Source organism: Stenella coeruleoalba (assembly GCF_951394435.1).
Source record: "Stenella coeruleoalba genome assembly, chromosome: 8".
NCBI classification, from domain to species: domain Eukaryota; kingdom Metazoa; phylum Chordata; class Mammalia; order Artiodactyla; family Delphinidae; genus Stenella; species Stenella coeruleoalba.
In genome coordinates this window covers 44,554,126-44,813,521 of record NC_137154.1, presented here as the reverse complement: position 1 = coordinate 44,813,521, position 259,396 = coordinate 44,554,126, and the positions used below count along the sequence as shown (strand labels likewise).

General features: G+C 44.2%; 5 protein-coding genes and 1 pseudogene across 11 annotated transcripts in view; 3 read left to right on the top strand and 3 right to left on the bottom strand.

Annotated features, from left to right (window-relative positions):
• Nucleotides 1-15,325: 15,325 nt before the first annotated feature.
• On the bottom strand, nucleotides 15,326-29,461 carry LYVE1 (lymphatic vessel endothelial hyaluronan receptor 1). Its single transcript, XM_079929533.1, has 6 exons — nucleotides 28,152-29,461; nucleotides 24,553-24,724; nucleotides 24,304-24,443; nucleotides 18,078-18,383; nucleotides 17,311-17,389; nucleotides 15,326-16,770 (listed from the first exon to the last, which is right to left on the bottom strand). The coding sequence occupies exons 1-6, from the start codon at nucleotides 28,234-28,236 to the stop codon at nucleotides 16,584-16,586; spliced, it is 969 nt and encodes a 322-aa protein (XP_079785659.1). The 5' UTR covers nucleotides 28,237-29,461; the 3' UTR covers nucleotides 15,326-16,583.
• Nucleotides 29,462-31,120: 1,659 nt separating this feature from the next.
• Nucleotides 31,121-208,971, bottom strand: IRAG1 (inositol 1,4,5-triphosphate receptor associated 1). 5 transcript variants are annotated; one of them, XM_079929977.1, is made up of 23 exons: nucleotides 208,887-208,971; nucleotides 181,251-181,465; nucleotides 180,831-180,888; nucleotides 109,515-109,672; nucleotides 94,025-94,125; nucleotides 92,483-92,553; nucleotides 90,612-90,785; nucleotides 89,468-89,545; nucleotides 88,674-88,726; nucleotides 88,422-88,469; nucleotides 86,534-87,151; nucleotides 84,273-84,351; nucleotides 69,339-69,462; nucleotides 65,670-65,700; nucleotides 63,141-63,281; nucleotides 62,523-62,654; nucleotides 60,368-60,509; nucleotides 52,813-52,862; nucleotides 52,172-52,279; nucleotides 50,437-50,501; nucleotides 41,025-41,144; nucleotides 39,575-39,706; nucleotides 31,121-34,799 (listed from the first exon to the last, which is right to left on the bottom strand). In XM_079929977.1, exons 4-23 carry the CDS (start codon nucleotides 109,581-109,583, stop codon nucleotides 34,556-34,558), a joined length of 2,580 nt encoding a protein of 859 aa, XP_079786103.1. In that variant the 5' UTR covers nucleotides 109,584-109,672; nucleotides 180,831-180,888; nucleotides 181,251-181,465; nucleotides 208,887-208,971; the 3' UTR covers nucleotides 31,121-34,555. The 5 variants fall into 5 exon arrangements, with proteins under 5 accessions (XP_079786103.1, XP_079786104.1, XP_079786100.1 ...); XM_079929978.1 differs by lacking the exon at nucleotides 109,515-109,672; XM_079929974.1 differs by lacking the exons at nucleotides 180,831-180,888; nucleotides 181,251-181,465; nucleotides 208,887-208,971 and adding an exon at nucleotides 151,178-151,544.
• Nucleotides 80,351-82,414, top strand: LOC307190585 (ras-related protein Rap-1b-like; annotated as a pseudogene). Its single transcript has one exon. The product of its transcript is annotated as a ras-related protein Rap-1b-like (transcript).
• Nucleotides 201,455-205,858, top strand: LOC307190385 (large ribosomal subunit protein eL42-like; the record flags this gene model as incomplete). Its single annotated transcript, XM_079929552.1, has 2 exons — nucleotides 201,455-201,477; nucleotides 205,543-205,858. The coding sequence occupies 2 exons, from the start codon at nucleotides 201,455-201,457 to the stop codon at nucleotides 205,856-205,858; spliced, it is 339 nt and encodes a 112-aa protein (XP_079785678.1).
• Nucleotides 208,972-209,026: 55 nt separating the features above from the next.
• Nucleotides 209,027-233,770, top strand: CTR9 (CTR9 homolog, Paf1/RNA polymerase II complex component). 2 transcript variants are annotated; one of them, XM_079929973.1, is made up of 25 exons: nucleotides 209,029-209,250; nucleotides 210,786-210,884; nucleotides 212,609-212,848; nucleotides 213,362-213,479; nucleotides 213,954-214,043; nucleotides 215,107-215,255; nucleotides 216,357-216,464; nucleotides 219,346-219,453; nucleotides 219,561-219,797; nucleotides 220,025-220,114; nucleotides 220,229-220,357; nucleotides 220,468-220,651; nucleotides 221,960-222,048; nucleotides 222,560-222,745; nucleotides 222,832-222,919; nucleotides 223,062-223,210; nucleotides 225,248-225,364; nucleotides 225,507-225,652; nucleotides 226,565-226,636; nucleotides 227,533-227,668; nucleotides 227,820-227,966; nucleotides 228,593-228,750; nucleotides 229,810-229,906; nucleotides 230,133-230,245; nucleotides 232,420-233,770. In XM_079929973.1, exons 1-25 carry the CDS (start codon nucleotides 209,206-209,208, stop codon nucleotides 232,853-232,855), a joined length of 3,531 nt encoding a protein of 1,176 aa, XP_079786099.1. In that variant the 5' UTR covers nucleotides 209,029-209,205; the 3' UTR covers nucleotides 232,856-233,770. The 2 variants fall into 2 exon arrangements, with proteins under 2 accessions (XP_079786098.1, XP_079786099.1); XM_079929972.1 differs by having other exon boundaries at nucleotides 209,027-209,250; nucleotides 220,025-220,357.
• Nucleotides 233,771-257,033: 23,263 nt separating this feature from the next.
• EIF4G2 (eukaryotic translation initiation factor 4 gamma 2) overlaps nucleotides 257,034-259,396 on the bottom strand; it is a gene marked incomplete at its 5' end in the record, with an annotated part of 12,774 nt that continues 10,411 nt past the window's right edge. Inside the window, one exon of the mRNA XM_079929550.1 lies at nucleotides 257,034-257,853. Within this exon, the coding sequence (XP_079785676.1) occupies nucleotides 257,788-257,853 (66 nt within the window). The 3' untranslated portion in view covers nucleotides 257,034-257,787. The remainder of the gene's footprint in view (nucleotides 257,854-259,396) is intronic.

Below are 259,396 nucleotides of genomic sequence, written 5' to 3'. Positions count from 1 at the left end.
GGCGGAACAGGCCTCGCCTGGCAGGCTCCTCGAGGCTAAGGCTCCGTGGGGCCTCAGTGGGTGCGGCCTGGCGGGTGCTGGCTCTCCTGGCCCCATTTCCTGAGCGAGAGCCCGGCGGGTGGCAAAGGCACTGCGAGCCCCGGTTTGGTCAAGGGTTGGATTCCAAGCCACTACTTATTAGGCCTCCAACCTCCCACTGGTTATAGCTACACAAAGAGCATCACGTTTCTTTATCATGAAAGGGGCCCATTATGCTCACCTAGCTAGATTAAGAAGCATAAAAGAGAATATATAGGAAGTAACCAGCACAGAGTCCAAAATGATAAGCCCTAGTAAATGGCAACTATTATTATTAGGAACACATGTTGGCGAGATCATGGCTTTTCAGAACGTCCGTAGTGGATAATTGCTGTATATTAAGCATCTGTTGTGTGCCAAATACTATACTAGGCACTTTATAGGCATTGCTCTTGTTTAAATAGTTCGCTTGAAGTTGCACAGCCAATAAACAGCAGAGCAAGGGTTTAGACCCAGGTATGCCTCTCACTATCGCCTTTATGCTTAGCAGCTAAATTAAACTACTTCTTATGCTTGTACATGTTGCCACACTCATCCTTCCCCAGTCACTTGTAGATTTACCTTGCAAGAACTAATCTTGCCCTCTAATAACAGATAATACTTGTTGACAATTTACTATGTGCCAAGGCCTGTTCTGAGTACTTTAAAGGTATTAATTCATTTAATCCGCACAGCAGTCCTATGAGGAAGGTATTATTAATACTCTCATTTTACAGTTGAAGAAACAAGCTTAAGAAAGTTTTCCAAGGTCAACCAATCAGTAAGGAGCAGAGGCAGATTCAAACCCAAGCTGACTGAACCCTGAGCCTGTGCTTTTTAAAAAATACATATTTTAAATTTGTTTATTTTTGGCTGCATTGGGTCTTCGTTGCTGCGCATGGGCTTTCTCTATTTGCAGTCAGCGGGGGCTACTCTTCGTTGCGGTCTGTGGGCTTCTCACTGCCGTGGTTTCTCTTGTTGTGGCTTGCGGGCTCTAGAGCGCAGGCTCAGTAGTTGTGGCACACAGGTTTAGTTGCTGCGCGTCATGTGGGATCTTCCCAGACCAGGGCTCAAACCCGTGTCCACTGAATTGGCAGGGGGATTCTTAACCACTGTGCCACCAGGGAAACCCTGAGCCTGTGTTTTTTAACTCTTGTTCTAAACTGCCTCAGTGAGGTGGTGAGACTTCATTAGGGCCAGATCCATGTGTCTGTGTATCCCTTTAAAATTTTTTTTTATTGAAGTATAGTTGATTTACAGTGTTGTGTTATGTATACTCCTTTTATATACCTTATGGAGAGTGTACTGAGGATTGTCTCCCTGACAACCAGCACAAAGCCTGGCATGCAGTAATTGTTCAACATTTGAACATTTGATGAATATTTGAATGTGGTAAAAACTAACAGCCTAATGATGAACCATACATAATGATTTTTAAAAATCTAATTAAATTCAAAAAGGTCCTATAGTTGAAACTAATCTGCGCCAGGAGTCAGGACTATTTCTCTGAAAAAAATTGCTTTCAGTTAAATGTAGTGTTGGAGGTTCTAGTCAGTGTGATAAAACCAGACAAAGAAAATTTTTAAAAGGCATTACATTGGAAAGAACACTGTATTTGCAGACAAAAATACTTTAGAATACTACAAAAAAAAATCTACTAGAACTAGAAGTGAGTTTTGAAGGATACGAAGTCAGTATATAAAAATCAGTTTAGGGGCTTCCCTGGTGGCGCAGCGGTTGAGAGTCCGCCTGCCGATGCAGGGGACACGGGTTCATGTCCTGGTCAGGGAACTAGATCCCACACTCATGCCACAACTAAGTAGCCCCCAAGCTGCAACTAAGGAGCCCATCAGCCTCAACTAAGGAGCACATGTGCCACAACGAAGGAGCCCACAAGCCACAACAAAGGAGCCTGTGAGCCGCAACTAAGGAGGCTGCCTGCTGCAACTAAGACCTGGTGCAACTGAAAAGAAAAAAGGTTTTTAATTTAATTTTATTAAAAAAATTTTTTGTTTCTTTTTGGCTGCGTTGGGTCTTCATTGCTGCGCGTGCGCTTTCTCTAGTTGCGGCAAGTGGGGGCTACGCTTCATTGTGGTGCACAGGCTTCTCATTGCAGTGGCTTTTCTTGTTGTGGAGCACGGGCTCTAGGAGCATGGGCTTCAGTAGTTGCAGCACATGGGCTCAGTAGTTGCGGCACGTGGACCCTAGAGTGCATGGGCTTCAGTAGTTGTGGTGCATGGGCTCAGTAGTGGAGGCACATGGGCTCTAGGACGCACGGGCTTCAGTAGTTGTGGTGCATGGGCTCAGTAGTTGGGCACAAGGGGTTAGTTGCTCTGCAGCATGTGGGATCTTCCCAGACCAGGGATCAAACCCGGATCAGGGATCATCCCTGCACTGACAGGTGGATTCTTAACCACTGCGCCACCAGGGAAGTCCAAAAAAAAAATTTTTTTTTGTAAAACAGGGCCAATACTCCTCTATACCTCATGGAGAGTATAGTGAGGATTAGACTATAGGCAAGACTACAAGACTGAAATATTTAAAAATTAGTATTAAATTAGTGTTATTATTGACATCTCTAGATAGTTCTTTCTCATCACTACAGTTTTTTCTTAACTTTGCACAAGCATAATGAATTAGCTAGAATGTAAAACAATAGGACAGTAATAAGGATTATCTTAAAAACCATACTAGAAGAGGTTAGGATTCTCTCTGGAATAGGACTTAATGAAGTTGTTTTGTAGCAAGATAAGGAAGCCTTTATTTTTTTTCATATATAGAAAAAATGTAGGAAAAATGTTTGTAGGAAACCATAAATATTAACAGTTATGGGGGGAGGGAGAAATTAGGAGTTTGGGATTAACAGATACACACTACTAAATATAAAATAGATAAACAACAAGGTCCAACTGTATTCAATATCTTGTAATAACCTATAGTGGAAAAGAATCTGAATATATATATCACTGCATCACTATGCTGTACACCTGAAACTAACACAACCTTGTAAATCAACTATAATTTTTTTTTTTTTTTTTGCGGTACGCGGGCCTCTCACTGTGGTGGCCTCTCCCGTTGCGGAGCACAGGCTCTGGACGCACACGCTCAGCGGCCATGGCTCATGGGCCTAGCCGCATGTGGGATCTTCCTGGACCAGTGCACGATCCCGTGTCCCCTGCATCGGCAGGCAGACTCTCAACCCAGCGCCACCAGGGAAGCCCCAACTATAATTTTAAGAAAAACTTTAAAGAAGAGTTATGGGAGAAGAAACCTCTAAGGTAATCATTTTATAAGAAGGATCCTTTTATAATGAATCTTGCAATTTGTAATGTGTATTCAGATTGTCATAGTTTATATAGGTATTTTCCAGTTAAAGCACAGAGGCTTCAATAAAATTCTAGTAAACGCAGTCTTGTAGTGAAGAGCAGGAAAATTTGAGAGACTTTTGAAATACTTTTCTAGGAAAGTATGTCCAATGTCTCCTGCTTTTTGTAAGGTCACTAAACATCTGTGACAGGACTGTGGGAATATATGAGGAAGGCTTTCAGTGGCTATGGATTGTAAACATTTTTAACTTCCTGTATGTAATTCATAAAGTCAAAAGAACTGTCTAATAAATCATCTGGACTAACATTTTTTTTTATAGATGAGGAAACTGAGATCCAAAGGTGGGAAATGATTCAACAAAGGACTACAGAGCAAGTTAACTAAGCTGGGTTAGAATCCAGATTTTCTGGCCACTAGTCTAGTGCTTTTCCCTCACAATGTACTGCTTTCACTCTAATTACTGCTTTTAATTAGATCAGTGTAGAATACGGAGGAAACGAGTCACCTACAGTTGAGATGAAAGCATCATCTTCCAGGATGCTGCACTTTGAGGTTTTTACATCTGATTGATCCCTCCTCTCAGGCTGCTGCTTCTCAAGTTCTGGCCTCAGCCCTCTGCTTTTATGTGTTAAACATTTGGAGAGCTCATGCCCTCCTAGCTTCAATTATCACCTGTATACAGATGATTCTCAAGTCAACATTGCCAATTGTTAACTTTCATTGGTGTACCAATCCTGTACTTCCCTAATTACGTAGGGTATCTCCCATAGGAATGAATACCACAGTAATGGCACCTGAACTCAACAATTTCTATATCAAAGTGGCCTCAATATTCCTTCTGGTCTCCCAGGCTCAATCATATGAAGAGATTTTTTTCTGTCTCCTAAAGCATTCTGTCATGGTATCCTGTACATTCTTTAAAATTTCTTCTCATTTTTTTAATCCTTTTTTTTCGAGTTCTTAGTGTTCTCTATATATTATCTCCTGTAAGCCTCACAATGGTCCTAAAAGACAGATTTTAAAGCTACTAAGATCATCTCAATTTTACAGAAGAGAAAAGAGTCCTAGAGAGGTGAAATAACTTGCCCAAGTTCATATAGTGCATACATGGCAGAGCAGGGATTCAAACCCACTGTCTGATTTCAGAACCTCCTGTTTTAGCTACTGTATTTTACTATTGGTTTTAACCCATTCTTGTTTATTCCTATCATCTCAGTCTAAGTTCCATGTTAGATCCACATCCACAGATAGATTAGTATACCTTAGCTGATCAACCTATCCTGAAACATATTTATTCAGTCTATCTTGTATCTTGCTGCCAGACCAAGCAACTTAAAATATTATCTTTTAAGTCTACACCATTAAGGTGTTGGTACTCAATATTAAGCCAGAGCTGGTCAACAAAATGGGCCTTAGTGTTTGGGAACTGTTTTAAATGGATGAATTTACCACCCCATTGCCCCAAAGATCTATCTGGACCTTGGGGAGAGTCAGCTCTGTATACTATCTACCCCCAGCGTTATCCGGTCGATCCAAGCCACCTCCGAGCACCCTCCCCAACAATCCTTCATCACGATGTTCTGTGATCACTGATCTTAACACAACTCTTCATGGCCCACCTACCTTTGTCATAACTCATCCCTCACCTTAAGCGAGCTTCTTCTCTGCCTCAGCCATCTCAGTTTGACCCTAGGAATTCCCGTTTTCCTGCCAACAACTCCTCTGCCATTTTCTGCTTTTTCTTTGAACACTTTCTAACGTACTGAAACCAGAGGAATCCACTTCCCTGACAACCTTTTTTGGCTAAGAGACAAGTTAACATTCTCTTCCCTAGCTGTCAGATCCTTTCACAACAATGTTTTACTTCCAGTAATTAGTCGTCTCTGTTCCTTTAAGCTCTTCCCTCTGGAAGTCTGTTTTTTCCTAAACCAGCTGGGCCTAATAATACTACAGATGAAAGAAGTCATGTTTCTCCTTGTGCAAATGTGAGCCTCAAACCTTACCATTATCACGTATAGTCCAAGGAAGGATCAATCCAATGCATACAGACCGGGCTGGGGGAAATGAAGGGAGAAAGTTCAAGAACAACATAGAGATTACTTGCTCCAATCCTGGAAGCTCTTCACCTTGGTTTTTTTGGGTCCTTGTTGTCAAGAGAGACAGACTAACGGGAAATGACAAAGTCTATCCCAGGAGAGCAAAACCCAGGTCAGTTTATCACTCTGCTACATGGAAAACAAGGATTAGAAGCAGCTGGTCCATAATTACATTTCCCAGATTATGTAGAAAAAGTCTTTTTACAGATAGTAAACTTGTACTAATTTGTTTTGGATTAGGATCCAAACAATCCTTCCTCACTATGTCCTGGGATCACTGATCTCACCGTAGCCCTTTATGGCCTCTCATTGCATTTGATCATTAAATTTTAAGGTTTTTAAAATTTAGAACAGTCTGTCTCTCCCGCTTTTTTCATACTATCAACTTGTTACAAAAACTGGGTGTGTTAGGGTTCAACCGGAGAAACAGAGCAAGTAGGAAGTATAAACTAAGAAGTTTATTGCAAAGAATTGATTTAGTGGTCGGGGCTCTTGGGCTTAGCTGGAAATCCATAGAGCAAGCTGTCAGGAAGGGCAGGCTGGAGCTCTTGGGTGTGAGTGGAAACCACCACACTCAGAATTTCTTCTGGGAAGCCTCAGTTTTGCTCTTAAATTCTTTCAGCTGATTGAATCAGACCTACCCAGATTATCTAGGATAATCTCCCTTACCTGAAGTCAACTGATTACAGACTTGAATTACATTTACAAAATACCTTGGCAGCAACACTTAGGTGAGTGTTTGATTGAATAACAAGGGACCAAGGTTTAGCTACCTAAACGCATAAGGACTGTCACTCTGGGTCAGTGGTTGTATAGACTCTCCCTACATTCTGGATTTATCTGCTTTCTTCCATTTACCTTGTTCCCTTTTCTTGCCATATTTCCCATATAGGCAGTTTGGCTTTAGAGGCTTGCTTTGTTTCAAGTTCAACTGTTTTGGCAGGAATACTTCATCGCTTGTGCTGCATCACATCAGGAGGCCCCTGATATCTGCTTTATTAAGACTGATCACTGGGGTTCCCATCAATATTTCACCTAATGCCTTTATCCATTATGGTGGTAGTCTGAATCCACTTTATTAGGGATTACAAAACGAGGGTGATTTTCTAATTATCAGAACTTAGTAACATCACTTCTGTAAAAAACTTTTCCTTATGAACCAAGGCTATTTGGTTACACTGAAATACTTCCATACGGGAAAGACAGGAGAAATACCAAATTCTTTCCTCTTAAGGAGTTGGTACCTAGTTACTTGCAATTGTGTCCAATGTGTGGAATTTTAACGTTTTTAGTATAATTATGAATGCATGGGTTTTATATATTTGATCAATTGCATTTATTATTACTTTTGATATTTATATGGTCCCATATTTAGCCAATGGTAGTCACAGTATATGGTCTTTTTGACAAGACTTTTATAGCTTGCTTACATTCTGGTCCCTGGCTTATCTTCTATATTTTATATATTTCCTGCTCCAGATCTGGAACTACCATTCCTCCAAGGAATTCTGGATCCTTTTACTGGGGAATGGTATGTAGAGGTCCAATCTGGTTGCTAGATAGATCCATAGCTATTGGATTGTCATTACTTCTAGTCCTTTTCAGTAGACAGAACTAGGGAAATTGAAAAGAAAATAACAATCTAGAGTTCATACTGATATTTTAAATTTAATATTACAAGATTTTAAATCTTGATCAATCTCTTCATGTACTAGTACTGCATTGTTTTAATTATAGGGGCTTTATAATATGTTTTAATATCTGGTTGGGATAACCTCCTCCTCTGTTGCTCTGTTTTTCCTCTATGGCGAGAACTCATCTGAAGGGAAAAGGAAGCCAGGCCATTATGAATGATTGCCTAATAAAGCCTTTGTCATGGGATGGAGAGTAGGCTGGAATGAGGTGATTTTAAGTAGATTTTATCCATGAACCAATTCCCATGGAATCAAGTCCATGTCATAGATTTAGAGGGATGTTAATAAAAGCTGCAACAGCTGTCTGCACTAAAAAGTCAGTATATTAGGTTATGGTAAGTACTGGTTTGGTCCATTTCAAATGGATTTAATCACAAATGGAGAGAGAAGCACTAATCATCCACTTGTTTCACACTAGGGTTACTAGATAAAATACAGGATGCCCAGTTAAATTTGAATTTCAGGTATACAACGGATTTTTTTGTGTGTGTAACTATGTCCCAAATGTTACTTCACACAGATAACTGGGACTAAAATATTATTTATTGTTTACCAGAAATTCAAATTTAACTGGGCATCCTAGTGTTTGCTTTGCTAAATCCACCAAGCCTACCCAGCACATTCCTTAGCTTTGGTACATCAGGGATTCCAGTGCATCAGCACTGGTGTCAGGCAACTGCAATAATAGCTGGTAGAGATGGCAGTGCCTGCAGAATTTTGTGGTGACTAGAGGAAAAAGCAGCTGTCTCTAGTAGACAAGGTGTCATCAAGAGAAGTAGCATTGCTGGTAGATGCCACGGAGGATATTACCAGGGAAGCAGCAGCAGAGTCAGGCAAAGTCAGAGATGTCTTGTTGGTGTGGCAGTTCCCTGAGGAAATAGAAGGAGTACTCAATAGAGACTGTGGTGCCTGGTAGATTTATTGATAACTAGAGGAAACAGTCATGGTGCTTGGTGGGAAAAGGAAGAAACAAGCAGAAGTGGCCAGAGTGCCTAATGGAAGATATGATAGCACTTACTGGAGTGGAATTAGACCAAGAGCAGTGGGAAAAGACTTAGTGCCAGGTGGAAGGTGACCATACTTGCTCGTGAACACATCTGAGTTGCCTGCTTCTGGATAAACATGGAGGGTTACTTTTTTTTTTTTTTTTTTTCAAGGAGTAGGATTCTGCTTCAACAGAGCCAGATAAATGCAGATTGCATTGGTGCTTCCCAAGCCCTCACTCTAGAAAAGGAGAATAAAGGAAGTATAGATAGTGTAACAAGGATAATGATCTCTGCCTCTACCCACACTTTATTTATATCAGCCAATAAACCCCAATGCAGGGCTCTCTGTGGAAGGGCATAGGGCTTAAGGCTGGAGGCCTAAATACTATCCAAGAAAGGATGCAACAGGAGCCACAAGTCCACTTATCTAACCACATATATAGTGTGGAAGTGATGGATGAGGATGGCTACAGTGCCTTTAGGGACCAGGCCATGCCAGGGTCTGAGGCAGAAAGCTGACAGTTGAGTGTCATGAATAAGTCCTGAGCTTACATGCAGAATAACTCCACGCACCAGTAAAATAACGCCTACTAGAGGTCCTGGCCTTTATCAATCAGGTTAGCAATGACTCTTCCCATGAGGGGGTATTAAAAAGGGGACATACAGAGGTGGAAGCAAGGATGGGAATATTCTCTTGCTTCCGGTAAAGTTTGAAGTGTTCCCCAGCTCTGGCTGGCACCACATGACATTTCTCCCCATGCAGATGCAGCCTACTCAGCTTACTCACTGAAGTATCATTGTGTCACTTTCACTGAGCATCTTAGTGCTTTGATCTACCTGCACTTGCATTTCAGACATAGGTCAAGATCTCCCACAGACAAAGCCATATTTCTGTCCACACTGGCATCAGGTTTGCCTCTTGCCTCTGCCTAGACACTAGTCAATACCCATGGTGAGTTCGCATCATCTCTGATGTCTAACAGTGGCACATGCCTCATCCCACCCCCCTTTCCAGATTTGTAACCCAAGCATAGTTTCCATGCTGGTTCTTCAGACTTAGACATCTCCTCCCCATACCTCTACTACATAGAAGTTCCACTTGATAGTACATCTTTAATAGAATCTTTTAAGAAATCTACTAGTGGAGAAAACATGATGTGATTTTAAGATATTTTGCTATGATACTACAGCTTTATGCAGTTTTGTAACATCCAAGTCTTTGTTATTACTATTATTTACAATTTTAGCTTTTGATGAAATGATAATCTTCATAGGTAAAAGCATATGCACAACATAGTATTCTATTAGGTCTTTTGATATAGAGATTTTACTTTTAACTGATTTTGTCTTTTTTTTTTTTTTGATCACAGAAGAATGTCTTCAACTTACCTGGAGACAAAAACCCAAACAAAATAACAACAATGATTGGAGTAGTTAAAAAAAAAGTCTGGAAATGGCCCCAAATGGTCCTCATTTCTAGAAAATCTTAGAATTTAGTATGCAGAATTTCAGGCCGCCAAGAAAGCACCCTAGACTTCAAAGACTAAAGTAAAGGTCTAGAGACCGAGGAGCCAAATTTTGCCTATATTTATTGGTTTTGTGGTTGCCGAGGGAGCTCAGTTTTCTTTAACTTGACCACAGTCCAAAACACTGCAGTTTCCTTGTTACAATAAATATTAATATGAGATTACGCATAGAGGTGAGTCAATGGCCAACTCATAGAGTAAAGTTCAAGTACAATAGCCTTTATGTATTCTTCTGGCTTGTTCACAAATGCATTCTAAACCAAGAAAAAAGTCATCAGGAAGAACAATATTCGGGTGGTCAGGAACCATTGGCCCCGTATTGAATGATCTTAACACTCAATACAGAGAGCTGGATAAAGGTATTACTTGGAGCTCATGAAATCCGAACAGGTGTATGCATTCATTCATTCAGCATTTACTGAGAGCCAGCTATGTGTGTGTTAATACATACATATAGTACCCTCAGGTCCAGGCACAGAATGCCTAAAACCCTTGTAATTTCCTAAGTGACAAAAGCACTAGGAACATCTTTTGTTCTAATATTTTGTTTTTATCCGTGGTTCCTGACACAGAGTTCCTAAATCCCTTGGAATTTTCTCTTAGGTGATAGCCGTGCCTTTTGTTCTAATGAGGTGACTCTTGGTAGGCTTCTAGATGGTGGCTGGTCATCAGAAAGACTAAGTCACGATCGGAAGCTTGGAACTTTCAGCCACACCCCCATTCTCCAGAGAGGGACTGGAAATGGACTTAATGAGTGATCATGCCTATGTGATGAAGCCTCTATAAAAATCCCCAAAAGGGCTTCCCTGGTGGCTCAGTGGTTGAGAGTCCGCCTGCCGATGCAGGGGACATGGGTTCATGCCCCGGAACGGGAGGATCCCGCATACCGCGGAGCGGCTGGGCCCGTGGGCCATGGCCACTGAGCCTGCGCGTCTGGAGCCTGTGCTCCGCAACGGAAGAGGCCACAACAGTGAGAGGCCCGCGTACCGCAAAAATAAAAAAAAAAAAAAAAAAAAAAATCCCCAAAGTGCAGAGTTCAGAGAGCTTCTAGGTTGGTGACACCTGTAGGTGCTGGTAGCATGGTGCACCTGGGGATGGCATAGAAGCTGTGTGCCCCTTCCCACATACCTTGTCCTGTGCATCCCTTCCATCTGGATGTGCATCTGTGTCCTTTATCACATCCCTTTAGATAAACTGGTAAACAGCAAACTGTTTTCCTGAGTTCCGTGAGCCATCCTAGTAAATTGATCACCTGAGCAAGGGGTCATGGGAACCTCTGCTTTATAGCCAGTGGTTTAGACGCATGGGTAACAACCTGGAATTTGATTGGTGTCTGAAGTAGGAGGGAGGGGCAGGCTCATAGAACTCAACCCTTAACCTGTGGCCTCTGACACTATCTCCAGGTGGACTGCATCAGAATTGTGTTAACTTGTAGGATACCCAGCTGGTGTCCCAGAGAAATGCTTGTTGTGGAGAAAACCCCACACATATCTGATGTCAGAAGTGCTGTGAGTGTGGCAATAGCGTGAGAGTAAAGGAAAGACACACAGGAAGAAGACTGAGTTTTTCTAACATAAGTAACAATAATACCGCGTGGCATATGCTAACATAGATATACAAGTTGCAAAGAGAAGGAATGAGAAGAATCATTAACGTCGTGGGGGGCAGCCTTCTAAAATGACTCCCAGTGATCCCCCACCTCCTGGTATTTATTCATGCCCTCGTATAATCCCCTCCTCTTAAGTGTGAGGTGGGCATAGTAGTTTGCTTATATTGAATAGAATATGGCAAAAGTAATAGGATATCACTTCCAAGATTAGGTGTAAAAGATGATTTCCATCTTACTAGCACACTCTCTGACTCTTCAGCCTTGCTGGCTCTGACGAAGCAAGTTGTCATTCTGTGAGCTGCCCCAATAGCGAGTTCCACATGGGAAAGTGCCGAGGGCAGCCTTTGGCCGATAGCAAACAAGGAACTAAATCCTGCCAACAACCATGTGAATGAACTCGAAAGTGATTCCTCCCGTAGAAGAGCCTTGAGAAGAATACAGCCCTGGCTGACGCTTTGACTGCAGCTCTGTGAGAGCCCTGAAGCAGAGGGCCTGGTTGGCCATACCCAGATCCCTGACCCACAACAACTCCAGATAATAAGTGTTATTATAAGCCCTTAAGGTTAGGGGTAATTTGTTATGCAGCAACAGATAACGAATTCAATAAGGAAGAAAAGCAAAGGTCATTGAAACAGAAGGAACAGGACTTGCAAAGATGAGAGAGCACAACACCGATTATATTCTGGAATGGCAAATATTCTTGTGTAGTTGCATCATGAAGTATGTTTGCAGGAATGACTGGAGATAAGATTTGAGATAAGGATTCGAGGCCAAATTGTAAAATGTGTGCAAGAATCATTTGTTTTTGTCAGTGTTCCCTCGCAGCAAAAAGAAACCTCTCCAACTATTTTAAACAGAAAAACCTTAACAAGGTGAATTAGGTACTTACAACATTGTTGGAAGGGCTTAGAAACTAAGTCTGAGAGCTACTACGACTGTAGTTGCCTCTCACCACCCATGAAGCTAGGCCACCTTCTGGAACTTTGCCACAGGAAAGTCCAGTATCTCCACGATCATGCTTGCCTGTGGCAATAGCTGACGTAGTGTAAAGCTGGTCTCTCCTTCCTTCTGCCGTCTAACTCCTGGATCATTGTATAGTACCAGAAAGTAAGGAAGTGCCCAATAAAAACACAATGATAGGGGTAGGTCAAAGGGACACAGGAGCAAATGGAAAGAGTTCCCAATGGTCAAAGCTGGAGCAATTGGAACAAAAAAAAAAAAAAGAAAAAATTACATAAAGTTAGATTATACTAAAGTAGAAAATAAATATTCATGAGTCCATACTGATAGAAATAAGTGATTGAATATATTAATGGAGATTAATAAATCAATATCATGTGCAAGAGAATGCCAAATAACTTACGTAGACATTCCACTTTCAAGGAGGCAGAACACAACTCCCCTACTTAAGTATGGGCTATACGTTGTGACTTCTTTCCAAAGAGTACAGTGTGGAAAGAGGGAAAAAAGAGCGCTCCCAGCTGACCTCAGTATTACTAAAATGCTCTGAGCTCAAACCTGACCTTGCATGTAGACTATTATAGGGTAAACAACTAAATTTTATTTACATTTAACTAGGAGATTGAACTGACAAATAATTGCTTTTCTTTCTGTTTGGAGACTTAAACGTTTTCTTTTTTAGTGTGTGAGTGACCCTCCTGTTCCTTAGGAAGAATTTATTTACTTGCATATTATTATTATTGTCTTTAGAAACCTGTTCTTCCCCAGAGCAACTGATTTTGCTTTGGGCACTAGGTAAAGGTCTAGAGAAGGGCAATAAAATGTAAAATTCTTTGGCTTGAAAGTCAATATGATTCAATTCTGTTCAAGCCAATGGACATTTAGAAACACCCACTATATGCAAGCATGTGCTGGGTCTCAAGCCATCTGCTTTAATCCTGCTTTCTGCCCTTGGAAATCAGCTTGTCTTTACTGGACCCGCATTGGCATGCTAATATCTGACAGTTGGCCTGGACTTTATAAAAAGCATGCAATTTTACAAGGGACTCCTTCCCAACACAGAGTGCCTTTGTCCAAAGGAGTGGATCTGTAATGTTTGAGCCAGAGACACAGGCATAGAGAAGAGTCATTTCTGGGCAGGGAAATCCTTTGCACCACCTGCAAATATAATCACATGGCTGTCTACCTGCCTCGATTGAAGACTGGCTTTGGTAGGCTGCATTGTAGGTCTGACCTGGGATGGCCCCTCATATTCTTCCAATTTCTCTTTGTTCGATGGAGAGTAAAGAGAATCTGACTAGGAAGAAGGAAACTTCTAGAACAGGCTCTACTTCTAGCTGTCTGTGACACTGGGCTCCATTTTTTTATAGCTAAGAAAAGAGAGTTTAGAGGAGCTTATCTTGGGTCCTTCTGAGCCTTACATTTTCTGATCATATGAGCTGGATCAGGTAAGTCTTTGCTGAGGTTGGTGTCTGCCTCAGGGAGGGAGCAGTTCTCAAAGTTTTTTAGTGGTTCTCTTTTTCCCTTGTTATTGCAATGGCTTTGAAGAAAAATTCCCTGAAGTTGGGACAAGAGTCCTGAGTTGTCTTTCTTATTTTGCCTCTGTGGTTTTTGGCAAGTGACTGATTTCAACCTTGCATATTGGAATGGTTTACATCCCTACATTGTCATCTGCAAGGAAAGCCTGGTATTGTAGGGAAAGGAGTGTGGGCTCTGTGGTCATTCTGACCTGGGATTGAATCCTACCTTTATCACTTAACTAGACATGTGACCTCAGAAAAGTGACTTAACTCCTCTAAAAAGCCAACTTTCTAATTAATAAAAAATGACAGTAATAATCCTTCTCAAGGAAGATGTGGCAGTTAAACAGAACAACATGTGAAAATGACTGTCACTTAGTAGGTGCTCAATAAGTGATAGTTTCCTCCCTCCCTCCCCCCCTTCCTTCCTTCCTTCCTTTTTTCCATAATGATGGAAGTTTTACATTTTCGTCAGTATTTTTGCAATTGACATTTGGTCTATCTAGCGATTACATGTGGCTAGGTAGGGTTCTTCTCTTTCCTCCTTTCTCCTCCTGAGTAGGGCATATTCTTGTCTAAATTAACAGAAGATGATAGTATCCTAGTATATGGTAGATGCTCACGGGTGGGAGACCTAGTGTGGAAGTTCTGATTGTTTTCCAGTTAGCAAACACAGAAGACCACTATTTAAGCTCTTACCCTTTCTTCTTCACTCCCTGAGAACTGGTTGAGGCTGATAAAGCTTAAGGACTGACAAATCAGAGTTTTAAACTCATAGACCTCAGGGCCAGGTAGGTTGTAAATGAGTGGAATGGGCTGGATGTGGAAAAAAAGGCAATAGTACTATAAAATCCATAGGAAATGGCACCTTTACTTTGGTGTGAGGTTGCTATAGAGAGTGGTGAGGACTGTGGTGAGGTGGAGAAAGCATCTCCCATTTAAAGGGGGCAGTCACTGCTCAGTATTAGTAATTATGGCTATGAGGGAATATGGGTTCTTTAGCTCCAGATCTTGCCAGTTTTCAAGGGAACGGAAATACAAATATATGAATTCTCTTGATGTTTAATTCTTGGCAATTAAGCCAAATTTTAATATTTGTGGGACAACCATAAAAGACTATGCCAACAGGTTATGGCCTCTGAGTTGAAAGGATCATGGAATTGTGGGGTTAACTGTGAGGGGAAGAAGATATTAGCAATCTCAGAGAGAAAGACTAGAGAGCGGGGGAGAGAAAGTTAGAGAAACAGGACAAAGGAGCTATCTGAATCTCCAGCTTCCTGTGAACTCTGGAACAGATTGGAATGTAGAACCTGAATCCAAAGTAAAGGACTAATTTATGTGTGTATACTTGACCTACTTAAAATAAGACCATCTGAAGCAAGAAGAGCCTCACATAGTGATATATATACTCTTGGCTTACAAATGTATTTCAGCTACCAATATTGTCTCTCTTACTTTTGCGAACAACAGATCACTTCAATTTTGCATGAAAGGTATAATGCATCTATGTAAATAAGAGAGCAAAGGAATTTTCTAAATGCTTTTATTTTTTCAGCACAAATATTTCTGCACCTCTCAGACTCCTTTTGCTGGAAAAAGGAGAGCTAGTGATACATTTGGTAATGACATCTAAAAAATGTACTTTGGTGTATAGAGGTAATGATGTACTTTTTAGGTATGTTAATAATAAATTAAGGCTATAATTGTTGCCATAGTCACGAGAAAATAATGAGTAGATTAGTCTCAGCCAAAAAAAAAAATTGGTTTTGGAAGTGGAAAGCTGGGGATATCAACACTGAAAAAAATTAGCTTCATACATTCTACTATATGCAATTTTTTATTAATAATCTTCAATTATAGAATGTAATAACTTGCACAGTACCTGACATATAGTAGGCATTCAGCAAATGTTTATTAAATTTTACTGCTTTTTAACACAGTAATTTTATTCAGTAATAATTTCTATAACTTGATAAAAATAGAAATTTTTCAGAGATTTTTTTTTGGGGGGTGAGAAAAGAATATACTTTCTTTTCCCTAGAAAGTATGTTCTTCTAGAGAAAATAGCAGCAGCAGGAGAGAGAGAGAAAAGTAAGTGTGTATAAGTTCTAAAAAGTGATTCCAACTAGAATTATTCAGAGATGAACACTTTGACCCTGTCTGTATTTACAGTCCCTACTGACAAATGCTGCTAATATCCTCAGTCTTATCCTTTTTCTCTATTTATTTTGGTTTTACAGAGATTAGGTCTCAAGTCACGGGAATCTCCATGTCCTTCAGCTGCTAAACTTTTCCTTCCTTCTTTCTCTCTTGCCTGGCTCAGAAGGACATGCCAGATGGTATAAGTGTTTCCTTTCCAGAGCTGAAGAAAGGATCTGGGCTGTAGAGTCAATCAATAGACAAAGCCTTGATCTCAATGGTTTCTTGGCTCTCAGCTCACCTATTCTCAGGTAGCCTAAAGGCCTCTTGACAAACAGGTTCTGATTAGCTGTTTGAGGTCCAGGTGCTTTGCACAAGCTCCTTTCTCCCACTGGGATATTATTAGCACATAACCAGGCTAGAAAGGTTGTGGGAAGCTTTGGAGGTAGGAGGGTAGGATCCAGAAAGGATTGCAATAAGGAAAAGGGAATTCCCTTTGGTGAACTCCAGAGTCCAAAGGTAGCCCTGAGCTGACTCTAGTTAGGGACCAAGGGTAGACTTGCTTGTTTGGTTCTTTGGACCTTTTATAGGCTCCCCATCTGGGACCAGGATGTGTATCAGGAAGGAAAACAACCTCAGGTGTGTCCTCTTATTTCTTTCAGCTTCCATCTAAACTTCAGCTTCCAGGCATCGCACTGTGGTTTTGGGTTGACTCTTGGGCTCCTCGGGTTTTTTATCCATTTTCTTTGATTCCTCATTAGGGTTGCTATCATCGGCCTTCTCCTCCTTCACTACTTTAGTTTCTATCATTTCCTTCTGCTGGTTCTTGTTTGTAAAAGGGAAGGCCTTCACATACCTGTAGGCATAAACACAAAATTAAAGTGAGAGACTTCTACGTAACACATAGAACAACAGATAATGTTTTGTGATGGCCCATATTGGCATAGTACCTTGGGTACTTTTATTTCAGAGAGATGCTAACACATGCACCCTCAAATACTTTAACCATCCCCACCTGGATGGATTCATTTAGATAGGACGGTAAGTTTGCAGGCAAAACTTTAGGCTGGCCTTAACACCCTCTCGTCAAAAACAAAGAATTGAAAACCAAATAAAGCATATCCGTTTTTCCCTAGATGTCAATCTTTTCTTTTTATTTCTTGATATTCGAAGGGACAGCCATTGACCTGTATCTAAAGGCTGGATAACATACAAGTGCAGAAATAAAGGCAAGGTTGGGCAGTAGGGAGGACAGGTGAGGTGAGGGAAAACATTTACAGTATAAGAGGATTACCATCTCCATCTGGATGAAGGAAATGTCGATAAAAACCCTGGATAAACACAAGATATGGATGTGACAAAGATGACGAGACTAACCATGTGCCAACAATCCCACCTTTTGATGTAGCAAACCGCGAGGCCAGCTGCAGCAGCAAAGAAGAGGAGTGCAAGCACCAGCAGGGTCGTGGGAACACCTGGGGGAGACAGAGACCGCGCCTTGTTCCTCCATGTAGACATTACTGTGCACCGCTCTTCTAATGACTCATCCTTACACGTGATGGAGACCACAGAGCAGAAGAGCCTTCTCTGTGACCACACAGGGGCCACTTACGGCGTTGGGCCCACATGAGCTTCTTTGCTTCCTGCCTATAGAATCCTTGGCCTTGCCTCATGCTCTCCCTACTCTATAAGTTGCAATATGACAGAGTCCATTTCCTCTCTGTGGCCTTGAGGTGACAAGTTTGGAGCAAATCAAGTGTAAGACCCTTTAAATAGGAAAACTAACTTGCTAATCATAGGCATTTAAGGTGTGTATATGTACTTTAAAAACTTCTGCATATGAATAGATAGTAATTTATTCTGAAAAGTCTTTGCGTTTTAAAAGTGAAGCTATTTTAGACTCATGATTTTTAGTTTAATCATTAAGGTTCTTTAGAGACCTCAAGTTCTAGGACTTTATGAAATTTGAATTTGCATTAAGCTTTTATTTGTATTTGTCAGGTCCTGAGTGCCCAATCTGGATACAGGCTAGTTTCTATGTATTGTCTGCTACACACACACACACACACACACACACACACACACACACACACACACACACACACACACACACACACACACACATTCAAACACATACACATAATGCAGACAGAAAGTTTTTACCTCCAAACCCAACAGGTTCATTCTTGAATGCCGCTTTATTTTCAATATACGATTCAGTTTCTGTAGATATGGTGCTCGTTTCCATAAAAGCTTCCGTTATACAAATTAATTTTCTTTTCCGTGGAATAGAAGTGGAAGCCAGAGCAGGAGCCACAGTGGGTGTAATAGACTCAGGTCCATCAGTAGACAACGCTGAGTGTGTACTCTCACTGACAATCATTTCTGTTGTGTATGTTGCAGTTTCCGTGTTGAATATGGGATCATCGGTGGTGATAATTTCTGGAAAGCATGAGTTAACCCAGGTATCTGTCCGGGGAGGGAAAAGTGAAATAAGAAAGAAGTATTGCAATAGCCTCCTAATGGGTCTGCCTGTCTCTAGTCTTACTCTCCTCTGATCTCTTTATACTGCAGCTGGAATGGTCTTACAAAAATGTAAAGATAATCATATCACTTCCTCCTTTAGAATCCTTCCCTGACTGCCTGTACTGCACAGCCTATAAGGCCTTCCATGATCTGGCCCCTGCTGACACGGCCAGCCTCACCTGATCGGTCTTTCTCTCGTTCCCCCGCCATGCTAGAATTCCTTCAGTTCTTTGATATGCTTTCTCTAACATCCAAAACTTTGACCTGAATGCTTTCTTCACTTGTAAGACTCTTTGCCCCTCTTTATTAACTCCTCCTTGTCCCTCAGGTCTCAGACTGAATATCTCTTTCTTAGGCAGACTTGAAGACCAGATTGGATCCCTAGACATACATTCTTGTACCTCCTTGTACTTCCCTTATCATGATTCTCACTACACTGCTCCCCACTGGACTGTGAGCTCCCTGGAAGCAGGATTCCTGTCTGTCTTGGTCATCATGGTATGTGCAATGTGGCGGGCACATAGTACATGCTCAATACTTGATGTCAAAAGGAAGGAAGGAAAAGTGAAATGAAGAAAGGAGTCGATGGGGAGACCAAATATACACACATGACACCACTTGAGGACAGAGATCTACTAAAACCAGATTCCTCTGTGCTCATTAAAAAAAAAATTTTTTTAAGGAGGTGGGAGATGGGAGGGATGTAGGTTTGCTCTCCGATCTGTTGAATGTGGTAGAGAGGAAACTAATATTTGTTGAACATCTTGCTCTGAGTCAACCATGGCACTTCCTTAAACAATTTTATAAAACCCTCATTTATACAGGAAGAAACTGAAATTCAGAGAAATTGAATAACTTGCCTAAAATCACATAGCCAGTAAATGGCAGAGCCATGCAATATATTACAATATGCATTTGCATCTCTTTTAAATCTCTAGTTATTTGTGATAGTGGGTAGCATCAGCTGGAATGTTAGCCATGAAGAAGAAGTTATTCTATTATTTTTGAAAATTAAGTAAAAGTTACCAACCAAGGCCATGGTAAACATGATAAAACATTTTGACCCCACATGCATTCAGTCAATATTTTATACTATTCATTTCATTTTGAAAAGACCTCTATTCAAATAGGCATCATCCTTGACCTCTGCCCTAGACTTTGGAAGGCAGCTATGCTCACCACTATACCACCAATGCCGCACTGGATTTTTAGCTACGTTTCCCGTTCTTAAGCAGGTGCTATATACTTCCTTCAAAAAAATGAACATTTTTTTTTAATATCAGGGGAAAAGTATACTGAACACGATATACTGTGCTGGGAACTGAGAATACAGAGAAAAATAAGGGATGATTCCTGTTTCCAAGAGGACAGAAGTATTTTGATGAGGCTAGGGGGCAATAACTGGGAATTCACAAAGGAGATGGCATAAGCAGGATGTGGAGGGTTAATGCGCTCATTCAACAAATATTTATTGAGCTCCAACTCTGTGCCAGGTGCTGTGCTAGATGCTAGGGATGTGGTGCAAATAAGACCAAGTCCTTGCTCGTAAGGGCTTATGTGTTATTGGAAAGAAGGATAGAGATAATAATAAAAAAAAAAGGCCAGAAATTTCAGAGGATGATAAATGTTGAGAAGATAATTAAACAGGATAAGGATCAAACTGGAAGGGGCAGGAATGGGGACAGATACTTTGGATAAGGTGATAAGAGTAAGTCTCTTTGGGGAGGTGATACTTAAGCTGAAACCTGAATGATGAAAAGTAGCAAGTCATTGAAGATCTAGGGCAAAAGCATTCCAAGTAAAGAGAACAGGAAGTTCAAGAGCCTGAATTTGAATAATCTCAGCATGTTTGATGACTAGAAGGCTGGTATGGCTGGAATAGAGCTCCAGGTCGTCTAGTATGGAAGAGGGAATAGGATATCCCAGTCAATAAGAACAGCGTGACCCAAGAATCCAGAAGTTTGAAAGTGTAGGTATGTCAGAAAATGACAAGGAGCACAATGTGGCTGGTGTGTAGGGTGTATGCATGATGGGGAGCAGGAAAAACTGCAAGTAGGAGATGAGACTGGGAAGATAGGTCGGAGCCAGTATATCAAGAGTCATAACTGCCACGGTAAAGAATTTGGAATTTATTCTGTAGGAGAAGGAATTTTCAACTGGGGGCAGCAGACCTTCCAACTGATATACAGAAGTTCTCATATGTGCCCAGTTTTATGTGCACAAGTCTTCATAGTTCACATCAGATTCTCTGATAGGAAGCCACCCAAGGCTGTGCAGAAGAGGAGGGACGTAATCATCAGAGGAGGTGTGTGGAGGATGAAATAGAGATGGGAGAAAGGGCAACCAGGAGCCAAGAAGGAGACTATTGCAATTGCACAGAAATGGGAGAACGCGGAACTGTCTGGAATTCTAAAACTTATATCTTAGAGATCTTCTAGAGAAAAGTGGTTCTCAACTCTGGCTGCAGGTTAGAATCATCTGGGGAACTTTAAAAAAATACTCATGTGAAGGACCCACCCTGGGCCTGGTATATTACTGACGTGTGGTCATCACCAGGTGACGTGGAAGTGGCAGGGCCCAAGGTGTAAATCCTGGCTCTGTCCCTTACTGACTGTTGCCACAGCAAATCACCCTCTAAGCATCAGCTACTTCTCTTGGAAAGTGGAAGTGGTACACTTGTATCATTTCACTGAGGATTAATGAGACAGTACATGTGTAGGGCCTAGCAGAATCTATGGCATAATCTGTAATATCTGTAAGAATTAGTTTCCTTTGCCTCTCTGTTCATTAAGTGTAGCCAGGAAGGCCGCCGTGTGAGGGAGCAACGGCAATCTGATCCCGTGGTCCCTTACAGGTTGGGGGCACAATGTGTCTCACCTGGAAGCGTTAGGACCTGGCTCTCCTTCCCTCCAAACTACAAATATAATTTCTCTAGAATGTGCCGAATGCTTTGATAGATATTAAACACAGTGTGGTTGGTGTCCAAGAGGAAAGATAGGAGTCAGTGGTATAGAAAGGCTGCCTGAAGAAGACGGTACTTGAGACTTGAATAAAGAATACAAGTTAGCCAGGTGATGAAGAGGACGGGCATTGTGGCAGAGGGAACAACATGAAACAGGTGGTGCACGCCGAGCATTAGAAACACTTTGGTCTGATTCCCAAAGCTCACAAAGATAGCAGTAAGAAAGACAATTAGGATAAGGTTTGGGGTCAGGTTTAGGGTTACTGGGATCCTCAGAGCTCACAAGATAGCAATAAAAAAGAAAGTTACAAAAACAAAGAAGCATAGGGTAAGTCTAGGTTAGCGTGACGATGAGGGCTAGGGTAACTCTGTTCCTCACAAAGATGGCAAACAGAAGCAGGTGAACCTGATTTATTTCAAAATGATAACATAACCACACAGGGTAGCAAATTTTCTCAAGTCACTTTTGTACACAATTCTCTGACAGTACATCCTTAGAGGGATGTCTTCTGAGGACTAAAAGAAATGCAAAGGAATTGCAAATTCCATTCAGTAGGTTTATTATTCCTAATAATGCTGTTTTTATAATTTTGAAATTATTGTAGGATAAGAAAATACATGATTTATTGGGAACAAGAATTTTCCATATAAGAGAAAAAACATGCAAGTATAGAACAAAGTAAACAAAGAAAAAACTTGAACTGTTGAGTTGGAAATATCAATGCAAATGCAATATATATATGTATATTTTTTCCTAGCTGCCCACTAAAAAGGACTGAGAAGCATTGAAAATGAGAGTAGTAATGAGAACAACTTGCATGCAGATCTTGGTTTCGAATCAACATTCTCTACTAAAAAGAACCAAGGCCCCTTGGAGAAATAAATGGCTGATTCCATGTGTGGGATAAAGAAAGTACAAAGTGAGCCTGGGACATGTTATCATGCCAGAAAGCAATGACTTGCTCAAATACTAATGGGATGAAAACAAAAGTCAACTAGAAGGGGCTCCCACTCGCCAAATTTCGGACAATTTGAGCATCAAAAAGAATAATAATTGTAAAATTGATTATAACATATTGAACACAGAGTAAGTAAAATGCTACATGTCCATGGTAGTATAAAGGGGAGGGAGGACATGTGTGTGTGTGTGTGTGTGTGTGTGTGTGTGTGTGTATGTGTGTGTGAGAGAGAGAGAGAGAGACAGAGAGACAGAGAGAGAGAGAGATTCTTCTTTATCAAAGAATGCCAGCTAACAAATGTAGAAGGAAAAATAGATGTAGAAAATTACCATTTTGCAGTCCTGCATATAATAATTGATTCCAGCTAGGATCATCAATGTCTGCTTGAACTATCAGGTAAAAGACGATTGGGGGGTCAGACTATTTACATGGTGCCAAAATGTCACACTATAGGTTACCTCCTCATTGCAAAGGGGGAAACACATCTGAGTTCATTAGAGAGGTCTGGCAGTCACGGTCTTATTCAAATGATCAAAGTTAGCATGTAATAGGGGGACATACTTACATTAAGGGCCCTTTGTTGGGATATGATCTAAAGTACACAATATCATCTATCCAGTATTTTTGCCAAACCTAGCGAACATGAATCTACACCTAACTTTAAGTATATAGGAAGCGCAGGGAATGGAAATACAAGTGAAATGAAACCACGAGGAAGCATGAAATCCAAGTCATCTCCCCTGACTCCTTTTCATTTAGTCCATAGGGCTGGGTGTCCTATCATTGCACTGACAGCTGGCAGGAAGGCCAGGAAGTTAAAAGGCCAGGCCATTTGACCGGCATGGACTAGCCGTCAGATGAGCAAGCATGCCAACCACCAATTCCGCAGTCAAAAGTGATAGGCGGCAGAGGCAAGGGGAGGAGGATGGTGAAAAAAATATGGGAAGAAGCTTATGTTCCAGTCTTCACTCGGCCTCTAGCTGACTGTAAGACTTTGAATAAGGCAAACCTCCATTCTGAGCTACAGTCGTTTCATCCATGAAGTGAGCGAAGTGGACGAAGTCTCTTTCACGGCCCTTCCTGGGCCAAGGCTCCCTGGTTCACAGAACCTCTTGGACCTCATGCTGCCTTTGGGCAACAGAACACTGCGGGTGCACTTTTATCTCTCGGATCTTAGAGAATGACCACTGACCCATCTGACCTTTAGAAGGTCAGATTTATAAGTGTGTGTGAAGAGTAATAAATCAGACAGAGGTTCTTATGATAAAGTGAAAACAAGTGTTTAGTCAAAGAAAAACTTTCTGAGAAGTTACTTAGGTAAAGCACTTGGGCTAAAGCCTCCAAGGTCTCCCAAGAAGGTTAAAGGGATGACTGTGAGCAAATCAGTTCTATTTTCTATCTTTAATTCCTTCCTTCATAAAATGAAAATTGGGTCTTGTTCTTAAAAACATCTAATATAGCATCTGAATTTCCACTCCTGTAAAGGAATGTGGGATAAAGGAAAGAGTTAGATCTATGTGTGAATCTTCATAGTAAGGAGACCTTAGACGAACGTACTTATGTCCTCTGCAAAGTAGGGATGATAAAGCACACCTCCTATGGAGATTGTCAAGGTTCAGCGAGATAACTTAGTACCTTGCTTTGTCCATAGTGGATGTTTCCCTCCCTTCGTCCTGTTTAACTTGTAGGATGAAGGCGGGGTGGGTAATGGAGCCTACAGGGATGCCCTCTCCCTATGTTGCCAATCTGTCATATTTTCTCTAACTTTTTGCTCTGAGAGGGACACCTCTACCCTGGTCAAAGAGGCAGTCTTGGGAGGATTCAGTGGCCATCACCATGATTGCTTCTGCTACTGCTCAGGGTTACTCTTCTCAGAATGGTTATAGAGCTATTGAAATCCAGACAAAACATGCCACGTGGAGAGGCTGCAGATCTGACTCACCAGATGAGTTGTGACAATAGGCCCTGTGCCGCTGGTTGAGTGAACTTCTCCAAATCAGGACGCCCACTCCGTTCTTCCCACACTTGGGGTTCTGGATAATCCGAGGGATGACCACGAACTGATTTTTAACCCATCCATAGCTGTAACAGAATACACATGACCTGAGTGGATGCATTGATCTCTGTTGCTGAACAAGAGCACAGAGCCAAAAGAGCTCCCACAGTGTTTGTGAATCCAGCCGTTTCTCACCTGCAGGTCTCAAAGCCAGATTTCCATGCTGCTTCAACCTGCTCTTTGCTGGCCAGAGTTAGTCCTACGAGCCTACAGGCCTCCTGGGCTTCTGTGAAATTCAGCTGCGGGTGTGTCCTTTTGTTCACAAGAGTGACCCCCATGATTCTGCATGGTCCTGAGATGGAAAGCTCTGCAAAGGAATCACATAGGCCCTCAATGTACTGCTGTCCTTGCCCCTAGCCCTCAGGCTCTCCTTCCTAGTAGAGCATCATTGCCTCAACGCAGCAGCTGGGATTGAGGTTTAGAAATAATAGGACACAGACCAGACATTTTCCACAAGGACATCCTGCTGGGTTAGGAAGGTGCTTGCCCGGATCCATGCTGTACCTCTCACCAGGTCCGAGTCCATCGTCCCTCACTGCACTCAGGTTCCTCGTTCATTACGTGGAGGCTTTGGCTACCAGTTCCTGGGCTGCAGTCTAGGGGATGCAGCTTCTGCAAACCTTTATGGAGTCTATAAAATGAAGGGTCTGAGACTTTGAGAAAGATAGAATCCAGGGCTCTGGTTAACAGAATAGTGAACAATACTCCAATGTCTGTTGGGGACAGCACTATTTCTGAGATGGGCTGAAAAATGTTGCACTTGGTATAATAGAAAGTGAACCTTCTCTGACCATTGGGGGGCAGGCTTACTCAGAAGTTCCTAGAGGAGTCAGATAGTAAAACTTGCATGGCAGGGAAACTAAATAAAGGAAGTAGACTTTTAAAGTCAGACCTGGATTTGAGTCTAGCCTGTGTCGCTTGCTGGCTTTGTGAATTTAGGCTGGTTACTTCATCTCTTGGAGCCTCAGTTTCCATATTTAGAAAGTTGAAAGAATAACAGTATCTATTGCATAGGGTGGTGAAAGTTAAATGAGTTAATTCAAATAAAAATGCTTAGCATAGTGCCTGCCACTTGTAGGCACTCAATAAATCATAACATAGTATCATTATGTTACCTTCAAAGCACTTTGGTTTTAGTCTGCTAATGACTGATCTCCCTAGGGAAGCTGAGGCAGTTGAAGAGTTAAGATGTAAATAATATCTTACTCAAAATCTAACAAATCTGAGAATTCTTTTGATCCCTTCTCTCTGGGTTCTGGGATTTATAGACCTGTATGAAATTGCAAAGTTGCGTTGCATTTTGGTACTTTGTTCCAATTGGGCTTCATCCACAAAAGTCCATAAAAGGGCATTTCAATCTCCCACGTAATTGCTTGAACACAGATCTGTGCACTGTCAAATGCTTTGACCACTGCCTAAGGTGGTATCTAAAATTAAAGGAAGTTTCTTCTTGCAAACATGGAAGGAGCATTTCTAAGTCCCCCATGTGACCTTGCTGTGGAGCAGGGGGCTGGGGGGAGGGAAATGTATGGTATTTGTGGATAGCTTTGTTTGCTTCCAGACCCTGCTCTCACCAAAAGAGAGACCAGAGAGCCAACACCCAATATGAGCGTTTGTGACAGAACAGCCTCTTATGACTGTGTGCACTAACACTAATACCTACACCAACACTGATATTAATACTAATGTCAATGTTAATTCTAACTTGTATCACCTGTAAATGCCACTCTGTGCCAAACCCTGTCTCTTTTGACAGAAAATTGAGGTTCAGGGAGATTAAGTAACTTTCCTGAGCCCAAGGATATACAGCAACTAGGTGGCAGTTTGGGGGCACAAACCCGATTATGATTGATACTAAAACCTCAGTTCTTAACTAGGACGCTGTTCTGCTTCCCACTGTGCAATGTGGGGGGGAAGATGAACACACACACAAACACACATATACACACACACACCACTAGAGCTGAACTCTCGGAATACACCATTTGTCCTGGAATTTGGCCCATTTCACTCATAAGCTTGTTTACGGCTGCTTCTTTGGGAATACCTGTAGAGAAGGTATATTAATTACACTGTAATGTGGTCTTGATACTCTCATCATACATCATTTTTACTCTAAATATTATTGTTATGAGTAATGATAGACCTATTCTTGGCAATAGACCTAGCTTTGAATATGTCTTCTATTGTTAATTGGCTGTGGGACCTTGGGCAAGTTAGCATTCTCAGCTGTAAAAGGGGGATAGTTATATATTCTTTACAGAATATTTGTCAGAATTTTAAAATTATATAACTTGTACCTAGTGGAGGCTGGGTCCACAGTAGACAGTCAACAAATATTCATAGATTTTATGCTTTCCTATTTAAGGGCAAAAACAGGGAGCTGGAATCCAAGTGATATTTGAGTAACCCCTTCCTCAAGCATTCTTAGGAAACAACAAGCATAGTAGAAACAGTATATACCTAGGAATCAGAGCTGAATTCAAACCCAAGCTATATTATTTACTGCCCTCATGACATTAGGCAAGTTGCTTGGCCTCACTGAGCCTGTTCCTTCATCTATAAAGTGTCTTCTTAAGAAATATATGTATATATTTCTTATATATATTTTATATACTATATATAGTACATAAAAATAGGCCCTCAAAAATACTAGCGCCCATCCTCATCCATCCACCTTCATCAACCACCTTTTCCCTAATCATGGCTCTGTATAACTTTCAGTTGTTTCCAAAATTTCAATTCCCTTAGGAAAATTTTGCCATTATTGAGGATGGTCCAAAGACTGTGCTGAGTCAATGTCAAAGAACAATTTCCATAATAGTTTGAGGATTAATGGCAGTATTTTTGGGGAAAAGTGAATAGTCTCCCCAGGGAGATGTCAAAGAGGGCCAAACTTATTTGAAAGTAACAGTTCTGGTATTTGAAAAAAAAATCAACCATATTAACTCTAACCTCACTCATAAAATGGAGTATGACAATATCGGAATCAACTCTGGATGCCTGTTCCGGACATATTTTATACCTCAGGGCATCTTCCAACAGAGGAACACATAATTTTCCTTTTAAAGTGCTCATATTTTCATTTGCCCAGAGCTGCAATGAGTGATTTGTGGTTACAATTTTGTTTTGCCTACAGTGCAGAATGAGGTTACCATTTAGGCAGCTCCAAAGCCCAGGAATCATTTCAAGTCATTCCTTTGGTAGGGAGCTGATGACTAATTTTCAAACCTACATTTTCACAGATTTTTTTCAGTTAATTTGCTATTTACTGCATATTAAAAACATAAGCATTCCATGATAGTATAGTAAAATTAAAAATAATGATACTGACACTTCCAAAAATATAAAACAGGCCAATATTCTGTGAAAGTTAACCATTTTCCCCAGGCTAGGTGATTGCTTAAAATTTTTCACAATCACGCTTTGCTTCTTCCATGAAACACTTTTTAAAACAAGTGATTTCTCCTCAATGTTTTGTTTCAAAATATTCTCATTAAAAATATCCCATAACCAAAAATAAAAGTCAAGATAACATAAAGGTAAATGAGAATCACTTTGGTGAAGTTGACAACACGGTGAAAACATTTCTGGCAGAGCAATACTACCAATGAGATCTTCTGTCGACACTGAGCGCCATCCCACCCCAGAAATTCAGTCAAGAACTTAGTAGTCTTAGGACAATCTGCAAGATCTTGCCTTGCCTCAGGTTGGCAGTCTGGTAAGAAACCTACCTTCTGTGCGGAGAGAGCCTTGGACCAGGAGCCTCGTGGTCCAGATGGAGGCAAGAAGCAACACCAGGCTGAAGTACTTGGCCATTGCGCCAGCCCCTTCAGAGCCAGAGGAGCACCTCAGATGGGCACCAGCAGTATCAGAGGCAGACGATCACCAGTCTGGATGGAGACTTCTGGAAGTAAGTGGGGGCCCACACGGCTCCACTTCATAACTGAGACATCCGGATTTCCCTGCTTTCAAGCTTCTGACTTGTCAAGGTCACTAGGGGAAATGAGTGACGTCCCTTGAATGCCCAGGCTGTACTTTGTGGATGGCTTTCTGGAAAATTTAGCTAATGCTGACTCAGAAAACACACAAACGAGGAAGGCAGATAGCACAGGGTGAACTGCTGAAGGTTTCCCCAATTCCCATATTCCCTGCCACCACCTCCCTCCCCCACCAGCTCGGTTCTTACAGGTTCGTTGTTGACCGTGGAGCCCGCTCATTTATATACTCTTAGGAATGCCTCTGTCTCTAAAGGAAACTGAGCATGGATTGTGCTGCCTTTCCTCCCACTATCAGTGGTTTTTTTTTTTTTATTTCCGACTGCATATCCTTGTGATCTGTGGGGGAATGAGGCTGAGGCTCATGAAAATGAATGATTATTTAAATACCAAGGACAGAGTCCTCATGCTTCCCTTCAGGATTTCTTTATATGTTTGAAATTTCTAGCCCGCTACAGGTGATTCCTGCTTCAAAGAAACCAGACACTTTAAAATTCATGCAAAACATGACTAGGGGGCCAATTTACAAAATCAGTCATTTAATACTTTACAATAGTGGTCACCACAGGGGTCCTTTATATAATAACTCTCTCTTTGATAACTTCTCATATTCTGGTAGGTGAAAATTCAGTTTAGACTTCCTCTTTTTTGTTTGATGAATGTGAGATTTATCTGCACTGTGCACAAGCCGTCTGCACTCTCTGTTTCCCCTGCTAGAGTTTCAGTGGTTTATCTTCCATGGCAATTATGGAATTCTGGCTTGAGAGTAATGCCTTGGGCAAAGGGTTATTAGTTTTCTCCAAAAGGAATGTCATTTATAGGAATAGTGTATGGATAACTAGTTCTTTCCCATACAAAAGTTATTGGTCATAAAGTTAGATATTGGTGTGGAAGACAGCAATAATGAGAGGAGAATCTGCTCTGCACAAACATAGAGAGCTTCTAAGGGACCAGGGGAATATCCCTTAAATAGCTGTAGCTTAGACCTCACTACTTGGGTGAGCACAAGACCTAGGCTACGGGGACCTCAGAAATATACATGACTCCTCTATCACCATGGAGCCAGAGAGACAGGAAGGCAGCAATTGTGCTCTCTTCGTCATTATCCTTAAAGCTAGCGTCACACCTGAAAGACAGTTAGCCTTCAAGCATTTGATAAAGTATTACAACAAGGAAGAAGGAAGGAAGACAGGAAGGGACAAAAAGAACCAGAAAGGGTCTCCCTACTGAAAGTCAACCACACCATGTAACATGACAGGAGTGATGTCTCACGTTTAAAAGTTCCAGGGATTGGGGTAGGGGGTACATCTTGAGGGGAGGCATTTTAGAAATGTTGCCAACCACAGTTACCTACCTTTGATTAGATCATGATTCTGCTTTCTAGGAGAAACTCTCACGTCCCATGTCCACCTTCATTGGATAGAATCTTCCTTGGCCACATTTGTGGTGGGAATTAGGGAGTACGGGCTCCTTGGGGGTAGCACAGCTTGTACAATCTGCTTTTTGCTGATATAAGCTTAGGATCCCAAAAGTTGTTTTCTAACTTAACAATCAAAGGAGTTTTTAGTCCTGGCTTGTATCTCTGTACAATAAATACAATTCCCTCACAAACTTAGGTTTCTGATCTATTTGCTTCCATCTGATTCCATGTACAATAATCACACCCCAAATCCTTTCCCAGTCACAATTCTCAAGATGTATTTCTTTTCCTCAGCCCTATGCTGCCCCCTCTCTAATTTAGTGGTGGCTACCCTGCGTTCATTAGAAACCACAGATGAAAGGGCCATATTCTTAATCTGGCCTTTACCATAGGGCTGCTCTGATCTTAATTCAGCTGAAAAGTCTTATTGCTTCTTTTTCACTCAAGCTCTTTTCAGTCTGGTTGGGGTTTAGAAGGAGTCAAGTTTTCTAAGCCTCAATCTAAGAACTCTATATCCTCTTTCCTTTCTGTTTCCCAATAGCCATTTCTTTCCCAAGTACTTCTTTGTCTTGCAATACCTCTCAAAAGGCAGCCAATAAAGGTTCACACACTCCAACGCTCTGATTCTTTCCAGTCACTTCTCCTAGAGCTATAGGCTGCCCATGGACTGTCTTTCAAGTTACCCTGGGTACGATTTTACCAAATATTTTTGTTTTCTTCACAACATAGGTCACCATATTTCTAGTCCCTGATATCCGTGTTCTGGTTTCCTGCCACTTGACTGATAAGCCAGGGTCTCATATTTTGAAAATTTGTTGTTTAAGTACCCTGTTTCTGGTTCTGTATGCATTAGTTGGGGTAGGCTAATGGCTATAACAAACATTCCTGAATTTCAGTGGCTTAATATACTAAAATTTTATTTCTTGCTCATGTCACAGTTGAATTCTGTGAGCGCCCATTCAAAGACTTGGCTTCCACCTGGTGGTCCCACCAACTTCTCGGGCCTCAGGTCCTCAACTGCATGCTCTGAATTTGGCAGGCAGAAGGGGGAATATAGAGGATATAAAGTACTGGGCAGGAGAGTCTATGTAGGAAATTGGATCTGGAAGGTCTGCATTCCCTTGCCCCTAGCTGCAAGAAAAGACTAAAAAATATAACTAGGGACTTCCCTGGTGGCCCAGCGGTTAAGACTTCACCTTCCAATGCAGGGGGTGCAGGTTCGATCCCTGGTCGGGGAGCTAGGATCCCACGTGCCTTGTAGCCAAAAAACCAAATCATGAAACAGAAACAATATTGTAACAAATTCAACAAAAGACTTTAAAAATGGTCCACATTGAAAAAATCTTAAAAAAAAATAAAATCTAGATGTGGAAATCAGACTGGTGAAAACTTAACAGTCTCTATCACAGCAAAATGTATGAATTAAAACAAAAAAACAAGAAACAAACAAACAAAGAAACGTAGGCCAGGAAGATACAGGAAACTAGGATCAGGAATGAGGATGAGAAGGAGAGGAACTGATCCAGCCCCTGGGAGGGAGCCCATAGTGACCCGAGGGCTGGGGACTTCTGGGAGGCACTGTTATCCAAAAGTAGATTCTAATTCAGGGTTGGGCAAGGTTGTGGCCCAGCTCCACAAAATGAGGAGGCATTCAGCTGCTGCCAAAGGTTTGGAAATGTGCTTTTATTTTCAAACTCAGGTATGTGACACTCTATATTTCAAGGCTAGCACACCTGTGTGAGGTTTAACAACGTTAGGAGCTGACAACCAGTGATACACAAAACCAGCATCTCCCTCTCCACTTATGCGGCCAGGCTGTACACAGGGAGCAATACAGAGAGTCCTAGGGCCAAGCAGAAATGTCAGACCTCAGAGGCATTTTGAAGGGAACTTTTATTTCAGATCAATATCACTGTTGGAAATACAGGGCCTGTTTCTGTCCATTTCACTGCTGCTTTGGCAACAGTTCCAATTGCCTCAGGTCATCTTTGCTTTTCTTGAAGAATTACCCGGAGTCCTGTTTCAGGAATGCCCTTGGAAACGTGGGTACTCTTTTGTTCCTTCTCGTCCTCAACCTCCCTTTACTCACAGAGTCGTTTGGCTGAGGGCCTGGCCTGGAAGCATTCTTGCAGGCCTTTCTGTGGAGCAGCTGGAGGGTCAAGAGCTCACTGCAGCTTCTCTCCTGGCCTTTGTCTCAACAGGAAGCAAAGGTGGGAACCCTGTGACCAAGTGGGTGATGGGCCAGCTCCGCCTCGTCCTTCTTCACGGGAGGCTGAGACTGGATGTTGCCAGCCTAGAGTCCTGCCCCACAGCCAGCCTCTCTGGAGCGCCATTTGTATCCTGTCTTTGGCTTTGAGGGCCTCAACGTCCTCCAGTGTATCCAGTCGCCCTGGAAGAGGCAGGGCAAACCATCCATCCATGCGGCCAAAGTCCGTCTGCCATGATCTGCACCTCTTTACCTTAATGGCACATCCTTGGTCAACCCTGGCTTGGGCTTCTCTCACAGTGGTTTTCTAGCCACTGGAAAGGATGCCTCCCTTAGAACAACAGGCTGCTTTCACAGTGGGGCCTAACCTAGGTGGGTCTTTCTGAAAGGAGTGGTTGCATCAAGCCTAGCCCTTGAGCTTGGAAATGTTGCTAATCAGGTCACAGAGGAGACTGAAAAATACTGGAATAAGTCGAGGCTAATAAAGGTGTTATTTTTTTCGTTGAGTTGTTGGTGGTGATGATGCTGGTGTTGGGAAGTATGCAAAACGTCGGCTGTTCCCAGACTGCTCTCCACCCCCTTGAATGCTCACTTGTTCTTTTGACCAACATTTAATGATACCCTCCCAAGCATCGGCCACCATGCTAGGCACTTACCCAGAGAATGGGTAAGACATGGTTCTTGTCTTTGAGGAAAAATGCTAGGAAAGGCAGACACATAAATAAGTTATTCTGATACACTGTAGTAATGGTCATTAGTAGTAGTAATGAAAATGTTTAAAAAGTGCCAGAAAGCACAGAGAAGGGTGTGACCTATTATGTGGGGCATGGTGGGGAGTTGGAGGGAGGCCATTAAAGGTGTAATGGAGGGGATGATTTTTGCACTTGGTCCTGAGGAGTGACCAGAAGAAAAGAGGAGAGCGGCAGAAGAAAAACTAGTGAGAGAAAACAATTTAGTCTGGGAACCAGAAATGGCTTGGAGTGGCTGAAGGGCCACTCAGGGGAGTGGGACTGGAATGTAGGATGTCCAGTTAGGAGGCCTTTGGAAGAATCAATTTAGTGCAGGGGTTGAGAGCACAGCCCCTGGGGCCAGCCTGGCTGGGTGTGACTTCCAGCCCCATGATTTACTAACTGGGTATCCTTGGCAAGTTACTTTGCTTGTTTTGTGCTTCAGTTTCCTTATCTGAAAATGGGAAGAGTCACAGTTTTTTTCTTTTTCTTGAGGACTCATTGAATGAATCCCTATATAATACCTAATACAGTGTTTGGCTCACAGTAAGTTCTATACGAGTGTCAGAAACAAAAACAAATGTCAACAGCAAAACAAAAACAACAGCAAAGCCACCACCATAAAACCCACACAGAAACCAGCGCCCCCCAGAACTGATGAGGCAAGAAGGCAGGTGGCAGCTGTCAAGGTGGAGTGAGAAGTCCAGCTGGAGGTGGGACGCACTCTCAGTTTTCTGCTAAACAATGGGAATGCTCTGAGACCTACACTTTGGTTGGAAACGCCATTGAAACTGGAACACTGCAGTGGAGATGCACACTCGCATGTGGGCACAGCGAAGCTGAAAGTGCATTGTCTCCTCTTTCCCCCTGAGAGGCGGGTTAACTGCTCTCAACCAGAGAGAACAAAGAGGGGATAGACTGTGCTCTACAGCAGCTCAGAATTAGCCCTGGAAATGGAGACCAGCAAGTTCGCCATGGAAGCCATGAGTTTTCAGTGTTTCTCAAACATCTTAAGCCCACGTAGAAAGCTCACTGAACAGGTGCCTGGTGGCTGCCCCACACCTAGTGAAAATCTGTGGGTTGGCTTTAACCCTAACACATACCCAGAGCACACGTTTGGAGGGTAGGTGGCTTCATGCATGCGTGTGCTGTGTGTGTGTGCGCTCTGTGTATGTGTACAGAGGAATATATGTTCATTTACATCTTCCCACTTCATTTCAAGCACTGAGCTAAAAAGCAGCCTAAACGTTTTTCTGATAAACCTTTCTGACTTCTGTAAAGAGAAACTCTGATTGCAAAGGGGAGAAGGGAAGGCTGAAGGAGAGTCAGTAAGAATGAGATGGGAAATGGGAAGATATTCATGTGAGGCTCCAAATTCCAGGTCTGATCCTTGGGGGCAGAGTTAGCCTTTAGACACAGTCCTTCCAGATTTCCGATCAATGGCAGAGAGGAAAATGGGGAGGGGGAGGGGGCTTCGCACTGTAGCCTATAAAGAAGGTGTTTTGTTTCTCCCCAGCCATCTGAGCTGGCGCAGGCAACTGTCCCTTCCGTCGGAGTTCCCTGGTGAAGGCCACTTCTTTTTCCACTGATGCTTTTTGTTGATCCTCCAAGAACATCAGTTACTGTGTGTGAATAGCTCCCATAGGGGTGCCGAGTGTGAAAGAACCCCTGCTTGTTCCCCTGACGGCAGCAGTGGTGTGCCCGTGCCCAGGCCTGACACATCATGCTTGGGGAAAGGGCAGCAGGCTGTGTGCTGGAGCAGGGCACTGGCCGGGTGTCGGGTTTCCTACTGCTCTGTAGGCTGCTCATGCTGGAGTCCTGAGCTCCACCATGAGTCCCTTTGGGCTGCCGAGCAAGTGGATTTCCCAAGGGGCCCGTCGGCCTGCTCCACACAAGAGTTATAGGAACCGTAGAGCCCCAGCACAACAGTCAAGACCAGCATTGCTGCGGCCATCATCCAGACGACTTGCCAGTGCCGACAGAGTTTGGGATACATGACTTGTAGGAAATGAACCAATTCTTCAAGTTTGCTGTCAAATGAAAAACATAGGTGGAGGGTTTAGTATATTGGGCATATATACGATGCCCAGAAGTTCCATCTGGAATACTCTCCATGTTGTCTTGCGCCGTGGTTCTCAAACTCAGCTGTGCATAGTGTTGTTTGGCAGCAATTAATCAAAATACCCCAGGTCTACTGAATAAGAATCTCCAAAGGTATGGTCTAAGAATCTATAGTTAAAAATTTTTCCCCAGGTGATTTTGATGCCACCAGTCTATAGCCTTTATATTGGGAGAGTCTAGGCTAGAACACGCTACTTATTTGTGTGACCATTCATCCATTCGCACATGCCCTCATCTACTCATGAGATGGTCACTGATATCTGAACTCCCCCAAGCCCCAAGATACCAGGTTGGCTGACCCATTCTCCCATGCAACCAGACAGGACCAACAGCTTTTCTGCACTTAGTGGTACCAGTGATCAGTTCCGAGTTCTAACCTGTCCCCCGCCTCCATGTTCAGATGCCTAATTTGTTGTCCTCAGTTCCACATCTGACTGTATCTAGAGTGGAAGCACTGTGATAAACTCCTAGAAGACTCTCAACGTCGAGTAATTAATAACTGGACAAGTAATTCAAGGAACCAGATCAACCTCAAGAGCTCACTTCAAACTGTCCCGGGGCCTCCAGCAACCTCTGGTGACTTTCTCAGCCCTATTAAACTTCATTCCCAAATAACCCCTCCTCCACTTTCTCTGCTCTCTCCACACTTTTCTCTTCCCTCTCATCTCTCTCTTTTCTCTCTTCCCTCCTTCCCTTTCAACGCTCCCCCTCTGTTTTTTGCCTGCTTCACTCCACTTTTCCCTCTTCCTCTTTTCCCCACTGCCTTTCAATTTTTCCACTCTTTTTTGTGGCCCCTTGAAAAGACATTTGGTCAGATGGTCTGCTTTGAAGAGTCCATTCTTAGAGCTCTCTGGAGAAGCCTTGGACACATTCATTAAGCTAGAATTTCTTCCTGTTTCTAATCCCGGATCTATTTTAAAAAATAACAGTGAGAATACTGAGGATCACCAAATGAAAGAGGTGAGAAAAGGGACATGAGGTCTTTCTGAAGATCCTGAGGCTCACACAGACACTGAAATATGCAGACCATTTGCTGAGAAGCAGAGAGCTCTAATTCAGAGAGCTAATAGCAGATTAGCTATTCTCTCTCTCTGCTATTCTAATAGCAGAGAGCTAGGTGCCTGACAGTGGTACAGAGACTCAACACATACCCTTCCGTAGAAAGGGATCAGATGCTCAGAGTGCCTGCCTTGGATGCTAAAGCACTGGTTGGTTTCTCTTCCATGTGGGACCCACTGATGATTGTTTCAGGAACAATTAAGCAAAGCAAAACAGTGAGTACATGAGCTGAGGTGAAAATCATTGGCCACTTTCACGACTGTTGGGGAGAGAGAATTTGGAAGTGGAAGCTTAGTTTCTTTCAGCCCCATTTAGTTTCTTTAATTTCTATTCAGATACAACTGGATGCTAAGACACAGTCTCTCTTTTGGGCTGTATTTCTGTGTTCCAAAACAAGCTGCTGGAGCAGGGAGAATCCCACTCTCACCCCATCCTTAAGTGGGCTGGCAAAGGAGGAGGGCAAGATCTGGCTTCGTGACCCTTAGCTGGTTACCCTTTTCCAGCCTACAAAAGTTGTTAGAAATGGAATTAGATTAGAAATAGAATTCCTTTGGAAATCCATTTGTGGTTGTTCTGAGGTCTACCTACTCCTCCATTGGGAAGGGTGAGGTTGCTGCCCCCTCACCTGGGCCTGGAGAGAGGGGCTTCGGAGATGCTGCTTGGCGAGCTCGATATGTTGTAATTTGGGGGCACAGTGAGTAGACTGTGCGTGACTCCCACCTGAGAGATGTGAAGAGTGAGAATCTTGCTGAACTGCTTGGTGGCATCAGAGCAGGGGGCCACGATACGGAAAACCATCCTCCCACCACTAGTGGGTCAAAGGGGCATATTTCACAGTAACTGGATGTAGTCAGGAGAAGGAGGGCTGGCATGGGATGTCATAGACCCTGCCCGGAAATGCTACCTAGAAGCTGAGCGTGGAGGGTATACTTCCAGCTGCCCAAGGACTGAGAGAGGGATTTTAAGTAGCTGGCCAGAAGAGCTGCATTCGACCTCATAAGGGGACCTGCAGTTGAGAGATCCTCAGAAATGGTGTGAACATGTGTGAGCTGGGGGGTAGGAGGGGTGCTTTTCTCTGAAGGTCCCATAAAACACCACACTGAACAAAATCAGAAGGTCAACCTTAAATGCCTGCTAAGGCCTGGAACCCGCTCACAAGAAGACCAGTCAGGTAATACCTTTCCTACCCTTGATCTCCACCCCCTTTCCCAACGTTAGCTCTGGAGAGGTCAGGCGCTGCATTAGCACAGCTGGGGTGGAGGGTGGGAGTGGCAGAGAGCAAGAAGTCAGCTCTGTCTCCACTATAAGCTTCCTTCCTGAAGCAGAGTGGAGCTGGAGGCCAGGGGGTATGGGGAGAAGTTCAGGCTTTTGACTATTTCAGGGAACTGGCCATTTTCATTACTGAAATGAGGTTATTCTTGGGACTTAAACTTGACCAGAGGACTTCTATTTTCTGAGAGTTATTGGAAGAGTAAAGGAGTCTGCCTAATATCATCTTAACCCCAAAAGGCCAGTGTGAACAGACAGTGGGAGAAAAGACAACAGTTCCCTGTTGCATCTTATGAGTCCCGCTTGTTCCATGCATTACCTAAATGTCAGAAGACTGTGTTCTGTGTTTTAATATGGGTAAGATATTGGATGGATTCACCCAAAGTTCACTTAAGCTGATCCTCCAGAAAGTAATATTGAAAACAGATTATATTATTACATATTATTATAATAGAGGAGAGATTCAGATAAAAAGACTCTAGTGTTTGATGCTGAATCTCTTAAATAAGGGGCCAGCTGCTGGGGTTAGCTCAGTGTTTTTAAAATGCACTAAGTAGGACATGGAACTTTTAATAACCTTAGACCTTGCTTGTTAATGAGATGCCAAAATTTCGTGGGGGGAATCATGCTTGAGTACAGGTGCCTATAGGCAACTGTGTATGTAAGGGATTTGCGAATGAATGGATTGCCTGGCGCTGAACACAACAGCTCTCGGGGCTAGTCTGGCTTCGGTGACAGGTGAGGAAGGGACCCTATAACTGTGGGTGGACAGTTTCTATGATAGCAGTGTCTGTCGTTATAGAGAAGATGATGCCACACTGCTGGGCCTGAACAGGTGAAGCTACACAATGTGCTGAAGGCTGAGGACCCATCTCAGGGCTGTGCTGATGCCTGGTATCCACCACCTGAGGTACAGGCATGTTCATAAGACCAAGAAGTGAATCTGAGAGGGAGCAGAAGTTGGGAAAGAGAACGAGGCCTTTCAGTATCCTCAGCAGGACCAAGAGGATACTCTTGGATGTTGGATGCAAAGGGCGGCCATTGCCATGTGCTGCTGACCAGGAGCTGGACAGAGGGGAAGCCGGGCACAGGCTCACTTCCTCTGGGATTTCATGAAATGGGAGGGACAATCTCCCAAGATCAAATTAGCTAGATAAGGATTCCAGCCCTGTGCTTTGTAAACCAGACTGTTTATATTCCATGTACTCTCTCTGTTTAGTTCTCTTTTGTTCTTTCCCAGTGTTTGGAAGGGTTAGAAGTCCCAGCCTGTGTTTCTGTTTTGAAGGGAGCCAAAGAAAGGGCTGAAGCCCAGGCCTGGGCTTGACTGCATTAAAGGAGAGAAGACAGTCTGGTGGCCTGGAAAACAAGAGCAGAGGACACCCAGGAGGGACAGAAGACCAAGAAGGATAGGAACAAGCCACTTGGAGTAGGGACTGTGCTTTCATTGTGAAAACTGGGCTTCTCTCCTTAGGGGAGGTGGTGTGCCCTTGCACAGGTTTGTTTCCAATAGAGAAGCCCTTTCTCCAGCTCTCCCCTTGAATACTGGGGTTGACTCATGCAGGCTGACACCTCTCACTCTGGTTGAATCTTCCACCAACTAGGCTCTACTGGTCATTCCTATGTGTTTTGAAGCATGTCCATCTCACTTCTAATCCGCATTTTATTACCTTATTCATTGGGTGCATGTGATTTCCAGAGTCTGCCAGCAATGAGGCACAGACACATACCCTGTCCCAAAGGTAGCAGCTGATTAGATTAATTGATTAAGATGCAGGATCTACATTACCTCTATCTACTGTTACATATATCTTTCATGATTTAGTGGAAAATGCACTTGAAATATAAAGTATATTAAAAGGAAAAATCCAAGTATTTCCAAACCAAAGTGAAAACAATGTCCAGACGACCAAACTTGTTTGATCACCATGGAAAGAACCTGTTGGACACTTCCTTTGCCACAAAGTCGAGTTCATCCCCTACCTCCCTGTGTTCTCTCTGTCCCAGCTCCCCTCTAGGGCTTCAGGCCAACTTCCTTGAACTTGGCTCTTTCATGGGAATGGTTGGGCAATGAGCTAACCGTGGTCCCTCGCATTTTCTCAGCTCCTGAGAACTGCTGGCTGCTGCCGGTCCAGCCCCTGACAACCCCTGACCCCTCAGATCTTGCAAACATCCTCTTATTAACTATTTGAGCTCTTTGGGATTTCCTTTGCCTCCTCCTCCAACATGAGTGCCCTCTTGGTTTCTGTTGGCTGCTCACTCGGGCCCTAGACCCACAACTGCCCTGGACTGGCACCTCCAGGGATGTTGTGCAATGAAATGAATTGGGACCCATTTCAGCAATGGCGAGGGCTCCAACCTGCTTCTCTGCTCCTTTTCCTCTTCCTCAGTTTCTTCTGCCTCTTCAGCTTCCTCAGGGCTCTCGGTCTTCTGTTCTTCTTCCTCCTTCAGGTCTTGAAGCTCCTTGGTCTTCTTTAGACCTTCCTGGTATCTGGGAGGCAACAACAAACAATTGAGTCTGGAAAGGCCAGGGGCGGAGCATCCTTTCCTGAGTTGCTAGAGGAGGCACTGAGCATCTCTGATGATTACACACTCACTTCCTGTGGTTCCAAACAAGAGGAAAAAGCTGGGAAGCTCCACCGCATCCTATGGTGGCTCCTGTCAGGATGATTTCCCCTCACCCCTCGGCCATTCTTCCTGTTTATGTGAAAGTGTGACAAAAGAGACAGGGAAAAAATATGGGTGCAGAGTCTCCTGGCTGGATTCTTCTACAAACCATTTGGGAGGGCTAAGGACTGTGCGGCCTTGGAGCCTCAGCTCCTCCCCTGTAAAAAGGAGAGGCTGGCACTCATTGCACGGATGTTGGAACATTTTGAGGAAGTGCCAGGTGTATGGTTTGACCTGGGGAAGGTGACACCTGTCACACAGGCTTGTTGGGAAGCTTTGTGAAAGTGAAAGGCACACAGGTTCACAGTAAATGTTCACAAAGCTGATGGAAGCATTCACTCCCCTGCATTCTAAGTACAGAGGACAGGTGTGGGTGAAAAGACAGGCTTTCCAAGAGAAACCCTCTGACTTCCTTCTCCCAGGTTTAATATTACCTTGAACATAATTTTTGCTTGTCCTACAGCTGAGTGTTTAAGGCTAGCACAGTTGGGTTGGGGCAATCCCACCACGGTGCAGGTGGCCACCACACCGAAGCCCACAGGTCCCACGTCAGAGGGAAGCTGTATCTCCCTCAGGAGCTACTGGGAAAGAAGCTCAGGATGTGGTACCTGGACAGAGGTACTTCTCTACCTGGCTTAGCTGGGGCCTTGCTCAGTATTCTGCCTCATCAGTGACTAACAACGAGCCAAAAGTGCTATTGAAGCTCAATTAGAGAAGGGGGCAGCTGAAAGGGGACTCCTTTGACAGGAAGAAGGGATGGCTGGGGCAGTTCCAGGAAGTGGGGCTGCAGCTGCTCCTGGGCACTGCTGGCAGTGGCGTGACTGCTCTGGGCATGTGTCAGGAAGCCTCAGGCACCACCAAGAGGAACCCACCCAGGGCCCCTGATTTCCAGATCATTCTGGTGGCTTTCTGCCTAAAAAAGAGGGCAGCCTAGTTATTATCTACCACACACTCTTGCCTCGTTTCCTCCTGTCTTTCCTGTGGAACAGTACTGCTCTTTCCTATGTAGTTCCTTACTCAGGCAAGGAGGTCCCAGGGCCATGGGTTGCTTCCCTAAATCCTCTAAGAGACAGGAAAGGCCCGTGGGAAGGTATCTTTTGAGCAATGCCAGGTGACCTCAGGGCTGCTGAAGGCTGACTCACCCCTTCTTGTATGCTTCTTCCTCCATCCTGGCCTTGGTCTCCTGGCTAAACCCCTCCAGGCAGCTTGGAGTCGGGACGGAAGCAGAGGCCTCACAATCCAGGTCCCCGTTCGTCTTCCCACTAGCAAGAAGAAGGAAGTACAGGGCGTCCTTTCAGGGACAGATGGGACTTCTGAAAACCAAACCATGTCTTTGTTCTGTTCCTGGCCGGAAGTGAGGAAACTCATTCTGGATTGAATTTATTTCAATCTTTCTACCTTAAGATTTTATAAAGGCCTTAGTCCATGAATCCTCCTTGGGCCCCCAGACATCAAGTACTGCACCAGCTTGCCTTTTTCCTCCTGCTCTCTAATCCACTTTTATTCTTATTCCAGGAGAGGCTCTGAGTGGACAGACAGATATTGGGAGCTCCAGGGCACTAAGAGGAGGAAGATGGAGGTGGACCAAACGTTCAGAGTCATCCCATCCCTGTAGTCCATCTTCTGCTTCATTCATGTAAATATCTACCCAGTGCTAAGTCACAGGCACCTTGTAATGTGCTGGGGATACATTAGAAAACAAAAGAAAAGGCCTTTGCCAACACGGAGCACAGCAGGAGAGAATGCCCAAAAAAGGAAAGAAAAAATATGAAATTAATTACAAATTGTGATAACTTTTATGAGAGAAACAAACTCTGTGCAATGACAGAAAATAATGAGGAGAGAATCTGCTTAGATTGAGTGGCCAGAAAAGGCCTCTCAGAGATGGAGTAACTGAAGCACAGACCTGAAAGATGAGAAGTCAGCCACATCTATAGCAGAGGGAAGATCCTCCCAGGTAGAGGATCCAGGATGTGTGAACACCTCGGGATACAAAAGATGTGGAGATGTTTGAGGAACTGAAGAGGAGCAATGAGGTAAGAATTAACTTCTGGACAAGATTTTTGATGCCTGTGAGGTATCCAGGTGGAGATGTCAAGTTGGTAGTTGGATATACCAAAGTGAGTGAGAGAAGAGCTCTAGGCTGGAGATATTCAGAATATAGATGGTATTTAAAGCCAGGGGAAAGGATAAGACTGTCTGGGGACATAGTATGAGGAAAATTGAGAAGAGGACCCAGGACCAAGCCACAGGCATCTCTGTCCTTAGTTCAGGTGGAGGAGGAGCCTGTGGAGGAGCTGAGAAGTAGCAGCCACAGAGGTAAGAGGAGAACCCGGAGAGCATGGAGTCCTGGGAGTTGAGAGAGTGTAAGCAGCTCTTTCCAGGAAACTGCCCTCAGCAGGAAGCCCATTTTCTTGTCACTTTAGCAAAGCTATATTGTAATTAACTTTTTTTTTCCTGTGACGATTTTTTTTTTTTTGGAATAACATTTTTTACAATGTTGTGTTCGTTTCCGCTGTAGAGCAAAGTGAATCAGTTATACGTATACAAATATCCCCTCCTTTTTGGATTTCCTTCCCATTTAGGTCACCGCAGAGCACTGAGTAGAGTTCCTTGTGCTATACAGTAGGTTCTCATTAGTTATCTATTTTATACATAGTAGTGTATATATGTCAATCTCAATCTCCCAGTTCATCCCACCACCACCCCTTCCCCCCTTGGTGTCCATATGTTTGTTCTCTCAAATAGGTTCATCTGTACCATTTTTCTAGATTCCACATATGTGCATTAATATATGATATTTGTTTTTCTCTTTCGGACTTACTTCACTCTGTATGACAGTCTCTAGGTCCATCCATGTCTCTGAAAATGACACAGTTTTATTCCTTCTTATGGCTGAGGAATGTTCCATTGTATATATGTACCACATCTTCTTTATCCATTCCTCTGTTGATGGACATTTAGGTTGCTTCCATGTCCTGTGTATTGCAAATAGTGCTGCAATGAACACTGGGGTGCATGTATCTTTTGGAATTATGGTTTTCTCTGAGTATATGCCCAGGAGTGGGATTGCTGGGTCATATGGTAGTTCTAGTTTTAGTTTTTTAAGGAACCTCCAGACTGTTCTCCATAGTGGCTGTATCAATTTACATTCTCACCTAGAATGTAGGAGGGTTCCCTTTTCTTCACATCCTCTCCAGCATTTATTGTTTGTAGACTTTTTGATGATGGCCATCCTGTCTGGTCTGAGGTGATACCTCATTGTAGTTCTGATTTGCATTTCCCTAATAATTAGTGATGTTGAGCATCTTTTCATGTGCCTCTTGGCCATCTGTGTGTCTTCTTTGTAGAAATGTCTATTTAGGTCTTCTGCCCATTTTTTGGTTGGGTTGTTTGTTTTTTGATATTGAGCTGCATGAGCTGCTGGTATATTTTGGAGATTAACCCCTTGCCAGTTGCTTCCTTTGCAAATATTTTCTCCCATTCTGAGGATTGTCTTTTCGTCTTGTTTGTAGTTTCCTTTGCTGTGCAAAAGCTTTTAAGTTTCATTAGGTCCCATTTGTTTATTTTTGATTATTTCCCTTACTCTAGGAGGTGGGTCAAAAAAGATCTTGCTGCGATTTATGTCAAAGAGTGTTTTGCCTATGTTTTCCTCTAAGAGTTTTATAGTGTCCAGCCTTACATTTAGGTCTTTAATCCATTTTGAGTTTATTTTTGTGTATGCTGTTAGGGAGTGTTCTAATTTCATTCTTTTACATGTAGCTGTCCAGTTTTCCCAGTGCCACTTATTGAAGGGACTGTCTTTTCTCCATTGTTTATTCTTGCCTCCTTTGTCATTGATTAGGTGACCATAGGTGCATGGGTTTATCTCTGGACTTTCTATCCTGTTCCATTGATCTATATTTGTTTTTGTGCCAGTAGCATACTGTCTTGATTACTGTAGCTTTGTAGTATAGTCTGAAGTCCAGGAGCCTGATTCCTCCAGCTTCGTTTTTCTTTCTCAAGATTGTTTTCACTATTCGGGGTCTTTTGTGTTTCCATACAAAAGGTAAAATTTTTTGTTTTAATTCTGTGAAAAATATCCTTGGTAATTTGATAGGGATTGCATTGAATCTGTAGATTGCTTTGGGTAGTATAGTCATTTTCACAATATTGATTCTTCCGATCCAAGAACATGGTATATCTCTCCATCTGTTTGTGTCGTCTTTGATTTCTTTCATCAGTAACTTATAGTTTTCTGAGTACAGGTCTCTTACCCCTTTTAAGTCAGGCACCCCCATGCTCTACTCATCTCCAGCTCACGCACACCTTTCAAATCTTTTAATTACATGATACCTTGCCTAACTTGTTGGTTCTTTCCGTAGATCAAAGAGGTAGAAATGAAGAATAAGTAATTAACAGATGACCAGATCTCTTCCCTAGCTTCCCCTTCAGTAATCTCCCAAACAAACCATGTGACCAAACTGTGTGAACAAGATAACATCTAGAGTGAACGAGCCTACATGCAGTGGGGGGATGGTGACCACTCTGACCCCCATTCCAATGACTAACTGAGATTACTTCCCTCCTTCCCTTTAAAAGTTTCATGGCTGAGCAGAATCTTTGGAGGTGGTTTTTGGGGACACTGAGTCCACCATCTCCCCAGATTGCCAGCATTCTGATTAAAGGCACCGTTCCTTTCTACTATTTGTGAGTAGTGATTTTGTAAGCAGCGCGCAGTGGGACCCCCATTTGATAACAAAAGGAGAGTGTGTCAAGGAGGGAGCATTAAGTGTGTCACGCACACACTTTTGAGAGCCCGAGTCAGATAAGTACAGAAAAGGCAACTATTGGATTGGATAACATGGAGGGCAAGAGGAGCTTTGGTTACACAGTAGGAGCAAAGACAGTTTGGAACGGACTGAGGGAAGAATGGGAGGTGAGAAAGGGGGAGACGTAGACAGGAATTTGACAAGGACAGGGAATAGAAGACTGTCAGGGGAACAAGTAGCTGAAAAAGTGGGTCAAGGGATGAAAGCACATTTGAATGTGGATAGAAATGATCCAGTAGAGGAGATGAGAGAAAGGGGAGGACCAAAGGAATAAATTCTTTGAAAAAAGAAAGTAGGGACAGACCTTAGAAAGGTGGAGAAACTTCTCCTTGGTCATAACAAAGGGAGGAAGGAAATGAAGATGGTGAGCTGGGAGTTTGGCAAAGGAAGATGAGAGGGATCCTCCTATCTGATAGCTTAAATTTTCTCTATAAAATGGAAGACAAGGTCATCTGCTACAAGTGAGAGGTAGGGAGGTCTAGGAAGGCTTGAAGAGGGAAGAGAAGGTGTAAGAATCATGGGGTGGAGGTGGGGGGACACACGTGCTAGAAGATCACAGTAGGATGGCTGACGGTGCTGGGAGCCCATTTGAGGTATGAAATCATGAGTTTAAAGGAAGTATACTGGTGGCCATGCCTTCTCTATAAATCCTGCAGCTTACCTAGGTGTCTGGAATCCCAATGGGAGTCTTGTCATGGAGGAGCCCTCGAACGAGGCAGAACAGCGAGCAGAGCTTTTCAGCCAGGACTCTGACAGATCACAGCTGCCACCCTCCCCGACCTCTTAGACAGGCTTTATGAGTCTCCTCATTCTCGGCATCAGTCTCCCATGTCTTGGTTTCCCTCAGACCTTGTAAAATTTACATTTCATCAGGCTGGAAACCAAAACCCATTGTGAACAAGAAAGATAATGCTCTAAAAATATCAGCTATTCATAACATTTCTCCTTTTTAAAATTACATTATCCACTCCCTTCCATGCGATCTTTGCCTAATGTGCCGTTTCCTATTTGTCCTAATGACTGGAACAAGAGCAGAAAAACACAGCTACAGCCAAGGGTAGGGAAAGCAATTATTTTATGAAATATGGTAGGGTGTAAAATGTTTACTGTTATTTCCTGACCCTTAGACTGAGCTTATAGTTCCTTAACTATCTTCTCCAACTATCTGGAATTTTCTCCCTATGCATTTTAAAGACTGTTCAAATACCTTTTCCTTTGTGGAACTGTTGCTAATGTTTTCCTCTGTCTCACACCCTCTGGTTAAAGTTGATCTCTCCCTCCCTTTATACCCTCATTGCACCTCTTTTATAGCATAACTTGGAGCTAGGGCACTTTTATGTTTTATACACATGTCCATCCCTCCATATGACTGTGATTGCAGGGAGACAGTCAGTTTGAATGGTGCTTGGTACATAGTAAGTGCCTTTAATTGTTTGCTGAGTTGTATTGACTTCACCGTGGCTCATCTCATCCCTGCCCGTTAATCTTACAAAATGGGCAGGTCCTCTATGTAAATGACTATTTCCTGAGAACTCAGTGCTTGGGTTGAGCTGAAGGAATCCCTATGCATGCCTATAAACGTGGAGCTGAGCACAGCTTGTGCCCACCTAAGGACTTCTGGGCCAGACACTCATGGATCTTGGCATCTATTCCTAGGCCATAATCTTGCATGCTTTCTTTTGGGGATGATTAATTAGAATAAGGCTCATTGTTCTCTCATGTCCACTGGGTCAAAAACATTTGTCATTGTGCTCAGCTCTCAGTAACATGAGGGGCTGTTTTACCGAAATGTGTTGTGTGACCTGCAGATATAGTAGAGTCTATTTTTTCCACATGGTTAACAATATTTGAAAGTGACTCCAATCCTTTCCAATGGACAGATCTTACCTTCTCGGGCTCATCTAGGTCTCTAAGCCACCCCCACTGCCGAGGCTCCCTCAGACAAGCCCAGCCCGGGGGACCTGGGCTACAGTAGCTTCCTTAATCTCTGTTACTCAATCCCAGGTTTCTGGGGTCCACTACTAGTTGATTGAGGGCTAATCCATTCCAGAATACTATCAGCAAAGGGGAGTTCTTTACTGTATATATTTAATGTCATATAAAACCTTTAAGCAATTTATCCTGAGGGCTCCCAAAGTGTAGCAAATGGTTATTTTACAAATTATAGTGAAAATTTGCTCTGTGATACAGCAGTTTAATGGCCCCCCTTATGAAAGCAGCCCTGTGCACCATCCGCATGTACGATGGCGCTGATCCCTCAGTGAATGGCTCTGTGTACACCCTCTGCTCCCACCCACTCTGCCCTCCACTCCACACCCAGGTAGTCACCAGCTTCTTTCACAATAGCTCACAGGAGCTTTTTCAAAAATTGCTCTTAAATCCACTCTCTTCTCACCAGTCACACTGAACTTCTTTCTGTTCTTCCAGTTGAGGGTCTATTAAGTGGTTAAGCACATGAATTCTGCTATCTACTAGCTGTGTAACTTCAGGCAAGTGATGATTTCACTGAGTTTCAGTTTCCTCATCTATAAAATAAAGAAATTAATAGTATACCTGCCTCATGGTATTATTGTAAGGATTAAATGAGATCATTAATGTAAAGCAATTAGAACAGCATTTGGCAAAAAGCATGTAATAAATAATAAGTATTGTAAGCATGTGATAAATCATCAGTAGTGTTCCTTGACTACTCCATACTTTCTTGCCTTAGAGCATGGAATGTTGTTAACCTCCTATTCACCTGGTTAACTATATGACCTTCATGTTTAACTTTTAAAGTAAATTCCTAGAGGAAACATTTTCTAAGCCTCCGTCCCCCGACCCCCCATACCAAAACTGGGTTGCGTGATCATTTTCTTGTGTCTTACTCCCTTGGTAACCTGTACTTCCTTCTGATATCACCCATCACATTGTATTACAATAGGCTGTTTCCCATCTGTCTTTCCCATTATACTGCGAGCTCCTTGGGTGCATTCTAGGTGCCTGGCTCTTGGTTATTAATTGTTGAAGGAATGAAAAATGAAAGACTATGAATAAATAGCTTTTTCTACTTATGAAACTGTTCTTGAGACTTGTTCTATTTTAACCTTTAATACTAATTTTAAATATTACTCTCTCTATTTTTCTCTAAATCTACAGGTTCCTAGACCCTTGCTGAGGTGAAGAACAGGTTACTATGAAGTGACCTGCAAGAACAAGGTTCAGAATTCTCTCAAGTCATATTGGGAGTGCAGTCTGCAGTTAGGTATTTGCTTGTGAAGTATCCACAGGCATTATGATCTTCTCATCATCTTTCATGAGCTTAGCCAATTCCCTACCTGCTTAGTCACTGTATGCTTAGGGAAATGTGAGATCATTTAAATACAGCAATCTAGAAAGCAATGCATGTTAATGCATTATTTAATAATGCATTAATTTAATAATGCATTATTTAATGCATGTTAATGCATTAAATTATTTAATGCATGTTAATGCATTATTTAATAATGCATTATTTAATAATGCATAATGCATTATTTAATAATGCATAATGCATTATTTCTCTTTAACAGTATGGAAAAGGTGGCTAGAATCAACTGTATTTCTGTTAGAATGGAAGATACGAATTCATTTTCACTCACAGATTGTCTCATTGTCAGCCTCTTGGCAATCGATATTTTCAGTTCCGTAAATTTAGATGAAAATTACTTAGCATCTTTTAGAAATCCAGAGGGGGAAGCTGTTGTTAGTCTGAATCCCTCCTCCTTTGAACATCCCCTCCCCTTTTTGCAGCCATCTTCATAGGCTGGGTATATTCCCAACAGGCAAGTCAACTACAGCATGGGTAATGTATCATGGTGGTCTCTCTAAATAGCCCATAAGAATGAGCAGCAGACAGCTTCTTGCTTGACTTGCCTGAATCCTCACTCTGTCCCTATCTCTCCTGGTTCTAACCCCCTGGAATGGTGCTGCCACCTTTGATCCTCATTCGTTGCCACTCCTGATTCAGGGCTGCTGCCTGCTGTCCCCCATTTTGCACCTCGCCTGCTCCTACCAAGGAGAGTTCAGGTTCTTGATGACCTCCACTGCCTCAGATGGAAGGTCTCAGCAGGCCTGAGCATTCATTCTACAGAGTCCAGGTCCTGCCCCATCATGAGAGTCTGCTGGGGAGAGAGGGGACATGGATTTTCTGCCTTAACCTGCTCTGCAGGTCGACAGTTAGGAATGGAGCCTTGCTGGGAAAAAGGGGTTGGTGTGTCCAAAGGCAGGACTGGAAGGGAGAATTTCAGTGCGCTTCTCACTCAGGGTATCAGATGACCATTTCTGGAGAAATTCAGAGACCATGGACTAGACACTATGACTTTAGGGACTTGGTAAAATTCTGTAGCCTCGGTTACTTCCACGTGGTTGTTAGTTTGTCACCCCTTTACAATGTCCCTGTAGTGATCAAGAAAACAAAGAAACAAAGAAACAGACAAAAGCACCCTACACAACATGAAGAACTTGTTAGCTTTCCCCGGGGTGAGGTGGCAAAGTGAGGAATTGTCTCGCAAACGTCAAGATTAATGGGGGGAGAGTCACTGAACGACAGGTTGGTGCTTGCATATTCTGAGAGGTGAGGAAAACAGGCTGAGTCTGGGGGTGGGGAGCTGGGAGTTTGTCTGTACTAAAAAAGGGGCCCAACACAGACATTCCTTGCCAGGCCAAGCCAAACTATTCTAACATCAATGAAAAATGAAGGACTAAAGCTGTCTCAAGGCAAGGAAGAAGGAAGAATAGAGGTGTATGTTTTACCAAATGAGGAGAGACACGTGGGGAAAGTTCTGAGAGGTGGCAGCTGTGATCCAGATGTTTTCCAGCAAGCAAATGAAAGAACTGGAAAAGCAAGTTATAAACTCCTCTGAGTATGTAGAAATAGCCTGCCTTGCTTTGGTTGAGGATAAAAAGACTTGCAAATTGCATAGGTGCCTAGAAAAGGTAGGCGTAGCAGACACTGTTTGTTGCAAATTCAATACTCACTCTCCCTCCTACTTCCTAAAAGCAACGTGATTTTGCTCATGAGTTTACTCTTCTTCATGGAGCCATTTTGGTCAATGGGAAGCTGACACGCTCTTCCCATCTCTAGGGCATAGTTTAAGCCCATGATGACAATCTCATTCCTAAAGCCTGTGATTGGTTTAGAAAGGGAGCGTGTTCCAAATTTGCTAACAAGATAAGAAGGAAGACTGAAAAAAGATTTCTGAGTTCATTCCTAAGAAAGAAACATGGAAAGAGATGGTCCCTTTCTTCCTGTAGATGTTGTCATGTCTGGACGAAATACCTGGAAGTAGTAGCCATTTGCCACAAACCTGCTGATGAAGTCAACATACAAAGTGGGCAGAGAAAAGGAAATTGTAGAGGTTGAGCTGGGGCCTTGCTGTACCACATCTGGAAAAGCCTCATCTGTGGACCTACTATTTAAACCCCTTTGAGTTGGGGCTTTCTTGTATCTGTAGCCCAAAGGATCCCATTGACTAAAGAAGGCTTCTGTCCCCTCTGGGCTCTTCTGGGACGGAGGCACACTTGGACTCAGCTGCAGCATCTTCCTGGTCCAGGAATTTTGCAAACTGGGTCTGAAATCTTCGTGGGTCTCAGAGTCCCATTCATTTCCCCTAGAACTTAATTTGCTTTCCATCGCATTTGGGGAGTGAGGTTGGGAGGAAAGGTGAGTTGGGGAAATTTCCTCAGAGATCCCCAAAGTTAAGAGGAAAAGGGACATACTTACTTTTCCAAAAGTGCAGGCAGTGCTGAGGGGACAGGTGGGTTGCCTTTCCCATTGGGTGATTCTGACTGAATGGAAAACAGGAGACAGAGAATTGAGGATCAGCTAGGAAGGAAGAAGCCCGGGCCGACAGGTTTCCAATGATGCTGGGAAGGGTTGCTGCTGCTCTTCTTTCCTCTTCCCGCTCCCCAAGCTTTCTAATCTGCATCTGAGCTCAGGCACTGGCCCTTCCTCAGGCCTTCTCTGCCCTCCTTTCCTGGGTGTTCTTTCCCTCTGGGGCACAGGCAATGTGCACATTTTCCTTCTCCTCTTCCAAGTTTTCTTGAATAAGGGAAAGAGTTTACATATTGAGGCTCCATTCTGGAGGGGAGCCATCAGTTTCTCTCTATTCCCTGTTTACTGACTTGGACTAAATACCAGGGAGGCTCCTACCAAATGCAGGTCCCAAGGCCCCTGGGATGGATTCACACAAGCCCATCACTGCCCTCGAGATACAGTTCCAAGCACAACTCTCAGGAGATCCCTGCCGTTACTAAAAGCTCAAGGCATCAGAAATTTCTTTATAATAAATTCCCCAGGAATACCACATTGTTTTGCTGCAATGGATTCGGTTTAAACAATGGCTTTCAACTCTGCCTGCATGTTAGAATCGCCTGGGGGATATTTTCTTAAAGTACTGATCCAATCCACAATCTTGGGTTGGGGCCTAGGCATTGAATGTTTTAGAAGTACCCTATGTGATTTTAATGGATAGCCCTGATTGCTAACCCCTAGTCTAAAGGAATATATATATTTGGAAGCCACATTATACATTTAGTATAGAATGGGAAATAGTCCCTGTTAAAACCACTAACTAGCTCTCCTAAGAGTTTTAGGTAGGTTTAACCAGATTCACAAAGTTCTGGAATCTAGAAAATATTTTGTTTATAGGAATAGTCTTTGTTTTAAAAAAAAATTGAAGCAGATTTTTTTTTCTGATTATAAGTAATACATTCTTACTCTAGAAATATAGCGGCATCAAGAAAATTAAAATCACCTGTGATTTTACCATTGCCCAGAGATAACCATTATTAGTAGTTTTACTTACATTCTTTCAGAATTTTCTGTTTACACACAGAAAAACACTCTTTCTTAAACTGCAAAACACAGTTACGCAGTATATACTGGGGTTTTGCTTTTTGTTACTAATAAATTATGGACTTTTTTCATGTCGATAAATAAAGTTTTATATTTGAATCATATATTTAGCAGCTGCATAGAAACCCCTTATTGAGCTTTTCCTAATTTATTAAACCAATCTCTTATTAATGGGAATTCTGCTTATTTCCAATTTTTCAATGTTGTAAACAATGCTGCAATGAATCAAAGCAGGGTAACATTGGGTTTAAGAACTCAGGCTCTGGAATCAGAGGGCCTGGGGTTCAAAGCTCAGCTTACCAAGTACTCCATAATGCAATCTTCAGCTGCTTAAACCCACTGCAGAGTGGAGGGTTCTGGTTTAAGCATGAAAAGACATACACTTTGCAAGGAACACTCTCTGAGCTGCCAGCACCTTGCTCAAGGACACTGAGTCTTCTCAGGGCAGTATAAGACCTGGGGCCTGGTCTGTACTGAGGCTTCTGAACCCATAGCCCAGAATCTGTGCTTGGAATTTCCTCTCCTTGTTGACCCTACCCCATCCAGGTCACCCCCACAGTTGTGAGCCTGAGGCCCAGGAGGCAAGCATTATCATACTCACCAGGGCTGGTAAGGAGGGGATGGGAGATGAGCTGGGTGACGGGCCAGGCAGGTTCAGGATATTAAACTTGGGCACCACGGCAACGCTGACCCTCCGGCGGGGCATGTTCTGTGGGAAGAGAAGGGATCAGGCCCACTGTCATGGAGGGGGCAGCACCCAAAGTTCAGAAAGGCCTGGGAAATGCCTACTAATTCCAAATGCTGTGTTCAATGGATATCCTGGTTTTAGGGTAGTGATGGTGCTGGGGGTTGGTGTAGAGAGAGTGGCCAAAATTAACAAATTTTTTTTATTAGTGATGAGTGATTTCTCAACATGTTCTGATTTTAATTTCTCAGATCCTGAAGAGATGGAACAGAAATGATGCCCAGTCATTGGACAGTGTATGAAACCCTGGGTAGTGTATGAAAATGATCTATGGCAATACCAAAGTTTGTGCATCATTTCATGTTCATTAGAGATGGTGCAGTACTGGAAGCCACGAGCAAGGGAAGGTTGGAGGATGAGCTAGCAAGGTTCGGAAGCTGAATGAGAGACTCTGTCCAGAGGTTCTTTTGCACCTGTGGATCCAAGAATGACTGATTTCCTGGCTGACTGTGGAAACTTCTGTCTTTCTTTCCCCAGTATTCCTTGAACATGCATACCTTTCCCAGCGAGAGGGACATGGACCGTGCTGTGCGAGGGACCCCATCTTCTGCAGCAGGAGGGAACAGAGAAGAACCCAGGTTAGTTCTCAGAGTAGGCTCCAGCAGAAAGCAGATAGCAGAAACTAAGCCAAGGTATCTATGGGCCAGAACTGACCCTCAAGGGATGTCCCAAGGGCCTAGGTGCAGAGGTCACTGAATTTGACACTTGACCTTTTGAAACAATCATCTGCAGAGTGGGTTTTTTTTGGGACACAGCCTTCATCCTAACTCCTCTGGGCACTATGAGAATCCCTAGTCTTGCACCTCTGGTCTCCACCTCACACCACCACACGGTCTCTGGGTTATGCCGTGGAGAGTATGTGAAGATTCCTCGTAGCAATACCAGGGCTTATTGGGTCATTTCTTGCTCATTCAAGGAATGTACAGTCATGGAAATTATGAGCAAGGAAGGTGTGGTGTCAATAAAAAATGGAAACGTGTTGACAACAGTAATTTCAATATGTCATCTACAAAATAATTCAGAACAAAAGAAACTAGCACCCCTGGGTTTTCTTCTCCTTAGTACATATATTAAATAATATGTAAAATATGTAAAATTCATGTAAAATATTTAGCACCACACCTGGATAATACTACCACTAGAAAACACCAGTATGTGTAGAGAAAGGTTTTTGACAGCTCAATTCAGTTTGATTCAGTTTGACCAGTACCATCTAGTCTGTATAGCTGTCTATTCCTCATATTCATGTACTTTAGGTGTTTCTCTTGAAAAGCACATAACTCTTTTTCTTAATCTAATCTGAGGTTTTCTATTAACCAACAAGTCTAAGTTGTTTATATTTCTTGTGATTGATATATTTCTACCATCTCATTTTGTAGTTTATGTTTCCTTCATTAATTGCATTTTTTCTAACCTTCCCTCCCCCCCAAATTGGTTTGGAATTTATATATTTTAGTTGTACTCTTTAGTGTGCCCCCTTAAACTTTTAACATGTTACATGACATTAGATTTTAAATGAATCAAGATCTCTATCCTTTTCCTGAATCAACCTTAAAAAAAGATCACTCCTTTGAACTTAAATTATATTGTTTTTCAGTATTTTTTAAATTAATTAATTAATTAAATTTTGTTTTTGGCTGCCTTGGGTCTTCGTTGCTGCGCGTGGGCTTTCTCTAGTAGCGGCGAGTGGGGGGCCATTCTTCATTGCGGTGAGTGGGCTTCTCATTGCGGTGGCTTCTCTTGTCGCGGAGCATGGGCTCTAGGTGCATGGGCTTCAGTAGCTGTGGCATACGGACTCAGTAGTTGTGGCACATGGGCTCAGTAGTTGTGGCTCACGGGCTCTAGAGCACAGGCTCAGTAGTTGTGGCGCACAGGCTTAGTTACTCTGCAGCATGTGGGATCTTCCCCGACCAGGGCTCATACCCATGTCCCCTGCATTGGCAGGCGGATTCTTAACCACTGTGCCACAAGGGAAGTCCCTGTTTTTCAGTATTTTTATTTTACTTTGTTTTTGAAATCCCAAATTATGATGATTGTTGTTTTACACAGTGAATGCTTATTTAGATTCACCCACATGTTTACAAATGTCTTTGATCACCATCCCTTCTTGCTTCTGACTTTCTTTTGATCTCAATTTTATTTTTCCCTAAGCACATCCTTTAGTTGTTCTTTTAGCAAGGATCTGTGAGAGGTAAACTTTCTCAGTTGTTGCCATAAAATGTTTTTACAAAGCCCTCAAGCTTGTATGATAATTTAGTTGGTAGTATTATCTCCAGGTTGACAGTTATTTTCTCTCAGCTCTTTGGACAATACTTCATTGTCTCCTGGTCCTATTATTGGTCTTGGAAATTGCCATTCCTTTGTGAATAATCCGTCTTCTCTCTGGTTATTTTTAAGAACTGCACTTTGTCCTTGAGGTTCTAAAGTTTCTCTCTGATGTGTTTTTATTTCTTTTGCTTGGGAGTCTCTGTACTTCCTAAATGCAAGGATTCATGTCTTTCTTTAGTTCTGGAAAATTCTCAGATCCTGGGAAATTCCTTTGAATATTTTCTCTCCCTTATTCTCTCATTATGGATCTCCTAATAAAAGTATTTCGAAGTTTCTCATTCTATATCCCGTATCACATTTCTTTCATATTTAAATTAATTTATCCCTCTGAACTGAATTTTGGGTGACTTCTTCAAATCTGTCTTCTAGTTGACAAATTTTTTCCTCAACTGTTCCTAATCTGATGTAAATGTTGTACCAATCAGGATAAGCTAGGCTATGCTACAATAATAAACAACCCCAAAGCCTTAGTGGGTTATAACAACTAAGATTTATTTCTTGCTTTTGCTACATGTCCATTTGCTTATGAGTTGGCAGCAGGCTCTGCTCTGCATCCCCTCACTCAAGACTCAGGCTGATGGAGCTTCTACTATTTTGGAGCAGTGATGGCTGTCATGTCTGGAGAAAGAAACATAAGGCAAATGGCACACTAGTTCTTACGGACCTCAGCTCAAATGCGACACATGTCTCTCCACTGACATTTAATGCCAAATCACATGGCCTCACCTAACTTCAAGGGGATGGAGAAGAAGTGTGCCCATCTGAATGGGCACATTCAGGAGGAGGAGATCTGAATATTGAGGAATAGCTTCAATTCTAATAACTACCACTCCTAAACAACTGAGTTTTTCATTTCCACGCCTCTATTCTTCATTTCTAGGATTCTATTTTATTCTTTTTTTGACGGTTGTACTCTTCTATTCTCATATTTCTGATTTGTTCTTTTATGCCTTTAATAATTTTACCCATATCTTTAAAAAATGTATCAGGTTGTTTTATTATCTGCTATCTTTAGCATATAATCCTGTGGTTTGGGTGTCTGATGATTCTTGCTTGTGGTAGATTGTTTTCCTATTTTATAATTCTATATTGTAAACTCATCTTCTGTGAAGCTTTACTTAGAGGATCCTGTGTCTCCTGGGCGCAGGGTGTGTCTCTCCAGAGCGACTTATGTTTGTTTCCGCGGTGTTCCTAGCAGCACCATTGTGATGTTCTTTTCAGAGTCTCTGCATATTGCATCATCACTTTTGTTATGGCATGTACTTTGTGGGCATGCACTTTTCCTATGAGGAAGGAGAAAGTGTTTTTTTCTTACTAGAGCCCAGGGTGAAACAGACAAGCTTCCTTGATTTGTTCCATTGTGAGTTGGTGAGTATTCCACAGACGCAGTCCTTGGAAAGTCTTAACTTTCTATGGGAGGCTCAGAGTCAACTCTCTGCCTTGGGTGTCCGAGGCCTCATCTCAGATTGCATGTGAGTGCAAAAGCCCAGAGCCCAGATAGCTGAGGCTGACTCTTATCCTCAAGGAAAGCTGCAGGGTCAGCTTGGTTTCAGTTCTCTTTTCTTTTCTTGTATCTGAGTATTTCAATTTCTTTTCTTGTGGAGTCAGCTATTCTTTTAGACTAATGTTTGCTTCACTTTATCCAGCAGAAATTTCTAAGTATTTGTAGTCAAAGGATTTTCAAGTTTTCCTGTCAGCCAAAACAGCAGAACCAGAAAATATTCTTTGTGTATGAAGAGTTCATACAGTTAATAAAATACCAATGTCACAAGTGGGCAAAGAATTAGAGAATTTACGCAAGTAGAAATACAAATGCCCAAGAAACATTTGAAAAGGTCAAGAAATACAAATTAAAACTATGGGAAGAGATACGACATTGGCCCATCAAAGTCAAAAATATTTTCAAAAAGAAAAGCCAAGAATGTCCACGGCACAATGAATTGAGCATCACCGTTACCCATTAAATGGAAATATCAATGGGTTATTTGGAAATAATTTGCTTTAAGAGCCTTATATGACATATATACACTAATATGTATAAAATAGATAACTAATAAGAACCTGCTGTATAAAGAAAAAAAAAGATTAGTGACATAAACTCTGAATCTGTCTGTCATCAGAATTCCCCGTTAAAATGCAAATCCACCTGATAGAGGGAATGATTGTTCTTTATTAATTACAGAAAACTGAGCATATATTAGTTTGTCACCATTAAATATAGAGAGCAAATATACAAGGAATTGAACACAAAACTGGGGCATTTTTTACAGTAGAACGGACAAAGGTAAGATTTCAGGGATATATTTCAGTCAAGGGACAGCATGAGGGTCTCTAAGTGGGAAAAGATGCCTTGAGAACAAACCTCACTTGTTTCCCATTTTTTAAAGGTAAACCTGGAGTACTATGACTAGAGAGAATCTATGAGATATTTATATTGACTCTTGATTAATTTCTTCTAAAAGCTAGGCATTGCAATGACACTACTTTATTGATGATTCTGGTCACAACTCCTGTCAACTGAAGTTTGTGTTTTTTTCCCTCTCTGGATATTTGGTAAAACTGACTTTTCCCCTAAAGCTCCCCAGTGACTATTCAATTCTCTGTTTCAGTTTGTTTAATAAAGATCTTATTTATACAGAAAAAAAAAGAGCCTTCTACATATTCCTTTCCCCTGAGCTAGTATTTACACTTCTGGAAATCTACCTTAAGGAAATAATCCAAAATGCAGGCAATCAGCATGTTTCATATTCAGAAAAAAAAAATAGATTATTTTTTCTTCTGAATGTGTATCATCTTTCTTGAAATCAGAGATTTTTTTTTTTCACTGTAGTCTTCAGGCACAGACAAAGACTGCATATATGACAAAGAAGTCATATAAAAGCTTAAAGAACAACCACCATCAGGGAATGGTCACAGAGTATCTGATGGGCACATCTGGCCCCTCTGCACCAGCCCAAGCTGAGGTGTAGCTTGGAAAAACAGTGGAGTGGGAACAGATGTGTGAAAACTACCCATTCACCGTTCAACACTCCACTACCGGCTCCCATCTGATTGTAAGCACTTTCTCAGGCCCCCAGACTGAACGTGGGACTCTGCCATGTACGCCCATAAAATCTGCTTACATCTATCACAGCACTGCTTACACTGCCTTGCCCTCACCACAGGCTGGGAACTCCTCTGGGTCGGGGGCTGGGTACACTTCACCTCTGTATTCCAGTATCACGTGGGCACACCGGAGATGCTCAATAAACACCTGTAGAATGAATGGATGAGACTCACGGGCAACTGTGCTCTTTCCATAAATCATGGGTAAGGTGGTTCACAGGAGACCCTGCACCTTGCAGGACAATACTGTAAGAGTGCACGTGTTAGGATTTCTTTGGTGGTAGCTTCTCCAACTTCCAACACTGACAGAGAGAGATTTCTTAGAGGCCCAGATGCATGTGGGTCAGGAGCCTTGCTGCCAAGACCAAAGCAGACGGTCTGGAGCATGTGTACGCTGCCTTTGGACCCTGGGAAGCGTCACTGATATTCCCCAGGAAACTTGTGAAACCTCCTGTTTATAAAGGTTTCTCCATCTGTTATACTTTGTGTACTTTCCCTCCTTCTGCTCTTGGTAACACGGATGTTTGCATTCCAACAGGGATTCCTGTTGCTAAAAGGTCTGTCTTCTCCTGCTAACACCACACCTCATCAGCCAGAGCCCAAACCCTGGCAAGCTCCCAAGGAGAGATACTGGTCCACAGCACCGTCCTCCTCCTCCTGGACTGCAGCAGAGCCTCCTAACGCGTCTCTCCATCCCTCAATGTCCACACTCTCCTAATGCATCGTCCACTCTGAAGTCAGCAATCTTCTAAAAATAAAATCTGACTATGTCAGCTGGTGTAAACCCACCGGGGTCTCCTCACTGCCTGGAGGACAAAGACCCAGATTGTTCACAGGGCTTGGCATGTGGCCCTGGTCTAACAAGTCTTACCTTCAACATGTCATTGTCACGCTCCAACACCCCAAACCACAGCAGACTGTTTGTTTCATAGTCTTCTCAGCCCAACCTCCACGCCTTTGTACATGCTATTTCCTCCACTTGGGGTGTATTTCCCCCTTTAGCCTGGAGAACTCCTACTTTTACTTTAAAACACTGCAACTCTCCTACTGTATAGCACAGGGAACTATATTCAATAGTCTGTGATACAATGTTCACTGCAGCACTATTTACAATAGCCAGGACATGGAAGCAACCTAAATGTCCATCGACAGATGAATAGATGAAGAAGATGTGGCACATATATACAATGGAATATTACTCGGCCATAAAAAGGAACGAAATTGAGTTATTTGTAGTGAGGTGGATGGACCTAGAGTCTGTCATACCGAGTGAGCTAAGTCAGAAAGAGAAAAACAAATACCGTATGCTAACACATATATATGGAATCTAAAAAAAAAACAACAAAAACAGGTCAGGAAGAACCTAGGGGCAGGACAGGAATAAAGACGCAGACGTAGAGAATGGACTTGAGGACACGGGTAGGGGGAAGCGTAAGCTGGGAAGAAGTGAGAGAGTGGCATGGACATATATACACTACCAAATGTAAAACCGGTAGCTAGTGGGAAGCAGCTGCATAGCACAGGGAGATCAGCTTGGTGCTTTGTGACCACCTAGAGGGGTGGGATAGGGAAGGTGGGAAGGAGACGCAAGAGGGAAGAGATATGGGGATATATGTATATGTATAGCTGATTCACTTTGTTATAAAGCAGAAACTAACACACCATTGTAAAGCAATTATACTCCAATAAAGATGTTAAAAAAATTATAAATAAATAAATAACAATGATATTCTCCTGAAAAAAAAAAGTCTGTGATAGACCATAACAGAAAAGAATATGAAAAGGAATGTATATATATGTATAACTGAGTCACTTTGCTGTACAGCAGTAATTAACACAACATTGTAAATCAACTATACTTCAATAAAAAACAAAACAAAACAAAACAAAACCACAGCAACTCAATATCAAGTGGAACCAGATGGCCCTTCCTCTGTGCTTCTATAGCAATCTGTATAGAACTTCTTTTAAAAAGAGTATTTCTTTAAAGCATTTGTCTTGCCCACGAGTCTAAAAGTTATCTCAGCAGTATTTCCTTTACCCAGGTTCTCACTCCACCCCTCTGCCCAGACTCCGTCTCTCACCTGCATTACTATAATAGTCGCTTTGTGGGTTTCCCTGTCTCTGGCTTTACCCCAGTAATGTAATTGCCACATCACTGCCAGAGGGAATCTTCTAAACTATATGATCATGTCATTTCCCTGATTAAAATCTTTGGTTGGATCCCTAATGCTTTCCAGGATAAAGTGCAATTTCCTTAGCATGTGCTGCCCAAAGTGGGGACCCCAAAGCACAAAGGTTGTAAGGTTTGGGGTGTGCCACTCTCACAAAGGAGGTTGAATTCTTGCAGCCTATGGGCTTTGCATTAGTGATCAGTTTCTCTGGTTACTTTTATTAGGAGTTGCTTGGGGGCCATTCATGCTTTCTGGTTCCAGGCCCCCAAGCTCACAGGAACAGTGACTGTGAGGCCCTGTGGGCAGCATTGGGCCAGGCAGCAAGCTTTGCTCACCCTAACACAGGTCCTGGGGCTGTCCCATAGGTATGATGTTAGCCTGGATCCATCAGGGACCCAATATTACAGGGCCAAGGTCAGGGGTGGGCAGGAACCCAGTTTCTTACCAGAGGGACCACAGCTGCGGCTTGAATTCTGATTTGCAAGTTTTTTAAACTCCATGAGCTCTGCATGGTCCTTCTCATATGTCCTCTTCAGGTTCTCCACATACTGCATCATCACTTCTGTTGCTTTCGACATGCGCTTTTCCTGCAGGGAAGAAGAGTGTGAACACACTGGGCATTTGGATGAAAAGCTCATCAGCACTGTTTGCTCTGAGCCAAGCTCTGGGCTGGGGGACTTGAAAGGATACAAGGACCAATCAGACGTGACTCTGCCCTCTAAGAGTTTGCTGTCGGGGATGTGAGTTGAGACAGGGGCTCAGGCACCTGCACTCAGGGATAACAAGGACGAGCCCAGCCACAAAGCCTCAGGAGATGAGAGGGAGCAGAGTCATCTCTGCTTGCAGAGAATGGGTCAGGGGAGGCTTCTTGAGACGGAGTGAAGTGCTGTAGCGTCTGGGCACATAGCTATGGGCAGGAGAGACAAAGAGCATTAGCCAGGGAACTCCAAGAGCCAAGGTCCAGAGGCAGGACATCACAAGGCTTCTATCGAGGTGAGGATTTCCCCTCAGACAGGATCCTTTGCAGAGTGAAAGGGGATGCCATCACGAATTATGCTGGGACAATAAACATATACCAGAATTGTCTGGAAAGCCAGGAAAGCACAGGTCATCCTACTCATGTAGGAATCAGCAAATGGCTGGGTTTGTTCGCAAGAAGAAAAGGTGAGTTAGGGCTGGGTTGTGAAGGACCTTGAATGCTAGACTAAGGAATTTGGACTTATTCTGAAGGAAGAGGGGAGCCATCGAATGTCTTAAAGTAAGGGAGTGTCATAATCAGGTCGCCGGTGGAGACTGGACTGAAGGGTGTGAGACTGGTGGCAGCAAGAGCAACAAGAGAAGAGAGGATGAGTGCCTGAACCAGTCCAGTGGAACCAGAGAAGACAGTGAGGACAGAGACACGGAAGCCACTTGGAGAAGGGTGAAGGCTGGAGTGAGCCGTGCGTGGGCTGAGAAACACTTTCACGAGGGCTGTGCAAAATGGGGAAGAGTCTTCTCTACTGACACCCCGTGGATCCCTCAGAGATCCTTGCCCGCGGCCTGCCTGTCCACAGAGGGACACGCTCAGTGACTGTCCCCTGGACAAAGTCCCCACAGCCCTGAGCTGAGACCAGCCACTTCCCTAAAGCCCTCCCTTTGTTGCTGCTCCCAGCTGGAGTGGCTTCCTGGGTGCTGCTGCTGAGTTGGGTGCCCTTTCGCCGGAAGCACACGGGTGGGACAGCCCCGTGGCTTGTCCTTCCTTCATTCTATGAGAACTGCCCAGGGCTGGGCCCCAGGAACACCCCTGTCATGCAAACCACGCAGCAGGACATGGGTCCACAGTGACAGCAACAGTGATAACGACATCCAGGTGCTTTACATGTGGCACAGTGCCCTGTATGGCAGGTACTGTCAGCATCCGCATTTTACGGTTGGAGAAGCTGGAGCACAGAGGCCCAAGGCCACACAGTGAATCCTTGTGGAGCCAGGATGAGAACTCAGGCGGTCTGACCCCACAACACCATGCTGGATCAGGGTGGCACCCTGAGTGCCTCATGACTTCAAAGTGGCTGCGAGGGGGCCAGACTTGGGCCTGCACCCCAGCTTTGCCCCACGCTAGTGCTATTACCTTTCTGAGACTTCACGTCTTCATCAGGGGATAAGATTACTTACTTTACAGAGTTGCTGGGAGGATTAATGAAACAAAGCAGTTTTTCCTAAAGCACATTTTGCCAAATACTAGTTCCCTGGGAGTTGAATAGGTATTTTGTGGGAACAAGAAGGGGGAAGCGATTCTTTACTCAAATACATTTGAGAAATACGTCGGTAATGTTAAACAGACTTTTTCATTACAGGACTTCTCAAAGCCTTGCTTATGCCAACATACATTAGAAGTCTCCAAGAAAGGAAGGTAGTATGCAGCAGTTCTCAAAGGTAGGTATCCACAGAAAGCTTTTACTGGGGAGCACCTCAAGAATATAGTGGTCCATCAAAAATACACTGAGACGACTACGATTATGGACGTAGGATGTCTGGCACAGAGGAAGCCATCCATAAGCAGTATCTGTAGTTGCCACTGCTTACATCCCTGCTCCAGTTACTGCAGACAGAGCAGAGCTCACCTGGCGGACGGCCCCCACCATCTCGGCTCGGCTGGAGAGGCGGGCAGCCAGGCGGTGCAGGACAGCGATGTCCTCCAGCAGCTTCTGGTAGGTCTCCCGGTGCTCACAGTGGTGCCAGAGTGAAGCTGAGGACTGAGGAGGGAGAAGGAACATCACATGGGGTCCTCACAGACCAAGACTTGACCAGGGCTGTCACAAGACGAGCCCTGGCCCCATCCTGGCCGAGAGGAGGGGCCTCGGCAGGGCCCAGGCGATGGCTACTTCTGGGATTGGAGAAGCCCAATGTGGACACTCTGTAGCTGGCTGGCCTGAAGGAAGGGAATCACTTCCAGGTCTCTGGTCCCCAGGGTGCTCCCTTTGCCATCCCAGGTCATCCAGCCCCCTCCTGAGAGGCTGCCAAGGGCTCAGAGGCCTTAACCACAGCCCTGAGGTAACCAAGCCTTTGGGATCTCGGCCTCAGCTCCGCCCAGCTCTGAGGAAGACGGCCTGGCTCAGGGCCTTGGCCCCATTTCTCACTTCAGGAGACTCTACTTGGTGACTGAGAAAAGCAGGAGACCCGGCACAGCCCTTGGGGAAAGTGTCTCCTGCAAGGATTCCCCAATCAGGCTCCACAATTACCGTAATGGAAGCTTTGAAGTGTTCCAGTTCCTTCTCTGTGTTCTCCTCTGTCAGGTTGCGTTCCCTTTCCGCCTGGTTAATTCTAGATTCTAGGGTGTAGCTGTCATTTCTAAAGGCCAAGGACAGTTGTACAAACACGTTCTGTTGGGAACAAGAGTGTTGGAGAGGTGCTAGGAGGAGTTAGTGCTGGGAGCAAGGCTGCTGGTGGAGTTTTTGCTCAAGGATTTTAAATCAGCTCCTGGAACCAGCCCCCAAAGCAGCCAAGAACAAGTGAAACTCTCCCTTAATGAAGTAAACTGCACAAAAGATGGCGAAATAGTAACCTGAGGTCCAGGCTAGGGCCTTCCCAGGACCAGAAGACCAAACACATTTTACTGAAAGAGAATAAGAGAATAACACTTTGCTTTTTCTGAATGTCAAGAAAATAACATCCTGTATATGGGTTTAGATAAACTCAGGCCAACACAGCTGGTTGCGAAAGCAGTTTGGACTCGTGCCAGGATTTATGGCATGCAGGTTCTGGAGATTTCACATGAAACCACTGTATTTAAAGAAACCCCACTTGAGATGTAGGCCTGTTGACTCAGAGCAAACCTCAACCAGCATCTTATCTGAATATTCCAAATCCTACGCTGAAAGCAGCTTTTACAAGCTGCCAGGAGATTAAACAAAGCCAAGTATGATCCTGTTAGGAGAAGCTTTCTGGAACAAATATTCCATGCCAAAAATGCAGCCTGCATGAATGAACTTTGAAAGGTGGTGTTGATCAGACATGGAATTCCTGGTCTAATAGGAAACTACTGGGGAGGAGAAATAGACAGATGGACTCTACACAGGAAGGAAGCAGTGGCCTTCATTTTTACAGCCCTCATTTACCTTGCCTGTGTCAAGTGGTAGAAGATTTACACCCTTAGGGTGAGTTGACTCTGCCTGAGCATCTGAAGTTCATGTAACATGGCCCACGGCGGGCAGACATCTCCAGACGGAGAACTGAAGACCCTGAACTGCTCGATGATGATGATGATGAGGGCCACATTGAAAGCTACTCCCTGTTGAGTATCTGCTATACGCCAGCACTGGCAGGAGTTTTACGCACCTTAGCTTGTTTAATCCCTCAACAATCCTCTGCCATAGGAACTGTTATGTCCACTTTATGGGTAAAGAGACCGAGAGCAGAGAGGTCATTAACTTGTTCAAGGTGTCACAAGGGAGTAGCAGAGCCAGAATTCAGCCTCAGACGATTTTATTCCAAAGCCTGTGCTCCTCTCACCATGCTGAGCACAGACTGTGTCAGCACACACCTGAGGACAGGAGCGCACCCTTAACCAAAGTGCCCGCGGCCATCACCACCAGCGTCAGTGGGTGGGGATTCTCTGTCTTGCCCAAGCCTCAGTCAAGTTTATCAATAATGCTCAATATTTAGTTCTCTATAACTGGGTTATCCCCTTAATGGCAGTGATATAAAGAGCCCTGAAGTCAGTCAGAACACTTGACTCCAAATGCTGATTCTGCTAAGCACTGGGTCTGGGATCTCAGATAACTTATTTAATCCCTCAGTTTCCTCCTTTGTTCTGCTACCTGCTCTACCTGTTTCTCAGAGCTGATGGGGGGGTCAGCTGAAAGGATGGATATGTGTGTGCCAAAGACTGTGAGTTCTATGTCTGTGTGCCAGGTAATTGTTACTATCTGTGCCAGATATTTTACACAGTCCATCTCCCTGTGCTTATGTGGTCCACCGGGTCTCAGTAAGTGTATGTTCGTTTTCTTGTTATCAAGGGTAAACTGTAAAGTCTTCCATCCTCCCAACCCGGAGTGAAGTATTCTGGAATCATCCATGTTCTTGCTCCCTTCCTTCTATCAATTCCAATGTAATTGTCATGGAAACAAACTACTGCTGGTGCCGGAGGTCCTCACTGTCTCACCTCCGATGCATTCTCTTTGACCATGTACCCCTTCGACAGAACGAAATGCAAATTCCTCTCAGCTCACTCACCAGCCCCATTGGGACAGCTTCTCTACAGAGACAAGGAGGCCCCGAGGAGAATCATGGGAGAATCAGGGAAGGTGGGAGAGCTGACAGCATAGCCACCACCTTGGCTGAGCTGGCTTCCTTACGTCTGAAACCCTCAGAAGGAAAGCACCTTCTTCCTCCAGATCAAAGTCTGAAACATGAAATCTGACCATCTTTTAATAATTTTGAAATAAATTTGATTCAGTTCTGCAGCCTCCCAGCTGCTCTGTGTATCTAAGTCATACTTTTAAAGAAAACAAACAACCGTTGAAGAAATGTGGAACTTCCAGCTACTGTCTCACCCCTGACGAAATTCGTCAAAATCTTCCATTAACTGGAGTGGTGGTCGGGGGCTTGGTAGCTCAACAGTGCTGATCACGATGCCCATATTCCCCCCATGGCCACTCATTCTCATGTTTGTATAAAAATGTCAGGAGCAGAGGCTGGAGAAGGAAATGTTCTGAATGAACCCACTCAAGCCCAAGTATTCAATTTCATAAAACGCTGGAGTTACTTACCTCAACTTCCTTTTCAGTGAGTGGAGGGGCACTGTGAAAAAGAAAAGACATGCAAATGAACTTTATCCAACCTTTGAAATAAACCAAAAGGTGCCTTTGAACAGCACGCAGACCAGGTGTTTCCAGGAATTAGAGTAAGCAGGGCTGGCGAGATGGAAAAGATGCAGGGTACCCTTTGTGTGAGTTCTGTAACCCGTGAGATATTCGCCAAGATAGTGACTCCTGCAGAGGAAGTATGGCGGAAACTATTAGATCCTGGGGTCAGTGCTCCACCAGTGCCTCTACTAAGTGTGACTTTGGATGAGTTATTTAATCTAAGTTATTTAATCGCATCTGTCAATTGGGAATAATATCTACCTTGCAGGAGTCTTATAAGGAATATATATACGTATGTATAAATGTGTATATGTATGTGTCTATGTTCACCTATATATGACATCCACACGTGTATGTATGTGTATATATCTGTACATATGTGTATATTCATATGACATCCACACTCAGCAGGCACTCAGGAGATGTTTATTATTATGACTAACTCACAGGCATGCTGTGAGGACTTAATGAAAGACTATACAAGCTATATATTTCATAAGTTGTATACATCTGAACAGCCATTATAATTTTTCTGGGGCTGCCCAAGTCTGCAAAGCCTGACCCTCCTCCTGCCTCTGAGGGGTGTGACAAGGGTGCATGTGAGCCAGAGGATAGACGGTAGGGAAGAGTGGCCAGAGCTCTTCTCCACAGCAAGAGCCTCTTCTGATGGCTGGAATCAGAGTTCGGCCAAGAGAGCCCCAGCTGGTGCAGAGGGTGCGGTTCCCACAGCGAGCATCCTCCGCTCTGCACCCTTGCTCGGCTGCTGCTCTGGCTGGTGACTAAAGCAAGCCCTGCTCTGAAACCCGGACGACGTAAATAACGCACCGGGCCCTTTCCTGTGCTGGGGTGGGAGAACGGGGAGGAGTCCTACTGGCGTCACAGGACTTGGCAACCAGCATGCCATCGATAAGGTTCTCAGGAAACACAGCTTCCTCCCTTTGACGGGTGTGGAGGGACCCCGAGAGCAAAGGTAGGGGTCAGCAATCTCTGCAAGGGGTTGGTTCTCACCCCTGAAAAGGGACTATGAGAACCTTCCTGTCAGGATAAGGCAACAAGACCCCATGGCCATCAAGTCAGCAGAGTACAGAGCACGAGATAAACAAGTGCAAAGCTGTTTGAGGCTTGCAGTTCTGGCCACAGGCCCACCCGTCAGGCCCTTTCCTCTGGGGGCCAGCCAACACAATCTCAGCTGTCATATAGGACATGCACATCTTGCTTAAGTGGGTTATCAAACTCACTAAGCTTGCGTTTGATTCCTGGCTTTGTTTGGATATTACGTGAAAATTACGTTTTCATCGATTATTAACCAAACTTACTTTTCTACCTTGATTACTCACGTTCTGCTTTTTTGCTATAGAACGCATTTTTGAAAAATGTAGAAGGCCCTGAGGACCCAGGGAGGTGTGGTTTAGGTAAAGAAGCCACATGACAAGGTCAGCTCCTGAAGCAGAGAGCTATGCCTCATGAACTGGCACAGGCAGGGAGGGGCAGAGCCATTACCCTCCAAAAAGGTGGAGGCCTAGCAGGTGACGTACAAGGAGACCACTCTGGATGTGCCTCAGAATTCAAACTGCCTTAATAGGGCTTAGAATAAAATCAAAGGCCTCTGCGAACTGGCCCCTACCGGATTCTTCCCACTCTTCAGCCACATTCGCCATTCTGCTCTTCAAACACACTTACGTTGTTGTGGCCCCAGGGCCTTTGCATTTACTGTTCTTTCCTTTTTCTCATGCTCTTACATTTGCAATTCAGTAGTTTTTAGTATATTCATAAAATTGTACAACCATCATTACAGTCAATCTTAGAACTTTTTAATCCTCCCAAAAAGGAACCCTATACCAATTAGTGGTCACTCCCCCAATCCCCAGCCCTATACAATGACTAATCTACTTTGTCTCTGTGGATTTCCCTATTGTGGGTATTTCATATAAATGGAATCATACAACACATGACTGATTTCTTTCACTTAGCAAAATGTTTTTGAGGTTCATCCATCTGGTATCATATAAAAGTATTTCATTTTTATGGCTGAATAATATTCCATTTTACGGATATATCCGATTTTATTTATTTATTAGCTGATGGACATTTGGTTTGTCTCCATTTTTAACTATTATGAAAATGCTTGTTATTGAACATTCACATACAAGTTTTTGTGTGGACATATATTTTCATTTCTCTTTGTTATATACCTAGGAGTGGAATTGCTGGGCCATACAATAACTGTATGTTTAACTTTTTTTTTTTTTTTTTTTTGCGGTACGTGGACCTCTCACTGCCGTGGCCTTTCCCACCACGCTCCGGATGCGCAGGCCCAGCAGCCACGGCTCACAGGCCTAGCCGCTCCGCGGCATGTGGGATCTTCCTGGACCGGGGCACGAACCCGCGCCCCCTGCATCGGCAGGCGGACTCCCAACCACTGCGCCACCAGGGAAGCCCTGTTTAACTTTTTGATGAACTGTTATTCCAAAGTGGCTGCACCATTTTACTGAGAATTTCAATTCCTCCATATCCTCACCAACATTTGTTATTTCCCATCTTTTTTATTAAAACCATTCTAGGGATATAAAATTATATCTCATTTTAATCATTTATGAAAAATGATAAATCATCCATTTAATGAATTTATCATTTATTATTCATGATAAACCACTTGAATTTGCATTTCCCTAATTACTACTGATGCTGAGCATCCTTTCATGTGCTCATTGACCCCCATATATATTCTTTGAAGAAATGTCTATTTAAATCTTCTGCCCACTTAAAAAAATTAGTTGTCAACACTACTCAGCCATAAAAAAGAATTGAAATTTTGCCATTTGCAGCAACATGGATGGACGTGGAGGGTATTATGCTAAGTGAAATAAGTCAGACAGAGAAAGAAAAATACTGTATGATACCACTTATGTGGAATCTAAAAAAATACAACAAACTAGTGAATATAACAAAAGAAGAAGCCGACTCACAGATATAGAGAAGAAACTAGTGGTTACCAGTTGGGGGGCAGGTGGGGAGGGGCAAGATAGGAGTAGGGGATTAAGAGGTACAAACTATTATGTATAAAATAATCTATAAGGATATATTGTACAACACAGGGAATATAGCCAATATTTTATGATAACTATAAATGGAATATAATCTTTAAAAATTGTGAACACTCTGTTGTATATCTGTAACATATAATACTGTACATCAACCTCACTTCAATTAAAAAATTTTAAAATTAGTTGTTTTTTTATCGAGTTATAAGAGTTCTTCAAAGATATATTATAGAAACAAGTCCCTTATCATATATGTGCTTTGCAAATATTTCCTCCCATTCTGGGGGCTGTCTTTTCACTTTCTTGATGGCATTGTTCACCTATGAACCCCACCTGCTCCTCTTTGAGTTCGAACCACCTCACCTGGCCCTTTATTATTCTTTTTGTTTTGGGTGCATTAGCCCTGTCTGAACTATTGGACTTTGACCCTTCTGGGGTCAAAAGTCAAGTCTGGTGCTCCTGTGTCCTATCTACAATTGAATACAGGGGCCACCCAATGTGGGGTCTTGTGCAACCCATGCCCCGATTTTACCTTCCAGGGAGAGACTTGTGGACCCGCAGTTTGCGAAGCAGCACATCAGAAATATTGGGCATGACATCCAGACCACTCTTTGACTCTTCTTCCTCAATAGCTGGGGAGAGTTCAGAAGGGGGCCCTGAAAAAAAAAGTGTTTAATTTATAAAATGTAATACTCTTGGCAATTTGCTTCAGGGGGTAAGGAATAGCTTTAACATTTATTGGAACCTGGTTATATGCCAGGGGCTTTATAATTGTTATTTTATCCTCACAATGACCCAATGAGCTAGACCTTAATCATCCCATTTTTCAGGTGGGTAAACTAAGACTCAGCAAGATTAATAACTTGCTTAAGGTTACAGAACTGGTAAATGGCATAGGCTTCAAATAATTCTATCTGCTCTAAGTTCTATGTTGTTCCCATTGCTCTCCATAGTACCAAGCAGGCTCTTGTGTCTGGGGTCTGAGGTTGGTTTCTGGCAACTGGAAAATTGTTGGCTCTTTGGCTATAAAGTTTGGAAAAGTCCCCTCTCTTTGGCAGGCTTCTCAAGAGGCCTGCTGCCCAACTATTCTCTCTCAGATGAATTCAGAAGTTCTATCATCTGTGTCCTACTTAGAAATCAGCATCTGCTTCCATATCCCCATACATAGGAGTAGAAACAGGGTTTTTCCAGAGTAAAGCTAAGGTCATTAGATCTTTTACAGATCTCAGATGCCTCCTCATCAACAGAACCAATAAATAGCCTTTTTTTTTTTTTAATCTCCTAAACCTGTCGTGGGTTTGTGCTCTGAAGGCAGAAAGAACAAACCAAGTACTCTCTTTCCCACTAATTTTTCTCCTGCTTGAAGACAGCTCTTGTACCTCTCCAAAGCTTCCCTTCTCCGGGTTGTAGCCCGATTTTCCCAACTGTTCACTGCGGCCTCTAGATGCCACCCCCTGACTGCACACATTCTGGTTGTTGCTGTCCCAGAAGCCCAGATGTGCTCTAACAAGCTCTTAGCTCAGGAGCACCGTGGCAAGCGGTCTTGGCATTGACATTAGTTATTCATTTAGCACTGACTCGCTGTGCCCTACACTATGGGCTCACAGCACATTTAGGATTAAAAGCCTTGAATCTCTTTTACTTGAACCAAATCAGGTATCTTCGTCCCATACAATGGTTATTTTCCATTTGCACGCAGGACTTTTAGTTATCCATGTTTTGCCGTCTTTCATGGGTTTGACCCAACAGATTTCCAGAACTGTAGTCCAGGCCAGAGATCAGGACTATGGGCAAGGTTGTGGTAGCCATCTAAATGGAGCTAAGATTGGGAGTCATGTGAATTAGAAGGCTCCCCAAGGGAGACCATGCAGAGAGAAGAGGAGGTATAGTTTGGCTCCAGGTAAACAATGTTTAAATACTTTGAGCTTCCCGATAACTGAACAGTGTTCATGAGTTTCCTGGTACTCAAGGAATCCAGCAAAGTCCGGAGGACCATCTGTCAGAGTCAGGGCAGTCAGCGATCCTTCTTTGGATACGAGATTCGACTCATATCAGGTAGCTAGTTCTCTTAGTTACCTGTCACCTCTTGGGTTCTGTCCTGACACTTACTGCTGTCTGACGTTTCCATGTGACAGATGGCAAACCTTGTGGTGCCTCTGGTCACACTCTACCTTTATGTATTCCCCACTGCACCCAGCAGAGAGATAATGAAGCAGTGGGCTCCTGAAAAATCTATGATTGACATAACTGTATGAGGTCTAATAATCACAGGGAAGACATACGAGGGGATTTTGCCTAGAAAAGTCCGCTAGGTAGAACCCCACTCCCCAAAAAGGGATGGGTTTCTAGCCCTGCTAAAATGGTTGTCTTAAGAGTGATCCCAGGATTTCCCTGGTGGTGCAGTGGTTAAGAATCCGCCTGCCAATGCAGGGGACATTGGTTCGATCCCTGGTCCAGGAAGATTCCACATGCCGTGGAGCAACTAAGCCCATGTGCCACAACTACTGAGCCTGCGCTCTGGAGCCAGTGAACCACAACTACTGAGCCCTCATGCCACAACTACTGAAGCCCACAGCCCATGCTCTGCAACAAGAGAAGCCACTGCAATGAGAAGCCCGCACACCACAACGAAGAGTAGCCCCTGCTCGCCACAACTAGAGAGAGCTCGCTCGCAGCAACGAAGACCCAACGCAGCCAAAAATAAATAAGTAAATAAAAATTATAAATAAATAAGTAAATAAATAGAGTGATCCCAGAACCTGCCACCCTCCTGATCTCAACCAAATTAACAACAATAACAACAACAAAAAATTTAAAGTCAACTAAAAATAGACCAGCAACTCTCAAGTACAGGAAAAGGCAATAATCTTTAAAAATAATGGCCAGAGAAAAACAGAACTTACTAGAAATAAATGTAGAGCTCCCACCCTTGATAACCCTTTCTTCCTCCCTCAAAGAATCAGTACTGAGAGGAAGATGTGAGAGGAAACGTTGTGACAAACTTTTGTAGTCACTTTTGTGACTACAGAGCCGGAAGAGAAGTGGACCGAGGGGTGGGCAGGCAGCTGCAGAGGCGATTCAGAAAGTTTCTCTAGAGTAGAAGGATATCCATCCCACCATAAGAACACTCCAACAAGACAAAAAACTGCCTGTGCTGCTATTTGCTTTTCGTACTGAGGAGGAGGGGAGAGGAGAAGCAGAATGACAGCATAGTATTCTACCAGAGCTGATGATCTCAAACAACACAGAGGGACTTACCAGAAAGGAAAGTAAGAGAAAACAAATAAAACAATCCCTTCTGATAGAGTGAGTGACAGGAGACACATAGAAAGCCCCAACTGAAGCTGTCACAACCCCTACCCCCATCCTGCACTTCTGAGAAATAGCAGAGTGGCCAGACTCTTTGGATTTTGTCTATCTTTTCCTTCCTTTATCTGGCAGGGGAGTGAGAGTGGCTGCTGGGAATAGTTGGGTTAAGTGTGGAAAATAAACACCTGGGCAGATTGTCCCTATAATTCTACCCTGAACTGGTGAAATAATCCATGCCCCGCTACTGCCCACCCAAGGGAATAAGATATGCCCCCACTTCAGTGGAATAAATTCAAGTGTTAGACTATTAACAAAGTTATAGAAAAAGAGCAGAAACCAACCCACAACACCACTATCCACAGCACCAGCTGAACTTCCTCTTTTCCCCACCACCCAAGCAGTGACAACGCAGACACAAAATACCCAGTCCTCAACTAAGAGCTGCCAGGAGGACAGAGATCTCAGAAAAGGTAGGAAAAAGTCGGTGAAAATTGACCTACACAATATATCTAGGTCAAGAGAAAATCCAGGTAGAAATGTCCATATCAAAAAAAAAAAATTAAATGAAAACAAATGGCATGGCAACTACACAAAAATAGTATAGTCAAAAGAGGAAGGAAAGAGGAGAGGAAGGTATAAAGGAAAGAAGAAAAGAAACATGCTGGAGACAGATGTCAGAATAGAAACATGCTGGAGACAGATGTCAGAATAGAAACATAGATGCAAGAAACACATGAAATGCATTTTTTGTGCAAAATGTACACCACAAATGTCTTGACTCAAGGAGAAATTAGAACCTGAAAAAATGAAAATAGGAATCAGAGGTGAGATGAGAGGATCGCACAAAATGGAAGAAGATTACAATTTAAGGAAATAAACTGAAGACCAAAATAACAAAATGAAGCAAAAAATTCTAAAATTGTAGAACTAACCAATATGTTGGAAGTATGCAGGAGTAAAACAGATAGAGCCTCAAGCTGAATTAGTGGGGGAGATTGAGATGAGCACAAGGAAGTAAAGAAGGAAAGAAAGATTAAAGTATTGAGAGGTAGAGTAATGGACCTACAGTGGAGACACTGAGGAGAAATTTACAGATTACGGTGGCTCTGAGTAGTGAAAAAACAAAAGGAACAAAGAACACATTCAAAGACATAAGAGAAGAAAAAATTTCCTCCACTGAGAGAAAAGCTGAACTTGCAGACTGAAAAAGCACACCAAGAAAAAAAAAATATATATATATATATACATATATATATAACCTTACTCTTTTCTATGCATGTGTATATATCTTATATAGATCCATAGCTATATATGAACATAAAAATGCTTCTCCAACTACCCTCATAGAAAGAGTAAGTAACCTACAGGGAAAGGTAAGGGTTGAGAGGTGCTGGAAATAAGCTGGTCTCAGACTTCTCTACAACACTGAATACAGCGTAACATCTACAAAGCTCTGGGGAAAAGAGCGATCCAGAATTTATAACCATCTAAGCTGTCCTTCAAGAATAAGAACATTTTCAAACATGCTAGAATTCAAGGAAAATGCACCTCTAAGCCCTTCTAGGAAAACTATTGGATGATGAAATCCAGCTAAACAAGACATAAATCAAAATCATAAGCTTGGGAATTGTGAGCCACAGTAAAGGGACTGGTGGTGAACATTAAATTCGCTTACATATAAGCTTAAAGCTAAACAACTATGGAAATTATGGTTATAGAATGGAATGTAAATGTTACAACCTTGAGGGTATAAAAAGAATAACTTATCATTTGTATAGGTGGAGATGGAAAGGTTAGGAAGAAATATGAAAGTGGGAAGAAATACTGCCGTTCTCATCTTTCCCTGCAATAATCCAAACTTGAAATATGTAATATAAAAACGAACCTCAATGACTCCAAACCCTTAATGCATTTCATAATATCTATTTTAAAACTTTTTAAAACTAGGAGGAAGCAATTACCAAAACTTTTTAAAACTTTGGAGGAAGCAATTACCAAAATTCAGCAAGCCCTACAGTTTCACTTCACTTTAATTCAAGTTCAATTAAATTTTCATACTTTTTATTAAAAAAAAGTATATGGAGCAATCTATAATCTCCCTCACTCCTTCTGTATTTGTGGGAAAGGGGATGTTTGATGTAAGCGATTTTTACTTTCTTCTTTGTATTTTTCACTGTTAGTTGAATTTTTTGATAATCGACGAGCTATTTTTAATAAAAACAGTAAAATTATTTAAAAAATATCTGCCTATACCACCTCATTCCAATGAAAGCTTTTGTTTCTGGCAATCTCCAGGACTTGGAAAAGTAACTTTGGGGGCTTCTGGTTAAAGATGTGCTGAGGTCCAGGACGATCCCCCAAAAGGTCAAAGATATTTGACCTGGGGATCAACTCTCTTCTGATCTATTTTCTCAGGGAGGCCTTCTCCTTGCCTGAGACCTGAGGGCCCTGAGCCCCAGACTGGGGTGTCTGGAAGGACTGCCTCAGCCCACACCTCTCCCAACGTCCAGGTCCAGATATCCAGCCACGTCCTAGACATTACCCTCTGGATCAGGATAACAAAAACCACTTCAACAGCCACCATTGATCAAACATAAGCTTGCATTAGATGCACTTTCTCATTTACTCCTTAGAATAGCCTTGCAGAGCAAATATTGCTAAGCTCAGTTTCTGGGGATGCTGCGAACTAGGAAACCGAAGCTCAGCAAAGTTAAGTAGATTCCCCAGGATCCCAGCTAGATACTGGTAGTGCCAGGATGCAAAGCCAGTTCTGTCAGACTGTGACATCCAGGCTTCTTCCCACAGGCATTCAGATGTCCAAACCCAAACGCATTGTCTTTCTCCTTAAGGGAGCTCCTTCTTCTGTGCTCCCCACCCTGATTAATAGCACCATCACCCCCTTGGCCGTGCAGATGCACACCTGTTGGTCTTTCTGGCCTCCCTCTCCACCCCATCCCCTCATCAAGTCCTGCCAAGCTGACCTCCAGATGGCTCTCAAACCTATCCTCCCCACGTTCCCTCCTGTCCATCTCAGTCTAGAGTCCCATCACCTCTCACCAGGCTGCTTCCATACCCTCTTACCTAGTCTCCCCACCTCTAGCCTCAGCTTTCATAAACTGTCCAGAAGAATTATTCTCAGACTCAGCTTTGATCCTCATGCTTCCTTACCTACAGGCTTCTCTGGCTTTGCAAGGGGTGCTAAAGGAAGTTCAAACTCATTAATTAGACCTCAAAGACTTTACCTTCTCTGATTCCCACCTCCACTCCACCCTTGCTGCCCATCTCTTTGGGACACATGGCTCACACTTGGTTCACCTGGGATTCCTTATGTTCCTGGAACATGCCAAGTGCTAGAAGATGCCTGAGTGCCTTTGCTCCTGCTATTCCCTCTGCCTGGGATGCCCTTCTCTTCCTCAGCTCAAAGCTGCTTCTCCAAGGATCCTGCCCTGACTCATTCACCCCTACTGAGCTGGCTGCGTATTCCTCTGTGTTCCTAGGTACTTTATGGTCTACAAGTCTTGACACAATGTATTGTAATGACATTGTCTACCCTTGTATTTCCTCTCCTACAAGGTGAGGGTGAGCTCATTAATTTATTCAATATTTATTTAGTGCTTACTACGCTCCAGGCAATGAGCATGGAGCTAGGCATATAATGCTGAGCAAAACAGATGTGTCACTGTCCTCTGGGAGCTTGTTACCTGGCAGGACAGATTAATTAGAGAAATACCCAAATGTTACTTTTCATGCTGTGATAGATTTTATAAGGGAGAAGCATCTGGAGCGTGCTGGAAAAGTCTTCCCTAGGAAGGTGGCATTTGAGAAGATATCTAGAGACTGAATGGGAGTTCATTAGGCAAAGAGGAAGAGAGGAAGAACATTGCAGGTAGAGGGAACAGCATGAGCCAAGCCTAAGAAGGAGGAGGAACGAGTTGCTGAAGGAAGACCAAGACGTTGAGAGGGAGGAGGAGAGTGGTCCTAGAAGATGCTGGGGAGGTGAGCAGGGTTAATCGCACAGGGCCTCTTAAGCTCTACTAAGGATTCTAGTGCTCATTTTGAGAGGAGAATGAAGCCTCTGAAGAGGCTGAACCAGATTTGCATTTCAGAGATTCCTCTCGCTGCCTGCGGATGGTGGATTGAACTGGGTGAGGAGGTCAGGAGTGCAAGCAGAGGGATGGGATAGGAGGTTGTTGAGGGAGCCAAGGGACTGGTAATGACGGCAGGGCCTGAGTCTCCTTCACCTCTGCACCCCCAACATGCAGCCCAGGAACTGGTCCACAGTCAGCCTCATGTCTTTGGCTTGAAATGACCTGCAGATGATCAAGACCCAAACATCCTTCAAAGGGTCCCTGTGAAGAGAACTGGTTGGCTTGTTGGAAAGACCAGATGCAACAGGGAAGAGAGTCTCCAAGTCCTCAGAAACCGAAGGAGAGCCAAAGTTCTTAAGACTCCAGAATGTTCTAGATTTTCCCCATCTCCCAAAGGAACAGCCAACAATCATCAGGAGATTTGAGTTTTTCCCAATGAGCTCATATGCACTGTTGTATTTAGAACCTGTTAAGGGGGCCAGACTCTCTAGCTCCCGGGGGGGTTTACAATACCTTTGGTCCCAGGTACAGGCGGGGACGAGGCTCTTTGATGGAGCTTTCAGAATGTAGGAAAAGGAAGTCACAACCCTGCTGATCAAGCACATGTGGTTGCCCGCCACATCTCCAGACTGCCCTATATACTGTGGAGCACAGAGTACAATGTCCCACTTAGCTGGCAAGAAAGAATTCTACAACCTTGATGACAGGAATTAAAATGTATGACAGGTTCCTGCTGGAATAAAGACCAGTATCGCATAAAAACATTACATCAGCTCAGTGAGGTAGGTACTATTCTTACCCCCATTTTATAGATGAGCAAACAAGGCATCTAGAGCATAAGAAACTTGCCTGAGGCTATGCAGCTGGTAAGTGGGGAAGCTTGAGTTTTTACCACTCAGATTCTAGAAATGAGAGAAAAGTGGGAGGGAGGCTACCTTTACTGAACACCTTCCATGGTTAATTTTTTACAGTTTAGTGTTTATAGGAATCAAACTCATTTACCTGGTAATTTTATTTCTAAGATCCATCTTGTTCCCTGTTGGTATTAGATAGTGAGGTGTTGCTGTAGTAGTGGATGTCTACATTGTTATAATTTTTTGTAAGTTAACTTGGCAGTATGCATATATATTTAAATATAAATACCTTTTGATCAAGCAATTCTACTTCTAAGATACTATCCCATGGAAAAACTCATGCATTTCTATAAAGATATATCATGGAGAATGTTCATTATAACATCGTTTATAGTAGAGAAAGAATACAAACAACCTAAATAGTAATCAATAAGAGAAAGGTCAAACAATTTATATAGTTCCTCATACCACAGAATGCTACAAAGCAGTATTAAATTTTATTAAAAAACTCAAAGCTCCATATGCACTAAATGAGAAACTTTCTAATATTGTTATGTAGGAAAGACAATGTGACAGAGACAACTGGTCATCCACCAAAATCTGCCCTCCTCAGCTTCCATGTGAAAGGAGTTTAATATGGACATATGGCCAGCAGCCCAGCTAGTGACAACATTCCCCAGTATCCCTTGCTGCTAGGTATTGCCATGCCACATCATCACCAATGAACTGGGAGCTAAAAAGAGATATGCAACTCCCAGTTTACTTAAAAAAAAAAAAAAGCCTGCTCTGAACTTCCATTGTTTCACCTTCCTACAAACTGGAACACAGATTTACCCACGATCCAGCTTCAACCATGTAGACAAGTGTAATACCTCAGGGGATAGCAAAATGACAACAGAGAAGAAACCAGGGTCTCCGAATGATCACATGGAGCAGAGCCACCTGTAACCCGACAGCTCACCTTAGAATTGTTACTTAAGCATGAAACAATCTTCTCTCTCCTATAGGTTAGCAAACTTTGGGGCCTCATGTCAAAGCAACTTAGATTTTATCTTAATTAAAGCAGGAAGGTTGCAGAATACTTTAAAAGAGTTACTTACATAGAAAATTTGGTAGTAAATATAAAAGAAAGTACATCATGACCACATGCATTTTATTGTAGGACCATAAGGGTTTATTACTATATATGGAAAATTATTAATTAATATATTAAATGATATAATTTATATGATTCTTTAAATAGATATGCAAATTGACAAAATTCAACATGAATCTTAAAACTCGGAAGAGAAGAATATATTTCCTTAAAATAATGAAAAATAAAAATAAAAAATAATACATGAAATAATATATTTTTATATTTTATATATTTTCTCTTTCTACATATTATATGTTCTTCTATTTAGTGATAATATAAATATGAAATAATAATAAAAAGTTAAAATAGTGCATCTATTTAATAATTAGGTACAACATGGTCCTTGAAAGAAAAACACACAAAAAATTCAATTAAAAACAGAAAAAAGGCAAGAGTTCTCCTTATCACCATTGTCATATTAGAGAATGTTGCCAAAATAATAAACCATATACAGATATACAAGAGAAAGACACATACACATGCACAAGCACACAACTAAGACAAATAGTGAATTTGATAAAATAAAATAACAGATAGTGAATGTGAAAAAATGAGGTATTTTGCAAAGTGGTCAAGAGCCTTTGGATTTAGACACATCTGGGTTCCAATCCTGGCTTTAGCAGTTAATTACCACCTCCCTGAATCAATTTCCTCATCTGCAAAATGGGTATAATAAGACCCACCCCTCAGGGTTGTTGTAAGCATTAAGCGAAATATTGTCAAATGCTTAGCATGGGTCCTGGTACATAGTAATCACCCTAGTTATAATAATCATGCTACTTAACCACTATTGTAATCACTACCATTTGTTAACAGTAATATTTATTATACAAGAAACATGTATAATACCAAGCAGCATTCATCTATGACACTAATTATCAGTTAGGAAAATCTAATGAAAAAAGTCTTCTTCATAAATAAGCAAAAATATAAATCATGTAGAATTTGTCTCAATAAGAGATATGGAAGACCTTTACAAAGATCCTTAAATCTAGTACAGGAAAAAGAAAGGAATACTTAAATTAATAGAGGGACAAACCACGGGCCTGAATGAGAACTAAATGTTTGCAAACTAAATAACTGAAAAATCTATGAACTGTAAAACAAACAAAACTAGGACAGCTCTGAATCCAGTGTGTAGCCTTAGAGCAATCACAATTAAAATGTTGTATAAGATGACATAAATTTCACCTAAAGAATAGGTAGGTGAGAGGCAAAACTGGAAAAGACCTGGAATCCATAAATCTTAGGTTACAGTTAAGAGCTTTCTGAAGTGTCCTAGTCCAATAGGGAACAGAGGCCCACAGAGGCTGAGGAACATATTTAAAGACACCGGACACCGTTAAGTGGTGTCTGGCCATGAACTCCAGTCTCCTGAATTCTTGTCCAGTTGCTCTATTAATTTGCACGGAATCTTTGTATCTAGAATATAATGAATACTCTGAAAAAGAAGAGCAATGGGGGAGAAGTAACCCACTATACACTAGAACATATTATAAGGCAGCAGTAATTAAAATGGTACAATACTGATCAGAATAAAACAGAATCAAGGGCCCAGAACCAGTCTTTGCTATACATTAAAAAAAGATGCAGTGTATGATTATCTAAGCCACAATGTAATAAGAAATATAAACACTATTAAAATATTATTGAGGTAACAGAATCTTAAGTCTTCAAATACCTATATCTTAAAACAAATTTCAGAGGTATTAGCAAAATAAATATAAATAAATCAAACTGTAGATAAACTACCAGAAAATAGATTTGCTATCCCAATTAAGGAGAAGTAATATTTTTATAATGATTTAAATAATAGAAGATTTTCAAAGGAAAAGATAGGCTAAAATTACTGTATAAAAACTTTATGATCTCTCTAAAATAATACAAAATTTGTTCAAAGGCAAATAAAAAAGAAAAATGAAAAAGTATTGACAAAAAATACAGCCAAAGAACGGTTACTATCTATAAGGTCTACATGTATGATCAACAAAAAATCCAAGACCCAATGAACACATGAGTAAAGAAATAAATAGTTAATTCACCCATTAAGAAAAAAATGTTTTAAAATTTTAAGTTTAAGCAAATTAATTGAAGTAATAATGGAACGGTATTTCGCACTACTACTACTAATAGTAGTAATTGTTATTTTGGATCATCTTGTTCTCATTACATTCTGGCCAATAAGGAGCAAAAGTAAAGCAAAGCAAAGTCTAGTGCAGGTAGTGTTTAGTGAGAAGACCCCTCACTCAGTCTACAGGGAGCATCACCCATTGGAGGCAATATGGTAAATGCAAATATTCCTACAAATATTCCTACACTTTGACCCCGTGACTCTCAAGCCTGAGAATTTATCCCAAGAGAGTAACTTAGAGGAAGAAAGAAAAAAACCTACAAGTACAAAGTTGTTTATAGTAGTGTTGTTAATCATAGTTAAAAGAACTGTAAACATCTGAAATATCCAACAATAGATACATCAATACAAAAGGAAACTATGCACCCATTAAATGATAAATATGAGGACAAGTCAAACTATAATGGAATTAGTCGTGAAATAAGTATTTTAAAAGTAGAAACAGGAGACTTCCCTGGTGGCACAGTGGATAAGAATTCGCCTGCCAATGGAAGGGACACAGGTTCGATTCTTGGACTGGGAAGACCCCACACATCGCAGAGCAACTAAGCCTGTGCGCCGCAACTACTGAGCCTGAGAGCCACAACTACTGAAGCCCACGTGCCCAGAGCCTGTGCTCCGCAGCCACCGCAGTGAGAAACCCATGCACCGCAACAAAGAGTAGCCCCCGCTCACCACAACTAGAAAAAGCCCACGCACAGCAAACGAAAACCCAACGTAGCCAAAAATAAATAAAATTAAATCTTAAAAAAAAAAAAGGTAGAAACAAGGAGTTACATCTACACCACCAAATCAATTGTGAAAAAATTATAAATAAGGGTAAATACTGGAAAGAGTAAAAACTTGCTTTTTCAGAATTTATGGGGTTGCGGGTGAAATTTTAAGATAAATTTTTTCCTAGGGTTTTAAATCTGCTTTAATAAACAAGTTCGAAATTAAAAGTAGAGAAGTATATCATATTTTCCCAAAGATTTCATCTAAAGATGAATAATTTTTTTTAATTAGTACTTTAAAAAATTGTTGGAGAGTCAGGCGTGTAAGCCAGCCGGAGCGGCAGCGCTGGTAGCAGCGACCGGGAAGGGAGCGCGAGGCGACGCCGGCTGCGGGGACCCGGTGACAGTGCGAGAAGTACTGGATTTTACAAGCTTGCACCATGCGTGAGTATAAGCTAGTCGTTCTTGGCTCAGGAGGAGCTGGAAAATCTGCTCTGACTGTACAATTTGTTCAAGGAATTTTTGTTGAAAAATATGATCCTACGATAGAAGATTCTTATAGAAAGCAAGTTGAAGTAATGCACAACAGTGTATGTTTGAAATCTTGGATACTGCAGGAACGGAACAATTTACAGCAATGAGGGATTTGTTCGTGAAAAACGGACAAGGCTTTGCGTTAGTTTATTCCATCAGAGCACAGTCCATATTTAATGATTTACAAGATCTGAGAGAACAGATTCTTCAAGTTAAAGACGCTGATGATGCTCCAATGATTCTGGTTGGTAATAAGTGTGACTTGGAAGATGAAAGAGTTGTAGGAAAGGAACAAGGTCAAAATTTAGCAAGACAATGGAACAACAGTGCGTTCTTAGAATCCTCTGTAAAATCAAAAATAAATGTTAATGAGATCTTTTATGACCTAGTGTGGCAAATTAACAGAAAAACTCCAGTGCCTGGGAAGGCCCACAAAAAGTCGTCATGTCAGCTGCTTTATTATACTAAATGCATTGTAGCTCTGAGCCAGGTCTGAAGAACTATTGCCCAATTCAACAGTGCCAGCATTCCAACTTTGTTAAACCTACCAACATCTTAAACAGACTTTCTGTGGTGGTACCCTTTAAGGGGCGGATGAAAGCTACTACATCAGTTTGCACATTCTAATCACTTTCCAGGATCACAAGAGAGATTTTTACTTATATAATAGTCCTAGAGTATGCAGCTGGTAAAACCAGAGGCTACAATCCAGTATTACTGTTAAGAGACATTTTTCATCCACCAATGTTGTACATGTATGAAAATGGTGTACTGTATACTTAAACACGCCCCATACTTTATATTGGAGAGTACAATAATGTAAATCCTAAAAGCACCACTATTATTTTAGCATAATAGAAGAGAGTCCAAAGAGCTCCTATATAGAGTACTCCAGATAACTTCACTTCTTTGATACTTGTAGCTTATTGAATTTTTAAAACATAAATTCAAGGTCATTACCATTATATTGTACAAATAAGCGCTTTAACACAGCGATATAGTTTTTTAATTTTTAAAAATCTGTGGAGACAGTGATCTTGTCTTTAAGATATGATAGTCCTGGGCTTCCCTGGTGGCGCAGTGGTTGAGAGTCCGCCTGCTGATGCAGGGGACATGGGTTCGTGCCCCGGTCCGGGAAGATCCCACATGCTGCGGAGCGGCTGGGCCCGTGAGCCATGGCTGCTGAGCCTGCACGTCCAGAGCCTGTGCTCCACAACTGGAGAGGCCACAACAGTGAGAGGCCCACGTACCGCAAAAAAAAAAAAAAAAAAAAAAAAGATATGATAGTCCTTTCAGTATAATGTCTTAAAGACGTTGCCTTTAATATCTGTTGGGAAGGAAATGTCCAGACTTTTCAAATCTTTTATTATGTTTCCTTTTTTGTTTACATAGGGAACAATGTTTATAGTTGTGTGTACAGTGGGGGGTCTACAACAAGAAGTGTATATTTTCAAACAATCTTTTAATGATTTAACAATTTTTGTAAATCATTTTCAGGCTTCTGCAGCTGTAGATTCTCACTGTGAATCCCCTGCTTGCTCATGCATAAGTGTATTTGCAATACCAAATATACAGGTTTAGTATTTTTGCCTGTTAGTGATTGTTTCACATGTGTAACGTTTTGGTTGAGATGTTAAATGGTGGATGAGTACTGTGGATGTGAATGTGGGAAGAAATTTTAATCATGTGTAATTGGTCACAAGGCCTAAGTTGCAGTAACTATTGCTGTTTTATTTAACGATGCCTTGTTGCTTTGTATGCACTAACATTTGGGTGTAAACACTGTGTGTCTATCCAACAGGGAGCCACAGTATTTAAATTGACCAACCTAATGTTACAACTCCTTTTGAGGTGGCCAAACGTAAACTAAAAGCCTTAATTAAAGTGGTGCAATTTTGCATAACTTAGCATCAGTAGTTCAATAAATTTGGATTGCCAAAAAAAAAATAATTGTTGGATGTTTTACTTCTGGGAATCTTCTTGTCAATGTTGAATAGGTAGGTGTTAGTTACTATATTTCAGACTAGGGGCTTCCAACATGGTTGGTGGCACCCTGGACACAGCCACAGAACAATCCTTAAGCAGAAGGTTTCTATGCTGAGAATGACCACGAGTAGCATGAGCCATCAGGAGAAGTGAGTCAGGAGATGGGAGCTGGGGTGGAGGTGAGGCAGGAGACCCCAAGTTTTACTTTCTGAAGGCGAGTCTGGCAAGTGGGTGGGTGGGGCCTTGCAGCCACCAGGAGGGAAGGGCTGGGGTCTGGACTTTGTAGTGACAGCAGATTAGAAAGCAAGAGATGACTCTGATGTCTCAAAAAGAGGAACTGTTCTATCTGGGTGGCTTCCTGGGTGTGAGAGGAAAAGGAAAAGGAAGCATCAGAAGTTCAGGCCTGGGTCACCCTTCCAGACCCAATAGGTGCTAACAAGGCTCAGGGAGGGCTGGAGGGGTCCAGAAGGGGGGCTGGTTGGAAGAAGACAAGTTTAGAGGTTTTCTGAGTGGGCAGGAAACGCCATCTGATTCACTTATTCAACCATTTGCAAATATTTACTGAGGGCCTGCTCTGCGTCTGGCCCACACTCGCCACTGGGATGGACAAAGGCCCTGACAGGATGTGCAGTGTTTACACGTTCACCTTCTTTGATCTGGAGAAAATGAATCTATCCCCAGCCTGAGGAGAGCATCTCCCCGATCCCACCTACCTTTTTCCTGCTCAGCCGCTTCACTAAGGTCTGGAAGCTTGAGCCCCACTAAGTTCTGATTTCTTAGCAGGATGTGCTCCTTTTTAGGAAAAGAAAGACAACGTTTCAGATGGTGACCTCAGGCTGGACTCTTCCCTCAGTTCTATGGCTCTGTGACCCCTCAGTCTCACGGGGCAGCACTCGGGGCGGGGACAGTCACGACATCTGAGGGGCACCAGGAAGACCGCTCCTCTCCTAGCCTGTAAAGGTGCTAGAAACCCCACCATCAGTGCCCCATTCCTTGGGTCAGGAATGGTCCTTCGCATGGCTGGCTTTTTAAATAAGCCTGTGAGCCTCAGGGCGAGGGAGCTGCCAGCCACATGGTGGCTGAAGGCTGGAGGACAAACAGAAGCAGAGCCCAGGGCTCTGGGGATAGGAGGGTCCCCTGGGTGCGTATGGAGCGCCAAAGATGGAAACAATGTTTGTGATCTCATGGCTGTGCTCTGAGCTGCCTGGAGCTTCCGGCCTTGTTATTCTGGGCAGTGAGTGCCCACTCTCAGGACTTGTGGCCTCCCCTGCCCCCAGTTCCTCAGTGGCCTGTGATAGCACCTCTTGAGTTGTTAAACTCTCCAGACGAATGAGGCCTGCAGATTGCCGTCCCAAGGCTGCAGGCCAATAGCCACTGCTGCCTGGGGCTTCGGCCAGCAGAGCCGAGGAGAGATGGGGATGCTGACGGCAGGTATGTGGCATAGGTAGGCTTACACCTGTTCCAAGTCCAAGACCGGCGCTCCCAAGTGGAAATGCCACACAGAGCTCCTTGGGCCTGTGACCTGTGCTTCTAAGGGGATTTTCAGTGTCCCGGTAGCAAAGGCCACTTGGATGGTTTTCCTCCCGGGTGAAGGAGAGGAAAGGGCCAGCAGAGGGAGCTCTGGCCCAGATGGAAGTCATGCGCCAGGGCCCTTGACCTGTTTCCTTAACCAGAGGCCCACAACCAAGCGGCTCTCAGCACCCTGGCTTGGGCTGGAGGTGTGGTCAGACGCAGGGCAGTGGTTAGTGGAATGGGGCCTCCAGGTTCTCTGTGGTTTTCTTTGCTGCAGAGGGGAACTGGCAGGGGTCTGGGGGTGGCCTGTCGCCTGGGCCTGGCCTCTGCTGCCCAGAGGCACGTGAAGGCAAATGCCTGTCTGGCCTCCTTGGCGTCACCTTCCCCAGGGGTCTGGGGCTGCGGCCCACCAGGGGCGGCCCTTGCAGGCCTGTGCTGACCCGCTAGTTAGTGAGGTCTTCCTGGCTGGGTGGGCTTTTCCGTGTATAATGTTTTTAACCTCAGCAGCCAGGCCCCAGCTCCCCTGGAGCCTCCAATGCAGAAGGCTTCTGTGCAGGACAGTGGCCACGGTTGGAACACGTTCCTGCTAGTGCAGACCCCCAGCACCGCACTTGCTCTTGACTGCTGTCAAGTGCCTCATTTCCTTCCCTGTCCCACGGCCCCTCTGTAGGGGAGCCAGGAGGGCCTCGTCCAACTCCAGCTGTGCGGGCGCCAGGCCCCACCCCGTGGAGTCCCGGCTGCCTTGGCCTGTGGCCTGGGTTGGCCCTCTGGGGAAGTGGAGCTTGGGTAAGGATTTCTTCGTCCTGTTAAACTCTTCTCTTCCTCACACCCTGGGCTCTCTCCCCCTGCATCTCTGGATGACCCCCAGTCATTCCATGAATAGGGCAGTAGCCCCATGAGAGACAGCTGTGCCTGGTTTGATGGCCAATGACAGTTAGGGACATCAGGGGTGTTAGAAGAAATTCACCACAGGGGGAGCAGCCCCTCACGGCCATGTTTGGATGGGTTTGAGGCCCTTTGTTAACAGGTATCAGGAAGGAAAGCTTGGGGGGCAAGACAGAGGGAAAAGCCATTCCATTCTTGCCCCATCCTAGGCATGACAAGGTGCTCCATCAAAGGCTTCTTGTTCGTGAGCTACCAGCTCCAGTTAGAGAGGAAAACACAGCCCAGGACTCAGGGCCCATGTGTCCTTCCATATACCCACCTTCCCCTTGGAATGTGGCAGCTCTACACCAGCTGACCTCACCCGAGTGAGCAGGGTAGAGGCACGAAAGGTGATATTTATGAAGGACATGCTGCCCAGTGGGCTGGTTTTTGGGGTGGGGAGGTTCAGGGTTCCACAAGGCCCACGTCTGGGCCACAGCTGCCCCACCCCAGGCCCAGGTCAGCCCGGCCCAGAGGCCCTCAGCCCAGGTTGGGGACCTGGACGCACACCCTGCCCAGCAGGACCCCAGGAACCCACCTCACGGAGTTTGGTCAGTTTCTGCATCCGCACTGGCTGCACTTGTATCTGAAAGTCTTTAAGTCCAGGAGCCTTGGCCAGCTTGCTGCCAGCTTTGCCTGAAAGACGCTTCTCTTCCTCTGCCAGCGGCACCTTGGCAAGCACTTTCTGAAGCCGGGGGCCGGGTTCTTCGGGACTGCTGTCCCAGGAGACATCCCGCAGCAGGGGCGGCCGGGACACAGGGGGCCACAGCTCAGCTTTGGAGCCAACCTTGGACCCTGTGGGCTCTCCGACTGTACTTTTCCCCTGGGGGGACTGGGGAGCCGCCCCTCCAGAGCCCTGGGTTGGGCTTCTGGGCAGAGGGTTGCCCTCCTTGGCTGTCTTCAGAAGCGGCTTCCCTAGCTCGCTCTCAACAGGGCCAGGCTGGGGGCTGTTCAGGGCCATTTTCCCACCACTGCCTGTGCCAGAAGCTGGGCCCTTGGGTATGGCCTCTGGGCGATGGAGGGGATCAAAGTTTTCCTTTTGTTCTATTGCAATTTCTTTGGACTTCTCAACTGTGGGAGAGCGAGGAGTCAGCCTGCCCTGAGACACTTTCCTCTGGTCATTCTGCTTGCGGTCAGCTAGCCCTTTGAGGACATTCTGAAAGAGACAAGGTAGAGCTGGGACCCCGGGGGCAGGTTGGAGGGGAGAAGGGTGGATTCACCTCTGCTGTGGGGTCTCTAACCCCATGGACCCTGCTAAGGGACCCGCACGTGTGTGTGCGCGCGCACGTGCGCACACGTGTATGTGTGTACGTGTGTGTGTGTGTGTGTGTGTGTAGGGGTGGGGAGGTGTTGGAGAGGTATGGGCTAGGTAGAAAGGGAGGACTTCTCAGTCACATCTGAGCCGGCAAAGGGGACCTACAAACAAGCCTGAGGTTTGTAAAACAGACAGGATAAGGGGACCTGCCATTCAAAACCTGCCAAGAACTTCCCAAGGGCTAGGCGCTGCAGAGGACAGTGGAATGGAGTGCAGCCACAAGTTTTGGCTTTGACTCTGTTGCCCCAGATTCTAGTCCTAGCTCTGCCTGGCAAGGCCCTTAACTCTTAGGGATTCAGATTTCCCATCAGGTTTGTGAACTCCCTGAAATTATCTACAAATGTATATGTGTGTTTGTGTGTTGTATGTATTTTTCTGGGAAGAGAGTCCATAGCTTTCAACAATGTCTCAGAGCGTTCTATGATCCAAGAGAGGTTACAGATCACTGAATAAGGGGGTTCTTGCAAAGCTGGCAGCTTGCTGTTCAGAAGTTCCAAGATTCTGTGCTCGTCTTTCATTTCCCAAGGGAAAGCTGCCTTGTGAGGTGCAGGTTCGTGTGTCTGTCTGGGTATTTGTGTGGCTGTCTTGTGTGTGTGCTGAAACTCTACCAGAGGACTCTATCCCAGACCCAGTTCCAGATGAGATTATATTCTATGCTGCCCTGACACCACCTTGAGCAGGTGGTTCTAAGCAGGTGTGGGGCTCTTCGTTTGCTCGTCAGCAGAGATGAGGTTTTCCAGGCTGCCCCCAGGTAGAGTCCCAGCTAGGGGCTGGAGCTTTCCTGCAATTTTCACTAGAGCTGACGGGGGCAGCAGTCTTCCCTGGCTGTTGCTGGGCCCAGTGGTCCCCCCGGCCTCTGGCAGCAGCCTGACTGGGAATGTAGGACTATGGGCAGGACCACCATGGAGGTCATCCCCACTGAATCCCGCAGCCTCACCCCCTCCACCTCAGGCTTCCAGTCACCGTAGGGCAGAGGAACCTTCTAGCTTCCTCAGCCTTGACCTTCCACTCACGCACACCCACTGGCAGGCTGCCCAGGGCCAGCCTAGGCTTCTGGGACACCGTGTCTCCCACACTCAAATCATCCAAACTGGGCAGACCTCAAACTCACAGGCTCGCCAAGGGGAGGTGAAGAGACTTCGGCCTCATCCCCCTTCTGCTGGAGAAAGTAAACACGAGTCAGTCAGCAACGTGAAGAGGCCGAGTCTCCTCTTGAAACACCCTCAAGGAGACCCCTACAGTGGTGCCGATGTCTCCCCCACCCAGCACCCTCGCCTCCAGCGGGTCATGGAGGGCCTCTCAGGTGTTACGGGGTTAGAGGAGAGACTAGTTGACATAGAAACCCCAAACGGTGCCCCGTTACCTGTGGTGGTGCTCCGGGCAGAGGGGACCCTGGGCCACTGCACGCATCCAAACCTAAAATGGTCCAGACACTGGCAAGTGATGTCCAGCACCCCAGACCCTCAGCTGTCCCTTTAGCAAAAACGCATCTACCTCCCCAGAGTGTCCTCCCTTGGGTCCCTCGGGCCCAGGAGCCAGTAATGCCCATGCCTGTTGAGTATCTCTCACAATGCCAGGCTCTGTGGGGAGTCCCCATCTAATCATCACAGAAACCACATGAGGCCAGGGCAGGGGGAAATCAAGGCCACACAGCCGGAGTGTCAGCGCTGGGATCTGAACCCGGGCTGCCTGGCCCGAGCCTGAGCTTGCCCCGCAGCTCTGACAAGGGTAGGCTGCTCTCCCTGGCACCCCAGCCCTACCCTGGCTGAGCTGAGGGTGTGGCCCTGAACGCAGCCTAATGAAAGGGAAGCAGTCAAAACACAGAGTGGCCCAAATAGAGGCCTTTGCAAATAAGCTCTGAGGTGACCTCTCTCCAGGTCCTCTCTGGGCAGAGGGCCCCGGCCATAGCCCCCTTCCCTCCATCCTCATCCTGGGCTAGGCCTACCTCCCCACGCTAGCTTGAAACCCCAAAGAAAGCACATCTTCCTCCTCTGAGGCAGCCCAGCCAGGTCCCTGGGGAGGGGACCAAACGGGCATCCTGACTGGGAAGGCTGCAGGACAGGAGTCCTGGGGCCCAGGGGAGGGACTGAGCCACCACCCAAGGTGGGGAGCCAGAGTGGGCAATGCCGTGGGGTTTGGGGGGGAGGTGGACCTCACCAGGCCGCTTGGGGACGGTGAGGGAGTTGCTCTGAGAGGACCCAGGAGAAGTTCCGGGGCTGAGGTTTGGGGAAACAGCTGTGGAGACAGACACAAATTGGCCAGCATTCGTGAAGGTTCAGGACTTCAGCCTAACAAAGACATCCTTTCAGGTATTTCTCGCCTCTGGGGACTGGGTCTGCCTCGTCAGGTTCAGGGGCTGATTCTGGACTCCATATGAGGCTCCTACCACAGCCCAATGCCTCCCTGCTGCCAGCCCAACAGAGGGGGCGCTGGGGTCATTTGGGGGAGAGGGAGGGTGATTGGGGTCACACTCCTCAAGTCTGCCTGGCCTCACCCCAAAGCACCTTCTAGAAACAGAGGACCTGGCATTGCTTGGCAGGTACAGCTCCAAAGGCTATACCTCCTAGACTTGCCAGGATGGCTCTGATTTCAAATGTGCCCCTTCCCTCCTAAGTACATTCAGACTTGTTTAGCTGCCCCCAATTTTTTCCTCAAGAAAAAGAGTGACTTTAGCCAAAGGGATAGCAGGAGAATTTCAGAAAACCTTTCTTCTAATCTAGAAATTCCAGAGAGACACCAAAGACCACACTTCCCTTCCCTAGGATCCTTCCCGGGGCACAGCTGGAGGTCAGGGAGAGGAAGCCCAGGGCCAGCCTCTCCTGACCTTTGCAGAGGAGGTGCCCACAAAGCAGGGCCTCCTGGGGATGGTGGGAGACCACACAGACCCCAGCCCTGCAGGGTGGCCCGGGAGTCTGCGCACTCGGGCATCACACAGTGGGTTTCTCTCCAGGCAGGGTTCAGGGACTGGGGAGCCCAGGTCAAGTTCATGGGTGTCATATGGGCTAGCAATTCTTGGCAAAGCAGGAAGACAAAATGGTCACACATAGACCCCAAAAAATGGAAAGCAGAGTTTTCTGGGCTAGAGTTGGGTCAGTATTTCAGAGCTTCTGATACGGGGTGCGATGCCCTCTCCCCACAGGATCCTCTCCACGAGCCTCAGTCCTCCCGGGCCCAAGAGGCCTGGGGGCAGGCGCGTCGAGAGCCACCCCTGGGAAGCAGGGCTCCTGCTGCATCTGGGGCTGGGCCCTCCCCAACGCCCGCCCCCGTCGGAGGGGCTCAGGGCGGCCTCCTGTCGTCCTACCTGACGGGCAGTCGCCGGGGCTGCTCCTGGACTTCCTCCCGCGGCGGGTCAGGAACCGCTCACTCACCGACTTGGCTTCCTCCAGCAGCGCCAGGTTTTTCTTCTTGTCCTCCTCTGAGATGCTGATGTCCGGCAGCTGGCCGTTTACCAGGTCAATGATGTGCCCCGTAGGGTCTGCAGAGGAGGGGTGAGCACGGCGTGAGAGCCACGGAATCCTTGGTCCCCAACCTCAGCCCTGCCCCCAGTCCCTACCCCTCAGCCCAGGGACACTGCCCAGAGGGGACTTGGCCAGCCAAATCTCAGCCCATTGCCGGGTCCTGGAGAGGGCTGCGTGGGGACAGCCAGGGCTCCCCCAGCAGGCCTGACCCCTCCAGCTTGTAGCCGGTGGATGTGGCAGGTCCTCTGTCACAAATGGCCGTGAAGCCACCTAGGTTCCCAGTACTGTCCTCCACTCTGCCATGAGGGAAGGCCACCAGGAGACCCACCTGTTCTACCTGCTCCCCTAGTGTTCTTCCTTCGGTCTCTCTTTCTTTAACAAGATAGTGAGCTTAACATATGTGGATAAAGGAAGCACTCCAAAGATCATGGGCCAAAGACACAACCCCATGGCCACCTTCCCTCCTTTTTCCCTCTACTCACATTGTTTACCCCCATCCTTCTCCATAACTGCCCCTTCTCCAGGACGCATTCCCTGGGTGAGTGACACCACCTCTCACCCAGCTGCTCGGAAACGTAGGAGTCCCTCCACACTCTTCCCTCCTCCTCAGCTGCCCCCAGGTCCAACCAACTCAGCATCAAGTAAGTATCTCTGGAACCTGTGCCTCATCGCCACTGTTGCTCATCAGCTGTAACTTACCTGCACAATTACATCAGCCACCTCATAGGCCCACCACCTCCAGGCTATCTGCTCCGTCCCATCCTCCACTGCCTATCACAGTGACCTTCCTAAGGGCCATATCTGACCATGCGATTCTCCTGCCTCAGCTCATCAGGATTCCTCCTGGTCCCCCGTGTGACGTCCAGATGCCAAACTGCGCCCAGCCACTTTCCCTGATCCCACATACTCCTCTCCTCCAGCCCCTTGGTAGTGAATGGCTCCCGTTGTGCCTCTCCAGCCTCCGTTCCTCCTCCTTCTGGTCATAGCTCCCCGGTTTGCACTGGGTGAAACTCGTCTGAGTCTCAGTCACGTTAGGAAGGAGCTAAACAATACTGCCCATCTCAGCCCAAGTGCCAGTAAGGGGACCACGTACCATCCTCAGCCAGCCAATGAGCTCAATCCCCCTGGGTGACTGGTTCAGGGATGGCCATGGAGGCCAGTGAGAGGCAACTCTGAGAATGGTGGTGGGTATATGGGGAAGAGGAGCTCTCTTTTCACTGAAGGGATGTAAGTTGCTGGTAGCCATTTGCCCAGAAGGAAGCCAACACACAAGAGAGGAAACTTGGGAGATGGGATGGGATGATTGCTAATGACCCAACATGAGCATCTGGGCTCAGCGCTCCCTGAACACACAGACCCTGGCTTTTATTTATTTTTATGTGTTTTGGCATAAGCTAGTTTAATTGAGTTTCTGTCATTTGAAAGAGTCCTGACACACAGCCAAGCAGGCAATTGCTCTGTTATGGCTCCTGCCCAGCAACACAATTGCTTCCTCCACCCAAATGACGTTTCCTCCCTCTTGTCTATCTGTCCGACTCTCTAAGGCACAACTCAGATACTATCCCCTCTGGACTACTAATCTGAGAAGAAGAAGAGGGGAAGGGGCCAAGCCCGGCCAAGCTGCCAGACCTCAGTCTTCTTCCTACTCAAACACACCTTCAGTTGGACCCCTATCTCCGGTGGCAGAAATAAGACAAATCGGCCTAGCCCTTACCCACAGAAGTCAGGGGAGCAGTGGAAACCTTCAGGTGTCGGTGAGAAAGCCTCCTGTGGGGACTGTGAGCTCTGAAAGACCAAACAGAGTCATCTTGTTAGGAAAATTTGTCCACAGCTGGTAAATAGGAGACCAGATGCTTGCATAATCTTTCAGAGTCATCCTAGAGCATCATCTTACAAGCTTGTTATTTTTTCAAGGGCGAAAAAATATGGGAATTTGTTAGAAATGCAAGTTCTCAGGCTTCACCCACCGACAGGATCAGAAACTCTGGGGATGGGGCCCAACCATCTGTGACCGAACAAGCCCCGGCCCCAAACCCAGGTGATCCTGATGCTCTCCAAAGTTTTCGAACCACTGCCCTTTGTAACTTTGACGATTTAGTATTTATTAGGGCTCAGACTCTGAGTGAATATCTAACTTGCAGAAAACTCATAAACTGTGAATAATTGCCTGGTAGAGATGCAGATGATTTCTGTTGGGGAGAAAAGATAAAAATAAGGTTTCATTGCCCTGTGAAACATTAACCTATCTTGTATCTAACTTAGCAATCTTTTTTTTCTCTTTTTAAAGATGTATTTATTTATTTATTTTGGGGGGCTGCGTTGGGTCTTCATCGCTGCGCACAGGCTTTCTCTAGTTACAGCAAGCGGGGGCTACTCTCCATTGCCTTGCGCGGGCTTCTCATTGCGGTGGCTTCTCTTGTTGCAGAGCACGGGCTTTAGGTGCACAGGCTTCAGTAGTTGTAGCACGAGGGCTCAGTAGTTGTGGCTCACGGGCTTACTTGCGCCACAGCATGTGGGATCTTCCCGGACCAGGGATTGAACCCGTGTCCCCTGCATTGGCAGGCAGATTCTTAACCACTGCACCACCAGGGAAGTCTCTAACTTAGCAATCTTATTCCAGCTTTCTTTTCCTCCTCACTGATTATACTACGTACATCCATTTCTCGTATCCTCCTTTGAGCTGGCTTTGTTATCCTGATGGTCCCCTCGTTAATGAGTTAAGTAAATCTTTGACACATGCTCACTATATATCTGTATTAGAATTATCTTTGTAACTTTTTGGAAATTAAACTTAGAAAATCTCATTCCAGCTAGACCAATGCATGGGCTAGTGCTGTGTAAAACCTAGGCAGGGACATCCCTGTGCATGTGAGCCAGTGTCCCTTCCAAGAGATCATCTTCCACACAGGACCCACTTTGGCCAGAAGCAGGATTCTAGTAAAATATTCACATCTTTTAGGTCTGTTTGAAAATATCTGAGCAGTTACTGTAGAAAACTCCCCTGCTATGAGCTGTGCTTTTCTTAAAGGTTAACAAGGTGCAAAGAGCCAAATCTAGGAGAGAAGAAATAATTTGTGGGGAAAGATAATGGAAAAATCCCAAGCTCTCTCTCCCATTTTGAAAAACTGCTTGATTGTATTTCATCAATAAAATGATCAAGAACGAAGAAAAGATTTGTAAAAAATAGAGCTGTCTAATCCGCACATGCTAGGAAATACTGCTCTTTACAGCACAGATTAGGCAAATAGGAGGTTACCTGTTGACCAGGTTTTTGTCAGTTTCTTCTTCCGGTGAACTGGCATCCCCAGTCAGGATGATGGTGGGTGGACTGCAAGATATTCCTGCGGTGGGAGGGCCCTGGTTGTTTAGAACAAAAAACACAGATGGAGTTAAGCTCCCAGGAGCTGGAGCCATTATTCGAGTATCATGACACTCAGAGACTTCTTGACGAGGGTCAAATGCTGTTTATTTGGATTATTCAGGGGGGGAAAAAAGGCAGTTTCTCCTTCATTTACCGAGCTTAACTTGGTCTATTTTCATGCACTAAGATTAGGGAACTTCTAAGCCATCCCTGGTTAATTCTCACTAACAATGTAGAAAAAGAATGGTGCAGGGTCCTCAGGCTGCAACCAGCCTGGTTGGGGAAGGATGGAGGCCAGCAGAAAAGGCAGTGACACCACACATTCCCAATACTCAGTGACGCCCTACATTTGGCTAATTGTGACCTTTCAATAAAGGTGATTTGTTCCATGGATAATGGAACACGCTTTGACTTTTGTAACTTTGTAAAAATGTTTATCTACATAAATACACATTTCTGAAATAAGAACAAAAGTTAGGAGCCAATCCTTAGATTTTTGAGATAGTTTGCAACCACTAAACAAAATAGAACAAAACTACTAACCATCAAAATGAAAGAGTTATTACATCCCAGGTTGGAGAAGTTGTAGTGAAATTGGTATACCGTTATGCTGCTAATGGCTGTGTGAGTTGTAAAACCCTATCTGGAGTAGAAAAAATACTTGCTGAGTGAGTAAATGAGTGAATGAAATAAAAGCAATACTGTATAGGATATACTATAAGATCCATGAAGATGCATATCAACCTGTGTTTTCCTACACCTAAGTGTACTGGGGGTAAAAATAGGACCAGTTAACAGTAACACACAGTATCTCTCTGGTTCTTCTGCCACGTGCTATTGCGGTATTTCCATCTCAGAATTGTTCCCAGCTATGTCTGGGAGACTCTCCAGAGGTCCTGACTCCTCCAGAGGACCCTTCATCATTTGCCTTCTCCTCTGCCCTGCCCCCTTACTGATGCATACAGCCCGGGCCCTCTGTGAATGCCCTACTCTCCCTGCCAAAGTCCTGTCTCCCTGGGCTCCCGAGCGTGTCACACCACCTGCACTATTGGTGTGGCCTCCTGAATCTTCAGAGCAGCAGGTGCCCATGGCCACTGTCTCTGGAGGTCGTGTCCTTCTGGAGTCCCTGGGCATTAAGTGCTCTTACCTCTACTGGACCCACTGAAGCCATGGCCTGGGGGCTGCCCTCGCAGAGCCAGGCTGAGCTGTGTTCTTGAGCCCTTGGTATGCAGGTGTTGGTTCCTTGCGAGGTGAGGAGGAGGTTCTCTCTCCTTTTCACATCATTCTTTGTTGTCAAGTGGGTGCTGTACAGTACCATGTGGACTTCTCAAATCCCACAACTTTTAGTGAAACCAGCTCTTCCCATTGTCACTTGCATCTCTTCCCTCCCTTGGCCTCAAACATGAGGCCGGGTGAGCTGGAGAAGAGTCTCTGAGTCTAGCCAGGGAACGCTGGACCCCTATGTTCCAGGACCTTTCAGCAGGAGGGAGCTGCAGTGATGGGAGGAGGGGGAAGCCCTCAGAATCCTCGAGCACATGGAAGGGCAGGGACTTTGGCTGGGTAGGAGGAACAGGAAGCAGCACTGCCTTTTGGAAGAATCACACTGCACTCAAATTTCTGCTCATTATCTGCTAGCTGTGTGTCCTTGGGCAAGTTATCTAACCACTCTATGCCCCATGATCATAAAATCTAACTCACAAGGTTGATGTGAGGATTAAAAATAATGTTGACACAGCACCTGGCACATGACTGATGTTTTCAATAAATGGTAATATTACTGTCAGATTACCTTTCTCTCTCTCATTCGACAAACACAGTTTAGTTATCCATCATGTGCCAGGGGCAGTTTGAGATACAAAGACCCTCAAGAGCTCACAGCCAAGCAAGGGATACAGAGAAGTAATTAATACTTATAATAAGTATAAGGTGATAAGGAATGAAGCACATTCTGTGAAAGCTCAAAGAAAAGGAAAGAAAACTCTCTCAGGAGGGGAGCTGGAGAAGACTCTCAAGAGGAGGGGACATTTGAGCTAGGTCTTGAGGGATGAATAGGAGCTTGCAAGACAAAGATATTAGGGGAGAGGTTTTTGGGCAAAGGGAACAGCATAAGTAAAAGGCATAACTGGGCATTAGGGATTCACAATGTAGCTAGAGCATAGACTATAGAGTATGTGAAATAGGAGGGCCCAGGGATGGGGGCGGCCATATTGTGATTTATAAGAAATGTATATATTTGGTCATTCAGATGACAAAAATATATTCCTCATATATATTTGGTCTTCATCCACAGTTCCTGGCTTACAGCTCCCCAAACACTTGGAACTTCCTGAGTGATAAAAGCTTGGGGAAACATCTTTTGTTATAATATTTGGTCTCTTGTCCTCAGTTTCTGAAAATGCTTCAGAGAATTGCTTGACATGTTATAATGAGGTCCAAGAAACTAATTTTGGGGCAAAATATGAAACCAGAATAAGAGGTTGAGCCAGCTTTTGAAAGACCTTGGTTGCTACTCCAGTGAGTTTGGTCTTTGTGGTTTTGGAGATGGGGAACACTGAGGATTAGGCCTGGGAATAACTTGACTGCCCAAAGAGAAAACAGAAATGTTGACAGCAGATCCGTCCATGGATCCCCGTGATTCCCACTGGTTGAGTTGCTGGAGGAGGCCCTGTTACTGAAGCACCATTCTGCCCCATAGGAATTTTGAGGAGCTCCCTAGTAAACTGGAGCCGTGTCACTCTCCAATTGGATATGCACGGTTGGAGAAGGTAGAGCGACAGGGAGTCAGCATGATGCTTGTGGCTGAAGCCAGGACTGGCCAACCTGTCCTCATGACCCCAGAGCTCCAGTCCCTCCAAGAACGCAGATATACATCTTTCTGTCAAAGACTCCTCCTGGAAGAGACACTCAGGAAGGTTCCCCAAAAGCAACAACTCCTTCTGTGGATAGTTTCACCCTGATGGGCTGGTGATGAGCTAGTCACCTGCTTCGTCCTCTTGTTGCACTGTCCCTCAGTTCCCATCACTATAAAGTAGTCAATGGTCTGCGGTCTCAGAAGATGTTTGTGTGAATAAAATGAAGTGATGAATGTGTATGCCCTTTTATAACTGTCATCTGATCTACAAATACCCATTAATCATGGTTATCACTCAAATGAACAGCAGCTCCACTCAGTTCTCCCCACCTTTTGTCCACCAGGCTTCACTGGTGGGAGACTAGCAAGCAGCAGAGGGGCTGGCGCCTTCCAAGGGGCCAGGAGGGAAGCAGAGGATCTTGGGTCATGGTGTGGGGCCTGAGGACACACAGTGGAACAGCACCCATGGGAGCTGCTGAGGTCAGGAAGGGGAAGCAGAGTGTCAAAATGGCAGGTGATGATGGAGCTGGGGCAGGCAGGGCCCAGGCAGTGCCAAGCTAAATGAGAGAGCCAGTGAAGTGGAAGGAATGTGGTGCAGGGGGAAGGTGTTTCTCCTGGGTAGATTCTCTGGGGAGCAGAAAGGGCTGAAGTCTTCCCAGAGGCTTCTGTTCACCTCACTAAAAGGGTTTCTTGCTAACATGGCCTCTTGGATCTCAGTGAGAGAATTAGCATCCTCTGAATCCTATCCTCTGAGCTCAGAGGTACAAATTGGAGACCTGGGAGCCTGTTTGCTGTGAGTAGCATTTACAAGTTTTTATATTAGTTACCAACATTTCATAATTAGAAGAATTCCCATAAAGGTCTGGATTTCCTGCTTTTCCTAAAAAACCAGGAGATCAAGCCATCTTGGTTCCACAGTTCTGCCGAGTAACCCTTGGTTGGAGTCAGCTCACGCTGGCTTGTTTCAGTCATTCACACTCCCTGCCTGGCCCCAAAAGCATCTGAGTTACTGCTCCTGTGACCCATGATTCTTAGCCTGTCTTGGTTTTCTGGAGCGCAGGAGGTTTGTGCTTAAAGCCTCCTCCACCCACGTCATCTTTTTTTATTCAAACCACTTTATTAAGGTGTGATTGACATATTTCATGTGCACAACTTGATGAGTTTAGAGATAAGTATATACTGTGAAACCCTCACCACAATCCCTATCCATCACTTCCAAAATTTCCTCCTGCCTGAGGATAAGAACACTTATAAGATCTACCCTTGTAGCAAATATTTGGGTATACAATACAGTAGCGTTAATTCTGGGCACTCTGCTGTACAATAGATCTCTAGAAGTTATTCGTGGCCGTGTAACTTCCACAACATCCTGACGGAACTACTTTCCATATGGCCTCATGGGTGACTGTTACCATGGCAATGCCAGTCAAAACACTGACCATGCCTATAGTATGTGTGAGGTTCCTTCCCTGCGTGGAATTTATTTCTACAGTGAAAATTTGGCCTCTGAAAATCACCTTTTCCATGTTCATCACATTTAGAGAATTTTTTTCTTGTATGAATCCTCTGGTAAAGAAGAAGAAATGCACTTTGGCTAAAATATCATTTTCCCATTTGTTCTATCATATGGTTTCTGACATCCCTTGGAGGGGCTTTTACAAATTCCCAGCATGCACTGGTGATGATGGGCTAGGTCTACATAAGGGGGCAGAAGGAGCCAAACATTAATTTCTGCATGTTGTATTCTAGAAATAAAACGGTGGTGGTGGTGCTCGGGTTATACCATATACCCATTTCCAAGAGTCTCATATGTTCCAGCTGCTAAGTAAGTAGAATGCAGTTTATTTATTTTTGTTGACACACTACCTATTTCCCAAAGCAATCTGAAGTCACCAACAATAAACTATAAGACATAAGAAGATGAAACTATAAAAAGGAGGGAACAATTGGATAAATACAGACATCCCTAGCAGATAAAGAAAAATATATGCTTCTTCTAGCATCCATGGTTTGACCCGGAAGTTAAACTATTTGATCTGAAAGCCAATGAAGCTGTGATCCATGTGGGCGAGTCTCTGAGAGAGTCTGCCTTAGAGAATCGTTCAGCAGATAAAAAGCAAATGTTTTCTGGGATAAACTGGGAGATTGGGATAAATTGGGAGATTGGGATTGATATATATACACTACTAAATATAAAAGTTAACGAATAAGGACCTACTCTATAGCACAGGGAACTCTACTCAGTACTCTGTAATGGCCTATATGGGAAAAGAATCTAAAAAAGAGTGGATATATGTATATGTACAACTGACTCACTTTGCTGTACACCAGAAACTAACACAACATTGTAAGTCAACTATACTCCAATAAAAATTATTTTTAAGAAAAGAGAGAGAGAGAGAGAAGTCCACTCTTCATTCTCACCTCTAAGGAGAACAAATCTTAACTCCCACCCTCCCCTCTCCTCTCCCCTTTGACTCTTCACTTGCTTACCCGCCGCCCCAGTCTCCTCTCTCTCTCTTTCTTCCTCCCTCTCTCCCTCTCTCCTTCCCTCCCCACCTTCTTCCCTCCCTCCCCCCTCGGCTTATTCCTCCAGCTTCATTAAATTCTTTCTCGTGTACACTGTCTTACCCTTGCTTTTTATGATTGACACAAAGGTTTTCAAAAGTCTTAGAGTCTAAGAGAGGGGGCCAGCCTGTAACATTTGCACATTACTATGCTTTGTTCTGTCCATTCATACAGCGAACGTTTCTTGAATGCCTAGTGCTTGCTGTGGTCTATGCTAGGGCCTGGAGGCAAAGGTGAACTAGGCAGCCTCTGAAAGGCATCCCAGTTAGCACAGTGTGATGGGGAGTGGGGTGGAAGTACCCTCCTCCTCACCCCTACCCTATCCCAGGTGGCGCCCAGGCCTGATGCCCTTAATGCTGACACTGTGAGGTAATGGTCTGCAAGGCGCTGGAGGAGCTGCTTTCTGGTAGGAGTTTTCTCTGCCTCCTGGTGAAAGGTCACTTGCAGCAAAGCTCTCCTGAGGTGACTGTCATGCATGGGGCTGCAGGCACCCTCAGTCAGAGGAAGGTCAGGAGCAGAGGTCCCCACACAGAAAGGCAGACACAAGCCATGGTGGCAAGCGCCAAGCATGTAACCATGGACGCACGCAGTCTGAAGCTGCTTAAAAATCAGGAGACACAAAGCAATCAGGGAGAAATCCTCTAATACACTGATGGAATGTCCTGGAATATCCTCACTCTCTCCTTCCAATGTGTGCAAACTACATGGTAATAAAATCAAATTGTTCTCTCCCTAATCAGCTCACAGAAAGCTCTGGGCAACTTCTAATGTTCTGCAAAACTGATTTTGTGGGGAACATTCAGTCTTGTGCTGGCTGGGTTTCACTTTCGCAGGTACTAGAGAGAGAGTAATCAGGAGAGTGTGGGAAGATTCCAGCGGCCCTCTGGGTGAACTCTGCCAGGTTTTAATGCAGTGTAAATACCCATCCCTGCTCCCACTCTGAACCGCTGAAACAGAAGGCAGGACCTCAAGGAAGCTTGTGGGTCAGCGGGTTCAAACAGAGTTCGCCAGGCAAGTTCCTGGCTTCCGGACTTCAAGGGCGTCAGGCTCCGGAGCCACACTAATTCATCATACAGCTTTTCGCATTAGCTGTGTGACCTTGGGCAAGTGACCTCACCTCTCTGTGCCTCAGTTACCTCATCTGTAAAATGACTATCTCACAGGGTAGTTACAAGAATTCCACAGATTGGTGTAGAAACAGGATTGCCAGACAAAATACAGGATATCCAGTTATATCTGAGCTTCAAATAAACAACAAATAATTTTTCTAGTATAAGTATATCCCAAATAGTGCATGGACATAACTGTATTTTCATTTGCTAAATCTGGCAGCTCCAGATGGAAAGCTCGCGGAAGGGTACCTGGCAGCTAGTAAATGCTCAATGAGTGTCAGATGTTACATTCTGTTATTGGTAACTTTGGGGCTAAATTAATGACTTTGGAATTTGGTTTTGAGGAGATTGTTGTTCTGTGTTTTGTGTCTGAACAACCTTTTGGAGTTAAATTAGGAGGGCCTCATCCTTCTGGTCACAGAGTCACAGAGCATCTTCCCCTGGGGCATCTGGCCACATAAGCCCAAGTAATCAATGACCCAGGGAAGCCCACCTCCAAGGCCACCTTCACCTGGCTCCACTCCCTCTCTCACCATCTGCATCTCAGACAAAGTAGAGATGCCTTTTACATATAGCAGAGGCAAAGACACAAACATGGATAGAAGGAAGTGACATTTACTCAGACCTACTGCATGTGGGGCTCTGTCCCAGACACTTCCCGTGTGTTTTCTCATAATCCTCCTAGCAACTCTGGGAATGAACCTCAGGGCACCCATGAACAGCTTGGGGTGATAATACCTCCTGACCTCACAGAATTGTGCAGAGGAAGTGAGAAGATGAAAGCAAAAGCCCTGAGCATGGAATTAGGGAATTAATACATTTCTTTTCTCTCCCCTCTTTTCCCACTTCAATCCCCACTTTACCAACAAAAAAACAGACATATTATGTCCAGGGCTGCACAGCTGGTAAATAGGGGAAGAGACCAACACCAGGCCTGTTGGCCTTCCTGTTACACACACTGCCCTTACAAGTCGTCTCCAGGTCTTGGGTCTCACTTCCCCTGGTTCCTGGTGTTCTGCAGGCCTCTGACATGCCTCTCTTATTCTTCCCAGCTGCACCCTCCCTCACGAGCCCCTTCCTCCAGGAAGCCCTCCAGGCTGAACACACAGCTAGAGGAAAGACAGCAGGGGTACCCCTCTCACCTTCCAGGGGCCCAGCCTTCCCAGGGATCCATTCCCCTTCCCTGGAGTCAGCCGAGCACTGCGGGAGCTGGGCCATCTCCCGGAAAGCTCACCCTTTAATAAGCCAGCAGGTCACATTTTGTTCTCCTTAAATAAACCTTATAGAAACATTTAGATGTTTATTTCGCTCATAAATTCCCAGGAATGCACAACAGTTTCCTAACTGCCTGGGTGCAGGGATAAATATAGGCCAGTGGTACAGACGGGAATATGAGCTTCCTTTCCCCAATGTCATGTGACTAGGCCTGGCTCGGAAGCTCTGGGCAACAGACCAGCCCCAGTCCAGGCAGGAGTGGGGAGTTTAGCTCCTGCGCTTGGATGCTGGCAGACAGCCTGGAAGAGGACTGTGCAGGAAGGCAGTGTGGGGTGGTGAAGTCGGGAGGTCCACACTGGAGTCTCACCTGGGTGACCTCAGGCAAGTCACTTAACTTCCCTGAGTTTCAAGTTCTCAAACATTATGTGGAGCTAATAATCCCCCTTTTCCAGGCTAGTTTTAAGGGTGAAAATGACAGTGAGGATGGTGACAGAGGGTGGGCACTGTTGCAGCTGTATCCCCAGGTCCCTCTCTCACAGCCTGGAGGGCAAACAGGGACTGCCTCTGGATAGGGGGCCCTGGCCGCAAAGAGGACTTAGCACTCTCGTGACAGGATAAAAGGACTCTCTGCGGACTTGTGAAACAAATGATTATTCCAACAGCGAGTGCTAAGAGCACGGGAGAGAGCAGAAGTGCCTCTGCTGAGCTCGGCTGGACCTGGGGCTCCTCCCTGCCAAGTGCTGAGGACCAGATCCCGGTTTCCTGAAGGCTCCCAGCGCCCACTGTGTGGATCCCCCCATGCGCCCATGGCCTGCCCTGCCTCCGTGGACCCTCTTTCCTGCCATTGTTCAGTCTCTTCCTAGCAGTCAGGGGTCAACACCCTCCCCCCGAGATTATCCTGCCTTCTTCATCACTGTTTTTACTCTCGTGTCACAGACTTCAGGAGTGTAACAGTGCTCACAGTGTCTATTATAGCCTTACTCTGTGGGGTAGGGGGGTATCACTCAGCCAGCCAGCCATTCATCCATCATCTTCTATCCTCTCCTCCTCCCTCCTGTCCATCTCCTCCTCCTTTAATTCTAGGCATTTAATCATCCATACAGCCAGTTATCCACACAACCATCCATCCATCCATCCCTCCCTCCCTCCCTCCCTCCCTCCATCCATCTCTCCCTCCCTTGCTAAGCTCCTACCACACACTAGAGCTTATGCTGAGGGTTGGAGACACACACATAGCCCCTGACCCTAAGTAGCTGGCATGCAATCTGACAGGGAACTCAGAGAGACAAAAAATGACAAGCTACTCCATTGCTCACGATAGGAACCAAGGACAAATAATTGTAATGTACATTCCCGACCATCTGTAATAACAACCAACATTTCCAAAGCACTTTCTGCTCTGTCCTAGGCACTTCTACAGCTACTATCTCATAGCTCTTACTCTCTGACCAGAACCACTAGAAGCCATCCTGGTGGAACAGTCCTCTTGACCCTTTCCAAGCTTCTTTTCCATAGAGGATGGGACATCAAGCACCTGCCTCCCGTACCTGGGGCTTCTGGTGTCCAGGACACTGGTTTTACTGCTGGGTGGAGCCAGGGAAGGAGACAAAGGTGGCGGGAACAGCTCAGCAGAAATGGGTTTGGATCTCCACTCAACCACGACACAACCATATGACCTTCGACAATTATACAACCTCCCAAAGACTCAGTTTCTTCTTCTATAAAATAGAGATAATAATAATATCTACCTTGGGAGATGAGACCACATAGCAGGTGCCCAATAGATGTCTCCAATATTTTGTACATCAGACTCTAATGCTTTACTGATAATTTACTTGAAGATATTTCATTGAAGATCTGAATGGAGGCTGTTTTTGCAAAGGGTGGGATGAGATAAGTATGAATTCAAAATCCTCAAGTGGAGTATTCAAGGTACTGCCCAGTTTCTAGGGATTAGAGTGTACTTCCTTGCCTCAGTTTTCTACCTGGAAAATGGGATAATAATCATACCAACCTCTTAGTGTTGTTGTATGTAAAGTGCTGAGAGCAGTGCCTGTCACATAGGAAGCACGGTATGAGGGCTCTCACTGAGTTAGTCGGGAGGGTGCAGGCTTTTACTGTAACACAGGGGTGTGAAGCCCAGGCCATTTCCACTCTGCCACATAGCTTATATCTCATGTTCCTATGGAATGGAAGCATTTGTTGCACCTTCCGGAACTCCCTGGTTGCTTGGGGAACACTGCTTGGAACGCTTCTTAAAGGACAGCCGTGCAGGATGATGGTGGTAAGACTGAATGGGTCTCTTACTCCGCTAAGCAGGAAGAGAGTTCCAGGTTTGTTATGGTGGCAGCTACCATGCTCTCCAGTTCTGGGCCAAAACAAGGGGAGACCCCACAGCTTCGTGGTCAGAGCTTCTAAGAGCTCCACAAACGGATCCCTTCCTTTTAGGGCCGCATGCAGAGGGCTGCTTCTCCAAAAAACACTCCAACCTCATTTTTAGTTAACTAACATTTAGGGATAGGGGTTGGGTTGAGAGTAGGGATGCCACTGGTTAGTTGAGCGCTGCAGTGATCTTGTCAACCAGACGCTGCTGTATATGAGGGTTAAGCATCAATTTCTGTCTAGAGGATCTGAAAGTGCAGTACCAAGTAGGTGCTCAGGGAGGCCTGGGGTGAGAGTAACAGGTGTTTGTGGCCTGAAGCAGGAACAGCACAGTGGCCTGGGTTTCTAGGGGTCAGTACCCATCCAACTGGGCTGTTTCATCATCCGACTGAAGGAGAATGAGGAAGGGGGTTGCACACGATGGGGCCGGGGCAGCTTGGGTTTTGGGCAAGACGTGTGACATGGAGCTTCGTCCCCTGGCTGCACAGGCTCACACACCTGAGAGGATGGTAGGCAGAAGGCATTTGGTGAGACCCAGGGCCACAAGCTGTGGTGCTTCGGGGTTTATGTGGTGGTGAGTTCTGCAGGGCCCAGGTTGGCCCTCTCAGACAAGTGGTTTTGGGAGCAGAGGACAGTATTCTCTTGGTCCAGGCACCTCTCACAGAGGCCCCAGAGCAGGGCAGAGACTAAGAGTGTGGGCTCTGGGGCCAGGCTGCTTGGGTTCAAATCCTGGGCCTGTCACTTACGAGCTGTATGACATTGGAGGAAGGTACTTAACTTCTCTGTGCGTCAGTCTCCTCAGCTATGAAATGGGGCTGATGATACCTACCTCATAAGGTGGCTTGGAAGTTAAATGAGTTAATAGTGTAGTACCTGTTGGCACGAGGTTAGCTATTATTAGTGGTTTTGCGGATAATGGAGAACAGGGTGAGGGGATGGTCAGGGAGTGGTGGTCAGAGGGATGCTGGAGCAGATGATGTGAAGGATGTGAGGTCAGCTTATGAGCTAGCACTGACCTGTCCCTGGGGGCTTCCTGAAACCCTTGGAGGAGGATGGGGGGTTTTCCAGGTGGAAGTGAGAGCCAGTGAAAATTGGGCTCTTATAGCTAATAAGAACTTCCCCACACCTTCAGGTTTGTAAGGCCCCTCTGAGGAGGCCATGTGGTCCCAGTGAGTGGAGTTTCTGATATGGCTGCTGGCCACAGGCCTGGAAACAGTTGGTGTCCTGGTCACACTGTCCCTGGGGCCTGGGGCCAAGTTTGGTGCCCCACGGTGAGGCAGAGGCAGGCTGGTATGTGTGCAGGGGAGGGGTGGGAGGACGCTCTGAAGGCTGTCATGGCAGCAAAGTCTGGAGGAACCAGAGGCAGAGAGGCTCTGGGAAGATGCAAAAACTGCCGTCCTGCATCTGTGGGTCTTCACCCCACGACAGGCCATTGTGAGGGCAGAACTGAGGGAGAGTCAGGCTCCAGCTGGACCAGGAAACAGAGCTGCCAACCACAGTATAGACCCACCCCAGGGGACTCTGGTTCAGCCGGTCTAGGTGGGCAGAGGAATCTGGGGTTAACAAGCTCCCAGGTGACTTACACTATGCAGAATTTTGCCTGCCTTTGGAGGAAGGGACTTCCTGTGACCCCTTCTAGCTCTGATGGCCTGTCATTCTGGGGTCCCCTAAGGTCCTAGGCTTCTGTCCTGACAGCTTCTATTCCTGCAAGAACCTCTTGGCTACAAGCTCATCCCGTTAAGCTCCTCCCTATTCAAGGGCCAACCCAGGAAACACTGCTCAGGATGCAGTCTCACACAGTGCATTGTCAGGAGGCTTTATTTCTTTGTGGGTTTTGATTACAGCTTCTGATTAGGGTCCTAAAGGGTCTGCCTTTCTGTCTGCGTCTGTCTGTGTGAGTCTGTGTGTGTGTGAAAGTGTGTTTAGCATCCATGTGTTTGTGCGTGTGTGTGTATGCAAGTGTACGTGCAGAAAGAAAAACAGGATCTAGGCCTACAGCTTTTGTGTTTTTGTGTGAGAAGGCCTCAGCTAGTGCTCGTGTCAGTGATGGGAAATGAGGGCTGGGGCTTGAGGAACCAGAAGTAGGGCTGGACCCCGGGGAGCCGTAAAGTCAGAAGGATGCTCTGTTCTTTGCCTGCTTCACAGAGTGGGAATTCACACAGTACTGGGAGTTCCAGCCAGCCCTCCTGGCCAACCCTGCTTCTATGGCCTCTGCTGCTCCCAGGGACTCAGGCTTCAGCCCTCGGAGGCTCTGGCCCAACTCACAAGGCCTGACCCTCCCCTGAGGCTGTGGCTGCCCGAGAAGCCCAATGTGGGTCATCTGATAGGTGCAGTAGAGGGAGATCCCCTTCACTGATGATGCCCGTGGGCTTCTGGAGAACTCAGGGGGGCCCAGTGCCTGTCAGTCGGGGCAGAGAATAAAATAATACTGAATCTGATGTGGCCTTCAGTCTGGGGTCTAACCTGCCCCAGCTCCATGGTCCCTCAGGCCAAAGAAGGTCCTCAAGGGTTGGGCTGAACAGACAAGAGTCCAGGAGGCAGCCACTAACACCTGCCCGGGGAAGAGATGAGGAACCAGAGGCACAGTAAAGTTAACAGACTCAGCATCACGTCTCTTGACCAGGATGTGGAGGAGCTGTGACTTGAGCCCAGCGTGGTCTCACTCCAGAGTCCACATTCTTAAATCCTGTGCTAATGGCCCTCCCTCATAGGATCTGGGCATCCTGGCTCCAGCTCACCTGAGTTCCTCGTGGGCCCTTCTCCCGCTGGATGTTGGCAATGCAGAGGCTATTGGGACCTGCAAACAGTCTCTTTATTATCTTGTCTCCCTTGAGCATCTGAAGGACCTTCAGAGACCATGAGGGCCCATGGTCTATAGTATAGAAGTCTGGTCCTGGTTCAAGGTCACAGGGAAAGTGAGCTTGTGGGGGCCCAGAATCTGGAGTTTCTGCTGCTCAGCTAGGGGTCTCTAACCCTCAGCTGTGTGGTGAGCTCATGGGGCCCTCCCCCTGCTTGGCCAGCCCTAGAAACTCACCCTCACCTCTGACCCAGTGAAGCTACACCTACATGTGGTTTGAAGCCATGATGGTCAGAAAGGCCAGCGGGCTTTTGTGCTGTCTCGTTTTGTGTTTCTTGAGGAGAAGGTTTGAAGTGTCTTTTTTTTTTTTTTTTTTGCAGTACGTGGGCCTCTCACTGTTGTGGCCTCTCCCGTTGTGGAGCACAGGCTCTGGACGTGCAGGCTCAGCAGCCATGGCTCACGGGCCTAGCCGCTCTGCAGCACGTGGGATCTTCCCGGACCGGGGCACGAACCCATGTCCCCTGCATCGGCAGGCGGACCCCCAACCACTGCGCCACCAGGGAAGCCCCTGAAGTGTCTTTTAATTAGAGAGGTTTGGAACCAAAAGGAGCTGAACTCATTGTAAAAGGATCTCTTCACTGAGGGCGGAGTTCCATCTTTGCCCACCTTTCATTTATTTATTTTTTAGGAACACTTATATTCTTGGGGAGCAGGCCATGGCAGCTGTTTGGGGGAGTTGCCCAGGATTCGGGAGCTGGATTTTGCATCAGAGTCCGGCTTAAGGGCACCATCGTTGTGAGTAAAGTGGAAGGGGTCAGGGATGACCACAGCAAGAAGTGGTCCAGGGCTGGGAGGTGGGGATGCTAAGGGGACAGAACCTGGGAAAGTTGTGACCTGAGGATAGGGAGCCGTGACGTTTGAATCCGGATCTATTTTACTCTGTGTTGTCCTTCCCTTCTTTAAACTCCAAGCTTTCAGTAGACTAGAAAATTTTTTTGTTGGTTAAACCTTACAGTCCACTGTTGGCAACTCTTTGGGGGAACGGTCCACACGTGGTAAGGAACAGCAGCTGCAGGAAGGGGGCAATAGCAGAGCACACAGTTCGGGGAAGACTAGATGTCACCCGTGGAGGAGCAGAGGAACAGCTCAGAGCCACTGAAAGCAACTGGCAAGCAGCACCTACCGTAGCCCAGGACATTTCTGGGAGCGGGGCTCAATAAAGACCTGAGCTGGTGCCTGCAGCCAAAGGCATGGGGGCTTGGCTCGCTGTCGTTTCAAAATTCAAGGGCTCTCCAAGGCTGCCAAGTTCTGCAACATCTCAATCCCATGAGCTCGGGATGTGGGGATACAAGAGGCCATTCTTTTCTAAGCGTTTATTATCTTAGTTCCCACAGTTATGATGTGTAAAGAAAACAAATGTCATCATAACATGAAACTATTCACTAAGAATCTGCCCACTTGTCAAATTAATGCTCACTCGTACAAGCTTCCCTCACTTAACAAGTGTCTATCCCTCTGGCTCAGGGCAGTTTGGAGAAGTGTCAGATACAACAGGATGATATAAGTTCAGTGCAAACCAACTGCAAAGTTCACGAAGTTCACAAAACCATGTCTGAGAACTTCACGTACAAGGTCTTAGACCAATGAGCAGCAGATGTAGCCGGACCAGTTAAGGAATGGAGTCAGAATTGTGAGGATGATGGCAAGATGGGTTCTTCATGAGGGAATGATTTGAATATTGAAGGATTGAAAGAGGTCCTTAGGAAAATGAATGAACCCTTTAAATATTAAACAAACAGAATCTCTTAATGAAGGTGCTATAAAGTAAAATGTGAAGGTTGTGATAACACATGAAAAGCTAATTTTGTTGGCATAAAAAATATACCAATACCAAAGTCAACGCACTTGATTAAGATTCTTTGTTCATTCTAAAAATTAGTGTATAAGCTATATTTTGTAATATGTACAGCTAAAAATAACTTGTCTTCACCATTTCATTTGTACAATACAACCTCAATGAGCCCCTTTAATTCACTTTCATCATTTCCTTTTTTATAATAAAATCTCACTGAAACCCTTTTTCACTATTTACTGAGGAATTTTGACCTTCATTTCAAGTGGATTCACTTTAAGTGACCTGGTGCTTGTGCCCACGACCCTGATACATGAGGCCTTCCATGCTGACGGTCCTCCTCCGAGCCTCTCTCCATCCTAGGAGGGTGGTGTGACTTCCCAGGGGGCCTCAGTCAGACACAGCCTACAAGGTAGCACCCTCAGGATGTGTGGGGACCTTGGTCAATTCAAACGACCTTTGGGTATGTATTCCGCGGCGTGGAAGCCGCACACCTTCCCCAGGCCCACTGCAGCCTGCACAGGCTGTCAGCAAACCATGTGGCCTCAGCCCAGGGCGCTTGGCGTGGCCCGGGCCGGGCGGGCTGCAGGCAGGGGGGAGGCACTTACTTGGCTGGCCGGGCTCTGGGCTGCCTGCGGCTCTCCAGGGGGCTCCTCGTCCTCGGGAATGTGGGGCATGGCAGCCTCCTGGTGGGAGTGGCTGCGCGTGCCCGGAACCTCCGCTGCGTCAGCCCCAAAGATGCTCCAGGAGGCCTGGGCTCCACAGGCTGAGGAGACGCCAAAAGGACAAGTCAAATCCACTCCCATCCCTGACCCATGCTGGGTCCCGTTTCCAGGTGCCACAAGCCGCGGAGAGAGCCTGCTTGAGTTTGCATCAACAAGGGCTAAAGTAGGCGAGCAGAGGGCGTTTGGAATTGCATTTCCTCCTGCTCCCTGGCTCTGTTTACAAAGTCAGAGGTGACCCAGAGATTTTGCATCTAATTTGGGCCATACAGTAAACACAGCGATCCCAGAAGGGAGAAGAGTGCTTCGAACTCCTCAAAGCCATAGCCGATGGAGGACACTCCATTGGGAGCCAGACTTGGATTTGTCAAACATGTGTTGAGCAGCTACTGGGTGCCAGGCACCATCCTAGGAGCATTACCGACATCACCTAAATTAATCCTCACGATGACCTCTGATGCAGGCATTACTATTCACATTTTATAGATGAGAGAACTGCTTCAGAGAGTAGAAGTCACTTGCCCAAATCATACAAAGAACGAAGCATTTGAATCCAGATCTTCCTGATTTGGAGGCCACTATACCACACAGCCTTGCTTGGCCAGGTGGGGCAGGAGGAAAGGATGGTGTCTCCCAACTTCCTGCCCCATGGCTCACCTCATGCCCTTCAGCAGCTCTTCTAACCCTCAGTACAGGGCTCTCTCACTTGAGGACAGCTCTCATTGGACCTGTCAGGCCTGCTAAAGTCATCAGTCTGGAGGCTCAGCCAGGGTGAGTCTCCTGTGCCTTGTGCAGTGCTTGCCCTCAGCAACCTTGGGTTGCTTCCCCAAAGCTACACTTAACCCTCCCCATGGGGTAAGGCCTGGCCGGGGTTGACTCCAGTCAGCATAATCTCATCCATCTTGCCTCAGTGACTGGCTCAGGGATAGACAATGGGTCCAGCCTAAGCCAATGAGCATGTGGCAATGCTCTGGGACCCAGATGCTTTCTCTTGCTCCAGGTGGTGGAGTGTGCAGATGTGAGACCTGGTGCTGCAGACGCCATTTTCCTTCCACGAGGAAGGTCAGACTGAGGAGAAATCTGACATGCCCAGAGGAGAGCAGACCCAGGAGATCTGCAGAGAAACGGAGCTGGAGCCCTGATCAAAGCTCACCTGCAGCTGAAACTCTTTTTGAACTAGCCAGTTACAGAAACAATTAAGTCTCTTAGTGTTTAAGTCAGTTTGAACTGGGTTTACTTGTAACTACTAACTTGTAACTACTTGTACTAACTTGTAACTACTAACGACTGTTACTTGTAAGTACTAACTGCGCTTTCACACTTTCATGTTTCTTGCCAGTCAAGAGGTGTAGGACCAAAATCTCTCCAATAAACCTGAGCCAATGGGTCTGGCTCCTCTTCTTCCTCTCAGAAAAGGGGGCCAGTCATGTCAGGTCTCCATCTGGAGAGGCAGGAGAGCAGAAATAGTAGATAGAGCACAGGCTTTGGAACCAGATACCTAGATCTGAGTCTTCACTCTGCCACTCACTGGCTGTGTAGCCTTGAACCTTTGCTTCACCTCTGAGCCTTGGTTTCCTCGTCAGGGGAACAGAGATAAGAATGTCTCCCAGGTGGGACTGTCCCTAGGACGAAAAGAGACAGAGCACCCAGCATGGAGTAGGTGCTCACAGAGGCTACCTGCATGCTGTTCTGCAGCCCAGAAGGTCCAGGGGGCTCTGCCTGGGCTCTTCCCACCCCTAAACTCCTTTAGGTCCCCTGCCCTAGGGGGATGGATGACACCTCCAGGGACCCGAAAAACCAACAACCGGCCTGGTTCTGCAACTTCAGAGGTTCCTTGAAGGAGCTGCTCTGGGAGACAGCAGATGAAAGGCACCAGAGGCAGATGTCGTCCTCAGACCCTGCCCTCGGCTGCAGTCAGGGGGCTGCTGGGACACACACAGGGCAAACGAAGGACATTGCCATTTACTGAGTATCCACTATACCCTGGGTCCTATGCAAGATGCTGTCTGCTGGAGGCTGCAGGAAGAGAAGCCAGGAAGCCCTGCCATCGCCCAGGACACCAAGTGTTCTTCCTGTACCACAGAAATGGTTTGCGAAGGCCCTAGAGCCAGAGTGCTGTGGTGCAGCTCAGATGTGGCATCAGTCACAGCTCTGACAGATGCCCCCAGCTAACACACACCTTTTGACTGAGCTCCCTGAGGCAGGCAAGGGGTCTTATTGATCACGGATACCCAGAAGGTTCATCCAGAAATGCTTGTTGACTTGTATTTAAAGAACTGGAGAACTTTAGCCCCGGAGTTTTAGTCATTGTGACCACCATCTTGGCTTTTGTCATTCTCTGCGGTGGACAGGGAGCCCTATACAGCTCTGAAACAGTTGGGGTGACCCCTGCTGGTCGGCTCAAGAAATCTCATTTCAAGAAGATGATCTGTGAGCAGAGTCATTCATTCCTTCACCACCAACACTCACACCTACTCTACCATAAGGATGATGAAAATGTGGTCTTGGCCCTCAAGGAACACGGAGTCCAATGGTGGGAGGAAGTTGGAGAACAAGATTAAGAGGTAAACACTTTGGAAGTGAGAAGCTGCAGGGTCCCAGAAAAGGGTCCCTAACTCCAGAAATTGGGACGAGTGGAATACAGTTTTAGGGAAGAGTCCACGCTAGAATGGTGTTTAGACTGAATCATGAACACTGAAATGCTGACTGAATTTCTCTGAACAGAATAGCTGGAGGCCTAGTGGAGGAGGTGGGACAGGAAGGTGGGTCATGGTCAAGAAGACAGATTTAACCTGGCTCTTGGGAATGAGAGCTCTGGGGCCAGGGCATGCTGTGCCTCCCAGCTCAGGTTGCTTCTGTATAAGTAAACTCAGCATCGGGTTTGCCCAAAGGTGAGCTCTGGGATTGATTACTATCGCCTTGACTTGGATGTCAGCCGCAGTGACAACAGTGGTGCTGGGCAAAGCATATGGTAACAGAGTTTGAGGGTAGCAAAAGAATACCCACAAACCCCAATTCTACCAGAGAAGTGCACTACACATCCAAAGAAAACTCTTAAAATGATGTGTGATGTGTGTGCAGGTCTCCAGGCTGTCTTTTTTTTTTTAATACTGTTTTATTTTATTTTAATTAATTTATTTAATTTATTTACTTTTGGCTGCATTGGGTTTTCGTTGCTGCACGTGGGCTTTCTCCAGTTGCGGCGAGCGGGGACTACTCTTCGTTGTGGTGTGTGTGCTTCTCATTGTGGTGGCTTCTCCTCTTGTGGAGCACGGGCTTTAGATGCACGAGCTTCAGTAGTTGTGGCACGAGGGCTCAATAGTTGTGGCTCGCGGGCTCTAGAGTGCAGGCTCAGTAGTTGTGGCACACGGGCTTAGTTGCTCCACGGCATGTGGGATCTTCCCGGACCAGGGCTCAAACCCATGTCCCTTGCATTGGCAGGTGGATTCTTAACCTCTGCACCACCAGGGAAGTCCATCCAGGCTGTCTTAATAGGAGTATGGTTTCCAAAACAGGGAAGCTGACAGTTCTACTTTTCTTTTATGTCTTAATCTACATGAAGTGTATTGTGCTCTGCATGCTAAGAGGGATTCAGATGATCTGGGGCATGTTCAAAAGAGGGGAAGCAGGGGCTTCCCTGGTGGCACAGTGGTTGAGAGTCCGCCTGTCGATGCAGGGGACACGGGTTCGTGTCCCAGTCCGGGAAGATCCCACATGCCGTGGAGCGGCTGGGCCCGTGAGCCATAGCCACTGAGCCTGCGTGTCCAGAGCCTGTGCTCCTCAACGGGAGAGGCCACAACAGTGAGAGGCCAGCGTACTGCCAAAAAAAAGGGGAAGCAGGACAAGAATTTGTGTTTAAAGAACTAAAGACCTTTAGCCTGGAAAAGAGAAGGTACAGGAAGAAATAAAACCTCTTTGCAGATATTTGAAAGCCATTCATGTAATTCTATTGTCCCCGAAGGGTAGATGCATGGCCAATGACTGAAAGGTGAGATCAAGGCAAGGGAAAACTTTCTAGTGGTTGGAACCATCGGAAAATGAAATGCGCTACTCTTTAAGGTAATGAGCTCCCCATTCCTGGGAGAGTTTCATCAAAGGCTGGGGCAAGGGTCATAGGATTCCTAACCCACTTCAGGGGCCTTTTCTAACCCTGGGAGTCCCTGAAATCCTGATCTCCTCCTAATCACAAAAAACCACAGATTTGAGGGCCCCATCCCATAGGATTCTAGGACCATGGAATTCCAAAGTCGCATCAGAAATACCTCCACTTCCTTTCCTTCACCTCCTGCTCTTCAAGAAAGACCTTAAGTCAGTCCCTGGGTCAGAAAGCAAAGTAAAACAGAAACGAATTAAGTCAGATAAGCACTAAGAGGTGTCAGCTACTGCAGGATAAAGCAGAGTGGAGGCTGGCTGAGGTCCCACCCTTGACAGGATGGAACCCCAAGCTCCTCAGGGGGAGCCCCAGCAGCCCCATCCTCCCAGGCCATTCCCATGCTGTTCCTGCCCCATCGCTTTCTCTCCCATCCATTATTGTAAACTCGCTGCTTAAAATAGCAAGGTAAAAGCAGAGTCCCTCCCCCAGGGTGACATCTGGGTTCCTCTGGAGCTCGTGGGCACGTGGACCTCGCATCCATCACAGCAAAGTTTAGAATATAGTCTCCAGGAAGTGGTGATCTAGAGCAACGACCCAAAAAAGGAGAAAATATTTAGTGATGTTTGGTCTCTGAGTCGCTCCTTCTTTAACCCATTTTCAGGGCCCTTCTTGCTGCCTCTCCAGCTTGGTCAGCAAAGGGTTAGGTGGGTCATTGCCAAGCGCCATCAGCCCTTTGGACTCTACTCTTTCTGCCCCCAGCCAGTGCTTAACTATACAGCTCGGCCTATTTTACAGGAAGGAAAACTGAGGTGCAGAGAAGTGAAGCAACTTGACTGGTCCAGCTACCTTTGTTCCTGGCACAAATTACCAAAGCCTCTGCTGGAATAACTATCCAATGATTTGTGTCACCGAAAAGGCCAAAAGCCTCTAAACCACATTTAAATATTTTTATCTGCCCCTGGTTATTCAGTAAAGAAAGCAAACTAATATACTTTTATTCCTTTTTATTCATCAGCTATTTCTAGGTCGCCTACTGAATATCGGACACTATGCGAGGTGCATTTCAGATGCTATCTTGTTTATTATTTCCATTTTATATATTAAGGAACTAAGGATCAGAGAGCTGCAACAACTTGCTCAAGACCACACAGCTAATAAGTGGCAGGCCAAGGGTTATAACCCAGGCTAGTTTGATTCAAGGCCCCTCCTCTCTCCCCTCTTCTACTCTGTCCCCTCCACCAGGAGTTCTGCTAGTGTGTAGCAGCTGAACGCCACATGGGTTCTCGCCGTCCTGCAGGGGAGAGTTGCAGTGTGCATTCCCAGAGGGGATAAGATAGTGGTGGGGCAGGGGAGAGGAAGCAGCAGGTTGTGAGGCTAGGGGTTTTACAGGGACAAAAGAGCGGGCCCACTGTCAGGGGCTGCATGATCCCCACTATGTGGGGTGGCGAGCGCACCCACTCATCCATCCATCAGTCTGTGGGTCCATGTGTTCAACCACTCAACTTCTTAATCTTCTATTTATACAACTGTTCATTAGTTGTCCATCCTACCTTTCACCCCAGAAAGGCCCACACTTGTTAGTGAGTAGCAGAGACTCTGCCCCTGGGAATAGCTGCTGTAGGACCCTGTGGGCTGTGGGGAGAGGGCAGGAGGGGGCTGTTCTGACAGAGCAGCCGTAAAGCACAGGCATGCCCATCCACAACTGGCAGAACACCTCCATCCTGCCCATCTCAGTCATGGGAGGGGGGTGGCTTCCTGTGGGGCTGCCTACGTGCCAGCAGGCACAGGGGCCAACATTAAGAGTCATGATTTCTCAAGGGCCTTTACATCCCCTTTGGTGCTCTCAGCAAGCCTTGAGGTGGATAGTGTAAGTACTATTATTCTTAACATTATGATTAGTCTCATTTTACAGACGAGGAAACAGAGGCTCAAAGACTTGCCCTAAGTCGCATCACCCATGAGTGGCAGTGCTGGAAGTCAACCACAGGTCAGTCTGACTCCCCAGCTCCCTGCAGGGCCAAGTCCACTAGCTCATGGGTGGCATTCTTGGTAAGCAGTGGCCTCTTACAGTGGCCCTTGGGATGCCTCTCCCAGAGCCTTGTGACCAGTCCAGAAGAGACCAAACCCCGCTCTGAAAACACAGTGTCCCAGGAGCACAGCCTGCAAACTGAGTGGCTCTCACGTTCCCTCTGTTAAGCTTTGGGTGTCGGAAGAGCCAGAGGCCCTTCTGGGAAATAATGAGTTAACCTAGACTCCACTGACCTTTCTGGAGTGACTCAGAATTCTCAGAAGGGAGGGTTTTTTTTTTGTTCTTCCAGCTTTGAATTTTTGCTTTCATTTTAGCAGCACAAAGAATTTGAAAGAGATTAAGTTGCTATTAATACCACTGGTCTATCTCTAGATGAAGAATTCGATGGAGGGAATTGTTTGGGGTGGCTGCACACACATCCCTCTCAGTCCCTCTGCAAACTCAGAGGATGACAAGGAGGCCACTGGAGAAGGGCCAGTCCTACCCCTGCTCCCATCCGACAAGCCCAGGCAGGGGCAGGGACTTGACCAAAGTCACACCTGTGAGTGAGGAGCAGCCAGAGAAGGTCCCAGAACCCTGCCCCCCATCCCCACTACACATGTCAGCCTTCTGGCTTCTTATTTTGAAAGGTTTGCTTTTAGTAAATAATAAGCTGATGTGTCCATGCTGTGAAAGCAGGCATCCCTTGGCAGTGCCTCTGATCTTGGGTGAGTGAAGATGTTCCCAGCTCCCTGTATCCGCCCCAGGCAGCACTGGATACACCTGGAAAATCTCCCTGGGCATCAGAGATCAGCTCAAAGTGCTAAGAGGTGCCTCTGTGGGTTCCTAGACCTGGCCAACTGCGGAGCTGAGTCCTGTACCCCAAGTGAGTCCAAGTTGGGGTCTCCCTCACAATAGCCCTATGTTGCTTCCTAACCTTGAGATGCTGTGAGAGGGCTCTGGACCTTGGCAGACTGGGTTCTAATTCTCCCTCTGCCTCTTTCTTGCTGGATTAGTCTCCTCTTGGCCTCAGTTTCCTCATCTGTAAAATGGAGGCATACATACATAAAATGTATGTACATGCATTTTAAAGTTGTTGTAAGGATTAAATTAGGAAATACACGCAGGGTGTTGCACAGACTATACCCTCAATGAGTTCCTTTCCTATTCTCTGAATCGGGCAGCTGAGTTCTCTGAGCCACGGCATCACCAAAACGCAACCAAGGCCCAGAGAGTTTGGTGTTCATCCTGGGTGGCAGAGTTCTTGGCTTTGTTTCTGGCAATTTAAGGAGGCAGAGTCCTGGCTTGGCCAGGGCTTCTCCTCTGTACTGACAATCAGATAAAAGACCATCAGACATAATTGGAATTAAACCCACCAGGGGCCATTCACTCTGCTGTCGGGCAACCAGTGGCTGCAGTGGTGGGTTTACAGAAACAGCATGCGGTACTGTGGTCAGCCCCACGTCTGCACTGTGGTCATCCAAGCTCTGTGCAGTGCTCAGTCCTGGGTCTAAGCTCAGTTCTATGATGTGGCCTGTCCCAGATCTGTGCTGTGGTCAGTGCTGAGTCTATCTGGTTCCAAAGACCCTGACCTTTCTGCCACCCCTGTGCTGACTCCCAAAGCACAGAGGCTGTCATTCTGCAAGGGAGAGATGAGACCTAGCTTGAGACCTGTGCAAGTGCTCAGGCTGCACAGGATAAATGGGAGAATGGAGGACTGAAGGGGGCACAGTCCTCGGCATGTCAGTGGGAGCCCCAAGTTTCCATCCTGAAAGCAGATTTGGATTGAAAGGAGGAGTGGGGAGCAAGGGTGGGGTGTAGAAGGGTAGAAGGAAGGGGCCTTGGGGGCAACAGAGAGGGGAGGATGAGGGACCGGAAGGGACCCCCTCAATGACCTCTCCCCATCACCACAACCCTTCTGGTCCAGGGGCTGGGAGTACAGGGGCTGCGGCCCAGCGGTGCTTCGGCAAGGAGTCCCTGAGCACTCCTGACACTCTGGCCTGGAGTCTGCACACTCTGGCCATGCTCTCCAGTCCCAAGGGTCTCTCACGGGCTCTTTTGGCTGGGGGTGCCTTCCTCCCCTGATTCAGAACCCATTCTAGCCCTGAGGGTGAGCCAGCATCTGCTGAGACCTCTGCCAGGGCCATACGCAAGAGGGGAGGCCGGGTGAGCCCTCAGAGGAAGAGCACAGGAGTGTGCACGATGCTCAGCTGCTGGGGGACGTGCAGGGGCTACCCAAGTAGGTGGCATGTCTGGAATCCTAACAGACTCCTTGCTTCCCCTCGCATCTCCTTTCCCCCACTGCCCTTCCCCTCGGGCAAACAGGGAGGCCATTCTGTGCTCACTGCCCAGGAGGGGGGCTGGGGGCAGTTGTAGCAGCAGGAGATAGAGGAAAGGGAGTCTATCTCTGCCTTATATATCACAAAGAACTAGCCCTTAGGGAAACAGGAAGGGCTCAGTGCACAGAAAAAAGGATTTGGGCAAAAACATCCTAAGTAACGGTAAATCTCCCCCCAACCCAAGACTAGTAAAGATTATGGGACAAAGGAAAGACAGGAAAAGTGGAGAGGAAGCAGTGAGAGGGTAGACTCTGGTGAGTCCCTGAGAACGGGGCCTGTGCCCTGCTTCCCTGGGGAAGCGGGAAAAGATCCCCAAATCTGAGAGCAGAGAGGTCCTGGGCCCCATTTCCCAGACAGAACCCAGAGGAGAAGACCCCAGAGAGAGGAAATGGCTATTTGATATGACTTGATAGATGAGGCCTTTAGCCATCCTCACAGCGGGTAGGGTGGGGAGCACAGGGCGGAGAACACAATCATTTCTGTGCACCTAGGAGCAGACAGTTGCTAGACCTGAAGGTGCCTTGAAAAGGCAGGTTCAGAAGTTACCTACTAAGCAAGGACTGACAGAAACAGGAGGATCACCTTGTCAAATGATGGGCACCCTCCTCACCCCGACTCTCTGGCACTCAGGAAGCCCCTTGGACCTTAGATGCCACTCTGGAAGAAGGGGAGGGTTGGAGAAACCCTGAAATGCCTGGGATCCATGTTCCACACCCCCTGAAAAGTGGTCAAGTCACAGCGAGAGCTCTATCCACCCCCAGCCCCGGCCTCAGCCAGGACAGGAAGTAAGCCAGAACATCTCCCCAGCTTTCCTCTCCAGCTTGTTCACTTTAGCAATTCTTTTTTTAAAAACTAAGTCCACTTGAAAAAAATTTTTTTTCTTCTTGGAAATATGTGCAATTGCTTAATCGGAGGCAGTTCAAAGGCACAGGGAACAGCAGAAAAGTATCTGAGCCCCCCTTTGAGCTCCCAGGAGAAATAAATCTCTCCCAGTTCTCTTTGTTCCAGGCCACCCAGCAGCCTCTTCCCTGAGTCACTCACTCCAGAGTGACATGAGTCATTGTCCTGGGTTTAAGGACCACATGGTATTCCCGGGTCTGCAAAACTGGCCAGGGCACCAAGGGGCCATCAGCAGGGCTTGATGCTGCCTCTAATCAATGGAGGGCCAGAAGCTGCCTCCTAGATTCTGGGCCTGGTCCTACCTTCCCCAGGTGTGTGGCCTCAGTGAGTCACTGAGCCTGTCTTGGGAAGGAGGTGGATTTTTAGGCCCTTCCTTCTTGTACTTTGTGGGAACTTCTCCAGTGGTATGCTGGTGCCTGACTGTGTACCTCTTCCTAACTCCACATTTAGTGATGTTGAGTTAGTAACTTAAAATTGGTCGTGATGGGAATATTTATATTGCAGGAGTCAGCAAATGCTATATATCAAAGTCTTTTTTTCCCAGAGAGCTGGCTGTTGAACATTTACCAGCACACTACTGAGCCCTTCAGGCAGCTCTTCCCATGTGCACTATGGTCCCCTCACACTCACCATGTCCCAAACAGAACCCATCATTTCTTCCTGCCCCCAGCCCTACTCTCCCACAAGCCCACTCCTGTGTACTAGTGAATGCACTCAAGCTAAAAACCCAGCAGTCATCACTCCCCACATTCAGTTCGCTTCTGGGTCTTGTCAATCCTAGTTCAGGTGTCTTTGATCACTTCGCTTTTTCTCGTAGCCACCATCCCAGCCATGGCTCTGTGTGACCTGGGTCACTACAACAGTCTCACTGGTCTCCTTACCTGTGGTCTGGTCCCTTCCAACCACCATCCACAAGATGCCAGAGCAGTCTCTCTAAAACATAAATTGGATCACCCTTCCCTTTTTTATAATCTTTGAGATTATAAGAAATCCTCACTTAGAACTGGTCTCTTTTCCCATGTAACCAGTTCTAAGTCAAGATTCCAGCCCCTCTCCCTGGCCTCATCTCTTATTTCAGCCATCATACACCTTATGGTCCAGCCACGATGAACCAATAGCCAACCTTCAAACATGCCCTGCTTCTTTATAACTTTTGCATGATCCTCTTCCTTATGCCTGGGATGCCTTCCATCCCCTTTCTATACCTGATGAACTCCTATTCATCTAATTCAAATATTCTTTCCTTCATTCACCCTAGAAAAAATTTCTCCCTTCCTGTATTAGTTTCCTATGGCTGCTGTGACAAATTACCACAAACTTGGTCTCTGAAAACAACACAGATTTATTATCTTACTGTTCTGGGGGTCAGAAGTCCAAAATCAGTCTCAGTGAGCTAAAATCAGTATCAGCAGGCTGTGTTCCTTCTGCAGGGTCTAGGGGAGAATCCATCTCCTTACTTTTCCAGTTTCTAGAGGCTGCCTACATTCCTTGGCTGGTGGCCCTTTCTCCATCTTCAAAGCCAGCAGTGTAGCATCTTTTCTCTTCTCTGACCTCTGCTTCCATCCTCACATTTCCTTTTTGTCTGACTTTGTCATGCCTCCTTCTCATAAGGACCCTTGGAATTACACTGGGCCCACACAGCTAATGCAGGATGATCTCCAAATCTAAGGAACCTTAATCTAATCATATCTGCAAAGGTCCTTTTTCCATTTAAGGTAACAGGTTCCAGGGATTAGGACACAGACTTCTTGGCGGGGAGCAGGGGAGAATTATTCAGTTTACCACACTTCTCTATTCTCCCAGAGCAATTTGCACAGGTCCCATCTCAGCTAGAATTTGAGCACCTCAACAGCAGGGACTATACCTTATTCACATTTTTATGACTGTTTTAAATATTGAATAAATATTCATATTTTTATGACCCACATCCAGTACAGGGTGAAACACATAATGGCCACTCACTAGATGTTGGCTGAATTAATTAATGAATGAAACCATATCACTAATAAACAGATTAAGAAGGCTTTGCTTTAATTGGCAACTAGCTTCTGTAAAAATAGGATTCATGTAAAGGCGACAAATTCAGATCCTTCAGGGGCCAGGCAGGTGAGATGAAGGACAGTCATTATGGGGTGTGGCTGACCACAGAGCACAGGTACCATCTAACCGGGGCAGTTACTATTCAACGGGGGGGGGGGGGGGGATCATGAAAAAAATACCCATCTTTGTTGGCTAGATCTCCCAATTTTTCAAGAAAAGCCCAAATCCCAGATGTTTAAATATGGAATCTCCCAATTTATAAATGCTAAATGTAATTCAAAAAGTTAGAGAAACACCATGCGGGCCAGACAAAAACATCCCTGGTCAAGATTCGGTCTGCAGCTACCAACTGCCACCTCTGGTTTATACCGTGAGAAAATGTTCTCCTGGGCTTTTCCTGCTCATTAATCTAACCCAAATCAAGGCCAACAAGCAGTGCCAGCTATGAGCACTATCTGAGAAGGCCAGTCAGCTAAGCAGAGACTGGCCCTCTCTACAGACTGATGAGGCCCCCTCCCACGGGCTCTCTGGGTGATGTGTGATTCTACAGGCCTCTCCTTGCTGTCCAGGCCCTGGAGCTGCTGCCTGAGGAGACGGGTCTTTGCCTGGCCTCAGACCTTTGTGGGAGCCAAGCCCTGCTCCATGCAGAAACATCTCCCCAGTCCAGTGGCCCTGCCCCTGGCAATGATATCAAACCAAACCCAGCCCAGAATTGGCAGCAAGCATGAGACGTGGTACAAGGAGAAAAGCAGGGATTTGGGAGGGAAACAGACCAGGTCCCATCACAGCTCTGGCACTTACAGCTCAGTGGCCCTTGACAAAGCAATGAACTTCTATGGGACCAGTCTGCTGTTTGTAAGAGGGGGTTAAGCTACTTCTCTCAAAGTGTTGCTATGAGATTTAAATAAAATAGGCACGGAAAGTATCCAGAACATAGTAAATACTTAAGAAGTGTTCCTTTACTCACATCTGGGAAAGAAAATACTGATAACACAAATCACCTGTGCCTCATGCAACAGAGGACTTGACTTAAAACCTAGATAATGCTCCTCTCTAGGCTTGGTTTTCTGGTTTTCCAGACCACAGCAGATTAAAAACAGAAGACACAACTGACCACAAGGAAGGAAGCAGCCACACTCTGAAGAGCAGACGCAAGCACTCTGTGTGGCCCAGACCCTGGGGCCATTGGACAGCCTCTTAGACAGCCTCCCAGGCCCTGCATTCATCCCTGCCGTACAGCCAGCATGTCCACGGTGAGCATGGATGAAGCAGAGTTCCCATGTTGGCTCCTTGGGAAAGACTGGAGAGCAAGTTCCATTTTAGAACGTCTCCATCCAAAATGCTTCAAAGGCGTAAAGGTTTGATGTTTTAGACATAGTCATTTTTGTTCGAATATATTGGCTGGGGGGGGGGGAAAACAGCTGGCATGATTCTACTTTCATTTAAAGATCATCTATATTTATATATATATATATAATATATATATCTTATGTGAAATATGTGTAGATTAATATATGGCTCTATCTGTTCATGAGGGTGGGGGACAGAGGTCAAGATGGTTAAAACCCAAATGTTAAAAATGGTTATCTTCAAATGGAATTATGAATAAATTCAATGTAATATCTTTTGAATATTTATGTCTATATTTTCCCATTTTTTTCTACAATGAGCTTGACTTACTTGCATAATAAATAATGGCATTGTTAAAAGAAAAAAAAAAAGATAGTCTCTTTGGTGTCCTGAGAAATTAAAGGGAGCCACCAGGAGCGGCCAATCTGAAAAGCCAGGAACAGCACCCTACCACCTTGGGAACTTTGTTCCAAACAAAAAGAAAATTTCTTGGGAATTCCCTGGCAGTCCAGTGGTTAGGACTGTGCGTTCACTACCGAGGGCTCAGGTTCGATCCCTGGTGAGGGAACTAAGATCCCACAAGCCACGTAGCACAGCCAAAAAAATGGTAATGATCAAGTAAAATAAAATAAAATTTCTTCCTTGATTTGGCAACACCCCATCCCCAAACAAACAAACAAACAAAAATAACAAATGAATGTCCAATTCCCAGCGTGCCTTTCTTTGCATTCTTCCCTCCATGACCCCTCCTTCTCCCTCTCCCTTCCCAGCTTTGCTCTGGGGAATAACCATCAGGGTTTACATGCAGGAAGTGGTTTGGGAAAGTCAGAAGGAAAAGATGGTCTGCACAGTGACTAAATCATTCATTCATTCAAGAAACACATGTGAGTGGCTCTCAGTGTCAGTGTCGTGCTGGGCACTGGGGCTCCAAGTGTGTCCCTCAAGGCTGCCTCCCCAGGAAGCCTTCCCTGACCTCTCCGGGATGCTGTGTGCTCTCTGGTCCACGGCAGCACCTTGCAGCTGCCTCCATCTGCCACGCAGCAGTTTCCTGTACAAAACCACATCTGCCAAGCCTGAAGGCAGAGAGCTTTCATCTGTGCCCCAGCTGTGGAAACGTAGTGCGGGTCCAGAGCTCAGTACCTGGTGGATCCTCCTTTTGAAAGAAAGAACTCTAGGAATCAAACCACACCTTTCATCTGGCCTACTCCACACACAGCACAGTAGGTATGATATTATTTATTAGCTTTTGAACCCTCTCAGCTCTGTGAGGGAGGTATTATATTTCCATTCCACGGATGAGGAAATCGAGTCTCAGAGGGGTAAAGTGACTTGTGCCGGGTCACACAGTCAGGTAACAGAGTCAGGACTAAGATCTGGGTCTTCTGTGCCTAAAATGGGATCTTTGTTCTTTCTCAAGAGCAGAGTCACTCCTGTTCCTATCTAACCTCCACAGAGGCAGAACAAGGGTTATTAGCAGAGGTTTCCGGACAGGGGGTCTGGATTGTTCCACATCACAGCCCTACCTCAGGGCCAGCAAGGGCAACCCTAGCTAAGGTACAGAACTGAAAGTCCTTCTCCCAGCATCCCCCGGGGCAGATAGGAAGCAGCTGCTCAATCTAAGGCAACCAGAGTAGATAGCTCTTCCCTGCTGGGATGGAGCATCCAGCTCAAGCCCCACCCCCTATTTATCTCCACGCTGGGAACCCTAGTTCTCAGAAGCTGTGGAAATAGGCCCGGTAACCTGGGCTGGGCTGCAGGGCAGCCCAATATGTGCTTCAGGAGGCCAAAGGGAGGATTATAATGGGTTGGTGACAGGAGCCTTCTGGGGGAGTGAAGAGCAGACTGTGACATCAGCGGCCTGTGTGGGGATGAGTTCCTTCACCACTCTGCCCTCAGTCTCCCCATCTCAGTACAGGGCTGGCTAAGTTGCCAGACTGTGCCCCACTTCCTGCCCCATGAGTTTGAGGTCCATGGAGCCTACTGAGAGCAGTCATATAATCAGTGGCGAGGGGTCTAACTGGCAACCCCAGGGCTGGAGGCAGTCTGAGGCCATCTTTGTATCACTTTCCCTGTTACAGTGATTGGCTCAAGGGTGAGCATGTGACCAGCCAGAGCCAATGAGATACAGTAAGACTTTGCTGGGCATCCTGGGAATGAGATTCTTCTTCTTCTTCTTTTTTTAATATTTATTTATTTATTTGACTGCACTGGGTCTTTAGTTGTGGCATGTGGGATCTAGTTTCCTGACCAGGGATCAAACCCAGGCCCCCTGCATTGGGACCACCAGGGAAATCCCTGGGAATGAGATTCTTATTCCTAACTGCAGACCTTGAATCTAAGAAGGTGAAAACAGAATCCTTGTTGTGATGATAAAGAATTTGTCTAAGAATGTAATCAGTGTGAAAGAGAACACAGCAAAGAGCCAAAAGAAACTAGGTTCTGAGGCTACCATCTAAGGCCCTGATCAAGCCATGCCTGATATCCCTGGCCTTTTATGTTTCAAGAACCAATAAATACCCCTTTCTGCTTAAACTGGCTTATGTTGGCTTTTTTGGCTCTTGCAATAAAGATTTCCAACTGGGAAAAACAGCTTATCCTTTGTAAAACTGGCTTTCAGGGTCTTTCTCAACACCAAAGCCTTCGCTTCCCTCATCGCTCCGCTGCCTACATGAGAGTTTGATCTGAAAAACTCAGATCTGGAGCAAATGCTCTTGCCCTAAGTTACTCCCTGACTAAACTTATCACCGTGCCCCTGTCCTCAGAACCTGCTCCTCATTCTGCATCCCCTGCACCTGTTGATGGGCTCGGCATCCTCCCAGAAGCCCCGCCCAAACCAACCCCCACAACCATGCCTGTCTCTCACCCTTCCCCCTACTACACACACACTCTTTTTCTTTTTTTTTTTTTTAATTTATTTGCGATACGCGGGCCTCTTACTGTTGTGGCCTCTCCCACTGTGGAGCACAGGCTCCGGACGCGCAGGCTCAGCGGCCATGGCTCACGGGCCTAGCCGCTCCGCGGCACGTGGGATCCTCCCGGACCGGGGCACGAACCCGTGTCCCCTGCATCGGCAGGTGGACTCTCAACCACTGCACCCCCAGGGAAGCCACACACACACTCTTTTAAACTCAGTCTGCAGAGGCGGAACTAGGTTTGAGCAGCCTGCATGTTCCTGCCTAAAAGATAGCACGGTGAACACAAAGACGTGTTTGTTGAGTTAAATTTCAACCTTTAAATGATTTTCAAATGTCGTTGCCTCCTGAAGATGACCACCAGGGACTCATGCCATCTACCCCTCGGCTCAGAGTCAGATGGCGCCTGTTAACCCTCCCCAGGAGAGCACACCCTGAGACCCTGGCAACGGGAGCCTGTGTGAACATGATCGCCGCCCTCTGCCCTGGACCCCAGCCCCACAGTTTGGGGTGAGGACCTCAGTTTGCAGGACAAGGAGGAAGCTCACACCTCACCCAGCGAGGCCTGTGGAGGGGACAGGAGCAGTTGTGGATCTCGGCCGGGGTCTTTTCTTCACCAAGAGAATCTGAATTGAACTGAATTTGCAGTTTGGTCAATTCAAAAGATGCTCCTTGGATAGAGGTTGTGGCCACAAGAAACCATGTGCTTAAGTAAAATAGAGCAATTCCCTTGGTGTCCAGATTTATGCAAATAGCTGCAGGATTTGAGTCTTTGAGCACAGCTTGAGAGCAGGCTATGGTAAACAGTGATGTGCAATGGCCTGGGAGGCTGGGGGCAGGGAGGGCAAAGGCAGGAGCCTGGGAATGACTGTCCCAACAGCAAATTTTGGTGGCCTGAGGCACATGAATTACAGTATGCTGCTACTTGAACAGGCATGAGCAACTGCAGCTGCTTAATGATCTGAGACAGGAAGGAACCATAGAGGATTTCTCTCCAGGAGAGTTGTCATCTTCCCACAATGAAGATGGTGAGTGCACGGAAACAATTCCAAGGCATCAGCAGAAGAAAACCCATACTTATTGCACTAGGTGCTCTACCTGGCTCTTTACATCCTTTTATCATATTCAGTCCTTACAACAGCCCTGCATGATATTATTATTCCCATTTTACAGATGAGAAGCTCAGAAAGGCTAAGTAATTTGCTCCAGGCATTACAGTTACCAAGCACTGTAAACAGGGTTTGAGCTCAGGGTAGTCTGTCTCCAAGCCCAGGGTTCGGCTCAGCACACCATGATGAGGGCAATACAGAACCCGGCAGCAGAGGTGGCACAAAAGAAACACCAGCACAGGACCAGAAGAGGTTTTTCTGGCTAAGGATTCACCAAGTCATCATGGAGAAGTTATTATCCTTAACATCAGATTCCCGTACATTCTGTCTGTTAAATTGCAGTTTGTTATATGTATAGTACCTGTCCTTATGTTAACTGTTTGGTAAACAGCAGAGTTCAATCCAGGGTTTAAGCTGAGTAATTCTTAAGAAGCTTCTGGAAATGCTGAAGCTTCTGGAAATTTCTCACTTGCACTTCCAGGTGAGACAGGCTGATAACAAACCAGAAAATGGACCCTTAGGAGGGTTGGTTTCCATATTATGATGACATTCCTCAGACAAAGGGTTCAGCAAATTGTTTGGCCTCTGAGCCAAATATGACCCACTGACTCTATTTGTAAATAAAATTTTATTGAAACACAGCCACAACCATTCATTTATGTATTGTTTATGGCTGTTTTTACACTCCGAGGGCAGAGTAGAGTAAGTGAGGCATATACTATCTGACTTACGAAGCCTAAAATATTTACTATTTGGCTTTTTACATAAAAAGTTGGCCAAACCTGCTCTAACACAATTCCAATTATTTGTTTTCAGGTTGGTCTTCCCCACTTGGCTGACAGCAACTCAGTGGGCTTCAAGGCAGACTCCTATTCATCCTTCAAAACCCAGTCTTTTCATCTTTGTATTCCCAGCACCAGATACATAATTAGGGTTTGGCAAATGTTGAACTGAATCAAATAATTCTTTAACTCAGGTTACATGCATATGTCTTCTGAAAACACCTAAGGGGAGAGGGGACAAGACTTCCTGGAGGGTCAGAGATGTTCAACTTGAGGAAACCAGGGCTACCTGGGGAGTAAAATCAGGCATTCTGAGTGTTACCTTGCAGTCCTGCTTGTGAGCCCGATTCTCCCTCCTGGGGCAGGGGAGGCCCTGCTCTCAGGGCACCACAGAGGATCTCACTGACTCCCACCAATTCAAGCACCTTGGGCCTTGCAGTTAGAATATTCTCCGTGGGGTGGGATAGGAAGGGTGGGAGGAAGACACAAGAGGGAGGGGATATGGGGATATATGTACACGTATAGCTGATTCACTTTGTTATACAGCAGAAACTAACACAACATGGTATGGCAATTATACTCCAGTAAAGATGTTTAAAAAAAAAAAAAAAAAAAGAGAATATTCTCCTTGACGGAGAGGAGAGGAAAACTCCCTTCTAGGAAATTCTCTTTTCAAAGATTAGTATGCTCCCCTTACCCAAGAGGGCATAAACGGTTGGTCCAAACTGTTAGATGCCCCTTACAGTAGGCAATTTGATGTACTCCTCTTTAATAAATGAACTAGTTGATTGATGTTTTTTCTCTGGAGCCTTACTTTTTTTTAGTTCTGACTACCCATGAATTTGCACTTCCTGAGCAAAGTTCCTTTGGGGAAGAAAACTAGGATTTCAAAGCAGTGAGGCCATTTCTTTGTGACCTCATTATGAAACCACTCTGTGACCTTGGGCCGGTCATGCCTTTCTCTGGGCCTAGCTTTCACCTTCTGTACAATAAAGTTCTGACATTTGACCCCTGGAGGGGACGGAAAGCAGTGGCCTGACAACAGACAGCTTGACAGAGCTTCTTTCCTCTTCCATGCCTCTGTGCTACAGTAACTTACTCTGCCACCTTCTCCCTCTCCAGCAAATCCAGCAGTTCATTCCTGCTGCCCCTTCTAGAGGCTTAAAGAAGATACTTTAGCTCTGAAGCAGATTCTTGGAAGATAAGAAAATGCCACTGATGTGGTTGGAAAAATTTGAGCTGGATGAAATGGAAACACAGAGCTTTCCCTGGAGGCCAGATGAGAAAAGCATGGACATAGGCCAAAGTCCATCGCTTCCTTGAGCTTCTGGGAGCTGGCTGCCCACCTCCTGTTTCAGAACACAATGCCCCCCTTACCCTTCACCCTCCTTGCAGATCCCCGCATGGGCATAACTTCTGAGGCTGCAGGATCCTGGTTACCTGGGAGCAAATCAGTATTACTATGAATTGAACTGGTTTTTATTGATTTCCCTATGGGTGATTTACAACGCCTGCTAAAAGGGTTTGTGGCCAGATGTCAATAAAAACACTCAGAAGGCAAGAGAGTTAAAAATAAAAGACTGCAAAAGGGAGCAGAGACTGTGCAGAGGAAAGAGGGAGATAATTTCACCAGCTGAAGTGAGATGTATCCTCAGCTCAGAATACCTGGAGAGAAAGCTTGATTTTTGGTTTCTATAGACGTAACTAATTTTGCTTTTGGCTATTGTAAGAATTAAGGAGCAAAGAACAGTTAGCATCTTGAGCTTCCACAGCTGACTCTTTGCTCAAAAAAGAACAAAATTAGAGTGAGCTTTTGAATTTCAGAACTTTAAAGTTCATTTCACGGGAATCTTTCCATTTAAGAACTTCACATTTCATTTCACAGAAGGACTCCTCATGCAAGTATGTCACCATACTGTTTACCCAGAAGAATTTGGAATTACTTTCTTTCAAGCAGGCAGTATAAATAGAGGTTCTAGATGTTATATGCATGTCTGAGTTTGATGGCTGGACCCTCTTTGATGTGGCTCTAGGGTAGGTTGACAAAAATGAGCTCAAGGAACATGCAAGATCACAAGTGAGGATCCTTTAGCTCAGGACTAGAGACAGTGCCTTTTAATTCTGGCTGCAGGTCACTGTCATTTGGTAGTCTTGTGAATGGGTTACTTAAATAAATTCTGGCTTCACTAGTTGCAACTAACCAGAAATCAGATCTCTCAGAGGAAAACCAATGAGGCTATTGCTATGGGCTGAACTGTGTTCTCCAAGAATTCACATATTGAAGCCCTAGCCCCCAGCACCTCAGAATGCGACTGTATCTGGAGATGGGGTCTTAAAAGAGGTGATTACACTGAAATGAAGCCACTAGGCCTTAATTCAGCATGACACATGTCCTTATAAGAAGAGGAAATTTGAACACACAGAAAGACACCAGGGATGTGTGTGCACAGGGAAAGACCATGTAAGGACACAGCAAGAAAGTGGCCATCTGCAAGCCAAGGAGAGAGACCACAGGAGAAAACAAACTTACTGACACTTTGATCTTGGACTTTCCCAGAAATGTGAGAAAATAAATTTCTGTTATTTAAGCCACCCAGTCTGTGGTATTTTGTTATGGGAACCCTAGCAAACGGATACAGCTACTGACAGAATTTCTTAGCCATATCGGGTTTAAATTCAATTCTTTTTCAAGCAGCTAATCTTTGGAATTGGTATCAATGAATCTGGGGGAATAACTGCTTTAGTATTTCTCTAGCCCAGCCACAAAGCTCCTTTCAGGACCCTCTAATGAAATAAAAATGCTCTGGAGTAGGCCCCAAGAATTCTGGTTTTGAAGAAGTAAAACTATCACTATTTGCAGATGACATAATCGTATACAGAGAAAATCCTGAGGAATCCACTGAAAATCTATTAGAACTAATACACAAGTTCAGCAAGGTTGCAGGATACAAGATTGATGTACAAAAATCAACTATATTTCTATACACTATCAGTGAAAACTCCAAAAATGAAATTAAGAAAACAGTTCCAGGGACTTGCCTTGCGGCCCAGTGGGTAAGACTCCACACTCCCAATGCAGGGGGCCCAGATTCGATACCTGGTCGGGGAACTAGACCCCGCATGCATGCTACAACTAAAAGTTCGCATGCACAACTAAGAGTCTGCATGCTGCAACTAAGAAGTCTGCATGCCACAACTAAAGATCCCGCATGCTGCAACGGAGATCCCGTGTGATGCAACTAAGACCTGGCGCAGCCTAAATCAATAAATAAATATTAAAAAAAATAAAAGAAAACAGTTCCATTAATAATAGCATCAAAAAGCATAAAATAATTAGGAATACACTTAATAAAATAAACAAAAAACTTACACTCTCAAAATAACAAAACATTGTTGAAGGAAATTAAAGAAGACCTAAATAGATAGAATGCCATCCCATGTTCATAGATCAGAAAACTTAATATTAAGATGATATATTCCCCAAATTGATCTATATATTCAACACAATCCCTATCAAAATTCTAATAGCCTTTTTTCAAAAATTGACAAGCAGATCCTAAATTTTACATGGAAATGCAAGGGACCAAGAATAACCAAAACAAACCTTAAGAAAGAAGGGGAAAAAAGGGTAATTCACAACTCTCAATTTCAAAACTTAATAGATAAAACTACAGTAAGATAACATGATGCTGGGTAGTATGTGAGGATAGACATATAGATCAATGGAACAGAACTGAGAGTCCATAAATAAACCCTTACATTTATAGTCAGTTGATTTCAACAAGGGTACCAAGATAATTCAATGGAGGAAAGAATAGTCTTTTCAACAAATAGTTCTGAAACAACTGGATATCCACATTCAAAAGAATAAAGTAGGACCCCTTCCTTATACCATATACAAAAATTAACTCCAAATAGATCAAATACCTAAATGCAAGAGCTAAAACTATAAAACTCTTAGATGAAAACACTGGAGTAAACCTTTGTGTCCTTGGGTTAGGCAGTACCTTCTTAGATACAATACCAAAAGCACAGGCAACAAAAGAAAAAATAAATAAATTGGACATCATCAAAATTAAAAACTTCTGAACTGCAAATGGTACAATTGAGAAAGTGAAAATACAACCAATAGGAGAGGAAAAAATATTTGCAAATAATATACCTAATAAGGCACTTGTATCCAGAATGTATAAAAACTCTAACAAATCAGTAATAAAAAGACAAAAAACAATTTTTAAATGGACAAAAGATTTGAAAAGACCTTTCTCCAAAGAAGATATACAAATGGCCAATAAACATGTGAAAAGATGGTCAACGTCATTAGCCATCAGGGAGTACAAATCAAAATGAGATACCACCTCACACCCATTAGGATGGCTAAAAGAAAAATGACAGATAAGAACAAGAAGTGGCAAGGATATGGAGAAATTGGAACCCTTATACATTGCTGGTGGAAATGTAAAATGATACAGCCACTTTGGAAAACACATTAGTAGCTCCTCAGAATGTTAAACACAGATTTGCCATAGGATCTGCCAATTCCACTCCTAGGTATATACCCAAGAGAAATGAAAACATGTGTCTACACAAACACATGTACCCAATGTTCATAGCAGCATTATTAATAATAGCCAAAAAGTGGACACAAGCCATATGTCCAACTAATTAATAGATTAATAAAATATGGTATATCCATACAATGGAATATTATTCAGCTATAAAGAGGAATGAAGTGCTGACACATGCTGAAATATGGCTGAACCCTGAAAACTCTATGCTCAGTGAAAGAAGCCAGTCACAAATGACCATGTATTGTATAACTGCACTCATACAAAATGTCAAGAATAGAGAGATCTATAGAGACAGAAAGTAGATTAGTGGTTGTTTATGGGGTAGAGGAATGTGGGGGAATGGGATGTAACTATTAATAGATACAGGTTTCTTTTTGGGTGATGAAAATGTTCTGGAATTAAATAGTGGTGATGGCTGCACAGTTCTCTGTACTAAAACCCACTGAATTGTATATTTTTAAATTGTGTATTTTAATTGGGTAAATTATATAGTATATGGATCATATCTTAACAAAGCTGTTAAAAAATGAACCTTTGCCCCCAAAAAAGAGAAAAGAAAAACAAGAAAACAACAAGAAATTTAGGGAGACGGGTTGAGGAAAAGAGATGGAGTATATGTGTGTGTATGGGGTTATGAGAGGAGAAATGAAGGAGAAAGAGACAACAGAAAGACGAAAAGAAATAGGAAGAGATGAAGGGACCAGGGACATGAGCTCAGAGAGACAGACACATAGAGACGTGGAGACAAGACTACGCCCAAAAGAAAGAGAAACTTGCCAAGATGCACGTGCAGATCGCTCGTCTGTTCTTGCATTTAGCAGATATCTACTGAGCATCTTCAAAGCCAAGCTCTGTGTACAGCAGTAAACCAGGCAGAGCAAGCCACTGAGCTCCACAGTAAGAGACAGAGCTCTCATCAGGCACTCAAGGCACGGATGGTGAGAGCTGGGCTGCAGTGCTCGTGCCCACGTACGCACACTGCACATCCACATCCACACACTCACTCCAGACCACACTCAACACATGCAACATTCCCAAAAGTCAAATCATCTTTGCAGGGTACATCATTTCTCACCTGAGGCATTTAGAATTCTGCTAGCAAAGACCTTCAAATATATATTGTTTTTACAGGTATGGGCACAAATAGGAATGACATCTTTTATTCTCACCCTGAAGTCTCTATGAAACGAGGCTCAAGGACAGGATTCATCAGTCTGGAGATCCCCTGTACTCTTCCCCTTCATCAGTAAGGACTAGCTTTGGAAACAGAAAGGAATGTGACCTGTGACAAGCACACCAGCACTGCTCCTCTGGGCTTTCAGCTGGAAAGTTCCCAGAACACATTCTTACATATTCCTTTCGTCCATCCAGAGCTAGCCCAATAAAGGCATCCTGTGTTGCCTGTTCCCCTGTCCTGTGGCCCCTCTACTGCTGACAAGCACATGAGAGGAAATCTCAGCTCAACAGGAAAAGTGACTCTGTTCCCTGCACAGAATCTGCTCCCTGCCTGATTCAGCCAACTCTGAGAAGGGAAAGCCAGGGAAGTTTCTGGATGTCTGTGGCTCTGATCCCTTTTCTCCTAGGTTAGCCAGAGTCCAAGCTGCACAGTATCCCTGACATAGTCTTGAGTCATATCCTAAGACGGTGGTTGATCCCTTTGTATTAGTGTGTGACGAATTCTCTTTGCAGGAGTTAGTATTGGGTGATTTGGGCGCTGTCTACCAGCATGTAACTACGAAATGCACAAAACCCAGGGCATGGCGGGAGTGGGCACTGGCCTGCAGACTCTGGGCAGGCTGAATCAGAGCTGTGCTGGGAAACAGTGCTCGGGTTCCCTGAAGGCCTCCACGGCTGCCCACCATTTGGAGCAGTAGTGAATCCAAAAATAGTAGTCTAGCAACTAAAATTGCCTTCCACCCTGGGCCAGGCCAGTCCCCTGGGGATGTCAGTATTTCTAGAACGTCCCCATTCACCCAGAGTGCCTTGTGTCAGACCCCAGTGGGGATCTGGGCAACCGTTAAGCTCTGCTGGTTGTGTTCACTCCTGCCCAGGCCCTCTTGACACTGCATCACTTGCCCTGCTTCCCAAACAGGAAATGCTCTAGATTTATGCTGCTTGCTGTTACCAAGTCAAAGGCCTTTAACCTGGCACATGGCTTGGAAGGGCAGAGAGTGACCTGGGTGACTCTCTGTCATTAGTTGTAAATTAATTCCTAAAAATGAAGACTAGGGAAGCAGAATCACCTGGGGAAGCCTGAGCTTCTAGCTTGGTGCTGATGCCACAGGAAGCCATCTCCATGGCAGCCTGTCTCTCCCTGATAAAATTATTCTGGGTTCCCAGGGAATTTTATCATCATGAAGACTTGTCACGCCAAGCATGCCTCAGTGCCTTTGTACATCCTGTGCTCTATGCGTGAATGCCCTTTACTCCCTCTTCCCTGACAAATGCCCCATCACCCTCTTCCGTGATGTCTTGCTAAGGGCAAGGAAGCTATGGTGTTCGTGAAGTTGTCTGCAGTGAGTGCTTTTGCATCACCACTGCATTGTACTCCATGTCTAGAGATGCACACCCTCCCCACTCTCCCACCTCCCGATCAACAGTGATTCCCAGCTGCCTTGTTCACGGGACAGGAGTGATGCAGAGAAGGAGCATCTCCAACAACTGGACTGACCTCCAATCTTCCAACAGCTAAGTGGCCAGGATCTCCAACCCCCGCATGAGCTGTCTGACTGAATGCAGTTTTAGTGTCTCTCAGCTTAAAGATCATGCGCTTTAGTTCTCATTTCCTTAGCTGTCACCCTCCTTAGTGGCTGTACTTGGCGTCCCTAAGAGATGCCATGCAGCACAGAAGAGAGAAAGTGCTGGGGCTGGGGTGGGGAGGGAGGACAAGTTAGCTTACGAGTCAGTTTCCTCCTCTGTAAAAGGGAGGTAACTGATTCCATCTCAGGATGGCTGAGAGGATGAAATGAGATATGTAAATGGCTTGGCACAGGGTTGATGCTTTGGGGAGACAGCTATAATTTATGCCCCTTTAGCAGAAAGTCCCCCCTCTTCTGGTAACAGCAGCATCTCCTCATCCCCATGCTTGGGGTGGGTGGGGTCAGGCCTGGCCAATCAGAACACCCCTGGCCCTGGTGATTCACCAAGGGATGAACACAAGACTAAGAATGGGCCAATAAATTCAATTTGGCGACTTTCGTTGGAATGACTGGGGGAGTTCTTGCTGCTGGGGGTTCTGAGAGGAGGCTGTAAGCCAGGACCTGTGTGTGCCACAGTGCCGCCGAGAGGCAAAGGCTGCCTAAGGAGAGATCTGAACCCAAGGACAGTTGAGAGATAGAGGGAACAAGCCCCGTGGATCCAGCTATTTCTGGAACTGCCCTAGACCTCTCAGTTATGAGACCCAGAAAATTCTGGTTCTTGCCTAATCTAATTTGAATGAGTTTCTGTTCCATGCAAACAAGAATCTTGGCTAATGCAAAGCTCACCAGGTTTGGTTTACCCTTCCTGCTGTCATTTCTTGGGGCAGGGATGTTGGGGGGAGGAAGGGGGCCTCCTTGAGCCCTGCAGAGATGAGGCCACAGCCCACCTTCCCATCCTCAGCCTCCTTGTCTTCAGGCCATCTTCCTCCACACTGATCATTCTCGAACACGGGCTTAGTCATGTTACTCCTCACTTAGAGGACTCCTTGGCTCCCCCCGGCCTGGAGAGCAAGTCCCCACTTCCCCAGCTCCATTTTCAAAGCCCTCCACAAGCTGACCGAATTGCCTTTGGAGCGTATCTCTCTCGGGACCCTCTCCGCCATCCCCCGACTCCGCAGATACCGCGCCTGATTCACAGCAACGTGTTCCCCACTCAGAAATATCCCCCCACTGCATACCCACCACATGCCTTTCCCTGGAAGCCCTTCCCCTCCTTACCAACCTGCCAAGACTCCATTTCCTCAACTATCTTCTCTTCCGAGAAGCCTGCACAGATAGCCAGGGCAGAATGAATGTCCCACTGCCCTGCACTTAATCCCTTGTCATCTATAGTACTTGTCAGTCTGTCCTTAAGTGAGAATAATGTATATACATTTTGAGAGCAGGAAGCATGTCGTCCTCAATTCTGGAGCCCCCTGGGGCCCTCACACAAGGATTGCCTGCCACAGGCCCCTGGCAAATTTGCTGACACGAGACCTCAGCTTCCAGCCGACAAGCTCTGAAGCCCCTACCCCTCCTCTCAACTGAACTCTAGGAGAGGGGAATCTAGCCTTGGGGTCACATTTCCTCTTCACCAGGAACTTTTTTTAAATTGTGGTAAAATACACACAGCGTAAATTGTACAGTTTAAACCATGTTAAAGTGTACAGTTCAGTGGCATTAAGTGCCTTCACAATGCTGTGCGCCTATCATCACGACCTAGTTCCAGAGCTTTTTCACCACCCCAAATGGAAACATACCCATCAGGCACTCACTTCCCGTTCCTTCCCTCCTCCCAGGCCCGGTCAAGCACTAATCTGCTTTCTGTCTGTGCGGATTTGCCTATTCTGGGCAGTTCACATAAATGGAGTCATACAGTAGGTGGCCTTTGTGTCTGGCTTCTTTCACTTAGTCTCATGTCTCCAATATTCATCCAGGTTGTAGCAGGTATTAGTACTTCATTCTTTCTAATGACTGAATAACACTCCATTGCATGGATATATCACATTTTGTTTATCTATTCATCAGTTGATGGATATTAGGTTGTTTCCACCCTTTGGCTATTGTGAACAGTACTGCTATAAACATTATTGCACAAGTTTTTGTTTGAACACCTGTTTTCAAGTCTCTTAGGTATATACCTAGGAGTGAAACTGCTGGATCAGATAGTAATTCTGCATCTACTGGGAAGCCTCTTACACTTGTTGTCTTTAATCTTCACTAACATTCTAGATCCGCTTGGCTGACATCACCTTGGGAGAGTCCATCAGCTTTTTTTTTTTTTTTTTTTTTTTTGCGGTATGCGGGCCTCTCACTGCTGTGGCCTCTCCCGCTGCGGAGCACAGGCTCCGGACACCCGGGCTCAGCAGCCATGGCTCACGGGCCCAGCCGCTCCGCGGCACGTGGAATCGTCCTGGACCGGGGCATGAACCCACGCCCCCTGCATTGGCAGGCGGACTCTCAACCACTGCGCCACCAGGGAAGCCCCATCAGCTTTTTAGAAGGAAGCTATTTCATCTTGATTGTTGTCTCCTGATGGCAATCCTTAAAGGGTGTTCCTAGTTTTTAATATTAACCTCTTGCTGTTTAGAGCTTTCTATTGTCTAAGCTACTTAAGATCCATTATTTAATTTGTCCCTCACAGACATACTACAGGGTAGATACTATTATGTCTGTTTTTCAGATGAAAAGGCTGAGTTCCCGTGGGGTGGCGTGACTTGACAAGGTCACAGCCATCAGGGGCCCAGCTGAGGTTGACTCCCAGCCCAGCGCCCTTTCCACACAACCACAGTGGCCCTCTCTGTCCAAGGCCTTTTTTAAAATAATCGCCTTCTGAAATGTATTCTCAGGTCCCTCATTGTCTAGACATGCACCTTGCTAGGTGACTTAGTGCTGGCGCAGGCTTCACACGCTCTGCCAGTTGGCACCTCATTTAGAATCAGAATGTTTTTCCTGGGGCGCATTCTGCCTGTAGCAGGGAGACCAACTTGTGCCTTTTCTGGATCTTCTGGGACCTGCCGGAGTCCTGGGATAATGCTCCCTTTTGATGTTGATCTGAAGCTAAATCTGAGTGTGTCCCACAGCTCAACCTCAGCTCTTGACATTTCCTGCCTATTCCTTCGTCCAACCCGAGAGCATCCCCTTCCCCTTCTCAGGAGGAAACTCTCTCTTGGACTGGGGAGTCCCCTGAACTCTTTGGAGCAGAAAAGAGGCACAACGACCTCCAGCCTGACGGGGTGGAATTGGCCCAGCCTGCTCCTTGGAAGCTGCCAACCCTCATATCCTAGTTCCACGTGGAACCACCTAGAAGACTGTAAAGAATAAGGCAAGCAAAATAGACAACAGAATGACAACATTCACCATTCATCAGAGCGTACCATTGTCGCTGACGCTTTAGGGACATCTGCTCACTCAATCCCCCGACTGCACTAGGAGGAAGAAGTTATTTTGCAGATGAGGAGACTGAGACCCAGTGCCCTGTGGCGACTCCTCCAGAGCAACAGAGCTGAGGGTGACCAGGCAGGACTGGAAACCAGTAAAAGCCCGTGCTGTCCCCACTCTGGCCACCGTCTGCCTCCCAGCTTTTGGAGCTGACCTGGCCCCCTTAAAGCCTGCCTCGGCAGTCCTGCAAGGGGTGAGGGCTTTCTAGATGCCGCTCAAGCACAAATGTCCCTAGCCAGCCTCTCCCAAAGTATGTCCTCTGCAACCCTCATTCTGGGTGATGCTATGAGCTCTGAAAATAAGGTTCCACATTTTGATACACTTGCGGATGACAGCATGAGGCAGGTTTCTGTCCTGTAGGCCTTCTCAGCCCTTAAGAAGCAAAGATGCAGGATAAATCTCCGAGAGGGAGAGAAAGTATAGATAGTTTCCCAGACTTATTTGACTACGGAACGTCAAATGGAATGACTATGGAATGACTCCTTTTTCAAGGAGTAGCTCAATGTGTCCTCCTCAAAGTACTGGTCAGAGATGCCCCCAAGCCCTCTAATTAGTGGGTATCCAGAGCTCAGGGAGCATGGTGGTTGTGACGTGGGCTCTGGAGCCAAGCTGCCTGGGATCACATCTCAGCCCTGCTGCGTAGTAGCTGTGTGATCACGGGCAAGTTATTTTAATCTATCTGTGCCTCAGTTTCCTCATTTGTAAAACATGGATGATGATAACAATGTAAATTATATTCTACACATAAGCTTCTTAGAACAATGTTCAGCACATAGTCAGCGTTCACTAGATGTTAGCTGGCATTTTCAATCCTTCTCGAGCCTCGCCCCCAGGCCAACAGTGGCCTCTGATATTATAAAACCTCTTAATGAAGATGGTGCAAAGCCAATTAAAAGACAGCTGTGGCTCCCTAGGAATAACCCTTCCTATCCTTGATGCCTGTGAAAGCCTCCTTTTATTTCTACTTCATTTTTTTCTCCCTCACAGACAGGCACGTAAAGGTCAGAAGACCAAGATTCTGCACTCTCCTTACTTATTTTCCAGTGGGATCTCAAGTTTCCTTCCCTATAACATAGAATGTAGTAAGCCTCTAATCCAGGGGCAAGGCACAGAGCAGGTGGGGTTAGAGCACTAGGCAGGCAGAGGCTGGATGGTCAAGCCACAAGGAGAGAACAGCATGAGTGACAGGTTGTCACTTTCCTTCTGGGGAGATGGGAGAGGGGTCTATGACAAGGGTGCTTGGGTAATGAATTAGGGTAATTTACAGTAGCTGCTGCAACCGACCTAAAATCTTAGCTGCTTTAAGTGTGCATCTTGGGGACTAAGTCTCCAACTTGTAGCAACAAGTTCTAGGAGAGACCATCCTATATGGAATATATAGCCAGCAGTAAGTGGGTCTATGGAAGCCTAGAACTCCTGGATGACCTTGGCTGCCAAAACCATTCTCTGTTGCCCAGTTGATTCTCCCCTCCCCCTTACTGGAAGAGTAAGACCTTGGGGGAGGGCAGGCATTTGTCTCTGAGTTAATTCTCTCAGCTTTTAAAAGACTTCTCTGCAAACTCTGAGTCTCTAGTTGTTCACATCCCGGTTTCTTAATGTCTTGCCTCTGGGAGGCCTCAGGCCCTGCAGTAGCTGTTACTTGTCTCACTGATTCTCCACTTGGGGCAGAGATGGTTAGTGCTCCCTGAATACTCCTGTGTTCCCCTGCATTTCCCAGCCTCCCTTGCAGTTGACTGGGGCCGTATAACTAGCTCTGCCCAAGAGACTGGGTGTCAACTCTGAGTAGAGGAACGTAGGGCTGTGCCTCCTACATCTGCCTCTACCTCTGTTGAGATGGCTCTGGAGGCCAGGTGCTGCACAGAACAACTGGAAGGACCAACTCAGAGCAAAAGAGGTCAGACCCCTCCGCCTGGGACTGACTTCTCCACTGAGTGTGTGTGTGTGTGTGTGTGTGTGTGTGTATGGGGGTGGGGGAGGGGAAGAGGAGGGAGAACATCAGTTGGGTAACAGAGGAGGACACCTTTGGCACACAGGGCCGTCCAGGAATTCTTGGCATTTACACAGCCATTTAACGCTAGATGTTATCTTCCACATAGGATTTTCTGTTACTGAACTTCTTGCTGTAATTTGGGGTAACAGTGTGACCTATGATTCAGATATCCCCAGCGGTACCACAGGACAGTGTGGTAGACAGCATGTCTCAGGCTATAATACACACACAAATTACCTGCGGGTCTTGTTAAGCTGCAGATTCTGGTTCAGTAGTTCTGAGGCGGCACTTGAGAGTCTGCATTTCTAACAAGCTCCCAGCTGATGCTGTTGCTGCTCATCCCTAGACCATGCTCTGAACAGTAAGGTGAGGGGCCAGGGCTGACTCATCCATTATATCGGGTAGAAACAGCGCCTAGTGCCCATTAAAATGTTTTAATTGCTTTTAAGAGTCAGAAGGAAAAAAATGAACTTTTAGGTTCATGTTTTAATAGATAACATTAATATATTTATCTTTACACCAACAGAGTTATAAATTTCATAAGCAAGAAGGGGCTCATGAAGTCAAAAATGCCTAGGGGCCAGGGACTTCCCTGGCAGGCCAGCGGTTGAGACACCGCGCTTCCACTGCAGGGGGTGTGGGTTCGATCCCTAGTCAGGGAACTAAGATCCCGCATGCCGCGTGGCACAGCCAAAAAGTAAAAAAAAAAAAAAAAAAGCCTAGAGCCCACCAAAATCCTACTGTGGCCCTGGGGGCAGGGGTGGGGGCAATGGAAGGAGCTATGATATCTGTAGTGCGTAAGACTGTGAAATCTGAGGAATTCATGATAGGTGACACAGATCACGTGGCTCCATGGTCCTCTGGGAGGATCACATGAGATACAGAACGAGAATGTGCTACTGGGCAACAGAGAACGGTTTTGTCAGCCAAGGCCATCCAGGAGCTCTTGGCATTCATATACTCACTTAGTGCTGGCTATATATTCCATATACGATGGTCTCTTCTAGAATTTCTGGCTATAGGATGGAGATGGGCATTTCAACTTGCATTAGACTTAGTCCCCAAGATGTAGTTAGATGCTTACACCATTTTTCTGAGTCTCCTCAGTTCTCCAGATCTCCACGTAGGGAGCTCTGAGGGGTACCCAATGCCTCTTGGAGGCCCCCAAATTCTGGTGCCCCAAATCCCTTCCAAGGGACTTCCAGTCTTTTTGTCCCCGATCCCCACCCCACAGGACACACTCATGTGCTCCTAGAGATGGAGGGCTGGGAGCAGCTGGCCCCATAGTGTAAGGGAAGAGGGACCAGGCTCCAGAGGCTGCTTTTGTTAGCGACAATGATCAGAGCAGCAACTGTCCAAAGCATGAGTCAAATGCCTTGTTAACAAAAAGAGAATGAATAAGCAGTCCCTTCAGCAGTAAATGTTTTCTTAAAAACACAGCCATCCATTTACTTTGGACCTGATTCCAGTTCTGACTGTTCCCAAAAGCACTGCATGGGCTTTTAGAGAATGGACAATAACAGCTGACCCTTCTAACACATCTGCGATCCTCCTTTGTCACAGATGCAGCATCTGACACAATTATTGCTCTGGGTTGGCCTCAATCATGCAATCACTGGGGTGAACCATTGGGCCTTGGAGGGTGAACTGTTCACAGATGAGGAAACCAAGGTCTCAGAAGGAACCTTTGTGCTCAAGGGCACAAAATGAGTTGGAAGCAGAGCCAAGCCTAGGACCTGGGACCACTGCTTATATTCTGTCTTCATTTCAGCACCAGGGGTGGATATTGGAAGGCTTTTACTGTTTTCAGACCTGGGAGGGTTCATTCTTTTATTCACTCACTATCTACCAAGAACCACCTTAAACCTGCCATGGTTCTAGCCTCCCTTAATACTTCTCAATAAACCCATAATGATCTAACCTTTTGAAAACTCTTACTGGCCCAGCGTCTATCTCCTCCTGGCCTGATAGTTCCAAGTGTGAGATTCTATCTGTTGATGGGTTGTGTGTGTTTTGCATCAAGGGCAACCTAGCCTTGACCTTGCCACTTTCCACTGTGTAAACCCGAGTGAACTAGTGAACCTCAGAAAGCCTCGATTTCTCATCAGTAAAATATAGATATTATTATTACCGATCTTACAAGGCATTGCAGAAATATGCGATAATGTATGTAAAGCATTTAACACACTATGTAGCCGGTGCTCAATAAATGATAGCCGTGATAGAAATAAGTACATTATTATTACTCTTGTTATTGTCAAGTGAAACAAGCTCCTGGGGATTTCAGCAAGTTGAACCTCCCCGTCCAGGACTCTGAAAAGTCAGGCTTTCTTTGTTCCCGTGCCTATGCAACTTCTATGGTTTACAGACTGTAGGAGTCATGAGAGAGGGACAACTTGCAAACATTGCTGGATCTAAATGTGCCACATCCTTGAGGTAATCACCACACCCATCTTTCTCTGCTGAACCCAGCTAACCAGAGAAATAGTCTGCCCCAACCAGTGTAAGGTCCTGTGAACCCCAGAATTGTTGGGAATGTTGGCTCTACATGGGGACAACAGCAGGGAAACAAGGCTGCCGTCTGAAGTACAGCCATGTGAAAAACCACATGCAAGGGATATGATTAGTCATCTATGGAAGTAACCCAAGAAATTGTCTGTAAATGTGGCTGAAGAGATGGGAGGCTTGACCAGGATCTCCAGAAGGCAGGACAGGAAGACAATTATAAGCATGTGACGAGATCTTTTGGAGAGACTTTTGCTTTCAGCAATTTCCCCTTCTCTAAAAGGAACCCCTATATACAAGGGATGGCTCCCCACGGCCACATTGATACCCCAAGTTCCTGTCACCTGACCATGGCTGATTGGTACTGACCCAACCAAGCTGGGCCCATCGGGGTCTCTCCCCCAAGACCTTGGACAGAGACTAGGAACCACTGGAACCTGGTCAAGATAGGAGCTGAGCCCTACTGCAGTGGTCTTTAGGGTGGGGTATGCACGCCCAGGGAATATGCAAGATGATCCAGTGGAATATGGGAAGACAGTTGGAAACTGTTATTTATTTTTACTTCCTTAGTATTAAATAAGTAGACTGGCAATGGTGCCTTCATTCAATGTTGAAAGGTCATTGTCACAACCAGTTTGTGAGATGTCCTGAGGGAACAGGGGAAATTCTCCAACGCTAAGGGACTGACATCGCACTCATGTAGTCATTTGCTTTCAGCGAAGTATGATATATCTTGAATGTGCCCAAATGGATTCATGAAATATATTTATCTAGTTTTAACCAAGCCAACCACCATAAAATGCGCAAGTGCCTTAAAAGCCTCCTGCAAAAAATGAGGAGTGAAGATATTACTACCACTAACACCACAAGCAACTCTCAAAAAAGTTTTTACAAACTGGTGGATCAAATTGAAAATTTCACTTAGAATTCACTAAGTAAGGATACCCTTCTTCCACATCAGCTATCTGAGCTGGCTATCCTCTGCCTGGCCTCCCTCTCCCTGCCCTGCCCCAGGATCCATTCTCTGCTCCCAGATGACAACTATGGGATGCATCACTTGGGCTTCCATGCTTGCTGGCTGAGTTTGGCCAATGGGCCAGCAGGAGGTCGGGGGAGAGACAGGTTGGGCATTTCCTTCCCTGCCCCCTCCTTTCTTCCATGCTACATCTGTGGCAGTGGCTGTATCCCTCCCTAATTACAGCTCATCCTGGATGGTCCCTCTTCCCCAGCTCTTCACTGGCTTCCAATCACAATATTTTCTTCTCTCGCCCCTCCTGGGTAGGGCTAGTAACGGCTCCCTGCTGCTGCTAGATTGGGGGCGTACCTGGGCCTCATCCCTTGTGGTTTCCAAACGTCTATAAATAGTCCTTTGTTAAAGTCTCTTGAGCCAGTTGAGTTGGATTTGGTTCCTTACTGGGAGACTGATTGGTACAGTGGCTGGTTTAACCATGAGAGTCATTAAAGCCAGGGGTTCTCCAAAGTGCTGAGATCTTAAAATATAATGAGGCACAATTAATCACATTTCTCTTACTAAAGAATACTCTTTTAGGGCTTCCCTGGTGGCACAGTGGTTGAGAGTCCGCCTGCCGATGCAGGGGACACGGGTTCGTGCCCCGGTCCGGGAAGATCCCACATGCCGCGGAGCAGCTGGGCCCGTGAGCCATGGCTGCTGAGCCTGTGCATCCGGAGCCTGTGCTCCGCAACGGGAGAGGCCACAACAGTGAGAGGCCCGCGTACCGCAAAAAAAAAAAAAAAAAAACTCTTTTAAGGAAAGAAAAAAAAAAAAAACTGCTGGCACTGTTAAAAACATTAAATTTCTAATTTTACATGTTTTATAAAATAACTCACATTAATACAGTAGCTCATGAATATAATTTAAAATAAATAAACATAAAAAAATAAATACACATAAATTAGAGATGCATACTAAAAATTTTTTTTAATTGATGAGATGAACCGTCAAAAACCCTTTGCTTTAGAGAACCCCTCTGCTCTAGAGAAAACACTGGCAAGTTCCTACTGCCAGGTCCCTAGCACTGCCCTGGGGGCTGTCTTCCTGGAGCCTAACGGTCTACTCCTTCCTTTGATTCTCTGAACTACCTTCCAACAAATCCCATCTTTCTACAGAAGACAAAGTGAACTCCAAAGAGAAATGCTTATCTAAAGTTCCCTGGGGAGAGACCTCTCCTGTGCTCTGGGGGAGTCTCTCTGTCGTAGGCAGAGATGGCTATCAGGCCACTTTATGGCCTACATGAAATACCCCTCAGAACTTTCCACCTTCTGAGCAAAATCTCCATCTTACAGGCATTGTGGTCACTGGAAAGGGTAATCCCTCCCAATACATTAGCACACAGACATTCAGAATTACATACTTCAGTCTCTTGTGAGTTTGATTATCATGAGTCAGTCTCCATGTACATAATCAACTCCAGACCAATGACCAGGCTTAGAGATAGGTCCAGGACCCTGAATATCCCCAAGATCATGCTCCTTAGGGAGTCCTCTTGGCATCCACCATCTAGATTCCTCCTAATAATACTCAGCCTCATCAGCATCACCTTCCATCAGGGACCAGTTTCCTGTTTCAGCTGGGAAACAGGAAACATGTCTTAGCTAAGAAGTCCAGAAGGACATTACAGTCTTTTTACCAGGGAACTAATCCCCAAACAAATTGAAAATATCATGGCAAGACAGCCCTTAGGGAAACATGACCATTTGGAGCCACAAAATAGAGAAGTTACCTGTGCTTGGTGTTAATCTGAGCTTAAATAACGGTTATCATTTATTGAGTACTTATACACATACAAGTACTGTAGATACATCAATCCATTCATCTTCACAACAACTCTTTGATCAAGTTATATCATTATCACCATCAGCCTCATTTTACGGTTAAGAAAAGTAAGACAGAAGTTAGATCATTTCCCCCAAAGTCACACGGTAAGTTGCAGAGCTGGGACTTGAATTCAGGTCATTTGATTTGACAACCTGAGGTCCCAACCTACTCCATGCTGCCTCTGTGGCAGATTGGGTGACCATGGCCATATCTATGAACTTTTCCAACACAAGCCTTGGTGAGTCAGAGTGACTCAAGACTCACAATGTAGGACATGGCATTTCCTGCCAATAAAAAGTTCATGGTTCTAGACTTGTATTTTCCAACTAAACAGAAGAAGGGTCTTGTTCATGGACAAGGTTATGAGACCTGATAAAGACAGTCACAGGCTAAAAGGAGACAAAAGAGAGATGCAAAGTAGAGCTGGCCTAGTGGAACAGCTGCCCCAGACTCCTGCCCCCAAAGCTCAGGGCCTCTGCTCTGAGCAGCAGTGCGGGGGCCTCCTGGGCTCAAACTGTAGGAGCAGGGACAAGGGCTGGACATTCTCACTCTGCACTGTGGCCTGGTGTATAAGCCACAGAGTGATGGGAATTGCTACAGATTGGGGATCTGATAGTTTTGGATTTGACATCCCATTCTTCACTTACTGGTTACTAGTTAACGGTCTTAGATAAGTGGCCTAACCTCCTTGAATCTGTTGCTCATAAATATCTCCCTTATATGGCCACAGTACAGACTTAATGAGCTATTATACACAAGATGCCTGGCATGTACAGCATGTCCAAACAAAGGTAGTTTCCTTCCCTCTCTTCTCTTGTCTATATGAAGTATCCCAGAGGAGAAAATGGTCATTTTCTCCCTCACTGGAGCTGCCTAAATGGAACTTGCATTAAAAAAAAGAAAAAGATCACACCAAGATACTTCTAGTTGGATGCTTATCTTGTCCAGGGAAGCACTTGTCCTCAAACAGGTGCCTCTCAGGCATCTCAGGAGGAGAAAGGGTGACGTTCCATCAGGCAGAAAGCAGAGGAGCTGGGGTGCCTGCCCTCCTGGGACCACATGGCTGCCCTGAAGCTTAGCAACATGACTTGGGCCAGACCATCACTGCAGTTCTGTTAGAAGCATAACGCTTCTTCTCCATACGTGACTGTTCCTTCCGTGTGGAAGGAGCCTCAAAAATGTAAGACTCCTGGCTCTGCCCCCGGGGAATGGCTGTCTGATGGTGAGTTCAAGAAGTGTTAACATGAATAGTCAGCCCTTTCCTCTTCCCTTCCTCTTGGGACACACGTCCTGCTCTGCTCCTCCAGGCTCTAAGATTTAAAGGGGCCTGCCTCCCCTGGAGGGCACTACATAGGGCTGGGGGGTAAGTCTGCTCAATTCAATATTAGAAAGCCTGCTTGCCTTTGGAATGGAATGGAAACCACATTCTCCTATTAACTTTATCAGTCATAAGGGTGATATTAGGCTGACTTCTCGACGAGCATTAGAACTTAAGTGGAGGAAGAAGGTGTTTTTACTGAGCCTCCTTAAAGACCCCACCAGGTACCAATGGCCAGTCATCTAGAGCATAAGTCTGCTACTGCCCTTGGCGCATTAATGGAGGTGAGACTGGGACCCAGAATTACGGTCAGTCAGAGCCTCACAACCAGTCCAGAAGCATCCTTGATGGAATCTCTGAGGGGGGACGGACAGAGGCCAGAAATAATAATACCTAATGTTTACTGGGTGCTAAGAGCAGACACCAGGCTGAGGGATTTAATCCTACAAAGTGGACACCATCATTATCTCTGTTTTACAGGAGAGGAAACCGAGGCTTGGAGAGGTTAGATGTGGCTCAAGGTATATAGCTGGTCAGTGGTGGAGTTGCATGGTCACTCCAGGGCCTGCGCTCTCCAGCAGGGCAAGATGCTGCCTCAAGCTCCAGGCACCAGCTGCCACTGTGATCACAAGGGAAGAGTTGGTCAAGGCCAAGCCCTCCTCCCAACTTGGAGCCGGTGCTCTTTTGACCACACCTGTTCAAACCTGCACACTAGGTTCAAACCCAGGAGAACAACTTGCCCTGATTTGCCTGGTTTTGCCTGACGTCTGGTTTTAGTACTGAAAGTCCTGCAGCACCTGCACTGCTGGGCTAACTCAGATGGACAGAAAAGAACTTAAAAGGCAATTCCGATGTGAGTCCATGTGTTGCGAGTTGAGTCAGTATCCCACTTAATATCGTCTTGCAGAACAAGCCCACACTCTAGGGTGTACTGCACAAGCCCACCTGGGAGCGCAGAGTTTCCAAACTCCACAAAAGGGACAGAAAAGCCATCATGTGTGTGCCACTGAGACAGGCCCCAAAGAAAAACCACATTTGCAAATGCCCAACGAGAGGAATGATGACTAAATTTTGCACAGCTAAAATTATTTGGTAGGATACAACCCCTTAAAAATCATGTTTTGAAGTATCTTTGATGACATGAGAAAATAATCATGATAGAATGTTCAGTTAAAAAAAAGCAGACTAGGGCTTCCCTGGTGGCGCAGTGGTTGAGAGTCCGCCTGCCGATGCAGGGGACATGGGTTCGTGTCCCAGTCCGGGAAGATCCCACATGCCGCGGAGCAGCTGGGCCCGTGAGCCATGGCCGCTGAGCCTGCGCGTCTGGAGCCTGTGCTCCACAACGGGAGAGCCCACAACAGTGAGAGGCCCACGTACCGCAAAAAAAAAAAGCAGACTACTACTCAGCCATAAAAAAGAACAAAATTTTGCCATTTGCAGCAACATGGATGGACCTGGAGAGCATTACGCTAAGTGAAATAAGTCAGACAGAGAAAGACAAATACTGCATGATATCACATATATATGAAATCTAAAAAATAAAATGAACTAGTGAATATAACAAAAAAGAAACAGACTCACAGATATAGAAAATAAACTAGTGGTTACCAGCGGAGAGAGGGAAGGGGGAGGAGCAAGATAAGAGTAGGAGATTAAGAGGTACAAACTATTATGTATAAAATAAATACGCTACGAGGATATAACGTACAACATAGGGAATATAGCAATATTTTATAGCTATACATGGAGTACAACCTTGAAAAATTGTGAATCACTATGTTGTATACCTGTAACTTACATAATACTACACATCAACTATACGTTGGTGTTTAAAAAATTGAAAAAAAAGACTAAGATGTCCTTCAGTGGGTGAATGGATAAATAAACTGTGGTGCATCTAGATAATGGAATATTATTCAGCACTAAAAAGAAATGAGCTATCAACCCATGAAAAGATATGGAAGAATCTTAAATGCATATTACTAAGTGAAAGAAGCCAGTCTGAAAAGGCTACATAGTGTTTGTCTGCAACTGTATGACATTCCGGAAAAGGCAAAACTACGGAGGCAGTAAAAGGATCTGTGATTGTTAGGGGTTGGTGGGGAAAGATGAAGAGCTGGAGCACAGAAGGTATTTTAGGGAAGTGAAAATACTCTGTATGATACTATAATGGTGGATACATGTCATTATGCAATTTGTCCAAACCCATGGAATGTACAGCACCAAGAGTGAACCCTAAGGTAAACCATGGACTTTGGGTGATTATGATGTGTCAGTGTAGGCACATCAGTTGTAACAAATGTGCCACCCTGGTCGGGCTGCTATGTTGGGGGAGGCTCTGCATGTGTGGGAGCCAGGGGGATCTGGGAAATCTCTATGCAGACCTTCCTCTCAACTTTGCTGTGACTTAAAACTGCTCTAAAAAAATAGTCTTTAAAAAAAAATTTTTTTTTTTGGCTGCACCTCGCGGCTTGCAGGATCTTAGTTCCCCTACCAGGGATTGAACCCAGGCCACCACAGTGAGAGTGCCGGGTCCTAAGTACTGGACTGCCAGGGAATTCCCTTTAAAAAAATTTTTTTTCATCAGACTACAAAACCACACATGGTAAGGCCCTAGTTTTATAAAATATAGAGAAATATAAAGAAAGAAACACACCATTAATATTAACAATATTTATCTCTGAGTGATAGGATTCCAGAGGGAACTTTTATTTCTTTATGTTTATTTCTGAATTTCTTACTTATACTTATTTCTATATTTTCCTAGAAAGTTTAGCAAAGAATACACATTACTTTTATTACCAGGGAAAAACTCTGAATAAGAATTATAAATTTAAAAGTACTGGGAAGAAAGTAATGAGAGGTGATTAAGCCCAGCTTTCTCTAACTCTTTTTTTACATCTGTAGCCGATTAGCAGAGAGGTTTTCTGTCTGGCTGGCTGACCTGTTTTCCTTCTCCCGTGGGGTGGGGAAGGCCCTCGCAGAGAAGGCAGGGTGTGTCCAAGGTCACGGAGTCGGTGTTGCCTCTGCATCTCAACCAGTGAGGCTGCCCTGGGCTGTCACCTGAATTCAGGGTCTGGCCTCCAAGGTTCATGGGGCAAATGCAATCCTCTTGGTTTTCCCATCATTTGGACGGTGATGCTCAATAACTGCCCGAGACCCTGGTTACTAACTAGAGGCAGGGTGGCATCTAACACTGGAAGTGCCCACTTTGGACCAAGCTGGCCTGAGCTGGAATCCCTGCTCATCACCTACAGACTGTGTTCCCTTAAGCATATTGCTTTACCTCTTTCATCCACAATATCCGCACCTCTACCACAGGGATTAAATTAAATAACAGTTCTAGCACAGACCCTGGCACAAAGTCAATTCATATCCATTTTCTCTCCTGCTTCCTTTTGCTTTTACTACAAGAGAACTGAGTTCTCTATCTCTGTCCCCCTGCCTCAAAGAGCTCAAAGAGCAGAGTCTGGGGGCTCCTAAGTCTCTCCTCCCCACCCATCAGGGCCTCTGTTCCTCCTCATCAAACAGTCCCTCTGCTGACTGCCAAGCCACAGAGAGGACGGCTGAGGGGCAGTCCAGAGTCCACCTGTCTCACCAGCACGTCACTGCCCCCTGGTGGGGACAACAGAACCCTTGGCCGGTCTGGCTCCCTAGTCCTCCCAGCCTAACAGCCCTGGGAAACTGCTTCCTTTTTCCTGTAGGAGACCCGTGGGCTGCTTTACTTCTCCAGAGACCCTCAAAGAGCAGTCTGAAGAGTGAGTGTTAAAAAGGCAACAGTTGCCAAGCTCTGGGAGGTGGGAGCGCCAGCCAGGGGTCCCAGATCCTGCCCTGTATTTACTCAATCCGCAGAGCATCTCCAGCCTTTTACAGCCGTTTACTGGGCAGGAGGGAACAGACAACTGGGTCCCTCTCTGGCTTCTGGCTTCCACCGGCCTTTCCTTTGGAGAAAGGCAGCCCGAGTGCTGCTCACTCTAGGAATAGCTCTGACTCCGAGCTCCTGGAGGTGTGCAGGCTAGGGGCACAAGCAAGGCACAGGCAACCCCTTGAGGGTGCAGGGAAGGAGCACGGGGGCAAAGCTGGAGACAGGAGAGATGGGGACAGGGACAAAAATCAGGGGCTGTGACCAGAATACAGGATGGGAAGTGCAGGGACAGAAGCAGGGGCAGGTCAGTGGGGGAGACAGGGCTGGGCCATCACAAGGTCCAAGGTGGACAGGGGGCGGGTGGCACAGGGTGGGAGTGGGGGGCAGAGAGAGGCATAAGTAAGCACAGAGCAAGGGTGGGGAAGGGGTAGCAGGCGGTGTGGGGAAAGCCCTGACCAGCTGGCACGTAATCTGGGGACCCTCTATTGCTCCACAGGGGCCCACAGGAAATCTGGGGTTGCGGACGCCCAGCCAGAACCCACATTTGCACCCTCACCTGTGCATGCTTTACAACAGCAAGCAAAAGGAGCACAATTTAGTTAAGTTAGGACGGGCAAGATTCACTTCTTATTTGAAAATTATGACAGCAACAATAAAAATACTCGGCTGAAATGCCATCCAACCAAGCCAACTCCCCTGGAAAGTTAAAGTCAGGCGCCCCCATCCCAGCACCCTGTACCTTTAAGGAGGAGAAGTGTTCCCTTGCTCCCAGCTGAAGAGGCAGGTTATTCTTGGAGATAGCAACGACTTACCTAAAACTGAGTTATTCCCCTTTCCTCCTCCGGCCAGCCTCTCTTCACTCTGGGGAGCTTTTACCATTTAAGGTCAATGTTACATCTGGCTCCAGAGCTCAGAGCTGAGAAGCCTCTGGCTGCCGAGCCCCGCTGCCCGCCTCCTCGGAGAGGGGCTGGGACTTAGAGCCCAGAGCTCCTCAGGGACCCCTCTGGCCTGGCTCAGGGGGCTAACGGCAGGGAAGCTGGCCAGGCCACCCCGGGGCTCAGCGCAGGCTGGGCCTGAGAGGCAGCAGCTGGTCCTGGGCCCCTCCCACAGGCACCGGCACAGCGGAGGGCAGTGCCCACGGGCAGCTCATGCCGCTGGGCATGTCCCGGCCAGACGGGGACCAGGGGAACTCGGCAGATCTGTCTCCCAGCCTGGAGTCTCCAGCAAGCATGTGAGCCTGGACAAGACCCTGGCCCAGTGCCAGGGAAACTGGGAACATTTCCTGTCCCAGGGATTCGGAGGTGGAGGCTGCTCCCCACCTTAAGCCCTTGGGATTAACAGAGAGAAGGGCCTGGAAGATGAGCTAATCCCAGACCTGGCACCAGCCCCGGGGCTTCAATTCCTTCTCTTTCACTTGACAGTCCTGTGCTCTTAACCTCATGGAGACTCAGCAGTCTCCTCCTCTCTAAAGTGGGAATCATAGTGATCACACGTGCCTAACTCCTAGGGTTGCAGGAGGATTCAATGAGATAATATTGAAGGGCTTAGCAGAGTGCCAGCACCTCAAACTTGCTGATCAACAGAAATTAGTTTCCTGCCTGGACACAGGTGAGGAAGGGCTGCCTGTCTCCTGGAAGTCCACACCCTGCCCTGACTCACTCCTCACCACCTTGTGTGCAGCACACCCGCGAGAAAGATCATGGCACTGCGGGCCCTGAACCAGTCACATGTGGGCTCCAGCCCTCTTCTGCAGTTAGAGGCAGCTCAGAGAAGCCCTGAGTAGGGTTGTCAGATAAAATACAGAACACTCACTTAAATCTGAATTTCAGATAAACAACACTTATCTTTTAGTATAAGTATGTCCCAGATATCGCACAAGACATACTTTTTTTTTTTTTTTTTTTTTTTTTTGGCTGCGTTGGGTCTTCATTGCTGCGCGTGGGCTTTCTCTAGTCGTGGCAAGTAGGGGCTACTCTTCACTGCAGGGCGTGGGCTTCTCATTCCGGTGGCTTCTCTTGTTGCGGAGCACGGGCTCTAGGCGTGCAGGCTTCAGTAGTTGTGGCTTGCGGGCTCTAGAGCGCAGGCTCAGTAGTTGTGGCACACGGGCTCAATTGCTCTGTGGCATGTGGGATCTTCCCGGACCAGGGCTTGAACCCGTGTCCCCTGCATTGGCAGGTGGATTCCCAACCACTGTACCACCAGGGAAGTCCATGAGACATACTTATATTAAAAAAATATGTTTTTTATTTTTATTATTTTTTAACATCTTTATTGGAGTATAATTGCTTTACAATGGTGTGTTAGTTTCTGCTTTATAACAAAGTGAATCAGCTATACGTATACATATATCCCCATATCTCCTCCCTCTTGCGTCTCCCTCCCACCCTCCCAATCCCACCCCTCTAGATGGTCACAAAGCACCGAACTGATCTCCCTGTGCTGTGCGGCTGCTTCCCACTAGCTATCTATTTTACATTTGGTAGTGTATATATGTCCATGTCACTCTATAATTTTGTCCCAGCTTACCCTTCCCTCTCCCCGTGTCCTCAAGTCCATTCTCTACGTCTGCATCTTTGTTCCTGTCCTGACCTAGTTTCCTCAGAACCTTTTTTTTTTTTAGATTCCATATATATGTGTTAGCATACGGTATTTGTTTTTCTCTTTCTGACTTACTTCACTCTGTATGACAGTCTCTAGGTCCATCCACCTCACTACAAATAACTCAATTTCATTTCTTTATATGGCTAAGTAATATGCCATTGTATATATGTGCCACATCTTCTTTATCCATTCATCTGTTGATGGGCACTTAGGTTGCTTCCATGTCCTGGCTATTGTAAATAGAGCTGCAATGAACATTGTGGTACATGACTCTTTTTGAATTACAGTTTTCTCAGGGTATATGCCCAGTAGTGGGATTGCTGGGTCATATGGTAGTTCTATTTGTAGTTTTTTAAGGAACCTCCATAGTGTTCTCCACAGTGGCTGTACCAACTTACATTCCCACCAACAGTGCAAGAAGGTTCCCTTTTCTCCACACCCGCTCCAGCATTCATTGTTTGTAGATTTTTTGATGATGGTCATTCTGACCGGTGTGATGTGATACCTCATTGTAGTTTTGATTTGCATTTCTCTAAGATTAGTGATGTGGAACATCCTTTCATGTGTTTGTTGGCAATCTGTATATCTAAAAGAAATAAGTTTTTTAATCTGAAATTCTAATTTAACTGCTCATCCTGTATTTTTATTTGCTAAATCTGGCAATTCTAGCCGTGGGCCATCACTTGACACTTCAGAAAGCATTCACCTGTCATGCTGAGAGCTCTAGGGGTTGGTGCTTCAAGGCTTGTAGTCTCAAGGCCTCCTGGAGACAGCTGCCTGGCTGTACACAGTCCTTATCCCCAGCTCCTGGCCATGGGTCAGTCACCCCAGCCATGGCAGGCTTTCTCTGCCAAACCTGGCCCACTGGGCTTCCATCCCAGCCCCTTCCATGGGCATCCAGTCCTGGACTGTCTCTTCTCCCTGCTTGTTATGAGAGAGATTCCTAATGAGACTGCAGTGCATGCCGTCTGTCACACCCATAAATAACTGTATTTTTGCAGATGGAACCAGAGGCGACTCTCCTGGTTACTAGTCACGCTTTCTCTCAGGCGTCCACCCCTATACATCTGCTGGGAACAGGCCCCCCTGGTAAAGCCACATGGTGGTAACTACTAGAATTGCAGGTATAGGGAATAGAAGGAATTTACCAAACTCTTTAGTGCTGTGTCTCCAACTTCATTGTGCAATAGAACCCCCAAGTGTGAAGTTCTCTGGACCCCTCTTCCAGAAATTCTAATCCTGTGAATCTAAAGTGGGACCCAGGAATCTATATTTTAATTAAGGCCCTCAGGTGATTCTTAGGTAGTTAGTCCAAAGACCTCACTTTAGGGAATGATGCTCCAAAAGTTGATTTTGTGAATCTAGCAGCAAATACTACAAAGACAACTAAAAACAGGTTGAAATGGAACTGAAGGGACTTCGCTGGTGGCGCAGTGGTTAAGAATCTGCCTGACAATGCAGGGGACACAGGTTCGATCCCTGGCCTGGGAAGATCCCACATGCCACGAAGCAACTAAGCCCGTGCACCACAACTACTGAAGCCTGCGTGCCTAGACCCTGTGCTCCACAACGAGAAGCCACTGCAATGAGAAGCCCGCACACCCCAAGGAAGAGTAGCCCCTGCTCACCGCAACTGGAGAAAGCCCGTGCGCAGCAACGAAGACCCAACACAGCCAAAAAAACCCCCAAAACACAAAGAAATGGAACTGAAGGCTTCGTGTGCTTGTGAGGGAGGGTGTGTGTGTGTGTCTGTGTCTGTGTGTGTGTTTCTATGTGTCTGTATGTGTGTATACAGACTGTATGTTGAGCACCTACTATATTCCAACCACTGTATTAGATGCTCTACATAAAAGCATGTACCCTCATAAATGCCCTATGAAATAGAATTATTATACCATTCTTTTGGAAAGGAAACTGAGACTTGAAGAGGCGAAAAGACTTCTCTGTTGTTCCACAACCAGTAAGTGGTAGAGCTAAGAGGTGAACTTACATGGTTTGGCCCTAAAGCTCTCCCCTCTGTACCATACTTCCTCCTCTTCAGCCAGGGCTCCTTAAATTGGGGTTTATGGATAGCCTTCAGTGGTTTCTGAGCCAACTGAAATTGTATGCAAAACACTGTGTGGGGACTTCCCTGGTGGCACAGTGGTTAAGAATCCACCTGCCAATGCAGGGGACACGAGTTCGATCCCTGGTCCAGAAAGATCCCACATGCCGCGGAGCAACTAAGTTCGTGCGCCACAACTACTGAGCCTGTGCTCTACAGCCCGCGAGCCACAACTACAGGAGCCTGCATGCCTAGAGCCCGTGCTCCACAGCAAGAAAAGCCACCACAATGAGAAGCCCGTGCACTGCAATGAAGAGTAGCCCCTGCTCGCCTCAACCAGAGAAAGCCCGCGCACAGCAACGAAGATCCAACGCAGCCAAAAAATTTTAAAACAAACAAACAAAAAAAACCCCACACTGTGTGATTTCTGTTTTTCTTGGGTACAGTTCCATAGTTTTCACAAAGGGGGTCACCAAATAACTTTTAAAATCATTGCATTAACACAAGCATTTCATGAATCACATTACTGATAGGCATGTGAAATGGAGCATGCTCTATAGAAGACAATTTAGCATGATCAAAATTATAAGGCTCGTATCCTTTGACCCAATTCCACATCTAGGAATTTATTGTACAAACACACTCCCACACTTGGGAAATGACAAATGAACATGATTATTCACTGCAGCTTTGTCTATAAAAGCAAGAGGATTGGAAACAACATAAATGTCCACCAGTTGGGGGCCATGAAAGGTGATGGGTATAGCCACAACTAAGGATGAGAAAGCTCTTTGTGTAGTGACATGAAAAGCCCCCAAGATCACATGGTTAAGTGGAAAAAGTAAGATAACGCGACAGTATAGATATACATACATGCACACAAATGTGCTCATATTCACACATACTCACAAGTACATATGTGTGTGTGTGCACACAATCTTGCTAAAATTAGCACAAGAAACAAATAACATTAACGTTAGTTGCCTATGGGGAGGGAATCTAAGTGGCTGGGGCAAAGGGTATCCACTGTATATCTTCTTTATACATTTCAAGTTTTGGATCATATGAATAAGTCATGTGTTTGCATTCAAAAATAGTAATGAAAAACAAGCATTGCTGGAAAGGGATTTAATCAATTCATCTTCCAGCACTGCTTCCCCCAAATGTCAGAGTATTGGCATGAGCCTGATTAAAGGTTATTTTTGTTTTTTTACTTTTTATTTTGGAATACTTACAGACACACAGGAAGTTGCAAGAATAGTACAAAGAGTCTCACGCACCTTCCCCCAGCTTCCCCCAGTGGTGAGATTGTATATGGCTGCTGTTTGATACGAAAACCAGGAAGTGGGCATTGGTACGTTATTGTTAACTGGACTACAGATCTTATTCTAAAGCTTATTTTAAAAATATAGCCTTCTCATAGCTCGTGTATTCATTTAAAATGTTTATTGAGTGTGCCACACTAGGGTTGGCTGATGAGATGTGGTAGGGACACTTCAGAGCCATCCCTGCCATCATGGGGTGTAGACCAGTGGAGGTGACCCCTTACTTAAATGGAAACAGCATTTGGAGGCCTGGGACCCAGCAGTGCACAAGGAGTGCTGACCACAGCTCTAAAAAAGGCACTGAGTCCCTTGCTGTCCTGGTCATGGAGCTTCACAGCTTGCCTGAAAGCTGACTTTTAATCCTTAAAAGAGCATGAGCAATTACTCGGGCTATATTTATCCTCGTTCCTGGAGCCACACAGGGATTTGGCCTCACTCGACCAAAATCTCCAGCTCATCACTCAATCCATCAGAGACAATCGTGTGTCCTCAGCATCAAAGAGGTGGGCCAGCTGAGGCGCACTGGCACACAGCTGGGGGAAGCTCTCCCCACAGGCCCTCTGACTCAAGGCCAGGGAAAAAGTTTAAAAATCCCATGCCAAAAGCACGTCCTGGGGCTGAGGGAGACCAAGCCAGGAGAAGCAGCAGCTTGCCAAGAACACTGCCAGCTCAGGGACTGGCTGTTGGGATAACCGCACTGGCAGTGCTGGCCTCCTCACCCCTTTTATACTTAGGGACTCTACGCAATACCCAGCACTTAGGAGGCCCCACATGAGTAAGTGAACAGATGAGTGGTCAAATCGGCAGGAATGGCATCCAGGTGTCAATGAAGGTGACAATGACAGGGGTTATTTACTGAACATGGTGCCAGGCACTGTGTTGGCTACTTTACATATAAGGTCTAGTCAGTCCTCACCAAATCCATGTGATGTAGGGCTTCTCATTCCCAAGTCCTAGATGAGGAATCTGGGACATGGAGAGGTCAAGTAGCCTGCTAGTGCCTCACAATCTGTGAACCCAGATCTTTGTGACTCTAGAGTCCCTGGATGTCAAGTTCAAGAGTGCAGACTGGGAACATAAGGTGTCTCCTCTCCCTCCCAGGATCCCATTAAAATAATAGCAAAGGAAGCCTTAAAAAGGAACAAATCCTTAGCCATAAAGGGGATGGGGTGGGGCATGAGTGCACACACTTCTGGAACTGGCAAGAGGATGGAGGAGGGCTGCCTAATGAAGCTGGGACCCTGGACAACCCCCAGAGAAGGGGGCTCAGCTGCTCTGGTGCCCCTGAGAGGCTCTGGACTTCAAAAGCCAGGTGTGACAAGGACAGAAATGAGATGGAGAGTCAAGGGGGTGATTAAAATCTGTGGGCAGAAAGGGCTGGCAAGGAACTACCTCAAGTAACTTTTGTACACAGCACTTGGACTAAATGCCTTCTTCCGGCTAAAGGGAAAGAAGAGCTGTAAACAAATACTGAGTAGACTTCTTTTTCATAGACATATGGATTAGCAATTCTCAGAATGCTTTCTGTGCCTTCTAGGATTAACTAAATTAGTAAATACATTGTAAATAATGCAAGTCAAGTTTCTCACTGTCAAAGGAGGGAATGACCAATATGGAAAGGAGAGAAAACAGAATAAACCATGCAGTGCTGTGTTGGAATTATAGTATTGGAATAAACTGGACGGATGGATGGATGGATGAATGGATGGGTAGATATGTATATGGGCACGTACATGTAAACATATTTATTTACATATATATATATATATATATATACAGATGTGTGTGTTCATGACATATATCTATTTTCTAGCTCTGTCCACTGAGAGGCCTGGAAATAACAATGCTCCAGTAGCAATGAACACACTTTGCACACAAATTTTGGTTAATAAATACCATTCGCCAGTAAAAGGATCCAGGCCTCCTTGGAGAAGTGGGTAATTCTAGGGCTGGGATGGGAAAGTTCAAGATGAGCCTGGAACATCTTACTGTGCCCCAAAGTAAGGAACTGCTTCAAGAATGATGGTGACATGTCAAAAGTACAGAGGACCACTTGAAGGGGCTCTCACTGGCAAAATCTGAGGTAATATGAGCATCAAAGTAACTAATGATAATAAAGGATTATAACCCATGAATAAAAGAAGAATTCACAAGTGGTCCCAGGGTGCACTGGGGAGAGAAAAGATCTTGGCATCCTGACTGCATTAGGCCAGCCCTGGAGGGAACAACCACTGGAAAAATTGTCCTCCACTTTCTCCACTCTGCTTCCAGAGCATGACTTACCCATTTGCTTCAAGGACATGCACTGTGCACATACCCTGGGCCTGGGCCTCTTCTAGGCAGTGAGGTTGCAGAGGCGAGCAAAACGTGACTGCTGACCTCCAGGAGCTTATGGTATAAGAGTCAAGAAAGTAAGTAACATCTATGACTATGGGAGGTGTGTAAAAGTGGCTTGCAAACTGTCTGTCAGTATGCTTACAGAAGGTGTTAGAGTAAAACTCTTCGGTAAGGAAGAATGTGGTGAGTACCATGGATGGGCTGGGCTGGGCTCATTGAACTTGAACTAAGGGCTGCAGGCATTCCAAGGAAGATGTGGGGGCATTAAGGAAGGTTCGATTCTAGAGGAGTGGGCATTTGAGGCAGTCATGCACCCACACAGGTCAAGGTTTCAAGATGTGGAGAGTGGGTCTGGGATGGTGTCTCTAGAGAAGTAAGTGGTGTGGGCCTAAATGTGGCAGCGGGAAAGTGCTAAGGGCTGCCATGGCAGGGTTTCTGTCATGGCGCTGGGCTGAGACGGTCAGACTACAAGGGAACCTTGAACCCTAGGCTTGAGTTTGGACTTGACTCCATGTGGGTTGGGAGCCCCAGGAGGTTTCTAAGCAGGACCAGTGCGTAATGAGAGCTAGGCTTTGGGAAGATTCTTCTAGGACAGGGGGGACCAGTCAGGAGATTAGTGATAAATGTCCTTTGGAGCCAGATGACTCCCAAGGAACTGTGGGGAAATAAATTAATCTCTCCAGTGTCGTTTCCTCTTCTTCAAAATGGGTAAAACTGGGGATTATCTTCAAAAGACCTGTTAAGGCCCACAGGCTGGCCAATTAAAATAGGTACCAATGGCTGTCTTGCTGGAGTTGCTGGGTCCTAGAGGCCCCCTGCAGTTCCAGGCACGAACTCTTCTCTTGCCAGATCATGGGGAGATCCAGGGAATTCTGGGGGGGAGTCCAGGGCAACTGGGGTGGTGGGAGAGAAGTCAGGGGTCTCGGGGCAGGAGCTGTTTACCAACTGACAGGGAAGTACCTCAATATTTGAACAACACATGGCTATGGTGGGGTGGCTGGGGTAAACATTAATTAGCCTGGGTGCTCCTGAAACACCCCATAAAGATGTGGCTCTCAAGAGAGAAGAAGATGTCTAGGATGACCAGGTTGAGCAAATGGATATATAATAGAGTCATTTATAGAGATGGGAAAGTGAACTGGGGGACAGGAGTAATAGACTCACAAGAGTCCCATTTTGGACACATTAAGTTTTAGATGACTATGAAACATCCCAGTGGAGATGACACATGGACAGCTGGACGTCTGAAGCTCTTCACAGAAGTGGCAACAGCAGTGATGAGGGTGGGCAGAAAGACATAGACTCAATAAATTTGTGACCTAACTGCATGTGGGGGGTTGAAAGAAGAGGTCAGGTGACTCCAGAGTTTTGCCCCTGGACAGGGAGAGAAATGCTAATGCCAAAGGGCAGCCAGGAGCAGGCACTCACTGGTTAAGAAAGATGAGTTCAGTGTGAGATGCTGGTGGGATACCTGGATGCAGACAATCAAGTGGAGATGCCCAGCAGATGGTTAGAAATACGGGGTTGCAAGGATTGTTGCTTGAGAGAGGTCCAGACGGGTGGCCTAGATTTTAGAAATATGGATCTCTAGGAGACCTTTAAGTCAAAGGTGAAGATCGTGAACAAGCTACTGGACATTTGGGAGGGCCATGTCAATAAGTGGAATCAGAAGTCAATTTGCAGGGGTTAATTATGGGGTTTGGTGAGGTCTTGGATGTGATGGCGATGAGGCTCATTTCATCATGCACTCAGCAACTATGTGCTGACATGTGTGGGTGGAAAAAGGAAGGAGGATGTGGGTAAGAATGGACTATGATACCAGGGTGATCTTAGATATCCCCAAAGGGGGTAGAGGAGGATTTCAGAGAAGGCGGTACTGCTCTTTGGAGAAGTCTGGATGAGTCTGTCTCCTCCTCTGGGCTCCCCTGGACCCTGTGCTCACACACATCCATCAGAGCAGAGCTTTCATGGCTTACATACCTGTACGTGGGTGTAAATGGACAAAGTTGTTCATGGCTGCCAGTGGTCATTTGGGGATTATGGTGGCCCCAGACCTCACCAACACACGCAAAGAGCTGAGAGGAATCAGTATCTCAGCCTTACTCTTTCCCATTCATAGCCCATGGGAATGCTGGAGCACACCAAAGAGAAACTCGATATTAGACATCTGTCACTTGTTGTTGGAACTTTTCTGCCTCCCCTACCTAACTGTGAGGTCCTCAAAGACAGGGGCCCTAGTGTAGGACTCTCTAAGTGGCAAAGAACAGAAACCCACTCTGGCTGGCTCAAGTGTAAAGGGGGCTGTGCCAGTGATAACTGAATCCCCCCAAAACCTAAGAAAGCATACCGAGACCTCAAGGGAGCAGAAGGCTGTCGGGACCTGAGGCCCCTACTCTGTCTGTCTGTCTTAATGTCTCTGTCCTTCTGTCTCCCTCAGGCCATGTAACCCTCTCTCTCTGCCTGTCTCTCTCTCCCTCTCACCCCCCTCTCTCCTCTCTCCTTCTCTCTGTGCATCTGCTCCCTCCTCCTTCTCCTCTCTCTACTCTTGCTTCTTCTGGACTTTTCCCTTGCTGTGGCTCACATGGCCTCTCAGCTCCAGCTGTTTCCTTCCCCCAACCACCTGACAAGTGTCTTGTTTCAGATTTTCAAGAACATCTGACTGGCCTAGCTTGTCTGTTTAAGCCAAGTCTCTTAAGTCATTAGCTACCTTTGGAGGAGGTATCTCTCTCTGGTCTAAGAGTCAGAGCTGGGGCCATGCGTTAAATACAGTGGCCCTTTTTAGAGCCAGATACTGGCGTCAACCAACCAGCAGCCTCTTTATTCAGAGGATTCTCATTTCCTATGGCCAGGACCTCTTTGAATTCAACCTACTATTGTGTTGGCTCTTGGTTGTAACAACCAAGTCATTCTTGGCTCATGGAAAACCCATTGTCCACTGAGGCACCCAGATCTTTATCACAAAAATTGAGCTATCCCTACCTTGCCCTCCCCTAAACTATCCTGAGTAACTCTGCAGTCTCAGCGTGTTCTCCAAACACAGGATTTCTGCGCTGGTGCCATGATACAAAAGATTGTTTATCTCACCAAAGGAAGAGCCAAACTTTCTCAGATTGTCCTTTCTGGCTTCACATAGGGATGGGTTTTTTTTTTTTTTTTTTTTTTTTGTATGAAAAAGGGAAAGAGATGTGAAGCATAAAAGGATTTTTGAGGTTTGCAAGTTGACATTGCACCATTAAATTAATTCTAACAAAAGCTCGATTTCACTAATCCTGAGAGGAACTTGATCTCCAGATGCACTGACTTACTGGTTGGGTGCCTGCACCACGAGGCCTCTTCCACAGCCCAGAGTTGGGTGTTTTTCCTTTTTAAAAGACTTTGAAGTTGCGAAGAGCATTTATCATTTTTTAAGAGCAAACCCAAAAGAACTCTTGCAAGTAGTTTTGTTCAAGTGAAGGTTAAGTGAATTAAATAGAACAGTCCCCTTTCATAACAACAAAAGAAGAAGAAAGAGGAAGAGGAGAAGTACGGGGAGGTTCTTTTGTTCTTCCTCATCTCCCTGATAGGGAAGGCTGGGCGGCTCCAGGGCTTGGTTCTCAGACCTAGATTCTTTTCTAACTGCACTCACTCCCAAGAGGATCTTATTCGAGCTCAGTGATTTTAAATATCACCTATTTAAACTCTCTGAAGACTCTCAAATGCTCGTGTCCAGTCTGGACCTCGCCCCCAACTCCAAAGTCATATATCCAACTGCCCACTCAACATTCCTCTTGGGTGTCTCATAGTCAGCTCCAACTTAACCCATGCAACCTGCAGGACCTGCTTTGCCCTCAGCTTTCTCCATCTCAGTAAAATGCAAGTCCATCCTTCGAGCTGCTCAAACACAAAACATGACTCATTCATGATTCCCCTTCTTGCTCCCCACACACCCTACAGGAAATCGATCAGAAAATCCTGTTGGCTCTATCTTCAAAATATGTCCAGAATCTGACCATTTCTTGCTACTTCTACCGCTGCTACTCTGGTCTAGGCCTCCATGATTTCTTGCCATGTCATCAACGTAATTGCCTCCTAATTGTTCTTTTGCCCCCACAAAGCAGGCAGAGTGTTTCTTCTCCATCATGAGTTATATCATGACTTACAAGACTTACTTTGTACCAGGTACCATACACGGCAATTTATATCCATCGCTTATTCTCAAAATGTAATCCCCAAAATTGTTCAGTCTGCATTTTCCGGTTAAGGGAGTGAAATGAAATACCTTATCCAGAATCGCACAGCCATTCTTTGAAAGAGCTGGACCCAAACATCTCAAGGCCCTGGCTCTTTCCTTCAATCCAGTTGCTGACAATGAATTTGATTTTCACCCCCAGGAAATCCCTTTCTCAAAGCTGCCTGATGAAGTCAGTGCAATCTAAAGCCAAGTTCATAAAAAGAGATTTTAACAAGATCAGGTAGGTAAAAATTGAAGAAAAGCGGGAAGAACATTTCTGTAGGTCAGTCCTCTTGATGGCAGTTTACCTGCCCAATTTATTCCGTTCAATCAGTAAATCTACCCAACTTATGGTGCGATATATCAGAAAGAGGTTTTTCCACCAGGTACCCTGGGTACCATGAGGATAATACCAACCAGGGCCATATTTACTCTCCTTCCCCTCCTTGGGATTCTGGGCCCGGTAGCATCATTTATTTATTTTTCACATCATTCTGGGTGCAATGTTCCTCAGGCTCAGTACCTCTTTTATTTCAACAATGACAAAAATTGCACAAACAAATATCTGAGCACACCCTCCAAACATGGAGAAATGTCTATGCTTCAGAATTCACAAATGCCCGATCCAATCCATTTGTTTTTGTAAGCTTGAACTTTCACATTTAAAATAAACCATGTACTAGACAAAAGAATTCACTTTGGATCTGAGCCTTCCTTTGTGATCATCCTTCCTTCTTCTGGATTAAAAGCAAAGGACATCTGCGTGTTTTGGATTCTCCAAAAGCTAGTTTTGAGGGGTGTTGGGACCGCCCTCATTTTTGTTGGATGGGGATGCTGCTCAGTTTTTGTTTTTGTTTTTTTTCCTGAATGTTGAAAGCATTCTGGGAATGGAAAACTATACGGCAGGACCCTGAGGGCAGGGCACCTGGGTGACGGGTTCCCTAAGAGCAGTAAGGGACTGAGCGGAGAAGTTACCCCCTGGAAGATGCATAGCTTTGGGCAGCAACCTTGGCTCTGCATGGAGGCTGTCACCCATGACCCACAGGAATCTGCTTGTGCTTCAAATGTGGATATAGGGGGTGGGGTGGAGATTCTGATGGGCTAAAAATATCATGTGAACCAGAAAGGCTCTGAGAAAAGGTATTGTCTGCTATTAAGCAAGACACATCTCAGAACTACGAGAGGTGAAGAAGGGGAGTGTGCCAAAGCACAGAACCAGATTTGATACCAGCTGGCGATCAAGCTCCAGAAACACCAATAGGAGAGCAATAGGGAAGGGTTTTACTCTTCTAGAAGTCTGAAGACCCATCACAGTCCTTAGGGAACATGACACACACTGCAGAGAATGTCCTTCGGCTAGAGTAGGGACTCAAGCCATAGCTTAAAATCCACATCTCAATATTCATTTATTCATTCATCCATCCAATAAACTTGTTTCTTTTCTACTTCCTGCTAATGAGTCTCCTTGTCGTTACTCTTGCCTTTGTCTAATCCAATCCAGTCCCCCCAGAGCAGCCAGAGACACACTTCTAAAATGCTATTTGGTTGCTTACACCCTCTGGCAGAGGGAGAACAGACACCAGTGACTGAAAGGACTCCACTCCCTGTATCAAGAGCTCCTCTCCCTGAGTCCGGCTAAGTCTGCCCTCCTCCTTCCTGCTTAAAAGATCCACTGCTGACCTTGGACCCCTCACGTACCTTCACTAGTTGTGTTAATATGAAGACCTGAGTGATCTCTCCTTTCATGTTGCATTAGAGTAATTCTTTGAACTCTCGGAGTTTAATCTTATTTTTTGGAGTTTTTAGAAGGAGAAAAAGGAGAATGGGGTAGGACAAATGATGCTGCCTCATTGTGATGCATTTACGTCTTCCCTCTGCCCCCAGATCCTCTCAATAAGACCTCCATATAACATCTACATATAACAGAGGGACTGTTAATGTAAATTTCAAAAAAAAAACCCTATAGTTTTTGCTATGGTTAGAAGTAGGAATAGCAAACTACACTGGGGTAGATTGTACCTACTGTGGGGAAAAAATCAGCTGAGTGACCTCCCCTAACAAATATAAGGCAAATAAGTACTCGTGCACAGGAAAGAGATGTAACAAACTCTCGTAGCCTGACAAAGACTACCTCTCCCAAACATCTGTGATATATCTACTGTGGTAAATCTGCATAGGAGACAAGGGCATTGAGCCCCTGACCGTTTCCTTTTGCAGGAACATTATTACAATCTCACTGACATATTGGGAGGGCACCAATTGGAATCTGTGAGCAGAAAGGGACACCAAGGGCCCCAGAGGGGAACACATCATGAGGGTGATCTAGCTCGTGGTAAGAGCCTAAGTGGTCACGGACGAGGGAAGTGGGGTTTGGTGGAGCATGCAGCTGAGGCTGCAGGTCCCTCTCAACCAAGCCGTCCTGACATGGTGGTGTGCTTTGGGTGTAATGCCTGAGTCAAATGTATGAACTAAAAGAGCTGTAACTTTAGAACCTAAATAAGAGACACTCTTGTGACCCAAGAGGTTATATCAGTCAGCTAGAGAAGGTTACACTACAGTAACAAAAATCTCCAAAGTCTCAGTGGCTTACAACAGTAAAGGTTTATGTCTTAGTCATATTACATGCTGGCTATGGTTTGGCTGTAGCTCTGCTCCATAAACTCTTCACTCCAGGACTCAAAGTGAAGGAGCAACCCCACATTGCCATTTTTGTGGCAGAAGAAAAAGAGAGAGAGTGATGGCTCTGGAAGTTTCTGATTAGAAGCAGCACATATTACTTCCATCTCACTGGCCAATGCAAGTCATAGGGCCAAGCTGGACAGCAGTGGAGTGAGAAATACAATCCTTTTACAAGGAGGGTAGAGACAATCTACCACAGAGAATTCTAGAATAGTGAGGGCATTTTTATGGCAACAATCCACAACTATTTGAGACATGTTTTAAACTATGACACCATATGATGGCAACAAAAACAGGGGCAGCAAAATCATCATTGGACCAATGAGACTCTAGGGTCTTCTCTCTGCCTAGCATTTGGAGGCAGGACTGTCCCTTTGGACTGAGTAAGCCTCTGAGGTTATTAGAAAATTCAAGGGGAAAAAAAAATACCTCCAGTGGAAGATACTGGACTTCCTGCTAAAAGACAGGCATGTGGGTGCTTAAAATTTTTAAGGAAGTTGTACTCCAAGCTGGGAAGACAGTTCATAACAATTATATGCAAAATCAAGAAGGTGGCTTATGGTTGTAACAGTTAGCAGTCAATCAATAGTAACCATAGGCCAGATAAGCTCTGTTAAGCACTTCATATGAATTACTTTAATCCACACAGGAATTTATCAGTAGGTAGTATTATTACCCCTATTTTACAGAAATTAAGATTTATAAAGGTGAAGTATCCTTTCCAAGTGTACAGAGTTAGCAGGTGTAGAGTTCTGATTCAAACCCAAACCTCTCTAACTCCAGAATTTTCCCCCTAAACCACATTTGATTACCTCCCTCTGATACTCATCACTTCAGTCCTGTTTCCTCCTCTAATTTGACCCCATTTTTCTGTCTTTGCCTGTTTTTCTCTTGGACACTCCCTCTGCTACTGTAGCGCCAGGAGCCTCTCCAAAGAAAGATTCCCATTCTCTGTCTCCACATCCTGAAAGTCAAAATTTAACCTGCTCAGGTCCAGCCCTAAAGGTCAAGATTGCTCTGCAGTATCCTGGATTCCATACCCCTCCCTCATCTGCCAAGAATGGTCACCTCCCCTCCTCAAGTCCATCTCTGGCTGCAACTCTCTGCCACCATTCCCACACTGGGAGCGTCCAGCTCTGCTAGAAAAGAGGCAAGAGGGGCAGAGCCCAAAGCACACCCTGCAGCAAATGTACAGCAAGCAGAAGGCTAACTTGTCCTAATTCACAAGGAGAGGTTCCCATTTCTAGAAACAAACCTATCCAGCAAAGAACAACTCAGGAATTTTAAAACACTGAAAATACTCCAAGTGCCAGAGTCTTTCTGTGGCAGGCCCAGACCGTTCAAGGCCTTAAGCAGCCCCACACTTGGCATTTGGAGAGTCAGCAATTACCATTTCATCCGAACAAATGGCATGCTAAAGTTTACCCTTAGAAGGGTGACCATATGCTTTGAACCAAAACTAGGAAAACACTCAGTGAGAGATTTCTTTTCTGATTTGTGAATGTATTTAAAAGAAAAGTCTCCTGATAACCTAAAAATCCTATTGCATTTGGTTTTGCATTCAACGAAATCCCTTGTATAAATAAAAATACAATTCTATGAAATTGGAATTGTATATCCTCTCCTAATTACTCTGTCAAGGCAGGCTTGCATCTGGAAGTCTTCTCCTAAAGTAGTGTTTCTCAACATGTGATCACCTTCTGTGCATGCTTTAAATTGATGTTCCTGGATTCTACCCCAGATTGGAGGTGGTAGTACAGGGAAATCTGTCATTTCTAACAAGGTTTCTAAGAAATTCCCACTGAAATTTGAGAACCACTGCCTTAAATAATGAAAGCCCCCCCTCCCAAAACAAGACTAATGAGTTCATGTGAAATAGAAGTTTTGGAATCCCCCAAATGCCTATAACTTCTCTCAAAAACCAGTCCCTGCCATTACTTGTAAAAGATTGCTGGTATGTGGCCAAGATGGTGGAGTAAGAAGAGCCTGATCCCACCTCCTCCCAAAGGCACACCACAATCACAACTACTTACAGAAGGGAACTCACACAACTCAACATCAAACAAACAAAAAACCCAATTAAAAAATGGGCAGAAGAGAGAGATTGGTTCAAGATGGCGGAGTAGAAGGACATGCACTCACTCCCTCTTGTGAGAGCACCAGAATCACAACTAACTGCTGAGCAATCATCGACAGGAAGACACTGGAACTCACCAAAAAAGAGACCCCACATCCAAAGACAAAGGAGAAGCTGCAGTGAGCTGGTAAGAGGAGCGCAATCAAAATAAAATCAAATCCCGTAACCACTGGGTGGGTGACTCACAAACTGGAGAACAATTATACCTCAGAAGTCCACCCACTGGAGTGAAGGTCCTGAGCCCCATGTCAGGCTTCCCAACCTGGGGGTCCGGCAATGGGAGAAGGAATTCCCAAAGAATCAGACTTCAAAGGCTAGTGGGATTTGATTGCAGGACTTCAACAGGACTGGGGGAAACAGAGTCTCCACGCTTGGAGGGTACACACAAAGTAGTGTGCACATCAGCACCTGGAGGGAAGGAGCAGTGACCCATAAGAGACCAAACCAGACCTACCTGCTAGTGTTGGAGGGTCTTTTGCAGAGGCAGGAGATGGCTGTGGCTCACTGCGGGGACAAGGAATCTGGCGGCAGAAGTTCTGGGAAGTACTCCTTGGCATGAGCCCTCCTGGAGTCCGCTATTAGCCCCACCAAAGAGCCTGTAGCCTCCAGTGCTGGGTCGCCTCAGGCCAAACAACCAACAGGGAGGAAACTAAGCCCCACCATCAGCAGACAGGTGAATTAAAGTTTTACTGAGCTCTGCCCACCAGAGAAACAGCCAGCTCTACCCACCAACAGGCCCTCCCATCAGGAAGCTTGCACAAGCCTTTGGATAGACTCATCCACCAGAGGGCAGACAGCAGAAGCAAGAAGAACTATAATCCTGCAGCCTGTGGAACAAAAACCACATTCACAGAAAGACAGACAAAATGAAAAGGCAGGGGACTATGTACCAGATGAAGGAACAAGATAAAACCCCAGAAAAACAACTAAAGGAAGCGGAGATAGGCAACATTCCAGAAAAGAATTCAGATTAATGATAATGAAGATGATCCAGGACCTCGGAAAAAGAATGGAGGCAAAGATTGAGAAGATGCAAGAAATGTTTATCAAAGACCTGGAAGAATTAAAGGACAAACACCTAGAAGAATTAAAGAACAGAGATGAACAATACAATAACTGAAATGAAAAATACACTAGAAGGAATCAATAGCAGAATAACTGAGGTGGAAAAACGGATAAGTGACCTGGAAGACAGAATGGTGGAATTCACTGCCACAGAACAGAATAAAGAAAAAGAATGAAAAGAAATGAAGACAGATTAAGAGACCTCTGGGACAACATTAAATGCACCAACATTTGCATCATAGGGATACCAGAAGGACAAGAGAGAGAGAAAGGACTCGATAAAATATTTGAAGAGATTATAGTCAAAAACTTCCCTAACATGGGAAAGGAAATAGCCACCCAAGTCCAGGAAGCGCAGAGAGTCCCAGGCAGGATAAACCCAAGGAGAAACACGCTGAGACACATAGTAATCAAACTAACAAAAATTAAAGACAAAGAAAAATTATTAAAAGCAACAAGGGAAAAATGACAAACAATATACAGGGGAACTCCCATAAGGTTAACAGCTGATTTCTCAGCAGAAACTCTACAAGCCAGAAGGGAGTGGCATGATATATTTAAAGTGATGAAAGGGAAGAAACTACAACCAAGATTACTCTACCTAGCAAAGATCTCATTCAGATTTAACAGAGAAATCCAAAGCTTTACAGAGAAGCAAAAGCTAAGAGAATTCAGCACCAACAAACCAGCTCTACAACAAATGCTAAAGGAACTTCTCTAGGTGGGAAACACAAGAGGAGAAAAGGACCTACAAAAACAAACCCATAACAATTAAGAAAATGGTTATAGGAACATACATGTTGATAATTACCTTAAATGTGAATGGATTAAATGCTCTAACCAAAAGACACAGGCTCGCTGAATTGATAAAAAAAACAAGACCCATATATATGCTGTCTACAAGAGACCCACTTCAGACCTAGGGACACATACAGACTGAAAGTGAGGGGATAGAAAAAGATATTCCATGCAAATGGAAATCAAAAGAAAGCTGGAGTAGCAATACTCATATCAGATAAAATCGACTTTAAAATAAAGAATGTTACAAGAGACAAGGAAGGACACTACATAATAATCAAGGGATCAATCCAAGAAGATGATATAACTATGGTAAATATTTATGCACCCAACATAGGAGCACCTCAATACATAAGGCTAAATGCTAACAGCTATAAAAGAGGAAATCAACAGTAACACAATAATTGTGGGGGACTTTAACACCTCAGTTACACCAATGGACAGATCATCCAGCGAGAAAATTAATAAGGAAACACAAGCTTTAAAAGACACAATAGACCAGATAGATTTAATTGATATTTATAGAACATTCCATCCAAAAGCAGAAGATTACACTTTCTTCTCAAGTGCACATGGAACATTCTCCAGGATAGATCACATCTTGGGTCACAAATCAAGCCTCAGTAAATTTAGGAAAATTGAAATCATATCCAGTATCTTTTCTGACCACAACGCTGTGAGATTAGAAATCAATACAGGGAAAAAACCATAAAAAACACAAAAACATGGAGGCTTAACAATATACTACTAAATAACCAAGAGATCACTGAAGAAATCAAAGAGGAAATCATTACCTAGAGAAAAATGACAATGAAACCACGATGATCCAAAACCTATGGGATGCAGCAAAAGCAGTTCTAACAGGGAAGTTTATAGCAATAAAATCCTAGCTCAAGAAACAAGAAAAATCTCAAATAAATAGTCTAACTTTACTCCTAAAGGAACTAGAAAAAGAAGAACAAACAAAACCTCAAAGTTAGAAGGAAAGAAATCATAAAGATCAGAGCAGAAATAAATGAAATAGAAACAAAGAAAACAATAGCAAAGATCAATGAAACTAAAAGCTGGTTCTTTGAGAAGATAAACAAAATTGATAAACCTTAGCCAGACTCATCAAGAAAAAGAGGGAGAGGACTCAAATCAATAAAATTAGAAATGAAAAAGGAGAAGTTACAACAGACACTGCTGAAATACAAAGCATCCTAAGAGACTACTACAAGCAACTCTATGCCAATAAAATGGACAACCTGGAAGAAATGGACAAATTCTTAGAAAGTTATAACCTTCCAAGACTGAACCAGAAAGAAACAGAAAATATGGACAGACCAATCACAAGTAAGGAAATTGAAACTGTGATTTAAAATCTTCCAACAAACAAAAGCCCAGGACCAGATGGCTTCACAGGTGAATTCTATCAAACATTTAGTGAAGAGCTAACACCCATTCTTCTCAAACTCTTCCAAAATATAGCAGAGGGAGGAACACTCCCAAACTCATTCTATGAGGCCACCATCACCCTGATACCAAAACCAGACAAAGATACAACAAAAAAAGAAAATTACAGACCAATATCACTGATGAATATAGATGCAAAAATCCTCAACAAAATACTAGCAAACAGAATCCAACAACACATTAAAAGGATCATACGCCATGATCAAGTGAAATTTATCCCAGGGATGCAAGTATTCTTCAATATATGCAAATCAATCAATGTGATACACCATATTAACAAATTGAAGAAAAAAAACCATATGATCATCTCAATGGATACAGAAAAAGCTTTTGACAAAATTCAACACCCATTTATGATAAAAACCCTCCAGAAAGTGGGCATAGAGGGAACTTACCTCAACATAATAAAGGCCATATATGACAAATCCACAGCCAACATCATTCTCAATGGTGAAAAACTGAAACCATTTCCTCTAAGATCAGGAGCAAGACAAGGTTGTCCACCCTCACCACTATTATTCAACATAGTTTTCGAAGTCCTAGCCACTGTAATCAGAGAAGGAAAAGAAATAAAAGGAATACAAATTGGAGAACAAGAAGTAAAACTGTCACTGTTTGCAGATGACATGATACTATAGATAGAGAATCCTAAAGAGGTCACCAGGAAACTACTAGAGCTAATCATTGAATTGGGCAAAGTTGCAGGACACAAAATTAATGCACAGAAATCTCTTGCATTCTTATACACTAACAATGAACGATAAGAAAGATAAATTAAGGAAATAATCCCATTCACCTTTGCCACAAAAAAAAAATAATATCTAGGAATAAACTTACTTAAGGAGGTAAACGGCCTGTACTCAGAAAACTATAAGACACTGATGAAAGAAATCAAAGATGACACAAACAGGGACTTCCCTGGTGGCACAGCGGTTGAGAGTCCACCTGCTGATGCAGGGGACACGGGTTCATGCCCCAGTCCGGGAAGATCCCACATGCCACGGAGCGGCTAGGCCCGTGAGCCATGGCCGCTGAGCCTGTGCGTCCAGAGCCTGTGCTCCACAACAGGAGAGGCCATAAGAGTGAGAGGCCCACGTACCAAAAAAAAAAAAGATGACACAAACTGATGGAGAGATATACCATGGTCTTAGATTGGAAGAATCAGTATTGTGATAATGACTATACTACCCAAAGCAATCCACAGATTCAATGCAATCCCTATCAAATTACCAAAGGCTTTTATTACAGAACTAAAACAAAAAATCTTAATATTTATATGGAGACAGAAAAGGCCCTGAATAGCCAAAGCAATCTTGAGGGAAAAAATGGAGCTGGAGGAATCAGACTCCCTGACTTCAGACTATACTACAAAGCTACACTAATCAAGACAATATGGTACTGGCACAAAAACAGAAATAGAGATCAATGGAACTGGATAAAAAGCCCAGACATAAACCTATGCATCTATGGTCAACTAATCTATGACAAAGGATGCAAGAATATACAATAGAGAAAAAAACAGTCTATTCAATAAGTGGTGCTGGGAAAACTGGACAGCTACGTGTAAAAGAATGAAATTAGAACACTCCCTAACACCATACACAAAAATAAACTCAAAATGGATTAAAGACTTAAATGTAAGACCAGACACTATAAGACTCTTAGAGGAAAACAGAGGAAGAACACACTTTGACATAAATCACAGCAAGATCTTTTTTGACCCACCTCCTAGAGTAATGGAAATAAAAAATAATAATAAACAAATGGGACCTAATGAATCTTCAAAGCCTTTGCATAGTGAAGGAAACTATAAACAAGACAAAAAGACAACCCTCAGAATGGGAGAAAATATTTGCAAACGAATCAACAGACAAAGGATTAATCTCCAAAACATATAAACAGCTCATGCAGCTCGATATTAAAAAACAAGGGCTTCCCTGGTGGCGCAGTGGTTGAGAGTCCACCTGCCGATGCAGGGGACACCGGTTCGTGCCCCGGTCCGGGAAGATCTCACATGCCGCGGAGCAGCTGGGCCCATGATCCATGGCCTCTGAGCCTGCGCGTCCAGAGCCTGTGCTCCGCAACGGGAGAGGCCACAACAGTGAGAGGCCTGCATACCGCAAAAACAAACAAACAAACAAACGAGACATACAGATGGCCAAGAGGCACATGAAATGCTGCTCAACATCACTAATTATTAGAGAAATGCAAATCAAAACTACAATGAGGGGACTTCCCTGGTGGCACAGTGGTTAAGAGTCTGCCTGCCAATGCAGGGGACATGGGTTCGAGCCCTGGTCCAGGAAGATCCCACATGCAGCAGAGCAACTAAGCCCGTGAGCCACCACTACTGAAGCCGGTGTGCCTATAGCCCATGCTCTGCAACAAGAGAAGCCATCGCAATGAGAAGCCCATGCACCGCAATGAAGAGTAGCCCCTGCTCGCCACAACTAGAAAAAGCCTGCACGCAGCAACAAAGACCCCACGCAGCCAAAAATAAATTAATTAATTAATTAATTAATTAAATTTTAAAAAATATCTACAATGAGGTATCACCTCACACTGGTTAGAGTGTGCATCATCAGAAAATCTACAAACAACAGATGCTGGAGAGGGTGTGGAGAAAAGGGAACCCTCTTGCACTGTTGATGGGAATGTAAATTGATACAGCCACTATGGAGAACAATATGGAGGTTCCTTAAAAAACTAAAAATAGAACTACCATACGAACCAGCAATCCCACTACTAGGCATATACCCTGAGTAAACCATAATTCAAAAAGAGTCATGTACCACAATGTTCACTGCAGCACTATTTACAATAGCCAGGACATGGAAACAACCTAAGTGTACATCAACAGATGAATGGATAGAGAAGATGTGGTACTTATATACAATGGAATTACTCAGCCATAAAAAGGACTGAAATTGGGTCATTTGTAGAGACGTGGATGGACCTAGTCTGTCATACAGAGTGAAGTAAGTCAGAAAGAGAAAACAAATATCGTATATTAACGCATATATGTGGAATCTAGAAAAATGGTACAGATGAACCGGTTTGCAAGGCAGAAATAGAGACACAGATGTAGAGAACAAACGTATGGACACCAAGGGGGGAAAGCAGTGTGTGTGGGTGGGGGGGATGAACTGGCATATATGCACTAATTGGCATATATGCACTAATATGCATAAAATAGATAATTGGCATATATGCACTAATATGCATAAAATAGATAATTGGCATATAGGCACTAATATGCATAAAATAGATAACTAATAAGAATTTGCTCTACTAAAAAATTATATTAAATTTTAAAAAAAGAAAGGAAAAAACATATCAAGGAAAGGTTACATGAAGAATCCAGTTTGAAGGAAAATATGCCCCAAGAAACAAAAAAGTTTCCCACAAGTGCTTCACGCTTTGGAATAAATGAATGAGAGCCAAAGTCTATAAACTGAGCATTCAAATAGTACACATTGATGGGGTTCAGGACACACTACCCCAAAATATGGCATCTCGGTGTACTGTATATTTTAAGAAGAAATTTGAGAAAATGATGGAAGCAAGAAGGTCACTCTGACCTTCCTCTGCCCTTCTCCCTTGAAAGAAGCATTAAAACCCTCAAGTGAGAGGAACATCCTTGTCTCCAAAGACAAAGTGACACCTGGAAGAATCTGAACAAGCAGGCCTTGTTAGATTTCCCCAAGTTTACTATAATTACCTCTTACTTCTTGACCTATCATATTCCTCCACGACTGTGTACTCTTGATCAAACCTAGCATAAAAAGACTCAGGTCTAACTGTCAAAAAAACCCCCCACATTTCAAAAAGACACATGCACCCCAACGTTTATTGCAGCACTATTTACAATAGCCAGGACATGGAAGTAACCTAAATGCCCATAGACAGACGAAAGGATAAAGAAGATGTGGTACATATACACAATGGAATATTACTCAGCCATAAAAAGAAACAAAATTGGGTCATTTGTAGAGATGTGAAGGGACTGTCATACAGAGTAAAGTAAGTCAGAAAGAGAAAAACAAATATCATACATTAACGCATATATGTGGAATCTAGAAAAATGGTACAGATAAACTGGTTTGCAAGGCAGAAATAGAGATGCAAATGTAGAGAACAAATGTATGGACACCAAGGTGGGAAAGCAGGGAGGGGCGGGTGGTGGTGGGATGAACTGAGAGATTGACATATATACACTAATATGTATAAAACAGATAACTAATAAGAACCTGCTGTATAAAATTAAAAATAAATAAATAAAAATTTTTTAAATGGGCAGAAGATTTGAATAGATATTTTTCCAAAGAAGACATACAAATGGCCAACAGACATATGAAAAGATGCCCAAAGGGCACAGGACCAGCTGCTATTTTTATATACTTTTTACAACTGAAGCTTGGGTTTTGGAAAACCTGGGAGGCTTTGGGGAAGAAGCTCAGGTTACGGGGATCAGGCCCGAGGATGGAATTCATGACTCTTGGACTCTGGCACCTGAATAAGGACAAACCGGAAAGACAAGGTAGCCCAGACACTTGCTGATCTGACCAAGGGGCCTGAGTATGGAACAGAATGAAGAAAGTGCCCAGTCAAAATGCACAACTAGGCAGGATCCATAACAGAACTGCTGGCTCCAGGCTACTTATCTGGAATTCCAGCTGTTGCCGACTTGGGCTTCCCTGTCCTCAGGTTCACCGCTAGAGATGCATCACCAACTTACTTTAGATCCATGCTGTTGAGGGACAATGAAACAATTGCTGCTTACCCCTTGGTCACTACACATGCCAATCAGAATCCACAGTGTGCACCTGCCATTGGGTCACTTCCTCTAGCACCTGCCCAGCTGGGGGCTTTGGGGAAGAAAGCAGGTAATCCTGGCCTCCAGCCCTCCTGCTTATCCTGCTGTAAGTAATCATTCATCCACTCTGACTCCTGACCCACCCAGACGTCTGAGGCCCCACCTCATCTCTCTCCTGGACTACTGCAGCAGCCTCCAGTTTGCCCTCCCTACTCCCAACTCCTACTACACAAATCCACTGCACAGAAAGCTACTCCATCAGTTTTCTTAAGGTGCAGTCAGGATCAGGTGCTCAAGCTGGTCTGAACCTCTTCAGTGTCATCCTCACTGCTTAGAGAATAAAGTCTAAATCCCTCAATGGGACATCAAGATCTTACACAATCCAGGCACAACTTTCCCTTCTCATTTCATTTCCCATTCTAGTCTCACATGGATCCCCACCCTGTGCTTGAGCCATATTTAAATTCTTGTTCTCCTATAATGTTCTGCATGTTCCAACCGTCCTATCTTTTCAGCCTATTCTTTCCCCTCTGAAGCCCTCCTTTGTCTCTGCACTCATTGAAATCCTAGCTATTCTTTACAGCTCATTCTTTTTTTTTAACATCTTTATTGGAGTATGATTGCTTTACAATGGTGTGTTAGTTTCTGCTTTATAACAAAGTGAATCAGCTATACATATACATATATCCCCATATCTCCTCCCTCTTGTGTCTCCCTCCCACCCTCCCTATCCCACCCCTCTAGGTGGTCACAGAGCACTGAGCTGATATCCCTGTGCTATGTGGCTGCTTCCCACTAGCTATCCATTTTACACATGGTAGTACATATAAGTCCATGCCACTCTCTCACTTTGCCCCAGCTTACCCTTCCCCCTCCCTGTGTCCTCAAATCCATTCTGCGTCTTCATTCCTGTCCTGTCCCTAGGTTCCTCATAACCACATATTTTATTTATTTTTTTATTATTATTTTTTAAAATAAATTTATTTCTTTTATGTATTTATTTATGGCTGTGTTGGGTCTTCCTTGCTGCACGTGGGCTTTCTCTAGTTGTGGTGAGCGGGGACTACTCTTTGTTGTGGTGAGCAGGCTTCTAATTGCAGTGGCTTCTCGTGTTGTGGAGCACAGGCCCTAGGCACACGGGCTTCAGGAGTTATGGCACACGGGCTCAGTAGTTGTGGCTCGCGGGCTCTAGAGCACAGGCTCAGCAGTTGTGGCACACAGGCTTAGTTGCTTCGTGGCATGTGGGATCCTCCCAGACCAGGGCTCGAACCCATGTCCCCTGCACCGGCAGGCGGATTCCTAACCACTGCGCCACCAGGGAAGCCCCATAACCACATATTTTAGATTCCACTTCCTCCATAAAGCCTTCTTAGTTGGAAGTAACTTCTCATTTCTCTCTGCCTCTAAGTACTTGTCATCATCTAAGTAGCCATCCTTGTCGCTCTCTGCCTGTGTTTTCAGTTTAACCCTTATTTGAATGTCAACTCTTTGAGGGCAGTGCCATGTATTAAATTGCTAGCATGGTGTGTATATTCAATAAATATTTGCTGAAGCTGAACTTATCTAGAGGATGAAATTAGACAGGGAGTTCTGGGGCAGTTAATAGAAGAAAGAAAGAATAGAGATCCTGGCCCTGTGTCCTCACAAAGCCAGCACGCCCTCAAGAATGAGGCTGGGGAGGAAGTCTCAGTGCCCCTAGGCATGGCCACATCCCAAGGGCTCACTACTGTCTCCAGCCACATAAATCCTGCCGCAGTGTTCAGAGACAGAGCCTTGACCTGGTGAGAAGCAGACACAACAACTGTCCGAACCCAGGTCACCTGGGTGTTAAGATGCTGAGACGTTAATGCCAGAAGCATGCAGCCCAGACTCAAGCACCCACGTTCGTGTGTCCTTCTCAGGGCATAATATGGCTCTCTTGGAGGAGGGGCAGGGAGAGTCAGCCATGACATTACATTGCGCTCCCGTGAACAGCATCAAGATGGCTTGAGGTGTGCAGAAGTGATAGAGGTCATGAAAAGGCTTCTGTTTCGCTCTGCACAAGCCCTGACGTCTTTGGCTTTCAGCTTCCCCACTTCCTCTGGTCTGGCATAAAGAAGGCCCAGTTGTCAGCTCTGGGCACTGCTTGCACTCCTGCCCTCCCACAGGAACCCAGGTTTCCTACAGAACAGAGGGAGTCGTGAGCTGTCATCCCCTGAACTTCTCAGGGAACGAATTCCCGGAGATGTGGGAATTTGCCATGAGGTAGGAAGCTTCTTCCTAGTGACTTGGGTTGGAGGTAGGAGGAAAAGGAGGTGAACAGAGGATCTGGCCTTGGCCCTAGCCCTAGGGTTCCAGCATGCACAGCAGGCTCGGGGATAGCCTGTGTGACAATTGGGAGTCCGCCACCCGACCACCACTGCCACCACTGCTCAGGGAAAAGGGAAAAATAAAAACCTCTGTAAGATGAGCTCCTACACACAAACCTGGAGGCTTATGGGGCCCCACAAACCTGCCACTACCAGTGAGTGACTGATACAATAGGTATCTCAGTAGAACACAGTTCACTTAGAAGGTTGAATGGTTACCATTGAATTCCACTAAAATCCCATCAGTTATCAGAGCTTTATAAGAGCTCCTGACAAATAATGATAACTTACTGTTATGGGTTGAAGTCCTAACCCCCAGTACCTCATAATGTGACCATATTAGAAATAGGATCGTTGCAGATGTAATTAGTTAAGATGAGGTCACTAGGGTGGGCCAGATTCAATGACTGGTGTCTTATAATGAGGGAAATATGGACAGATACACACACACACACACAAAGGAGAGCACCATGTGAACAGGCACAGAAGATGGCCATCTACAACCAAGGAGAGAGGCCTGGAATAGATTCTTGCCAAACAGCACTCAGTAGGAACCAACACTGCAGACATCTTGATTCACACTTCTAGCCTCCAGATCTGTGAGACAACATATTTCTGTTGTTTAATCCACTCAGTTCATGGTACTTTGTTATGACATTCCTAACAAATGAACACTCTTACCATTGAAAAATTCTCACTATAAGTCATGATCACTTATTTCAGTTAGCCCTAAAACAACCCAATGAGTCAGGTACTTTTATTTATCCTCATTTTTCCAAACGAGGGCTCTGAGGCTATGAAAGGTTAAGAAATTTGCCCAAAGTATTAAGTTGTGGAGCCAAGATTTGAACTCTGCTGCCTGACTCTGAAATCCGTGTTCTTTTCTGCACCACCCACCACTGCCTCAGAAAGAAGGAAAGTCCTGATGAATAATTCTGTCGTGGGAACCAGGCCCACGTGAGCTCTGCCTGGTAGTCGTGCTCCCCATGTGGACACATTCAATTCATTGTTGTCAACACAATGGGCTTCCAGACATGCCACCGGGGTAGACAACACCTGGCAGCTCCCAGATGGCCACACAGGAGCCAGGGTGGATGACAGGCCAGCAAGGGCCGACAGGTGAGGCCCAGCTGACAGGATTTGGTAAGAGGGTGAGGCCAGTATTCATGGACCTGACAGGTTCAGTCATGGTTCTACAGGGTGGGTGGCACTGGGCACTAAGAGAAGCCAATGAGAATTCTGTGAAGGCAGGAAACAGACGGGCAGTTATTAGGAATTGAGCCTGAAAAGGAATAAGGACAAGACAGGGGCAGAAATGCAGGATCTGGGACCCACGGAGACCAAAGAGGCTGAAATTCAAGGCCAGAAGGTGGAGAGAGACTATAGGAGCCCCTCAAGGAAGAGGCTGTCCAAGGTCAGAAGTAACTGGTCTCTGAGGATGATGCCCGTAGGTTTGACTTTGGTGAGAACAAGGTAGAGTTGAGAAGAGGCTTCTTGTCTAACTACTGGAGAAATAACTTATCTTGTGCAAATGAAGCAAATGGGGGAAATCCCGTGTAAGGCAGTTGCCCCAACAGCAGGCTTAGAGCCATCCTGGCTTTCATTTGGGGTTTCTCCACCCTACTCTGCCTGGTTCAAGTCCAAGGGTCATGAAAGGCCTTTAACAGCTCTGGACAGAACACGCCTTCCTCGTTTCTCTCCTGATTCTGAGCCCTGACTTCCTACGAGATAGGGTCCTAACACTCCCAGCAGATGTGCCCCAGCCACTTCCCAAGTGTTTCCTAGCCACTATCAGCAAGCCACCATCGCTTCCCTGAGTGTCTGGGGTCTCAGATATGAGCTTATGGGCTTCGCCAGTTGGGACCAAGGCCAGCCTTCAGGAAGTTGGTGGCAGGGGACTTGCTTCCCTTATGAGCTCTATTTACCCATCTTCACACCATTGCAGGACTTCCTCACCCTACCTTCTGTGGGACATGGATAAGCATTTTAAATGTCATTATTTGTATATTCTAATCTAATGTACATTTTGAAAAGGTAAAATTTTATAAGTAGCAGCATAATTCTTACAGCGCTTTGGGATAAGTTTAACAAACGATGTCACAAGAACCGTAGAGAGATTCTGCTTTTTGACCCAGTAATAGCACCCTTGCAATGTCATTCTAAGGAAACATTCAAGAGATGAGGAATATACTCATTCATGAATTTAGTAAGCTTGCTAAAGATGTGAGGGCATGTGAGGGATCACTATGCAGGGCACTCTATTCCATCTTGCCAGCAACCTCTGACTTCCTGCATTCCCCTCACCCCTTTTCATTTGTCCACCCAGATGACCTCTGAGGCTCCAAATCCCGCCCCCCCATTCTAAAGAGCAACTCAGCTCTCCATAACACCTTCCCCAACACTCCCCCACCCAAACCCCCCCAAATGCTCCATTCAACACTCTCACTCCCCACTCCAGAGAAGGCAGTGAAAAGTGGTTATTCTTAGCATAGTTTTCCTCTTCCTCTCACATATACTATGGAAATTAGAAAGCTATTAGAAAAGAGAGAGGGTTAGCTCTGTATGTGCTGACATGAACAAAAGATGTTGATGATTTATCATCAAATGAAACAAACAGACAAGTTGCAGGGCCATATATACAGTGTGATACCTTTGTATCCATGAGGTCTGGCAGGCTCTGTGTCAACCTGTTAGCTGTAGTTTCTTTCCTGTGGGGAGGAAATGGAATTGAGGTTATAATGGAGAGCATTCACTTTCTTACTCCATATAAATATATTATTTGAACTTTGTTTATTTTACAATGAAAATGTATTGATTGTGCAAGTAAGAAAGAAAAGAAGATGCAGAATTTCAGCATGGGGAAAGCAGGCCAAGGATTGCCAAGGCCCTGCCCTCTTGGAGAAGCAAATTTTTACCCTCAGCTAGTTTGCTCATTTTTCCCCAACTGCCTCAGGAAGCTGAGAGAGAGTGGGCTCTCCTGTTGGAGGCATTGCTCAGAAAGCCAGGCTTAATGCTCTTCTATTACTGCTGGCTAACAACCCTTCTCCCTCAGCCTTTCCAGACCACTCACCCGCACGCAGTGCACCAGGGCTGTATGGGGCCTGGAAGACCACTCCTTGATAGGTTCTCCTTCCTCTGGTGAGAGCCATGCCAAAAAACCTGGGGTTCACCAGGACCACAAGCTCCTCTTCGACAAAGAGAGGTGAGGGGATTCTGAGTTGTTGATATCTCTTCTCACCTTTCTCGGCAGGATTAATCAGGCTTGGCCAAAACCAACCAGTAACACTGAATGAAAACAGAGAAGACAGAGAGCCTCAGTTCTATCTTGTCCACTGTGCCTCAACTCATAGGAAACAAAGGTAAGTCAACAAGCTGTGGTTTGTAACCACTTTAATGGATCAGGGGAAGTAAGAGCCTTGAATGTCCTCCCAGGTTAGATGGAAGTTTCCCTCCTGGGAGAAGAAAATTCCTGGCAAGTTAGTGCTGGTTGTTGGCAGGCCACCTCAGGTCCTTGCCTTGTGGCCCTCTCCATAGGGCTGCCTGAGTGTCCTCACAACATGGCAGCTGGATTCCCCAAGAGCCGGTGATCGAGGGGTGATCAGGCCACATCTTTTATGACCTAGACTCAGAAGTCACACATCATTTCTGCCACATTCTATTCATTAGAAACAAATTAGTAAGCCTAGCCCAGACTTAAGCGGAGGGGAATGAGGCTCCACTTTTTGAAGCAAGAAGAAAGAATTTGTGGGCATATTCTAAAACCACCACAGTCATTACCTATCAGCCCTTGTATAGCTTCAAGAGACACAAAAATGAGTCACACAAAATCCCTGCTGTCAAACGCAAATCAATAAATGTGATACACCACATTAACAATTTGAAGAACAAAAACCATATGATCATTGCAATAGATTCAGAAAAGCTTTTGACAAAATGCAATATCCAGTTATGATAAAAACTCTCCACAAAGTGGGTGTAGACAGAACATACCTCAACATAACAAAGGTCACATATGATAAGCCCACAGTTAACATCATATTCAATGGTGAAAAGCTGAAAGCATTTCCACTAAGATCAGGAACCAGACAAGGATGCCCAGTCTCGCCACTTTTTTTTTTTTTTTAATAAATCTATTTATTTATTTTTGGCTGTGTTGGGTCTTCATTTCTGTGCGAGGGCCTTCTCTAGTTGCAGCGAGCGGGGGCCACTCTTCATCACAGTGTGCAGGCCTCTCACTGTCACGGCCTCTGTTGTTGCGGAGCACAGGCTCCAGACACGCAGGCTCAGCAGTTGTGGCTCACGGGCCTAGTTGCTCCACGGCATGTGGGACCCTCCCAGACCAGGGCTCAAACCCGTGTCCCCTGCATTGGCAGGCAGACTCTCAACCACTACGCCGCCACGGAAGCCCTCACCACTTTTATTCAACAAAGTATTGGAAGTCCTAGCCACAGCAATCAGACAAGAAAAAGAAATTTAAAAATCCAAATTGGAAAAGAAGAAGTAAAAGTGTCATTGTTTGCAGATGACATGATACTATACTTAGAAAATCCTAAAGATGACACAAAAAAACTACTAGAGCTCATCAATGAATTCAGTAAGCTGGAGGATATAAAATTAATGTACAGAAATCTGTCACATTTACATACAGTAACAATGAACTATCAGAAGGAGAAATTAAGGAAACAATTCCATTTACAATTGCATTAAAAAGAATTAAATACCTAGGAATAGATCTAACAAAGGAGGTAAAAGACCTGTACTCAGAAAACTATAAGACACTGATGAAAGAAACTGAAGACTAACAAAAACAGATAGAGAGATATACTGTGTTCATGGATTGACAGAATTAATAGTGTTAAAATGACCATACTACCCTAGGCAATCTACAGATTCAATGCAATACCTATCAAAATACCAATGGCATTTTTCACAGAACTAGAATAAATCACTTTAAAATTTGTATGAAAACACAAAAGAGCAAGAGCAGCCAAAACAATCTCGAGAAAGAAGAACAGAGCTGGAGATATCCCTCCAGCTCAACACTGCTAATCATCAGGGAAATGCAAATCAAAACCACAGTGAGATATCACCTCACACCTGTCAGAATGGCCATCAGCAAAAAGACCACAAATAACAAATGTTGGCCAGGATGTGGTGAAAAGGGACCCCTTGTACACTGTTGGTGGGGATGTAAATTGGTACAGCCACTGTGCAAAACAGTATGGAGGTATGGAGGTTCCTCAAAAAACTAAAAATAGAACTACCATATCATCCAGCAATTCTACTCCTGGGTATATCTCTGAAGAAAACGAAAACACTAATTCGAAAAGATGCATGCCCCCAATGTTCATAGCAGCATTATCTACAGCAGCCAAGATATGGAAGCAACCTAAGTGCCCATCAACAGATGACTGGATAGAGAAGATGTAGTATAAATATACATACAATGGAATATTATGCAGCCATAACAAAGAATAAAATTTTGACATTTGCCACAACATGGGTGGACCTGGAGTCTATGCTAAGTGAAATAAGTCATACAGAGAAAGACAAATACTCTATTTTCTCTCTAATACATGGAATCTAGAAAATAAAATGAATATAACAAAACAGAAGCTGAGGGCTTCCCTGGTGGCGCAGTGGTTGAGAGTCCGCCTGCCGGGACACGGGTTCGGGCCCTGGTCCAGGAGGATCCCACATGCCCTGGAGTGGCTGGGCCCGTGAGCCATGGCCGCTGAGCCTGCGCGTCCGGAGCCTGTGCTCCGCAACGGGAGAGGCCACAACAGTGAGAGGCCCGCGTACTGCATAAAAAAAAAAAAAAAGCTTTACACAAAAATTTATTAAAAAAAACAGAAGCTGACTCACAGATATAGAGAACAAACTAGTGATTACAAATGCGGAGAGGGGAGGGAGGGGCAAGACAGGGGTAGTGGATTAAGAGGTACAAACCACTCTGTATAAAATAAATGTTATAAGGATATATTGTACAGCACAAGTAATATAGCCAATATTTTACAATAACTTTAAATGGAGTATAATCTATAAAAATTTTGAATCACTATGTTGTACATCTGAAACTAATATAAGATTGTAAATCAACTATACCACAATTTAAAAAAAAAATTCTCTGCCCTCAAAAAACTATTCGGCTTGACTTCCCTGGTGGTCCAGTGGGTAAGACTCTGTGCTCCCAATGCAGGGGGCCCGGGTTTGATCCCTAGCTGGGGAACTAGATCCCAAATGCATGTTGCAACTAAAGATCCCGCGTGCCACAACGAAGATCCAGAGAAGCAAAAATAAATAAATATTTTTGAAAAAAAAAAGAAAGAAAGAAAAACCTTTTGGCTTAACAAAGGAGACTGACAAATCATACTGGATTATATAAGCTGTGGGAACACAGAGGACAAAGTTTTCTCCTGGGGGAGGGAGGACAGTGGGAGAGGAGTCTCTGAAAGGAGGTAGAATCTGATGTGGGCCTTGAAGTATGAGTAGGAATCTGTTAGATCAGGTGAACTGATGCTCAGCCCCCATTCCAACCTCCTTCTGGTGTTCCCTGCTCTGCAGGAGCTGCTAAGATAAAACTACATTTCCCAGACTTCTGTGCAGGTGACGCTCTAGAAAGGATTTAGGTTCCACTCTGTGAAACACACAAAAGCAAGATTTGGAGGGCAGGAATCAGGTGTGAGCCAAGCTCCCATCCCTTCTGCTATTTCTGCTGACGAGTCTGCCGTGGAGGTGTTTGCTTTTCCTACGGCACAGGTGGTAGCAGCCCCAGACACTGGCTCACGGGGATATCCTTTTACTGTTGAGACTGTGGCTAGTGTGGCATAGTTCTGGAGTGGCAGCTATGTGCTTCCTGAGGGTAGAAAATGCTCAGGCCTTCCAGAACCTCTTCTAGAGTTGGAGTGGAAGGGCTCAGAGCACAGGGACAGCTTGCCTCAAACTCTCCCTCCTATGTCTACTCCTCCTGGCCCCCTTGACTTCAACTCTTTCATATCCTTAAATGAGTGAGAGGCCACCCCTTTGCAAGGACTCAGAGGTGATCTTACTTTGGCAAGTGGCAGGATCTTGGAGCCTTAACTACAACTGGGAGTGAAGCCATTTCATTTTAACAACCAGTCGCTCCAAGTTAAAAACCATAAAATGCCAACAGAAACTTAAGCTGGCCCTCTACAGTCTTTCACCGTCTCCCTCACTGAACCCATCCACACATGCAAAGTTGTCAGCCAAATGGAAGTGTCGCTGGATTCATTTAAGGGATAAATGTGGGACCTTTAGAAAGTCTATAAGCCCAGCAGATGTCAGGAAGCCAGCAACTGATGTTTGCCTGTGGTTTCTGGGCTGTGTACCTAGGATGTGCAGGTTAGAACAGAGCTCACCTCCCCCCAGTCCTGGGCTGCAGAGACACTGACTTGTGATGGGGTTTTTATTGCTCTTGTTTTCAATCATTAATGTACCAACATCACGTGCCAGCTTCCACAGGGCTCTCATTCTCCAGCAGGCTCCCCATCCCTGTGCCCACATACACATACACATACACAGTGCTTCAGATACTTGGGAGACTGACCTTCCCGCATTCATTTGATAAATATTTATAGCTTAAGAAACAACAGGCTGGAAAGCCCACAACAGCCATCAATCCCACCCACAGTGGGACTTGCCTGCTGTCAGCCTGGCTTGTAAACCTCTCTGAGTGCAGGGCAAGGCGTCCTGAGCAAGAGGCAATAAATACACACTGCTTGGTTGAGCCCCTAATTGACAGAATCTTGAAACCAGAAACTGAGTCTAGGGTTCCTGCGTAGCCCGTGAGCCTTAGATGGGAAACAAGCATGAGGACGAGATGGATTTGACTTCTGAATGATGACTCTTTTTTGAATTGCAGTAAAGAGTCAGTGTCCAGATGTCCCCCCAAAGGCCTCCTTATGCAGCTTCTAAACATTTTCTAGATCCTGGACCCCTTTCAGAATGTGATTAAAGTTCTGGGTATTCTCCCCAGAAAAATACACACAGGCACATACACACAACACTGTGCATGTAATAACTTCAGAGACAGGCCTTCCAGAAGCTAAGAGTCTCACAGAGAAGGTAAACAAACAAACAAAAATGCACGTGAATATAGAGGACAACATGACGGGCACTCTGAAGGATTGTGGCGCTAAAGTATTTTGAGAGTTCATGGGGGAGAGAGGTCAAGTTGTAAGGTAAAGAGTCAAGCATAACAAGAAGGAACCAATCCTGAATGCATTCCCACGTCCTCCAGACGTCCACAGAGGGCTTCTGTATCTTGATGTCCAAGTGAGGTGGCCTGGACTTCTGAATCCCGTGGACCAGAGAGTTCCACGTGCTCTCGAGCATTTCTGCTGGCTCCCAGTGGGGACCTCAGTCTCCTGGCCCTTCTACCTCTTGAAATTCTAGCTTCCTCACACACCACTTCTGTCCCCATATGACATCCCCCAACCCCAACACAAAATTCAGCCACTCCTTTGGCTTCCACGATAGAAAAATTCAATCCCACCAAGCATTTATACATACAGGTTTTACAAAATATGGGAGAATGGGTCCTGGGAAAGGGTCATATTATACAGCACCTGGACTTCTGCCATCACTGAGTCCCTCTGCCTTCTCTCCACACTTTTGTTTCTTTCCCCCTTCTTTTCAGAAGCAGCTTAAAGAGTTCCTGAGCCTTAGTGTCCGCTGACACCTAGGTCCGGGGTGAGGGTGGGGTGAGGGTTGGTGGGGAAGGAGAAGAACCCTCTCTCCAAGGACGGATCAAGGCATCCTTCCAAAGCACACACGCAGTGACTTCTCTAAGAGGAATTCAGCAATAAAAGTCTCTCCATCCCATTTGTATTGGTGAGTTGAAGAGAACAAAATCCACTCCAGCTAGATCAGGCAAGAAGGGATTTATGACAGGATATTAAGTGTCTTACAGAACTACTAGGAGAAATGTAGAAAAGACTTTAGGTTGAGCTTTCAGAAAAGCCTCCCAAAGAAGATCTGGGCCACCAGGGAAGCTGCTCGCTCCAAAACCACCAGTGCTCCTGCCACAAGGTCACCAGCAAAATGCATGATCCTGGCCTCCCAACATCCATGAGGCTAGAGACAGGACACCGGGATGCCTGCTCACGCCACCAGAGAGAGCTCAGTCAGTCCCTCAACTGCAATGCCAGCAGAAAGAGCAGCGGCAGCAGAAGTATGGCCTCTGCCTGGCTTCCACCCAGATCTCTTCTGCCTCATACCTTGAGGTCTGATCATCCATCCAAGGAAAGACATCCGAGAGTCCATTACAGCCAGGATCCACAGGGCCTGCCCAACAGGTGGGGACTCTGATCTGAGCACTCATCCTTGTAATGTGGGCCACACACACTTGTGTGCCCTTCTCCTTGCCCCCAGGCAGAGCCAGGACTGGAATGAGGCAACGGGGCTCCAGGGGCACAAAGTAGAAGGAGGCACTCCCTCTATGGCTCATGCAAGTGCAAGGTCAGCACCTGCAGTGAGTGTCTCCTTAAATATTTGTGCACTTGGTGCCTTGCCTGCTTCATCTTAGTTCCAGCCAGCTCCCAGGGGATACTAACCTGCACTCCTTCCCCAGCCTTGACAATCTGGAAACAGGTCCTGGCTGGACATCGTGGTGAGATTTCCTGCCACCTCCAGCTTGATTCCTAGGCCAGATGTCAGAGGGGGCACCAGGCTGTCTGAAAGCCAACATTTCTAGGCCCAGCTTCCCGAATCCAGGAGTCTTCAATAAACTGATTTATTTTGTACCTCTTAACCCCCACCCTTATCTTGCCCTTCCTACATATAACATAAATAAACTATAATGACATATTGTACAACACAAGGAATATAGCCAACATTTTACAATAACTATAAATGGAATATAACCTTTAAAAAGTGTGAATCAGGGACTTCCCTGGTGGCGCAGTGGTTAAGACTGCAAGCTCCCAATGGAGGGGGCCCAGTTTCGATCCCTGGTCTGGGAACTAGATCCCACATGCATGCCGCAACTAAGAAGTCCTCATGCCACAACTAAGAAGTCCACCTGCCACAACTAAGAGTCCGCATGCTGCAACTAAGAAGCCCGCTTGCCACAACGAAGATCCTGTGTGCTGCAACTAAGACCCGGCTCAGCCAAAATAAATTAAATAAATAAATAAATATTTTTAAAAATTGTGAATCACTATGTTGTATACCTGAAACTTACATAATATTGTACATCAACTATACCTCGGGACTTCCCTGGTGGCACAGTGGTTAAGAATCTGCCTGCCAATGCAGGGGACATAGGTTCGATCCCTGGTCCGGGAAGATTCTACCTGCTGTGGAGCAACTAAGCCCATGCGCCACAACTACTGAGCCCATGTGCCACAACTACTGAAACCCAAGCGCCTAGAGCCTGTGCTCCTCAACAACAGAAGTCACCGCAATGAGGAGCCTGTGCACCACAACAAAGAGTAGCCCCTGCTCACTGCAACTAGAGAAAGCCTGCACGCAGCAACGAAGACCCAACACAGCCAAAAATACATACATAAATAAATGTATTAAAAAAACTATACCTCAATTTTTAAAAAATTAAGTAGAAAATAAGCAGCTGTATTTAAATCCCTCTGTGCTGAAGTCTCATGAGGGATGCTACTCTTTTGTCTTATGGAGTAAGGAGTTCCTTCTCCTTTTTCACACCAATAGGCAATGAAAGAGGTAGAATATGGCTAAGCTCACCCCACTTTCCACCAACTTACTCCTAAAGGGATAAAAAGGAAGAAAAGCATTGTGGTAAGAATAAATAAATTAGACTATATTAAAATTTAAAACTTCTGTGCATCAAAGGACACAATCAACAGAGTGAAAAAGCAACCCACAGAATGGGAGAAAATATTTATAAATCATATACTATCTAATAAAGAGTTAATAACCAGAATATATAAAGAACTCATACAACTCAATGACAAAAAAAATAAACAACCTGATTTTAAAATGGGCAAAGGACTTGAGTAGATATTTATGCATAGAAGATACATAAATGGCCAACAATCACATGGAAAGAGGCTCAATATCACTAATCATTAGGGAAATGCAAATCAAAACCACAGTGAGACACCACCTCACACCCATTAGGATGGTTACCTTAAAAAATAACAAAAAAGCCACCAGAGGGCTTCCCTGGTGGCGCAGTGGTTGAGAGTCCGCCTGCCAATGCAGGGGACACGGGTTCGTGCCCCGGTCCGGGAAGATCCCACATGCCGCGGAGCGGCTGGGCTCGTGAGCCATGGCCGCTGAGCCTGCGCGTCCGGAGCCTGTGCTCCACAACGGGAGAGCCCACAACAGTGAGAGGCCTGCGTACCGCAAAAAAAAAAAAAAAAAAAGCCACCAGAAAATAACACATGTTGGCAAGGATGTAGAGAAATTGGAAGCCTTGTGCACTGCTGGTAGGAAGGTGAAATGCTGCAGCCACTATGGAAAACAATATCATGGTTTCTCAAAAAATTACAAATAGAATTATTGTATGATCCAGCAACTCCATTTCTGAGTATATACACAAAAGAATTAAAAGCAGGGTCTTGAGGAGATATTTATACTGCCATGTTCATAGCAGCATTACTCACAGTAGCCCAAAGGTGGAAGCAACCCAAGTACCCATTGATGGATAAACAAAATATATACATACAGTGGAATATTATTCAGCCTTTAAAAGGTAGGAAATTCTGAACATGCTGCAACATGGATGAACCTTGAGAACACTAGGCTAAGTGACATATGCCAGTCACAAAAAAACAAATTGTTTGATTCCACTCACCTAATCAAATTCATAAAGACAGGAAGTAGAATGTTGATTCAGGGGCTAGGGGATGGGGAGAATGGAGAATTTAATGGGTATAGAGTTTCAGTTTTGCAAGATGAAAAGAATTCTGGAGATTTTTTTATACAACAATGTGAATGAACTTACCACTACTGAACTGTACACTTAAAAAGAGTTAAGATGGTAGATTTTATGTCATGTGTATCTTACCACAATTAAAACATTTTTAATTTAAAAAAAAAAGAAAAGCATTGTGCACGAGCTGCCTTTCTCTGCCTTCTCTTTATAACAGTGTTTGAGGATTACCATTTGGATGAGAAGGGGCCTTTAGAATACCTGCCCAAATCTGCAGGAGCGCTATGTGTTTAATATAGTATAACATCTGCCATTGGTGGCGGAGGGGGTGGGGCACCAGGCATTGTGCTCAGTACGGTACTTTACTTGTGGTTCCTTTTTCTTTTTTTAAAATTTTTATTTATTTACTTATTTATTTTTGGCTGTGTTCGGTCTTCATTGCTGAGTGCAGGCTTTCTCTAGTTGCGGCGAGTAGGGGCTACTCTTCATTGTGGTGCACGGACTTCTCATTGCGATGGCTTCTCTTGTTGTGGAGCATGGGCCCTAGGCGCGCAGGCTTCAGTAGTTGTGGCACATGGGCTCAGTAGTTGTGGCTCGTGGGCTCAGTAGCTGTGGCTCGTGGGCTCTAGATCACAGGCTCAGTAGTTGTGGTGTGTGGCACACGGGCTTAGTTGCTCTGAGGCATGTGGGATCTTCCTGGACCAGGGCTTGAACCCATGTCCCCTGCGTTGGCAGGTGGATGCTTAACCACTGTGCCACCAGGGAAGCCCCATGGTTTCTTATTTAATCCACATGAAGACCCTAGGGGGTAGGTCTAATTATTAGGGATGAAACTCAGACTTCAACGGGTTAAAGTCACAGTCTGTGACTTACCAAGTCACAGAGCTAACACATCAGTGACCCTGAGACCTGACCCCAGGTCCAGTAGGGCTCCGAGGCTGGGTGGCCAGCACCACACCACACTGCCTCCCTGGCAGAGGCTGACTTTTCAAGGTCCATTTCAGGCTCCTTCCCAGCACGATCAGAACCCTGGTGTAAGAGGCTCTCTATCTTCCCCATTCCTACCACTGCCCCCATGAAACGTTAAATAAACGTACAAGGATAACTTTCCTCTTACCTCTTTGCAGCCGCCGCCCCAAGAGGCCCACCCAGACCAAATCACACACAGGAGGCGGCCAGCGGTGTGGTAGGTGGTATGCTGTCCTGGAAGGGAGACCGAGAGCTTTCCAGCCAAAGGGCCCTGGGTTGAAAGCCCAGTGCCACCGCTACGTAGCTGTTTGACACTGAGCACGTGACACCCTCTTTGAGCCTGATTCATTATCTGTAAAATGGGATAAGTGATCCTCACCTTGTAGGGTGGTTAAAGGGTTTAAATGAGTATGTATACAGTCCTTCCTCAGCATCCGCAGAGAATCAGTTCCAGGAGCTTCCTCAGACGCCAAAATCCACGCATGTTCAAGTCGCTTATATAAAATGGGTACAGTGGGCCCTCCGTATCCGTGGGTTTTTCATCCATGGATTCATCTAACCTAGTACTGAGTGGTTGGTTGAATCAGAAGCTGTGAAACCCATTTAGGTCTTTAATGCATTTTGAGTTTATTTTTGTGTATGGTGTTAGGGAGTGTTCTAATTTCATTCCTTTACATGTAGCTGTCCAGTTTTCCCAGCACCACTTATTGAAGAGACTGTCTTTTCTCCATTGTATATTCTTGACTCCTTTGTCATAGATTATACCAAAGGTATAAGGCCAGACACTATAAAACTCCTAGAGGAAAACACAGGCAGAACACTCTGACATAAACCACAGCAAGATCTTTTTTGACCCACCTCCTAGAGTAATGAAAATAGAAACAAAAATAAACAAATGGGACCTAATTAAACTTAACAGCTTTGGCACAGCAAAGGAAACCATAAACAAGAAGAAAAGACAACCCTCAGAATGGGAGAAAATATTTGCAAATGAAGCAATTGACAAGGGATTAATCTCCAAAATATACAAACAGCTTATGCAGCTCAATATCAAAAGAACAGACAACTCAACCCAAAAATGGGAGGAAGACCTAAATAGACATTTCTCCAAAGAAGACACAGAGATGGACAAGAGGCACATGAAAAGATGCTCAACATCACTAATTATTAGAGAAATGCAAATCAAAACTACAAAGAGGTGTCACCTCACACTGGTCAGAATGGCTGTCATCAAAAAATCTACAAACAATAAATGCTGGATAGGGTGTGGAGAAGAGGGAACCCTCTTGCACTGTTCGTGGGAATGTAAATTGATAGTCACTATGGAGAACTGTACAGAGGTTCCTTAAAAAACTAAAAATAGAGCTACCATTCAACCCAGCAATCCCACTACTGGGCATACACCCTGAGAAAACCATAATTCAAAAAGAGTCATGTACCACAATGTTCATTGCAGCTCTATTTACAATAGCCAGGATGTGGAAGCAACCTAAATGTCCATCAACAGAGAAGTGGAGAAAGAAGATGTGGTACATATATACAGTGGAATATTAGCCATAAAAAGGAACGAAATTGGGTCATTTGCAGAGATGTGGATGGGCCTAGAGACTGACATACAGAGTGAAGTAAGTCAGAAAGAGAAAAACAAATATCATACATTAACTCATATATGTGGAATCTAGAAAAATGGTAGGAGATCTTATTTGCAAAGCAGAAATAGAGACACAGATGTAGAGAACAAATGTATGGAAGGAAGGGGGAAGGGGTGGGATGAATTGGGAGATTGGGATTGACATGTATACACTATTGATACTATGTATAAAATAGCTAACTAATGAGAAACTACTCATTAGTTATAGTAGTATAGCACAGGGAACTCTACTCAGTGCTCTGTGGTGACCTAAACGGGAAGGAAATCCAAAAAAGAGGGGATATATATATATACATATAGCTGCTTCACTTTGCTGTACAGCAGAAACTAACACAACATTGTAAAGCAACTATACTCCAATAAAAAATTCATTTAAAAAAAATAGACGAAGCAGCTGCGAAACCCAGCAGATTCAGAGGGCCAACTGCGTATACAAAATCTGTGTTGTCAGCCAAGGTTGCCTGTCCTCTGAAATTCAAAAACACTGGCTTGAATCTTATTTCAGCCTCTGCCAGGGACAAGATCCATCTAGAGATTTATTCCTGCACAAATCGGAATTGTGTCACTTTCCTTCGAAGCCAAAGAGGCTTGGTTTTAAATACTATTTTCTTCTCTGTTATCCATGAAAATTTCCAAGAACTGTGCCGGGTCCATCATAATCACTTTGAGGACCAAGAGGTCAAAGGAGGGGTAGAAAGGAACAGTCCTCCTTCTTAAAGCAGAGCTGGACCCCTCCACAGATGACTTCCGGGAGGACTTGATCTGTTCTGAGGTTTTCTGATCTAAGAAACAGAAAACCCAACCTGAAGGCATTAAATACCAGGCAACTTATTTGTCCCCAAAGCCTAAAGTTCAGAGGCAGGGTGAGCTTCTAGCACTGGGTTGTTCAGAGGCTCCCAATGTTTAGCAGGCTACACCTGCTTGCCTGAGTCTCTCCCCTCCCCCTCTCACCCCCATCAGCTCTTTCCAAACTGGCCTCTTGGGGTAGCAGGATGGCTCCTGGCAGCTTCCAGGGCGACATGCTTCCTCATTCACAGCTAATGGATCGATGTGGTCACATGCCCACTCCTATGCCAAGGGGGTTGATATTATGTTGATGACTTAGGTCAGTTGGAACCTACCCCAAAACCAAAAGTTGACTTGATCCTTGACTTAAACCACATTGTAGTTATACACGGTGGGATAGCTACTGGTGGGCAACCGTATTATCTGCTACAAAACCCTTTATCAGTGTGCGTGTGTGTCATCCTGTATGTGTGATATGCCAGTGTGTGTAAAGTATGAGTGTGCTATGTGTATGTGATGTGTCTGTGTGAGAATGTGTGTGAGATGTGTGTATATAAGTGTAGGTGTGCTTGGTAATCATTTTGCAATGTACACAGGTCAAATCATTACGCTGTGCACCTTAAACTTATACAGTGCTGGATGTCAATCATATCTCAATAAAACTGGAAAAATTTTAAAACCGTACTATGCTATGTGATTGTGTGTATATGTGTGTATGTGAAATGTGTGTGTGTGCTGAGAAGAACAAGTGTCCAAATTAAGTGTCGCTTCTGTTTGGGGCCTTTCACTCTGATCTCTGCTGCTATCACCTTGATGGCCACTAAGGGGCACTGTGCTCCCCTTTTAACCCTCTGGCCAATGTGTGTACAAAATCCTTTTCCCCTAAGCACAGATGAGAGGTTGGAAATTTTTAAAACAACTATACTAACAAAAACGAACAGAACGGAAATCAATTCAGAGAGCATAAGAAACATTCAAAGTTGTTTCTTACAACGTACATTGCGGAGCCAATAATTACCTCCTGTTTTCCGCAAAGCGCTGTCTGCCTTTGAGTCTTTCCAGCTCCTGGCTGTGACTTAGGGACACCGTCTCACTCCCTGCTTTGCAGAACAGTCTCCAAGAAACATGTTCCCTCGCAGCCAAGGCCAAAACTCCCATCTGTGCTCACCATTTCACCTCAGGGCCCTTCCTCCCCACCCCCTCCTCTCTCCCTCCTCCCATCACTGTTCCAGGAGACTGCCCTTCCCAGCAGCAAGGGGCCCACAGTAAAACAGCTTCATTATACTCTGCAGGCTAAGAAGCAGCACGATCTAAACACAGAAAGGTGGCCTCATGCTCTCCATCAGCGCACTTTAGACTCCGACGAGAGACCAGAAGGTCACCTGCTCCCCAACCCCTAGTCTGGTGCGGGTTCTAGCTGCCTGGCCTGCTGTCCAGCCCCTCCCCTTCCCCTTTCCCGTCCCTGTCCCCTTCCCTGCCCTCGCCTGGGCCCTGGCCAATCGGGCGGAACCAGTCCTGTGCAGCCCTCTACTGCCCTCTACTGGGGTTTTGCTTACACAGCCCTGGAGTTCACCAGCACCCCGGGACTACAGGACTCTTCCCCAACTCTTTCAGAGTCCCCCTTTGGTCTGGCCGCTGGAACATAACTCACCAATATTTTAACCCACCCATCGCTTCTCAGATGCTTAATTAATCTTTTTAAAGCTGTAAGGGATTTAAAACTCTCATTCCCCAGGGCCAGGGTGAAAATTGAAAGAACTTACTTTTTCATTCATACATGATTCAAATGTTTATTGCACGCTGTTTGCTAGACTCCGTGCTGGCACTAAGGACACAAAAAGGAATAAGAAAGAAACTATCCCAAAAAGGAATAAATAAGATGCTGGGATAAAATATAACAAGGAGAAGCTACTTGGATGAAGAGGAAGCAACTCTTCCTCACTGCAACTTTTGTTCTCCTCCTGCCCATCTCCACATAACAGCCAGAGTGACAATGTTATACACCGAGAAGTTGGAACATGTCACTTTCCTACTTCAAATCCATTAAGTGCTTCCATTTGTATTTAGGACAAAACCAAGCTGTCCCTACAAAATCTGGCCTATCTTTCCACTCCATCTTGTGTCCTTCTCTCCTGTGTTTTCATGTGCTCACCACACTTGTCTTTTTTTAGCTTCTGCAAATAAGGCAAGCTGTTTTCTGTCTCCCAACCTTTGGATATGCAGCTCCCTCTACCTCGAATGCTCCTACCTTCGTCTCCATGAAACTGGTTACTTCTTATTCTTCAAATGTCAGCCTAAATGTCACCCATCAGCAAGACCTTCTCTGTCTTCCCCATCCAAAACATGTCCACTTCTAGTTCTATCTGATATCAAAACATATTTTGAAACTTCAATTAATAAAGCAGTTTGATATGAGAAGAAATTAATGAAACCAAAGAAAAATAAGAAATAGACTCTAACGCACAAGGGAATTTACTGTAAAGGTGGAAAGGTGAGATTTCAAATCATTGGGGAAAAGAGTAAATAAAATAAAAGTAAGTAGTGGTAGCACAACTAGTCAGTACCTACTGAGATAAGAACAAAGCTGGGCTCTTATCTCACTCCTTACACCCAAGTCAATTCCAGATAGATCAAATATGAACTGTAAAAAATAAATCATAAAATATCTCTAAAAAGGGGCTTAACTAAATACTAATCTAAGAAAGAGGCTTTTCTGAGAAGGCTATGAAATCCAGAAGCCAGAAGGGGAAAAGTTAGTCAACTTGTCTAGGTAGCAATGTAACTTTGGTATGAAAAAAAAGGAAAACAACAACAAAAACTGAAACTTAAATGAAAGGCTAGGTTCCAAAACAGGGAAAACAAATTTAAAACATATTTGTCAAAGAGCTCTTTTCCTTAACTTAAATAGAACTGATATAAATGAATATATATATATATATATATATATATATATATTTAAAAGCCCAACAGAAAAGTGTGCAAAGGATAGAAAGAGATCATAGAAAAGCAAATTCAAAGGATGATAAACATGCAGAAAGATGCTCTCACTCATGTATACTTAAAGAAATGCAAATCAAAATGGTAAGAAAACATTTTTTTTTTTCACTTATCAAACTGGTACAAGGCTTCTCTGATGCTGGCAGGGATGTGAAGAAATTAATCCTCTCATCCACTTTTGATGGGAGGGGGGTACAAATTGATGCAATTTCTTACTACAGGTAAATCTGATAAATACAAAAATTTTAAAGGCACATGTCTTTTCATATAGCAAAAAATATGGTTATACCTACAAAAATTCAGTCACATATGTACAGTTATCTTTCTGGCAGAATTTTTATAAAAGCAAAACCCAAAGTGTCCATTAAAAGTGAAATAAATTATCCATCATCTATGATTCCATACATAGAAAATCCCAAAGATGCCATGGAAAAACTACTAGAGCTCATAGATGAATTCTGTGAAGTTGCAGGATACAAAATTATTATATATAGAAACTGTTGCATGTCTATACTAACAATACACTATCAGAAAGAGAAATTAAGAAAACAGTCCCCTTTACAAACCCATCAAAAAGAATAAAATACCTAGGAATAAATCTAACCGAGGAGGTAAAAGGACTGTATTCAGAAAGCTATAAGACACTCATGAAAGAAATTGAAGATGACACCAACAGATGGAAAGATACACCATGTTCATGGATTGGAAGAATTAATATTGTTAAAATAACCACACTACCCAAGGCAATCTACAGATTCAGTGCAATCCACATCAAAATACCAATGGCATTTTTCACAAAACTAGAACAAATAATTTAAAAACTTGTATGGAAACACAAAAGAACCCAAATAGACAACAATCACAATCACCTTCACTTCAGACTATACTACACAGTCACAGTCATCAAAACTGTGTAGTACTGGCACAAAAGCAGACACAGAAATCAATGGAACAGAATAAAAAGTCCAGAAATAAACCCATGCACTTATGGTCAATTAATCTACAACAAAGGAGGCAAGAAGATACAATGAAGAAAAAACAGTCTCTTCAATAAGTGGTGCTGGGAAAACAGGACAGCTACATGGAAAAGAATGAAATTAGAACATTTTCTCACACCATATACAAAAATAAACTCAAAATAGGTTAAAGACCTAGGTGTAAGACTGGATACCATAAAACTCCCAGAGGAAAATATAGGCAGAACATTCTTTGACATAAATCATAGCAAGTTTTTTTGGATCTCTCTCCTAAGGCAAAGGAAACAAAAGCAAAAATAAACAAATGGGACCTAATTAAACTTAAAAGCTTTTGCACAGCAAAGGAAACCATCAACAAAATGAAAAGACAACCTACTGAATGAGAAAATATTTTCAAATAATATGACCAATAAGGAGTTACTATCCAAAGTATATAAATAGCTCATGCAACTCAATATAAAATAAATAAACCTGATTAAAAAATGGGCAGAAGAACTGAATAGACATTTTTCTAAAGAAGACCTACAGATGATCAAAGGCACATGAAAAGACACTCAACATTGCTAATCATCAGGGAAATGCAAATCAAAACCCCAATGAGATATCACTTCACACCTGTCAGAATGGCTATCATCAAAAACATTACAAATAAATGTTGGTGAGGGTGCAGAGGAAAGGAAACCCTCTTGCACTGTTGGTGGGAATACAAATTGGTACAGCCACTGTGGAAAACAGTATGGAGTTTCCTCAAAAAACTAAAAATAGAACTATCATATCATCCAGCAATTCTACTCCTGGGTATATCTCCGAAGCAAATGAAAACACTAATTTGAAAAGATACATGCACCCATATGTTAAAAGCACCATTATTTGCAATAGCCAAGATATGGAAGCAACCCAAGTGCCCATCAACAGATGATTGGATAAAGAAGATGTGATACATATATATACACACACACATATACATACAATGGAATACTACTCAGCCATGAATAATAATGAAATTCTGCCATTTGCAACAACATGGATGGACCTGGAGGGTATTATTCTTAGTGAAATAAGTCACAAAGACAAATACTGTATGTTATCACTTACATGTGGAATCTAAAAGATACAACAAAGGAATGAATATAACAAAACAGTAACAGATTCACCAATATAGAGAACAAACTAGTGGTTATGAGTTGGGAGAAGGAAGGGGGGATGGGCAAGATAGGTGTAGAAGATTAAGAGGTACAAAATCCTATGTATAAAGTAAGTAAGCTAGAAAGATATATTGTACAGAACAGGAAATGTGGCTAATATTCTATAATAATTGTAAATGGGGTATAATCTATAAAATTTTTGAATCACTATGTTGTATACCTGAAACTAATATCAACTGTACCTCAATAAAAAATAAATAACATTTTAAAAAAATACATTATGGTACTGGCACAAAAACAGACACATAGACCGATGTAACAGAGTAAAGAGTCCAGAAATAAACCCACAACTTATGGTCAATTAATTACAACAAAGGAGGCAAGAATATACAACCGGCAAAAGATAGTCTCAATAAATGGTGCTGGGAAAACTGGACAACTACATGCAGAAGAATCAAACTGTGACTACTCTCTCACACCATACACTAAAACAAACTCAAAATGAATTAAAGACTTAAATATAAGCCCTGGAGTCATAAAACTTCTAGAAGAAAACCTAGGCAGTATGCTCTTTGACATTGGTCTTTGTAACTTTTTTGGATACGTCTCCTCAGGCAAGGGAAACAAAAGCAAAAATAAACAAATGGAACTATATCAAACTAAACAGCTTTTGCACAGTGAAGAAAACTATCAACAAAAGGAAAAGGCCACCTACAGAATGGGAGAATATATTTGCAAACTATTTGTCCAATAAGAGGTTAATATCCAAAATAGACAAAGAACTCACATAACTCTACATCAAAAAAACAAACAGCCGGATTTTTTAAAATGGGCAGAAAACCTGAATAGATGTTTTTCCAAGAAAGACATACAGATGGCCAACATGCACATGAAAAGATGCTCAGCATCACTAATCATCAGGGAAATCAAAGCAAAACCACAATGAGATACTACCTCACATCTGTCAGAATGGCTATTATCAAAAAGATTACAAATAACAAATGTTGGTGAGCATGTGGAGAAAAGTGAACTCTCTTGCACTGTTGGGAATGCAAATTGGTTCAGCTAATATGGAAAAGAATATGGAAAAAAATAGAACTACCATATGACCCAGCAGTTCCACTCCTGAGTATTTATCTGAAGAGAACAAAAACACTAATTCAAAAAAAAATGCACCTGTATGTTCATTGCAGCATTATTTACAATAGCAAAGATATGGAAGCAACCTAAGTGTCCATCAGTAGATGACCGGATAAAGAAGATGTGGCACGTATATAATGGAATACTACTCAGGCATTAAAAGGAATGAAATTTTGCCATTTGCAACAACATGGATGGACATGGAGGGTATTATGCTAAGTGAAATAAGTCAGACAGAGACATATACTGTATGCTTCCACTTATATGTGGAATCTAACAAAATAAAACAAATACACAAATATAACAAAGCAGAAACAGAGTTACAGATACAGAGAACAAACAGGTGGTTGCCAGAGGGGAGGAGTAGGAGAAGGAAAGAAATAGGTGAGAGAGATTAAGAGGTACAAACTTCCAGCTGCAAAATAAATGCCACAAGTATGAAATGTACATTGGCGGGAATATAGTCAATAACTATGTAATATCTTTGTATAGTGACATATTGTAACTAGACTTATTGTGGTGATCAGTGTGGAATATATAGAAATATTAAATCTCTAAGTTGTGTAACAGGAAATAACATAGTGTAGAAGTCAATTATGTATATATATAACTAATTCATTTTGTTATAAAGCAGAAACTAACACACCATTGTAAAGCAATTATACTCCAATAAAGATGTAAAAAAAATTATACTTCAAAAACAAACAAACAAATTTTAAAACTCATAGAAAAAAAGATCAGATCTGTGGTTACCAGAGGCAAGGGTTGGGCGGAGGGGGAATTGGATGAAGGCAGTCAAAAGGTACAAACCTCCAGTTATAAGGTAAGTAAGTACTAGGGATGTAATGTACAACATCGTAAATATAGTTAACACTGCTGTATGTTTTATATGAAAGTTGTTAAGAGAGTGAATCCTGAGTTCTCATCTCAAGAAAAAAAAGTGTTTTTTTCTATTTCTTTAATTTTGTATCTATATGAGATGATGGATGTTCCCTAAACTTATTGTGATAATCACTTCATGATATATGTAAATCAAATGATTATGCTGTACACCTTAAACTTATATAGCGCTGTATGTCACTTATCTCTATACAACTGGAAGAAAAAAATTATCTGTCATTTACATGATGCAATTATGTGCAGAGATTAGAGAGAATAAGGGTGATCTGGACATGCCAATGGGGAAAGACTTTTAATACATTATTGTTAATAATTTAATTTTAATTAACTTTATTAATTCTCTTTTATTCTTGAAAGCATGCTATACAGGAAAATGATCCCCTTTGTATAATTTATAGCATTGACACATATATGGGTAAGTGTATTTTTTTTTCCTGGAAGGAATCACAGGTTTTGCTTTTTACCTTTGGAGAGAGAAAATGAGATGGGAAGGGAAGGAGTGAGATTTTCCCTTTTCATTTTGTACTTCTCTGGAGTAAAGTTAAAGGACTTGAAAACTTTTACCTTGGATTTATATTATATTTTAACATTTTTTTTAATTTGCCACTCAACTGTTTGTAATGAAATTATGGTCTCAGCTATGAATGCCCCTTTCAATATATGTTCTGTGATAAACAACAGAATTCCTTTAAGCGTGTCTCCTTTACAGTGAGCGAGATGTGAACACTTTCTTAATCGAATGCACTGGAGGGATGCTGCATTAGCAAGGGGCTTTCATGCCATTTTCCAGGGTTGGAGGGGTGGATGTGAGGACATAGGCTAGAGCCTGCCCCAGCCATGGCCAAGAGCGCTGTCCCTCTGTAACCCTGCTGCCTCGGCCTTCGTAGGATAACCTTTTCACAAAACTCAAAAACTTGAGGAACTTCCCTGGTGGTGCAGTGGTTAAGAATCTGTCTGCCAATGCAGGGGACATGGGTTTGAGCCCTTGTTTGGGAAGATCCCACATGCCACAGAGCGACTAAGCCCATGCGCCACAACTACTGAGCCTGCACTCTAGAGCCCGTGAGCCACAACTACTGAGCCCGTGTGCCACAACTACTGAAGCCCACACCCCTAGAGCCCGTGCTCCACAACGAGAAGCCACCACAATGAAAAGCCCGCACACCACAACGAAGAGTAGTCCCTGCTCACCACAAATAGAGAAAGCCTGCAAGCAGCAATGAAGACCCAACCTAGCCAAAAATATAATTAATTAATTTTAAAAAAACAAAAAAACAACTTGAGCCTCAGGGCAGCCTACATTCTCTAAAGGGCTCCTGCCCAAGCCAGGGCCCCAGACCACCCACACTGATGGCCTGTGCCCTTTCCTGCATCCCAGAAGCTGGGCTATTGCTTGTCCAGTGACTCCAGAACAGCTCCAGTTTACCCAAATCAGCCAACTTCTCTGCTATCCCATGGTAGAACCACACTGCTATGGACTGACTTGTCTTCCCCCCAGAACTCATATATTAATTAAGTCCTAACCCCCAGTGCAATGGTATGTGGAGATGGGGCCTTTGGGAGGTAAATAGGGTTAGCTAAGGTCATGGGGGTGGGTCCCTTACGGTGCGATTAGTGCCTTGTCAGAAAGCTTGCTTTCCTCTCCCTCAGTGATGTGAGGACACAGCCAGAAGGTGGCAATCTGCAAGCAAGGAAGAAAGCCCTCACCAGGTAACCTAATCAGCAGGCGCCTTGATCTTGGATTTACCAGCCTCCAGAACTGTGAGATAAATTCCTGTTGTTTAAGCCTCCCAGTCTTGGTATTTTGTTATGGCAGCCCAAGCTGACAATTATACACACATTCTCCAATGAAAGCTGAATTCCTCCTAAGGGATTGTCCTTCTTTGGGTATGCTCCCTCAGCCCTAGGGTACCAAAGTGTCTTTACATCATAGGGTTACTCATTTATCACAATTAATAATTCTTTATGTTATACTTCCTCTATTTAACCTCCTGTGTGATTTCTGTCTCCTGATTGGACCCGAACTGCTTCACCAATATTTTCTATCTTAGCACTTACTTATTTCATAGCACTTATCCTAATTTGTAATTTTTTTAATTTAATTACTTGTTGCTTGTGTGTCTCCCACTAGACCATACACTCCATGGTGACAAGGACCGTGTCTCTCTTCTGTATCTTTTTCAGTACATAGTCGGTACTTGGTAGACCCTTACTGACTAAGTGGAAAGCAGTAAAGCGTAGTGATTAAGAGTGTGGATTCTGGAGCCATACTCTGTGGGTTAAAATCCTGGCTCAGCCTCTTAAAAACTGTGACCTGGAGCAGAGTACTTAACTATGCTTCAGTTTCCCCATCTGTAAAATGGGGATAATAATGGTACATACCTCATAGGACTTTTGTGAAAATTAAATTGGTTAATATACATAAAACTTCTAGAAGAGTTCCTGACACATAGAAAGTGCTGTATATACTATGTTATGTGAAGAAAGGTCAAAGGACATGAAGGTAGTCTGGTGACTGGTGGAAGGATCATCATCTTCAAATATCTGAAGGACTATCATGTACAAGACCCAATTAGACAAAACTCCAACAGAAATGGAAAAGTATAGAAAAGAAGGTGGGCTAATAACAAAGCATTTGAAATGGCTTTAGCCGTCCTAAAGTGACCAGTCATTCTGGTTTGCCTGGCTCTGTGTAGGTTTTAAAACTGAAAGTCCTACCCTGGGAGACCACTTGGTCCCAGGCAAACCACATGGCTGATCACTCTAGCTGTCCCCAACAAGACTTTCTTCATGAAGTAGTGAGTGTCCCTTCCTGACAGATTTGAGCAAAAGCCAAAGAGCCATGGTTCAGGGATGTTAGAGAAATTATTCCCATGTGAGGAAGAAACTGGGACTAGAAGAACTTTAATCCAGATAAAAAAGCATATTTTAACAGAGAAGTAACATGCATCTGGAGACAGGAAAACCCTAGTTCAAATTCTGGCTCTGCCACTTACAAGCTGTGTGATCTTGGATAACTTAACTTCCTGAGCCTCAGTTCCTCGATCTATAAAATAGGAATAATCGTCCCTAACTTGTAAGGTTGTCATCCGGATTAGATATAATGGATGTAAAGTGATTTGCACAGTGTCTGACGTAATGTAAGTACGTCCAACTCTAGGATTCTCTAAGCCCAGGGTTTCTCAGCAGCGGTTCTCTAAGTGTGGTCCCTGGACCAAGAACACCAACATCACCAGGAACTCATTAGAAATGCAAATTCTCCATCTCACCCCACACCTACTGAATCAGAAACTGGGATTGGGACCCAGAAATCTGAGTTTTAACTAGCTCTCCAGGTGATGCTTGTTACATTAAAGAGTTTGAAAAGCACTGCTGTAAGCAACAGTCCTGTCTCTGAAACAGAAGAATGGGAAATCTCTCCAAAACTTGAAAAGTTTTCCCTTTATCCCACCATAATATAAAATTATTTTAAAATAAGAATAGTGCTGAAATGTTGATCCAAATGCCTTTTAAAATTACATATATATGTAAACAGGCTTCGTAAACAGGCTTCACTGGCAGGAGTCATCTACACTCTGGGGTAAATATTGATATTTCAGTATGACCGGGCCTTGGCATGCCCTCAGCGAAAAAGCACTGATAAATTGGCTTACTTTGGTTACACTGTGTAAACCACTAACTTGACCAATCATAAACTACACAGTTGAGTTGATTTCCCACACTCATAGAGGGGGTAAGTCGGTAGGATAGCTGGAAAAGAATTTCTTAAGTTGTTATAACATACTTCTTTAGGCGGAAAGTCACCCTGAGGGTAAGTAAAAAGAATTCTCACTGGAGTGCACATTAATTTTTTCTCTGCCCTAACAAGTCCCAGAATATAGTGGTATGTTTATCACATACACAAATCTGGACAAAGAATCAGGTAAAAGTATTTTTAAACTGTTCTAAACTCATTTTATAAACAGACATCTTTTAATATACAAAATCTAAGATAACTCAGTCAAAATAATCCATCTTTCCTTGAATCTGAAATGCTTCTCATGATTTTTAGGGATGAATGAGAAGAACAATCTTCACTTTTCAAAGTTCTGAGAATATCTTCAAAATATTTATTTAAACACTCAAGCAGAAAGCTTCATCTACACAAAGCAATGGTATGCAAATTCCTTGTGTACGTTTGCTTTTGGAAGCAATATCCTTTGCTGTGCTTCCAACTGTGGCTTTTATCAAGCAATTCAAAATCTATTTATGTACTGAGAATTCTAGGCTCCTTACACTGTGAGAGGGGAGTATTTGAAAAATATTCTGACCTTGAGGAAAGTCAGAGGGGAGAAAAGACTACATTCAAAACAGGTATTTTAGGAACTTCCCTGGTGGTGCAGTGGTTAAGACTCTGAGCTCCCAATGCAGGGGGCCCAGGTTCGATCCTTGGTCAGGGAACTAGATCCCCCATGCATGCCACAACTAAGGAGCAGGAGAGCCTCAACTAAGAAGCCTGCCTGCCACAAGTGAGACCCAGCACAACCAAATAAATAAATAAAATATATTTTTTTAAATAGGTATTTTAGGGCTTCCCTGGTGGTGCAGTGCTTAAGAATCCACCTGCCAATGCAGAAGACACAGGTTCAAGCCCTGGTCCAGGAAAATCCCACATGCCACGGAGCAACTAAGCCCATGCGCCACAACTACTGAGCCTGCACTCTAGAGCCTGCGAGTCACAACTACTGAGCACTCGTGCCACAACTACTGAAGCCTGCGCACCGCAACGAAGAGTAGCCCCTGCTCGCCGCATCTAGAGAAAGCCCGCGCGCAGCAACGAAGTCCCAACGCAGCCAAAAATAAATAATAATTAATAAAATAAATATATTTTTTTAAATCTTTAAAAAAAGAAAAGGTATTTTAGCTTGTTTCCCTGCTGATAGCAGTCTTGCAAACACGGTGAATGTTCCTAAAACCAGCCGGACTTTCTGCAAGAAATGTGGCAGGCACCAACCCCACAAAGTCACACAGTATGAGAAGGTCAAGGGAAAGCGGCATTATGACAGGAAGCAGAGTGGCTATGGTGGCCAGATTAAGTCGATTTTCCAGAAAAAGGCTAAAACTACAAAGACAATTGTGCTGAGGCTTGCATGCGTTGAGCCCAACTGCAGATCTAAGAGAATGCTGGCTATCAAGAGGTGTAATAAACACTTTGTGCTGGGAGGAGATAAAAAAAGAAAGGGCCAAGTGACCCAGTTCTGAGTTTATTTTGTTTTATTACGAAGAGAATAAAAATTTGAGATTGTTTACTTTTAAAAATAGGTATTTTAAATATACTGTGATATACGGACTTAGAGAACAGACTTGTGGTTGCCAAGGGGGAGGGGGTCGGGGGAGGGATGGAGTGGGAGGCTGGGATTAGCAGATGTAAGCTATTATATATAGAATGGATAAACAACAAGGTCCTACTGTACAGCACAGGGAACTATATTCAATATTCTGTGATAAACCATAATGGAAAAGAATATTTTTAAAAATGTACATATATGTGTAACTGAATCACTTTGCTGTACAGAAGAAATTTTTTTTTACATCTTTATTGGAATATAATTGCTTTACAATGTTGTGTTAGTTTCTTCTGTATAACAAAGTGAATCAGCTATAGGTATACATATATCCCCATATCCCCTCCCTCTTGCGCCTCCCTCCCACCCTCCCTATCCCACCCCTCTGGGTGTACAGCAGAAATTAGCACAATATTGTAAATCAACTATACTTCAATTTTTTTAAATGTAAAAAAAATAAATAAATAAGTATACTGTGATATATACTGTCTTCCAAACTGAATATAGTTCAATGCCAAGCTATTTTTGGAGACAATAAGACGAACAGGCAACAGATTCTTGAATGATATTAACAAGGAAGGTTTCCTGGAGGAGATGGAACACGATAAAATAAAATTTATATTTTAAAGAAACATAAAATTCTTTCTGTCCATTTGGGCCTCCTCCCTCCCTCCCTAATGTGCAGTGTGCATCTGCATCACACGTTAACCAGAGCTCCTCAAAGATGGGATGCCTACTCGACACTAAACATCAATTTTTTTTCTTTCTTCCGACGCGAGCAACATAATTTCTCAGAAGATTCACATTTCTTCCCAACTCTGTAGGTGGTCATAGTGACTTAACAGCTCGATTTGTACATGTTTATCTGGACTATGTATCTTTGGTGAACTTTAGGTAAAATATCAGTGTACCATTTTGATGTATTTGTCTTGCAAACGTGTTGCTATATGACTGTGCCTTCGACTTCTAACAGGTGGAACAGTTCTCAGAACTTCTGAGAGTCTGTCTCGTGGGTTATCATCCTTCAGTTTGGCTTAAATAAAATCCTCTTTCTTCTTCTTAACTTGATTGCTAATTGAATATTTGTCGACAGACACATGATGGATGTCAAAGAATTGGTAAGTTTTAATGCTGGGATGTATTCATTTGTCACTGGCCTTTAAAGAGTGTAATTCTTGCCATTAAGATTTTGCTTGAAACGCTTCCCACATTCTGCCTACTCAAATCCTACCCATCTTTCAAAGCCACTTCAAAGTCCATCTTCTTTCCTTCCTTCAACAAGGATCAATAATAAAATCCTTAAAATAAGAAGGGATCTTGTGCTTCCTACCTTTGGGGACAAAAAGAAAGAGAGGAAGTGAAGAGTTTGAGAGTGTGTGTCCTATCTGAAGTGAGCAAACTCCAAGGGATAGAGAGTTGGTTGCAGTTTCCAAAGTAAAGTCACATGAGTATTGGCCTATCACTTTACACCTCATCTTATTTCCATAACGGTCCCAGGAGACAGATATGACCACCCACCATGGCCTCGCACCATTGGCAGATTACTGTATCCATGTCATAGGGCTGTTCTGAAGATTAAATGAGTTTTGGCAGGTAAAGTGCTGAAACAAGTAAATATTCAATACCTCTTAGTCACCATTATTTAATTTCCACTAGGGGAAGTAAGGACCAATCAATCAAAAGTATTAAGTAACTTGCCCAAACATGCCAGAGATACCACACACTTAGGGATAATTCCTGTGCTAATTTCTTGTCTTGGGAATTCCCAGACCAAGTGGGAAATGTCCAACACCCAACGTACCTGATATACAGACCCGTGGTTGCAACTTCTCTTTTTTTTGGCCGAGACGGGTGGCATGTGGGATGCTATTCCCCCGACCAGGAATCGAACCCGTGCCCCCTCCCTTGGAAGCGTGGAGTTTTAACCACTGGGCCACCAGGGAAGTTCTCCCACCCCTCTCCCACCCAACTCGTCTCCCATCACCAGCTGCAACTTTTATATCCTGAGGCCAGACTGTTACCTGTATTGGTGGGATTTTTTTTCTTTAGGGATTTTTTTCCTTACCCCCTTTTACGTAGGGAATAGCCTTTTAAGGCTTCTAGCATGAACCCAAAGCCTCTAACTCTGTCCCTGTGAGAGCATTAAAACTCAATGCCCTGCAGTAATAGAAAACAGAATCCTGCTTGTACCCACCACCATCTGGGTAGTCTTAGTACAGGCTTCAATTTCTGTTATTCAGATTAGTAGATCTCTCAGCTATGTATCTACAAGGACATGCTATGCTACGCTGTTCTTGTTGTTTTTTAATTCAGCATATCTAGGTGTTTATAGCAGGAGGATTTTCTGGTTATTCTAATTTGCCAGAACTAAGATTTCTATCATAGTTTTTTTTTACTGACAATCAAATTAGTTCTGTTAATCTTTACATTCCCAGTTCTTACCTAAGGGAGCATTTTATATAGTTTTAAATTCCTGAAAATAAGCTCATGTTTTAAAGATGAAAGTTTATCAAAAACCTAGAGGTGGGGCTTCCCTGGTGGCGCAGTGGTTGAGAGTCCGCCTGCCGATGCAGGGAACACGGGTTCGTGCCCCGGTCCGGGAAGATCCCACATGCCGCGGAGCGGCTGGGCCCGTGAGCCATGGCCGCTGAGCCTGCGCGTCCGGAGCCTGTGCTCCGCAACGGGAGAGGCCACAACAGTGAGAGGCTCGCGTACCGCAAAAAAAAAAAAAAAAAAAAAAAAAAAAACCTAGAGGTGGGGAAGGGATAAGGGAAAAAAAAAACACCTAGAAGAAACTATGACATAGATCATAAAACAACTGCCCAGAAAAATATAATGACAAATTATAAGCCTAAAATGTTTTACTAATGATCAGATGTCCTACTACTTCAGAAACAAGCCTTATTTTAATAAATGACAAGGTAAAGCACAATTTAAAAATTCACCTGCAAAGACTTATCCTATTGAAAGGCTCCTCCTAAAGTCGGAGAACCTGAGCCACAGGAGAAACCCTCCCATCGGACAGGCCCTCCCGCGGGGAAAGTTTCCGGGGCAGGGGGCGGGGCTGCCGGAAGTCGCCGGTCGCCGTCTGCTGTTCGTTGTTTGAGCTGCTGACGGGAAGGAGAAGCCCGAGCTTCGGCTGCGCCGCGGGGCGGCAGTCACGACCGGAGCCCGAGCCGCCGCTAGCCTCTGGACGAGCCAGAAGCCAGGAGCACCAGCTGCGGAGCGGCGGGGCCGAACGCCCGCTCGCCTTCTGATCTCGTCATGTCGCGGGGCTCCATTGAGATTCCCCTCCGGGACACTGACGAGGTAAGTGTAGAGAATGGGGGAGGGTGGGGACCTTGAACTTGGAGATCTCCCCCTCCCCCTTTCTCTCGACTTCGTTTCCGAAGCGAGAGCACCCTCTCCCCAGATCCAGCTACCCGGCCGAAGCTCCTATCACGTCTTTCCCCAGCCCCAGCGCCCTCCCAGGCTGGGAACATCAGGTCCGCGCAACCTCGAAGCCACCCCGAGAAGGAGTTCTTGAAAGTTCCCCACCAACCTGTCCGTATTTGACAGTACTCTGCTCTTTTCCTAATTCAGGAGCGCAGGGGTGTGACAGTGCCTGATAAAATGTAAGGCACCTCATAGATCGCAGAGGTGGGCGCAGATGTCACTGTGTTCTCTCTGCTACTCAGACTAAGTGTCTCTCTCTGGGAATATATAGGATGTCGCCCTTCCTCCCTTAGAAACTCGAGTATCATGGTGCACCACATCTGCCACACAAGGCTCCATCAACGAAACAGAGACCCCAAGATAATAGCCGCTGCAGTGTGCTGATAGAATTAACCCCATTTCCCTTCCTGTCGCCTCTTTTATGGGTGGCCTGTGGCTTGTCTGAGTAAAGTCTTCAGAATTGATGTTGTCTTATTCGATATCTCATACTCTTACTTTTGATTGAGGTACAATATTGAGATATGTTTCACTTACTGTAAAATCCAGTGGTTTTTAGTAGTGTAACCATCACCACTATCTAATTCCAGAACATTTTCCTACTGTTATTTTTGTGCCACATTCAGGAGTGTGTGTGACACAAATGATGCTTCCATGATTAGTGTGTACGGTGGCACTCAACTTTGCATTGCCTCTAGGACTGTGCTTCTCAAGTTGTCAGACCAGGACTTCCCTGGTGGCACAGTGGTTAAGAATCCGTCTGCCAGTGCAGGGGACACGGGTTCAAGCCCTGGTCTGGGAAGATCCCACATGCTGCGGAGCAACTAAGCCCGTGCGCCACAACTACTGAGCCTGCGCTCTAGAGACCGCGAGCCACAGCTTCTGAAGCCCGCATGCCTAGAGCCTGTGCTCTAGGCACAAGAGAAGCCACCGCAAGGAGAAGCCCACGCACACCGCAATGAAGAGTAGACCCCGTTCCCCACATCTAGGGAAAGGCCGCGTGCAGCAACAAAAGACCCAATGCAGCCAAAAAAAAAAAAAGTTGTCAGACCGAGTCTCAGAGTCTGTGGCCTGAGTCTCTGGGGTGTTTATCTGTACTTTACCTGCATTATACGTTACGCAGGGTTTCCTTTTAGTTTTTTCAGTAAGAAAAGCTTTTGTAGCATTTTATAGTTCTAGTGATTTGAGGACAAATATCAGGGTTTGTTTGCTATGCTTTAATATTACCATATAACGTATTTGTCATATGCTCCTTAAACGTTTCTTAACGTATGCTTGTTCAGCCCTATTGAAAGTGAACACAAATCCTATGTATAACCATACTGATGTATCTTTAGGAAAGCAGCAGTCAAAGAAGAAATGTGAATTTTAAAAAGAAAAATAAGAGTTAAAACCTACATTTTGTATTTTAGGTCATTGAACTTGACTTCGATCAGTTACCGGAGGGAGATGAAGTTATCAGTATTCTGAAACAGGAACACACACAATTGCACATATGGATTGCTTTGGCGGTGAGTATTCATGTAACAAATATTTTTTATATGTTGACTGGAAAAAATACGTGGTTCTGTTTTCAGTTACAGTAATAGCCAGCTTGGGTGAATGATAGTACCATGTATATGGAAGTTAATTGTATTAAAGGCAAGTTTACTAAGTGATGTGTTGGCCTCTGGTAAATTAGTATATGTTGGTGAAAGCAGAATTCATTTAAGTTAAAGAGTACTCTATATTGAGCATTTGATTAGTTAGTGATTACTCAGTGAAGACTGGCTTGTGGTTTGTAGATAAACTGAGAAAAAACGAGGTGCCACAATTTAAACAATCTAACACCCTCTACCCTCCCCAGCACCAGCTGCATAATGATGTTTCTTTTTTGTGGGAACATTATAGTAAATGATTATGAATAAAATACAGTAAATACTTTGATCATTATTCCTAAGCAAGTTTGTCACAGGTCCCTTTCACATAAAGATATACAGGAGGCCTCTGACCTTGAAGAGTCAGAGAAGTAGATCTGGAATCGGGCTTGTGTCCAGTGCTCAAGCCTAAGTCTTTTTTTTTTTTTTTTTTTTAAGCCTAACTCTTAAAGAGTTTCTTAAGTATGGATTTACAGAGAGATACTTTCAGTGACAAGCAGTGCCCTCCTGACTTGAAGTGCTAAGTTTTCCTGGTCTTTGGAGAACAAGACATTAATGCTTGTCACATATTTTTTAAAACCAGAAGGGAACTTAGTATTTTTTTAGTACAAATGCCTCCTTTAACAGCACTTACATGAAAATTGAAGTCTTGGAGGGTTAGCGTGGAACCTGTAGTAAAATAAATTCATAAAGCATTGTGGGCTGTAGGTTGTTACACTAGAAAGAATGTAGGCTTTGGGATTAGAGAGTCCTTTGTTCAAATTCCAACTCGGCTACTAACTAGACAAATGATCTACCTTCTGAGCCTATTTCCTCATCTAAAATAGGGGGTTGTTAGCACTCACCTTAAGGGTGGTTGTACAGATTAGAGATAATGTATATGAAGCTCCTGGCATTGTTTGTGGCCCACAGTAAGGGGTTAATAAATGGTGGATATTCCTTTTATTATTAATAAATGAAACAGATACCCAGGGAAGTTATTCAGCAGACCCAAAGTCACAGACAATTTTTGATGGATCTATAACTGGAACCCAAGTTTTCTGTTTGGAATTCTTTATACCCTCTCACTATTGCTTTCTCTCTTGGGCTCTGATTTAGTTTGAAATCAGCTATTGCTAGGTAAGAAGATGGAAGCATTTGTAGTGATTATAATTTTTTAAACAGCTTTATTAGGTATAATTCATCTGTAGTAAACTGCATATATTTCATATGTACCATTTGAGAATTTTTAGCATATATGTACACCTGTGAAATCATCACCACAATCAAGATAATGAATATATCTATCACCCCTAAAACTTTCCTCCCACCTCTCCCTTGCCCCTCCACAGTGCCCAGGCAACCCCTGATCTGCTTTTTGTCACTAAAGATTAGTTTGAGATTTATCCATGTTGTAGCATGTACCCAATAGCTCCTTTTTACTGCCGAGCAGTAGCCGTTATACAGATAGACCACAGTTTGTCCATTCACCTTTTGCTCAACAATTTAGTTGTTTCCAGTTTGGGGCTATTACACATAAAGCTGCTATAAACATTTGTGTACAACTTTTTGTATTGACATATCCTCCAGTAATTCTAGTTTGATTCTTTACCTTATAGCTGGAATACTACAAGCAAGGAAAAACAGAAGAGTTTGTAAAGTTGTTGGAAGCAGCGCGTATAGATGGCAATTTGGACTATAGAGACCATGAAAAAGACCAGATGACTTGCTTGGATACATTGGCAGCCTATTATGTACAACAGGCTCGGAAGGAGAAGAATAAGGACAACAAGAAAGATCTTATTACACAGGCAACCCTATTGTATACGATGGCAGATAAAATTATTATGTATGATCAGGTAAATTAAATCAGATATCTTTGAATTTATGAAAGGGAAAAAAATACCGCATGAAAGTAAAATGTGTATAATAGGCAACAGATTTTCTTTCAGTTTTTCTTAAAATAACATAGTTGATAAGAATAGTCAAAAAGAAGGGTTCCTTAATAGAATAGAAATTTCTTTGGTCCTGATACTGTTGAAGTAATATGGGCAAATTTAGCATGTGAAACTTAACCACATGTTGAGTTGGTAATTCCAACATCCTCAGGTGAACTTCAAGCATATTTTAAGGAGTTTGAACTTTTCTTTTTGTCATCGTTCCTGGCACAGACAACTTGCGTTTTGGGATAGTTCCTCAATTTGCAATTAAGAATTGCTTACTGGTAGTTTAAACACATTACAGTGATAAAGGAATTTGTGTGATGATCTGCTTCCTTCCTATATGGTTTTTATTTTCATGTTACACATTTGTGTTAAATTGTGGTTAGTCCTGGATAAAGTCAAGTCTAAGATGATGCATTACTTTTTCAGAACCATTTGTTGGGAAGAGCCTGCTTCTGCCTACTTGAAGGTGACAAAATGGATCAGGCTGATGCACAATTTCATTTCGTACTCAACCAGTCTCCAAATAATATTCCAGCCCTTCTTGGTAAGTCACTTTTGGCAACCATCTTAGGAATCTATATTTTTCATCTGTGCCTAGAATGTATTTCTTTGTTGATGACTCCTTAGTAACTGGGCTGGGCAGCAAAGTAGAAGAGCTTTACCTTATTAAAAATAAAACTATTACAATAGATCACTGTTTCTGTTGAAATTACAGAAATAAGATATATACCAGTTAAGCATAATTTGTTATACACTTCGAAAGCGTCAATAAACAATCTATTTGGACAACTCTAAGCTACTTTAATTATTTTATAACATTTAACATAATATAGTACCGTTCTATTTATAGGCATAGATTAATATACCCTCATGGAAAACAAGTTTAGATATGAAATCATTTTTGCTGTTTTCAAGTGTTTGTTACTGAGAGATATATTTGATTTAGGTGAGTTAGTAGAGAGCATATGAGACTTGTGTTCTTTAATAAGTGCATATTTATTTTTAAAAATCATTACAGGTAAAGCTTGCATTTCATTCAACAAGAAGGATTACAGAGGAGCTCTCGCTTACTATAAGAAAGCCTTGCGAACTAACCCAGGATGTCCAGGTAAGAGAAAAACTGTAAGTCTAGGCTGTGTATGATCCAACTTAAAATATTGGTATTTGATTCAAAAGCTGCATAGTAGATCATAATATAATCTTTTTGCCCTATACTAGTTTTCTTTCCAAAATCTCATTCATTTAGCAAATTTTGAAGTCAAATGTAAAATGTTTCCAGAAGGAGAGGGTGTCAGTGTCAAATTCTGTTGTTAGGCCAAGTAAAATAGGGAATGAAAGTTGATCATTGGATTTGGCAGCATACAAATCATTAGTGACCTTGATAAAGCAGTTTTACTGGAATGGTGGAGGTGAGATACTCATTAGGGTGGAGTCAAAAGAGAAAAGGGAAGGAAGGGAATTGGGAGGCAGCAAATGTAGATCTCTCAAGGAGTTTTACTATCTAGGGAAGAGTAGGAATGAATTGACAACTGGAAAGGGAAATGGAATCAAGAGGGGATTTTTTTAAGATGCGAGAATGTATATGGATGAGAATGATCTAGTTGAGAGGGAAAATTTGATGATGTGGGAAAAATAGGGCAGGGTTGCAGGAGCAGTGTCCTTAGATGAGAAGGGGTAGGAACTAGTGAGCAGTGGAGAGGTTATCCTTAGAAACATGGTTGTGTTTTGGCATGGCTTTGGAATTGGGAAGCATTTATAAGCATAGCTCTGCAGATGTGCATGTAGTCAGTCACTATATTTAAGACCTTAATGAAGCTTTTTGTTCTCTGTTTAAAAATTGCTCTTTAAAAATTAGATAATGAAGGTGCAGTGTAGCCAGGAGCATTGGAAGACAAGAAAAATACCACTATTATAGCTGTTCTGTTCTATGGTGAGAAAGGTATCCTTGATGAGGGGGTAAGTGTTGGGAGGTGTAAGGGGAGAGTGGTATGCTCTGACCTCCAGTGAAACCAAGTTTGTGATACACCCGAAGATTTTATAGTGTAGTTATACTGAAGTTAATTCTGCGATTTTGCAACTTGTAAATAGAGAATGTTTAAGCATTTAAAAAAATTTTAATCCTAAAAATGCCCTAGTTTGACAAACTGAATGACTTGATTTTATTTTTGTAGCGGAAGTTCGTTTAGGAATGGGCCATTGCTTTGTGAAACTTAACAAATTGGAGAAGGCTCGTCTGGCATTCAGCAGAGCCCTGGAACTCAATTCCAAATGTGTGGGAGCATTGGTGGGACTGGCTGTTCTAGAACTCAACAATAAAGAGGTATGTGAGTGAAAAAACTGTCTAGTTCCTGACTGATTTGTCAGGTGAGTAGTATTGAATTATATATTGAATTATATCTCAACAGAGCTGTTAAAAAATGCAATCTTTTGGAGTCTTTTCTGTTATTTGCCTTAGCAGTAAATCATTTAGGACAGTGATATCAAGTATATTTACTACATGCACCCAATTTCAAAGGGCAGGAAATGCTTTCCAGTGGCAGTGTTTCTGCAGTTAAGTTTGTTAAGAAAGCTAAATTCTAAAAGTTTACCTCACTATTTGAATTTATTTTTATTATTTTTTCTTTAATTTTTAAAGATTACTTTCCATTTGCAGTTATTACAAAATCTTACCTATATTCCCCATGTTGTACAGTACATCCTTGAGCCTATCTTACACCAGTAGTTTGTACCTCCCACTTCCCCACCCCTGTATTGCCCCTCCCCGCTTCCCCCCACTGGTAACCAGTAGTTTGTTCTCTATATCTGTGAAGCTACTTCTTTTTTGTTATATTCACTAGTTTGTTGTATTTTTTAGATTCCACATATAAGTGATATCATACATTATATATCTTTCTCTGACTTACTTCAGTTAGCGTAATGCCTTCCAGGTCCATCCATGTTGCTGCAAATGGCAAAATTTCATTCTTTTTTATGGCTGAGTAGTATTCCATTATATATATATATATACCATATCTTCTTTATCTGTTCTTCTGTTAATGGATACTTAGGTTGTTTCCATTATCTTGGCAGTTTCCATATCTTGCTATGAACTTCGGGGTGCATGTATCATTTCGAATTAGTGTTTTTGTTTTTTTCAGATATATACCCAGGAGTGGAATTGCTGGGTCATATGGTAGTTCTGTTTTTAGTTTTTTGAGAAACCTTCATACTGTTTCCCACAGTGGCTATGCCAATTTTCATTCTCACCATCACTGTTGGAAATTTTTTAATCCCTGATGAAAGTTAACTAAAACAAGAGCTATATTTTGCTATCTGAACTTAGATTTGTATAATCTTATTTCTTCAACTATAAAGGAAACTTTGAAAAAGTGCTATTTAAGTAATATTTCACTCAACCCTGCCATCATTGTTTTTCTTTTAGGCTGATTCCATCAAAAATGGTGTCCAACTTCTTTCCAGAGCCTATACTATTGATCCTAGCAACCCTATGGTATTGAACCACTTGGCAAATCACTTTTTCTTCAAAAAGGTAGGAGAAATCATTTATTAAAGTTGTTTAATTTTAAATCCTGATTTTTGTTTTTCTGTACTGCAGGTGATACTTTATCTTTTTAACTTGGAAAGAAATTTGAATCAAGAGTTTTTTTTCAAGTTAGAGTTTGGATTAGTATCTGGGAATACTAATTAGTATCTGGGTATGTTTGTTCATTCATTCATTCATTCATTTAATAATTATTGACCCTGTATACTGTACCCAACATTGCGATAGGGATGTGAAGTTCAGTAAGATGTGGTTTCTGCACTCAAGGAGTCATTTCATAGAAAACACAGATATGGGAACAAATGTAAATGTAAAAATAAAGGTCTCTGCTCTGCTGTGGTAAAGAAATGAAAGAGGAAGTGATTAAGGAGAGTTTTCATCACCAAGAATGAGAGAGCTCTTGAACTATGTTTTTAGAAGAAGGTCACTAGGTAGCTGAAAGAAGACAGGCACAGATCTATGAAATGGTCTTAGTAGTTTAGTAAGAGTGTATCATATGGTGAAATTTTTGCTTGTTTATTTTCACATGTTGATCATGATGTAATTTTTTAAGTTGCCACTAACTCTGTAGAAGCAGTGGCATTCTAGGTTTCTCAAATACTAAAAGAGTTTTTATATAGTTAGTAAGCATGAGTTTAATCAGTCATTTTTAAACCCGGTACTAAATTATACCCAGAACTTTAATTAAATAGCAGTTTAGGTAAGAGTTCACAAAACTGCATCAATCCTTATTAGTAATAGATGCTATGTTGCTGTTATTGTTGCTATTAATATGCATCGTATGCTTGTAAAATGCCAAGTACTGTTAATAGTGCATGCTATGAATTTATATGATATTCAAAATAGTCCTATGTGGTAGGTAATATTTTCCTCATTTTGTGGATGTATGGAAGCAAGAGTTAATAGCCTGAGGTCACACAGCTATTCACCATGATGCTTTACTCTCTCTGGCTGTAGAAGCATACCCCCCTTTCATAATGAATTATTAATTAAGCTTTATGCTATAGCTGTTCTAGTACTAAAAGACAACTACTTAAGGAGAGGATGGAAATGTATCTCATATGTAAATGAAGTGTTACTGTTTAAGATAAAACAGCTACACAAGTTAGTTTGGTTTTTACTGGAAAAACAGCAACAGCACAAAAACAGAGGATGGATGATTCTAAATATTTGAGGGCATATCTAGTAGTCAGTGCTCACAGCAGTTGGGACAGCTTCCTTGAACCAAATGAGAATAATTCAGTTTTTAATTTTCAATGCTAGTCACCCTTCCACTGCAGAAGATAAAGACTTGCTTCTACTGAGAACAATCAGTATATTCAGAACCTTAAAGATTACATAGGTGATGGACTTCCCTGGTGGCGCAGTGGTTGAGAGTCCGCCTGCCGATCCAGGGGACGCGGGATCGTGCCCCGGTCTGGGAGGATCCCACATGCTGAGCGGCTGGGCCCGTGGGCCATGGCCGCTGAGCCTGCACGTCCGGAGCCTGTGCTCCACGATGGGAGAGGCCACAGCAGTGAGAGGCCCGCGTACCGCAAAAAAAAAAAAAAAGAAAAGATTACGTAGGTGAAATATGTAAATCAAGCCAGTATATTTGGGTGTTACTGAACACCTGATCTGTGATCAGCACTGTGCCAGGTGTCCTGAGGTCATCTTGCACTGGATATATGTCTTTAAGGTTTACAGAGCATGTTTACATATGTTTTCTCAGTTTGTCATTACAACAGCCCTAGAAGGTAGGCAGGGTATTTCCATACGCTCGTTCCAGTGAACAGTATATAAATTAAGCCAGAAGGCTGTGTCATGTAATTAAAAGTGTGGAGTTTGAATCACTTGGTTCAAATTCTGGCATCACCATTGTATATAGTTCTGTTGCTTTGCGCAAATAAACTAATAATTTCCCTAAACTTTAATTGCCTCACTTATAAAATAGTAATAATACCTACTGTATAGGATATGAGGGATGGTAGTTAGGATTAAATGTAATATGCATATTAAATACTTATCTAATGTGAAGCACTCAGTTCCTGATAAAAGCTGCAATCCCATTATTATTTCTAATGTTAAAAAAAAAAATGTCGAAAGTGGTCATTGACCAAACAAAAACTCTACTTCAGACCAGATTTCTAGTCAAATGAATAAAACACATTCCTATTAAAACTGGAAAGTTGTTTCTACCCCTGATGTATGAACTCTGACTTTGAGACACTTGGGAGACTAATCCAAAGGAAAGTCAGGCCTAATAGAAAGGTCATGACCCATGCATTCAAATAGAGCTGAGTACAAGTCCAGGTGCTGGCACTTGCTAACCTCATGTGATAGAACATAGCCTTGGAGTCAGAAAAAAAACAACAACCCAGTAAATCGAGATTCTGGCTTTTCACCTTAGATAACAAACTTTACTTCTTTAAGTGTCTATTTTCCCATCAATAAAATGGTAATAATGACACACTTTACAGGGAGGTTGATTAAGCTTAGAACTAATATAAGTATTATACCTAGCAGAGGGCTTTGGATATAATAGTTCTCAATAAATTGTAACTGCTTCCATTACTGTTAATAAAGGACTTAACCTCTCTTGGGTTTTCTCATCACAAAAATAGGGACTAATGCCTCAAAGGATTGTTGTGGGGATTAAATGAAGTAATAGTACTGGGGAAATGTTAAGTACTGTACAACTGTTAGTTCCCATCTTCCCTGAATTTATCAGCAAGGGGAATGAGGAAGATGATTTGTAATTCTGGATACAGTGCTGCTATTGTTCATTCAATGAACAAATTTTAAAAGTGAAATTTGGGGAAGCCTTATGACTGAGACTGGTAGAGTTGTTTGGGTTCACTCAGTTGAGTTTTGGATCTTCCTTGTTCAGGATTACAGTAAAGTCCAGCACTTGGCTCTCCATGCATTCCATAATACAGAAGTGGAGGCCATGCAAGCAGAAAGTTGCTATCAGTTGGCTAGATCATTCCACGTCCAGGTAAGTTAACTTTACACCCTCTCTAAATATCTAATTCTTTAATGGTTTTCCAAATCATTTAAAAACTTTTGTACATATTGTTGGCCTTGTTTTATTTCATTTTTTAGGAAGATTATGACCAAGCTTTCCAGTACTACTATCAAGCCACACAGTTTGCCTCATCCTCTTTTGTGCTGCCTTTTTTTGGTTTGGGACAAATGTACATTTATCGAGGTGACAAAGAGAATGCATCTCAGTGCTTTGAGAAAGTCTTGAAAGCTTATCCTAATAATTATGAGACTATGAAAATTCTTGGCTCTCTATATGCCGCCTCAGAAGACCAAGAAAAACGAGATATCGCCAAGGTATGTTTTAAAAATCTAAAAATTTTATTTTCTGTTAGCTATCTCTAGATGCGCATTCCTCATGTCTTGTTATTGCTGGTAGAAATATGATGGACACAGTTCTGTTAGCTGAGTTTGTTGTAGTCGAACTAACATTTGACTTATCAAACAGGGTAGAGTAGCCACCACGTTTGAATGTCATACCCTAGAGTTGGAATGCTTTAGCTTAATGATTTCTTTCATCCCAGGGCCATTTGAAGAAGGTCACAGAACAGTATCCTGATGACGTTGAAGCTTGGATTGAGTTGGCACAAATCTTAGAACAGACCGATATACAGGTATTTATCCATGTTTTCCGTCTGCTACCTGATGTGTTTTTGGTAAGCCTAATGCAGTGTTTCTCTTCCTCTCATTTTCACTTACACTTTATTCTGTCCACCATGAAAATACAGGGTGCCCTGTCAGCCTATGGAACAGCGACACGGATCCTTCAGGAGAAAGTGCAAGCCGATGTTCCCCCAGAGATTCTGAATAACGTGGGTGCCCTCCATTTCAGGCTTGGAAATCTGGGAGAGGCAAAGGTAGGAACGTAGAAATATTCCCTTCTTTTATACTATCAAGTTCAATGCACACTTTTTCCTATGTATCAACCAAGTCTTTTAACAATGTAATTTTCTTTTCTTTCTCCTAGAAATACTTTTTGGCATCATTGGATCGTGCAAAGGCAGAAGCTGAGCATGATGAACATTATTACAATGCCATTTCTGTTACAACATCATACAATTTAGCCAGGCTGTATGAGGCGATGTGTGAATTCCATGAAGCAGAAAAACTATATAAAAACATCTTACGGGAACATCCTAATTATGTTGACTGTAGGAATTTTAAACTTTTTTTGTGTGTATTAAAATGTCCACAACAGCAGCAAAAAATTTAGCCTGAAAAAAATCTTTCTTAGAACCAGTAGTAAACAGTTTTAGGAAATTCCCTTGTGGTCCAGTGGTTAGAACTCCATGCTTCCACTACAGGGAGCCTGGATTCGATCCCTGGTCAGGGAACTAAGATCCTGTAAGCCCCGCAGTGCAGCTGCGGTGCGACCAAAAAAAAAAGTTAAACAGTTTTGAAGGTTATATGCCTGCCCCCTTTTCTTCAAGGCAAATTTGTGGCCTTAAAAAAAAAAAAAAGAAAAAAAGATGCAGCTTCAGTTAAATTTATGCTAGAAACAAAGAGAAACAACTAAAAACCAGTTGGACCATATTTTATAGACTAGGCCATCTTCAGTGGGTCAGCTACCTTTATTAGGCTTTTAACAACTCCTTGGCATATTTGGTGATGGGTTTATCTTTATGATGGGTCCTGCTTTGAATTCATATAAACATTTTGCAATGTTTATAATAGAAAGAACAGTGCTTTTCCTGGAAATAATTATTACTAAAAATGTCCTACCTTGAGTTTTTACAACCTAGACAATGTGAAATTCGGTAGGTTTTTAACTAAAAATATTTTATATGCTGTACTTCCCTTAAAAGAACCTAAAGCTATGAGGTTTTGACTCTGGTCAAATTAGGGGCTAGCAATTTGGCCTCTGTCGTACTGTTATGGATGCAAAAGTGATTTAAAATAAATAAGATTTTAGTTGAATGTCAGGCTAAATTTGAACTGAGTTGATAGGCAGTAGTAAGCCATTGTTGTTTCCTGGAGAGAGTGACATTTTTTGGAGAAAATAACAACATTTGTATGGCACTTTTTTTATTTAAGTGGAAGAGCCGCAGTTAGAGCCCAGGTTTTCTAACTAGTAATCCCTAGTAGTCTGTGCTTTCACTGTAGTGCCATATGCCAAGCACAGTGCTGTGCATCAGAGAGAAATTGGAAACAGAACAATGCTAAGCTTTTAAAATAACTTAACTTGAGATGATGACTTGGTCCAGGGTGCTAGCCTGGGGAATAGAGTGGAAGAGATAATCTGAGATTTCAAACAGGAAGACTTGATGGTGGCAGAGTTGCTCTTCAATTTATTAGGTTATTAATTAGCTATATTGATGCTTGATATAGTTTCACCTGTGGGACTTTTCTGTTCATTATTAATGTATTAATGAAAAACAATTGTTTCAAAAGTATGACTATAAAATTATGATTCTACTTTATAGCTAATATTTTAAACATGAAAGCTTGTATATTTTCAGGCTATCTGCGCCTAGGAGCCATGGCTAGAGATAAAGGAAATTTTTATGAGGCTTCAGATTGGTTTAAGGAAGCTCTTCAGATTAATCAGGTTGGTAATATTAACTCTTAGATTTGAAAAATAATTATTTCACCATTTCCCCCTAGTAAATCAATTTTTCCTTTTAATGGCTATCATATTTCTAGACTTGGCATCTCCCTGTTTTTTTCATTTACTTGTTAAAGATACTAAAGGGTATAGAAGTCATCTAAACGTTTTGATTGTGGCCCACGGTAAGAAATAGATTTCACACTACAGCCTAGTACATACACACGTGTGTATACAGACAACTGAAATCAAAGTTTTACAAATCATTTTGTGCTCTTTCCATAGGCAGTACATTGACATTTTTACTGTATTCCATTCTGTTGCATTTCTTATGGTGATAACTAAACACTAAATTGATGTTACAAGTCACTGATCCATCTCAACTCTCAGTTTGAAAAACACTGTTGTAAATGTAGCTTGTAAACCTCTCCAGTAATCAGCTGTTGTGGAAAGATGATTGATCTCTCTGAATCCAAATTACAGATTTTGCTTCTTTTTATACGTGTGTTTTTAGGACCATCCGGATGCTTGGTCTTTGATTGGTAATCTTCATTTGGCAAAACAAGAATGGGGTCCAGGCCAGAAGAAATTCGAGAGGATATTAAAACAACCAGCTACTCAGAGTGACACTTATTCTATGCTAGCCCTTGGCAACGTCTGGCTCCAAACTTTGCATCAGCCCACCCGAGATAGAGAAAAGGTAATCTTTTTCATCTCTTTAAAACAAAATTGATACTTATTTGATTCTTGTTTGAATTTTTTTATAATGTTTGTATCTTTTTATAGGAAAAGCGTCATCAAGATCGAGCTCTGGCCATCTACAAACAAGTACTCAGAAATGATGCAAAGAATCTCTATGCTGCTAATGGCATAGGTAATTATACAGTTTGGATATCCATAATAATTTGTGAAATGAATGCTTTTGGAGGGATGTTTGCAGATCAGAATTTCTCTCTAGTTGTTTTTCTGGCTACAATTAGAAAATTCTAATTCTGTGAACCTTTTTATAACTTTAGGAGCTGTTTTGGCCCACAAAGGATATTTCCGTGAAGCTCGTGATGTATTTGCCCAAGTAAGAGAAGCAACGGCAGATATCAGTGATGTGTGGTTGAACCTAGCACACATCTACGTGGAACAAAAGCAATATATCAGCGCCGTTCAGATGGTAATGTCTTATTTTTCAAGATATTTTTATTTTGTGTTCATTGTCGAGCGCTTGTTTCCTTAACCATTCTGGTCCTGCCTTGGAGCTGGGTGCTATCTCTTACGACACTGTGTCTATTCAGAGGCTTATAATTATATATGGTTAAGGCCAGTCTTTGGTGTCCAGACAGAGATGTGAGTCCTGGTTCCACCTCTAATTGCATGTCTTGGACAAAGGACATCTTCTCTGAGCCAGTTTTCATATCTATAAAACAGAAATAGTTGTACCTTAATCTCATAGAATTTTTTGAGCATCCAGAATGAAAAATACTTGGCACCATACTTGGCACTAGTTTGCCTCGCATAGCAGTAAGTACCCAGAAGTTAGTGGGATTTAATATCCGTTTGCTTGTTTTACCCTCTTCTCAGATGAGAGAACTGAGTTTCAGGAGGGTTAAATTACACTTAAAATGAAACTCCATGGGGATAAGTTTTCATGGTTATAGAATTATTTTTTTTAATTTATTTATTTTTGGCTGCATTGGGTCTTTGTTGCTGTGCGCAGGCTTTCTCTAGTTGCGGCAAGCGGAGGCTACTCTTCGTTGCAGTGTGTGGGCTTCTCGTTGCAGTGGCTTCTCTTGTTGCAGAGCACGGGCTCTAGGCGTGTGGGCTTCAGTAGCTGTGGCATGTGGGCTCAGTAGTTGTGGTGCACGGGCTCAGTTGCTCTGTGGCATGTGGAATCTTCCCGGATCCGAGCTCGAACCCGTGTCCCCTGAATTGGCAGGCGGATTCTTAACCACTGCACCACCAGGAGAGCCTATGGCTATAGAATTTTATTATGCTTTTCATATTTGTTGATTACTTGAACTTGAAGTAAAAGAGTCATGCTTAGCATCTTTTGCATAGTAAAAAGTAAAAATGCTCTTATGGGGGAATTATTATGGTCAGAAAAAACAGGTTTCTGACCAAAGTTAGAAGACAGGCTCTGGACTTCCCTGGTGGCGCAGTGGTTAAGAATCTGCCTGCCAATTCAGGGAACACTGGTTCGAGCCCTGGTCTGAGAAGATCCCACACACCGCGGAGCAACTAAGCCTGTGAGCCACAACTACTGAGCCTGCACCCCAGAGCCCGCGAGCCACAACTACTGAAGCCTGCATGCCTAGAGCCCACGCTCCACAACAAGAGAAGCCACCACAATGAGAAGCCCGCGCACTGCAACCAAGAGTTGCCCCCTCTTGCTACAGCTAGAGAAAGCCCACGTGCAGCAAGGAAGACCCAGCGCAGCCAAAAATAAATAAATTTATTTTTTTTAAAAAAAGAAGATAGGTTCTGGGAAGTGGTTAACCATTTTTCTAAAAAGGATGGGTATTATTGTATTCAGAATATTGGAAAGGTTCTGGTCACAGGGACTTACAGAACCCAGATTGCATATGGTAGTCTCAGAGGTTGTGTTTTTGGAGGTGGGCCTTCTTGATCTGCAAATTAATTTCTAGGGATATTCAGGGAAAAACCGTCTAACCATCTTCCACAAAAAAGAACTTACCTATGATAAGATGTGTTCCATGGTCAGAAAGTGATATGTTCACAGCAAAATTAATACCAGTATTGCTATATTGGTTTTACTAAGAAATTAACAGCAAGAACAGTGAGATTTATCATTCTCATTGCCAGTAGTTTCCACCAGTCCTAAAGAAAGGTGGTAGAGCACCTTAGGAGCCAGGTGTATGACTTCTAATAAGTTGTCAGTGAGCCTGTTCTAGATAGTATTGCTGAAGATACAAAAAAAAGACCTTCCAATCTGTTTAACCTTTCAGTGTTGGTCGAAATTTCAAATGGAAAAACTATTTCTAGTATGTAATTTTTCTTGCCAGGTTTTTATGTTGTGAAAAATGTATGCTGGTGAGTGTAAAATATCGTTCTCAAATTAGTCTCTGAAATTAACCATTCAAAAGACAAAATACCTTTTCACATAGCTTTAAAATCGCTTGAAATTTTGTCACAAAATGACAATATCATTTAATCCTTGTTGTGTTTTAATTAACGTTTTCTTTTATTGTAGTATGAAAACTGCCTCAGAAAGTTCTATAAGCACCAGAACACTGAAGTTGTGCTCTATTTGGCCCGGGCTCTCTTCAAGTGTGGCAAGTTACAGGAATGCAAACAGACTCTGCTGAAGGTAAAAAAGAGAACTCAGTTCTATGCTGCATTGTATTTTTTATCCTGTTTTACGCATGCTTACACACCTAACACTCTATTTGACTAAAATCCTTTTCATGTCATTATACCATATGAAAGATTTGCTTTGTTTTTGTTTATAGGCTAGACACGTGGCACCCAGTGATACAGTTCTTATGTTTAATGTGGCCTTGGTCCTGCAAAGATTAGCTACCTCTGTCCTGAAAGATGAAAAGAGTAATCTGAAGGAAGTACTCAATGCTGTGAAAGAACTGGAGCTTGCACACAGGTAAGATTTTGTAGGAACAACCTTTGAAATGCTTTGTTTCTTTAAACCCACATGGCTCAAAAGAGAATCATTCTCTATTAGAATCATTCCAGCGATTTTTAAGCCAAAGCAGACTGCTTCCGCCAGGTGGCACCCAACCGTAGCCAGGATCCTGATAGAATTGGATCATGTAGTCTGACCCCTAGAACTGGCTGGCTGGCTTTGCAAACTTGCCCTAGATTTTTCATTGACCTGTCAATAATATGACCCAGCATTTTACACACTAGAAATTTTTAGACTCCACTTACGCTGGTTTTACTTGTTATACTAGTGACTTTTTATGTGATATTAGTTTTACTTAAGCTGAGATTAAGACCTTTCCTCTTAAATATTGAATAAATTTATTCAGCTCAGCTCAAAATTTATGTAACCTTACAGTACTTATTTAGTAATTCAGTGTATGGTAAAATTAAAACCTGACATCTCTTCAGGTTTTGTCCAGCCTTATTTGAATTCTTGTTTAATTATTCTTTGCCTTGTCTAGTAGATTGTAAGTGCTTTCATGGCTTAAGCCTCCTAACCTCCATGCTGACATATTTAGTAAATTTGGTGTTTAGTAAATATTCATTGCTGGAATTGATTTTTGGTGGTTTGTGAATTTACTGATACCGTTAACTTTATCATCAAGAACTTACTAATATTGAGTGGTATATTGATGAGAGTCTTTTTTTAAGTGAGTTGTATATATATTTTTCCTATTGAGATAACAGCCCTTCATGAATACATTCATTTAAGTATTAAGTATTCATTAAGTTTCAATCAGTATGTAAGCCTCCTCTCAGACTGTTTTTTTAAGAACAGATTAAAAATCTAAAGGGTGTATTTCATTAATTTTTTTTTAAGTAAAGTATTTTATTTTCTCATTCTATTTAGATATTTCAGTTACTTGAGTAAAGTTGGAGATAAAATGAGATTTGATTTGGCCCTTGCTGCTACAGAAGCCAGGTAATGTACTATTTATGGAAGGTGACTCTGGGTGAGGCAGTGATAGCAGTGTGGACTGGGAGAGTGACACAGTAGTGAATGGGTTTCTGACCTTCCAGAGGTCAGTCTTTCACACTCCTCTCTGGGACACTCCAACCTGGACCAAGGCTTTTTCTAAGGGTCCTTTCAGGGAATATGGCAAAGTTCAAGTACTTAAGTTGTATGGGAAAATACTTTTCTATTTCACTAATGTCAGCTATGTAGTCAGAATCAAGACACGATTCCTGAATCTGTCACATGTAAAGATAGTGTCGGGAATCTTTTTAGCTGTGCTTTGGGAGGACGGTTATAATTTGCAAACTTAACATAGTTGACAGTATTGGCTTCTGAGAAACTAAGTTAATTTTCCTAATTAAGACTCCCTGGTGGTGCGGCAGTTAAGAATCCGCCTGCCAGTGCAGGGGACACAGGTTCGATCCCTGGTCTGGGAAGATCCCACATGCCGCGGAGCAACTAAGCCCATGTGCCACAACTACTGAGCCCGTGAGCCACAACTACTGAGCCCACATGCCACAGCTACTGAAGCCCACGTGCCTAGAGCCCATGTTCCACAAGAGAAACCACTGCAATGAGAAACCCGCGCACCACAACGAATCGTAGCCCCTGCTCGCCACAACTAGAGAAAGCCTGCGCACAGCAACGAAGACCCAAAGCAGCCAAAAAAATAAGATAAAATAAAAATTAAAAAAAAGAAAAGGGCTGAAGAATTAAAAAAAAAAAAAAAGACTTCCCATAGGTATCACCTAATGATCCTGCTTCAAACTTTTAAATGTGTGTAAGGAATACAGATGCTCTGAGTTTTTTAATAAAAAGTATATTAGCTACATACATATTTCTCTAAATTTGGATTGTTCTAGGCAATGCTCTGACTTACTGAGCCAGGCCCAGTACCACGTGGCCAGGGCGCGCAAACAGGACGAAGAAGAAAGGGAATTACGGGCCAAACAAGAACAAGAGAAAGAACTGTTAAGGCAGAAACTTCTCAAAGAACAGGTATGTATTGTGTTTGCAGTTATACTAGAATTAAAGGTGTACATACATACACTTTGTATGTTAAAAAAGAAGTTCTTCTGATGGTAGCCATGATTTTTTTCTGTCATAAGAACATTGTGATGAGGTTTTTTCCTACTCTTTTTCCTCATAGGAAGAGAAACGTCTCAGAGAAAAAGAAGAGCAAAAGAAACTTTTGGAACAGCGGGCCCAGTACGTAGAGAAGACCAAAAATATTCTTATGTTTACTGGAGAGACTGAAGCAACAAAAGAAAAGAAAAGAGGTGGCAGTGGTGGACGGGTAAGATATGACTCCAGTTAGAAACGAAGCTAATTGGTTAAATTCACTCAGTCCTTAGTCCTGAGCTTTGGCTTCCTCCTTTGCTAAAAGTTAGTTTTCCAACAGAGACTGCTTTAAATGGTGTCCAGTATTTAGAAATGCATTTCACTGTTAGCTGAGTACAGTTTACCTTGTAGCAACTTTGTAGTTGATGATTTTTGCTATTTGAGGCATTCATCCCAATTAGAAGTTTTTAAAGTATGGGCCTCACCATGCGCTTCTTCCACGTGACTTAGAGCAGCGGTCCCCAACCTTTTTGGCAGCAGGGACCGGTTTCGTGGAAGACAATTTTTCCATGGATGGTGGCAGTGGGGAGGGGTTGGGGGGAGGTGTTGGTTCAGGTGGTAATGCGAGCGATGGGGAGCAGTGGGGAGCGGCAGATGAAGCTTCGCTCGCTCGCCCGCCGCTCACCTCCTGCTCTGCGGCCCGGTTCCTAACAGGCCACGGACCAGTACCGGGCCATGGCCCAGGGGTCGGAGACCTCTGACTTAGAGGACTGATGGGAAGTGGCCTCTTTCATACCTTAGCATTCCACCCACATTCCACCAGCCAGGAAAGCAATGACTGTGGTCTTGTTTGGGTTTCAGCGGTCCAAGAAGGGAGGAGAGTTTGATGAGTTTGTCAACGATGACACCGATGATGACCTGCCTATATCCAAAAAGAAGAAGAGAAGGAAGGGCAGTGGTAGTGAGCAAGAAGGCGAGGAGGAGGAGGGTGGCGAGAGAAAGAAGAAGAAGAGGAGAAGGTAGTGTCATGGAATAACCTTTTAAATCACCTGGGTTTTAAACCACCTCATGAAAGTGGCAAAAGACCTTTCACCTTCTGAATCTTAGGTTTAGAATCTGTGAACACCTTTTTATCACTTGATCCCCCCAGACAGGGAAGCCTTTCATTCCCCCATTTCCTACTTTAATCCTAAAATGGACCCCACTACCAAATTCCCGGCGTGCTTGGAGTCTCCACACATGTCCACAGCTTTCCTTCTGAGTGCTCCGAGTCAGTCAATAATTGCCTTTCTTATGACTGAAAATTGCAATATTTATTGGAAAATCTATGCAGTTTAGGATGAGAAACGTTAGTGTGTCCACACTGACTGTCCATCTTTGAAATCTTAGAAAAGCCACTGAGCTTCAGTTTCCTCTCTGTAAAGTAGCGATGGCCCACCTCCTGGTTTTACAGGATGTATAAAATGTGAATTTATGTGAAAGAAGGGCCTTTTAATCCTCCCAGTGCCATCCGCTGTTAGGATAAGTGGTGCCCTGCCCCCCTCTCACCTGGAAGTGCCCCTAAGCTGTCTGTTCCTCTCATGGTGCTTCTGTGTCCGGGAACCTCCAGTGTTAGCTAGACCTGTTCTTTCCAACCCATGTCTGGCTCTGCTTGTGGAATTCATTCAGACCTGTGGAATTGAAGCTGTGGCTGGATATTAGCAGGCCTGGGATGAGTAGTTGGAAGGGAAGAAAGAGGAGGGGAAGGAGGTTGAGTCTGGAGCCTGGGTCTTTTCTCACATCTTCTGTCACTCACCAAGGGCAAGATTCACGCTCATCTTAGATTAGTAAGAGGGCTTAAAAGTGACTCAGTTAGTCAGCAGACATGGCATAAATACAGTTTTTGCAGACTCCCGAGCCATGTGCAGCAAGAGTAAATTGTGGTCTCTGCCCTTGAGGGGTGTACAGTCTGCTCGAGGCCAGCCCCTGTAAAGAAGGGTGTTCAAAATGACTAATACTGTTTGAATGGCACAGAAATCTTGGGTTTTATAGGCACGAGTGAACCTTGACAAACTTTCTCTTGGTGTTCACTATTTTAGACCTCCGAAGGGAGATGAAGGATCTGATGATGATGAAACAGAAAATGGCCCCAAATCGAAAAAGCGCCGTCTACCAAAAGCAGAGAAGAAGAAGGCAGTAAGTGTCCAGCTCTGTGGTTTTCATCCCCAGTAGGCATCAAAGACTGCGGTACTCTAGAATACATTCTTCCCCTGCAGTGTCTTCAAGCACAGACACTTGTTTTTGAAGTTTGTTGGTTGCAGTTTGATTGTATCAGTATCACTGCAGTGCAAACCCAATTTAACAAGACATCCTAACATAAAGAGTCTTGACTAATCTATTACGTTTGATCTTCTTTCTTCAGCCCAAGCCAGAACGTCTGCCTCCTTCAATGAAGGGAAAAATAAAATCCAAAGCCATAATATCATCAAGTGACGATTCATCTGATGAAGATAAACTGAAAATTGCTGATGAAGGGTAGGAATTTTTCACTTATGTTCTCCTAGTGAAGGATAACCAAGAGTGGTCACTGTGCCAAAGCGTCATCTCTGCAGCTTCTTAGAATCTTAGAGCAGGAAGAAGCCTGAGCACACATCTCATTCCAGTCTTGTCATTTTGTCCTACTAAATGTTTGTCCCTTAAAGAAGGAAACCTATTTTGAAATCTCATTTCTTCGTGAATATTAGCTGAAATTTTCTATCATTTTGCTACACTGCCATTGACTGGCTTAAAGTATTAAGAGTAGCCTGATCTTGGTCACAGGGAGAAAGGGACTTTCTTGACCATTTCCTCCCTTGTCAGGCAGGGGTGACTCAGCACTGCCTGCTCTATGGAGGGCTTATCGTAGACTCCTCTAGCTCACAGCCTACTTGGTGAAACAATATTCTGTTTTACTTGTACTGAACTTGCCCCTCAAGCTCTGCATTTGGATTCCTAGACTAAGGCTCTTAATACCATACTATGCTGGGTTCTTCTGACGGCCATCATTTCACTCATTCATTCAACAGACATTTGAACATCCATGCTATGAGATAGCAAGCTGAGAGCTGGGGATGCAGAGGATAAAGACATCGACCCTGCCCCCAGGGAATTTGTACTTTCGAGACAGTGGAGAATGACAAATAAACCAAAACTACATTATAGTGGGAAAAGGGTTATCACTTATATTTTGCATTTATTGCTCTTCAGTGACCACATGTAATCTGGAGTTTAGGTAGTGGGGGGAACTACTGAGGTGTTTTTTTGTGGAAGAAAGGCTGTTTAAGTCTTAGAAGAAGAATAGAGAGTCCTAATCAACTGTACTTCAATAAAAAATAAAAATAATAATAATTTTTTAAAAAATAAAAGGAAGAGAGAGTCTTGGTTGGTTAGAGGTGAGGCAGGGGTGAGAGGTTAGCATGTCGAAGGGGCTAAGGGTCCTCGTGCAGGGCTGGTCTGGTAGGGGAAAGCGTCTGTAAAGATCTGCAGTTCCCTTTTTCTCTGAAGATGCTGGTTGACACAGATTTGGATTGCTTTTCCCTAAAACACTGTTTCACCCTTGCCCACAGTGTTACCCTGGTCCACTGATTACAGAGTGATGGTTAGACCTTCATGAAGTGTTTGCTTATTTGGCCAGATGGGATGGAGTGAATTAGATCCTGGGGCCCACTGGCCCTTAGCGTGTATACAGAATGAGTTATGTGATGTGTGTCTAGGTTTCTTCTTTCAGATGTAAGCACAAAGAGCCTTTCTTCGGTCTACAGGGATGTTTTCATTTCTAGGGAGAGTAGTATGGTTCACCTCCCTCACCCTTCTTAGACTGACCCTGTAGGATTTAATATTCCTTTCTTGGAATATCTGTTATGAAAACCAAAACTAAGGAATATGCCCGAGGAGAAGCATGTGCTCCTCTCCACAGCTCTGGTGGGGGAGCAGTTGTGACAGTGGTGAAGGGAATGTTCTTTCCTCCAAGAAGCCAAAATTCCCTGGGTGCCACTGCACCCCCAAGCATTAGCACAGGTCCCCTGCCCTTAACATCTGATAAGTAGAGGGGGAACTCTGGCAAAAGTACACAAACAAGCTGCAGAACCTTTTTATTTAGCCCCAGCTTCCTATGTTGAGTAGGTCTAGTCGTGGCGGAGGGCACCGGAGCAGAAGCAGATCCTGGGACAGAAAGGGTGACTTTGCTCCTCAGCGATCTTCTAGCACAGATGGCAGTGGCGCAGAGGAGCTTCCCTCCCAGCCAGCCTTGGGACAGAGTGCATTCTTCAGAGTCTCTGCAGCCCAGTGAGGTCCCAGGTTGCACCTCTGCCGCTGTGTATTGGTTTATAAAGATAAATAAATGTATCCCTTCCTTTTCATAATTTTACGTACGAAATTGAGAAATGCTTCATTCTGATGAAGGGTGCCTGGGATGACCAGTGCGGTCACCCTTCACTGTCTATGTTCTGTCTCAGAGCTAAAGTGCCTTATTCTTTTTAACTTTTTAATCCTCTCTTAATAACCCTATCACATTTACAAAAAAGCACACCAAAGGATATCACAAAACGAACACCTGTGTCAACAGCGATCCGGTCAAGACATCAAATGCCCTTCTATTTTCAAGCGCATCCCCGGTTTGTCGAGGCTCCCTTGGCCAGAACCCTGGTCTAACGAGCGTTTGTCTTTGCCAGACATCCCCGCAACAGCGACAGCGACTCCGACGAGGGCCAGCGGCGGAAGACGGGCGCCTCCTCGGAGGAGAGCGACTCCGACGAGAACCACAACAAGTCCGGCAGCGAGGCCGGCAGCCCCCGGCGGCCCCGGAGGCAGCACTCAGATGAGGACTCAGACAGCGACCAGCCGACCAGAAATCGCAGGCCCTCGGGCTCCGAACAGTCTGACAACGAATCCCTGCAGTCCGGGCGGAGCCGCTCGGGGGGCTCTGAGATGGACTCTCAGCCCGCATCCCCCAGCGCCGAGTCGGACCACTACTCCGAGAGAGCATCTGACAACGAGGGGTCCGGCCGAGGCTCCGGCAGAGGCTCCGGCAATGAATCCGAACCCGAGGGATCCAACAACGAGGCCTCGGATCAGGGCTCAGAACGTGGTTCAGATGATAGCGACTAGGCTTTATTTCATGAATAAGCTTCATCTCCGCAGGAAACTTTTTTAATATATGAAAGCTGTGATAAAAACATTTCAGGTGTTTGGTCAAACAGTGGTGGATTTTTCTTAAGGCAATTTTTTTCTCCTATCCATTTGTACGTTACTATGTCCCAAAAGATGTTTCCCTTGCGAGAGTCCAATATTTGAGTCTCTTGAGAAAAAGGTGACTATTCTTTATTATGGTACAGTTCCACCTATCATATGTGAAAACCCCAGGAAGATAAACCCACATGCTGAACCATTCCTCCCGAGATTTGACTGAAACTGTGGCAGATGTCTCATCTTCTTTGTGTGTTAAGCAGCATATTATTAGGACTTTTATTGCAATCTTTTACCAAGTGGTGTGAGGAACTTGGTATTAATGTCTTTGTTCCATTTCAAGTTTAGATCAGGAATATTTTTATTTTCTGGAGGAAGAGGTATCTACTGTATAATTGCACCAAAGTACAAATGAAAGGAAGGTTTTCTTCAATAGTGTAATACTGCAGCCATGTAGAGAAAACGACAAATATATCATTTGTTAGGTTGAGTAAGATGTGGAAAAATGCTTTTCTGTTAGTAGTATGCAAAGACCTACCTAAGCCACATAATAAAATTCTTTTACCAACTTTTATGTGTAACTTTGTGTCATTTTTTTTTTGCTCAGTACATTTGTATATGAAAATTTAGCATCTATAAAAATATGCAAATATTTGGAAGAAACTGAGCTAAGATGGAGGTTGTTTACTCAAAAGTTTTGTAATTCATTTTTTTAACATCTTTATTGGATTATAATTGCTTTACAATGTTGTGTTAGTTTCTGCTTTATAACAAAGTGAATCAGTTCTATGTATATGTATATCCCCATATCCCCTCCCTCTTATGTCTCCCTCCCACCCTCCCTATCCCACCCCTCTAGGTGGTCACAAAGCACCGAGCTGCTCTCCCTGTGCTATGCAGCTGCTTCCCACTAGCTATCTATTTTACATTTGGTAGTGTATATATGTCCATGCTACTCTCTCACTTCGTCCCAGCTTACCCATCCCCCCTCCCCGTGTCCTCAAGTCCATTCTCTACGTCTGCGTCTTTATTCCTGTCCTGCCCCTAGGTTCTTCAGAACCTTTTTTTTTTTTTTTAGATTCCATATACATGTGTTAGCATACGGTATTTGCTTTTCTCTTTCCGACTTACTTCACTCTGTATGACAGACTCTAGGTCCATCCACCTCACTACAAATAAATCAATTTCATTTCTTTCTATGGCTGAGTAATATTCCATTGTATATATGTGCCACATCTTCTTTATCCATTCTTCTGTCGATGGACACTTAGGTGGCTTCCATGTCCTGGCTATTGTAAACAGAGCTGCAATGAACATTGTGATACATGACTCTTTGAATTATAGTTTTCTCAGGGTATATGCCCAGTAGTGGGGTTGCTGGGTCATATGGTAGTTCTATTTTTAGTTTTTTAAGGAACCTCCATACTGTTCTCCATAATGGCTGTATCAATTTACATTCCCACCAACAGTGCAAGAGGGTTCCCTTTTCTCCACACCCTCTCCAGAATTTGTTGTTTGTATATTTTTTGATGATGGCCATTCTGATGGGTGTGAAATGATACCTCATTGTAGTTTTGATTTGCATTTCGCTAATGATTTGTGATGTTGAGCATCCTTTCATGTTTTTGTTGGCAATCTGTATATCTTCTTTGGAGAAATGTCTATTTAGGTCTTCTGCCCATTTTTGGATTGGGTTGTTTGTTTTTTTCATATTGAGCAGCTCATATTAAAGGAGATTAAGCCTTCATCAGTTGCTTCATTTACAAATATTTTCTCACATTCTGAGGGTTGTCTTTTCGTCTTGTTTATGTTTTCCTTTGCTGTGCAAAAGCTTTTAAGTTGCATTAGGTCCCATTTGTTTATTTTTGTTTCCATTTCTCTAGGAGGTGGGTCAAAAAGGATCTTGCTGTGATTTATGTCATAGAGTGTTCTGCCTATATTTTCCTCTAAGAGTTTGATAGTGTCCGGCCTTACATTTAGGTCTTTAATCCATTTTGAGTTTATCTTTGTGTATGGTGTTAGGGAGTGTTCTAATTTCATTCTTTAACATGTAGCTGTCCAGTTTTCCCAGCACCACTTATTGAAGAGGCTATCTTTTCTCCACTGTATGTTCTTGCCTCCTTTATCAAAGATAAGGTGACCATATGTGCGTGGGTTTATCTCTGGGCTTTCTATCCTGTTCCATTGATCTATATTTCTGTTTTTGTGCCAATACCATACTGTCTTGATTTGTAGTAGCTTTGTAGTACAGTCTGAAGTCAGGGAGCCTGATTCCTCCAGCTCCGTTTTTCTTTCTCAATATTGCTTTGGCTATTCAGGGTCTTTTGTATTTCCATACAAATTGTGAAATTTTTTGTTGTAGTTCTGTGAAAAATGCCATTGGTAGTTTGATAGGGATTGCATTGAATCTGTAGATTGCTTTGGGTAGTATAGTCATGTTCACAATGTTGATTCTTTCAATCCAAGAACATGTTATATCTCTCCATCTATTGGTATCATCTCTTTTTTTTGGTATCATCTTTAATTTCTTTCATCAATCTCTTATAGTTTTCTGCATACAGGTCTTTTGTCTCCTTTGGTAGGTTTATTCCTAGGTATTTTATTCTTTTTGTTGCAGTGGTAAACGGGAGTGTTTCCTTAATTTCTCTTTCAGATTTTTCATCATTAGTGTATAGGAATGCAAGAGATTTCTGTGCATTTATTTTGTATCCTTCTGCTCTACCAAATTCAATGATTAGTTCCAGTAGTTTTCTGGTAGCATCTTTAGGATTATGTCTGTATAGTATCATGTCACCTGCAAACAGTGACAGCTTTACTTCTTCTTTTCCGATTTGGATTCCTTTTATTTCTTTTTCTTCTCTGATTGCTGCGGCTAAAACTTCCAAAACTATGTTGAAGAATAATGGTGAGAGTGGACAACCTTGTCTTGTTCCTGATCTTAGAGGAAATGGTTTCAGTTTTCCACCATTGAGAACGATGTTGGCTGTGGGTTTGTCATATATGGCCTTTATTATGCTGAGGTAAGTTCCCTCTATGCCTACTTTCTGGAGGGTTTTTATCATAAATGGGTGTTGAATTTTGTCAAAAGTTTTTCTGTATCCATTGAGATGATCATATGGTTTTTCTCCTTCAGTTTGTTAATATGGTTTATCACATTGATTGATTTGCATATATTGAAGAATCCTTGCATTCCTGGGATAAACCCCACTTGATCATAGTGTATCGTCCTTTTAATGTGCTGCTGGATTCTGTTTGCTAGTATTTTGTTCAGGATTTTTGCATCTATATTCATCAGTGATATTGGTCTGTAATTTTCTTTTTTTGTGACATCTTTAGTTTTGGTATCAGGGTGATGGTGGCCTCGTAGAATGAGTTTGGGAGTGTTCCTCCCTCGGCTATATTTTGGAAGAGTTTGAGAGGAGAGGTGTTAGCTCTTCTCTAAATGTTTGACAGAATTCACTTGTGAAGCCATCTGGTCCTGGGCTTTTGTTTGTTGGAAGACTTTTAATCACAGTTTCAATTTCAGTGCTTGGGATTGATCTGTTTATATTTTCTCTTTCTTCCTGGTTCAGTCTTGGAAGTTTGTGCTTTTCTAAGAATTTGTCCATTTCTTCCAGGTTGTCCATTTCATTGGCATATAGTTGCTTGTAGTAATCTCTCATGATCCTTTGTATTTCTGCAGTGTCAGTTGTTACTTCTCCTTTTTTCACTTCTAATTCTATTGATTTGAGTCTTCTCCCTTTTTTTCTTGATGAGTCTGGCTAATGGTTTATCAATTTTGTTTATCTTCTCAGCCAGCTTTTAGTTTTATTGATCTTTGCTATCATTTCCTTCATTTCTTTTTCATTTATTTCTGATCTGATCTTTATGATTTCTTTCCTTCTGCTAACTTTGGGGGTCTTTTATTCTTCTTTCTCGAGTTCCTTTAGGTGTAAGGTTAGGTTGATTATTTGAGATTTTTCTTGTTCCTTGAGGTAGGATTGTATTGCTATAAACTTTCCTCTTAGAACTGCTTTTGCTGCATCCCATAGGTTTTGGGTCATCCTGTTTTCGTTGTCATTTGTGTCTAGGTATTTTTTTGATTTCCTCTTTGATTTCTTCAGTGATCTCTTATTTAGTATTGTATTGTTTAGCCTCCGTGTGTTTGTAAGATTTTTTCCTGTAATTGATATTTAGTCTCATAGCATTGTGGTTGGAAAAGATATTTGATATGATTTCAATTTTCTTAAATTTACCAAGGCTTGATTTGTGCCCCAAGATATGATCTATCCTGGAGAATATTCCATGAGCACTTGAGAAGAAAGTGTATTCTGTTGTTTTTGGATGGAATGTCCTATAAATATCAATTAAGTCAATCTTGTTTAATGTGTCATTTAAAGCTCGTGTTTCCTTATTTATTTGTATTTTGGATGATCTGTCCATTGGTGAAAGTGGGATGTTAAAGTCCCCTACTATTATTGTGTTATTGTCAATTTCCCCTTTTATGGCTGTTAGCATTTGCCTTATGTATTGAGGTGCTCCTATGTTGGGCGCATAGATATTTACAATTGTTATATCTTCTTCCTGGATTGATCCTTTGATCATTATGTAGTGTCCTTCTTTGTCTCTTGTAATAGCCTTTATTTTAAAGTCTATTTTGCCTGATATGAGAATTGCTACTCCAGCTTTCTTTTGATTTCCATTTGCATGGAATATCTTTTTCCATCCCCTCACTTTCAGTCTGTATGTGTCCCTAGATCTGAAGTGGGTCTCTTGTAGACAGCATATATACAGGTCTTGTTTTTGTATCCATTCAGCCAGTCTATGTCTTTTGGTTGGAGCGTTTAATCCATTTACATTTAAGGTAGTTATCGATATGTATGTTCCTATTACCATTTTCTTAATTGTTTTGGGTTTGTTATTGTAGGTCTTTTCCTTCTCTTGTGTTTCCTACCTAGAGAAATTCCTTTAGCATTTGTTATAGAGCTGGTTTGGTGGTGCTGAATTCTCTTAGCTTTTGCTTGTCTGTAAAGGTTTTAATTTCTCTGTCAAATCTGAATGAGATCCTTGCTGGGTAGAGTAACCTTGGTTGTAGGTTTTTCCCTTTCATCACTTTATATGTCCTGCCACTCCCTTCTGGCTTGCAGAGTTTCTGCTGAAAGATCAGCTGTTAACCTTATGGGGATTCCCTTGTGTGTTATTTGTTGTTTTTCCCTTGCTGCTTTTAATATTTTTTCTTTGTATTTAATTTTTCAGTTTGATTAATACGTGTCTTGGCATGTTTCTCCTTGGGTTTATCCTGTATGGGACTCTCTGTGCTTCCTGGACTTGATTGACTATTTCCTTCCCCGTATTAGGGAAGTTTTCAACTATAATCTCTTCAAATATCTTCTCAGTCCCTTTCTTTTTCTCTTCTTCTTCTGGGACCCCTATAATTCGAATGTCGGTGCATTTATTGTTGTCCCAGAGGTCTCTGAGACTGTCCTCAATTCTTTTCATTCTTTTTTCTTTATTCTGCTCTGCAGTAGTTATTTCCATTATTTTATCTTCCAGGTCACTTATCCGTTCTTCTGCCTCAGTTATTCTGCTATTGATTCCTTCTAGAGAATTTTTAATTTCATTTATTGTGTTATTCATCATTGTTTGTTTGCTCTTTAGTTCTTCTAGGTCCTTGTTAAATGCTTCTTGTATTTTCTCCATTCTATCTCTAAGATTTTAGATCATCTTTACTATCATTACTCTGAATTCTTTTTCAGGTAGACTGCCTATTTCCTATTCATTTGTTTGGTCTGGTGTTTTTTTTTAATCTTGTGCCTTCATCTGCCCTGTGTTTCTCTGTCTTCTCATTTTGCTTAACTTACTGCAGTTGGGGTCTCCTTTTTACAGGCTGCAGGTTCATAGTTCCCATTGTTTTTGGTGTCTGCCCCCAGTGGCTAAGGTTGGCTCAGTGGGTTGTGTAGGCTTCCTGTTGGAGGGGACTGGTGCCTGTGTTCTGGTGGATGAGGCTGGATCTTGTCTTTCTGGTGGGCAGGACCGTGTCCGGTGGTGTGTTTTGGGGGTGTCTGTGACCTTACTATGATTTTAGGCAGCCTCTGCTGATGGGTGGGGTTGTGTTTCTGTCTTGCTAGTTGTTTGGCATAGGTTGTCCTGCACTGTAGCTTGCTGGTCATTGAGTGGAGCTGGGTCTTAGTGTTGAGATGGAGATCTCTGGGAGAGCTTTCACCGTTTGATATTACTTGGAGCTGGGAGGTCTCTGGTGGACCAATGTCCTGAACTCGGCTCTCCCACCTCAGAGGCACAGGCCTGACACCCAGCTGGAGCACCAAGACCCTGTTAGCCACACAGCTCAGAAGAAAAGGGAGAAAAAAAAGAAAGAGTGAGAGAGAGAGAGGGAGAGAGAGAGAGGGAGGGAGAGAGGAAGAAAAAATAAAGTTATTAAAATAAAATTTTTTAAAATTATTAAAAATTTTGGGCTTCCCTGGTGGCACAGTGGTTGAGAGTCCACCTGCTGATGCAGGGGACACGGGTTTGTGCCCCAGTCCGGGAAGATCCCACATGCCACAGAGTGGCTGGGCCCGTGAGCCATGGCCACTGAGCCTGCGCGTCCAGAGCCTGTGCTCCGCAACGGGAGAGGCCACAACATTGAGGGGCCCGCGTACCGCAAAAAAAAAAAAAAAGACAGAACCCTAGGACAAATGGTAAAAGCAAAGCTATACAGACAAAATCACACAAAGAAGCAAACACATACACACTCACAAAAAGAGAAAAAGGAAATATATATATATATATATATATATATATATATATATAAAGGAAGAGAGCAACCAAATTAATAAATCTATCAATGATAATAAAGTCTAAATACTAAACTAAGATACACATAAAACCAGAAACAAATTAGATGCAGAATGCAAACCCCAAGTCTACAGTTGCTCCCAAAGTCCACCTCCTCCATTTGGGATGATTTGTTGTCTGTTCAGGTATTCCACAGATGCAGGTACATCATGTTGATTGTGGAGATTTAACCCGCTGCTCCTGAGGCTCCTGGGAGAAATTTCCCTTTCTCTTCTTTGTTCACGCAGCTCCCGGGGTTCAGCTTTGGATTTGGCCCCGCCTCTGCATGTAGGTTGCCTGTGGGCATCTGTTCTTTGCTCAGACAGGACGGGGCAGCTGATTCGGGGGCTCTGGCTCACTCAGGCCAGGGGGAGGGAGGGGTACGGATGCAAGGCGAGCCTGTGGCGGCAGAGGCCGGCGTGACGTTGCACCAGCCTGAGGCCCGCCGTGTGTTCTCCCGGGGGATTTGGCCCTGGATCACAGGACCCTGGCAGTGGCGGGCTGCATAGGCTCCCCGGAAGGGGGGTGTGGATAGTGACCTGTGCTCGCACACAGGCTTTTCGGTGGCGGCAGCAGCCTTAGCGTCTCATGCCCGTCTCTGGGGTCCGTGCTGTTAGCCGCGGCTCACGCCCATCTCTGGAGCTCCTTAAAGGTGCTCTGAATCCTCTCTCCTCGTGCAGCCCGAAACAATGGTCTCTTGCCTCTTAGGCAGGTCCAGACCTTTTCCCGGACTCCCTCCCGGCTAGCTGTGGTGCACTAGCCCCCTTCAGGCTGTGTTCACACAACCAACCCCAGTCTTATCCCTGGGATCTGACTTCCGAAGGCCGAGCCTCAGATCCCAGCCCCGCCCACCCCGGCGGGTGAGCAGACAAGCCTCTCGGGCTGGTGAGTGCTGGTCGGCACCGATCCTGTGCGGGAATCTCTCCGCCTTGCCCCCCACACCCCTGTTGCTGTGCTCTCCTCCGCGGCTTCGAAGCTCCCCCCTCCGCCACCCACAGTCTCCGCCCGCGAAGGGGCTTCCTAGTGTGTGGAAACCTTTCCTCCTTCACGTCTCCCTCCCACTGGTGCAGGTCCCGTCCCTATTCTTTTGTCTCTGTTTTTTCTTTTTTCTTTTGCCCTACCCAGGTACCTGGGGAGTTTCTTTCCTTTTGGGAAGTCTGAGGTCTCCTGCCAGCATTCAGTAGGTGTTCTGTAGGAGTTGTTCCACACGTAGATGTGTTTCTGATGTATTTGTGGGGAGGAAGGTGATCTCCACATCTTACTCCTCCACCATCTTGAAGGCCCCTCTCAAGCTTTGTAATTTTTTGTAGTTTTGTGGAGTGTTTTTAAGGATGCAAGAAACTATTCACAATAGCCAAGACATGGAAGCAACCTGAGTATCCGTAAACAGATGAATGGATAAAGAAGATGTGGTATGTACATTCCATGGAATACTAGTCAGCCATAAAAAAGAATGAAATATTGCCATTTGCAGCAACACTGATAGACCTAGAGATTATCATACTAAGTGAAGTAAGTCAGACAGAGAAAGACAAATATCACAGGACACCACTTATGTGTGGAATCTAGAAAATAATACAAATGAATTTATTTACAAAACAGAAACAGACTCACAGACATAGAAAACAAACTTATGGTTACCAAAGAGAAAAGACAGGGAGGGATAAATTAAGAGTATGGGATTAACAGATACACACTACTATGTATAAAATAAACAACCAGGATTTACTGTATAGCATGGGGAACTATATTCAATATCTTGTAATAACCTATAGTGGAAAAGAATACATATATATATACACATATATACATAACTGAATCACTTTGCTGTACACCTGAAACTAACACAGTATTGTAAATCAACTATACTTCAATTGAAAAGAAAAACATAATGTTTAAAGATGCAAGAAAACTAAGGCACTACTATCTATTTTTATTTTTAATAACTTTGTGATTAACAACGTAAGGGTAATTATTTTATGTAGCACTGTACTGTTTGTAAAAGAACTGCAATTAGTTTAGTCAACAAGTATGAAATGCATTATATTAGACGTTGAGAACACAGAGGTGAAATGTCTTTCCTGTCCTCAAATGGAGTGATGTTTGCACAGGTTTTGGGAACGAAGGGAGAACAAAATCAAGGCAAGGTTTCCTGAAGGATGGGAGACTTGAGGTGACTCAAAGGACCCACCAAGTGGAAAGTTAAAGGAGGGTGTTCTCGGAGGGGAGAGATGTATGTGCAGCTCCAGGAACTAGAATAACTAAGGAAGGCAGGGCAGATATCCCCCGGGGAAAGGTGAAGAGCCTGAAATTCAGAATCTAGTAAGGGTGAGGTTCAAACTAGAATCCAGGTCTTTTGTCTCCTCTCTCCCTACTTTTTCCAATATGTCACATGTAACTTGGGGTGACTTAGTTAATCCCCAAATGACAAATCCAACGACGTTAGTAATCATTTCCCAAACGGTGACTCACTTCAAGCAATAACTAAACCCAAGTCCATCGGTAGAAGTTCCTTGGAGAGCTATTTATGGAGGGATTTGACCTACGGAGGAGAGTGATTTCTCTAATGTTTCACTGCCCGCGTCAGGTTTTGCTGTACTGGTGCTTTTGAGTACACATCCTCATTTGCACTTTTGAATCAGTTCCATCTTAATATGGATATTTCTCCCAGGCGAGCCATCAGATCAGCAGAACAGGAACATTCTCTGCCAGCCACTTTGCTGATATCAGAAGCCACAGTGCAGTTTCTTCAGGTGCAGCTCCTTCTGGCCACATTTTGGAGCCTGGATATAACAGAAAGGACTGAGGAGCAGGGAATGCCTCTGAGGATGGGAAAGGCCCTTCTGACAAAGGACACTTGACTGACCTGTTGCCTTTGCTGTGCTGACACTGTCTTCGGGGACCCAGAGCATTTCCATTACCTGGAGCCTGTGTGTCAGAATCAGCCTTCCTTTTTTTTTTTTTTTTTTTTTTTGCGGTATGCGGGCCTCTCACTGTTGTAGCCTCTCCCGTTGCGGAGCACAGGCTCCGGACGCGCAGGCTCAGCGGCCATGGCTCACGGGCCCAGCCGCTCCGCAGCACGTGAGATCTTCCCGGACCGGGGCATGAACCCGTGTCCCCTGCATCGGCAGGCGGACTCTAAACCACTGCGCCACCAGGGAAGCCCCCTTCCTTTTTTGTTGTTGTTTTTTTTGGAGGTGTAATTGATATATACCATCATACTAGTTTCAGGTGTACAACACAATGATTTGAAATTTGTATATATTGCAAAATGATCACCATATTAATCTAATTAACGTCTGTCATCTTATTTACAAAAATGGAAACAGTATGGACGTTCCTCAAATAATTAAAAATAGAACTTCCGTGTGATCCAGGAATTCCACTTCTGGGTATTTATCAGAAGAAAATGAAAACTAATTTAAAAAGATATATGTCCCCCCTATGTTGTATATTGTAAATGTCCTATATTGTAAATATGCAGCATTATTTACAATAGCCAAAACATGAAAACAACCTAAGTGTTCATCAATAGGTGAATGGATAAAGAAGATGTGATTATACACACAGACACACACACACACACACACACACACACACACACTGGAATACTACTCAGCCATAAAAAAGAAGAAAATCTTGCTGTTTGCAATGACTTGGATGGACCTTGATGGCATTATGCTAAGTGAAATAAGTCAGAGAAAAATACCATATGATCATTTATACGTAGAATCTAAAAAACAAAACCAAACAAACCTAACCCCATAGACACAGAGAACAGATTGGGGTTGTCAGAGGCAGGGGGTGGTGGAGTGTGGGTGAAAGGGTAAAAGGGGTCAAAAGGTACAAACTTGCAGTTATAAAATAAATAAGACATGGGATGTAATGTACAGCATGGTGACTATAGTTAATACTGTAATGCATGTTTGAAAGCTGCTGAAAGAGGAGATCTTAAAAGTTCTCATCACAAGAAAAAAAATTTTTTGTAACGATGTATGGTGACAGATAAACTTTATCGCTTAACCCGGCCCTAGCTCTTGGTTGTCTCTCAAACCGTTGTGCTTGTCCAAGCAGCCTATTTTATTTTTAATAGCTCCTAGTAGCTGAGGGAGTGCTGACACCTGTCAGTGTCCCAGAGGAGAGGATTTCAATCAGCACCTGGATTAAGGCTGATTGGAAGCCAGACTCTCAGGCAGCAGCAATGATGATACACTAATAGGCCTCTTTCACAAAAAGGCTGAATTCCTGGGTCTGTTGGCCGTGAGGGTGGGAGGTATTTCAGATTCAGGTAAGCTGGGCCAAGGCAGAGGGAAAACACAAAGATGGCGTCCACCGGCCTCTGTTCCCTGAGCGGGTCCTTGAAGTGTGTCTGCCCCTCAGGCCACAGCTGCTGGACAAGCAAATAGGCCTCTTTCAACAGAAAGCCAGGGTAAGTTTCAATCTGCTGTCTGTGCTGCCTGGGGGTTCGGATGTCTGCCAACAACTGTTTCTCTGATTGTTACAATCCCGTGGGCCCAGGGAACTCAAGGGCCCCCTGGCCTCCAGAACTAGGCAATGGAGGGGCGTCCCCTGGGCTACAGCTGTAAAAACTGGGTCACCAGATGTAAAACCCGGGGCACCGGCCGAGCGTAGCAGCTCCCCTCCAGGAGATCCCAGCTCTGGAAGGCAGCAGGGGAGGAGAGATGGCGCCCAGCTGGAGCCAGGTAGGGGGGAGTTGCAAGGATGGTGCCCACTGAAAAAATTTTTTTAATTTTTTAAGAAGAAAGATTTGGGGGCTTCCCTGGTGGCGCAGTGGTTGAGAGTCCGCCTGCCGATGCAGGGGACGCGGGTTCGTGCCGCGGTCCGGTAAGATCCCACATGCCGCAGAGCGGCTGGGCCCGTGAGCCATGGCCGCCGAGCCTGCGCGTCCGGAGCCTGTGCTCCGCAACGGGAGAGGCCGCAACAGTAAGAGGCCCGCGTACCGCAAAAAAAAAAAAAAAAGAAAGAAAGAAATATTTTTTTAAAGATAAAAGAGATTTAAAAAAAGAAAAAGAAAAAGATAGTGCCTGCTGGCTTTAGCAAGGCAGAAGGAGCGCGGAAGGAAACCACAGGCCTCCGTCCGGACCAGCAGGCCGGGGCCCCTCAGTCCGATGCTTTAAAATTAGCAGATGAACCTCTTTCACCTCAAGGCTGGGCACTTTGCAAAGGCTGCCCTGCCCTGGGTCCTGGGTGCGCGAGTCCGTGTGAGCTCTTCTGGAGACGTTTCTCGGTTTGCCAGGGCCCCACGGGTCTTTGGAGCGTGAGCCGGCGGTTTTCAAAACTAGATGTTTCGGGGGCTCGTCTCGGGAGCAGGTCTTGAAAGGTGGAGTGCACAACGTGGGATTCAAGCCGTCTGCTCCTCAGGGAGCAGCTCTGGCTTTGGGGTCCGTTCCCATTGTGCCCGTTGTGGGTTGGGGGCTTCATAACAAAATGGTGTTTCAGCCTTTCCTACCCACTTTAATGTGGTTTTTTTCTCATGTACCCAGTAGGAAGGAGTTGTTCTGCTAGTTCTTAGGGGGTTTTTTTTCAGAGAAAATTGTTCCCTATGTAGCTGTAGATTCAGCATGTCTGTGGGAGGAGGTGAATTCAGGATCTTTCTGTGTCCCCTCCTTGAACTGGAACCTTCGCCTTCCGTTTCTTAGTGGACTTGGTGTTAGCAGAAGGCAGCAGGGAATAGCTGGTGAAGAGCAGAGATACTGGAGTCCAGGAGTCCTGGAATCTCGCCTTTTGCCACTAACAAGCCGTGGGACCTGAGGCAAGCTACTTACCTAGTTAGACCACTTTCTAACACGAGCCATTTCTCCTACCCTGTATGTTTTGAAAGCCTCAGTTGGATCTGTCACAATTAGAGAATGCTACTTGCCCTGGCTTTGATGTTAATTCAGAACCAGACCAAGTTCCACAACCATAATTCTAGCTGTTAAGCTTTAAAATAAATTTTGCTTAAATTGTGGCAAGAAAAACCACTTTGTTATTCTGACTTGAAACTCACTTCCTCCACTGGAGTTGCTTATGTTTATAACATGAAGTTTCCTAATTGGGCAACTATTCTAATATAGCAGAAGACTATACCTAACTCGTCGGATTGTTGGGAGGATTATGAAGGCAGATTCAGTGATGAGCCTGTGATCAATTCCCGGTAACGTCCTCCCTATGAGCAAATTAGCTCCGAATGTCTGACGGTATTCGTCAAACTTACGGATCCTTGTTCAGACCAAGTGGGGCTGGGTCAGTTACCCTTTCATAGGTCATCCTTTTAAAAATGCTTGCTTCTTCCTAGTTCCTGTTGAGAAAAATATTTTTAAGTATCCTTTGTTTTGATTCCACTAATGAATAGTTTCTTCCCTGGGAGAGTAAGTAGCCAATAGAGGCAAGAAAGACCATTTAAAAGAGATAAGAATCAACTCCTAATACTAGAATTTGGAGTGTAGGGCAGCACAGCCTTTTCCTAAAGGTAGTTTTGATGCTCTGGTCATTTGGGTAAGTTAGAGCAGTGCAGGTCAGTTGTGATGCTCGCAGTATAACATCAGGGGCACAGGAAAGGGTTTATGTTACAGGCTAATCCAGTTCATCTAGATCTCAGTGCGCCCACTGATTTGGGTGGAGTAGATGAACAGATTGCAGCCTGTCCTCAGAGTCTTACTTTGCACCAAGCGCCGGCAATAGGAAGGCTGCCCTGGCCTCTAGCCTGACTGTCACCCCCACTGGTGTGACAAAATGCTTCACTTTTCAGCCTCAGTATCCCTACCTATAAAATAAGATTGAGATCCTTCTAAGTTATATGTTCCAGGGTCATTGCCGAGAATTTTAAACAGACTGTCTAGTCTTTGTCAACTGCATTAGTAACTTGAGGTCTTTCTGTGTCGAGTGACTGGAAACATTTTTCGTCAATACAGATTATATTTTTTGCTTATGAAATATATGTATTTGCTCTTTTTGCTTATTCTGCTTACTACAGCAAAAAAATGTTTTTGTAACATTTTTCATTTTGAAAATATTGAGTTTTGGAAAATATCTTAACTTTTTATTCATCTCCCTTGACATAGCTGATCAATTCTAGATTGCCTGCGGCAACACTCCCGGAGCAAATCTGTATTTGCTTTTTTTTTTGTAGTCCACAGCTAAGTAGCAAAGAGGACAATTTTAGGTAAAAGACGTCAGGGCTGGATTTTTCAAGCCTCTTATCCAGAGGTCACTAAATTTGTGAATTCACCTTCTTGTCAATTCTATCTCCTAAGTAGAACTCTAATCCAGTGTGTTCCCCAGAATGTTTTCCATGAAACATCAGCTAGATGTTTGCAATTAGGATGCTTTTAGTGACAAGTCACAGAAAACACTGTTTCAAACCGATTTAACAGTAAGGAAAATTTATTGTATCCTGTGCTGGACATCTGGGATTTGGGGAAAGGAAGGTACAGTTCAATCAGAAGACTCAGTATTGTCAAAGACTCAGCTTCATTCATTACTTTTATCATGAACACAGAAGAATATGTGATGTAATAAAATATGAAAACAATGCAAGACCTATACCCCTACCACAGGCTTCCTGTGTGCCCTTTCTCTGTTGCTGCCCTCTCCATTCCCACATACGATACCTTTGAGTGAGGTATTAACCCTCTTGTGATGATTCAGGGTCATAATTTGAATACTGGTTATTGTTGCGTGTTCCTATAGAAAGTGAGGTGTGTCAGGCTCCTTAGCTCTGCCCTGAATGACCCCAGACTGTTGATTGAAAGGATCTATTCATATGTCCCCACCAGACAGTGAACTCAAGGACCAGGATTATATCTTTTTCATCTCTTTTCCAAGGGCCCAGCATAAGACAACAAGAAGTAGGTGCTCATTTATATTTTGTTCTTAAAATCAAATTTCTTATCTAAAAATGGAGGTTGCAGGAAAAGATTGGACTCTCTGCTCTGAGGTATCCGGTGACTCCATCCTTCTCTCCTACAATGGATTTTGGCAAATTTGTTTTGTTGGAGCCATGTTTACACTTGGACTGTCAATGGCAGCCATTTGGTCCGAGCCCAGATGCCCCTTCCCAGACACGGCAGCCATCAGCAAGTGCACTGCCAGACTCTCCACATGGTTGTAAATTGCAGTTGTAATGTTGCAGTTGTAACGTTGCAGTTTCTTAGAAACCTTTAATACGGCCCACCAGATTTTGGTCTCATTTTGACAATTGTGAAGGCACCAAATATTAGTCAAACTACCGAAAGATGACCCCTCTGAGCATAAGCCTAATAAATGAACCTGTGGGTTGGTTTTTAGTCCCAGACAGACTGGATTCCTCTAAGTGGAGTGGAGTGTCTTTGACAGCATCTTCTCCCGAGAGAGCTCAATGCCAAAACCTTTGTTCTCTCCTGGACTGTTTTGTTCTTTGAAACAATGCTGCTTTGATTTCTCCAGTGGGAGCCAGGGCTCCAATTTCCTTGACTGGAAAGAAGTGGAGACTTCATTTCCTGCCACAGCCCGCTGCCAGGCTGTCCTGACCTGCATGTATGCGCCGTGCCTGCCTGCAGGCACGTTCCTTGCTTCTCTCTCTTCCGGCTGCCCCCAGTGTTCGTGGCAGCGAAGCAATGCAAAGGAGCACTCTTGGGCCAAGGAGGTGGGAGAAGGCAGCACCACCATATTCCTTGGTCGTGAGCACTTAAAGGAGGGACGAATGCTGGGACTGGCTTAATGGATGTTCAAACCTTGCTTCAGCACCTGCAACCCTCTTATCGGTCTAGTCTGAACTTTCTGGCATTGGAGCCATCAGCATCCCTCTTTTTCATGGTTCATAGAAATTGCAGAAGTCAGATTTCCACTCTTCTGATTCCAGGAAGACTCAGGGACTCTTCATGCTGCAATCTCACATTGCATAGAGCTGATCTTGTGCAAAACCCCTATTCAAAGCAGCTTTGAAGCTCTCAGTTGTCATATGAGCTGACAGTGTAATCCCAGGGACAGTTGTGCTATGGCCAGTGGCCCTCTGTTCCCTGTGGTGCGGACAGCAAGTGACTTATAGTTATTTAGCCCCAGGGAATGGGGTCTGAGAATGGAGAGAGGGTTTGGCTTTTGGAAAGAGCTGGGACCTTTTTATTTTTTTTTAACTATGATTTTATTTTATTTATTATTTATTTTGGTTGTGCCAGGTCTTAGTTGTGGCAGGCAGGCTCCTTAGTTGAGGCTCATGGGCTCCTCAGTTATGGCATGCAAACTCTTATTTACGGCATGCGTGTGGGATCTAGTTCCCTAAACAGGCATCAAACCCAGGCACCCTGCATTGGCAGGCAGATTCTTAACCACTGCGCCACCAGGGAAGTCCCGGAAAGAGCTAGGACCTTTGATCCATAGTAAAAGGAGGAGAGTCACGTGGGGACAGTTGTTGGCAAGTCGGTAGTTTCAATGGTAGGAAGAGATGGGGGAATAGAATTGCTTCTCAATGAAGTAGAAGCTGAGTCCCAGGCCACCACAGCTGGGGACACTACAATCCTTCGTGGTCAGCAAGGGGGGCTGTATTAGGTTGTACATCAAGGCTCATCAAACTTTAATGGGATTCTGATCCAGTAGGTCCGGAGTAAGACCAGTTATTCTGCGATTCTAATAAGTTCCCAGGTGATACTAGTCCAAAGACTATACTTGGAGTAGCAAGGTTGTATATCATTACAAATGTGCCCTCGCTGGGGGAACACCCACAGTTATTTTTCATTGGGGCTGAAAAGCCTGGCAAGGCAATTTCACCAGCTAGGGCTGGGGTGTGGAGAGACAGGGAGGGGAGAGTCAGATAAGGCTTAGGGAAGGAGGAGAAGCTGTGAGATGGTTATCTTGAAGAACAGGGAAGTCAACATACTGGGGAGGTAGTGACGTCTGATGGCACAAACTTCAAAGGATCTGGGTGTTCGGAAGAAAGGGCAGACGTGGCTGGAAAGCGTTGGTGGGAAGCAAGGTGGACACTGGCCCACCCGAGGCCATTGGCGTGAAAGGAAGGACAGCAGGGGAAGTGACGGCATCAGGGGACAGCTGGGTTTCCTTCAGAACAAGGTGGCAGGAATGTTCAGAGAGAGATTGGGGATACAGGGACATTTGCTGGTGATGGACTGTGGGACCCAGAGGGTATGGAGGAAGGGCTTCAGAGAGCAGGGGCAGGGAATTGGCGTAGATTAGCAGGTGTATGGAGACGTTCGGGGGCGGGGGGTCCAGGGTGGATGACAGGGGGCACTTAGCCTTCTGCTGGCCTGAGGAGGGAGGGAGGCCCAGTGGGAAGATATGTAACCAGTTCAGGCTGCAGGGAGTGGGGCCGAGGGGGTAGCGGCTCCGGCAGCCCTGGTAACACATAGGTCCTTTTGGGGGCGGCACGTAAGAACTACAGGAGCAACATTGCTCCTGGCACCCGAGTTACAAGTGCCCAACTGCATCACATTAGGACATTTGGCCTTTCCATTTGTCCAGTAGGTGGGGTATTTTCCATCTCCATTTAACATACGGATTGTGGGATCTTAGCTCCCCGACAAGGGATCGAACCTCTGCCCCCTGCAGTGGAAGCACGGAGTCTTAACCACTGGACTGGGAAGTCCCTAGCATACAGAATTTTCAAGTGATCCTTAAAATGGCTTGTTTACAACTTTTGCTAAGTCTTTAGATTGTGTGATAGTGTCCCCAGGAATAATGATTAAATCTGTGTTAAATTTCTTTGTGCTTTCTGGCACAGCCTCGTGACATCTGCGAAGACCTGATTTCCAAATAAGGTCATGTTGGCAGCTACCGAGAGTTAGGAAGTCAGCATATCTTTTGAGGGGGACACAAAAACCTATTACAGGGGGATCTGGAGGCTGACTGCTCCTCACTTCAGGTCCTGTGACCCTCACATACTCACTAGCTCTGCGCACCCCCAGGAAGGAGGGGCTCACTGTCACTGGGACGGGTCTCTTCCTTTCTTTCCCCCTCTCTGTCCCCTCAACATGCAGTTGTGCACGTGGTGGTGAGGGCTGGCTCTCGAGATGCAGTGCAGGGTCCGAATCATGACACTGTGACTTAAAACTTTCAAAAGAGCATGAAGAAAGTTGCTCCTAAACGCTGGCTGAATAAATGAAAGATCTTGGGTGAGGTGCTTAACTTCTCTGAGCCTCGGTTTCCTCATCAGTGAAATACAGATGGTAAAGTACCTGCCTCAAGGAGCTTGGGAAGATGAAATGGAATGATTAATGTACCTGGTCCAGCCTGGCATATACTAAATGCCCAAGAAATGTTAGCTAGAATAATCATAGTAATAAGCCACAGCATAGCACTGGATAGTGTTAATGCATTATTAATATCATTAATAAATAATAATAGTAATCCTCCAAAGACAGTCCATTCCACTTAGAAAAAATACCGAAGTTATTACCATGTCCTACTAGTTCCACGTGTCGCCCCTGCCCCTTTCCAGCCTCAGGCCCCTACTCTACTCGGTCACACTGACCCCTGCATTGACCCTCAGGCACTCCACCTGTGTTCCCACCTCCAGGCCATTGGTTTTGCGCCCCCTCTTCCTGCAGATATCTGCAGAGTTCACTCCCTCACTTTATTTAGGTCTTTGCTCAGAGGTCACGTCCTCATAGTACCCTATTTCAAGTAGCATTTACATCATTCTTGTTCTGTTTATTTCTCTATGTAGAGCACTTTTTACTACTGACATTATATATGTGTTTGTTCTCTTTCTCTCCAATCACCTGGAATGTTTGCTCCATAAGAAGACTTTGTCTCATTCACTGTTATATCCCCAGCCCTGGAATACTGCCTGGCACATAGCTTGGACTCAATAAATATTTATGAGACGAATGGATTTGGAGAGCAATCCCACACCTGTCCAACGCTGTTTTCCATTACCTGTCTGTCTCCTCACAACAACCCTAGAAAGTGGACAAACCAAGGATTATTTCACAGATAAGGCAAATGAAGCCCAGAGAGGTAAAGTGACTGACCTAAGCTAATGGAACTAATTAATGGGGGACCTGGGATGCAGTCTCTGGTATGTGACTCTGTACGTCCCGGGCAGACGTGAACAGCCCTCAAGGATTCACTGCTTATCAGTCACAGCGTTGCATCGTTGAGGCCAAAATTTTCACTGCCTCTTCTCCCATTGATGAGCGTGCCCAATAGGTCTTGGCCTTTCCTGTGGAACAAGGATACAATATCCTGCCAAGGGGATCTTTCTCCTGGGATCCCAGCAGAGGGCGCTATAGAGACAGCATCCTGATGGGTGGCCTTGCTCTATCCCATCCTCCAGGTGATGTAGGCTCGGAGGACAGCCTGTGGGTCTGGACAGCCTGTGTGACTTCAGTGTCCTGCTTCTGCTCCTCTCTGCCCTGAGTTGAGAAATTCCCTTGGCGACAGCCCTGGCTTTCCTTGGAGGATGCTCCTTGGAAGTCTCAGAATCTATCGAGGTAAATGATTCCCTGTCCTCCTGGCCCCACTGCACCGCTGCTATCCTCCAGCAGAAGATGAAAGATGCCCCCTCATTTGGAAGTGGACTCTGTCCTGGTGTAGAGTGGAAGGGAGATGGGAGCCCTGCAGAGCCAGGAGAAAGGCGGAGGTGGGTTCCCCGCCTGTGCCTGGAAAGCCCTCCCTCAAACGTTTGCTGGGAAAGCAACTCTTCCTTGAAGTCTCAACTTCTCCAGGATGTTTCCTCCTCTCCCCTCAGGTGGCCCCTTTCTCCCATCTCAGTGTGTCCACTGCCTGCTCTATGGCCACAAGGGTCTGCTCCTGTCTGCTCCCCCTCTGGACAGTGGGCTCCCTGGGGGGAGAGATGGCATCTTAACTCATGCTGTGTCCCAACCCCTAGCGCCAGGCTGGCACAGATGAGGAACTCACTTTTGCATGTACAAATAATGTAATGTGGGGAACTGGGTGCTTTGTAATTAGACTGGAAGCATTGGGAAATGGTAAGGCTGGGCAGCCACTAAGGAGAAAAAGTCAAGTCCCTTCAACAAGGATTTTTTGATAAATACCGTTTTTAGTTTCTGTCTAGTGGGTACAGATAGGTATGAAAATTGTTAAAATGTAGTGTATAGACTCTAGTCTCTCACTCAGAGTTACCATGAAGTCAACGAAGCTTATGTTTCCAGGCCATTTTCTTTCATAGGACTCCTCTGGGCCCGGAACGCAATTTTGTCTTCTTTTTTAAGAGCCACAACTTCCCCCCCACCCCCAACTGCATAAAATTTGGGTTTCTCAAAACCTAGATTCATGTCGCATTCAATACCTATTTACTGATCCCTAATATGTGCCCAGCACTGTGCTAGGCACTGGGAATAGAGCAATGAATGAGACAGTCCCCACCCTCCTCTTGGAGGAGTAGAAAGTGGAAAGACAAGCATTAAGCAGTTGGTCACAATGCAGTGTAGTAAGTGCTAGGTGGGGAAGTGGGGTACAGAGTGGACTCACAGTGGACAGTGATCATTTTCTTCCCTAGCTGTCCACCCAAATCCCTCCCAAAGTTCCTTTTTTCCCCCCTACACTATATAGCTGGGAGTCAGGGCCTGCTTGACACAAGAGGGGCCCCAAAACCCAGACGCTTGATCCACTAAAGGAAACCAAGGCAACAAGGGGTGGACACATGATTCAAGCTGTCAGCTGTGGGCTTCTGCCCAGGCCTCTGACCTGGACCTGGTGTCACTGGGCAATTTCTTCAGATACTGGCAGCGAACGCTCTGGAGTCTGATGTGGGTGGTTTTACAGCACTGCAGTGAAGAAATAGGAAGTAAATGGCTTGAAGAGCTATAATGGAAGTAAGATGGATAACACATGGTGATTGGCTAAAAAGGGGGTAAAGAATGACTTGGGTTTTTGGCTTGGATGGGGTATCATTCAGAGCCAGAAGAGGAAATGTTGGTTTGAAGGAGAGAGTTCAGCGTTGGACATGTTGAGTTTGAAGTGCTTGTGTTACACTCAGATAAAACGTCCAGAAGCTGGTGGGATGCACAAGTTTGACGTTTTGGAAAGAGGTGTGAACTCAAGATACAGATGTCATCAGCACACAGGTGGTAAGTGGAGCTACAGGAGTGACAGTGTTGAGAGAGGAAAGCAGAACAGTAACATTCATGAACCAGGCAACAAAAGAGAGCTGTAAAAGGAGACCAAGGAGAAGCCTGAGAGGAAAACAAACGAAATAGGAGAGAGAGGAGTCAACTGTTGAATGCTTTTGATAGGTCAAATAGGAAGACTGAGAAATGCCCACTGGACTGAGCTGGCGATTGGAAGCTCAGGCTGGAAGCAGTTCTCATGGCGAGAAGTCTTGGAAAATCTGCTAAGGTCGTTCACATATACATCGGAGGACTACTGTGTGAGCCTCTCTGCTAGTAACTTTCCACGTACCACCTTATTTAGTTCTCATGGCAACCCTTAAACATTAGCCCCGTTTTCAAAAGAAATCAACTCAGAAATGAAATATCTTGCCTAAGATCACATTGCTAATAAGTGACAGGAATGAACCCTAGATCTACAGCTTAAGTCCAAGTTCTTTCCATTCCTCCTTTCTTCTATGTCCAGATCCTGCCATGTAGGATCATTTGCTAATTTGTGATTTGGTTTAACAAACACTTGAGTGCTTATGCATGCTAGGCACCAAGTTCTGGGGATCCAGCAGTGAATGAGACAGTCAAAATGTCATGCTCCGCACATTCTGGAGGGAGTCAACTGCAAATACGCAGCACGTCACGTAACAATGGTAGATGTGGAGATACCTACAGCAGGAAAGAGTTGAAGGATGTGCTCAGCATTACATTTAAAATATGGTAGACAGGTGTGGCCCTTACTAATAAAGGTGGTATCTGAGCCAAGACTTGACAGGGGAAGAGAGCCAGTCATCCAGTTTTCCAGAGGGCAGCAGGAACAGAAAACCTCCAGTGCTTGGCATGTCCCAGGAACCTCAAAAGAGGCCAGGGTGGTGGGAACAGAATGAGCAAGAGCCAGTGGCAGGAAACAACCCGAGAAACAGGGTGCGGGTAGAGGCAGGGAGAAGGGGAGACTAGATCAGACCTAGGGCTGTGTAGATCAATTTTAAGTATTTCCACTTAAAAATCTAGGTTGAAAGTCATTTTGGTGCATTTTGTCCTAAGCGAGTTTTGTTTTGAAGGATTCCTCTTCCTCTGGCTGCTGTGTTGGAGACTAAAAGGAGAGCAAGGGCCAAGCAGAGAATCCAGTTTGGGGTGGTGTGGTATCTAGGTGAGAAATGAGAGCCACAGCTGAAGAGGTGAGTTGTCCAATTTCTAATGTTTTGAAGGAAGAATTAACAAGATTTGATAACTGGACATTGGGTTTGACATCAGGCATTTGCCATTAGAGACTTAAGAAGGAACAGAGAGGAAGAAGGAAAACTAAGAGGTGTCCTGAAAAGAAAAATCACTCAAGGAGTGATTTACTGTCAAATGCTTCCTAGATGAGCAAAACATACTGGATAACAGGCAGCACTGGAGTTACTGGTGATCTTAAGTTTTGGTGTAGGAGTGAAGTGCAGCCTGTTTGGGGGGGTGGGGAAAGAGCTGGCAAAATGAAGGCAACCCTGTTTTGCTGTATTTTAAGGAAAAGCCGACGTCGGCGGTAAGATGTGGAATCTTTTTTTTTTTTTAATTAATGTATTTACTTATTGGCTGTGTTGGGTCTTTGTTTCTGTGCGAGGGCTTTCTCTAGTTGTGGCAAGCGGGGGTCACTCTTCATCGCGGTGCGCGGGCCTCTCACTATCACGGCCTCTCGTTGCGGAGCACAGGCTCCAGACGCACAGGCTCAGTAGTTGTAATGCACGGGCTTAGTTGCTCCGCGGCATGTGGTACATGTGGTAACTTCCCAGACCAGGGCTTGAACCCATGTCCCCTGCATTGGCAGGCAGATTCTCAACCGCTGCGCCACCAGGGAAGCCCGAAGATGCGGAATCTTATCTTTAAGATACGTCACTGTAGACTTAGTGTAGACAGTGTGCTGATACTAAAAGTATTATGTCCTTCATACAAGGCACATGCCCAGTACATCCAAATATTGTCATTCCATAGTATGGTAGGTTGTAAAACACCCTGTTCAGTGTTTTTTGAACAAGATGGGAGTGGGGAGGTGTTGCTCTTTAAGGGGCATCTGAGTTGTTCTTGAAGCACTGGTTGGGGGGACACAGGTCTGACTTCTGACAAGCCGCCACACACCACGTCGAACTCTGGGACTTCCTTTGGCCCAATTCTCTAGCTGAATTGGGAGAATTCTGGCTGTAAACTGAAACCAAGGCCCACCTCTCTAACAAAAGAGGCCACACTTGCTGGGTTAAAAATCAGTTTCCCCCTTGCGGAGGGTTGGGCAGAGCGCCAGGAATGCCATTTATTTCTACAGCCTAGTAAAGTCAGCTTGATATTCTATCTAAAGTTAATTTACACAAGTCTCCACTTAGCTTTAATTTCATGGTATTTACAATATCCACCAAAAGCTATGAATCATGTTAGAATGAAGAGGTCTGCTAGGGCACAGGGAGAGCTAGCTTCTGACGCCAAGAGGACACAAATACTGGTTTTACCTACCACCCCTCTCAGAGAATAAGCAGGTGCAACACTGAAGACAAAGGTTCTATCAATCAGATTTAGCAGTATGGTGTATTACTGTCTGCCTAGAGGCTCCCCCCAAACTAAGTACAGGTTGCTCTTAGAAGCTAAGACGAGCAACCAGGACTCCAGCAACACTTTCAAGAGCCCCTACCCAAGCCAAAGCCTGCCTAGGACTGTCACATTCCTAGAGCTGGTTAACAAGGGCAATTTGAGCAAATGCTTATTAAGTGGTTTCTGAAAATATATTTTAAACCTCCATGCAGGGCTTCAGTTGGATTAAGGAGCCAGTTTTACTGGGCTACTCTGGGGTTTCAAGGGGGAACCTTCCTTGAAACAGAACAATTACAATTACTGAGAATGATGATAGGATTGTTACACTTGTCTTGACCATGAGGGTGATGAACCTCTCAGTTCACCACATAGTTCAGTATGGTGACGAAAAGATAAATGTCACCACGTTTGTCGTTATGCATTAGCAACGTCCCTTTGAAGTCATAAGACTTGTGATTCTCAGCACTGCCCTTGATTACAGGAATCGTATATTGGTTACTTCCAGTAACATGACCTAAAGAGGAATAACCACCTTGAATTTTCTGTCTAATCAGAAAATTGTGAATTTCTGATTATGAATTAGAAGTTCCTAAGACAGACCTATCTCAAAACAAAACCTATCAGTTCTTCATAAATTTGTAGGTGCTACTTAAAGTCACACAACTATATCAAGTATCACAATGTTTATTGATAGATACAAGTATATAAAATCAGGGCATGAACATGACTTGATAAATTAAGTAGACTTAATTTCAATACTATAATAAGAGGGACCAATTCAAATTCTCACCATTTGTTTCACACCCACAAAGACCACTTCAAGGGCATTTACGATCTCTCAAAACTGATCAGTTTTGTGCAAGTAAACCATGTTTCTTTTAAAAAGACTTGTGCACTTGCCCAGGCTCAAGGATATTAAAATCTAGCACATAAAGCCCATTACTAGAGGTAGAAATACAGGCAATATACTATTACGGCAACAACCATCAATTACAGTTAAGAATTTTTCTGTAACAACCAAATGGATAATCAAATATTGCAACAACTCAAGTATTACTGAGCAAAGTGCATTTCTACAGTATTCAGTGTTGCTATTCAGTTTTCTAACTTAAAACAGCCTATGATAACTGGCAGCAAAGAAGGTCCTTGCAATAGACTGCCTCTGCTTGAGAACTTATGATGTAATTATTGCATGCTGCTAATATACTATCTAAACATTAAAGATACTCCTAAAATATTTGATGGTAGACTATGATTAAGACATTACACTACAAAAAAACCTTATGCAGAAGGAAATCCTAACTGACGTGCTTCTGCTTTAAATATTGTGAAAACATTACAGCGGAATGAATTTTCGCAGTGGTTAGGTCAAATGCAGTTACATCATAGCAACAGTATGTTTTGCACAATTTAAGGCTTTGGCTGGTTCTTTTAGTCAGCTTCTTCCTCTGATTCTTCTTCTTCAGCAGTTTCTAGCCAGGTTAGCCACTGATTCACCTGTAAATTTGTAATTTAATGAAATAAGTAGTACTTACAGACAGAATAGCAGAATTTTTTATTCCAGATCGAACAAACAACCTACCTAAGGACAAAAGTTTTAGACAGTACCACACATTTTGTAATTGCAAACAGTCTTCAGAACCTACATTTGTGTATTAGCTGTAAGTTATTTTAAAGAATGGCTTAAGGACAGGAATAAAGACCCAGACGTAGAGAATGGACTTGAGGACACAGACAGTGGGAAGGGTAAGCTGGGATGAAGTGAGAGAGTAGAACTGACGTATATACACTAAACGTAAAATAGCTAGCTAGTGGGAAGGAGCCGCATAGCACAGGGAGATTGGCTTGGTGCTTTGTGTCCACCTAGAGGGGTGGGATAAGGAGGGTGGGAGGGAGACACAAGAGGGAGGGGATATGGGGATATACGTATACATATAGCTAATTCACTTTGTTATACAGCAGAAACTAACACAACACTGTAAAGCAATTATATTCCAATAAAGATGTTTAAAAAAAAATGGCTTATTATTTGGATTTGGGATTACAAGCTGCTTAGGAACCGTCAACTTGGGTGTCGTTCTTTGACACCACTCCATTACACTTCAGGACTGTTTTAATATGGGACAGTGGCTCCTCCCAAACTTAAATACATAAGCAATGCGGTGTGTGTGTGGCGGGGGTGGAAAGGTACACAGGACAACAAAGAAGATTCGGAGCAGTAGATCTCCAGCCCCACCCCGGACCTGTAGGATCAGATTCCCCAAGGACAAGACTGCGGACAAATGCTGTGAGGATAATCCTCATGAAACTAGTTCCTGAACCTTAGGAATAAAGATACCATAGACCAGCATTTCTCAAAGCCTGGCCCCTAGAAAAATAGTATGAGAATCACCTGGGTTGTGTAACACACACTAGCCTACTAAATCAGAATGTCTAGGATCAGACCTGGAACTTCCTTTTAAATTACTTTCCAGATGATTAACGTATGCTGTGGAATCCCCTGACATACAAGTTCTTCCCCATGGCTAGAATTCTACTCCACTAAGTAAGATAAAAAATCATGGTATGAGAAATCAGAAACAATCTCATGTTTACTGACAGTTAAAAAAAATGGCTCAGGGGCTTCCCTGGTGGCACAGTGGTTGAGAGTCCGCCTGCTGATGCAGGGGACACGGGTTCATTCCCTGGTCCGGGAAGATCCCACATGCCGCAGAGCAGCTGGGCCCGTGAGCCATGGCCACTGAGCCTGCACGTCCGGAGCCTGTGCTCCGCAACGGGACAGGCCACAACAGTGAGAGGCCCGCATACCGCAAAAAAAAAAGTCTCAATCCAATCGTGTACAATCACCCTATCTTTATAAGTAGCTTTACTTCTAAAAAATGTTAGCCACCTCTGATCTAACAGCTTAGACACTACTAGGATTGAAGCCTTTTATTTCATAGCTTTACTTCATTTTGCTTACTGCCTGCTTTACCACAGCTTTTTTTTTTTTTTTCCCCTTTGCGGTACGCGGGCCTCTCACTGTTGTGGTCTCTCCCGT

Bases quoted from the DNA above. Each gene is read 5' to 3' on its own strand.
- CTR9 (XM_079929972.1), top strand. From the start codon at position 209,206: ATGTCGCGGGGCTCCATTGAGATTCCCCTCCGGGACACTGACGAG. The intron at 214,044-215,106 runs GTAAGAGAAAAA...TTATTTTTGTAG, and splicing joins AACTAACCCAGGATGTCCAG to CGGAAGTTCGTTTAGGAATG. The intron at 225,653-226,564 runs GTAAGATTTTGT...CATTCTATTTAG, and splicing joins GAACTGGAGCTTGCACACAG to ATATTTCAGTTACTTGAGTA.
- LYVE1 (XM_079929533.1), bottom strand. From the start codon at position 28,236: ATGGCCAAGTACTTCAGCCTGGTGTTGCTTCTTGCCTCCATCTGGACC. The intron at 24,725-28,151 runs GTAGGTTTCTTA...ATTCCTTTGCAG, and splicing joins AGGCTCTCTCCGCACAGAAG to AGCTTTCCATCTCAGGACCA. The intron at 16,771-17,310 runs GTGGGATTGTTG...TTATGCCTACAG, and splicing joins GCGGTTTGCTACATCAAAAG to GTATGTGAAGGCCTTCCCTT.
- IRAG1 (XM_079929974.1), bottom strand. From the start codon at position 151,244: ATGGTAAAAGCTCCCCAGAGTGAAGAGAGGCTGGCCGGAGGAGGAAAG. The intron at 109,673-151,177 runs GTAAGTCGTTGC...GCGTCTCCTCAG, and splicing joins GGGGAATAACTCAGTTTTAG to CCTGTGGAGCCCAGGCCTCC. The intron at 90,786-92,482 runs GTAAGGGCTAGG...CCTCCTCTGCAG, and splicing joins TGCTCCCCTGACTTCTGTGG to ACCCTACGGGGCACATCATT.